Raw genomic sequence first — 288,358 nt, 5'->3', positions numbered from 1 at the left:
AAAACCCAAACCAAAACAAACAAACAAACAAACAAACAAACAAAAAAACCAAACACAGAAAAGTCTATTGCTCTTTGAGTCTCCATAACCCCTAATTTTGAAATCCCAAGGAAGATGTAAGACCGTGTTCCCCCTCCCCTGACATGCACCAAACCAGGATCCATTATAACTCAATGTAGCATAGAAGACACTACTTTCGGCTAAAAACCTTGTAACCCTTGCGAGGATTTAGGCTTGGGATGCTTTCTAGAAATGCAGACAAGACATGGTTCTCCCAAGGTGAAGTCCAAGTTGTCATGTGATTTCTGCCACTGGCTGGCTGGCTCTGAGGGGGTGGTGGGTGCCACCCTGGCCTGTCTATTCCCTAGGCTTCCATCCACCCTTCCGGTCATATGATGTTCTCTCTCCCTCTCCTGAAGCCTGCTCCTCCTTGGCTCTGCCTCTCCTGTGCCCCGGTCGGTGCTGAAGAAAAGGAGGTCCACATACTTCTAGGGTTGGCAGCCAAGGCTCTTGGCCCACCTGGGCTGTTCTGGTCCACGTGAAGGAATGCACAGCCCAGTTTCTTGAGCCTAGACTCCTGATGACCCTAGTGATACTTAGCAGTTCAGAGCAAAGGTGACTTAAAATGTCTACCTGCAGTGATAGCTAGAACGTGGATTTGCCTAAAAAGAGCAAGAAAGTCTTACCGTGAAAAGATGTTAAAAAAAAGAAATGTCTTTGTTACTTTTCTATTGCTATCAAGAGACACAAGACCAAGGCAACTTATCAAATAAGAGTTTATTGGGGCCTGTGGTTCCAGAAGGTTAGAGTTCATGATCATTATGTGGGGAGCACAGCAGTAGACAGGTAGGCAGGCAGCAGGCAGGCAGGCAGCAGGCAGCAGGCAGCAGGCAGACAGGCAGGCAGCAGGCAGGCAGGCAGCAGGCAGGCAGGCAGCAGGCAGGCAGGCAGCAGGCAGGCAGGCAGCAGGCAGGCAGGCAGCAGGCAGGCAGACAGGCAGGCAGGCAGCAGGCAGGCAGGCAAGCAGGCAACAGGCAGGCAGCAGGCAGACAGGCAGCAGGCAGCAGGCAGGCAGCAGGCAGTAGGCAGCAGGCAGGCATGCAGGCAGGCAGACAGGCAGCAGGCAGGCATGCAGGCAGGCAGACAGGCAGCAGGCAGGCAGGCAGACAGACAGGCAGCAGGCAGCAGACAGGCAGCAGGCAGGCAGGCAGACAGACAGGCAGCAGGCAGCAGACAGGCAGCAGGCAGCAGGCAGGCAGCAGACAGGCAGCAGGCAGGCAGGCAGCAGGCAGGCAGGCAGCAGGCAGGCAGGCAGGCAGCAGGCAGACAGGCAGCAGGCAGGCAGGCAGCAGGCAGGCAGGCAGCAGGCAGGCAGGCAGCAGGCAGGCAGACAGGCAGGCAGGCAGCAGGCAGGCAGGCAAGCAGGCAACAGGCAGGCAGCAGGCAGACAGGCAGCAGGCAGCAGGCAGGCAGCAGGCAGTAGGCAGCAGGCAGGCATGCAGGCAGGCAGACAGGCAGCAGGCAGGCATGCAGGCAGGCAGACAGGCAGCAGGCAGGCAGGCAGACAGACAGGCAGCAGGCAGCAGACAGGCAGCAGGCAGGCAGGCAGACAGACAGGCAGCAGGCAGCAGACAGGCAGCAGGCAGCAGGCAGGCAGCAGACAGGCAGCAGACAGGCAGCAGGCAGGCAGCAGGCAGCAGGCAGACAGGCAGCAGGCAGGCAGACAGGCAGGCAGGCAGCAGGCAGGCAGGCAAGCAGGCAGACAGACAGGCAGCAGGCAGGCAGGCAGCAGGCAGGCAGCAGGCAGGCAGCAGGCAGGCAGCAGGCAGGCAGCAGGCAGGCAGCAGGCAGGCAGGCAGGCAGGCAGACAGACAGGCAGACAGGCAGGCAGCAGGCAGGCAGGCAGCAGGCAGGCAGGCAGGCAGGCAGGCAGACAGGCAGGCAGGCAGCAGGCAGGCAGGCAGGCAGGCAGACAGACAGGCAGCAGGCAGGCAGCAGGCAGGCAGGCAGGCAGGCAGTAGACAGGCAGGCAGGCAGGCAAGCATGGAGCTTGAGGAGTATCTGAGAGCTTACATCCTGGTTCCCAGGCATGAGGAATAACATGGGCTTTTGAAACCTCAAAGCCCACCCCAGTGACACATCTCTTCCAAAGAGGCCACACCTCCTAATCTTTCCCAAACAGGTCCACCAACTGGTAATAAAACATTCAAATGTGTGAGCCTATGGGGCCATCCTCATTTAAACCACCATGATAAGGAAAATGAGAATAATTATCAATGATTTCATCATTCATATATAAAATGTTAATTTTTGATGCTTTTCCTCTGCCCATGTGTACAGTTTTAGAGAATTTTTATTTTGATTTCTTGTGTATGACATCAAAATTAGGGTCACATGCAACTTCCACATGGGAGCCCTATCCACAGATGAGTGTGACTTGTCCTGTGGGATGGTCAGTGCTAGTTGCCAACATCAGGGGACAATTTCTACCCATCACTACATGTCAGCCTGGGTGGGCTGTGGGATTCTGGGAACTTTACTTACTCAGGGCCTCATGGTGATGTCCTTGTCCCACATGACCAAGGGCTCAATGGAGGACAGAGGACACTCCTAATTTTGGCATTTTTAGACTCTATTTTTAAGTCACGCATTAAAGTACTTTTTCTTTAGACCATCTGTTGTCACTATGTGCTTCTTCCAGCCATTAGTCATTTTATGGTTAAAAGGACCACAGTGGATATTCCCTGCACTCTGCATTCACAGGTTTGATGTGAGGTAGTCAGTACCAGAGGGGTAAGAAATCAACCACAGGACCATGAAGCCTGCATTGGTCCATACCCTGCCACTTGTAGGGACTGAGCTGTGCACCTCCGATTTAAGTAGCTGTAATGAAGGTGTGATGAACTCTCTGCACTGCATCCTTGGGTCACTGGCCACCACAAGATGGCAAACACATGTCCACGTTTTCTTCTTGAAGTTTTATGCTCTCGAGTCTGACTCTTTCATGAGACATTTTGGGATGATTTGGTATGCGGTGTTATTTTGTTTTACATTTACATCCTATTGTTCCCATGCATGTTCCCCCCTCCTGCCCCTGCCCCGTGACGTGTTCCTGTCTGCATCCAGTTGCCTTGGTACCTTTGTCATAAATCAATCCCAGGTGCACACATGGGTCCAGCGCTGTAATCTATAATTTCTTCCATTGATCTCTGTAGCTTTGTCCTGAAGATCTCACACTGTCCCCATTACTGCTTCTGCAGAATGAGTGTGGCAACCTGAGGGTGGTCCCCTGCAGCCGATGGCAATTTCCCCCCCACCCTACCTTCTGTGTCCGAGGCATAAGCAGGGCCAGGTTTCTACAGGTGGCTCTCTACTCTATAGGCCACTCACAGTTTGGTTCTGTCTCTGACGCCTCCGTTTTGCGCCACCTCTGTCTGTTTGTTTCTTTAAACCCCGGGCATCCACTGTATCGATGCAGCATTATTTCCGTTATGCCCTCGCTGTTCTTTTAATGCCTGCAGGGGCTTCACTGTTGACTTGTGTTCCTCCCACTTTCCACTTCTGTTTTTTCTCTTGTGCTGGTTTTCAGTTTGAGCTAGCTTTTCGAAGAATTAATTTTCCATTTTTCCTGTTTTTTCCCCCTATTGATTTTCATTCATCCTTTTCTGCATATATTTGAAGTTAGTAATTGTTTTTCTTTCCTACTCTGGGTTGGAAGTTCCATCATTAAATTTTAACCATTTTTATTTTTCAGCACCGGTGTTCCAGGCCTGTGGCTTTGTTCTGTGTCTTCTTCAACTGTCACCTCACATTTCTAAATGTCTTTTTATTTTCATTTAGCTCAAAGGGCTTTTTTTTAGTTAGCTTGTAGTAATTTATAAATGAATTATTTATTTGTGGATTTATCATTTATTCATGGGTTATTTAGAACCGAGTTGGGTAATGTGCAGATATTTGAACTTTTAAGGATGTCTTATTGAAGTAGAATTTTCTGCAATATTTCAATCTTCTGAAGTTGATGATGTTTTTGTTTATAGGACAGAATATTGTGGTGACTACTCCACCTGTTTTTTCTTTTGGTTTTTTGAGACACACACACGTGTGTGTGTGTGTGTGTGTGTGTGTGTGTGTGTGTGTGTGTGTGTGTATAGCCTTATCTATCTTAGAACTAGCTCTGTAGACCAGGTTGACCTCGAACTCAGGTATCTGCCTGCTTCTGCCTTCCGAGTGAGTGCTGGGATTAAAGGTTTGAGCCACCACCATCCAACTATTCTACCTTTTTTATATTCAGAAAAAAATATGTTGTGTAGTTATCAACTATATGCCCTAAGAATGTCTCTTAGCTTACAATGCCACAGTGTCAATATTGTAAGAATGATAAGTGGTACTGGTTACCTCTCAGAAAGGTCATGGCCACGACTACCCCAGTATCAGTATCAGGGCTTTATTAGGAGGAAGAGAACCAGGCCTGGGGAAGGAGCACATGCAGAGAGAGAAAGATGGCGAGGGAAGAGAGAACAGAACAGAGAGAGAGAGTGGGAGTCTGAGTCATGGCTCTTTAAGGCACAGGTGGGCTTACAGAGCTACGCCATGCATGCACAGATTGCGTGACCACACCTGTGTATGTAATCACCAGTGCACACTGATGATGTAAGAAGCAAGACCCCTTGTCAAGTTCCTGAACTGCGCATGTGCGGTCATGCATCTGGAGTGTGGCAGAGTCCTAACAAATATTGTAAGCCTTCCATATGCCTATTCACTCTAGTTGGTCTACAATTATTGAGCAATATATGTTGAACCTCCTAGTTTGATTGTGAATTCATCCCTCACCCTGTAGTTCTGAGTATTTATTAAATGTGACTTGAGGCATTGTTATTTTCTGTGCCTTCCTTGTGGCTGGCTCTGTTACCGCTGTTCAATATCTGTCATGTATCTCCATGTCTTCAAGCCTATTTCATCTTATATTAATAGTAACTTGGCTTAATTACATTACTATATACTTGTTGCATCTTCTTTTGTCATTTTAATTTAAATCTCTTTGTGTTTTTAACAATTAAAGGACAAGTTTAACAACAATATAACATAACTATCAATTAGTTTGTTCTTGGTTTTTCACACTTCCCCAGATGGGTAAGACCTGTTTTTTGGTAGAGGTATTTAGCTTGTTTACATTTAATACTGTCGTTGACCTATTAGATTTTAATCTGTCACCATGTCACTTTTCTCCAACTTCTTTTCAATTTTTATCATGTATTTTACATATCATATATGGTCTATTAAAATGTTACCACCCTTGGAGCTGGAGAGATGGCTCTGCGGTTAAGAGCCTTGGTTCCTCTTCCAGAGGACCTGAGTACAATTCCCACATGTCAGCTCAGGATTGTCTCTAACTCTAGTTCCAGGGGATCCAACACTCTCTTCTGGCCTCTGTGGGTACTGCAGGCATGTGGTGCCTAGATATACATTCAGGCAAAATACCCATACACATAAAATAATAATAAAATTATTAAATAAAATGAAATAGAATAAAATATTACATCTTTTTTTTAAGTTTAATGGACTTTTAGAGAAAATAACAAAAGAAGAGAGGAAACAATCCAGCCATTCTTATTTGGCTGCATAGTGATGGTTTCTGTTGCTCTGCAATTCTTCCAGATCATCTGAGTTTCTACCAGGCATCCTTTGACTTCAGCCTGGAGAGTTTCATTAGCAATCTTTTTCAACTTATAATGTTTTGGTAAATACAGACTTTTTGGTATAATTATTTTTATTAACATGTGACAACAAAATAACATTTCCAAATCTTATGACCTCAGGCTCCCTGGGAGGCTGGCTACTCTATCATTATTCCCTTGTGTGTAACAAGTCAGTTTTCTCTGGCTTTAAACACTTTCTCTGCTAAGCTCAGCACTCCAACTATCAGTGTCCAGAAATGATGAGCCTTGCCTGGAGTTCACAGCCGTTATGAGAAACTAGTGAATTTTTTCTTTTTAGTTTTTTTTTTTTTTTTTTTTTTTTTTTTTTTTTTTTTTTTTTTTGACAGTGTTTCTCTGTGTATCCCTGGCTGTTCTGGAAATCTTTGTAGACCAGGCTGGCGCCAAACTCTTTGCCTCCCTAGTGCTGAGATTAAAGGTGTGTACCACTACGCTAGGCTCTAGGTTTTTTTGCACAGGGTGTTTTCCTACCCAGCTTTATCCATTTTCAAGTGATATTCCAGTAGTGTGTGTGTGTGGGGGGGGGCTGTTGGGACTGTCTCTGTGTACCTCAAATTTTTCTTTCTTATTCTCCATATCCACAACTTTCTTTTTTGTTCAACCACAAGTTAACTGGTCCTTCTTCAGTGTTATCATCCAACTGACAGTCAACCCTTAGAGTGACTTTTTAAAATGTCAATAACTTGAAGAATATGATGGTACACACCTTTAATCCCAGCATTGGAGAGACAGAGGCAGACAGATCTCTGTGAGTTCCAGGCCCACTTTGTCTACATAGAGTTCCAGGCTACCTAGAGGCATACAGGGAGACCCTGTCTCAAACAAACAAACTGACTAACAATTCAATGACTTTACTCAGCTCTAACATTTCCATTTAAAATTTTTATTTATTTGTTTGTTTGTTTAGTGTCTCTGTCTGTCTGTCTGTCTGTGTCTGCCATGTGTGTACAGTTGACCATGGAGGCCAGAAGAGGGCACCGGACCACTTGAAGCTTGAGTTCCAGGCTGTTGCAAGCCCTCTTCCATGGGTGTTGGGAACTGAGTTCAGATCCTCTGGAAGAGTAGCAATCTCTTAACTGCTGATCCATCATCTCTCCTCCCATCTCAAGATTTTCCATTTTAATTCGTTTTAACTCCTCAGTGGAGGTTTCCTATCCTGTTGGCTTCTCCACTTCTTGTGAGTGTTGCATTGAAATCCTTAGTTTTAAAATCCCTGCAGCTCACTTCTGCTGGGTTTCCACTGACCACACCTTCCTGTGCTCGGGTCACGCTTCGCTGTTTATCTGCGAGTCTAGCAAGGTGGGCTTGAAACTTAGTGTGTAGTGACTGGAGTCTTTGGTGCTCTTCGTGGTAGTTTCCTTACTGATTTAATGGGGCAGTTAGCTTCCTTGGCTTCAATCTTCAAACTGGTTTTTCCTGATGAGGCTACTGGGAGCTCAGCTCCATTTTTGTCTCTAGTGTTACTCTGCGGCCGCTCTTGTAAACTGTGCTTGCTGATATTTATATTTCTCTGTAATTATTAAAACAACAACCTGTTTCTGCTCTTTGTATACTTGGTATTTAACCAGTGGTTGAATAATTTAACAGTCCATCAAAGGTTTAGGCTGAGAGTTTGTTCAGATGCAGGGACCTGCTTCTATGAATTGCCTGGCTCCTTGGATACCCCCTGATTTCCTGTAGCTCATCCTGCCCCCAGGCTCTGTTCGATGAATGCTAAGCTCATGACGTGTTGGCTTTCTGTTGCTGGAGATCACATTGAGGATGCAACCAGCGAGCAAGGTATCAAACACACATTTTGACCTGCACAGCTCTGCTTTCTCAGATGAGCCCCTCCTGGGCCCTGGCTTCTTCCCGCTTAGCTCCCTGTGCTATTCTTACCACCCCCTCCTCCCTCCACCCCCACCCTACTCCCATCAACCACTCTATGTCTAGCTTAGATTTCATCCAATGATTTGGATGATTTTTGTATTTGACTTTTTGTCTCCCTCCTCCTGTACCACCCTCATCCCAGGATGTTTCTGGTAAGTTCTATATTTTGTCTCTGGCCTGACTTCTCTTCTCCAGTATCGTAGGGTGGAAAGACTACCTGTCTTTTTTTTTTTTTTTTTTTTTTAATTTCATGCCTGGTTCCTGGAATGCTCACACATGCCACCAACTTCTCTCCTTATTCCCTTCAGTTGTATTCTTTTAAATAGCATGAACTCTGACCTGGTTTTGGGTCACTGCTGGTTGATTTCTAAGTTTCTTTAAGTAGCTCTTTCAAAATACTTCGTGTGTTTAATCATTATAACCACAAAGTGGCAAATCTGTAGCAAATTGAAGTTTATGTGATAACCATGGGGTATTGCAAGGTTTACCTCTTTCCCTGGTGAAAACAAACACAAAAAGCCAAAACAAATGAACAAACAAGCAAACAAACAAAAACCAAACTTCTTGCCAGGCAGTGGTGGTGCATGCCTTTAATCCCAGCACTCAGGAGGCAGAGGCAGGCAGATCTCTGAGTTTGAGCCAGCCTGATCTACAAAGGGAGTTCCAGAACAGCCAGGGCTACACAGCTACACAGAGAAACTCTATCTCATAAAAAAAAAAAAAAAACTTCCTAAAGTTGATTCATCTTTTTTTAAAAACTTTTTTGTTTCATTATTTATATCTTTTGACCACATGGTTAAAAGAATTTTAGTAAAATTCTTTTTTTGCTTTCACTAGAATTTATTCAGTCTTTTCTTCTTTGCTGTAGAAGGCTATTCTCTGAGCAATATAGCTCTTGTCTTCATGAAATCAGCTGTGCCTGCTTCCAAGAGTCCATCCTGGTGGGATTTGTTGGCTATTGACCCTCCCTCACAGAAGGAAGAGGTGGGGAGAGTCATGGGACCCTTACCTGACATTCCAGTTCTCATCTTAGCCTGCATGCAATTCTACTCTAAATGCATGGTGGCTTTGGGGGTCTAGAATACATAGATTAGGGGATTTCAACTAAGAGGGCCATGTTTTTAAGATTGTGGGGAAGCCATCATCCATACTAGCTGAAGACTTTCTAGTGTCTTGGGCTCACCCTTATTCATGTCCTGTAAGTAAGTCCAATAAATTCATAGGTTCCCGGGTTAAACACTGGGGCTGTTGAGCTCTGGGGCTGTTGAACACTGGGGCTGTTGAGCCCTGGGGCTGTTGAACACTGATGCTGTCCTATGTTGGTTTGTTGCTGGGACCTTATGAGGAGGGACAGAATTTTCTGTAACTCTTTGGGGAAGGAGCTCTTGCAGCAACCACTCCTTTTGATTTTGTATGTGGAGAACACAACTGTGTAAGATTTTCCAGTTCTTCTACTTGTATATCTGAAATCACCCAGTTGGATCAGATGCATCATAAGTTTTGGATTTTAATCTTTCTATGGGTATTGTTTTGCTTATGTTATTGGTTTTATTAGTATATTAAAAACAAAACCAATCTACTTTATTAAAAATGTGAAGCCAATCTGCCTTGTAACTTATTTTACACTGTTTTTATAGTTTACATTTCTTTGATTACTCTTGAGACATTTTCCTATGTTTATGAGCTATTCAAAATTCCTCTCATGAGCTGACTTTGTTATTTCTCTTTCCCCATAATTTTTAAAGTGTATTTGTTACACCTCTACATACTGGGCACATTAAACCTTTGTTGCATGACGTGTCAGTATTTTCCCCAGGCAGGGCTCAGTCACTTTCTCCAGTTTTTTGTCATGTTTGAAGCTACAGGGTTCTGTATTTTTAAGTTGTCCAATGGAGAAGGTTCTTTTCCCTCTGACCCCCTACTTTTCCAGCCTTCCCTACACATGTGGTACTCATGGGTAGCTCTCGCTGTCATTAGTGCTCCTGTTATATTTAAATCTGCAGGCCACCAATGACTTGTTTGTTCATTATTTTTACTTTGAGATAGAGTCTTGCTATGTCATCCATGCTGGTCTTGAACCCACAACCCTCTTACATTACCACCCGAGTGCTAGGATTGTAGGCATGGGACACATTGTCCTGCATTTTGATATTAGTTGTGAATGAAGGAGCTAGATGTTATTTCCCCATGGCTTTCCATTTTTCAAATACCATTTGTTGAATAATTCATCTTACTCTTCTTATTTAGAATTCTACTGTTCTATTTTAAGTAGTTTCAGGTCCTGGGATTTGTTTGTTAACTCTTTTCCATGCCAGCACTCTGCCCTTCCCCCATACAATACATGAAACATGTTATTCTAATGAACAAATGTATATGATACATTTTTGACATTTCATGTATAATATTTTTAAAATTTTTCTCTAATATTCTTTCATCTTTTCTGTTTTTTAATTCTAATGAACATAAGTATATGATACATTTTTTAACATTTCGTGGGTAAATTTTTTTTTATTTTTCTCTAACATTCTTTCATCTTTTTTGTTTCAAAGTAGCTTTTGAAGAATTTTGTCAAGTGAAACTATTTGTGATTTTTTAAAAAAAGATATATTTATTATGTATACAGTATTCTGTTCATATATGTGCCTGCACATGAGAAAGAGGGCGCTAGACCTCATCATAGATAGTTGTAATGAACCAAATGGTTGCTGGGAATTGAACTCAGGACCTCTGGAAGAGCAGTCAATGCTCTTAACCTCTGAGCCATCTCTTCAGCAGCATGAGTCTATGGTAGTTAATGAGTGGCAGGTGTTGAAATGTCCCCTCTGGGAACAGGATAGAACCCCACTGGTCTGGTTTCCTTGGTGTCTGTCACCCTGCATGATTTTCTCCAGGCCAGTCTGCATGCTTCAGGATGGTTTTGTTCCTCTGACCCTTACTAGGGATGCAGATATTGGAAATCAACTCTTTGGTGGTCCTACATCGTCCCTGGTTGTTACTGGACATAGCGAAGTTGTTAGGCACAGAGTTTAATAAAATTGCCCACAGCCAAACATTGCTTCTAATACATTTTATTTCATCTCTATGTTAAGATGTCATATCGTTTCTAAAATTTGTAGCAGAAAGTCTTTTTATTTAAAAAGTTTATATTGGCTTCAGAAATGGTAGCAATATCAAGCATCTTTACTGTGTTTTGTGTTTTATTTTCTTTTACTTTTCCTGTGGTACTAGCTATCATACCTAGGGCCTCATATATGCTGGTCAAGAGCTCTACCCTTTATCTGCAGCCTTAACCCCAAGGACATTGTGATTTAATAAGACTGTATATTTTGGTCATTTCCTTGCTCAGAGCTCCTAAAACCCTGGCAATAATATCAGGAACCATACAGGTGCTAGTAGCATCCTTTGTCCTAATATTTGGTCATTGACTTTTATCTGACTCAGCGCTGCTGAATGCCTTGGCATTTCCCTGGTTATGGGGACATTCTTCTATTGGCATAAGATGACTCTTGGTGGCTCCTAGATGGGGCTGCTCACCAGAAAGATGAAGACAGGCCTTGAAGACTGAAATACTCAGCTCTACCCTGTCTTCTGGGAAGGGGAGGGAACTTGAGATTGTAGAGGACTCTGTATGAATTCCAGAGAGATTCTAGGTTGCTGAACTCCTGGAAGTCTGAGAGGAGGCGGTGTATCCCAGAAGGAAGGAAACTGCTGCCCCACAGCCCTGCCATGTGAACCTCTTTCCTCGGGGGTGGTTCATCCTGTACAATAGGCCCGTAAATGTGCTTCCCTGAATTCCAAGGTCTTTCTGTCCAACAACTGAGCTTAAGGAAGTGGTAGAGAGAACCATTGACTTACAACTTGGACTTTTGGAATGTTGTAGTCTGGATTTCCCCTTGACAGACCCTGAAGTGTGGAGGTCAGTTGAGAATGAGCTCTTCACCAGGGTTCCACTAATCTTGGCCAGGGTCAGAACTGAACTGAACTGTAAGACACCATTTTGGTGTCCACTGTGAAGTTGTGTTATGTGGGAAAGCCCCACACATCTGGTCACATTGCGTTGTGTGTTAAGTGTACAGTTTTATCAAATAGAGAAGTTTGAGTCTTCCTGCTGTGTACAAATAGGAAAGGTGAATAGTTTGAGATAAATCAATCTTCATTTCATTTGAAAACATCCAGCAATATTTTTATATCTTTGTTTTATGAATGATCTATAAAAATCAGGAATCAATGTTAAATTTGGCCAAATGGCTCTTAGGCAGTTGTTATGCTAACCATATAGCTTGTTTTCCTTGGTTTATTATGCTAAATTATATCAATAAACTTGCTATTTCTCTAGAATAAAACATTTTTGATCATTTTCTTATTTTAGATATTCTGATAGATTAGACAAAATATGTTGTCTAATACTCATTTGGAATTTTAAAATATTTATTCACAGCTAAAATTATTATACACTTTTACTTTTGTGCTTCTAAAATTTTCTGGCTGTCAGGGTTATGTGCTGCAAACTGGGAAGCCTTCCAAATTCCTATGTGCTAAAATAATTTAAATAGCAGAAGAATGATCTCTTTCTGAGTTTTGAAATTACCTGCTTGTAAAAATGCCCAGACCTGGCGTTTCTTATGAGATTAGTTCTGGGACACCTTTAAACATTTCATCTTTTAAATTAATTTTTAACTGCAAGCTATATATGAATATACCTTTGTTATGTTAATTTTTTAAAAATATAGGACAAGTTCTTTCCTGGTTATATCACATCCTTTCCCACATTTCTCAACAGAAGCAAAGGGTTATATAACTGGGTGTAGAATCTTCCAGATATTTCTTCTTTGCATCACAAAGTGAGCATACACACCCGCAGAAATACAATTTTTTTTCTTTTTGCATTATTTTGAGTGAAACTAGATTATTCCAAGTATGTATTTTAGGATGTATTTTCGTTTGTTCATAATCCTTCATTTCTCATGTGACATTGGTGACTTTAATTCTATTTGACCATTGCTTAAAATATCAGATGGTATAAGCACTTTCAATCTTTGGTAATGTTTCTTTTAAAGGTATTGATTCATTTGTATTTCCTAGCATTGTTTCCACTTTTCCTTCTGTTTTTCTCTGTCCCTTTAGCTTGCTCACTCACTCACTCACTCACTCACTCACTCACTCACTCACTTGCTCACTCGCTTGCTCACTTGCTCGCTTACTTGTCCTGCACTTCCTGAACTCTCATGTTGGGCAGGTGTGTTCAAGAGACTTGCCACTGCGTCTGAGAACAGATGAGGTTTCAACCAAAGACTGACACTGAGCAAGTTTTAAGTGATGGATGTGTAGTGCTCACTGAAACGCTGATGTTAAGTGACTGGGTCCTCTGGGCTTATCTGGCTACCTTTGTGGAGGCTGCTTCTCAGTGCTCATGTCTGGCTGGCATTCCCAGTGTTCATTGTTTGTTTTCTGTACTTGATTAGACAGCTTCTGGTCTTTGCAATTCGTTTTCTCTCTTTGTTAACTGATGTGGGTGTTTTTGTTGTTTGTTTTTCTACAATCAGATGCCCATAAACTAAATTTATGAGTTTGATCATTTAAAATTTTTTCAATTCTTTTCACTTTTATTGATTCTTGCTGGATTTCACATCATGCATTCTGATCCCACCGATCTCCTTGTCCTCTAGCAACTTCCCCTATGCCCTTGCAACCTCACCCTCAAACAAAACAAAATTAAAAAAAAAACAAGAAAAACCAAAGACCAAACCACAGCAGCATCAACAACAACAGGAGGAGCATCTCATCATGGGAGCTGTAGTGTGGCCCAGTGAGTCACACAGTTTACTTTTAGTCCATTCATTTTTTCCTTGCAAGTGTTCATTACTGGGAGTCATTGGAGTCATTGGTCTTGCTTGGAGGTCTCTGGCTTATACACCACTGATAATGGGCTTTCACTGGGGCTCCTCCTGGATATCTCGGTGCTGTCCTGTGTCGTGGAGATGACGCTGAATCTGTAGGTTTACCTCCTTCACATGCTCTAACAGTTCAGAGTTTTAGCAGATGTTGGTGTGAGCTAGCTCTTCATTCTGATTCTGGGCCTGGGTGGTAGCTAGATTGGTCAGCCTGCCCACTTCCCCCACATCGTCACTAGTCACTACCCAGGCAAGCTCTCCAGCACTGCCATGGGCTAGCGCACCCAATGCAGCCTGCAGCAAGGGGCGGGGCCGGTTCTCCTGCTCTCATGGTCTCATATCCGGCTCACTCCCATCAGCAAGGCCAGCTCTACTGTTTTGCCCAGGTGAGGTGCCGATGGCTATATGGGACATATGGGAGATGGGGTGGGGTGGGGTGGGGGTGGGGGTTCAGCTCTGCTGCTCTCATGCCCTCAGGGCTGGCTCACCCCCACCCTTGACAACAGAGTCAGCTCTAGAGTATCGATCGCCCAGGAAGAGTGCAGGGTCCACTCTCCTGTGTGTTACAGCTGGTGAGGGGCGGGGCTAGTTCTCTCAGTCTCAGGACGCTGAAGCTAGCTCTCTCACCTGCAGCTGGTAGCAAGGGGTGAAAGCGGGGGAGGAAGGGCATCTTCCCCTCCCCCATGCCACCACATGGCATATGAGGAGAGGCAGAGTCAGCTCTCCTGCTCTCATGCCCTCAGGGTCTGCTCACCTGTGTCCCCAACCACAGGGTCAGCTCTAGTGTGCTGTCCAGGTGAGGTGCATGCCTGTGGTGAGGGGTGGGGCCATCTTTCCTGAGTGCTTCTACCCCTGAGGGGCAGGTCCAGCTCTCCTGCTGCAGTATCCAGCTAGGGGCACAGGCAGCTATCCCAGGGCCAGTGAAAGGCAGGGCTGGCTCAGCACAGCATGGTTCTAATGACTCCCTGTGCTAACACAGGCCATGAACATCATCGCAGGCCTCAGCCGCAGTGGGACTAAAGACCCAGATGTGGCCCTCGGCAGCAGCTCGGGCCCTGATGTCACTGTGGCTCCCGTGGCAGCTCAGGCCTCCTAGGTCAGTATGACCCTGGCAGCAGCCTGGCTCTCGGACACCAACGTGGTCTCAGGTGGCTGACCAGACCCTGGGAATCTGCAGAGCCATGGACATCAACCCAGATCCTGGCTGCTGCAGACCCAGACATGGCCCTAGGCCGTGGCCTGGCCTGGCCTTCGCCATAGCCCCAGGTGGCAGCACAGGCCACCCAGATCAGTATGACCCCAGCAGCAGCATGGTCCTTGGACACCAACATGGTCTCAGGTGGCTGACCCAATTCCAGTCATTCATAGACCCTCTGTGGTAACAGGAGTCACAGACATCAACTCAGACCCTGGCTATTGTAGGGTCATGGACCCAGACATGGCCCTTAGCAGCAGCCCTTGACCAGATGACACCATGGCCCTGAGTGACACATAGGCCATTCAGATCAGCATGGCCCTGGCAGCAGCACCGCTCGTGGCCACTGGCTGCAGCATCTGTGTGGTCTTTGGTGGCCACGGACATCAATACAGACCCCAGCTGTGGTAGGACCAGGGATCCAGACATGGTCCTTGGCAGCAGCCCAGGCCCGGATGTCACCATGGCTCCAGGTGGCAGCACAGGCCACTCAGATCAGCATGTCCCTCTCAGCTGCATGGCCCTTGGATACCAACATGGTTAAATGTCTTTGTGTTTGTGTGGCTTTTACTTCTTCCTTTCATTTCACTCTATCTTTGTTTTCCTATGTTCTCACACTGGCCTTGTTCCTTTGTTGTTTACAATAAAGGCATTGCAGGCCCAGCTGTTGCTGTGATGAGTGTTTACCACAGGTTGGGAGTTGACAGCCTGTGGGTCCCTCTGGTCTCCTGTGTGGTATGTACCCACCTGGCTGTCCTGCTCAGCAGCTCCAGGGATTTGCAGCTTTCTCTCCACTGCTGCACTGACCGTGGCTCTGGAGCTGACCTGTCATATCATAGGGCACAACTGAATCCTGGTGACCATTTGATTACACGATACAAAAGAAGGAGATGGAGAGACACATCTGACACTCCAGAAAGAAGTCCAGGCTTGCCCATCACTTCTGCTCTGTCTGCTTAGAACACTGATGGGAACTCTCATGGGGCTCACATGTCAGAGACAGCACCCTGTTAGCTCACTTGTGGGTGTACAGTCCACAGGACCTGCTCTGCCTGTGCTTATGTGTCTAGAGAATTGATGGATGAGGGGCAAGAGGTGCTCTGCTCTGCCACCCACCATCAATCATCCCCAGTGCTCAAGATTTGCTTCTGACTTCTCAGCATCACACTGTTGATGCAACTTGACCCTTATCTGTTTACAGCCCTCTAAACCAAATGCCTATCTTGGCTTTCTGGTTTGTTTATACCTCATTCAACCACACACCTGTCTTGACCTTCTGGTTTGTTTATATCCCATTCAACCACACATCTGTCCTGATCTTCTGGTCTGTTTATACCCCATTCAACCTCACACCTGTCTTGACCTTCTGGTCTGTTTATGCCCCATTCAACCACACATTTATCCTAATCTTCTGGTCTGTTTATACCCCATTCAACCACATATCTGTCTTGACCTTCTGATCTGTTTATATCCCATTCAACCACACATCTTTCTTGACCTTATACTACTATTTATACCCCATCAAACCACAAATCTGTCTTGACCTTGTGGTCTGTTTATACCTCATTCAACAACATACCTGTCTTGACCTCATGCTATTTGTACCCCATCAAACCACACATCTATCTTAATCTTATGGTGTGTTTATACTCCATCCAACCACACATCTGTCTTGACCTTGTGGTCTGTTTATACTCTGCTAAGCCATGCATCTGTCTTGGTGCTGTTATTGGACTTTTGAACATAGATGTAGGGCATTCTGTGAATTTCTACTTCACTTACACTGAGCTATACACATCCTCCCTCCAAGCATCTTCCATTGCGTGAAGCAATGTGCCCAGATTATCTTCACTTCATTCCATTCTCACAGATCTCCAGCTGAGAGGGTCAAGTATTTGAACGTTTTTATTTTTGAAATTAAACCATAATTGCATCATTTCCCCTATCCCTTTTCTCTCTCCAGCCCTTCTCCTGTATCCTCCCATACCTTGTCTCCAATTCTCTCTCTCTCTCTCTCTCTCTCTCTCTCTCTCTCTCTCTCTCTCTCCACATAATATCATGTTCCTAAATATATAATACAACCTGTTCAGTCCATATAATGCTATTTGTATGCATATGATCTCATCACTTACCACTTAATATTGGACAACTAATTTGGGGGGGGGGTCTTCCCTGGGAAAGACTATTTCTCCAGCTCTCAGCATTCCTTAGTTGTCTGCAGTTATTTGTGCAGCATTGAGGCCCCATGAGATGTTTCCCCTTCCGTGTTAACATGTTTAATCTTTACAAAGATGAGAAAACAAATATTTGGAATATTTTTAACATTCGAAGGTTCTGATTAGAGACACACTGACCTTTCTCTCATGTAGGCTGTTGTCCTGATGTGGGGGTCACCCCTGTGTCCTGGGCACCTGTCTTGCTGTCTCAGACTAACTTCTGGGTAGTGGAGAGAGGATGATCTGTAGGGAGAGCTTTCCATTTCAAACCTCCCTGCTTAACTGCATTTTTCTTCGAAAGGGGTTCACCACTGTGACCAACTGACACTCGTGGAGCAGATTAGGAAGGACTTGACCTCAGTGTTGACCCCTCAACCTGTAGAAGGACCTGCAGGAGTGTCTTGCAGTCTAACTTTGGTTAGTTGAAAAAAAAAATGTCTGGGTTCCCCTTGGCTTTGGAAGGGGATGCACTTAGGTCAAGTCTCTCACATTTCAGTCACAACGTTCTTGTGACACATTCCCATTCCTCCATTAGTCCAGAGTGTACAAACTGCCTCTTACACAGGGTCTCCTGGCCTCCCCAGGAAGGGCAGGTGCCACACTGCCTGTGCCTGAGCAGCCGTTCTTTTAAGTGATCTCATCACACAGAATGGTCCTGCCTCACCTGCATGCCCATCACAGTGGCAGCAGCCCCAGGACAGGCCAAGTTACGTTTACTGAAATGCTGACACCCCGCCATTACACCCAGAGTAGGCTCATGGTCTAAGAACGAGCCACATTGCCGTGTAGTCTCTGTATAGGTGCAAAGACAAGGACGCCAGCAGCAAATGCTACTAAAAGTTTGAGGGAAATATCTGTGCACACAGTCAGAGCACAGCAGGCAAGGGAACATTCCCAAGTTATTTTAAGGCCTAGGAGAGCTCTGCAATCAACCTTGTGTGAACAATAAAGGGAAATAAAATTATAGACTAATAGTCTTGTGCACTGAGATATGAAAGTTAGTAACACTATATCAGCAAGCAAAAAATCAGCACCATGCACACATGTGCACATGTAAACAATTCATACTTTGAATACATACATTCTTCATGCCACTCCATTCATATTAGCTATATACACTACATACACACCTCCTATAAATGTGCACCATACAAAAATCCTACAGACATACACTACACCCTTACATATACCCACAAATGTATACCTTACACAAATCTTACATACATACACACATACCTGCAAATGCACTGCATACACAAGTCTTACATAAGGCATACAAACCTACCTATGGGCACAGGCCAGTTTCCTGGAAGTGCTCACAGATTTTAGAGAGGAAAGGGAAGCATACATGTTGCAGGGCAATCAGAAAGGGAATCTTGGGAGTTGTGTGCTCAGTGGGTACGGGGAGTGAGCCACAGAGGAAGAAGCTATGGGTGGAAGCCTGCACTGATGCCCAGAGCCTTATCTAGTGGGTTTCCCATGACAAGGTTAGAACCATTCACCTACAATCACGTGGGGCAAAGCATGGGGATTTGAGCATGGCATTGTCATATCTGTCAGGGCTGCAGCAGAGAAAAGTGGTCACACATGGCATTATTTCCATCGAACAAACAATGGGAACTGAGTAGTAACATTTATTCAATGCTAGTTGACTAGTCCTGGTCAGGGAAATAAAACCAAGGTAAGAAAACTAAACATAAAATTGTAAGGTCAGCGTGGTAGAGTGATCCAACAATTGCATGTAAGGATAGCATGGTGATCTTTACATGTGATCCATCCATGTAAGGATAGCATGGTGATCTTTATATGTGATCCATTTATGTAAGGATAGCAAGGTGATCCTTACATGTGATCCATTCCGGGACATTGAGTCTTAAACAAGAAAACTAAAACCTAGCCGGAATTAGCTGACAGCAATTGTTTAAATATGTATGTTAAAAGCAATAAAGGCCAAATTAAAATAATAATAGAGAGCTGAAAAATAGCATCAGATTTGAAGAAGAATCAGGGAGGGTTTTTAAAGTACAGTGGACAGGGAGGACTCTGGAGGTGGCTCAGTCAGTGAGTGCTGGCTTGGCAAGCATGAAGTCCTGAAATCATTTCCAGAACCTCAGAAAAGCCAGGTGTGGTGGCATCACTCTTCATTCTCCCAGTGCTGGGTAAGTCCAGACAAACAGATCTGTGGGCCTTGCTGGCCGGTCGGTCTAACCTACGTGGGCATTCCAGGCCAATGAGAGATCCTGTTTCAAGATAAAAAGCAAAGGTGACAGCACCTGAGAAGTGACACCCGAGGTTGTCTGCTGGTCTCCACGTGCACATGCGCGCACATGCGCACACGTGCATGCACACACCTATGAACACCCACACACGAATATGTACACACACATATGCAGAATGCAGTAGATTAGCTCAACTAGACAGGTCTAAAAGGTCATTAGTAAGTTGAAAATATTAAGGGAAAACTCTTATGAACCTAGGAAGGCCACCAGAATCAAACAGGCAGAAAAGGAAGTGTGAGGAACAGAGGGTGTGGCTTGCTGGGCTAAGAGACATTAAATGCCAGACCAGGAGACCTAGGCTTTGGTTTTGCCAGCTGCCTTCATCCTGGGGTCACAGCAAAATGTGAAAGGCCAGCTGGGAAAACAAAGACACAAATCTCCAGATCCCAAACACTGTAAACACAAGAAAGGACACCAGGGCGAACTCTCAGAAAATCTGAACTGAGCAACAAGGGGAATCTCATGAAGGTAGCCTGAGAAAACACCATGAACATAGAAACTAGCCAGAGTCTCAGCCAAAGGACAAACACATAAGTAGAAACCAGACTGTCTTCCAGAGTGAGGGTGAGTTAGCCAATATGGTCACCGCAGGGGACACCACCATGCATATGGGCTATGTTGCAGCTGGTCAAAATAAGACAGTTACTCCTTAGCCAGACTCTGGGAGAAGGCTGTGTTCATCACTTGCCACCCAGATAAGTCCCCAGGTTTTTATTTCTGCTCTGTCTCTGCCTCCAGGAATCCCTGGCCAGGCTAGGTGCTTCTCTGGGTAAATAGAGAAGTCCTGTACAGCTATGAAAGCAAAATCACACCACAATATTGGCACACTCTATGAAGGGAGTCAGGAACAGTCTTTATAAAAATGTACAGGGATGTCATGTGGGAAAAATAAGAATAGAAGTTAAGTGGCTAATAAATGTGCAAAGTTCTTCAACCTTATTAGAAATCAGGGAGATGCAAATTAAATTTCACATGGGACACTAATCTCCAGTGGCCAAAATGTAAAGGACAGAAGGATTGGCACCAGCATGGACATGAAGCTGTGGGCCTTCAGAACTGCTCTTGGGTATGAGTGTGAAATGGGTCTGGGGAACCATTTACCACATCTGCAAACTGAGCACACACATGCACCAGGGCCCAGCGACTCAACCTTGAGGTCTATTTTCACCAGCAATCCAGGCACCATGCTCTTAAAAGTATGTTTAAGAATTCCCAGCATGTCATTATGTGTGATAGGTAAAAATCACATGGAGTAAAAGGTAGAATTGACATGTAAACCAAGGGAGCACAATGCGGACGCTGGTGTGTATAAGTTTCAAACTGTGACATGTGAGAAGCTGTTAATCCCAAAGGTAGGAGGAGAAAGATCACCAACCCAAATCATCATGGCCAAATTTATTAAAGTAAGCAATTAATTAAAACAAGCTTTTTTATTTGTGTACACAGGCTGCCTCTCCCCAAGGCAGGGTTGGAGAGGCCAGCACTGGGTATGAGGTTTTTATAGGTCAGTAGCAGTGGGTTTCCAAATGGGGGATTTTTGGGCAAAGTAGTTGGGATTGCTGGAGCAGAACAAATGCATAAAAGTTAGTCATAACAACCTCCTGAAACAAAGACATGATGGCAATGTGGTTGTAACAACAGCTAGTCATAACAAGTCATAACAACTCTTGGTTATTAACTTTTTGAAACAAAGACATGATTTCCATTTCTGAACAGGCAATACAAAAACCATTTGTGGTTAAGGTTAAAGGTGGGGCATAGCCCAATCCTTGAGAAACAGAAGTTTAATCATAAACAGTAATGAACCTAGTTTTTCTTTATTAGAAGATGGCTTTCAAGCCTAAGATGGAGGAAGACTGGTTTTTCAAAGCCAAGCAGGAAGACTGATGCAGGATAATTTCATTAACATGAATAAAACACAAATGTGAAGCAGTGTTCAAGGATGGGAGTGTACATGGGGCTTCTCAGAGCAGTTGGGGACTTGGGACTTTAACACCAAGACAATGTTAACCTTCAGGGGAGAGGAGGGGAGAGTGAGGCAGAGGTATGACTCAAAGGGCATCTAGGCAGTATCTGGTCTGGGATGCTGACCATGGGCACTATATGACTCTATGCCCCTGTGGCACTCATTTTACAATGGTACAGTCAGAAAACTTCACAAGGAACTCTACAGAGGCCCACTGTGCAGGATCCACATAATGCACAGGGAGGGGTGAGAAGCCTCTTTGATGGGTCAGGCCAAACCCACTGTCTTGGGAAACCTAAGACTCTCAATTCCAGAAGGCAGGACCAAGAGCTGAGCACTCTAGACCCGAGGATGCTGATACGCCTCTTTCCTGTGGAGAGTGCTCAAGTCCTAGACAGGAAATGACAGAGGATGACCCAGTCCCCGTGCCTGTACTGAGCCCCTCCAGCTCTTCTCCGACCTCACTTCTCCCTGGCAGCAGCTCAATCATCTCATCCCTATCCCACTGAGGCTTTCTCCTTCCTTGGGTACTAGCAGAAAAGGGGGGAAGGATCTGATACAATACTGCTAATTCCTTTAAGAAGTAAATGCTAAAAGGAAAAAAAAGAGCAACACACAGCATCCACTAGAGTATGATTAGTGAAATGTAGGCCCTTGGATACAGAACTTGGCAAATGAGGTTAAGTGCATTCTCCCAAACAACTTTTACTTCCTTGAAAAGACCCTTGGAGATGGACTCTTAAAGGGGCAGGACACCATCCTTGGAACTAGTCTAATTCGTGGATAAATCTGTTTCAAAAGGAAAGCATTTCTCTAGAACAGAACCAAATGCAGAAAGCTGTAAGTCAGGCCTAACGACAAGAGACATGAATAAAATATATAAATGTTTAATTTTGGCGTGGATAAGCCAGATAGAGATTTCCCGAAGCAGGGCAAGCACTGATCGTTTGTATGATTACTTTGAATAAGGGTCAATTTTTGGTTTAAGGAAACAGCTGAAATGTTAAATATTTATGAAATTGAGTCACTGTGCAGTGGGGTGGCTGAGATCCAATCTGAAGACCCAAGAGCTGACTGCTGAATCACACCGTGATGTCTAGTATTCTTCTTCTGTGCTACTGGAGGGGGTCAAGGACAGTATAAGATCATTTATTGTCTAGGAGGAAATAATGCCAAATGTAGATTTCCCCAGAATCTACCCAGGCCGAAAAGGAATTTACAAAGCCCAGCACTGGAGTCATCATGTAAATTGCTCCGATCAGTTTGTTTGGATGAACTTAAGCTGGAGTGAGTGCTTCCTCTGGCTGTAAAAGGGGATAATGACCCTCTCTGCTCTGGGTTTGCTCATTAAAGTACCATAAATCTGGTAGAGGCAAAGATGCTGTCAGCTGTTCCCTGCGAGGTTACTAGCTGCAAGGTACCTCTCCAATCCTCTGCCAGCAGCCTGGGAACACGGAGGGGCTTCTGGCAGTCCTGTCAGGTTCTTTCCTATGTCATGAGGAGTTTGGGACAGTGAGACAACGAGTTTAAAATGTGCTAAGGGGATCAGATGGTGTGCACCTATGTTTGTATATGTTGTGGACACATAAATATGTATCCACATCTTTGATGTGGATTTTCATAAACAGGTTTAAATGTAAAAGCACTGGGACTGCGCTAGACCCTCTGCACACAGGAGACAGTTGTGTAGTTGGGTTTGTTTGAGGGGCCTCTGGGAGTGTGATCAGGATCTATCCCTGGTGCATAAGCTGTCTTTCTGGATCCCATTACCTATGGTCAGAAACCTTGCTCACCCCTGATAAAGTGGGGAGGAGCTTGGTCCTGCCTCAACTGAATGTACCAGGCTTAGCTGTCCCCTCATGGGAGAACTTACCCTGTTGGGAGAGGGGATAAGGGTGGGAAGGTGGGGGAGAGTGAGAGAAGAATTGAGAGGAGGATCTGTGGTTGATATGCAAAATGAACTAAAAAATTTAAAAAATGCATAAGTGTGTCATGTTCATATGTGCAAGATATACATATAAATATGCATATTATATGAAAATATGTTATTACACTTATTTCTACAAGACATACATTGTAAATAAGTCTTAGTTATATAATGCAATTAAGTTGCTACCAATCCATGGAAATAGCTTAATAATTATAGAAATTTATTGGGGGTGGTTAACTCACAATATAGGTATAACTGAAAGTTTTCCTGTGTCCTGCCTGGTCTGCAGCCACTCAGATCCAAGTAAATACACAGAGTCTTATAGAAATTAAGACTGCTTGGAGATTAGCTCAGGCCTGCCACTGACTAGCTCTTACATTTAAACTCAGCCCATTTCTGTCAGTCCATATGTTGCCACGTGTTCCGTGGCTTTACCTGTGTGCCCTTACATGCTGCTCCCTGGATGGCAGGATGGCATCTCCTGACTCAGGCTTCCTCTTCCCAGAATTCTCCTTGTCTGCTTATTCTACCTATACTTCCTGCCTGGCTACTCTCCAATCAGCATCTTTATTAAACCAGTGTACAAAAGCATTATCTCACAGCATATAGGAAACTCACAATACAGGAAATAGGGATCCCAGAAAGTTGAGGCATGGCCCAGCGCTGTTCTGCAGAGAGCTCTGCCGTGATCCACACCACCATCCAAGACCACGAGGTAGCAAAGAGAGAGGGAGTCATGTACGTACATCCCAGGTCTTAAGGGTCCCCATCTAGGCCATGCCCAGGGACAGGTACCTAGCAGCTACCTGCTGTCTCACTAGGGGTGGTGCTTCAGGATATGGCACCCACTACTGCTGTGAGATGTTCTGTATGTTAAATGTGTTGCTCTGATTGGTTAATAAATAAAACACTGATTGGCCAGTAGCTAGACAGGAAGTATAGGCAGGACAGGGAGACAGAATAATTCTGGGAGGTGGAAGGCTGAGACAGAGAGACACTGCCAGCCCCCTGCCATGACAAGCAAGATGTAAGGTACCAGTAAGCCATGAGCCACGTGGCAAAGTATAGACTAATAGAAATGGGTTAGTTTAAGATAGAACTAGGTAACAAGAAGCCTGCCACGGCCATACAGTTTGTAAGCAATACAAATCTCTGTGTGTTTACTTGGTTGGGTCTGAGCAGCTGTGGGACTGGTGGGTGAGAGAGATTTGTCCTGACTGTGGGCCAGGCAGGAAAACTCAAACTACACACTACAGTTATACAGTGTGGATACCTGAATTTATAGGTACAGGCAGGTGTGTATACAACTGCATATTCATATACATTTTTGATTGGGTATGGATGGTTGTGGAACCACTTTTAAAATGTAAGTTAGCTGTGGAATACCCAGATTCTGTCTGGGACTGTGATGTCCAAATCTTGTATGGCCTTCTTCAGAGGGCACTCTCTGGCTTTGGTGTTCTCTTGATCTGTGATAAACTCAGCCATTTCCTGACTCATTAGTGGCCATGGGTTTTCTTGCATAGGCTGACTGCCCCAGCTAGGGCTTAGGCCCTAAACATTATGTGGAAGTGTCCATGAGGCTTCCCCTGGCTTCACAAGCAAATCTCATATCAGCTTTCCTGGGAAGGCCTGGATCTGCAACAACTGTGCTAGCCTGGTTAGGAGGTATCTTAGTCAGGGTTTCTATTGCTATGAAGAGACACAATGGCTATGACAATTCTTATAGTGGAAAAACATTTAATTGAGGTGGATTATATTTTCAGAGGTGTAGTTCATTCTCTCCATGGTGCAACATACTGGCTTGCAGGCAGACATGGTCGTGGAAGTGAAAGTCCTACATCTTGAAAGGCAGGCAACAGGAAGTGGTCTGACTCACTGGGCATTTCTTGACCATATATGAGACCTCAAAGTCTGCCTCCACAGTGACACATTTTCTCCAACAAGACCACACCCACTCCAACAAGGCCACCCTTCCCAATAGTGCCACTTCCTTTGGGGGTGCCTTTCTTTCAAACCACCATATTCTACTCCCTGCCTCCCAAAGGCTTGTGGTCATATCATAAAGCAAAAATGCATTTAGTCCTACTTCAAAAGTCCCCAGTCTGTAACAGTCTCAAAGTTATTTAACAGTCTAAATTTCAAAGTCTCTTCTGAGATTCATGCGATCTCTTAGCTATAATCTCCGTAAAATCAAAATAAAAAAAGCAGATCACATACTTCCAACCTATAATGGCACAGGATATACATAATCATTCTAAAATGTAGGGAAGGGAGCATAGTGAGGAAATACTGGACCAAAGCAAGACCAAAAACTAGTTGGACAAACTCCAAACTCTGCATTTCCATGTCTGAGGTCCAAATACTCCACATCTCCAACTTCTCTGAGCTCTGTTGACAGCAACACACTTCTTACTCTTGGGCTGGTTCCACTCCCTGTTAGCAGCTTTCCTCAGCAGGTATCCTATGGCTCTGGCATCTCTAACATCTTGGGTTCTCCAAAGCAATCCAGGTTTCAACTTCATAGCTCCATGCAATGGCTCTCTAGGCCTCCATTCATGGTCATGCCTAACACATGCCTGGCCGCAGCGGCTTTCCTTAGTTTTGGAGGCAAATCCTATAACCCCTTTCTTCTATGCTTAATTCCAGAACCACTTGGCCAAAGCTGCCAAGTTCTGCTGGTTGCTGGGGCTTCAATTGATTAATCTCCATCAGCTTTCTATTTTTCATAGTTTCCTTCACTGCCTAAGATTGGCTGTCCGGAAACATGCTCTGTAGACCAAGGCTGACTTCAAACTCAGAGATGTGCCAGTCTCTGTCTTCCAAGTGCTGGGATTAAGGGTGTGCCCACCACACCTGGCTCTAAGCTTCTCTTTAGTTTCTTTTCACAAGTTGGAAACTTAGCTGGGTGGAATCTTGCCCTGAGGTCACCACTCCACTTATTCCATTTCTTAATCTGTTTATCTCCTCTAACACATGATTTAGCTCCATTCCACTTCCTGGTGTTCCTTTTCTCCTCAGACTTTACATTTCATATTTTATCTGGCTCACCTTGTTTCTTTTCATTATAAATCTTCATTAGAGTTACCGCTAATAACCACATGACAGAGTCTACACTAGACTGTTTTGAGATTTCCTCTGCCAATGGAATTCATCTAAAACTCTTCACTTTAGCCTCAGGCAGACTCCTCCGACAAGGGCAAAAAGCAGCCATGTTCTTCACCAAAATATCACAAGACCAATCTCTAGGCCACATATTAATATTATTCTCCTCTGGAACCTCTTGATCCAAGAACCCACAGTTGAAGTCACACCCAGCACCACTGTCTTTCGTGTTCCTACTAGGATGGCTCATTAAGCAGCACTTAAAACATTCAGCTGCTTTTCTAGTCCATCGTCTCAAGGTCATATTCCATCAAACAAAAGCATAGTCAGGCCTATCACAGCAATACCCCAGTCCCGGGTATCAATTTCTGTCTTAGGGTTTCTATTGCCAGGAAGAGGCACCATGACCATGGCAACTCTTATAAAGGAAAAACATTTAATTGGGGTGGCTTACATTTTCAGAGGTTTACATTGTCACCATGGTGAGACACGGTGATGTGCAGGCAGACACAGCGCTGAAGCTGAGAGTCCTACATCTTGAAAGGCAGGCAGCAGGAAGTGGTCTGACTCACTGGGTGTAGCTTGAGCATCTATGAGATCTCAAAGCCTGACTCCACAGGGGCACACCAACTCCAACAAGGCCACACCTCCTAATAGTATCACCCCCTTTGGGGGCCATTTTCTTTCAAACCACCATAGAGGGCTTTTCTAACCTGTTCACGACCCTATGGTGTCTCTCTTTTTATCCTGGATATTACACTCTAGCACTAAGCTGCTGCCCTTGCTGCAGAGATCAGAGGGAAGCTGGCCACTGTGTGTGGCTCTGAGGATGCTGCTGCCCCTAGTGGACAGCAGGCATGTATGCTTGATGCTCTTAGCACAGCTCAACCCTCTGATAAGAAGCCCAGTGCCTTCTAGATCTTGACTCTATCCACAAGGTCTCCTTGTTGACTGACTTCTAAGTGTGTCCACAGGAGATTTCACCTAAGAGCTTTTGGTCTCTCAGATGATTTTAAGATGGGTGGCCTGCATTCTGAGGGGTGTGTGGTACTTTGGCGGAGTTGGAATGTTTTCTAGGGAACTGTTTTGTGACACTGAAGCCCTTACTACCTCCCCAAGTGTCTGTATAAAAACCCAGGTTTTCCACAGTTGGCGTTGTGAGCACCCTCGCCCTGTCCACTCCCCGTTCCCTCTTGAGCCTTTGTCATTCTCTGCCCCTTCCCCCTGAAGCTCCAGGGGAGCCTGTCCAGGGGCACTGCCTTTCCGTGATCTAATGACCATCCCCATGTTCTCAGAGCTGAAGGCCATGGCCATCGACTGGCTTGTTCCTGGGCCAGGATGGTCTCTGCCTTGGTGAATCCTCCCAAGCTGAGCCTCCCCTCTCCTCTCTCTCTATTCCTAGTATGAGTGGTGTGGGTGCTTTTGTGATCTTCTGCCCAGCATTCCTCAGTACAGCATGAAAAATTTAAGACTTTAGGAAGCCTCATACCTCCTCCAAAAGACTGTGAACAACAGGAAACAGGCCCACCTGGGGGGTCAATCTGTACAAACAGCAACAGACGGAGATTGTGGGTTGACAATGTCACTGCTGTGTTAAGCAGTTTCTGAGCAGCCCTTGGTCTAGTGGCAACCCTGGGAGTATAGAAAAGAAGTGGGATGCTGAGGGCTGCCAGTTCTTTCCCTCCCTCCCTTCTTCCCTCCATGCCCTCTCTCCCTCCTTCCTGCCCTCCATCCCTTCCTTCCTCTCTACTTCTTTTCCTCTTTCCATTATTCCTTCTCTCTGTGTGTGATTTTTCAATGCAGTGTTTCTCTATGCAGCTTAGGCTAGTATTGATCTTGGAATCCTCTGCCTCTGCCTCTTCAGTGACAAGGGGACACTGTGTATCTTGCTCCCTCTTAGTTGCCCCCAAACTGAAGCATGGGTTCTGTGTCTCTGTGTATTGGCAGTGGGCTTCCTCACACTCTGACCCATTTGATAACACTTCCTTTCATTCACAGCCCATGTTCTTTCCAGAAAGATCAGTTTTCTCCAGAGACCCATGAGGGGGTCTGTTTCTTCTAGGTCTTTGCTATCAGCCCAGGACCTGCTGGGCTTCCCAAGTTCCTGGGATGATCCTCTGCCTCAAAGCCAGACAGATTGCCTGTTCTTATATACAGAGAGCCGTACCAGAGTGTTCTGTCCTTCACATGTGTGACCACTTGCTTCCATGTCTGACTTGGTGGATAAAATGCCTGGCTCTTCACAGATAGTATCACTGCAGTGGGTTCTGACTTCTTTCACAGGCACCACGTTCCACTGGAGTTTGAAAATACAAAGAGCTGCATTCACAAGTCATTTGGCAATTGATGAAGACAGTCTTCTTTAAATAAGATTGGAACTGAGGACAAGTGAGACAGGCGTTCTCTGAATAGCAGGCTGGTTCACAATGCCATGCCAGTACTTCACCACCTGTGAAGAGACACGGATTCCAAGGGAAGGGAGGAGAAACTCAGGAGGAAGCCATCTTCATGAAGAGCTCCGGAGAACGCAGCAATCTTCCAGGGTCCACTGGGAGCTCGAGGCAGCAGGTTCTACACGCTGTCTCAGACATCTGTGGGAGCAGGTCATGTTTCCTAGAAGGATCAGTTCTCACACTGTTGCCAAGGTCTCACCTGGCACAGGGTCTGCTCGGGTGATCTCCTTATCAAATCCAATATCCAGTTGTCACAGCAGAGGTGGCCAGCCTCCCACAAGGCTTGGGAACTGTGAGAATGAAGACGGACAGTTTGGGGAGGAAACTGAGTCAATGTGTTCATGACAAATGAAAGACAGAAAGATCAGAAGCTGGCCATAACACAGTACCTCAATACCTGGACATCAAGTGTGCCTTTACCTCTGGCAAACCCAGTTCCTAGGACTTCATTTTAATAGTCTATTCATATTTAATTTTTTATTTTGAAGGAATTTCAAATCTAGCAACCTTTTCTCAGGAACAGCACAAACTGATTATTAATATTTTTTATGCTTATTTTTACTTTTTTGGACAACAATATGTTACACAGTCTCCTTCCCCTCTGCCTTAGCTAGGAAGGAGTTAGTCACTCACTCACAAAGCTACCTACTCTTCCAGGGGTATATTAGTTACTTATACATTGCTATGATAAAACACCATGACCAAGACAGCTTACAGAAAGGCTCGTTTGGACTTAGGTTCTGGAGGGAGAAAAAAAATCCATCACCACCATGGTGGGGAAGCATGGCAGGAGGCGGGCACCGTGGCCGGAGAAGCAAGTTAAGAGCTCACCTCCCAAACAGCAAGCAGGAAGCAGAGGTGGTGCATGGGAATGGCACCAGGCTTAGACACTTAACTGCCACACTTCCTCCAGCAAGGCCACACCTCCCAAACTTATCTAAACAGCACCAGCACCACCAACTGGGGACCAAGTACTCAAATGCCTGAGACTGTGTGTGTGTGTGTGTGTGTGTGGATTCTCATTCAAACCACCACACGGGGAGACAGTATTTGGAAAGTAAGAGCTGTCCCTGTAGGACCCTGGGTCTGCAAACCGGGGAATAGTGCACATCCATGTTTACTTCAGGGCTGTTTACAATAGACAAGCTGTGGAATCAGTCTAGGTGCCTGTCAACAGATGCTTGGATAAAGGAAATGCAGCGCATAGACACAGTGCTCTTTTATTCAGTCACAAAGAAGAAGGAAATCATGTCATTTGCTAGGAAATGGATCATCATATTAAGTGAAACATGCCAGACTCAAAAAGACAAATATTGCATTCTCTCTTTCATTTGTGGATCTTAAATTGCACCCAGATACATAAAACCATTTATACACATGACATGAAAGCAGAAGGGAGCCTGGGAGAAAGAACAAGACTAGAGAGAGGGAGGGAGGGGCGAGCAGAAAAGGGGGAATTAGTATGCATTCTTAGCTGTATATATAAAAAGACAGGGTCTCTTTATGTCTTTCTGGCTGTCCTAGAACTCACAGAGATCCGTCTGCCTCTACCTCTCTCGCGCTGGGATTAAAGGTGTGTGCCACTATGCCTGGCTGCTCTGTGTGCCTTAATGTGCTCTTTTCTTTTTGATACAGAGTCAGTAGCTCAGTCTGGCCTCTAATTTCTTATGTAGTTGAGGGTGACCTCAGCTTCCTGATTCTCCTGCCTTTACCTCTCTGAGCACTAGGATTACTGGCATATGCCCCCATGCTTTGTTTATATAGTGTTGAAGATGGAACATAAAACCTCATGCATGTTGGGTGAGTGCACTATCAACTAAGCCATATCCTTGGCCTCCTCTGGATACTTTCTGATTCTATCTATCATCTATCTGTCTATCTATCTATCTATCTATCTATCTATCTATCTATCTATCTATCTATCTATCCATCCATCCATCCATCCATCCATCCATCCATCCATCTATCTATCTATCTATGTATCTATGTATCTATCTATGTATCTATGTATCTATCTATGTATCTATGTATTTATCTATCTATCTATCTATCTATCTATCTATCTATCTATCTATCTAAATTTGTCAGGGATTAGACATTTTTTAAAATGCCCTTTCACAGAGAACAGTCCTAGGAAATTAAGATCTGTGCACCTCATAGGCTCATGGTTAAATGAACATCATGGACTCCAGGCCTGTCAGCAAACCAAACAGGGAAGAACCCTGCCTGTCTGACTTTCTGTTTTCCTTCCTAAATCTATGACCAGGCCTCTAACACCATGAGTACATGATCACAGAGCCATCTCCATCCACTGCAGTGGGGCTCCTTGTAGCCTGCCCCTATTCCCCATTTGTACCTCCATTTGCCAATAGTGACAACCAGGCCCCCAGTGTCATCATGGCTTTGCCACGCTGATTGGTCATGCTGACATGGGAAAGCTTCCAGAACCGCTGCTTCTCCATTCCACTGTGAAAACTGCTGTTTAGGGAGGCTGCTTCAGGCAGGAGCCTCCCACCTTGAACGATGAAAACGCAATATGGTGCCTAAAACAGCCATTTCCAACCAGAAGCAAGAGACAGCGCAGGGGCAGAGTTATGGGAAAAGATGGAAACAAACTGGGTTAGTCATGCAATCACACAGCTCGCTGGAGAAGAAGCTTCCAGACTGCGGTGCAGAAAGGTGAGTCTTAAACAATGCTCAGGAATTTTCCAACTCCAAAACATGGAGCCTAAAGTTTTGGAGGCCAAGACCCTCAGAGTGGGCCATGATGACCCCCAGACAGCTACAGAGATCTGCAAGTTCTACTCAAATAAACTTTAGGGTCAGTTATATTCCCAGCAGCATGCTTGGAGAGACGTGTAACACATGGACGAGTCTCCAGAAGATGCAGCCTGAAAAGCTGGATTAAGGTAACCCCAGATGAAGGTCAGCTGAGGACTCTAAGAAAGTCTACAGACAGACTTCAGATGAGCCTGTAAGAACCCATGTAAAGTGAAAGACACAGCAGTTCCCAGTACCTGGCATCCATTAAGAGTCCCAGTAAGGCAGATAGGTAACAAAACAAAACCTACTAGCAGGATGAGTTCTGGCTACTAATGTCCAAACAGCCCAGGGAGCATGGAATTTCAGATAAAGCTGGTAAATTTCAGATAAAACAGTACACACACACACACACACACACACACAGAGAGAGAGAGAGAGAGAGAGAGAGAGAGAGAGAGAGAGAGAGAGAGAGAGAGAGGAGGGAGAGCTTGAGAGACAGAGAGAGATGGAGACAGAAAGAGAGACAGAGATAAAATGTCTCTGAGAATGCAGCTGTGGGTTCTGCATACAGAGGTTCAACCCATCATGGCTAAAAAAAGCATTTTTAAACTGAGTCTATTGACTCAGGCATATAATCCCAGCTACTCAGGAAGCTGAGACAGGGAGACCTCCTGTGTAACTTAACAGGACCTCCATCTTAAAATAAAAGTAAACAAAGGGTATAGGATGCTCAGTAGTAGAGTATTTGCCTAGCTTGATGAGGCCCAGGTTCAATCCCCAATACTTTAAAAAGTTATAAAATGTGTTGTTTTTGTCTTACAACAAGAATTGTTCACATAACATTCAAACTGTGATAGGTGCCATGAGTAATCCAGAGAGGGTTTACATGAGGGTGTGGTCAGGTTACCTGTACATAAAGGAGCTGCCTAGACACAAAGGGATAACCGTGTAACCAGAGAAACTCAACATAATGAATCTCTAAGATGAGCAGTACCAGGATTTGTGATAGAAGAGCAAAGGGTTCAAAATGAGAAGTAAGAAAGTGGAAAAATGTTTAAAGAAATGATAGCTGAAAAAATATTGAAATCTGCTAGACCCTATGAACAGAAACTGAAGAACAAATCTCTGCTGGAAAGAAAGTAAGGGAAGCCGTGCCAGGCCACATCCCAATCAAATTGCTACAGGGAAGAAATCGTAAAGCATCTTGTGTAAGAGATGCACTGATGAATGTTATGTAATTGAGCAAGAGGAACAAAAAAGATGCACACACATCTTGCTTCAGCAACACAAGTGCCAGAGAAGACAAAGGGAGCTTTTGTTCACTGAGCAAAGCCCTCAGCTGAGGATTCTATGCAGAAGGAAGCCGCTTTTCCAAAGTGCAGAGGGCTGTCACTTTTGTGGGAGGGGCTCGGGGGTCTGTAGATAACAGACTCTTTCAAGAAACCTCTACAAATTCTGGACTCAGCACAAGCTGTTGTTATTTAAGCCAGTCCTATCCCAAGGTTCCTCCTGGACTCTGTGTAGCCACGTGGTGTGCAAAGGACAACACAACACGTGTGGGAACCTACACTCATGCTGGCCTGGGGAACCAGACAAGCCACTGTGGAACTTCACACACTGCAGTGAACTGTTGAAAGCAGAGAAGGGAGTCCTAACTCTGTCTACTGACTTCTCTGATTCACCCCAAATACATGCAGCATTTTTTTTTTTATCACTCAAGGCAAAGGGTCCAGGTATGCCCTCCCTTCCCAGACAGTGCCAGCAGTCAAGTGTTCAAACTATGAGTTCACATTTAAATCATAACAGTACGTCCTTCCACATTGCCCCTCCTGAGTTTTGAATATAAAATAGTTCATAGTTTTAATTAAATAAACTCTCTGGAGTGAATTAAAAAGCCTCAGTAGAGAAATAGAAACAAAAAGAATGAAAGTCTATGTATTCAACAATTTGGTTTTTTAAAAAAGTGTGTGTGTGTGTGTGTGTGTGTGTGTGTGCGCACGCGCGCGTGTGCGCACCATGGTGCTCATGGATCAGAGGGCAGATGGTGGGAATTGGTTCTCTCCTTCCTTGTGGTTCTGGGGATCAAATCCAGAACTCCAGGCTTTTGTAGCAGGCCCAATAATTTAGTTTTGAGTGAAAACACTCATAAAATAGGTACAGTGGTCAAATGAATATAAGAAATAACAAAGCAACTTGATATTAATGGAAATTGTCAAGAGACATTAGAGTGTGTCTTTAATGTATTTTTAAAATTACACATTTATTTGTGAGGGCGGGTCATACAACAGCACCCTTGTGGAGGTCAGAGGACTTGGAGGAACTGGTCTTCTCCTTCTACTACATGGGTCATGGGAAGTGAACTCCTCCTGTCTGGCTTATTGGCAAGTGCATTTACCCACTAAACTATTTCACCAGCCCTATATTTAAAATCTTTTAGAAACACAAAGCCTACGTGGTTTGCTGGAGTCTATGAAAAAGCTCAATATACATGAACTGGGACTGTCAGGAGAAAAGAGAAGAGAGACTGGGAGTGAAAACTGTTTGAAGAGTTAATGTCTAAATATTCTGTAGCGGATGCAAACCGGAAAGATGCGCAGTGGACAACAGGAAAACAAAGCAGGCAGGCTACACTCATTACCAACCTGCTGCAAACTCCAAGTAACAAGCAAATGTCCACAGCAAATGGGGTGGGGATGGGATAGTACACATTACTTTCCTGATGACCAGGAAATGCAGCAGGAACAAGGGACATAGCATCTCCAAAGCGCCAAAGGGGAACATAGTAAACACTCAGTCTTGAGAATAAGCTACATCCAGAATTCTACAGTGAAAGCATTCTTTCAGAATTAAAGTAATATAAATATTTTTTGATAATTTGCCGTGAGGCATCCTTTTGATTAAAAAATGCTGATGTAAGCTATTCAGAGCAAAGGGAATGCCAAGAAATACAAAACTGGATGTGCTGTAGGGAATGAAGAACAGGAGCTGAGGATGAAAGGACCAAGCAGATGCCATAACAGGCTGCTCAATCTTCTCACAGAGATCAGGCCTCAGTTTCAGTTTCCTGAGACTTGAGCAAGCAGTTTCTGGGAGGGCCATGAACAAAAGACATAGTCCTTGCAGTAGCTCTCTTTTGGCATGTACTCTGACTGCTCAAAGTTCAGCCAGATGTTTACTGTCTGGGGCCCCTCACTAACTTAGAGTTATGTGCATGACGTGCCAGGCCAGCCAGCCCCCATGGCAGCTCAAGGACAGAGCCTGGACCACTGAGCCAGCCCCCACAGTCAGTACGTGTTTGGCCAGCCAGCCCCCATGGCGGCTCAAGGACAAAGTCTGGGACTTGTGATGGACTGCCCCCAAAGTGATAATTGTAACCACCAACCAGTAAATTCAGAGGTTACATACTCTCACCCAATTAAAAGAGAACAGAGATATAAGTAAACCAATCCGAGTTGCACCCATGCAAACTCCCCCAACCCCCTGAAGGGCTTGTGGTTTTTGCCTTTAAAAAGCTAGCCACACAAAGAAAGAGCAACTCCTCCCTGCCTCACTGTATTGGGTGTAGGAATGAGTTCCCTGTCTAGACTTGTATCTACAGAATAAACCTTGCTGTTGCATTCTGGACATCCAAGGTCTTTGGTGGTCTCTTTGGGGTCACAATCTGGGCATAACAAGGAGATGGCTTGGGGTCATGCCCAAGTCTGGATCCCCAGAACCCACGTGAAAAGGCAGTCACAGTGGGGGACACCCAGCACTGGCGAGGCAAACACAGGCTCACCTTGGGAGGATGCTGGCCAATTAGTCTAGTCAAACCAGTGAGAGACCCTGTCTCAAAAATAAGGTGAAAACAGCCAACATTAATCTCTGGTTTTCTCATGCATGCACACATGTGTGCACACACCTGTTCACCTTCATATATGCAACACATGTGCACAAAAGAATGAAGAACAAAAAATGGTTACTATTTTTGTTCATTTCAAAATCCATACGGCTGTGAAGGATAGACAAGGAGCTTGACCACACTCAGGTTAGAGCTGTAACTCCTGTACTGAGGGTTACTGTAGACATGGTGACAAATGTGTCACTGCACAGAAGAGGCAGATCCATGCTGAGGGGGGAGAGACAAAATACAGTCTTTCTAATTTGGGTATAAGACACAGTTAGGCCAAAAACAGGAACTATAATTTAACACTGGATTCCAGTGGGCAAACTCCATTCTCACAGGGGGCGTTTTAAGAATTCCAAACCAGTTGACAGGCTCAGTGTGTGTGTGTGTGTGTGTGTGTGTGTGTGTGTGTGTGTGTGTGTGTGTGTGAATAAGTATACAAGGGAAGAGGGCAATGGGAGCCTCGCTTCTCCAAGGAAAATAGTCACAAATAAGGAAAGGGTGGCCTATGGGCTGTAGGTCTGGAGAGGGGCAGGGATCATCTACAGACTTATTTTGATGTGTTATCTTTGGATGTTGGAATATCCCACACAGGCTCATGCGCCCCAGCCAGGAACATTGTTCTGAGAGACTGTAGAACCTTCAGGAAATGGAGCTTTGCGGGAAGAAGCCGGGAGACAGGTCTTAAGGTCTTGTAGGTCTGCTTATGTCCTATCTTCTCTCTGTTTTCTGATTTGTAGAGCTGTGAAGAGTCCCAATCACACGCTCCCCCGCCACGGTGAGCTCTGTCCCCTTGAACTGCGAAGCAAAGCAAATACTCCCCCCCCCAAGCTGTGCCCTTCAAAGTGTGAACCAAAACAAACCCTTCCCTCCTAAGTTGCCTGTGTCCAGTATTTGGTTGCAGTGACAAGAAATATAACAAAGGATGCGTGTATATCCAGATGCAGCACTAGCCAAATGTCTAGTGGCTGTGATCAAATGCCCTAGCAAAGAAGCTGGAGGGACAAAGGGTTTATCTGGCTCCCAACTCCAGAGTACAGTCCATCACAGCAGCAAGGACTTGAGACAGGCAACCTAGTTGCATCCTCAATAGGGAAGGAGAGGATGATGGTTGCTGGTGTTAGGCTTCTTTTCTTTTTTATATGCACTCCAGGATCCAAGCCTGGGTGTCTTCCCATCTCAGTTAGCCTAATCAAGATCATCCCTCCCAGGCATGCCCGGAAGCCTGTCTCCTAGGTGATTAATATCCTGTCAAACTGATAATCAGTACTAATCATTGCATCAACGGACATGGGGCACTCAGAAAGAGAAACCATGGCATTAAGAGAACCGCTCGGCTGCCAGCTCTTCAGATCACTGTCCCCAGTTATGACGTGCAGTGTTGGGCAATCCCCATGCTGTCAGTATTTCCGATATGGCTGATTTCAAGAGATAATTGTGATGCTGGGAGATGCAGATGCTGGATGCTGTGAGTGAGGGTTAGCACACCATGAGAACAAACAATTTTTCTGGGGCATAAAATTCTCAATAAATGAAAGAGGTTGCAAAGTATAAAGTACATTTTTTTAAATGAGCAAATTATGGAAAACTCAAAGGCTGAAATATCTCTAGAAAAATGCAAATTTTTAGGAATTAAACATTGTGTGTGTATCACAGAGAAGTAAGAGTAAAAGAAATAGGGAAAAACAAAACAAGGAAAAAAGCCGAGAGCTTGATTGATGAGGTTTATATGACCTCATATCAAAATAACTATAATAACCTTTAGAAAGATCAACTAGACACGTACACAAAACAATGGCCAACTGAATCCAGCCCCATTCCAAAGGAACAGTTGAGGCTGATGAACTGAATTCCCTCTATGAATGCCAGAATGACCTCAGATTGAAAAATCCATCACAGCCATTCACAATGATAATGGAGTATGAATGAACACTATGTGATTATCTTAATGGATGCAGAAAAGGTATTTGACAAAATTCAATATCCATTCATGATATAAAACAATAAAACAAGTTCTCATGGGCTTAGAAACAGAAGCAAGCTTCCTGGACATGATCAGTAGAATCCATAAGATCTTACAGCTACAATGATACCAGTGAAAGAAACTTCCCGTATGTCCCACCCTAACTGCCACCACAAGACGTGACACAGAAATTAAGAGATATGGTTACAGATATTGGAATCAAAGAGTGAAACTCTTTAAACATGCCTTGTTCTTAATACCCTACTATGTCTACAAACCCAGCAAACAAAATGGATGAGAAGTTTAAATGTGATCACAAGACACTGCAGCACCTATATTTTTACTATAATTTTGCATTCTATGTACAGTTTAAAGGTACTTTTAGAGATTAAATTCCCAAAGAATCCAAAAAATTCAATTTAAAAAAGTGAATAATGAGACGTTTAGATTAATCATTTCATGTACCTACTCAAGTATTCCCTCAAATACAAACACACAAGACTATCAAAAAACATATATACACGATTCTTGGCTTGCAATTATGATGTGCTCCTTAGATAAATTAAGGAAGACCTAAATACGTTTAAAAAATACTATATTCAGGTCACAGAAAGCTCAATATCACTATGAGCCAATTTCTCCCAAATTGATCTGTAAGTTCACAGAAACCCAGTTAAAATCTCTGCATTTTAATTTCTTAAAATTTATAAAGGAGGCCAGGCAGTGGTTTAATCCCAGCCCTCTGGCAGTAGAGGCAGATGGATCTCTGAGTTCGAGGGCAGCCTAGTCTACAGAGTGAGTTCCAGGACAGCCAGGGGTACACAGAGATACCTTGTCTCAAAAACAAACAAACAAACAAACAAAAAACAACCCCCCCAAAAAAAAACAAAAAACAAAAACAAAAGCAAACAAACAAAAAAACCAAAAAAATTATAAAGGAATGCAAAAGTTATTTTTAAGACCTAAAATAGAGAAGACTCATCCTACATATTGCACAAAGCCACAAGGTCAGGTGGCTGCTGGTGTTCAGAGGCAGGCAGACATCAGGAAGTGGGATGAGTACCTGGGAAGAGACTCACACCCACCCACAGCGTCACTAGGGAGGAAAGGACAGACCTGCACCAGGCAGTGATGGGAAATTGCTCAGAGTGTTGCAATAACTGCACGAATGCCACAGTTGGTGGCAAGCTGCACACGGGGCATACTCTTCATCAACCAGAAGAGGAGGTGCTGGCACACAGCAGTGTGGTGAAGCCCGGCGTACAGTATCCGCAGACACAGCGACTGCCTGTGTGGTGAGTCCAATTACACGGACTTCCGGAAATGGCAGAGAGAAGATCAGTGGCTTGCCTGGGGATAGGGCTAGGAGAGCGGCTGCAAAGAAGGGGAGACTCTGTGGGAATGGAGCGGCTCTAACACTTAAATGCGTTTGCCAAAACCCATTGAATTTCCCCCTTTATATTAGAACTTAATTGTGCATAAGCCATGCCTCAGTTAAAGCAATTAGAAGTGTTAAGTGAAAAACCCAAACAAAAATCCAGAGAGGCAGTTATTCTCATGGACTTGGGCATCAGTAGGAGAGCAGGGTAATGGCCAGTGTCCACCTGCTGGTCACAAGGGCTTGTGGGACTCTTTGGTCATATCTTGACAAAGACAGCTCTGTGTGACACACCTGCTCCCTCAGGTTGGCTGGTCCTAAGATAATATGGTCCACACCTGGTGGCTCTAGATGCTTCCAAGGATCAGAGCTCTCCTTTTCCTGTCTGGTCCCCAAGGCCATCCTTTCTGGGGACTGGTGATGGAGTGGACATTGGAGTCCCTCCTAGGAAAGCAGAATCGCTTTCCCCAGTGTGCAGCATGTACTCCATGTTATTTGTGTTTCTCCATAACACAGCCAGGCCATGGACCTATGTGTGCACACACGCACATGGGTGCAGGCATATGTATGTGCTATATGCATATGCATGTGTATATATGTATGAAAGTATGCATACACAGACAAGTGTGTAGGCGTGTGCACATGTTTTAACACTGGTGCCAGCCCTTCTTAGGTAGAGCACTAGGCTAATTGTTGTGTTTACCTCTTGGCCACTTTGCTCCACTGGTATTGATCAAGTCATGTCCGCTTGTTATTTGGGGAATCCGTTCTCACTGCATACAGACTGAGTTAGAAAAACTTATACTTACACCAAGGTGGCCATAGTGATGCAAGGAGGCCTTGGCAAGGCCAGCCAAGGGTTCCCTTTGCATCCTTAAGTTTTCTAGAACATGTTACGTATGTATATGATGTGTGCACAGACACATAGGTATATAAATATAAAAATATGTATATTTATGTAATTATATAATATTTAACATATTATATATTATAAAATGTAAATGGGAATGCCTTGTAATCTGAGGGTTGTCAGGACTGAAGACCTTCCAGGAGCCACTCCTTTGGCTCCAAGGCCTGTGCATTTCTCCATAGCCAGGCCATGGACCTATATGTGTGCATAGATGCACATGGGTGTAGGCATATGTATGTGCTATATGTATATGCATGCGTATATATGTATGAAAGTATGCACACACAGACAAGTATGTGTAGTCATGTACACACATGTCCACATGCACATTTATCTGATCACATATGTGTATATATGTTTCATGCATGGGGTTGTGCTTTTGTGTACTAGTGTGTACACATGTTTATTTGTGTGCACATGTGTACATAATGCTTACATAGCTAGGCCCACCTATAGAACCTTAGGTGGGGCAGTGGCTGGTGTTCACCGGCATCAGTTATGCATGTGTGGGTGCAGAGGCAGAGGGGGTGGCAAAGCAGCAGGGCCTGAGGACCATCTGCTCCTTTCTCATTTTCAGAAGACATATGAACACATTGGCCTTCACCTTCTGTGGATCCTGGTTCTAACTCATACTCCCGGTTCCGTGGGTTTTTCATATAGGCAAATCTTTCCATCTGGAAGATTCATTTGTGCAGTAAGATGTGGTGTTTCTACCAACGGAACAATTGATGTGTGCTGCAAAACCCAGCTGCTTCTGGGAAATGTTGCATCTTGAAAGAAGTCATCATTCACCCTGATGGAACCTGGGGGCCCTGGCAAGGAGCGTCACTGGATCCTCAGGGCTCAGGCACCCAGAGGTAAGCTTGCTGGAGGGTTTCTGAGATGCCCTCGTGCTGGAGAGGGTATGTAATAGATACACATGCCTGAATTCTAGGACGAGCACAGCTGTGGTGTTTCTAACCCATGCCAGGGAGCTGGTGTTGGCGCCAGGAGAATATGGCCATCTACTGGCCCCCAGCAAGGCTTTGAGTTCCAGGCTACTCCCTGCCCCTTGAAGCCGAGAAGGCTCTGACACCCCTAAAATCTCAGGACCTTGGAAGTCAGACCCTCTCAAGAGAGAAGGGGAAGCTGGTAGGGCTATGGGGAGGCCAGATTCTAAGTGGGAGGGGATGAAGGATCTTTCAAGATGACAAGGTGTGATACCACCTAGAAAATGATGCTGGAATTCTGTGTTTGGAGAAGCAGCTGCCACTATTACAGGTCCTGCTCTGTTATAGCCATTTTATCTGCAGTTACCCTTTCCTCCATCCCAGCCTCGCCATGAACATTGGTTCAAAAGATGCTTCTTGCAGCCACTGAGGAATGTCAGTGGAGCCTGTATCTAGTGCTCATTTTCTAGAACATTCTGTGGCTGGCATGAGAGTTTGACTCCTATGACATTCTCACACTCTACTGCTCTGGCTGAGATGTGGCACTGGAGACAGCACAGACATGGTGCGGGGTGGAAGGCTCATTTCCTAGTCAACAATCAGGTTGATGAAGGTCAATATGGCTTTGACCAAGCACTATTGTGCTTTGGAAGGAGATGTGGGTTTAACTGAACAGCTCAGCCCAGAAGGCCAGCAGTTGATTTTGTGTAACACAGAGACACGAGGAAAGCGCTTCAGGAGAGTCAGAATCTGCACAGATGGCTACTGAAGCCACTGGTGAGGCGACTGGAGAGTCAGCAGCATTCCCAGCAGGACTGCTCTGTAATTCTAGGAACTGCCTCGATGATTTCCTGAAACATTAGTCAATTAATAGTTTTAGAATCCTTTCACTGGACCAGAACAGTAGGTGTGTGGTGTGTGTGTGTGTATGTGTGTGTGTGTGTGTGTACATATGTGTTCATGCATGCATTTTGAACTTGTGTAAGTTTTTGTGCATGCATGTGTTTCTGTGTCTCTGTGTGTATATTTTTATGTGTGTGTGTGTGCATGCACAAGTTTTGAACATATGCAAGTCTGTGTGCATGTGCATATGTGAGTATACCTGCTAGTGCAGGTGTCTGTATAGGGGCCAAAAGTCAATGTCAAGTGTCCTCCTTAATTGTTGTCCCCTTAGTTTTGAAGACAGTGTCTCTCACTGAACCTGGAGCTTGGTCATTCTGCTCTCCTAGGTAGTAAGCCCCAGAATCCTCCTGTGTCCACTTCTCCAGTGCTATGATTATGTTTGTGCCCCTGTGCCCATTTTGTGTGTGGGGATCTGAATCAGGTCCTTAGGATTACACAGCAGTTACCAAGTCATCTTCCCAGCAGAGAGACCGAGGGACTTTGGGGATATTACTTGGGGCCTCTTCAAAGCCTAAGTCTACCGTCCTTTGTTGGAATTTGCCTAGTGGATGATGAAACCCACACTCCACGTCTTTTTGTTCTAACTAATAAAACAAGGCTTTGCAAAAGCCAGGCTCTCTATTTGATGCGCCTGTAGCAGGACCTTGTGTAATCAAGGTATGTATGCATTAGGCAAAGCCTGGCTCATTTCAACTGCCAAATCCGATGCAGTAAAACCAGGACTCTCATTCAAGATGTCTTCACGAATTAGCAAAAGAACAGTGGACCCCGGAGTGTTGCTTCTGTCTCATTGGCTGGTTCCCTTAGAGTCACCGCCTGTGACTCACAGGGCATCCGAATCCATGAGGACCTTTTCTCTTGCTGGTCTGAGCTGAGGTTTGAAGATGACAGCACCCAGGTGATGTCTCAGTCACACACATCATCAGGAGGTTCACCTTCAGGACCGGGACACCCCTCTCCAGTCTGAGATGTCTGAGACCTGCAGGAATCTGCCGGGAACTTGCATCTCAATGTGAGATGATGAAAGAGGGTGGCAGGCAGCGATGCCAGGAGCAATCAGCTGAGAGCCGGCTGCACAGAGGGTGATGGAAGCCAGGAATCAGCACGGATGTTAAAGTGACAATCAGCGCCAACCTGAAGGTCTGCAGCTGGAGACCCTCAATCTTCCCCGAGGAAAGTGTTTTCTTCACCAGCTGAGAGCAGACCTGTCACTCAGAGGTCATCAAGCTCATGTCTGCCTTGAATGCAGGTGAGACCTTCAGGGAACAGTGTGAGGAAAACACCAGCAGGGGCTGATGATTTGAGCATCCAGCAGAGTTTTAACATTGGCAAAAATGGAGACTGGACAGACACTTTGCTGCACCTTGACTGAGGAAGGATCCCATGTAAACAGTCTGTGAATGGCTGGAAAAGGGTGTCAGGTCTCAGGCTGAGGCTGCTGCCCACTGATTGACCAGACCCAGCTGGGAGTGAGGAGCTAGGGAAAGTACTCCTGGGCAGCACCTTCCGGGTGTCTCACGTGCTAGGATTCACTGCCCTCGGACTCGGAGCTGAGATTTGTGATGCCAGCTTTTCTCCAGGCCCTGGTGATAATTCCCTGAGAAAGACTGATGTAAAAGAAACTCAAAGTGATAGAACCGACAGCACAAAGGATTTGCTAATAGATTTGCTTAGGAGACATTGAACACACAAAGTAGAATTTAACTAAGAGAGAGACATCCCTAAAACACCCCAAAGAGCAGCACTACGCTAACCAGGATTGTTGGAGATAAGCAAAGTTTACAATGCTAGCACTTTACATGCTAGTTCACCGGGACTGGCCAGTCGTTAGGCCCATTCCCAAAGAACGAGCCTCTAACAGGCAGCTCAAGCGGCAGCGCAGGACCACTGTTAAGTCCTGGCCTGCCATAAAGCCCCAGTTCTCTTCACGAGAAAAGTGTAGTTCTGCCAGATGGACAAAATGGCCCTGGGTAACAACTACGGAAAAAGAGTAACACAGGTGTACTTAAGAAATAATCCTGGCAATATCTTTGCTGTGAAAATCTCCCATCTGCCCAAGTGTCCAGATTTGCAGTCTCCTGTGTCTGTTCAAATTGTTCAAAGTGTGACCTGGACCTGGGACCTAAGAGATGTAAGGATGATCGTGTATGTGGCATGCCTAAGGCGCATATAAGTTAGTAAAATCTCCTGTTCGGGGCTGACTCTCATTTGGGTGTTAGCCCCAGTCGGCTGTGCACTTTAGTAAAGAGTGAATGGAGAGAAGGAAGGCTTACATGTTTGCCTCTACAGAGAAAAGCCTACCACAAAATTAGGTGGGATGGCTTGCTTTGGATAATATAGGTGTATGAACATGTCCCTGCTTTACCCAATCATCCCTCCTTCCTCTGATGCTTACATTCTCTTTCGTGTTGGTGTCCACACAAGCAGGTCTCTAGGGCTGGAACTGACTGGTACGGTGGCAGAGTGGTCCAGTCACCACAAGCGTGTATGCACTGGCATGCCCTCTCCCTCCTCAGAACACATGGCGGTACGTGGTGCAGCTCTGAACTGCAGCCAGCAACCACACATCCCGAGGAGCCTAGCCTCTCAGGATGCGCATCTGCACTGAGGTCATCCCCCAAACTCAAAACCAAGGAGGAGGAGGCTTTGTGTCTTTGTATCTGTGGGCTCCAGAGCCTGAGTTGGAGATGAGGAGTTGCCTGGGAGATGACCCAGGAGCCCGAGGAAGAAGCTCACACAGGTGCACCCAAGGCTCTGCTGTGAGCCAAGGCCACTCATCCCTCCAAATCCAGAGAAGCCCCAGTACTGTTTCTGGGGACCAGGAGGGGGAAACCAACACTGACTGAGGCCATCCTCAGGGACATGTGGCATTTGGGAACTGGGGGGTTGTGCCTGCAGCTAAGGCACTGAGCAACCCATTGGAAGAGGTCCTTTCAGAGGACCCCTTATGTCACCCCTGAGTTCACATTTCACAAAGGCTGAAGCCTGATCTCATCCTTCTTTTTTTATCAACATGGAGGAACAATCTGCCTCTACAGTGGATCCTAAGAGCCACCAAATGATAGGCTTTTATTTCATTTTATACTTTTGGGTTAAACATTAAATCAATAAGACTGTCACATCAGGGGTTGGATGTTTCAAAACTCAGAAGAAATTCAGGAGCTCGTGAGATGACCAAGTGGACCTGCCAGCTCATCACAGACATTACCCACGGTGCTTTCCCAGGGAGTATCACCAGCTGACTCCAACACCACCCACAGCCATCCAGGGGGTCCCACTGCTGACTCTAACCCTCACCCACAAAGCTTTCCTGAACATTTCTTATTTACTCTGGGAAATGGGATGCTTCTCTGGAGAGCTAGGAGAACAGAGTTGCCAGCTCCTCTGAGCATGAGCCCCAGGGAGAAACACTGGAGAAACCAAGGCCAGGATTACAGCAAAGGACTCTTTTCTGAGTACCAGCTTCACTGCCGTGCAGGTAGCTGACATCCAGCACCGAGCTTATGACTGATGAGCTCTGTTGAGAAGTCAGAGTGAGCTTCATGGGTCTGCAATGTGAGAAGAACTCTTGGGCCGGCTTCAGGAATCCAGGGAAAGGAATGGAGACTTTGCATACTTGCCAAGCTGATGAAGGAGCTGGTGCTTACTGTGGGATGTCTTTCTGTATGCTGGGAATATGTGTAACTCCCATTGGATAATAAATAAAGCTGTTTTGGCCTATGGCACGAAATTCAAGCAGAGGCACAGAGAGAAGGGCAGAGTTGGGAACAGATGCCAGCCACCAGTGAAGGAGCAACAAGATGCCAGCAGACCAGTAACACCACAGCCATGTGGCAACATATAGATTAATAGGAATGGGTTAATTTAAGATGAAAGAGCCATCTAGCAAGAAACTGAAGCTATAGGCCATACAGTTTGTAATTAATATAAGCCTCTGAGTTACTATTTTATAAACAGTGGAAGAGGATCGTTTGGACCTCAGGGCTAGGCAGGACCTGAGAAACATCCAGCTACAGGTGCTCATGATTGCTGGTTGATCATGGCTTGCTGTGGTGACCGAACCTAGACCAAGTTTCCAAAGACAGAGTTTCCAAAGCTTTGGGGCCTCTGAAGACCCATGTGCATCACAATGAGCAGAGACAGTGCGTATCAGGATATATGCTATGAAGAGTCCCTACAGAGTCCAGGTGCATAGGGCCTGAGTTATCCTGAAATGTGGCCCAAGACTGTTCAGTAGATGGCTTGATGCCATACACAGGAATAACCTGCTGACATGCCGGAGTCCTCTCCACTAGCCGCCCCAGGGGAATGCGGACAAGTCCTTCCACCGCCTTGCTTTAAGAGCTGAAGCAGGGAGGGAATATCTTGGCTTAGCTCAATTCAATTAAGAACTATTAATTGGGCTCCTAAGATGTTCAAGGCTGTGTCCTCGGTAATTCAATTATTTGCAGGTTTCCTTTGAATAGCCGATTTAAAAGCTCACTTCTTATAAAGGAAACAAAAGGCAACTGGTGATATTTAATTTGCAAATGCTTGCCCCAAGGTAGTGGCTGCTAGATAGGAGGATGAGGTGAAGGAAGCTGAGCCAGTCTGGGCTTCCTCCCACAGGAGCCTGGGATGTGTGCAGCAAGCCTGTCTGAGTGTTAGCACCACCCCTCACGGCTTAGTCACCTACTGGGTGCTGGGGTAGCCTTTCTGCTCTTCCTTAGCCAGACTGTGTCCTGGGACAGAGACTCTGACTCTTTCATAATGGCTTATGTCCAAGTCTCCATCTGCGCGTAAGGGCCGAGAGAAGCCTGTGTTAAAAGGATTCTGTGAATCCCTGCCAGGGGACACTCCTTGTGTGTACAGACATTATTTTCAGCCACTAGGTAAAGAGGCTTGGGTTTTTATGAACTGCTATCCGTGTCTTCCTTGAAATGAGAAAGGGACCCCTCCATACACACTGGATTAGAATACAGTTCTCACTACTGTTTGGCTGTCTGTCCACTGAGACGTCAATCAGGCCTTTTGTGTAGATGTGGGCTAAAAGATGCTGTAAATTCTCCAAGCCATATGAGGGAGTGGCTATGTTGAGCAAATGGACACAGCTATACCTTGCCTGGCACCCTCCCTTCTCTCTGTGGAAACAGAAGTTAGTGAGTCCTATTCCTTCATCTGAGAAGCAGGTGGAATACTCTTTCTGAACACTTATTGTAGAGGAGGCATGTGCAGGTTGTCAATGAAAAAACATAGCTCTTGCCTTAAATGGAATGACATTTATTCTAGAGCCAAACATGAGTGACCATGGCCTGGGAACAGATTCAGGTGACCCACATTCCATCTGATATGAAAACACTTCCACAAGGCTCTACATAGTAAAACCATTAAAATCACTGGTGTGGACCTCAGGTAGGTGGACAACAGCAAAGCAGGAAGTTTTTCTTATAGTTCTCAGTTACTAGTTGGCAACATTCTTAGTCTTTGAGTTGGTAGGAAGCTAAGGGTTCTGTTAGTAAATCCCAAAAGGATCTCTCCCATAGTCACAAGAATAGATGTTAGTCCAGACACAGAGGTAAACAATGAATGAATCTAAGGAGGCTAAAAAGGATAGCTCAAGATAATTTGGCCCTAGACTGGTATCATCTATATTCTCCATAGTCACAGAAGTTCTCACCAGACAGCCCTCCAGAACCTTTAACACAGATGTAGCCTCCCCCAACCCCCGACAATGAGAGCTTTAGTTACAAGGTGTTAGTTAACCATTGCTTATCCACACATAGAAAGAGTGTTCACCACCAGCTCCAGGCACAGGCCAGCCTCACTGGTCCCAAGGACCAGGGATAGTGTTCTTCAAATCAGAGTCCCTGGACCTTAGGTGACATTGACCTTTTTGCCACACCAGGGTACAAACAAACTGCCTTAGTTTTTTCCAGTGACCAAGTTACACAGCATGGATCCCCCACCAGAACTAAGGAAGAAGGAGACACCTTCCTGGGTTTGGCTCAATCCAACTTCCAGGAAAGTCAGTCAGGGGAAAAGAGGAAAAGGGTCAAGGGCCTGTGATGAGTTCCATGGCTTAACCTGTAATTATTTGGAAAAAAATACAGTAGAACGCTAGACAAAGCACATCCCCAAGCAATAGACTCTTCTTTCAGCTTCAAAGGGACAGCTACCCGAGGACCCTAAGCACACTCACTGGGAAGGTGACAGGCACTTAGGGTGTTCTGGAAGCTGCCACATTGGAGGTGGCCTGCTAGACTGCAGATCTGCAGTCAGGATCTCCCCTCCCTCATTCTGATACACACCTTTCTCACCTCTATGTGGAGCAAGGTTGGGTCTCAGAGCACTGCTCAGGAGAATGATGCCGGCACCATGAGAGTTTAGAAGCAGGTCAAGACTTCTTTGATAGTTTCACTAAAATGACTGCGTTGATCAACTTCCAGCAACAGATAAACTAGAACCACCCTAAGGATAGAGTGCTGATGTTCCCTGGTCAATGGCCCACAGCCTGTGAGGAGAGACCGAAGCTGTCCTGGGCCTCTGCTCTCTCTGCCAGCAGGATGGTGTGCACCTGAGAGATACCAGGTCTTCTGACCAGGAACAGATCCACCACAGACATGCTGGGTTTCCCTCAAGGAGGTTACATTGCTTACAAATTTCAGTTTGAGATTCCCTAGTTGACCAATCATGCTTTTATTTTCACAAACTTTAAATGATTTTTATTTGGATCTCACTTTACTTTGTTGGTGAAACTTATTTTTAGAAGCTGGAGATATTTTTTGGTGGCTAAGAGCACTTACTGCTTTTGCAGAGGACCCAGGTTTGGTTCCCAGTACCCAGGTGACAGCTTGTCATCATCTGTAACTCCAGTTCCAGGAGATCCAATGCCCTCTCCTGATCTCTGTGGGCACCAGGCATGCACCAGGCATGCATACGTACAAGTAGGCAAAATACTCATACATGTAAAATAGACTTTAAAAACAAAGAATTTTAACTCATCTATAAAAAATATAAAGAAACACAGATGCCACATGAGGGTGACTTTATTTTTGACAACCACACTGCATGACAATCTTTCCTTCTGCCTGACAGGAAGGGGGTCAGTGTCACTAAAGCAAAGGGGCACTGAACTCTAAGGCAGCAAGAGCCAGCGTGTCCTGTGGGTTCTTACCTGGCCCTTCTTAACATAGAGTGGGCTCTCAAAGCACAGATGGCCCGAAAGCTGGGAGAGGCTGGAAGGAGAGGGCAGGGTCTAGGCCCAGAGCTTGCCTGTCTGTCTCTGGGCAGATTTCCTTGCCTCTGTTACTTTTCCTGAAATCATGCATGAGTCAAAGCAGATGGCACCGTCATGGTAATTAAATTATCCCGAGCCTGTGAGTGATTGCACTTGGAGGCCAAAAACAACAAGCAAGCTAAATGTGAGGAGTTGCAAGCCCTTCTCCACTCTGATGGGATCTAACTCATGGATAGGATAAATCTGATTGGGATTCAGATGTAGTTAGTCAGTGACAATCTCTAATTTAGGAAAATGTTAAGTTAATTTGTAATTCTAATGTCCTCTAATGTCAGAGAGCCATGAGGAAAAAGATCCTCTCAAAAATCCTGAAGTGGAGACTGGAGAGACAGCTCAGGAGTCAGGTGCACTTGCAGAGGACCCAGGTTTATTTCCCAGCACCCACATCCTGGCTCACAACCATCCGTGACTCTAGTTCCTGGGGGATCTCACTCCCTCTTCTGATCTCTGTGGGTATTGCATGCATGCTCCACAGATAATATACACATGGGCAAAACACTCATACACACAAAATAAAAATAAATAAACCTTTTAAAAATTATTCTGAAGTGGTGTCATCACTGAGAATGAGGTTTTTCCTTATTGTCTGGGAGGGAACCAATGCAGTTCACAGCATTGAGTCACTGTGATCCGGTGATTCCCTCAGAGCTGTGACAATTCTGAACCAATGACAAGGCCATCAGGGCAGATAGGAAATGGGAGGGAGTGAACCTGTGTGTGGCCGTGAAGACTGGAAGGTGAGGTTGTGGTAGAAAGAGGTGAAATGGTGATGGTGTAAACGTTAAACTGTCGGTGTGCTTGCTGATGGATCAGGGGTGAAATTGCCTGTGTGGTTGGTTTCAATTTGGAGCTCAGAGAGCTATACCACAGGGACTGGGCAGCAGCCCAAGCAGGGAATGGAGCTTTATCAGGGGAGTGGATGACTCTTTGGGCAACCGGATGCTAATTGCTTTGACTCCAGGGCAACTTTCCTGGAAAAGCATGTCGCTCTGGTTATGGGAAGCACACAGAAGGTCTCTGAGGCTGCTCAGGCTGCCTCTATAGAACCAGGCTCAGATGGACTTTCCTGTGGCTTGCTGGGCAGAGAACAGAGACTTGAAGGGCACAAGGGGAGAGAGGCCAGAGCAAAGTCCGGAGGGCAAGGACGGAGGCAGTGTGCATGACTCCTGCTGCCCTTGAGTGGACTCCTGTAAAAGGGCACTGATGGGTTGGGAGGAAACACAGGAGAGATGGGTGCAGGCCTGGGAGACTGATACAGAGGTGCCGGGATGGACATAGGGCACGCCGTAGAGTTTCATATTGATATAGGGGTGCTGGGTGAGCACAGGGCACCTTTTAGAGCTTCATATTGACAGTGAACATTTGTTTACTATATGTAAGCCTGAAGTGTTAAATGTTAGTCAGCTCCTGTCACTGTGGCCAAACATCTGGGGAAAATCACTTTGCAAGGAAGACAGGTTTACTGCGAATCACTGATTTAGTCCATGGTCTCTTGGTCCTGGTGTTGGGCCGGTGGTGAGGAGTGCTGTAGAGAACAGCCAAGACACAAAAGGAGAAAGAAGAAGGGGCCAGGGTTCTGATGCCCCCTTTAAGGGCACACCCCAGTGACCTAACTTCCTCTCAGGAAACCTTTATCCCTTCCTGATAGTGACAAAGACTGAGAACCAAGCCTTCAACACACGGCCTCTGGGGAATAGTTCAGATCTAACTCGCAGCATGGAGCACACTTATACTTAAGAAAGAAGGAAGGAAGGGAGGAAGGAAAAGAAGAAAAGAAAGGAAAGAAAATAAAGAGAAAGGAGCTCCTTCATCTAAGCTTCAGCATTAGCTGGATGCCTGCATTTTTATGCACTGAATATGGTAGGGGCCGACTGATGGTTTTCACGAGTCCTGGAAGGAATGCAGCAGAAGGAGAAATAGCCTCCTGGAGGTCCCTAGGGAGGTAGCTTGATGGTTGATGGTGTTGTGTGGAGGTTCTGCAGGCCGTGGTCAGCTGGCTAGGGCTGGAGCCCTTTGGGGAGGGTGTAGCCTGAGGGTGCAGAGTGGTCAGCTGATGGCACCGTCACTTTCCGTAATGAGCCTGAGAAACATGCTCCATGATTCCCCTGGGACTCATCTGTTCAGAAATGAACTTCAGTGAACTGCTATGTGGGAAGATTTGGTGCCATTACCACCCCACTTTTCTGATAAATGCTTTTCTGCTGTGAAACTGATCTCAACAATAGAAATCACAGTGGCTGATATCTAATTAGCATTTGCTGTGTAACGGGCACAGCTCTGAGTGTCCCATTCCATAGCCCTCAACTCTCCTGGAAGGTGTGGTTCACCATCTAAGAGCCTCTTCTCATCTAAGAGTGAATCTTCCAGGTCCTGACCTGGGCTCCTAAGAGGTGCAGAGCCTGGTCTGTATGTGGCATACAAGATTCAGAACTTGGCAGCCCACTGTGGGACATCTTTAGTCTTCCCAGTAAACCTTTATGATTTGAATTTCAGGTAAACAAGAACCAAGGCTTCAGCATAGGTTGTCAGAAATTTTCCATGGACATATTTATTTTTAAATACTTATGATTTAATCTAAAATTCCAGTCAACTGGGGACTATTGTTAAAGCACGGAGAGGTTAAATAATGTGCCCCAAATTACAAAGCCAGGAAGTAAGTAAAGCAGGATCTGAGTCCAGGCCAGAGGTTTAAGCTTCTTAATTCTTATTTATGCTGCCTGGTCATTCTTCTTATTGTGAACAGATAAAGCCTGCCATGGGCTCTTACTGGCAGTGAAAGACTGACAATTATAGATATGTTATTTATAAAGGGAGAGTTTGCTGCTCAGGAAACATGGGATGGCGTTTCCTGGGAAGATGCATTTGTCTTGAAGGAGTGGTACTAACACTAAGACCAGATGGCAAAGAGAGGGATAAAGGAATAAGTGAATATTCCTGGCAGATGGACTGGCTTAGGGGAAAGTCTCTACTAGGGAGACGTTCTGTCCAGGAGAGATAGACTATGAAATTTAAAGGACTCAGTAGACAAAGAGAAGGCAAAGCCCCTCATTTAAAAATACTTAGGAATTTTAAAGTAGAGAAAAATTGTTGCCACCTGTATGCCATATACATAGCTCAGAAAGGAAGGCAGGCAGGACTAGAGTGGATAAAGCAGGGGTTAATGAACCTTGAGGGGAGGGGGTGTGCAGCAGGGATAGAGAGTGAATCCACTGAGGCTTAGGAATGTGGCAGAGGGTACCAGGTTGAAGGGCCAGATGGAGAATTCCAACTTTAGCCAAAGAGCAACTGGCCATCATGTGTCTCCAGCCAGGAGGGAACATGACAGGCTGACATGTCAGGAGAGTACTATGACTGCAGATGGATGGTAGGTCAGATGCTTGGTGTTGCCCATAGCCACTATCACATCAACTTAAGCAAAGCAGGTCAAGGGCTGGCCTGACTATACATGGGAAAGCTGCTGGTTCCAGAGTCCAGGAGGGACCTCCAAGAAATGGTTCAGGGTGGTGGCTCATGAACCAGAGTAACTGCAGGGCTGAGTGTGAGCTAGGAGGGTGTGGGGGCCATGCCTATCCAGGTTTAGTAGGGGAGGATACAGCTGAGAGAGTGGTCTCAGCTCCTACATGCAGTCCTGGTCTTATCTGGATATATGTAAGTGGGAATGTGGGCCAAGAGATGGGGACCAGAGCACTCAGACTGAGAGGGGATCAGACAGAACTCTCTAGACCTACAGATGGAACAAACTGGCACTGGAAACCAGGAATGTAGCATATGAAGAGAGATATGAGCCAAGGTTCTCCTTGCCCCTTATCACGGCTTCCAGATAGCTGAGGATGGGGAAGAAGCCATAGGTAAAGAGCAATAAGAGAATGCACACAGGTTGTTGCTTGCCCCATAGCCAGTGGTACTGTTAGGTTGGCCTTGATGGAGTAGGCATGGCCTTACTGGAGGAAGTGTGTCATGATGGTGGGCTTTGAGCTCTCATATATGCTCAAGCCATGCCCAGTGTGACAGTTCCCTATCTGGTTGCTTGTGGATCAAGATGTAGAACTCTCAGTTCCTTCTCCAGCACCACATCTGACTGCATGCTGCCATGCTTCTTGACAAGATGATAATAGACTAAATCTCTGAAACTGTAAGCCATCCCCAATGAAATGTTTTCCTTTATAAGAGGTACCATGGTCATGGAGTCTCTTCCCAGCAATAGAAACTAAGACAGAAGTTGGTACCAGGAACTGGAGTATTGCTGTGATAGGCCTGACCATGCTTTTTTTCTTTTTTTTCCTTTGAGGAACTTATACTTTGAGAGTTTGGGTTAGGAAAGCAGTGAAATGCTTTAAGTGCTGCTCAATGGGCCATCCTAACAGGAACATGGAAGACAGCAGAGCTGAGGGTGATTTGAACTATGGGAGCCTGGATTAAGAGGTTTCAGAGGAAAAAAAATTTAGAGTGTGGCCTACAGACTGTTCTTGTGATATTTTAGCTAAGATTGTGGTTACTTTTTATCATTGTCTGAAAAGTCTGCCTAAGGCTAAAGTGAAAAGGTTTAGATCAATTCCAATGGCAAAGGATATCTCAAAATAGCCAAATATTGACTATGTCATATGGCTATTAGTCTTCACTCTTATGGAGATCTATAATGAAAAGGCACAAACTGAGCCATAAAAAATACAAAATGTATAATTTGAGGAGAAAGGGGGCACCAGGAAGTGAAATGGAGCTAAATCCTATGTTCAAGGAGATAAACAGATTAAAGGAAAGCCTGAGGTTAAATAGAATAAAGAGAGTGGAGGCCTCCGGGCAAGATCCTACCCAGCTAAGCTTCCCACTTGTGAAAAGGAATTAATGAACATCTTAGGTCCAGGAGTGGCTCATACCTTTAATCCCAGCACTCAGGAGACAGAGGCCTGCAGATCTCCGAGTTTAAGCCCTGCCTGGTCTACAGAGCAAGTTCCAGGAGAGTCAAGCTTAGGTAGTGGAGGAAAATGCGGAAAGCAGAAAGCTGGTGAAGACATAATTGAATGAGGGAGCTATGTTCCAGCCCCAGCAAGCAGCAGAACTTGGCAGCTTTGGCCATGTGATTCTGGCTTCAGAGTTAATGATGCAAGAAAGGAATCCCGCCATAACTAAGAAAAGCTGATGAGGACAGGCATGTGTCAGAGGTGTCCCAGGAGACTCAGAGAGGTCATTGTGTGAAGCTCTGAAGGTAAAGCCTGGATTGCCTTGGAGACCCCAAGATGTCAGAGTCATGGGATACCTGCCAAGGAGAGCTGCTAACAAGGAGTTGAAACAGCCCAAGAGAGAGAAGTGTATTGAAGTAAAGAAAGATGAAAAGAGTTGGAGATCTGAAGAGTGCTTTGACATCAGACATGGAGATACAGAGTTTGGAGTTTGCCCAGCTGGTTTTTGGTCTTGCTTTGGTCCAATATTTCTTCACTATGCTCCCCTCCCTACCTTTTGGAATGGTTCTGTGCCATTATATGTTGGAGTATGTGATCTGCTTTTTTTTTTAACTTTTATCTTACAGGGGATTATAGTTAAGAGTTTACATGAATCACAGGAGAGATTTTGAACTTTTGACTTTTAAACATTGTTGAGACTGTGATAGACTATGGGGATTTTTGAAGTTGAGCTAAATGCATTTTGCACTGTTATGGCTACAAGCCTATGGGTGCCAGGGAGTGGAATGTGGTGGTTTGAATAGGTATGACCTACATAGATTCATGTGTTTGAATGCTTGGTCCATAGGGAGTGGTACTATTAGTAGGTGTGGCCTTGTTGGAGGAAGTGTGTCACTGTGGAGGTGGACATTGAGGTCCATATACGCTCAAGCCATGCCCAGTGTGAGAGTTCACTTTCTGTTGCCTTTAGATCAAGATATAGATCTTTCAGCTATTTCTCCAGCACCACGTCTGCCTCCATGGTGCTATGCTTCTTGCCATGATGATAATGGACTAAATCTCTGAAACTGTAAGTCATCCCCAATTAAATGTTTTCCGTTATAACAGGTGCCATGGTCATGATGTCTCTTCACAGCAATAGAAACCATATCTAAGACAGATACACAAAAAGACGAAAATATTATTGGGACAATAAACTTAAAAGAAGGTATAACAGCCTGTGAATGTAGGACCTTATTATTATCTGGTATTTGGGGTAGGGTGCTCAGCAGCAGACAGGGAACCTAGATCTGCTTGAGCCAAGGCCACTCCAGGGGGGCCACCCTGAGGCAGATTCTGAGATTCCAGAATCTGTGCTTTAGAGATTTGGACACTAATGTCAGCAGCATGCCATGGGCTATGAAAATACTGAGATGTGTGATGGAAGAGCCCTGTCTGAGGACTAAGAGGAAAGACACACTTCTGAAGATTAGATATGGGGAGCCTTTAGCTTAGCTGTATAGACCTAGCCAGCATGGAGTGAGAGCAGGGCTGGGGTCACAGGAAGAGAGGGTCAGAGTGGGGTGGTAGTAATACCAGTTTGGGGAACCCAGAAAAGACAGCAGCAAAGCTCCAAGGTGAGGGAAGGAACAAAGGTGGCCTTTGGAGGGGAAGGAAGCAGAGGCCCCTGGGTAAGAACCACAGCAAAGGAGGCTCCAGAACCCATAAGAGAGGAAAGCTACATCTTTAAAGAGTAATGGGCCACCAAGCATCAATTTCTGAAATAAAAGGTTGATTGATTCAATAATGGGGAATTCATATATATAATTCATTATACCGGTAGAAGGAAATTCATCCAATCAGAATAAAAATCATGAGCTGAGCTGAGGTTCCTGGAGATGAAAAGGGCATTTGATAAACTCACTCTTCATTTATGAAAACAGCAAGAGTTATCAACACAAAAGATGTTAGCTGAGATTAGAAACAAGCCTTCAGGAAAACACTTGTTCTATTTTCTTTTCTGTTACTGTGACAAATTCCCTGACTGACAGTAACTTTGGAGAAGAAAGGGCTTATTCAGTTTACAGTTCCATGTTTAAGGGGAAGTTGAGGCAGGGACTCAAAGCAGTCAGTCACATAATACTCACAGTCAAGAGCAGGGAGAAATGAAGCCCCTAAGCTGCCTGGTTGCTGCTACTTTCATTTAACTTTCTCCTGTTCCATATGGTTCCAAACCACCTGCCTAGGGAATGGTGCCGCCCACCGAGGGATGGATCTTCCTACATGATTAACAGTTCTGGGGCTGTGTAGTTGTGGGATTGGTCAGCCCACCTGCTCTCCCTTGTCCTCACCACCAGGGTGCGCTCTCCTGCATTGCCCTGGCTAGGTCACCCTTTGCGGCAATGAGCAAGCAGTGGGGCCAGTTCTCCTGCTTTCATGTCCTCAGGGTTGGCTCCCCCACACCTACACCACCAGGGCCAGCTCTACCGTGTTGCCCAGGTGTGGCGTAGGGACTACTCTCCCGAGTGCTGCAGCAGATGAGGGACAGGGTTAGCACAAAATTATTTTTTAATATATGAAATTATCTCCAGACTTTCTGTAAAAACTACTTACAAAGCATCAATTAGCTTCATGTTTAGATTTGGTTCCCATTCTCAGTTATTACTGTGTTTGTGTGAGATTCCAAAATCCAAAACAAACAAAACAAAATAAAACAAAACAAAAAAACAGTTAAGACATTTCCCACAAGCATGGCCACAGGGCCAACATAATCTAAATAAATCCCCAGTTGTAACTCTCTTCCCAGGTAATTCTAGGTTGTGGCAGATTGACATTTAAAGCTAACTATCACAACACTGAAAAATATGTTACTCTAAAAACTTGGTATAGAATGTGAAAATTCACCAAAGAATTGGACATGTGACTCCCAGCTCCAGCTTTGTGGTCAGTGTGGGGACACTACCACACCTCAGAACTCAGTCTTGTCCGTGTTCCCTTTCTTTCTAGAATGTTCTTTCTTGAGAAGGCTGGGTTATGTCACACCTCAACACTCACTGTCCTGCCAAATAATGAAAGGGTTTACCAGGTAGCTGAACTCATAGCTGTATGTTTCTGATGTTCTGTATTTAAAGGATGGTTCCTATACACAGACCCTCTTACTTGATCTTCTTGTCATGTAAAACCTGCTTGCCTTGATTTGAAAAAAACCTTTACCCTAACCCCTTTTCTCCCCAATATTGCTATAGTTTTGCCCATTTCTTTCCTTCCTTCCTTCTTTCCTTCCTTCCTTCCTTCCTTCCTTCCTTCCTTCCTTCCTTCCTTCCTTCCTTCCTTCCTTCTCTCTCTCTCTCTCTCTCTCTCTCTCTCTCTCTCTCTCTCTCTCTCCCTCCCTCCCTCCCTCCCTCCCTCCCTCCCTCCCTTCCATCCTTCCTTCCTTCTTCCCTTCCTTTCTTTTTCCTGTAGAACTTTCTAGGTACCATGGGTGAATGGGATACTCAGGCACAAAATCCAACCAACACCTCCCCTCATCTTGGTATAGTGAGATGCTTTGATGCTCTAGCTCCGGGGACAGATGGAATGCAGTGGAGGGTCTCTAGTGTGAAAGGAATGTGTGATGTTCTTGCACAGGCATCTGTTTTTAGAGCTTCTCTGCGTCTCTGAGGAAAGCTGCTGGGATTGGCACTAGGTGGGATTAGGCTGGAGGGGCTTGCTGTGGTTGCCCTGCCTGACAGACCCAGGCTTCAGGGAATGTAGGGAAGGCTTATCACATCAATGGAGAGTTGGATACTTGCAAAAGGAAGCATTTGGGGGTGAGAGTAGATCATCATGGTTACCTATGAAGGAGAAACATAAAACTCCCTATGTGGGAGAAATATAAAACTCTCTTATACCCTTGATGGATGATTCATCCCAGGTTAGGTGAAGTTTATAGGCTATAGCTTCTAGTCACATGTACCAGCCCGGCAGCCTTTGTCTTCTTCTCTTTTTCATTGCCCTATCTGCCCTTTGTGGTGATATTTTATTTGTGCACCCCAATAAAGCTTATCTGAAGATCAGAGGAAACATCCAGCCACTATATTAAACATAGAAGTCAGGCAGTGGTAGCACATGCCTTTAATCCTAGCATTCATGAGGCAGAGATTCATCTGGATCTCTGTCAGTTCAAGGGCACACTGGGAACAGAGCCAGGACTGTGTACACACCTTTATTCTTAGTTAACCATAGAGGACCGGAGGTCTGTACAGACAGACAGGAATTGATAGAGCTGGGCAGAAAGAGGAAGTAATGTAGCTAGGCAGAGAGATGGAGGGCACAGAAAGGATATAGGCGTGGGTGGGTGTACAGGAAGAAGCTCTTTTTGGCTGAGAATTTCTAGTGGTAAGAATGTGGCTGGCTTCTTTCTGCTTCCCAGATCTCTCAGCTTTTACCCCAATGTCTGGCTACAGGTTTTTGTTAATAAGACCATTTAGCAATTCATCTTACAGCTCTTCTTTTCTAGAACACCAAGTGTTTGAAATTGCATTCTAGTCTTTATTAAAGCCAAATTCTAGATCTAAATTTGCTAAAGAGAGCTGTCAAAACAGCTGAGAACCTTCCATCATCACTAACATGAGAGGATGCATTGTCCCCACGGTTCTGTGTGTTCTGGAAATAACTAGCACATCTGCCTCCAGGTCTGGGAGGGGTGGATGCTTGGCAGGGTGGGGCCCCCAACCAGACTAGGGAGGAGAAGAGCTCTTTAGACTCAAGCTTCCTCTGACTTAAGTCTGAAAATGGAAAAAGATTCAATGTTCAAATTTTCATAATAAAGGAACTGACACACCGAGGGTGTGCAAATTAGCGTTGTTTTAAATTATAAATGAGTATTTAAGGGTATTTTAATGATAGCCTTCAGTAAGAGTGGTGAAGGGCAGTAAGTAACATCGGTGGGCATAAGTTGAGAAAGGAGGTTAGAGAGGACACACATGCTTGTCTGCATGGTGAAGGTGTGAACCTGGAGTTAATTGATTTGGATCCCATTCCAGCATTTCAGAAGTTAAATGTGGAACTGGAGGTAAATGTGAAACCATCTTATGGCTGGGTAAGAGGTCTGGGCATGACTGATGGTTAACTCTGTTCATTGGGGGTGCCTGTGTTCCCACAAACTCATCTTTTGAAGCCCTAACCCACAGGTGATAGTGTTAAGAAGCAGGGCCCCCGATTGATTAGTATAAGGAGGGAAATGGCCTCCAGTCATTGTTCAGCTTCAACCTCCATGGACTGCGGTGTTTTGCCAGGATTGTTGAGCTGGCTAGCACATCCCTTTACCCAGAAGCAGGCACTGCCGGTCTGACATAGTCACGCTAAGGGCCCTTCAGAAGGAAAACTTGAGCTTCTAGGAGACACTCTGGGATTTCATGTTTTTATAAGGGATTTTTTTGTGTCACTTTCTCAGAAAGAGCAGAGTTAGCACATCCCCAGCTCTCCTCCCTCACCACGCCCTCTTCCCCTTAAGGAGAGACATGCTTCCTGGTGGGAAGAATGGAGAGTCTGTGGTCTGTGAGGCCACATGTGGTCTCCATCTCACTTGACCTGTTTGAGCATTTGTGTGTCTGGGGAGATTGTGTGAGAGTCTTACAGAAGGTCTTGACTGGTGGGCCTCTTGGCTGGTCCTACCATATCTCTAGCTTCTGGATGGACATGTGCATTGCTGTGGAGCATTCTTGAACGTGGATTCGAAGAATCCTTACTAAAGGAGAGCTCACCCCCGGTCTGATTTCTCAGTTCACTTTCCCTGAGGTGTCTATAAACAGTGGCCACCTTCTCTTGGCTTCAGAGTCTGTTTCTAGGTTTATATAACACACCCCTCCAACATCATAGGTTGCTTTGTGGGAATCTCAAAGATAGTTTGAGTTAAAGTAATTGTTCAGTAAGCTGTAATTAAGGAATTAAGAAGGAAGATTAACTTTTAGAAATAAATAATTTGCAGATATCTGGAGTCTATTAAAAACAAAACATGTTCATGTGTTCTAGTAGTTTACCTTATGGGCATACATAGAGGAGATAGAGGAAAAGACTATGTCTTAATAAAAATACCATGATATGTTTCTTCAAATTACAAAATAAATGTGCATTCAGAAGAGGAAACTGGAAAATACGTAAAGAATATAGCACTGAGATAAGCAAATAAGAACTGCTTATGGTGACGCTGCTCTGGAGGACATGCTGTTAATATTTGGGGTTAAGCCTTTCCAGCCTATTTTTGTGGCTATAATTTTATTCATTACCTTTTTAAAGTAAAATGTCACAGTGACATGAATGCTTTTGTAGATTGCACAAAAGATGTACCAGGAAAATACAAACCAAGAAAAGCTGAGGTGGCTATTAATATGCTGAATTAAATTGCGCTTTTAATACCAGCTGCAAGCACTTAGAAAAATGTAGCTGAAAAGACGTCAAGGCATAAAGCTTGTAAAAAAGAACACGGTCATTTGTTTTTAAAGTTATCTAAAGGAGACAGAGGTAAGTGGAGAGGAGTACCATGTGCATGGATAGGAGACACACTGTTGTGAAGATGAGAAGCCCATGAAATCAGCTCGGAGAGGCAATGTGCTGTGATTGCTGTCTTGTGTTTAGCAGTGTGCTCAGTAACAGGATCTCGATGGGCCTGTAGAATTCTGCGGTGCAGACTGCCATCATTTACTTAAGCAATCTTCCACTGTTTGTATTCAGATTTTTATTGGGCCTGTGTTCCTGGGTATAAAATGAACTGTTTGAAACCCTTGAATATAGCTTATCAACTGCATTTCTAATAGTTCACTCAGCATTAATGCTCATAGGTAAACCATGTATCCAAAGGACATAGGCATTTTTTTTTTATATTTATCTGTTTTCTGTCTTTCCCACCTGAGATCTTTTACTCAGACTGAACCTCCCATTTCCTTATGTCCCCACACTCTAGGCGTCACTATTCCACTGGTCTTTGTAAATGGGAGAGCTAATATGTACCTGTACACTTGTACTCTCCTATAAACTCCGTGGAGCAGAGAACATTCCAGCATAAGGATTATATCCAATACATGATTGGAGTAGGACAGATATTTCTGAATAAATGAATGAAAAGATATTTTTATTTTCTGTTCTTTCCCTTTCTGGAAATGGAAACGGAAAGGAACAAAAGGAAGGATGAGGAAGGGTGTTGTGTATTTTGCATTGTATGTCAGTGAAGGAATAGAGGAATATGGAGGAACTGGGGTTTATCTCATCTGTCTAACTGCTGCCTTCTACAATGGAAAGTCAGTGCAAAGATGTTGGGTTGGGGACCCCACAGTTCCAGCAAGTGCTCCTGCTGTTTGCAAAGAGGAAGGGCATATAGACAAACAGTCTTACAGACTTGCTTTTCCTTGAAGGTCCCACGTTTCATTTCCCATTCCTGTTGTGTCCTCTTATCGCAGTCCAAGGGAAACTGTGACATCACAAATAGTGACTAGTGAAATATTTTAATACTCAGAATCACTGAAAGCATTGGACATGCAACTACATGTCAAACCAGGCATATGTATGTAAAAAGAAAGATTTGAGATGCCAGCCCAAGGCAGTCACTGTTCTCTCACTGGCCTCTACATGACCCTTTCATATGTCTGAGCAACGGGCTTTGACAACTGATGCACCCTTGGGACAAGCATGAAGTTCCCAGACATCTAACCTTGTCATTTCTGTAGAGGAAGTTGCTGGTTTCCATGTTCCCCCATGTTTGGCAAGAGTTGGTAAGGACCTAGATCTCATTTCATAATTGTGTCTCCTGCTACGTACCTTGCTTATGGAATGCCACACACTTTAGATTTATATTGTACATTTTCTGTAGTTTCCTTGGCATAAATAGTAGACAAATTTATGTGTTTATAACCCACATACATCTGACAATAATTCTTAGTTTTAATACATTTTAAAAAGTTGGATCTAATAAAATATGAGCTATTATTTCTCCTGATAACCCATCAATGCCATAGGTTTCTTGATAGTTCCTGTGGACCCTGAGCAGGGCACATTAGTAAACTCTGAAAGCTGGGGAACCCTGCCTAGTAACTACATATAAGGCATTCTGCTTCAGATCCCCAGGGTGAGAAATTCCTCTGATCAGTAGCCTCAAGACATTCTTTCTCAATACATTTATAATTTCTCTCTCTCTCTCTCTCTCTCTCTCTCTCTCTCTCTCTCTCTCTCTCTCTCTCTCTCTCTCTCTCTGTGTGTGTGTGTGTGTGTGTGTGTGTATTGGGGTAGCCAAAGGTAAGGCCAACAAAGAGGAAATGGTGCTTTTTTAGTTGTTATATCAATTAAGTACATGAATATGGATTTTGCCTTTAAATCCAGAAAGAATTATACCTTAGAGTGTTTTGATAGCAAGAGTTCATGGGCTTCAGATTTTCCATCAAAGCCAAATCTTGAAGCCTCTTCCCAGCCTGAGGCTCTGCCAACCATCTGCAAGTGGCCAGCAGACAAGGCTGTGTCCTTGTGACAGTCCACAGAGCTGAGTGCCCCTGCCCTTCCTCTATGCCCTTGATGTATCAAGTAACCTCATCATGCTCATGAGGATGAATATATAACAAAGTTCTCTACAGATTCTTACCAAGTCCCCAGAGGCATGGGCCCAGCTCAGGTTCCCCAAATGCCCCATGCTGGGCTGGAGAACTTCCCTGTTGGCTTACACAGCCTGACTCTGGCTGTCCATTAGTGAGAATGATACATGCACTGGACCTCAAATTTGGAGACTTGCTGACGTAAGAGTGGCCAAGTTGGCAAAGGAACCAAGCTTGGAGGATCCCACTGAGGTCTGCAGCCTTTTGACGACATGTCCCTACCTTTAGATAAACCTTCTATAAACTGAAATGAGACAAAAGACCTTATAAATAGAGGTCCAAGTGAATAACACCATAAAACACCCTCCTTGGACCAGGAAAACCTTCAGAATGAGATACTATCTCTACATTTGTCACTTCAAAGATGCACGATGTGTGAGGACTCTGGAAACATTAAGAAGTGCTTGAGTTGGGGAGAGATTCCTGAAGCCTGTGATAGCATCGTGGATCGATACAGTGACTAACTGAATGGAGAAAGAACTGGAGGCAGCCCTGTTCTTAGAGCCCTTCACCCTTCTCTGGCTATCTCCACACTTCTGGAGCTCCTCTCTGCCTCATCCAGGACCACAGCATGGCCTCTGTGTCCCCTGGATGGGCCTCGTGGGTCTGGCCAGGGCGAGCATATAGCCCGGGTCACATTTCACAGCACAGAGTGTCATTATTCAAGGCACGTGCTCTAGGAGCAGCAGTTCCAAGCAATGTTGTCCATTTAATCATTTTCCAATCTGTTTCCCTTGTGAAAGTCATTATTTTTGTGGAAATAAATATCTGTCAAAATATAACATTAGGGTGGCATTTGAAGACCCACACATCCTCAGCAATAATAGCTCCACATCTTCTTCTCCTTTGAAGGGGCCTGGCGAGTCTCTCTGAGGATGGGCCCCCACCCCGTCTTGGGGGCTGTTTCCCTGTCATTGGATGGTAAATATCCTTAATTGGTTCAGGATGCTCTCGTGGCAGGAATCCACTGCAGGAGAGTCAGAACAAGCTCCCTTCTACAGTCCAGGGCAAATTAAGTCTTCAGGTGAGGGGCACAACATCCCATTACCACTTACAACAAGAGCCTGTATTTACTGTATTTAATGTATGGCCACACTAACATGTTCATTAAGAGAACCGGCTAGAGCTGAGTGGTGCAGCCAAGCACATGGGCATGGGCTTCTGCTGGTAGATATTCACCTCACCTTTTATCAGCAAAAAGTACAAAAGTAGTATAGAGTCCAATTCAGAGGTGAGTCTCATGCTCTCCAGAGGCCCTGGCATGGGGGTCAGACATGAGTGTGATCTAGGGATGTGTGGTACTGATACAGGATCCTGACTCCTCTTTCTGCTCATCCTAATTCACCTCCCTCCCCCATCCAGCTCAAACCCTCTTCCAAGCACACCTGCTGTATGTGGTATTAACACAGATGAGTGGAAAGTGGATGCCCACAGGACTAGCCGCCAAGCATCCGGCTTACAACCCACTATAACACCTGCTCCCAGAGGGAGCCTTGGCTGCCAAATGAAAACATCCAGCCATTTAGAAAGATGAATGGAACAAGCCTCAGCTTCCTGTGCAGTGCTGACACACAATAAACCTCCCCATCCTGAAGCCCAAAGCCTGGCAGGTTCGGAGTGCTGGACATCCTGACTTCCCTCTGCTACACAGACTGAATGCTGGCTTATGCAGACTTTGTCCCTTTCCTCTCCACCCAAACCCCACTGAGTACTCCTTTTATTGTGCCATGCCCACTTAGTGCCCTCGATCCCAAATTGCTTTCAACAAAACACGAGTGACTTGCCTTTTGAGTTACTGCACTGAGGAAAGCAATTGTGGACTTGCTTTAACCAACCAACACTTATGCTAAGCCCCAAATTTACAGTCCAGCTGTTCTTGGCTCTTCTAGTAAACACATTTCAATTGAAAAGCACAATTTCAGACTTGAGGTGCGGCAAACCAGCCAGCTGAACTTAAGTAGAAATAAAAAGAAACAAAGCATGATGGCACACAGGACAGTAAAAAGACATCTAAATTCATTCTGGGACCACAGAGCAGAATTCAGGAAACCCATGAAGACAGATAGATGCATTCCACAGTTTAACCTGGGGTAACACGGGGTTGGCAATGGAGGGAATGAAGGATGGTTCACCAGAGGGAGAAAGGTTTGGCTCTTCAGTGGGAGGGAAACTTTGACTCTCAGCCTTGGTTCCCTGTGGGAATGAAGCTTTGGTTCTTCAGTTGGAATGAAGTCTTGGTTCCCTTGTGGAAATGAAGCCTTGGTTCTTCAGAGTCCAAAGGTAGCCTTCTGAGGTCCAGTGATAGTGACTCATAAACCTGGATGCTCTGATTCTATAGAGCCCCTTTCTGGGGTCTGGCGTGGAGCTGGCTTGGCTGGAGTTTTCAGGTTCAAAGTATTCTTTGGCAGGAGAATCCAAAGACGGTGAAATGTGTAAACACTGACTAGCACCTCTTCATAAGTAGAGTTTGAAAGTGAATTTTGGAAGAGGTGTAACACTAGACATGAGAATACGATATAAGCAAGACAGACCTCAGGAGGAACAGCAACAGTAATCGATCATCACTAAAACAGTAGCACTGAGAGATACGGTCTTCTTGCTCTAAGATGGTGTCACTAAGCTGCCTAGAAAGGCATGAAAATAAAAGAAGGTGACAGTGTCTGTGTAGTGTCTTGTGGCTGGGTAAAAGTTTATGATCTTTATCCTATTAATGATGCAAAGTCATATGAGTGCTCCTTCCTCTACAAATGGAGAATTCTGGACAGGAGGAAAACAGCCAATTTTGATGTGTTATAAGATCTCTGTTGGATTAGAGATGGCAAAAATAGCTCCCCCCCCACCCGCTCCAGAAGGGAATTGAGTGGGAGACCCAGCAGTCACAGGAGTAAGAATTGATGGCAGTGTGAGCAAAGACAGCAGGGACATGAGGGCAAGTCCGGAGAAGCCTGTAAGATAAAGCCTAAAACATACGGTACAGGATCACCTGTGGCAGATGGCTAGAGGGGAGTTGAGCTTGTCAAGGGTTTGAATTCTTGTCTGTATAACTAATTGGGTAGTAGAGATGTTTTCCACACAGCAGGTGCTAAGAAAGATCAGGGATGGAGGGGACCATGAGCTATTTTTTTTTTCAGATATGTTGAGTTGGAACAGCTATGCCATATCCAAGTAGAGATTCCCCTGTAATGGGTTTGGAGCAAAGATGTGTACGGTGAGGTAGAAGCTTATGATTTGATGACAGGTAGCAAGCTAAAGTTACAGGTGCAAATGGAATCTCCCAGAGGGAGGATAAAATGGACAGAAGGAGCCTTGAATATCTTCAGGACTCAAGGATGAAGGAACATGTGTAGGTGGAAGATGATGTATAGTTACCTGACCTCAGGGAGAGTCACCACAAAGAGCATTCTCAACAGCAGGAAGATGCTGAGAGGACAAAATGATGGACACGGAAGGAAACTCTCCAGAGATGTGACCATGATGGTGACTTTGACTGTGACAGTGATGATGGCCTAAAGCCCACACGGTGCAGTGGGAAATGAGTGGCAGGTGAACCAATGCAGGCAGAGGAGGAATGATGAATCTCCTGGGAATCCTGCAGGCTCCTCCCTTTTGCTTTAATTGAAGCCAAGCTCTGATGTTTGGACTCATCTTTAGAGATCTGACCCCCAGCAAGACCCTGAGAGGCTCCCAGGATGCCCTGGTGGAACACAGCTAGATGGACCTGGCATGCAATGGGAGTTTCCAAATATCAAATGACTGAGCACACTAAGCAATTTGGGTTCCACCTGTGGTTCAAAGCTTCTCCAGCAACCCCCAAATACAAACCCCATGAGGAGTTGAGAGGGGACAAAGAACATGTTCCTGGTCTCCTAGGAGCCCACCTCAGAGTGGCAGAGAATATGCAACAATGTTTTCTAGGAAGGAAACAGGCAGAATAGACGTGAAATGGGTCAGAAGCATGAGGTTCAACAGCAAGGCTGGATGTGCAAGAGGGATCAGTGTTGGAGGTCTTACAGGTGTCAGGACAGCAGTACAAAGTGGCAGGCTCTGTGGATGCAGGACTTTGAAGGCAGCACATCATCTCTGGACAGAGGCAACAGAACCCACATTAGGAAGGCAGGAATGCTCAGTCAGGCGACAATGAGGTTGATGAGCCACGGTGAGACAGTAGCAGTCATCAGTGTTCCTTAGAAGCTGCAGAAGTCTTGGTTCCAGCAGCAGCAGCAGCAGCAGCAGCAGCAGCAGCAGCAGCAGCAGCAGCAGCAGCAGCAAGACTCCACATGAGGACCCGTGTTTTCATTAGCCTGTGGCTCCTTTGTTTTCATGTATGATGGTAAGGTAATTGCTATGTGTGAGAACATGGGTGTTATTGACAACACCCCAGAAACAGATGGACACATCCAAAGAAATGGACCTTCTAAGCATGGTCATCAATGCTCTCAACACTAACTGCCTTGACTCCTCCCCTTGACAATAGCTGTGAGACAGTTGGATACCATCTACTCTCTGTGTGTGTGCGTGTGTGTCTGTGTGTGTGTGTTTTCTATAATTTTAGAAAATGATCTCCAGGTTGAGACATTTCACACCAGGGCAGCATCAACCCTGGTCTTACCATGCCTCTTAATTTAATTTAAATATAATGCATCTTCCCACAGAAACTCTGCTTTGCCAACAGACGAGCAACTAAAGAAATTCTAACATGAATCCACTCTGCTCAGAGGCAAAACAACTGTCAATACTTGGCCTCAAATCTCACACTCAGTCCCTGGAACTTATACAATTTATGAAGGCTGTTATTATTTCATTGCTTCAGAATTGGGGAGACTTGAAGCTTAATAACACGTCATAGAGCGAGTGCCACTCTGCATAACGGGCTGTGGCAGCTCTTGAGAGCATTCTGGAAGTTTACTTGGTGTGACAGGAATGAATATAAAATTATTCGCAATAGATACACCAATAAAAAGAAAAAAAATTTATTTCCATCATGAAAGCACTCTCCCATGTCCCCGGCTGTCGCTCAATAATGGGACACGGACCAGACAGGATCCTTGGCTCTGCTCTAGCATTAGCCTCTCCAGGGCCAGCCTCCTGCAGGGGCAAGAAAAAAATTCATCCCTTGGCAATCCTGAGAACTGGGTTCTCACCCTTCTGTTAACTCTAGGTGACCAGTAAGGGCCTGGCTTGGCAATTTGGACCAGTAGGGACCAGCCTTTCCCCTGAAAAATGGCCTCTTTCACCTGGTATCTCTTGGAGTGTTCTCTCTGGAGGATGTCAGTGCACTGTTAAATACCTGAGCAGTACATCTGAGGAAGACCAATTAACCCCGGGGGAGGCCTTATGGAGAGAGAGCAAGCTCCTGTGTTGTTTTGGTTTTCTCCAGCCATCCAGCAAGCAAGCATGCTTTGGTTTATGGAGTCTATTATAAAACGCCTCTGCTTGTGACTTAGAAACCGGTGGGGTGTGGCCAATACTGCTGGTCCCTGGCAGCAGCAAGAAACAATGCCTTTCTTATATCTGGTTTAGTGCAGATTTGAACTATCAGGCCTTCCTCCCTCCCTCCCTCCCTCCCTCCCTCCCTCCCTCCCTCCCTCCCTCCCTTATTTTCCTTCTTTCTTTCTCTCTTTGATTCTTTTTCAGATCAGTGTTCCCTTAGGAATCCAAATTTCATCTCCTAAATCCTAGGTACTCTGACTTTATAATGACCTAGTTAGCCTATCTGAGACAGGGCATCTCTGTTTACACCATGGAGGCCCTGGTGTTTAGTGTTCTCAAGTCTATCTTTTCATTCACATGGCTGATTAAGTATCTTCCTGCCCATCTATCTATCTGTCTATCTGTCTATCTATCTATCTATCTATCTATCTATCTATCTATCATCTATCTTTATCATCATCATCACCTGTCAATCTATTATTTCTCTATCTTTCATCATCCATCTGTCTATCCATCATCTTTTCCACTTTCTCTCCTCTTCCTGCTTTCCTTCCACTTCCTCCCTCTTCCAGTACCAATTCAGTGATTCACAGGCAGCTGGTGACACAGCCCAGATAATTCCAGCTGAATGGAAGAGCCACAAGTAAGGACACACATTTTAATGCACAACACTTTTGCTTGGCTATTGGTGCATGAAATAAACAAGGAAGCAGTTGACTGATGTGCAGTAACAGCGTTTACAAGACATGTAATTCTGTAATTCCAGAATTCACACCTGAGCCTCTGCTGGGGAGGTTGGAGGTGGCTTGGTCTTCTTGACTAGACAAGTGTCTGTGGCTTTGATTCTTTTATAAATGATATAACTGGATTCAGAGCAGTCAAGACTATGCTGTTCTCTGAATAGTTGGAATACCCAGGCTGCAGGCACTTCTCTCTCTCTCTCTCTCTCTCTCTCTCTCTCTCTCTCTCTCTCTCTCTCTCTCTCTCTCTTTCTCTCTCTCCCTCTCTCCCCCCCCCAGGTTATTGCTGAGGCTAAAGGTGATTCCTTACAGTGTGATGACTCAATGTGTTTTAGATAAAGGCTGTGTTTGCTGAGGTGTGCAGTGGTCATCTTAATGTATCCTAAAGGTCACTCAGTGTCATATTCCATGTAGAGCAAGGAGAGGGTGGAGGACCCACTTTTCAGAAGGGAATGCCAAAGATAACACAGTCGACCATACCCTCTCCTGCCCAGTGCCTTGTGAGTCACAGGTTTGCAGAGGCTACAGAAATTGTCTTGAGGGAAGTCTGAACCAACTGGAGCAGGAAGTCTAGGTGGTCTGGGGGTTTGGACTCCAGGGCCAGCTGCTGAGGGAACTGGAAGGATGGTGCCAGGAAGAGTTATTTAACAACCCAGACACAAGTTCACAAACATAAAGCAGAATTTTAAGGACTCCATTTAAATCAGGAATGAAAAAGCAGCCATTATAGAAACATCCTACATTGCAAACTACTCAGAGAACCTGAGAGAAGACTCTTCAATGCTCACCATCATGAAAACTCTTCCTGAAAGACCACTCCAGGTTGCTGACTCTGCCTCTCAGGTCTAAGAACCTGCCATATCCTGGGGTAGATCTGATCATCCCTCAGCTTCAAGGCAGCTCCAGATTAAGTGCTGGTCTTGTGATAGCAGCAAGCTGTGCCCAGCATCAGCATCAAATTTATTTATGACTCCTTGCGTCTGTACCACCTACTCAAGGATGGGAAGTAGCCTCTCATCTTTTTCTTTTTCCTATTCTTGTTTAAATACAGTTTCATTTTGTATTATCAGTGGAGCTGACCTGCTCTGGAGGCAAATACAAACATTCTAATCATTCAGAATATAAAATCACTCAGTGGGAGAAGGCGCCTTCAAGTGCCCCTGCTCTTCCCAGCTCTGCTGCTGGGGCTGATCCTGTGGTGAGACATACTTCCTCACTGATACTGGAATGCAATCCTGACAGCTGGCTCCTGCCTTGCCCCATCCCTGCCCATGTGGCACAGAGTATCATTTCTCTGCATTTCATCCTCTCCCTGAGAAGTGTGCAAAGCACTCTGGAGGTGGCAGTCAGTGAAGACTGCTTGCATGTGTAAGATGTGTGACTTGCAAGACCAGCCTACTAGGATTGTGAGCCTGCTTGAATCCCTTGCCAATGGACTGTCTGAGGCACAAAGCAAACCTCATGGCAGTTGCAAGTAGGTAGCCCAGGTGACGCTTCCTGTCCAAACAGTCACATTCAATGATATGTGATTTAGTGGAGATCTCTGTGTAGAGGTTTTTAGACACTGCCCCAAATTTGCATCTCATTGTTCTTAGTTATGAAAACCTTACCAATCTCATTTTTAATAAGATCAAGGTCAGTTCTCTAGAGAGATAGAATTCTGATGAAGAATCAGACTTCCCAGCACATGAACATGAAGATGAGGAGGAAAGGCATCCTTAGATGCAATGAAGATTCTTGTAAGTGAGCATCATGCAGCCCTGTCCTTCCAGGTGAGAATGTGGGGTGCCAAGGTGTCAGGGTTGTCTTGGGATGGATGGAGCAGAAAGCCAGGAGGTTGTGACTAGCACAGAGGAAAAAAGGTATGGTGGCAGATAGGCCTGGGACTATGGAGGGGACTCCCCCATGTGGTCTGGACATGGCCACCTCCCTGTCTCCTCACTGCTTCTCAATTCTTGCTCTTTAGTCCTAGAATTTGAAACACAACATCATAAAGATACACCTATATTAAAAACCCCTCCTTGTGGATTTCTGGGGACCTCTCTAGCACTTTGATGGGAATGGGGGGGTGGTGGACCGGGGATAGGCTGGAGGGGGCGGGAGGAGGGAGGACAGGGGAATCCGTGGCTGATATGTAAAATTAAATTAAATTATAAAATTAAAAAAAATTAAAAACCCTCCTTGTCAAGAGGAAGCCATGCGTTTCAACAGAGTCCTTTGGCCCTTCGTTAGTTCTGCAATGAGCAGTTTTCCAGCTTCCCAGGCACAATGTAGGCTTGGCTATGTGTGGCTCCTCACATCTGGCCAGCACTGCAGGGAGTTCTGAGCCACACACGCTGTACACACTTGTACAGTGTCCATCCCACAATATGAATCATGCTCTCACATGAGACCCCTTCAGCATGTAGGGGTAGACAGTGGGACACCCCAGTTCTGAAATCTGACTCCACCCAGGGATGCCCTTCTCTACTGGATCACCATGAAATTTCCACTACCTTGCTAAAACCCTGTGCTGTGAGAGGGCTCTTTGTTTGGGCTGTGCAGAGAGGATAAAGACACAGAAGTGATCGTTGGGGTGGCTTGTCGAAGTTCCTTGTGCTAATAAAATTTAATTTGAAATAGTAAACCCGCTGCCTTTCCATGACATATATATGGGGATTACATAATTATAGAACAAATGGCTTTTCTGAGGAGGATGTGAAAACCAGTGATTTAGCACACAGGCTGTGGAAGATTCGCAACTCTCCACTCCTCATTAAATGCTGGCTGTCCATACAAATCACTCTCGGAGCAGTGGCCACCTCCCCGCCAATGCTGATCATCAGAGCAACCGGGAGAGCCTTCAGCTCCATGCGTCTGACGGATGAGGAATTCTGTTGGACAGGTTTCCACTGTGATAGACAGAAGCAATATCTCTCAAGCTACAAACATTTAAGTCTTTATAAAGACACTGTGCTTCATACGATCCTTGGCGAATATTTACCCAACACCTGCAGCCTAGACAGAGATTTTTATTAAGAGCTGAGAGGTGTTTCAAGTTCTTTCAGGACACATTTCCATTTCTTTCTATTTTCTTATCTCTCTTGTTTCACCCATCCCATTGTTTGTCAGAAAAAATAGATCCAGCCCCATCACGGCAGAAGGGTGCTCTTTCTGTGTAGAAGTCATCAGAGATTCTGAGAGCACTGGGACCAAATAGCTTTGCTATGATTCACAACAGTGATGGTCAGAGCAACTTCGGACTTGCCCCCGTAAAGGATGCTTTCCCATGTGCGTTCCTGAACTGCAAGCCATCGTCTTACCTCCAACTCCTTCTTATCTCTTGCTCTGAGAAACCCACAGACCCCCAAATTCATGCATGCAGAGCTGAACCTATCAGTCCTCTCAGGCCTGCTTCTACCCTTCTATGCCTGGCCTGTCACCTACTCACTCAAGTTGTCCTTGGCAGAGTTTCTGATTTCCTGTATACTGCACCTGAACCCTGTGCTCAGTAAGCCATGAACCAGTGAGGATTTTACCAAACGAAATGAACAGCATCTTTCTCCTTGAGCATCATTGCTAAGCTGCCTACAGCCAGAGCCTCCCAGTTGCTTGAGTGCATACCACCAGAGCCTCATAGTTGCTTTAGTGCATACAGTCAGAGCCTCACAGTTGCTTTGGTGCATACAGTCAGAGCCTCACAGTTGCTTTGGTGCATACAGTCAGAGCCTCACAGTTGCTTTGGTGCATACAGTCAGAGCCTCACAGTTGCTTTGGTGTATACAGTCAGAGCCTCACAGTTACTTTGGTGCATACAGTCAGAGCCTCACAGTTGCTTTGGTGCATGCAGTCAGAGCCTCACAGTTGCCCCCCCCTGGGCTACTGGAATCATTCAATACATTCACATATTGCCTCAGCTACTGTGAGATCATGCTATGCTGCAACCTGATTTTAAGGTTTTGTTTCAGTCTGTGTTAGGTTCTTGTCCTCACCTACACAAATGAAATGTTCTCACATTGGCATCATTGAGCCATTACAAAGGACTTGTTTTCTATTTTACTTTGAATTTCTTTTTACAGTGTTTTAGATTTTTCCTCTTCCATCCCTTGTACTCTCTTCTCCAGTGGGATGTTCCAAGGTATGAAGTGTCTGTCTTTAGATTTATATGTATTGTTTAAGTTTTCTGTTTGCTTGCTTTATCTGAAACAGGGTCTTGAAATGAAGACCAGACTGCTGGGTGCTGGGAAAGATATGAATCACTGTGTCCACCCTATATAAGACTGTTAATAAGCTTAATTTTTGATATATGTACACATTTAATTTATAGCATATTGCATTATAAACTTGTGTCCTTTACTTTTTCTATCAATACTGTGTTCTTAAGGAGGATTGCGGTTCCATTTGTACATCTAGCTTGTTTCTTAGTGTCCTTGAAAGAGTTTTCCCTCAGTGAAAGATCCAGTGTGACTGGAAAGGCAGTTACTGTAGCTTGTCCTCTTCTTCCTCCTGCTCCTCATCCCCTTCCTCCTCCTGCTCCTCATCTCCTTCCTCATCCTCTTCTTCCTCCTTCTGTTCCTCATCCCCTTCCCCCCTTTTCTTCCTCCTTCCACTCCTCATCCCCTCCTCCTTCTTCTTCCTCCTGCTCCTCATCTCCTTTCTCCTCCTCTTCCTACTATTTCTGCTCCTCATCTCCTTCCTCCTCCTCTTCTTCCTCCTTCTGCTCCTCATCCCCTTCGCCCCTCTTCCTCCTCCTGCTCCTTCTCCTCCTTCTTCTGAGACAGGGTCTTATGTGTAAACAAGGCTGTCTTGGGTCTTACTATATAGCCCAGGCTGCTGTTAAACCACAGTGACCCTCCTGCCACCATGCACCTCTCAAGTACTGAGCTGATAGGAATGAACCACCATCCCTAGCTTTTTATTTCTTCTTCTGTTATGATATTGCACATGGGGGACCCCTGGCTGGCTGGACCAGGGTGTCCCACTCATAAGGGACACATCCTGGGCAGATGTAGTGGCAGTGCATGAATGGACAGTCACTCACACCCAGGCGCTGCATCCATGTGGAGAGAGTTTATTAGAAAGAGAGAGAGAGAGAGAGAGAGAGAGAGAGAGAGAGAGAGAGAGAGAGAGAGAGAGAGAGAGAGAGGAAAGAGGACAAGAGGGAGGGAGAAGGGAGGGAAAGCGGAGGTGTACACACCTCATGGCGAGAAAGTGGGGAAGGGGGAATAGAGAGAGGAAGGGGAGGTTTTCCTTAAAATGAGGTCTTTACAGCAGGATGCAGAGTGACCCCAAGGGGTGGGTTTCCAAGGGGTGGGTTCCCAAGGGGCGGGTTTCCAAGGGGCGGGTCAGAATGTTAACATCTTCTTTCCCAGTTTTCTCAGCTAGCTTTGAACATTGTTTTTCTACACAAATTATTAACCTATTAGTTGAATTCTTTAAAAAATTGCCAATTCTCCGTATAGTGCATCAGAGCAGTTTATTGTCTCTTGTAGTTCTTTTCTTCTCTGATTTGGCTTTTTGTTTATTTTATCACGTGATTATGTCAGAAGTTAACCAATGAAATTACTTTAAAGAAACAATTTAGAGTGGGTTGAATGAAAAATGTCCCCCGCAGTCTCATGTATTTGAGAATGTGGTCCCCACTTGGTGGCGCTGTTTGGGGAGGTTATAGACCTTATGAAGTAGAGGAAGTTCAACCCTCGGAGTGGACCTTGAGGAACTGTGGCCTCACCCCCGCTTCCTGCTTGCTCTTTCTCCCTCCCTCTTCATCCATCCCTCTCCATCCCCCACTCTGGCTCTCTGCTTCCTGTGTGCAGATGTGATGTAATCACCCAGCATGTGTTCCTGCTGCCTGTTGCCTTGCCTGCCACTGTGGACTCTTCTCCCTCTGGAATTGAAGTCAAAACAAATTCTACAAGTTGCTTTTGGTTGTGGTATTTTATCAAGCAACAGAAAACTAGCCAATACACATTTATTTTATTTTTTTCCCCTTTGGTTTGTGTTTTCCAAAATGTACAAAAATAGGAAGCGTAACTCCACGGGCCCCATGTACTTGAAGGTGAATCTCATCCTGGCTGCTCAGCTAAACTGAAGCCATATTCCAGCACTTGAGCATTTAGAACCAAGACATAGTTATCGAGTGACTTTATCCATTAATGGAGCCAGGAAAGAGCAGCCGATTTCACTTATCTTCATTGCTGTAGGTCGTAGACTTCATTCTTAGCTGCCTCGCGCAGAATCTTGCTTTCCCATGGTGTCTGTCTGTTCTTTTCCTAGATGCCGGAGTGGGATGCAGCACCTGTACTTTGCATAACTCTTCTGATGAATGATGGTGGCAACAGTGATCAGTCCCTGGCCAACCAGGGCTCATTTGCACAAGGACAGGCTGTATATTTTAACAGTGTGCACAGTCATGATTGTGTTCTATTTTCTACGTTTGCTTTCCTTTTTATGGATGTATAGCTTCCCTTGTCAACTGTTGTGGCTTTATCCTAAATCATGTTGTGCTCATTACTAAAAGTGCTGCACTAGTTTCTTTGAGTTCATGTTTAAACACTATTTTTCCATATTTGCTCTAGCCTTTATTCCCTTTTGTTCTAAATTGCTTCTCATTTCTCACAGCTCTTTTTCTTAATCTGTAGTCTGCCTTATGATGGAGAAATTTAACATACTTACAGTTAATGTAACCATGTTTATGACTATTTCTCCTTCCTATCTTGTGAGTTTTATTTATTTCATTTCCCTTATCTTTTATTATTTCCCATTGGATAGATTAAAATTTTTTATGCCGATTTAAAAATTATGCATTTTGTTTCTACTTACTATGTGGGTGACTCCAAATTATTAGTATCAACACTTTTTTTTTCTGGGCATGGTGGCACAATCCTGTCCTAATAGCTCCTAAGGAGACCGAGGCAGGAGAATAACAACTTCAAGGCCTGCCTGATCCAATGTGGGTAACTTAGTGTTACCTTGTCTCAAAATAAAATGCAAAAAGATGATTGGAGATGCAACTCAGTGGTATAGTGCTTGCCTGGCATGTGTGAGACCCTCGGATCAATTTGTAATACCCAACAAGAAAAGAAAAATGTTTTCTTAACTTCTTTTACATTTGTTGACCATTATAATATCCTCATATCTCTTAGAAACATAGGCTTAGCAGAGCCTGTTTGTGCCTATCTTCCCTCCTGCTGTGGCTTAGATGTTTGTGTCCTCTCTACAATTCACTCTGAGAATGAATCCCCAATGCTTGATAACAATGAGGCCTGCCTTCTGGAGGTACCAAGGGCTTCTGAGCTATCCTGTAATAGAAAGATGAGGAGGGTGCGAGGGATCCCCTTCCATCCTTCCACTCCTCCATGTGAGAACACAGACAAGCTGCCATCTTGGAAGCAGAGATCAGTCCTTCACTTGACTCTGAATCTGCTGGAACCTAGATCTGGCATTTTCTAGTCCCTAGGACTGAGAGAAAGTGAAATTGTTTCCATTTGTAATTTAAATTAGCAGATATTTTCTTGCAATGGCAGAAACAGGATGAGTTCCTTCCCTACTCATATATCTTCAGATAAGCTTTCTGTAACCTCATAGGAGAGGTCTTCTCTAATAAGCTTCAAGCTGCCAAACAAAAAATGCAAGCTCTTCACATTCAAGCTCCTGGGTGGACCACAAACTCCCCCAAAGCCAGTACTTACAGGTCTTGGATACAGGTTCAAGAGGCACACTGAGATGGATTCTTAAGGCTAAGAAGTCTATTAAAAGAATTATTATTAATTTTTTTTTGGTTTTTCGAGACAGGGTTTCTCTGCGTAGCTTTGCACCTTTCCTGGAGCTCACTTGGTAGCCCAGCCTGGCCTCGAACTCACAGAGATCCGCCTGCCTCTGCCTCCCGAGTGCTGGGATTAAAGGCGTGGGCCACCACCGCCCAGCTAAAAGAATTATTAACATCATAGGTGGACAGACAGACAGACAAGAAGCATGGCAAGGGCTCTGAAATGGAATCAGGCCCATGTGTTAGGGTCCAAGACCCTTGTCCTAACTCTGTGAGGCAGGGCCTATGTTTCACAGCACAGATCTGTAGCCCGCTTCTCTGATTCCCAAGCCAGGCACAGTGAAGGAGGTGGGGATCAGGATGTGTGTCCATCAAAATTCCCTTTGATATAAATTCACTTTCCCAGGTAAGAAATTTCTGCACTTAGAAGTTTGTTAGCCAGAGGTTCACAGGCAATGTTCTCAGTGGGGTGCCTGTCAGCATCTGTGGGAGAGAAGAGATTGCTGTAGGTGTTGTGGCCCCAGAAGCAGTCTAGTCTGGATTCTAACATTACAAGTACCTGCAACTACAAGTTTCCATGACGTCATCAACTAATAACCACAAAAGAGCAGGTACTTCCCGTGGTGAGATGGAGCCTTTCACCAGCACATAGAAATCTATTCTCCATGTCTTTTCCCAGCTCTGTATGCAGTGAGGCCAGGATAGGAAGTTGAAATTACTCATGTTAGAAAAATTTATACAACAAAAATTGACAAACATTACAAATATGCTTTGCATTGTCCCCCAGGAAACGTACTTCAAATGCTCCATTAACATGCCTTCTGATGCTTCCTGCATGTTCATTAGGGGCACAAAACCAGAATGCTTTTTTTTTTTTCTCAAGACATTGAAGCTAGATTTTTCTGCACAGGGATATTTAAAGGAATTTCTTCTCTAAGTAGCAGGGTGAAGGTCTGGCTATGAGCGGAGAATGACGGGTACAGAAGACCACAGTAAGCACTGACTCACCCTGTCATCTCACCCGACACTGAGCGGAGTCAGGTAAGACTACCAGCTTTGTCCCTGAGCATCAGCCCACAGCTGCTCCTCCAGCCTCTGAGCAGAGACCTCCAAATTAAGTAGTTATTGGTCCCCAGGTGGGTCATGAGTGGAGCAGATGAGGATAACATACCTGATCTCCACACGTGTTAACTGGGCAACAATTTACCTTCTGTCTTTTCCTTCCACATGTGTTGGATTGGGTGAATCTAAATAAACATGCTAGTATGGCCCGCACCAGGGTTTCTGGGAAATTTCACTTCTTGAATTTTCAGCAAGTGCTGACTAATGATCATGATAAGCTTGTATGATGTGTTCAGCCATGCTAACAGACCACTCCTGTGCATGCACTCAAATCTCTCCAGTACAATAAGATACAGCATGTTCTTCCAGGGCTGCTCGCTAGACCATGTGAAGTTGTTTGGGAAAGAGTTCATTAGTTCATATAAGTATGTCTCTGCCTGTTCTGGGATTATTTTTAAGTCACAGTGTTGTAAGTAGAATTATTCTCAGTTGATGTCTTCCTTCTCAGAGAGCGAACTCTCTTTTAGAAGCTATTAAAAAGCACTCATGTCTATAAACACTTTTTATTTTTTGATTTGTGAAATCTGAGGATTTTCTTGGAATCCTTAAAGGGCAGAAATAAAAAGCCAGGCCACTGAGTGACTGCAAACAGCCATCTTGATTAAAGAAAGTTAAAGAGATAAGAGGTGGAATTGGCAGTCTCCCACACATTATTAATATTGTATGACTCTAAAGTGATGTATGTTTCCAACAGTGAAGTCAAATGCAGAAAAAATGGTTTCTTAGATCAACCTCAAGGAAAGCAATTGAGATGAGGAGTAATCAATGAGTCTGAATCCAGGGCCTCCCAGGGTCCCGAGTATAGTCCCTAAAGTGTGTCCATTCAGTCTCATGCCCTGTCCTGTCTGGGAGAGGTGGGATGAGAGGATTTCTTCTGAAGGTCAAAGGAGTTAATACTTATAAAAATGACCAAGGCACTTTAAGAACACAGAAGGCATTGCAAAGGTGCTTATTAGACAAACACACCCGCCCCCCCCACACCATACCCCCCCCCACACCAACACCCCACCCACCCACCCACCCACACAGACATGCCAATGAATGAAACTGTTAGCAGGCCATCGAGGAGTTAGAATTGAGGTAACCATGGAGAGCTGCAGCTGCACGTTGGTGTCTCCTGACAGCCAGATGTATCATTGAGAGTATGCATCCCTGAAGATGCGGGGGTGGGGTGGGTTATTCCTTCAATCTCAGAAACTAAGGCACCAGGGAATTTTCCTACATGTGTGAACTAAGGATCTGCATCCTCAAAAGACCTGATGTCATTATGATACCATTTATATTGTGGGTTTGAGTTCCTCTCCTCCCACCCGTGGGCTTTTCTAGAGGACCACAGGAAGATGTACCCAAAAAGAGAGATCCAGTCCACCATGATTTCTGAGGGAAAGGTGGAGGGGGGGGATCTTACCCTATGAACAGACCAGCTTCCTCTTGAGTATTCATGAAGAAATCTCCTCTCATTGCACAGAACCCACTGTGTCTGTGAGGCTAGGTGCCAGTGTGGAAAGGGAGATTCCCGTTACAACTTGGCTTGAGTTCTCCAGGAAGAGACCTGAGATAAGATTTCCTATTCAATAGAACTCAACTGACGGAATCTAGATGGGAGAAGGTCAGTGAGATCTGGGGAGATCAGACAGATGCAGCGTCGCCAAGATGCACAGGGCCCCCGCTCTCTAGGGCACACTGGAGCAGAGCAAGTCTTACAGGTTGGATCTTGGTGGAGGACTGGCTAATCTTCCACTCATATGGACACTGTTTAGGTCAGTTTGGAAGTACATCTAGGTACTTAGGGTAGCTTAAACATAAGCAAAGACATCTACCAGAGGATGTACGTGCGGCCTTTGCCCTAGGAGAGGCAGGTTGCAGGAAGTAAGGAGGAAAGGTATCTGGCTGGTGGTGGACAGCAGTGACAGCCCTTGCTGCTGTCCTTTGTGCTGCTTGAAAGACGTTTTTAAAGTATTAGCACTTAGCACTCCCTGCATGTCACAAGTCTCCAGGGCAAAGAGAGCACTGGAGACTTCAGCTGTGGACTAAGGAAGAACTAAAGGCAAAAGAGTCTTGAGGGGCTGAGGAAACCCCAGCCAGTTGCCCTCTCACTACTGGGGGCTCTTACCACCATGTATTCGAGACCCAACCAGACAGCAAAACAAAGATGTCCTTACGCAGCTCTTCTGTAGGCCCACAGGGAAGAGAACACTGACATCTACCCCAGATACCAGTCAACAGGAGATAAGCAGAGAGAGGACAGGTTGAAGAAGTGGCAGCAGGAAGACCTGAGTTCTGGGGAAGAGGAAATGATGGACAATGGGAACGTAAGGGACTGACCTCTAGGGAGACCTTGAGACCAGATCTCCTCTAGTGTGTTCTCTGCCTAAGGATGACAGTCCTGGCAATACAGAACCAAGGGTGGAAGGTGCCATATCCAGTGGGATAAGCCAGCCAAGGCCATCTAAAGAGAAGCCTAGCCTTCAAAATCCCTGCCCCTTCACTCCCACATAGAAACCTCTGGAAGAACTCCAGAGCGGGAACTGCCAGTTGTTGGGCAGATCTGATGATATGACATAAGAGCTAAAGCACCTTCAATGAGAGAGACCCCAGAGTATCCCCAAGGATATCAGTCTCCAAAGGGCACCATATCCCTAAGTGTCAAGGTGGTCTCCCTCATACCTTGTCAACTGTTCTCATCCCAGAGTGCACTTTGAATGGCCAATAGCAAGGACAGGGTAGAGGTGCCTCCTAGATGCTGATTATGCATCCTCTGAAGATTCTTTCCTAGTTCAACTTCCTGCTCTCTTATTTATTTTCTCAAGCAAGCAGCAAGAATTGTAGAATGAAAAGCTTTTTGAAAAAGCAAGCACAAACACCAGGCAGAGGCCGCCCCTGAATGGGATGAAACAGCCAGAAAGAGAGACTTTTTGTTTGTTTGTTTGATTGTTTTTTTAAAAGCAATTTTGCAAGTGCCATTATAGAGCTAAGATTTTTTTTTTAAAAAATGCAATGGATCAAACAAGTATTTGTTTTCTAAACAATTGGGGAATCTCAGGGAGATAAAGGCAGCTAGCTCCTGTGCAGAGAACCCCCTGCTGCCCTGTGCCTGTGGGCTGAACGTTTAGTTCACCAATAGAAACTGTGGCTTAAAATCTGCCAAGTGAATCAAGCATCATTTTCCTATGTAAATAAAATGGTGGGGATGAATTATTCAGGAGCTGGAGTCAGGACATTTGCATGCATCCATCATGTATGTGGAGGTATAATACAGTGCATCTCTCTCAAGATGTTTTCTCGTATTTATGAAAACAATTCATAAAATTAAATCTCATTAGTTCTAGATTAGTGCTTGACATTCGTCAGACTAATGACTGTGGTTGCTGGGGGGATGCCCCGAGTGCTGGTGCACCTAATGTTTCTCACCATGGTGATCACTGCTCGGTTGAACGGGTCCTGCTCTTCTTTGTGGATTACTTTGTTCCTGGAGAAGTATATTTTGTACCTGTCTTGAAACTCAAACCTTCCATTTCTGGAGGAAATGGAATTTTTGTTCAGTTTTATATTTAAAAACAATCATGTCAGCTGAAGCTTCCTGGAAGACATCTATAGATGCAATCATAGCCATTAATCAAGCATGGAATTTTTCTGCTTCCTCAGACCATCATCGACGCTGAATACACAATGTTGATATTCTGCTCAATGCTGATATGATTACCTGGCTCAGCGGAGAAGCCTGAGCATTGGTGAGTGCATCCCTGTGTCAACACAAGTACCTCTTGGCTGGTAGCGGATCACCTACTCAAGACCATGCCTAAGGAGCTATTCATACTTGTGTCTTTAATTCCCTGTGTTCACTCTAGATCAGACAGATGTTGAGAGGCACAGAAGTGTCTCATGGGATGTCTCCTGAGTACTGCCAGAGAAGTAGAGCTCAAAGTGGGTACTATATACACAGTAGTATATCCTCAAGACAATAATCATGAGATTTTATAGGACTTTGTTTTGGTAGCAAACAGAATAGATCAAGGCTGGACCAAATTCTTGCAAACAAAATATCGTTTAGAGTGTTCTCCATCAAAGAGCCAAAGGCCTGGAGAGCTGGCTCAGTTAAGAGCACTGGCTGCTTTTACAGAGAACCCAGTTCCCATCACCTACACAGCAGCTCACAACTGTCTGGAATTTCAGTTTCAAGAGTTCTGACACCCTCTTCAGGCACCAGGCATGCATGCAATGCACATATATATATATATGTATGTATATATATATATATATATATATATATATATACAAAACATTCATATGCATAATTTTTTAAAGTTCAAAGATGAACCAAAGGATCTTAGTGTCTGAAATATTATCAGTAAAGTATGTATCTTTCTGATTGCCAGGTCTTTAAGCATATACCTCCAGTGAGTGGCATGTCTCAATGCAGAACATCTCTAACCTGAATACCACACCTGTCACATACCATTGTTGAGGGAGCAAGCTCATTTATCAGAGCCTGCTCTTTGTTACCTGCAGAGATTCAAGCTGTAGGAACTGGCTTGAGGCACCACGCGACTCAAGAGAGAGGTCAGGGCCACAGAGAGCCCTGGGGTCTCTTGCTTATAGATGATAGTGAATCCTTGATAAAGAATCAGCAGAACAGGACTGAGCCTAGAGGGTCATTGTCCACAGAGTGGCTGCCTGGAGGAAGAAGAGGTGGCTACAAACACAGATGGGCAGGCATCATCCACAGAGAGCCTGTGCAGAAGAAGAGATACCAGGGACACACACTAGCAGGATGTATGAGTAGAAAGCCAGTATGCAGAGGCTGAGGGTTGGGTCATTTTATGTGAAGGAGGCATCACTGTCTTCTGGAGATGGAGAATCAGCCAGTTGCCATGTGCCCTGCAAACAAAGCTTCAGGGACCAAAGTGAGCTGGTAGGGTTCAGACAGCAGCTGAGGTATGGCTGTGGTGACGATCCTTCTCTCTGCCACCAGGCAGAGTAGCAAGACAGCTTGGAGGCCAAGGAGCAGGAAAGTGGAGTGATGACTGCTAGACAGGCTATCCCAGAGGCCATTGCTGGTGTAGTAAGCAAAGAAGATGCTCATTGGGAGGCACTGGGAGTTGTATGACTATGGAGTTTCATTCATCTTAGAGTCAACTGTAAGCTACATGATGACAGGGACAGCAGCTCATCTGTATGCTTGGCATTTCCTGAAGTGTCAGCCACATTGTTGGACACAATGCCCACTCTGTTGTGGCCACAGGAATCAAGGAAGTTGGGTTTTTGGAGCCCTCTAGGCAGATCACATGGGTGCTTGAGAAGCCATCCTAGCATGCATGTTACCCGAATGCCTCCTGCATTGTGGTCAAAGTACTAAACACTAAAAACTCCTAGTTCTGAACCTAGGAGTCAGCCTTCTTGGTCCTCCTCGGAGCTTTGAAGTCTGCCTAGACCATATAGCTGGAGGCCCTCTCATCAAAGAGAAAATATGCATACATCAGGAAGATGTGCCATGGGAATGGTTCTTCTGAGAAAGAGTGGAGAACAAAGTTGGCTAGCCAGGCTTCTATTTCTTTTCAGCCCCAAGTTTGCATAAATTCTTGCTTTTTTGGCATTTCAAAGGTTTCTATCCTTGGGGAGTTTTCTCAAGAACAAGTTCATCACCATAGAAGCTGCTGGCCAGGGTCCTTGGGCTTCATTTGTCCGCCCAAGCCCTGCTTTCTGCCACCACAAAGGTGCATGCTCACTCTGCACTCTTGCTTGCACTGTGGAATCTGTTAGCCTTCTCTCCAACAGGATAGCAGCTCTGGGGAAATATATATTGATTTTTAAGCCCTTCCCACTTGTTAGAAAGTGGTACCCTTTCATTATATGATTTCTTGTTCTGTTTATGTTTTCTTAGAAGCTGGCAACTTTTAAACACGTACAGGCTTTGGCTTGGGTTATCCTTTCCCTGAGGGCATCTTTAGCCTAGCTCTCTGGTATTAATAAGGGTTTTGTAAAAATTTTAAAAAGATTCACCTGTTGGAGGGGTGAACTTCTGAGTCAAAGTGGCCTGGATAAGTATTAGAGAACAAGACCATCCTTTGTTTTTCTGTTTCTTTATAATTGAGTTCAGATTTTATTGCAAAGTTCAAGGCCCAGAGTTTGTTCAGCGAGTGGTCTTGACCTCACACATTCATATGCTTTCTCCAACACTGCATGTCTTTGTCTACAGTCTACACACAGTGGAGTCCCTGCCATCCCTTTCTGTCATGTCCCCTGCCTTGTTGAGATGTGTATTCAATTGCATTTCTTAGAACTCTCCACTGTAAATGATTCTTGTGAGATCCCATCAGTGAGCAGCAAGAGCCCTTCTCCTGCCCGAAAGCTGAATATGAAGGTAAGGAGATGGCAGATGTGCACACAGCTGGCAGATGGCGATGGTCAATCAGAGGCTCCAGTTTTTCCTGAAGAGTTCTGAGTCTCCACTTTGGAATGGCAAGAGGCTGAGCCTAGGTACCCTGGGTGCAGGACAGTAAGGACCCAGTGTGTCCTGGTGAGTGCATGCTTATCCGCCGACCTTCCCCATCCTTCTCTGCCACGTACTCCCCTTGCTGCTGGCCTCAGAGTGTCTTGAGCAGTTCTGGTTTCCTGACCACAGTCAGGCTGCTTGGCAGCACACATCTTGGCACAAAGGAGCTGGAATTCTCTTCCCTTGAGAGAGGGACTGAGAGAGGTATAGGAATCAGGTCTCCTGCAGTGAACTAAGGGATGCAGAACATCTTTGGGGGGCAGTAGCCATCCCTCATAAAATAGATTTAAGGTATTGAGTCTATTAGCTACCATAGCAGTTCAGGTCTCAGTTCCACTACAGAAGGGAATGAGGAGGTTAACCTTGTTATCATGCCTGGGGGCTTAGTACTGTCCCAGGAGATCTTCAGCCTGCTCCCTGCAACCAACTGTCCAGGGAAGTATTTGTAAGCCAGGCATTGAAAAGTGTACGTTAGGGACTGGAGCGAGGGCTCAGCTGTAGAAGGCAGAGTTTGATTCCTAGCACCTACAGAGTGGCTTACTGTCATCTGTGACTCCAGTTCCAGGGGATCTGATGACCTCTTCTGACTTCAGTGGGCAAAAGACACATACTTGGTGCATTTACACATATGCGGGCAAGATGTTTAAACATGTAAAATAAAATAATAAATCTTCAAGAAAGGTATGCTTATCTGTTTAACATGCTATCAGCACACACACACACACACACACACACACACACACACACACACACACTTTTTTCAAGATGCACAAAATACAAACAGAAATCAGTCAGTGCGGCTGTGAAACCTCCCTACCTCACCTGCCTGCATGAACCAGCTTATTAATTTTGACTCTTTCGCAGTTTCTTCCCTGCCTCCAGTTGCCTGCTATTGAGGTCATGGTTGACTGTGGCTTCCTTTTCAGTAACTGAAAATGTGAAAACAATGTCAAAACAAAAGACTGTTAGTTTCTTCCTGTGGGCGGTTAGGTGCCTGGTGCAGGGTTAGCTCATTGAGTCATTAGTTACTATTAGCTACCTGGTGATGCTCACCCCTCACTAAGTCCTGTGATTCTGATGACTTGCATTTTACAGCTCAGGTATTCAGAGGCAAGTTACTTCTCAACTGTTGTACAGCCTCTGTACAGGTGGGATGCAGGCTCTAAGCTCGTGAACCACCATCTCTGTGTCAGGCACACCTCTCCTAGGTCCCTCATACCATCTCCACCTCTGCTCCTCTTGTTGTCTTTCTTCCCCCTTTTGTCTTCTGGCCTTTCTTCTTTTCTTTGCTGTGTCCAGCCTTGAGCAGCAATGATCGGATACTTCTTGGGGCAGGGGTCTGACTAAGAAACAATCCTCATCTACAAGGCTTTCTATATACCCAGTTACAACCATAGCCAGTCTTAGTGGATGGCCAGACCTAATGTGACTTGGACTCCTCATTTGAGCAGCCTGATAGGGAATGAGGCTTCATAGCGGAGTCCCAAATAGTCTCTGATGAGTCTCAGAGATCTAGAACACTGGGCAAAGGCTCCATCTCCTATCCTGGCACAATCCTGGCCAAGTCAACATGGCTCCTCATCACTCTGCTTTGGAATATTATTAGGGCATGAGAGCAGATATCTGCTACCACAGCTGGAAGCCCTGTGTGGCACTTTCCCAGAAACCTCAGGTCACCTCCTTCTAGTCTTCAATCCACTCCAAACCCGGAGCAAGACCATCACCAAGTCAGAAATGTCTGGCCCACTCTCCTCTCTCTTCCTAGTGTATCCACCCAGGCACATCCTGGGTAAATATCCTTCTTTAAACCTAGCCATGCACCCCAGCCTCTGCTTAGGTGGAGTTTAGCCTGGTTCTCTCCAGCAACTATGATGGTAGATGTCCATGCAGGGGACTCTGACAGGGTGAGAACAGCCATCAGCCCTGCTTTATGTAGTCTCCACTGCCTGTCTGTCCTTTACATGACACTCTTACCAGAACACAGGGAACACTGTGAAGGACTGTAGGGCAGGCTACTGCAACAGCTAGACTCCCAAGTAGGAAAAGGGCCAAGGGTATTAGGTGATGATTGCTGAGCCCTCAACTGAGAGTGGGGTTTAGGTAGCCCAGTGACAGGCACATTCAACATGCTGCTCAGACCCAGGGTATCATTGTCCATGTCTTTTTCACCACACAAAGATCCTAAGGTTGGAATGGAAATCCCTCACACAGGCCAGGAGAGAAAATGACTTGAGGAAGGGGGCCACACATAGGGTTTGGTTTCATTTAGTACTCAGGAGAGCAAGGTTCCCACCCCACCCCCAGATGCATGACATCACTAAAGCACAGGGAGCCCCTTGGAAGTGTGGTTCACTCAGAAGCTCGGGCCAGCACTCTCCATGAACCTATCTGGACATCGACTGGCCCATTTCTGAGGCCAAGACACCAATAGATGAAGTTTAAGGCCACAGAGATTGTGAGTAACAAGCACAGTGGAAGCAGGTTAGTCTCGTATCTGCACGGAAATTTCCCTCGGCCAGAAGGCATTACGGTGCCCAGGTGTGAGTTGCCAGGAGCATGGGATGCAGCATGATCTGCTCTTCAGAATCATGGTCCAAGCAGTGTTCAGAGGATAAGGTTCTCTGGTCATAGGTGTTCACACCGCCCCTGGTCTGCCTTCCCACCAGTGGCTGATCCTTCCTGCACCCCTGCAGGCCCCAGACAGGGTGGAGTGCGGGATGGCAGAGCAAGGCTGCTCGGGCTGGGGCACTCTGTAGTGGACTCCGGGTGTCTCTCCTGGGCTGTTCTTTCTTAAGGGGTAGCTCTGTGAGAACCACATGGCCATTTGCGGTTTTGTTTTGGTTTTTGTTTGTTTGTTTTGAAGAATCCTCCAGAATATCATTGGGCTTCAAAACACTGTAAGCAGGGCTGATATTCAGGAAGTTCCTTGGGCTGGGTAGTTAGTGCAAACACAGAAGGCTACAGGAGGATGAATCTGAATGGATTAAGAACTGACCTCATAAGCTAGCTCTGAGCGTCCTGGGCTGCATCTTAGAGATGCTGTGAAAATAACCTCCATTTATCCCCATCCTCCATGCCTGTTCAATTCCTTTAAATGCCCATTCCCTAGCTACTCATAGACTGCAGGCCCTTTGGACCAGGCAGGGGTGTGAGCTCCTCCTGTACCCAGCTTAGAAGTGGTCCTGGCGAGGGGCATCAGTGGCATGGCCAGTGAGCCAAGCACACAGCAGCAGGCATTCTTTCAATTCTGGAAGCCCTCTCCCCATGCTCATAAACCCCATGTGAGTCTGGAAAAGTTGCCTTCGGCTGAAGACTGCCGGAAAATGTCTCAGAAATACTGTGAAAAATCTGAATAATTCCCACGAGGAAGATTTTCCCATCTGGCCCCAGAGCATTCTGTTTGGCTGAAAACACAGCTGAGCTGATAAACGTGCCTCCTTCAGAATGAAGAATTGCAGGTGCTTTGTAGGAACTGGGGTAGAGAAACCAAACTGTTTGCCAACAGTTTCTCTTGCAAAGGTCATTTCTCCCGAAGGAGAAGTGGATAAAGCGACAGCTAAGGGCAGACTGCGTCACTTGGGGCCTTTCCTACCTCGGCCGATTTGGACTAAGGCCTCTCTCAGGAATCTACCTCACTGCAAAGTTGTGGAGGCTGTGCTGTCCCTGGCCTTGTGACAGCAGCTGGCATTTGCTGAGACACTTGAATCATTTCAACAACAACCAAAGCCTAATTCTCACATCATACTCCGAGGAAAGAGTTGATTTTCCAAATTTCAAGCTGTTAAAATCAGCTGATGGCTTATTCTTTAATCAGCATATATGCAAGCTGCATACATTTAAATTGTTGCAAATACCTGTGGACCCAGTCTGCCCAGTACATGCTAATTAAGGCTTTTTTGTAGGAGTGACTTACCTGGCCTTTCTTGACCCTGAGTCACCATTAGGCACCTATTGCTCATGTATTTCTGAGATTTCAGCAGTATAGGTTTTTCTAAACACAACACCAATTAGTTTCTAGTTTTACAAATAAAATTCTCTCAAACATGCCTGGGGTACAGGTGGAAGCAGATAATTCATGTTTGAGAATGTGAGGGTGGATGGTGTTCAGTGCATTTCAAGTTTGGCAGTGCTGGAGACTTAGAATGTCATGCGGCTAGACACCAAAGGACAGTGGCCCCAAGAGAGATCCTTCAGGAACAAATTCCCCAGCGTCATGAAACCAAGCTTTTGCTGTATGGTCAACCAGTGGCTTCTAAGTCCCAGCCTTGCAAAGCTGTGGCCCATCATGTAGCTCTTACAGAAAACTCTAAGTGGTTGGTGGCCTAAGCCAGTAGTTCTTGTAACCCAAACCCTAAGACAAGGACTAAGCCTAGGAGGAACCTGCATGGGTTTGGGGGTTAGCAGAGAGTTTCTGGGATAAACCATGGGATAGCATGTGAGAATGTGACTAGGTCACACTCCACTGAGCTTACTGGCCTCAATTGGTAAAGGCCACATGGAGTCTCATGGCTGCCCTACATGAAATGCAGTGCTTATCTGTGGTCCTTTGTGCAGCCTGTGCCTTGTTCAAGGAAGGACCATGTGGGGAACTACATGCCCAGCCTGTTTGAGCCCCCATCACTGGCCTTCCCTGATGTTGAAGGAATCATGCATATTCCAGAATCCAGTGACATGTCTGCTAGTCCAGATGGCAGCATCATGGGTTTGAGACAAGTGGAATTCGATTAGAAGCTTTCCAATCTGCTTCCCACTGAGTGACAGAGGAATCTGAATCTCAGGTCCTTGGTGGTAATCTCAGGGGCTGATGTCAGGCTACAGCTTTGGTTAGATGATGTCTTAGTTTTGCTTCTGCTGCTGTAATAAAATACTCAACAGAATCAACTTCAAGAGAGAAAGGGCTCATTTAGCTTACAATTCCAGATCATGGTCCATTATTTTGGGGAAGTCATTGCAGAACGGAAGCAACCATCATATCCACAATGAAGACGAGAGAGAATGAATGTAGTATGCTTAGTGCTCAGCTCACTTTTTCTACTTTTATGCAAATCAGGAACCCAACTATTTAATGGCCAGCCACAATGAGTGGGTCTTCTCACCTCAATGAAGACAATTAATGCAATTGTTCGTAGAGGACAAGCCAACCTGATCTAGAATGGCACTTACTAAAACTCTCTTCCCAGGTTATTCTAAATTGGTATCAAGTTGACAATTAAAAATAACCACCATCGATGGCATAACCTAGTGATGTACCCCCAGTGTAAAGAAAAACGAAAACAAAAACTGGCCCTCATTGCCATGACTCGGGTCCACAAGTCATTTAGAGAGAAGCTCCATCTGACTTCAGATGGTAAGTTGTGGCCACAGCCTGCTCTCCTGTGTGTTCGGGCTAGAGACTTCCATTGTTGTGATGTTCCCTGAACGTTATGCTTTTCTTGTGTCTGAGGAGATTGGCTCACGCTCTCTTCCATACAGGTGGCCCACAGAAAGAGTGAGACCATGCCTAGTGTGACCCGAGCAGGCATGGGAAGGATGGAGATCTGAGAGACCATGGAAAGTGACCTGAAGGGGACTCTGAAATGGCCTTCTACTCATCTACCTAGTGGGGAGATGCCCCTCCTCATTTCTGTGGGATCTAGGTCAGCTAGCTAGTATCTGGAAACTTAGTTCCAGCATAGAAATAGAGGGAGATGGTAGCATTCTTGGGCTTGAGTTCTATAGACCAAGTCCTTCTCACCTGTTAGCTACCTCCCTTCCTGTGTGGGGCTGGGATCCGGGAGGTGAGTCAGGGATAGGGCAGGACAAGAAAGAGGTAGACAGGACTCCAAGGCCTCCTCCTTTTGCAGTCCCATGCTTTCATGGACTGTTGCATGAAAATGTACTCACCAAACTTAATAGGGGCCAGAAAACGAAGCTCCCTGACAAAATCCAGCCCTATTTTGTGTTATCGTCATGCTGAGGATAGCTGTCACCATATTGGCCTTCAGAGATAATATACGCTGAGCCCTGGTTTCAACAACTTTGTTTCCCAGCGTTCTCCAGCTTAGTCGATACTCTACTGTTCCCTTCCTTGCCATTCATTGGCCATATGTTTCTGCACCCTGGAGAGGCTGCAGTGGATAAGTGGGATAGCCACAGGCAGGTAGACATCCAAGCAGCTATCAGAGCCCTGGAGCCTGCTGTGGAGAGCCCGTGGTGTGACATGTGGGCCTGACCTCTGGCAAGCCACAGTCGGAGAAGGAGAAATCAGCATTCATGTGGCCTCTGCATACCTCTGAGTCTGGAAAACCAGTTCTTTGAAAGCCCTGGAGTGAGGAACAGAATCACCAAGAAATCCTGACTAGAGAGTGGGCTTGTAATGACCTTGAAAGTGAAACTTGTCAGCCTCTCTCTCCTTCCTGTTTGTTTCAGATGCTAGTTTTCCCAGCAGGCAGCAGCAGGAGTAGAGCCCCCGCTTCCCCAGGAGTTTCCATGCAGTAGGAAGAGATGTGAGTGCCTATAGGGTGACCTATAGGCCAGAGACTACCATGCAGATGGATGCTCTTTGAAGGACACAGGGTTTGCTGTGGAGGGAGCTCAAAGAATAAGAGAACTCTGGGATTCAGGCAGGTATGATGGACAGCCCCCTGATCTGCTGGCTCTGCCCAGGTATGTAAGTGATATATATTCACACACATGCACAACACACACATACACACACACACACACACACACACACACACACACACACACTTCAAAGAGGGGAGGACCGCCATGATTGTCAGAAATGGGAGAGGTGTTGGGGAGGAGGATGGGAAACGGGTGGCCAGGGAAGCCAGGGTGCAGTTACACATGAACGTTCATATGTTGCAGTGTAATGTTACTACTGTGGCTGGCCATAGTCAGGGAACTTCCAAACAGCTCCTAAAGGGGATTTTCATTCTTCCTAGTACCAGGAAACAATGAGTGTCAGAGCTGATTGATGTGCCAATTATCCAGATCTGATCATTAGACTTGTAAGCATGTGTTGCAATGTCATGCTGTACCCAATAAATATGGAAAGCCACTATGTGTCAATTAAAAACAATTGAATAAACAAATACAATCTATCAAAAGCACACACCTAAAACAACAAGAGTGTGTCTTCTGGGGCTAATGCAAACCTCTTCTGGGAGAGTTCCCTGCTCTGGTGGGAAGAAGCAGGATCCTGTCTTTAGCAAGGACAAGAATGTAGTGTCCTCTGGGGACAGCCCAGGCCAATCCCAGTTCTGTTTGCAACAGTGAGACAGTTTCATATTGGGTTGCAGCCCCAGAAGGCTTTCTAGGCTCTTCCTGAGACCAGATGAGTGGAGAAGGATGCTCTGTTGTGAGTGGTGGCCTGGGCCAGGGTAAGCATATGGTTAAGGCAAGAAGGTCATGGACAGGGCTCTCAAAGCCAGTGCCAGGTTCCAGACACAGAGAGACTGCTTTTGAAAGTCTGATTTTCACGTGAGTGAAATATCCAAAGGAAAAATTTGATAAAAGTGGGCAGAAAACAGCTCAACCTCTAGGTGGGCCATCTCTCCTCTTCTCCAGCCTATCCCATGCACCTGCCCCGCCCCAGCTCAGGTTCCACAGCTCAGCTTCCCACCGGCATGGCACAGATTCACCTGCCGCATCACCATTTAACCAGATGCCGACTCTGCCTTTTGGTTTTCTCCTCTTCTGAGCCTTAGCAGCATATTTGAGACTCTATTTTCTGTACACTATGGGATTTCCAGGGTTAGTCGCCATCACAACAGCCCACTCCAGGGAGCCTGGGCTCAGTCTGGATGTTCATACACAGGCCTTTGTGCATACCTTCTTTCTTCCCTTTGGGTAAAGATTTGAGCGAACTTGTGGGCCTGCTGACAGTAGAGGGCGTGATTAATTTGTGAGATACTGCACACTGTTTCTCCTAAATCAACAGTTCTGAACTGTGTAAATACCCACCCAGTGCTACCTGTTCCTAGGGAGGAGGGAAACCTCCTGTGGATTTAGCCTGCATTACCCAGAACATAAGGCTTTTTTTTTTAAAACCAAACTCCAATGGTTCACTTTTATTTGTTCCGTGTATTTATTACTAAAAATTAATATAAGAATTTATTGCAAAACTACTTTTGTTATAAATTTCTGTGGATTAGAATATACAAAGATCTATTCCAATTATTACCTTCTAAACCAAACAATCCCCAAATTCTACTGACATTCTTTCAAGTCATTGTATTTAACCCCAGGCTTGACACTCATTCTTCCTTCTTTGGGTCAAATTAAAGGCATTCTTGTGCTTTCAAACTTCACACATTCTATACAGGGCTAAAGTGTACACTACCCTTACTGCTGATAATGCCATGCAGCAGATTGAGAAGCTCTTTGGGCATTTTTAATGTAAACTCGGCATGCTGAGTCCAGTCTCTGAGAAAGGGGAAAGGCTCTCCTGGCGTCTGATTTGCCATTTCTCAGGTGTGCTGGTGATGTGGGAGAAGTTGTACTCTCTTCCCTTCTGTACCCCTCAAGGACAGAGGCAGGTTTTCAAAAAGTAAATGTCAATTTTCTCCTGAAAACTAACAGACTAGGACCCAGCACAGTGTGCAGCTGGGTGCAGAACCCTCTGCATGCGCCTCCTCTGTGGATGGCCCTCCATGTTTGAGAGCTTCTGAAAAGCTTTCTAAATAAGAGGAAAGACAAACGCCTCCTCTAGGGCCATCTTTAAATACTTCTCAGGCTGTGCTGTGTGCTATGGTGTGGGTCAAAGTGAGACAAGGAGAGTTGACGCTGAGTGACTAATTTATAAATTTACAGACAAGATGGCTAATCTTTCTGTTTTGTATTAATTTATTTTTGAATTTGCCACTTAGAAGGCTGATCTGAAGTGTTCTGAATCTGATGTAGAATTGTTTACTCATTCATTCATCCACTCACTCACTCATTTAACTACTTATCCGTTTACTTACTCTGTTCATTTTATTGTAGCTTGTACCAGGGTCCCTGCTTCACATCCATTGACTCAACTGTTAATTAACTTATCTGTCAATTTCCCATTCCATCAAACACCCACCCCAGCAACAATGTTTTGTTCCCCTCTCCTCTCTCTTTCTGCTCTTCCTTTCTTCCTGCCTTCCAGCAAATATTCCCCATCTTGTTCTTGAGTCCTTCCCCATCAGACTTACACCTTGATCCTTTGCTCCCACTCTGGCTGGACTTGCAAAATCCAGTTCTGGTAAGAATCTTGCTGAATTACCTTAGTAGGGCTCTGAGCTTCTCCATTCTCCTTCAGTATCTGAGCAAATTCCTGACCTCTCTTTGAGACTGACTAGCTTGGTCCACTTCCAGCAAATCCTAGCAGGTCACATGAGCAATAATTCCCCCTCTTGATACTTATTGGAACCTTCAAATCCATGCCCCCTACCTTGGGTGCAACACCCCATCTTGCAAATGTCCTTCTATGGTCCTGAATTCTTCTCCCGTGGGCCTAGGTCCTGAATGCAACCTGTTCTTTCCTACAATGTGAATCATTGTCACTCATATTCCAAGCCCTGGGATGGCCAGGGCACTTGGTCCCTATAGTCACTTCTCTGTGGAGAAGGTGCCCAGGCAGGCAAAGTCAACACAATATTACAGGACACTGAAAATGACTGGCTGCTTTTCTTGGGTAGCAGAAAGAGAAGCAAGGTGAGGAGAAGGTGTACTTTCTCACCGTCTGTGAGAACACCATCGAATGGCCTTCACTAGATCACCGTTCTGTGATCAACTACCAGCCTCCTCTGCACCAAGGACTGTGTAAACATGGCTGAAAGGAGGGGATGGGGCAGAGGAAGAGTGGCTGGAGATGGAGACTGACCCACAAGGGCTATAGTTTATCTGTCATTGCAGTGATGAGCAATATCATGTTCAAACTCTTGCTGCCTGGCTTATGACCCCAGGACTGACAGGAAAGACCTCTCTGCCAAGAGGGTCAAGGCTGTATATTAGTGCTGAACCTGGTAACCAGTGAGAAGGACAACCTACTAAAATGGAATCCTGTCACACAAGATGCCAGATTGTCACTCCACTCAGCACACAAGTGACTTCCTACCTGGAGGTGATGGGAACCTCCACAGGCAGGTTCTGTGGCTTCGGGAGCCTGTGTTCTCTCTTGTCCATTGAGAGAAAATTTAGCTGAAAAAAAAGACAGAGTCTCGAGAGGTAAAAGAATGGAGGTGCAGAAAAGTGACCTCACTTTCACAAGCAGTTAGTAAAAATGTCAGCATCCCAGTCCATGAGAGGCAGAAATGAACGTGCACTGCACAGGTGACTGAAAGCCTGCATACTACCACCCATTCATTTAGAGCCATTTGACAAGACTCAGCCAGGTGCCCTGGCATCAACAAACGACCAGGTCAGCAGAGGAAGCCAGAGGGAGTGGCCATGGTGAGGGAAGAGGGAGATGAGCCACCCCTTTGCTGTCTGGTCTCTCCAGAGCCTGTGCCTAGGGAAGCCGGTGGGGGAATAATTCCTGCATTTCCTTTACTTGACATTGTGTGGTGCCCAGGGTGTCTTAGCAGTGGCTGGTGAATGAATCCAAGAATGCAGGAGAGAGGAAGGAACAATGGCTTTGGCACCACAGTAAGGAGGGGAGGCATGTCCTCTTCTCCTCCCACTCTCTGAAACTTGGGTCAGACAAATAAGCCTGTTGCCCCATCTGCCAAATGGAGATAAAGACAGCAAGTAGCCACAGACGGTGCCGAATTCCGCACCTAAGGCCTTGCCTACTGCCAGGATACCCAGGTACTTGGCAGTCACTGTTCTTGTCTCTAGGGCTCTCAACTGCAGGGCACAGGTTGATAAAGGAGGTGCAGCAGAGCTGGGAAAAGTGCCCCCACAGGAGCCACCCCCTCCCCTGCTGTCTCTCCCATCTCCAGTTTTCTTTACAGAAGTCACTCACTCACTCCTTCTATCCACAAGGTGACAGCAATAAGAAGAGACCTCTCAGGAGCCCTGTCGCCCTGCCAATGAGATGATTGCTACCAGCTTCAGCTAGCACATCAATGTCGAAACCAGAAGAGTGTGTGCCCTGGCCTCCTGAAAGGAGAGTGGGTGCAATCTGAGAATATGTTTTTTCCCAGGGCCAGAGCAAGCAGGAAAGGACCTTGAGCATCATTTTATTCCAACTATTTGTTTGCTATAGCCTCATCAGCCCTTCATGGAAGCTTCAGCTCTAGAATCCATCCATCCTGGGCACCCAGAAAACTGAAGGAACCGAGGGACCAATAACTCCAGAGTGTCCTGAGAGGACAGCTGTGATACCAGGACAACCTTTTCCCAGGCTCAACTCCAGCTTCCCAGCAAGCATCAGGAACATCAGCACTCACTTACCCATTGGGACCATGCTCCTGCTGCTGTGCCTCCCTCATGTCATGGACTGTATCTTCTGAAGCTGTAATAAACCCTGGCCCCTTAAATTGTATCTTACTGGATATTTGGTCTCAATAATGAAAAGAAGTGCCTAATACAGAAGCCTTTCATGGAGCTGCCTCTGCAGAGTGAATGCCTGCTCCACTGGTCTCCTCCTGAGCCCACCACATACCTTGTGACTCTTAATTCAAGTGCCATAAGCACTTTCCCTGGGGACCATGACCATCATCCCCTAGCTATGAGCAGAGACCAGTGATGTAATTTTCAACTTGGGCTGCCCCACATCTGCCTGTACCTTTTCCCAGGTGGAGCAGCATCCAAGGCTGCGGCAGGAGGGCTGTCACATGAAGCGAGCTTGTCTCCAGCAGTCACCCTTCCTTCATTCAGTGCAGACTCCTGGCCCCGTCACACCAAGAAGGCTCTTGGTTGTGTGTGTGTGCATTCATGTGATGCCTTTGGACTTGCTTTTTCTCTTCTCTCTGCTGTCTGTTTCAATGCTCAACACACTGAGTTGGCTCCACCCACTATAGTGGTTCAGGGAGCAGTCAGAGTCAGGGCATACACTACTGTACACTGTGGTCTGAGCAGGAGAAAACATGGGGCGGGAGATATTCTCTAAAGGCCCAGGGTTGTGAGTTCAGAGATGCTGAAGCAGCCAGAAGTAGAAACATCATGTTGAAGATGGTAAAAATAGGAAGATAAGACTTTGTGAACAAAAGTAAGCCAACCCATCGAATGAGCCACAGCTCACTATGGAAGAAAGGCTGGTGGTGGCCAGCATGCTTGAGGTTTGAATGTATATGGGATATCACTGAATGGAGGTCCCTGCTAACCTGGGCACCATCCTGTAGCTCGTGTAAACCATAAAAGCATGACTCCCAGAGACAGAAAACATATACAGTGTGTGATTTTGTTGATGGAGAACACCCAGAATGGGCAGTTCTACAGACCCAAAAGTTGGTTAGTGCTTTCTCCAGACTGGTGCTGGGATCAGGACTTAACTAGAGATGCTCCTGGGGGCTCTTTGTTGGATGGACTGAAGTATTATGTCACTGGGTTACAGTAGCAATTCCACAAACATGACAATTCTTTTCTTTAAGGTAAATGGATGCATGGCACTCTAAAGTGTCCAGTATGAAATTTTTTTGCCTGCAGCAGTCTGGATGTACAAGGCTCTACAGTGTCCAGTCTGAGAATCCTTACTGCAACATACAGGCAAAGTGTTACGGAATTTCAACATCACCTAATGCTCATGTACGCTTTACTTATATCTCCTCTGATTTCTCCCTGCAGAAAGGACACTGCAGGGACTGAAATGGTAGCTAGGGAAGGATGGATCAAGAACAACAAGGTGATGGAGGAGAGGAGGGGATGGAGACATGCTATCTGAGGGAGCTGGGGTGAAGATGGGAGTAGGGTGTTCACGACTCAGTCTATCACTCTGACAACACAGAGGTAAACCAAGCGGGAGCTGTACAGATGAGCTCGTCACAGGATTTCAGTGGAGTTGTGCTGACAAAAATGCCCTTTCTGAGTCTAAGAAGGTAAAGTTTAAAGGCTAGAACACATGTACTTAAGGCAATGAGTCTGATGAGAGACCAGCACAGGCATGTGCTTCTTCAGGGGATCTTCATGGAGACCAGGAGTGGTTTCACCGCTACGATGTCTGGCCAGAGATGCTGCAATGAGACTTATTCTTCACTCTCATTGAGAAGCAATTCCATCCCCATAACATGTCTAGGCTTTTACTGCCCCAAAGCATGTGTCTGAAGTTATACTAAAACAGTGCTAATGTGATTTCTTATTATAGCTCCCCCCAATATTATGTGGGATAGACATATGACCTTATGACTAAGAGAATCCAGATACCATGTTTAAAACCCCAGTAAGCACTCAGTGGCTAGTGGTATGCTCTCTCTCTCTCTCTTTCTCTCTCATAGAATTCATAGTTATTACAATAGTTCAAAAGTAATTTCACTGACTATATTTAAAACACTTTCACATATCACTTCCTAAACTTGAAACTGTATTGACTTGGTTTTATTCTCTTATTTGTTAGTGTATATTCATTGAACTAACCAATAGGTTTCATGATGACATTTTCCTACACGGATACAAGTTACCTGATCATACCTACTCTTAGGTCCTCTTTCTTGTTTCTCTGTTCCTTGATCCCTTCTCTCTTACCAAACAGATCCCTGATATTTTCATGCATAGAAGAAAGAACATATGAGCATGTGTTCCTTCCAGGAGATGGGATGGCTACCACGGCTGCTGAATGGAGGTTTCATGTGGATGTGTGAGAGAAAGTTCACAGAGACTGGGCACACAGAAGCCCGGAGGCTTTTCTTACTCTTCTGATGGAAAAGTGAGGTTGTTAGAAGATACCACATCACCTGGTGTCTTAGGTTTCTATTGCTGCGATAAAACACCACGACTAAAGGCAATTTATAGAAGAAAGGGTTTATTTCACCTTACACATCCACATCACAGTTCATCATCTAAGGAAGTCAGGGCAGGAACTCAAGGGAGGAACCTGGAGGTAGGAATTGAAGCAGATACCCTGGAGGAATGTGCTTACTGGCTTGCTCCTGTAGGCTTGCTTAATCTGCTTTTTTATACAACTCAGGACCACTTGCCCAGGTGTGGTACCACTCACAGTGGGCTGGACCATCCCACATCAATCTTTAATCAAGAAAATGGCACCACAGATTTGACTTCAGTCCTATCTTATAGAAACATTTTCTCAGTTAAGATTTTCCCTTCCCGGATACGCCCAGGGTTGTGTCAAGCACACCTGGCAATCATAGCTCTTCCTTTGGTTCTGAATTTTATGTGGCTTCTTGCATAACATCCTATTTCAAGCTTCAATACAAAGGGGGCTTTTATTTCTCCTCGTGAGGAAGACAGGAGTTCAGTATTTGTTTTCTGTGTGTTGGGTGACACTATGAATTCAGACAGACAAAAGTGCAGTGGAGCTGAGCCTGTCCACTTCTTTGACAGAGCAAATATCCTTTCTTGTCTTCATGTCTTGTGCACATGAACTATAGCCTCTCAGTGGAATCACTGTGGGTCTTACAGGGCCCTTCCTGGATACTTGGGGAGAAGCTGGACCTTGGGAGGGACCCTCACTGCTACTGTCACCTCTAATGTAAGGAAGACTTGTCTAAGGCTCAAGCAACAGTGAAGCACCCAGTACATGTGTCTCCCCCTCTGTCACTCTTGAGAGAGTCACTGCTGTAGATACTTCCTGTGTCTCCTCTGCAGAACTGGCACGAGACGGCAAGGGATATGTCTCTCGGTAAAGTCCAGGGACATTTTTCCGCAGTGAAATAGCCATCTGACACTAAACAGAATACTTCAGTGGACACTTAAAACTTTATTCGCCAGGAGAACAAACTTTGTAAAGACAATTTCTTTCTTTTCTCTGGTCATATTCTTTTTTTTAAATGATACTTTAAAGAACTTTCTCTTGAAACGTCAGTTTCAGCCACATGATCCATCTGTATTTATGTCCTAGTCATTGGAAAAAACTCCATACCCATACGAAGACTCCATTCTCATTCTGGTTAGAAAGATGTGAGTATGGCACTCTTAAAGCGGTGTCAACTTAGACTTGGAAGTCAAGCCCTTCTTCTGGAATTATTCTCAGTCTCTAGCAGTAAGTAATTTCTAAATCAAACTTTCCCTTGGATTTCTTTACAAAGTAGTTATAGAAAATTACACACACATACACACACACACACACACACACACACACACACACACACACACACATACACCCTACTCCCCAAACTGCACTTCCTGGCCATGTTTAGGCAGAGCCAGAACCTGCTCAGGATCACATCCCTCTGAACCCCTCAGAACTGTCCTGGTACTACAGAGAAAGTCAGACAACCTGTTTCTGAGCAGATGCTGCGGGCCAGGCAGCATCCAGTCTCTGGAACTAGGCTGGGACATGGCACCATTGCTGTTGTGGGCAGATGGTCCAGCCCTCTGGTAAGAGTTGGAACTCACAGCTCTTAGCAGAAGTCCCTGAGCTCTCACACTTGGGGCTGGTTGACCTGTTTCTGTTGAAACTGCTAGGGGCAGAGGAGGAGGAGGAGGAGGAGGAGGAGGAGGAGGAGGGCATTCTGAGAAGACTGACCATTTCATCGCCTAATTTGCAGGTCATCCTGAGTCATGCTTATGCTTGACAGCCTCTTACTTTACAATATAAACCCAATTTTATTCGAACTTGCATCTTCAGACTGTGTCGCACCCTCGAGGGAGAAAATGAATGCTTAGGAGATTAAATGGGCACTTTTACTTAAAAAATGCCTCTACAAACACCTCTTGCTCAAGAGAAGCTAGGGAGTAGAGCATCTACATCTATGAAGGTGATATGTTTCCCTTAAAAATAAAGTGAGTAATCGTGGGCACTCCAGTTTACCAAAACAAATAGACTGCGGGATTGGACTTCAGTCGATTGTCTTAAATGAATACTCTATTGGAGAGAAGCCATCCATCTGCAGCTTCCCTGAAACTTACTGATAAGACATAAATCCATTAGGAGATTCTCCCTTCTGCAATTTAGAATGAAGGAGGAAAAAAATATTTATACAGGAACAGCCGTGTTTGGGATGATGGTTTTTACAGACATGATTCATGTGTGATAGATCATCAGTGGACAGCCATCCTTGAGCTCCATTTTAATTTAATTAAGATCCTTGTGATATTTACTGTACAAGCAAACAGAAACCTGTGCATATTTATGGGCAGTAGTGGGGCTTTTCATATGAGCAGATGAATAAATCCACACACCCTGAAAGGAGGGAGATAAAAAGGGTTCAGATCGGCAGCAATTTTAGACATAATTTTCAATTAAAATGGAGCTGAGTAGAACAGCACTACCCTCATTCCTCATGTTCCTATTGGCTCCAAGGCAGGTAGGAGACACAATCTGCCATCAGGCTATTCTCTCGAAGACTTGCAGGTAGGCTTATGTGGGAACTTGGGAGGAGTGTGCCTTTTCAGACCTTTTCTTTGCATAACTGCTGGGCACAGAAGGCAAAGGCCCCCAGAGAGGCTTTGACAACCTGGCTAAGGTTTTGAGATGTGAGCTGATGGCTGCGATGTGCCATGTGCCACTGTGCATGGCTGGAAGAGCAAGTAAGAACCCTGGATGGACCAGACTGAAAACGACCCCCGACTGTGAACAGCATCATGATCCCAGGCTGTGTTTTTTTTTTTAAATGATGTCTCCCTCTCAATACAGACAAGTGTTACATCTCATCTAAATGATTTCATATTTCAACAGTTTTCCCCTGCCCTCATGCTCAGATATCACAACTACTTAGTGAGGAGGCTTAACTTTTGTGTACAGTGGTGCCTGAGTCACCACAGGGCAAGAGCTCTGTGGGAAGCTGGCTGGTGAGAGCCGGCACCTCAGGACTGGTTCAGATCCACCTTCTCCCCCTCGGTGACTATGTGACTGCCAGCTAAAGAACTTTGCGGCTCTAACTCCCTTCCCTCCTGTGTAAAATGAAGGCAATACCTGCTCCTTTTCAGGGATTCCTGAGGATAAAATGCAAACACTGCTAACAAAGTCACTGCTGCCAACGGATAAAGCGGCCATTGCTCCTTACGTGTGCCTCCCTGCCCCCACCGTGTGCTTATCTCTGAGCCTCCAGAAGACAGGCATTCTGGCAGCTCACTGTTACATTATTCCTGCTGCAAGCAGAGTCACAATGTCACTGTTGGCCCAAAGCAAGTACAACTTGGAGAATATAGAGCTTAGAGGGGGGTGTGTGTCTGAGAGAGGGTGTGTTAGAGAGCTGATTTGCTGAAAGAAGGGTTCTGGCATTGACCCAGATGCAGCTCTGGTCCACCTGACCTGGATCAGAAGCAGGGCTTGGATGGCTTCTTCCATGTTCCAGTTATACTTCCACCCTGGAGGGGGCAGCTATGAGGCAGCAAGTATCTTGGAGGAGCAGGCTGAGTATCCTCTGAGAGCTCAACTCAGGACAGTAGCTTTGGTCTGCTACATATTAGGCATTTCATAAAGATCTTTCAGGAGTTACAAAGTGCGTATCAGGATGGTTAGCAGTTTCTTATAAGATGTGGCTACCCTAGTGGCCAAGAAACTTCCTCCAGGGATCAGGCCTAGGTGTAGAGAGAACACATTGGTCCTCACTGAAAGATTCATCACTCTCTCCAAGGAAGCAGGAATGAGCCCTCAGGAGGAAAACAGATGTTGGAAGACAATACTGTAAGGATTTCTTAAAGTGGAGGCCAACAGCCATTTCTGTTCCCAGAGGTGTCACTGGGGATGCCCAGCAGAGGGTTAGACCCTGTTGGAGGACAGACAGCTTAGGTTTACTTACTCAACTCAGAAGTGGCCATGCCCCTGCCACTGGCTCAGGCAGATGGAATGATACTGACAAAACTGATGCCCCAGGATTGCAAGCAGGGAGAAGAAAGGAGATGGCTGGACAGAGCTGCCTGACACCCTGTCTTGTTCACATGCTAAATGTCTGCCTTGAGCTACGGTGTCAGCAAGTACTCCCTAAGAATGTCAGAGCTCTATCAAACATCGGTCACCCTTAGATGGGACCACATATGTATGGTACTGATGGGAAGGGATTTCTGATGGTTCTTGGCTTTGAGCCAGACTCTGTGGGAAAAAGGCAGAAGGCACCATGGTCAACAGTAAGGAGGTGGGTAGAGGTGTTTTGAGATATTGGAAAGCCAGGAAGATGGGGTCAGGGGTCAGGAGTCAGAGCCCATTTTCACAAGTGAATGGAATTTTATGTGTCAACTCACTGCCAGCTCTGGAGGGTGGGCAGCTGCTATCATCACCTCTCTCCTAGGTCTTCTGAGGCTGGAGGGGTTGGGGGTTGCCCATGCTGCCTTCCCTGTCCATGGAGACTCATGCAGATAGCAGTCTCTTGTTCCATGTTGTAAGTGCACAGACACACCTGCACCACCCAGCTGAATCATCTTCGAGGTAGGGTGGCCTGTGAGTCCCATGAAATTTCTAATCAGGCCTGAGGCAGACTCTCCAACCTTTCTGCATTGTGCATGTATCACTGGAGGTGGCACTGAGGTTGATGGATTCATTGCTGTGAGGTCTGCTTGCCACCACCTATCTTGGAGCACTCTAGAGATGTGGACACTGGCGAGCCAGACACAGAATGCTTCTGGAGCTGAGAAAAAAGGACAAATCACTGAGTTCTATACATTGTCTTGAGATAGGAGAACATTCATTCCATGATGGAAAACAGAATTGAAAGATAGCTGGAGATGTGGCTCCTCAGTGGTTATGGGCACTTGCTGCTCTTGCAGAGGACTGGAGTTCAAGTCCCTGTACCATGCTGGGTGGCTTACAATTATCTGTAACACACAAGTAAATAATAAATGAAACAAACCTTTTTTAAAAAGAGGAATGTCAAATTGGGTGTGTGGAAAAAGAAAAAAAATCCTGTTGACTGAAGGGAGTGAAAAGGTGCTTTCCCTAGACTCTGATGGACCTGCAGATCAAGACAGGGTGAGTTCCAGAAGAGGGAAGGAAAGGGAGCTATCCCAAGTGCTGAAATGCGCTCACGCCATTACCTGATTTAAAACGGCAGAGCTTATCTGTTGAGGAAACAAGCTGCTGTATTGAGAAGCAATTAATTTAGTAATTAGGGAGCCAAATCACAAGCTCCTAGAAAATAAGGCTGAGCACACCTTAAGAGATCCAGCCTTTTTATCAAAGAAAGGTGTAGAGGAAGAGTGGGATGCTTTGGGGGCAGGCAACTCCTTCACCATCAAAGACTAGATTCTGATTGGCAGCTGAAGACATGTGGGAGTACAGTCACTGCCCTTTCCTGTGAGGGCCTCATTTTTTTAAACGTTCTCTGATAAGAACAAGAAAAAACGGGTTAGAAGGGAATTTGTGTGGACTGGTCTTTTTGAAACCCATTGTCTGTCATCCAAGTGCACTTAACCTAATGTGTCTCCTTAGGGAAGAAAAGGACCTCAAAAGGCAGAGGAGGAGTGAGAGCACTGACCAGGCAGAGCACATGCTCTTAGAATGGAAGAGCTGTCACCCTTTGATGACCCCCCCCCCTCCGCAGCTCAGTAGCTGGAATCACACTCTTGTCCCTGGCGAGCCTTGCAGATCCACTCTCAGAACTTGTAACCAGGGAGACATGTCTGATGGGCTGCTGTGCTGGATTTGCTCAGAGAGCCATTCTGGTGTTACACTGGCCTAACCCCCTCAGGTATGGGGAGGTGACACACTGGGTCCTTCTGATCAGATGGCAGCCAGCCTTGAGCAGTCAGCATCACTGAGATACCACCAGTAACACTTTGGAGAGAAGTAGAAACATATGAGAGAGCTTATGGCTCGAGGGGGTGATGCACACATTTGTTTCTGTGTCAGGAATCTAATGACATATGCAAGCCACCGAGGAGGAGAAAGAGGGGTGCGCTCATCTTCCGCATGATTGTCTGGTCCTTCAGACTTCAACTGACAGTGAGTTTTCCATGGAATGAGTTTACAACAGTTTGAGAGTAGGATTAAAATATTGAGACACCATCTCTATCTGCAAAGGCATTATTTGATTAGCATGATAAAATAGAGTACAACTCTCCCAGCTGTCAAAACACATATTCCTGGGGAAATAATTACGTGGGCTCAAGGAAATGGAGGAGAGCTTTGCATGACTATGTTTCTAGGTCACAATGAACAAGGTGACATCAATTTCCCAGTCCCCTATCCACGAAACCACACAGTATTGAGAAAGAATTTTAAGGAGTACTTTCAAATCCCAAATTTTGAAGTGAAGATACTATTTTTTAGAATAATGTGTAGTTGGCTTTGATCAGCATGGCATAAGACCTGACAGCCAAGCTTCAAACTGTTTGGACATAAATTGAAATTATTTTTCTTGCATGTTGTGTTTTGTTCCAGCTTGGTGACTGCATCGTAGAGCTGTCGTCTCTGGTTTTGAGGCTTCAGAGAGGAAAAGGAATCAAAGCTGTGAGCAGACACTCTCTTCCCTCATTTCCTGTGCTCAGGCGAAATTTAAGCCTGCTTGAGTGATGGCTCATTAGAACCTGGGCTGCTTGTAACTGTGCTGCCACCAACTTGTTCCTGGGATGTAGACAGGTCACATGCCTTTTGTGGGTTTCATATTCTCACTGAAACAGCTGAGAAGGAAGAACTACTCCTATGAAATACTGGAGCAGAAAATGACACCCAGAGGATGGCAAGAAGTACCCCCATTTACCCATTTTCCTCCACACAGGCTTTCCTAGGATATGCTGTTGAGAGAGGGTGTTAGTGATCAAGGAGGATGCACACTAGCTGCCCCCATGGATATTACCTTCTCATGAGGACTTTGCTGGTGGCAATACCACGGGGAGTCAAACAAGCTCCATGATGGACAGTGATGGACAATGAGTACCCACCAGGAATAGTCAAACAAGGTCCAGGATGGGTAATAATGGTCAGGTGCCTACCATGAATTGTCAAACAAACTTCAGGGTGGGTAGTGATGGGGGATAGGTACCCACCTTGAGTGGTCAATGGGGCAACTTGAAGAGGGATGACTGAGTTCTGATGGACCCCTAAGAATGGAGGACACTTGGAACAAGTGAGTGAAAAGCCTTCTGAGAAGAGCTCCATAGGCCCGAAGAAACTGGGCTGAAATGAATTTGGTCTGTGTTGGGTTTAAAAAGAGGCTGATTGTAGCTCCAACATTGTGTCTGGTGGTATTCAAGGGTGAGACAAAGTTTTAGAAGCAGGTGGAAGCCAAGTTGTTGGAACCAGTAGCTCTGGGTCGTGGAGGTGGAGAGCTTGGCAATCAATCCAGATATGATGGGAAGGCAGTGGGTCTTTAAACTCCAGATTCAAGCTTATATTTGTTAGTTTACCAATTCATTCTAGGTGTTCTGTAGAAAGAGATGACATGAGGAGTCAAGTTAGAAGATCCAAGAGGGGGCTGCTTGGTTTAGAATTGTAAGTCTAATGATGAGGAAAGAGAGCTGTTTGAGGTTGCAGTGGCCAGAAGCCCATGTGAGCTACTGGTGAATTTGTGTGTGGAACTGTTGGCCCTTTGGTTTGGAGTTGAGACATCAGGGTGATGGGGACTTCTCAGGCACCTGCTGTTATTGTTTTGCTTTTTGTTGCATCATGATGAATGCATCATCAGCCACTGATCACAATAAAGACCTTCACAGAATAAGTTTCCAAGAAACTAGGTCAAATTTAACTTCTGGATAGAGAAGGAGGGAGGTGGAGGGATAGATGCAGGAAGGTGTGGGAGGTGTTTTCCTCTACTCATAACTGGAAAAACAACCACATACTGTGTGCTCTCTGCAGAAGCAGTGAGGAGGGAAGTCTGACAGTGCTGGAGGGAGAAAGGAGGTAGCCTTGGCCTTGAGTTGATGAGAAGGCTTGGGTTGGGACAAATAGAGAAGATGAAGAACATGGGTACACATTAGGTAGATGCTGTGTGGGGAGAGTGGACATCTATCCCTGCTGCTTCTACTTTCTTGATTAACAAAGAAGGGCAGCTGCTTGTCACAAGAAAGGGTTGCTGAACGTTTCGGAAGGTAGGAGGAGTTTCAAGAATTATCAGGAGGGCAGGAGAAAAATGTACTATAGAAAATGTTCTAGATTTCTGGGCAGCATGAGGACACCATGGATAGTAGCAAACAGGGTCACAGAAACAGCTGGTAGAGTTTTTTGTTTTTTAATTCATAGGTAATCAGCATGAAGTGAGCAGAGAACTTGATTTACCCTGGCTTTAAATTTAGCTGAATAGCATAACAAAGACTGGGGACTTGAGGGAATGCATGGGAGAGATTGTAGAAAATAAACCAAAAAAGTGAATCCAAGGGTGGGAGGAAGTGCAGTTTTGTGGAACAAGAGCCCATGAGGCTGTGCTCATATCAAAGGACTGAAGATCCTGTGTTGGAGAGAGGGACTGCAGTCAGGTGATGTGAGTTAATGGTTCTGGCCAGAGAGAAGATGCTTGAGTCTGACCTAAGAATGAGTGTTGTAATGTTGAAGGCTTCAGGGGGAACTGTGATGGCTAATCTTGAATGTCAGCCTGATGAGATCTAGACTCACATCTCTAGATGTGTCTATGAGGATATTTCCAGAACAATCTAACTAAGAATGAAGACTCAGCATAAATGTGGGCAGCATCATTTTATGGGCTGGGGTCTCAGATTGCATTAAAAGGAGACAGCAAGCTGAGAAGCAGTGTTGATTTCTCCCTGTTTCTTAACTGTGGATGAAATCCGACCAGCTGCTTCACACTCTTATCTTTATCTTTGTACTTCTTCACCTTCGAACTGTGATCCAAAATGAATCCCTCCTTCCTTGGGGTACTTTTGTAGGAATTTTATCACAGCAATGAGAAACCTAATATAGAACCATAGAGTACAGCAAAGGCAGGCAGAGAGGCAGGTGATGTCCCTGAGGAGAGGCCATCATGCAGGAAACAGAGAGAGGTTGAGGATCCAGATGAGTCTGAGGAAGATGAACGTGGCCCATATCGGCAGTGTCCCCACAGAACCCATGGCCTCTGCAGTATGAATAGAAATCTTGAATCAAAAATGAACCCTACAAGGCTCTGGCAACAAGTAGTGTGTTCTTCTGCAGCCAGCCTGACTCCCCTGGAAGCCCTGGATAGTCTGTGCCAACCTTCCCACATCCCTGCCTACACTTCTGGAACTTTCATTTGTAGCTAGGCATACACGCATTCAGCTTAGTCCTGTTCTCCTACAAATGAATCTGCTGCCATGTGTTATATGGCTTTTGATCTCCTATGATACAGCCCAATACATCATATGGTGTATCTCTTGGTCACAGCACATTCTTGGGAATTGTCAAATAACTTTTATTTCAGATTTCTGCCACTGCTGATGTATGTGCTAGTGTCCAAAATTCTGTAGCCTTTTAATTTGTCACACTCCCACTGTATAGATGTCCTTGAGGACTAAGCAGACCACCAATTTAGTGTCTGATCTCAGATAGAGCCTTATTTTTCCAAATTTGGACCTGAAATCTGAACCCCCTTGTTTTCTGGAGAATTGAATGTCCTATTGCCTACATGCTAATGGAAGCCTGGCCCAGATGCTCAGTAGCCCCTTCTGTGACTTTTTAGTGATGACTAGTGATGTCTCTGACAACATCATAACACTCAGTATTTCATATGTGGAGTAGAGAGAGAGAGAAGGATGTGATTTTTGTTAATGGATTATTATATTTCATTTGCATATATATTTATAATTATTTTATTCATAAGAAGATCATTGCTCCAACTAAATGGCACAAGATTTCTTTCTAAGGGAGACCTGAGCAATTAACAGAGGCATCTGGGAAAGTGGTGTAATTAGCATCCACTCTAATGCTAATGAGGCCTGGGTAGGTGGGAGCTCTTCCCTGTACCAGCAAGACACCTCTGTGTCCTGGCTGGGTTTGCAGACTGTGGGCTTCTAGTGAAGAGGAGATGGCTCCTTGGAACATGTGTGTAATCATTAATGCAACTTTGGAGCCCCAAGGAGACAAGAGAAGAGGGGAGTGTGTGTGTGTGTGTGTGTGTGTGTGTGTGTGTGTGTGTGTGTGTCCCCTTTTCAGGACTATGATTCCAAGAAGCTGAGAGTTTGATGTACCTTTGGGAGGCATCACTGTCTAAGCAAAATCCTACCTTTTTAAGTTGGACAGACTTGGGCGCACTATCTAGCAGACTGGAGGTGAAGGCAGACTCCTAACAGGTCATGAAAGTGTAGTAGCAAAGGCACAAGGATTGGCTTCTGAAAGACTTCTGACTCAACAGGGAGCGATGTTTCAGGACCACGGACAGCAACCCCAACTCCCTTAGGAGGCAAATGGAATGCTGATGAATATGTGGTAGGTTCTGTACACTAGTTTAAAGAGAACCCCATAAAGTCTCACCAATATGATGACCCAAATGTGAGTTGAACAAGGAAGACGCCAATGAACATACCAAATGAGACTGGGGAAAGTCCACAAAGCTGCAACACTACGCAAAAAAACTATAGGCAACAGAGGCAAGCTGAGATGAGGAGCCAAATGGTCATCTCTGAAAACACATACAAATGGCATTGTACAGACTGAACAGATTATATTTAGGAACATGTATGCATATACATATACATAATATACATGCAATAGCTATTAGTGAAAATAGAGGTCATGATTTTGAAGGAGAGGTAAGGGTATAAAGGAAAGGTAGAAACGTAATTAAATTATAGTCTCACAGGGCTGCAGGGAGTTCCCTGAACCAGAGAATAGTACCATTTTCAGGAGTAGAAACAGTATCAAGCTTTTTACATCTGTGAACTTGGGAGGGGGGGTAGAGAAAACAACACACAGGACCTCAACTGTGAACAAAGGTGCTTCCTGGTGGGGTCATGGTCACAGGTTCATTACAGGATCACAGGCAGGCAGCAAGGGGCTGGGCCACAGCTTATGACCTCTCCCCTCCCTCCCGCATGCCTGTGAGAACCACCTTTATAAACCTGTTATGGAAGGTGGAGGTGTCTATCCATTCTGTCCTCCTGAAGAACTTAGTTCACTCAGGAGACACAGACAGTTTAAATAGTTTACTCAGCAAAGCAAATACCTTAAAGAGAGGCTGGAGCAGCTTGCCTCAAAGGGAGGAGCAGACTCATGGTTTCTGTGGATTTTAGATATTTACACACACACACACACACACACACACACAGAGAGAGAGAGAGAGAGAGAGAGAGAGAGAGAGAGGGAGAGAGAGAGAGAGAAAGAGAGAGAGCAGGTGAGCATATTTATAAGAAAAGGTGGCTACTTCCCCTAATCATGGTGGATTCAATATTCTTTTTAGGGAATTTCTTTGAATGATCCTCTAGGGAAGCCCATGAAGGGAGGAGATGAAAACTGTACTCAGTGATATTGAGGTCTTCTGAGGATGTAGACCCTTTGTTAAGCATTCAAGTGTGGGAGAATTCCCTGGTGCCTCAGTTTCTGATATAGTGGGGACAATCTGCAGCTTCAAGGATGTTTAAACACAAAGTGACATGCTGACTGCCAGGAGACACAGCTACCAAGACACAGTTGCATCTTTCCTTGGCTAACTTGATCGCTTGGTTACCTGATATCAAGCTTGAGCAGGGGCCACAGAGCAAGAGAATATTTCATTGCTTACAGAATCCAGTCTGTAGCTGCTGTAATGATGAATTTCTTATCAGAGGAGAGGAATCTGCTGCTTTGATCCATATCTGTCAAGTCTAAGGTGCCACAGAACACTGGTACTTAGGGACACTCCCCAGTTAGCTGAGACAGATAGATGAGAGTTCCCGGAACACTATGCCAGTCTCCTGTTGACAGGGCTCTGGCTCTGCTGGTTGGTCTCTGCACTGCCCAGAGTCTCCTTCTGTATTTTCCAGGGACCCACGTGTCAGCAGTGCCCATGTTCTCCTTGTTTTCTGCATTGTGTTTTCTATGGCCCACCTCCCAATTCATCTCTAAGAATGAGGCAGCATCATGAGTATCATTTAGAACTGCAGGAGTTGCTGTAAGGTACTGAGGCCTTGGTCCTCTGGAGCACCTTAGTGCTCAATAAGGAAACAGTCTGCTTTGGGAGATCCTTGAGGCTTCTCCAACTGAATGAGCAGAGAGGATTCCTAGGCTGAGTGGTGAGAATGTAAATCCATGTTTTTAGCTTAGCCCTCTCAGCACTGACTGTTTACTTAGGTCTCCTCTTCTGAGCCTTCCTTGCCCCATGCTCAGCACCTACCTACAGATTTTAACATGTTGACTCTGCATTTCCTAGTATTTCTCCATAGTTTCTTCATCCATCCTACACCCGCATGCACATGGCATATAGTTCCACAGTTATTATGAAGGACTCTACCTCATGAGGGAAGTTACACTGTCAGTCTTGAGTTCCTTGCAGAACCTCATGAGGCAGTAAAGGTATCCCCTCAACTCACTGAGGGAGAAAACGGAGAGGAAACAGAAACCTCTTACAATCTCAGGGTGCTCGACCCCTCGCTCTGTTGGGCTCCTTGTCCCTCATGAGGCAATCAAATCTCAAAGGCAGAGAAGGGCCTATGCACAAATCAGTACATATCCAAAGGATCAAAAATGCGGGGAAAGCAATAAGATACACTTGCTTCTTGCTACCCCAGAAGCCAGGCCATCATAGAAGAGTAGACTCAGACCCGACGCCGAAGCCAATGGATCAGATGTAGGAGAGCTGTGAAACAAGTTTATTGAGAAGATGGCTGGTAATGCTGACCAAGGCCCCTCAGCCTTCTATCATGGCTAAAATCAGCACTGGCCAGATCATCCAGGAGGATTGGGATGGATGAGCAAGTGGAAATTTCAGACAAATTTAGGAATGAAATGCACATTGTTATGCCTTTAAGTCAGGTATCTAAGCGGGGGACTAAGGGCCATTTCGGATCAGTGAAGAACCAAGGGGCTGGTTTGTGATGTAGGGATTCTGGTCTGGAAAACCCAAAGTCCCAGGAAACTGGGACAGAAGCCAGGCAGGATTCCTTAAGACCTGAGTAATGCCACTTTCCTGTGAAGCCTGAGATGGTCCCTGGGCCACATTCACATCCAGCCTCCCAGCACTTACCTCAAGGGCAGTCTAGGTGTGGACAATCAAAGGCCTCTCTAAGACTTTACTCTCCCACACAACCTGGAACAGGCATGTGTGGCCTCAGTGACATGCCCTGTGCCCTCCGGAGCTGCATCCCAGCCTGGGTGCCAGCTGATTAGACTTCTGGGCAGTTTTCCCTGGACACATGCCCTTGTTTCTGTTCTAGTGAGCATCTCTCTAGTGAGCATCTCATGTCTCTAGTGAGCATCTCTCCCTGGCTGAGTCTGGAGAAGAAGGTAACTCTGACCCTGTGGTCCTCCTTGGCGAAGACAGGGCCGTGCTCACCACCACAGTGACAACATTGCTGTCTTACTGCTTGGCCCTGTTCTACTTTTTCAGCTCTTGGGTGGAGGGTGGATGTGTGTCTTCAGCTCTCTCTCCATGCCAGTTTGAACCTTATTTCATGCCTCTTCTGGAGACGAGGGGATTTTCCTCTCCTTGTTCCTGCCTTCCTCTTCCTAGGATCACAGAAGCTCTGGAAAGGCATACTTCTTCTTTGCCCTTCTTGCCCCAGAGCCAGAACCCATACTGAGACATGCAGTTAAAGAGTCTGGGTTTAGGGACGTCTCACACTTAGCCCTTCCACTAGCCCATCAGCTTATAGAAGCAAAAGTGAAGTCCCTCATCCCCAGAGCAATTGCTCCCGAGACCTGCAACAGGAAACTTCCTCAATCAAACGGTTTGTGCTTGGTGGAGATAAAAGTTGTTTGTATTTTGTTCCAATCATCCCATCTTTTTTTCTTCACTGATATCTAGTCTAAAACTTGTAATCAAAAAACCAAACTGTCAAGCCGTAAATGATGAAGTCACCTGCGGGGCCAGGCATGAGAGAGGATGCTGGTTCTGCAACTCTCTGATCTGAATGCAACTTGACAGAATGATGAGCCGGCATTTACCCTGACCACTGCCAATCCCCAGGGGGCACCACTGCCTGCCCATCCACCGAAGCTGGAGGCAGGAAAATTCTAATATGGAAAATTAAAGGTAGGGGTTGCTATGCCCTGTGGATCCCAAGGAGATGCATGCGAACTCTGTACCTTTGAACTGCTTCTCCTTAAGGCATCGCTCTAGCAATTTGGGATCACAAACCAGAAATTACCAACTTCTGATCTGTTTAAAGGCCTTCAAGGAAGTCATGTCAGCATGCTATAAGCAGCAATCCCATGTGATACAGGGTGACACAGCAGGTCTTGACAGCCGTAAAGAACGTCCTGTGTGCGGGTTACTGTTTTTTTTTTTTTCTTCCAATTTGACACAAACTGGAGTCACTTGGGAAGAGGGAACTTTAATTCAGAGGATGCTTCCATTCACTTGGCCTGTCTGTAGGACAGAGGACTCTGCAGGATGTTTTCTCATGTTCTTGATCGACTGATGTGAGAGGGCCCAGCCCACTGCCAGTGACATCACCCCTGGGCAGGTGGTCCTGCCTTGTACAGAAGAGCAGGCTGAGTATGCTGTGAGAGCAAGCCGGTAAACAGCACTCTTCCATGGCATCCACTTCAGTTCCTGCCTCCAGGTTCTTGTCCTAATTCCCCATTGTGATGGAAGTTTTAAAATGAAATAAACCCTGTTTTCCCCAAAGTGACTCTCAGTCGTGGTGTCTATCATGAAACAAATGAGAACATATTACATGTGTCCTAGAAACAGGGGTGCTCTGCAAATGCCATTGTGGAACTGAAGGACAACTCTAAAGTCACCTGGGCTCTGGCTTCCTCCTCTACTCCACCTCCTTGCCCTGATACTTTGGCTAGCCTGGGTGGACTGTGACCCTCAACCCCTCTGCAGATACAGCTGTTCAGGGATAGGTAAGCACTACTGGCATCCTGGGCAGAGTTGGCTTCTGTTCAGACCCTGTTTGTGTTTGGACCTTGGTCTCAGCCTCTGGATCTCACCCCTGTCTTGCTCAGCCAATCAATGTTAGCTGCCCAAAGCTTCTGGCATTGCTCCCCCTGTTATCCCCCTCTTTCCCTAGACTATCCCTAAATATCCAATCCATGTATCTCAGAGTCTTTCCCAAAGATACCAGTAGCCATATAGACAGAACCCAGTCATTACAAAGACGTAGAATTCACCCCCACAAGGCATTTGCCTGTAAGGGAAGAGCAGAGGATCTGTCCTGACTCAGCTGTGAGCCTGAGTGCTGCCCTGAACCTTCCCACTGCAATGCCCACTGGCTGGGAAAAGCCTCTGGCAGATCACATTTTATTGTCCTAGGGAAAGCAAGGATTAGCAGCCTATATGTGGTGACCCTACTAAGGAAGCCGGAAGGCCATGCTCTTCCTAGTCACATCTCTTCATCCCTAGAGAAGATCAGGGCTTAGAAGTCCTGTAACATTTTTCTTAAAATTTATTCCATCAACTACATTGACATTCCATTTCTGAGGGGCTCTCTCTTCTTTGCTGTGACACCTACCTTAGAGGTGGCTCCCCAGGTGAAAGGCAGGCAGGGTCTCCAGTGCCATAATGCAGGAGGATGTAGTCTTCAGAGGGTTTTCATGCCAGGTACAGATGAAATGACCTTGGATCCACCACACTCTGGAGCTCGGGCATTTGTGAGATGGAAAGATGATTGCCCCACTGGCCATATCTGTTCCTAAGGGTACCCAAATGATGGTGATACACATCACCCAAGATCTGTCATTTCCTGATCCATTAGCACTCTGATGGAACCCATCTCAAAGAACCCACCTCCTCTGTTTTAAATGAACCCCTTGTCCTTATCAAACAGGCTGGTGAATGTTCAGATTTGGTCTGGTCAAGTTTAGTCTAAGGACCCCAGAACTGGACTGAGTATTTGATCTGAAGGCATTTGAGACATAATAAACACAGAGAGAGAGGCCTTCTGGGAGCTTCCCTGGCCATCTAGTGAGCAGGAGTTTCTGGAAAATGTAGTTGCCATGGCTGTGCCTCCAGGAGAGCAGCTACGGGCAAGCCTGCCATGGACATTTTCTCCAGGAACACTCACAGCCAGGATGAGGGCTGGAAATATGCCTGTAGAGATGAACTGTCATACTTTCTTATCTCTAGTCTGCTCCCCCCCAAACCTGCTAGTAATTGCAGAAGCCTTCTTGCTCTTCCTTAAAGCCTTTTACTCCCACCTCCTTATGGTGTCTAATCTCAAGTTCTCCCCACCCTTCTGAGTCGGTCAGAGAAGAACATTTCCATGTTCACATGAAATGCACACACACAACACACACACACACACACACACACACACACACACACACACACAGAGAGAGAGAGAGAGAGAGAGAGAGAGAGAGAGAGAGAGAGAGAGAGAGAATGAAAAAAAGTCAACCAAAGCCTGAATATAATCTAACAAGGTCAACATGATATTCAGTTATGCCATGTCCTGTTGCAAACACCAGACTCATCTTGACTGCAATCTACACAACTTCCTCATTAATATGTCATTAATGTGACAATTGCATTATCTCCAAGGCCCATTGATTCAGGACGATCCGACAAAGCCTACCTTCTCTGAACTTCAGCTTGTGACACCGTGAAGGGCCCCTCGGAAGCACTTTAATTGTCTTCATACTGGCTGCTTGTCATCTTGTGCTTGGCTTCTCCAGGGAAGAGCAATTTTGATTTTCTGTTCTTTGTGACTTGTGTAGTTATCATGCTGTGAGGAGATTCTCTCAGGGTTGGAACAGAAGACTATTTGAACACAAAAGAGAGGAGATTGTGAACATATTTCCCCAATTTACATTTTCAAAGGGCCTTACTATTCCAGCCCCAGGTGGATAGCCATGGAGGAGGGAAAGGATGGAGCTGGATGGCTGAGGATGCAGTGCTTGCCCAGAACAGGCTGCAGCTCTGGGCCCTGACCAGCCTGTGTGAACAGCATCCTCTGCATTTGCCAAGCTATTCACACACTCTTCAGCTTGGGAGACAATTCTAGATTTTCTGCAGCTAAGAAAGAATCAAAACCCCAAAGGTATACGCAATATCATTGGACAGACAATTTCTGAGGCCTGACTCATTCATCACACTTCTGGCATCAGCTGAGAGTGCTCCCCAATGTCACATGCCCTACCAAAGAATGGTAGGCATGACTTAGACTACTGAGTCACAGGCTGAGTCCCTGTGACTTGACCTCTTGCCCCATCAGTTTTCGGCTGCTCAGTACTCTCTGCTGCCCTGGATGTATTGACAGTGGGACGTTGAAGACAGATCCAATTAACCAAAGTGATAGAATGTGACCTTTGCAAGATTGCTCTTCTAGCCTTGATTTGCTTAGGGGGAGAAATGTTTCCTATTTGTTTAAACATTAAATAGTGAGTAAATAATGTCCTATGTATTTGAAGGCTCACAAATAAAAATATTTTAACATGTTTATATGTAACACACAAACACACACATGTACATGCGCATGCATGCTCACATGCTGAGTTTTCAACTTGAAGGCAAATGAGTTGTTTAATTATGTACTGTGACCCTCTGTCATGATTCTCTTGAGCTGTTTTAAATATTTGCCAATAAGGCGACTAGCCCAGATAAACCGTCCTGGAGACATTTCTCACTGGTCAATGTTCAAGGCAGGGTCAGGTCAAACTAACGCTCTCTAGCCAAGTCTGGGTATCCATGCCATGAGACACTGATAGTGTTTTTGAAAATCTGATATTCTTCCCGTTTTCTGTTTGTCAGGCAGCAGGCGGGCACAGAGGCCAGGTGCTCATGATTGCCACACAGTTTGCTTTCTGAACTCAGCCAGACCCCATACTCTAGACATTGGAGGGCCAGGATAATCACTACACACAGTGAGAGGGGATGGCCAGGCCCAGTTTCTCACTGGTACCAGCTCTGATGTGGGTACCAAGTTCTGGGCATGTGGGAAGGCTGTGCCTGGGGAGGTTTCAGTGTGTAGTAAGCAGCTCTGAGGTGGCTTTCTGGCTTTAGAGTGCCCGGCAGCAGTGTAGGGCCACCAGACCCTGTGGGCCTTCAGGAGAAGCCAAGGGACTCTCACTGGTTTGAGTGATTCTCGCTCTGCTGTGCACCCTCATCGGGGCTATCCTTTCACTGTCCTGAGGTCCCCACTTGGGTTAGAAACCTGTATATACTGAAGTAGTCGTGGTGCCTGTTGTTCTCCTCTGCCTTGAGACCTTACCTGCTGAAGTCTCCACCCGTTCTGTGGTCCCCAGAAGTGCCCATTGCGGACTTTATATGGATGCAAAGCAGCACCCCACACCCCAGTTTTTCTCCTGCCTGCACCTGGCTTCCCAAAGCTGTGCCTGCCTGGTGACCTACCAATGTCCAGCTGTTATCCTGCTGTTTCCTCCTTCTAACACACCTTGCTTGCTCCTCTCAGGGACTCTCAGGTTCTGGCTTTGTATTTTGGGGTTTTGGGAATCCAGCGATGGAGATGTCCTAGCCCTGTCAGAATGTGCAGGTATGGGGCATTTGTGTGGCTGTGGCTGACCCTTATCCCTCCTGAGCTCTGTCCTGTGCTACTATATTGACTACCACTGCCTGTCTGCAGGCCATGAGTCCTGTTTAGATGATCCTGTCTCTTCTGAGCTGGTGACCTTCTCCCTTTCCAGTGTCATTAGGAACAACGGGGGTGGGCTTTTCCTACCAGTCATTCTGGGTAGGGCTGATCTGTACAGGGTTCCATCTTCAGGCTGATGCCAGTCCCTCCTGTAGTCTGCCTCAGTTTCCTATGCAGGAATGAAGTCTTCCAGAATCATGCACTTGGATCCCCAAACATGGCCCTAGATGTATTTGCTGCTGCCTACATGCACAGGTTGCTTAGCTTTCTTGGCTATGACAGAGCCACTCAAACCATCTGAGACAGCCACACTCAACCCAGTTTCCTGCATCAATACGTGATTACATTGATGGAGAGTGTATCAGGATGGCTGACACCACAATCTGGCATCTACGTGATCATTACACAGGGAACCTTAGCACCAAGGGGTGGTGATGGCAGTGCTCCTTTACCTGATCACAGAAGTCAATCTGTGGCTACAGTGTGGCCACCTGACAACAGTCATGGTGTTTTGGCTCGCAGACAGACATATGCTGCTTCTGATGTGACTGAGAGAAAAAAAAAGCCCCAAAGGGATGAGCCCCTCAGTGCTGCTTCAGCCCTGGGCACTTTGTGGACTAGCCTGGTGGTCTTGGATTGAGCCCATGAGCAACACAGCAGGTTGTATGGTGCAAAAACCATGTTGGGGCCGTGCCAACATGATCTACATGGAGCCCAGGAGGGCCATCCTGATGCCAGCTGCCCCCTATTATCATCCCTGCAGCAGAAATTCCCAGAATTCCATACAGGAGAGGAGCAGGCTGCTGCATATCTAGCATAGGAAAATAGTGGGAAAAGAGTCTCAAAAAGCTAAGGAGGGTGTTGGGGGGGCAGTTACTCCTGCTAGTCATCCCTGTTTTGACACAGGACTGTGGAAAGGAGGCCTGTGCTTGAGTTTTAATGTAAAGTTTATAAAGGCATTGGGTTCATAGGTTAGGAGTGTTCTAGTAGGATAAGAGGGTGATCCCCTGCAGGAGGCAGGGATGTTTCTTTTCCCTGGCACCATCATCCCATGTGAGTGACCAAGGGCAGATGGCTCTGCTAAGCATGTAGTTGTTAGCTAGAACCTGTCGTATGTTTCCTTTGTTGTAAAGACACCATGACCAATGAAATTATAAAAGAAAGCATTTAACTTGGAGTTCATGATTCCAGAGGGTTAGAGTCTAGGCCCATAATGGTAGGGAACATGGCAGCAGGCAAGCAGGAGAGCACGGTGCTGGAGCAGTAGAATGTATACATCCTTACCCACAAGTTGAAGGCAGAGAGAAAGAGAGAGAGAGAGACAGACAGAGAGAGAGAGAGAGAGAGAGAGAGAGAGAGAGACAGAGAGAGAGAGACAGAGAGAGACAGAGACAGAGAGAGAGAGCTAATCAGGAATGGTGCAGACTTTTGAAACCTCAAAGCCCACCACTAGTTACACACTCCTCCAATAAGGCTACATCTTCTAATCCTTTCCAAACAGTTCCACCAATGGGGGACCAAGTATCCAAGCATATGAGCCTATGGAAGCCATTCTCATTCAAAGCTCCATCCCACACATACCAGGGTGAGACAGGGGATGCTGATGGTCTACCATGCTCCAGTCAATCAGGAAAATGGGAGGGTCGAATGGAGGCACCCTGTCCAAACACCTGCTGGGTGCTCTTGAAAGTCACTGATGTCAGACAAATGGGCTGACTGAGCATTCGTGGGCATGTGGGCCAGGGCCATGGTGCCTAAATGTAATATGGGGCCTGAACTAGACTTGGGGACAAAAAAAGGTCTATTTGTGGAAACTGAAACTTCTATGTGGCCTTTATCTCAGTTAACTGTGCTGCACCAATGTGAATGTCCTAGTTTTGAGACATGTATCCCTACATGTGAGATGCAGGGATCTAACTCCCATGGGTCAGTTTGCCTGGCCACGGTGTGTACAGCTTTTATCTGGTCAAAGGTCACTCTGGATGAATCTTGGGTAGAGAGTGTCTGGGAGAGAACGACACTCCAGCCTTTCAATGGAGTCAAGACAATTGTTCCCCAGCACAGAGGGGCCTCAGATCCTCTGTGGGAGAGTGGAAGAGAACAAAAGATTGAATGAAAGGGATGCCCTCCTGCTGGACGATCTCTGAACTGGAAAATGCCTTTTCCTGGCTCTGGACGCAGGTCTGATCACAGCTCTCGGTGGACTCCAGACTATCTATCTACCCACTGCCAGGCTTGGCACTTGTGAGTGTGAACCACCTCCTTATAATCGCTCGCCTGCACATGCTGATTTGGCTTCTCTGGGGAAGGCTGGGTCACACAGCTGTTAACATCCAGGGACATGAGTGTGGTATGTGCAGCTGCTCTCCTCACTTCCTCTGGAAATCTGAAACAATTCCACAATTGCACAAACTTTGATTTTACAAATCTTGTACAAGTGATGGATCCAAGAATGAACAAAGGTGGAGCACGGGATTGCAGGGATGTCACGACAGTGTGTAGGGCAATGGGGTGGTACTGAGATCTGCAGGAATGAGAAATAATACTACTGATTGGTACCTACAGCTACCACATCTGTGGCAACGAGGGCTCTGTCTCTAAACATCAGCCTTGCTGTCTCTAAACATCTGCCTTGCTGATGGAACTCAGACATTTATGAATGGTTCAACACAGGACTGATCAGGTTTGTCATGGAATCTCTGCCTCAACTGTGATGCACTGACCTTCAAGGATTTCTGCTCACAGCTGGCCTAGGAGTGCACTGTTCGCTGATCTGGTGGGGGATATGACACTTTGGGGCAGAGAGAGCAATTCATGTCACATATGAAAAGTTTCTGGTTAGCTGACCTAGAGATGGGGAGGTGACCCTAGACTTGGGCCCAGTGTAATAATGAGGAACATTTGCAGGCAAAGGAGAGGGAGCCAGTGTGGTTACAGTGCAGGGAGGAGCTGGCCTTCCGTTGCTGATCTGAAAACGGAAGGGGGAATCTGGACACAGAGCTAGAAAGACAAGGGGCAGGCTGTGTACAAGAACCCTGAAAGCACTTCTCCTGGCACTTTGATTTTAGGACAGTGAGACCCACTGTGAATTTCTAACTTCAGAACTGTGAGGTAATGAACTCCTGTTCTATCAACCCTTTGGTAGAACCACTTGTCATAGCAGCCACAAGATACTTAGGCATAGGCTAGTGAGGCCCTTGCTCACAGCAGGGTCTATGACAAAGCTAGGGGACCTGGGGCTTAGGGCTCATTTTCCTATATTCCAAACGCACATTTAGCTGGTGTAGTCCCAGTCCAGATCTTAATTAAACAGTCTATGAGCTTGAAGAGGAACAAAGCTTTCCTAAGGTGCCAGCCCTCGCTCAGTGATGGCTGGTTGATACAAATGCAGCTTTTATGTGCTGGCTGAAAAGGCCTGTGTCACCTCGACTAGGATTTGTATCTGATCTTAGGAGCACTGGGTGCTTACCACTGACTATGAACCCTAGTCACACCCGTGTCTTCATCGGGGTGATGTAATTCACCTCTTCTTGCTCTCTCTATGGTTGCTAATGGATATGAATTTTGGGCATGCATTTATGACACTGGTCAGCTGGATTATGCTTATTGATTTGAATACTGAGACAGGCTTGCATGCATGGTGTAAGCCCTGTTAGTAATAGTGTGATTATTTTTCTTTCTCGTCAACTTAACATCCGTACTTGGGAGATCACCTGCGGCTTCCGCTTCTGTGCTTCCTTCCTGCAGTTTTGGCCTCGGGTGACACTGGTTTTATGAAAGGAACTGGGAAGTTCTGTTCTCCTCCAGAAAACAGTTTTCTGGAAGATTCTGACAGAACTGGTGTTAATCCTATTTTAAATGTTTATAGAGTTCTGCAGGGAGGCCAGCTGGGTTTAGAGATTTCATATTGTGGGATTTTAAACTTATGAATTCCATGCCTTGAGAAGCTATGTAGCTGTTCACAGGATCTGTTTCGTATAGGCTGGGTCATGGTGGTCGGTACATCTCAAAGAAGCAGCTGATCTCATAGATGCCGTCGAAATGATACGAGATGCCTGTGGGCTCCTGTTGACTGTGCTTTGCCCCCTGTGGGGTCGGTCATGTGGCACACTCTCTGACACTGGCCATTATGTCTTTTTTGTTTTCATGAGTCTGGACTTGCCAGAGGCTTGTCCATTTTGCTGCTGTCTTCAGACAAGCCCATTTTTGTTCCCCAGCATTTCTCTGCTCTTTTCAAGTCCCCCTGTGTCCTTCCTTCCTGTGCCTTGGGTTTACTGTGACCTCCTTTTCCTCATTTACTGAGGTCAGAGCTTAGCCGGCTGGTGTGAGAGGTCACCTCAGACTGATGTGGGCATTCTGTGCTACGCATCTCCCTCCCAGCTCGGCTTTGTCTGCAGCCTGCATGCTTTGAGTGTCCCATTTTAACATCCCTTCAGCCCAGTGTCCTGATGTGCCTGCAGGATCCCCCTGTGCAGCACAGAGGGCACAGTGTCACCTCCTGTGACAGAGATGAGGCTAAAAAAGCTCTCATCCCCTTCAATCCTGCGGGGGACTTTCAATGCAACCTTGTCCTGCAGAGCCCAGCAACCCCTCAGTCTCTATTAATTACACAAAGAGCTTTCTTATGACATTTCCATGTATGCATAAAGTACTCTTTACTTGTACCCACCCCAGTTACTTCCCTCCTCTCTTCCCTTCTCTCTTTCCACCCATGGGGGCAGGGCTACCAAGCACACTAGTGCCTGCCCAGGGTCTAGCCTGTCTGAACCTCTTGGTTCCCTGTTCCCTAATTGGCCAACAGGATGAATTGAGTGTGTGAAGTAGGTCACCCTCTAATTGTTCATGGGTTATGTAAAGTCACATGGATCAGGCCTTTCCTACTGGCTCTGGAAACTGCACAGAGACAGTCACAGTTAAGTGTGACTGGGCAGTCTCTGGAGAAACCACATCCGTGTTTAATGTCTGTAAACTCCAGACTAGAGCATCGTGGTTGTGGAGAGATGGAATGTTACAGATCGTGAGCCAAAATTGTCTTAACTTGTCATATTACCAACCCCCATATCTGACTTAATACCCTTGAGACTATTAGGTAACACCTTTTAGAAAAGCTTTATTCTTTTACTCACTCATTCATTGTGTGTGTGTCTGGTGTGTATGTGTGTGTCGGGGTGGGGGGTGCTGACTGAGGCCAGAAGAGGGTGACAGGGTCCCTGGAGCTGGTGTTACAATTGCTTGTGAGCCACCTGACATGGATGAAGGGAACCAAACTTGGATTCTAGAACAGCAAGCACTCTTAACTACCGAACAGTCTTTTCTGACCCTAGGTAAAACTTCTGAAATAGATTCAATCAGCAGACATCTAGCTTCTGAAAACTCCAAGGCCGAGAGCATTGTCAGGTAGAATTTGAAATTTCCTGCACAGGTTTCCTTGCTCAGTTGTATCCTGCCTACCTTCTGTCCTCACCTAAGTATTTGGTAAATGCATTGATTGATTTTCTTTTGTTCTAAGGCTATAAAAGTTCACATAACTGCTTTTTGTGGATGAACATGTCACTCAGAGCAACTGATTCTGTGTTCAGGAGCCATGGCCACTCATGTTGGCTCAGAACCATCATGTACTGGCGTTGCAGTAAGAGTGATGTTTTTTGTGTTGACACCAGGTAAGACTCCACCAGGACAGGTGGACAGAGCTGCAGGAGGATATAGTGGGGAGACAAGCATTCCATCCCCAAAGATGTTGCCAAGCCCCAAAGGACTGACTCACAGTGCCATAATCCACTAATGGAAAGCCCACTTCTGTGCCCAGAGCCATAAAAATCCTTTTAACAGTGGCTCAGCCTTAACCCCATTGTGCACTAGGACCTGGCAGCCCCCTCCATTCACTACTGGTGACAAACAGTGAGTAAAACAATAACTTGGCACTGAGCTTGGCTCCATGCTGTCCCCCTCACCACTCTGCCCAGCCTGAGTGTGGACCTGGCACTCTGGGGACTCTTTTAGGGGCACCCATCCACAGACACCCTTACTGAGTGCTTGAGGGCAATATATGGGACTGCAGTCATGTATGTTCCCTCTAACCCATCCCTCTGGATGCCCAGGACACCTGCTCACACAACGTCACCCTTGGGAGAGATGCCTTGACACTCTGTTTCACCTCTGCTCTGTGTTCACAGGACACAGTGATCCTCAAGCAGGCCATCCTTTCTCCAGATCACATGATCTCAGGGCAGGGTCTGTCCCTTGGTGACACTTCACGACTAAGTCTCCTTGATGGATGACATAGAGCTGGAGGCTAAGGTGACATGAGGTGTCCGCAAGTCATTTGCTCCTGGAAATCTTGGCATGAGCCCCAGTGCCTTGCAGGGAGGTAGAGCCAGATAAGGATGCCGGAAGCTACTGAGAGAGGCCTGGGTCCCTTCTTGATGCTTTCAGGCACAAATGTGGGATTCAATGTACAACTAACAGTATTCTAGCACTCAGGTATGATGGGTCTTCCTGAAATAATGTTGATTAGAAACCTAAACAATCTGATGTGACTCTTCTAGTACTTAAGATATGACTATCAAAAATCAGGACTGCAGATCTTGTGGAAAGTAGCAGAGGAAAGGAAGATCTTTTGTAGGGCTCTAAGCAAGTTGAATATGCGTGTGTGTGTGTGTGTGTGTGTGTGTATGTGTGTGTGTGTGTGTATGTGTAGCATGTGGATATATACATGAATGTGCATATGTGTGCCTGTGTGAACCCACATAAGTATGTCTGTACTCCTGTTCCCATACCCTGCTTCTTCCACATGGACAGTGGCAGCGACCTGGACATCCTGCTGCATTCTGTAGATACTGCACACCCAGGAGTGCTGCTAGCCAAGTTCTCCCTGCTTTTACTAAAAGCTGATAAGAAACCAGTCACTGGAGCTGGTTCCCATTAGACTCAGGGTAAACACTGTTCACAAAAGCCTGACAAACAATCTATCATTTATGACCCTAGATCTGATTTTCACAGGAAACTCTGATGGTTGGATTCCAGTGAGCAGATGATGCTCAGATATTTTTATTAGTTGGGATCTATACTCCCTACCTTGAGGATCTACTCACCTCCAATTCCTAGGGAAACTCCTGCCTGTGTGTTTAGAAAGACAGTGTCCATCGGCATGCCCTGAACTGGGTTCTCTACTGGTTCTCTAAATAATTATTCCAGATGTAATAAAGAGAGACAAGGAAAGAGAAAGGGAGATGGACTTATTTCATTAAAGCATGACACCAGTTCTATTTCAAAACCTCTCCATGATGATAGTGAATAAAGAGTCAGAGAAAAGAGCCCAAGAACCCTGACCCTTTGAAATTAATGGGACAATCAAAGCCAGTCCACTTCTAATTAAGCTAATCATCTGTAGCATGATATGCAACCTTAGGTCAAATATGACCATCTTGTGTTTGGGAAAATCTTGCCAATTCTCAATCAGAGATACCTAGGGCAAATGTGCTGGATGGTCTCCCACTCGGGGACATTTGTGAATGGAATAGTTACACAAAAGTGACTGATTAAATTATCCATGTAATTGGCAACTAATGATGGCCAGCCAGAGTGCAAGCATGGGGGATGCCCTCGCATGGCTAGTGTGTGGATTGTGTCCATGGGCTAAAAGTCAGAGGGCAGGTGGCCAATATTGAGCAAATGGTAGAATGGCCTTGCTCTGTTTATACTTTAAGCGATTCAGGCATTTTTCCATCCATTCACTCTTCATTCAGAACAACCTCTCAGGCAGTACCGAGTGCCAGGAAGGAAGGCTGTGAAGCTGGTGAAGTTGAAGTTCTAGCCTCCCATTCTTCCACTGAAGCCCTGGAAAGTTCCCTGGCCGTGTGTCCCCATGATCCTCCACTGTTTTCATTTCTGCAGAATCAGACACTATTTTGCAACTACAATTTACACTCTGTAGACTTAAGTTTCTCAGCCCTGCCCGGTCCTGCCTGGGCAGCAGCCTTCTTTTATAAAATAATCACTCAGCGGCTTAATATTAATTACAAACTCTTTGGTCTATGGCTCAGGCTTATTGCTAGCTAGCTCTTACATCTTAAATTAACCCCTTTCTATTCATCTATATTTTGCCACGTGGCCATGGTGCTACCGGTCTGCTGGCATCTTGCTCCTTGGGTGACTAGATGGCATCTCTCTTGACTCTGCCTTTCTTCTCCCTATATCTTGGCTTGGATTTCTTGTCTGGCTATATCCTGTATTGCCATACGCCAAGACAGCTTCTTTATTAGCCAACAATAGCAACACATATTCACAGCATACAGAAAGACCATCCTACAGCAACACTCTTCTCAGATCCATTTCCTCCTCCCCGCTTTCAGGAGAAGGACAGTGGGATATTGGAGAATTCTAAGTTGGGGCATGTCTTATGTAGGCCACTTCAATGTGAAGATCTGTCTTTGCAGATTGCTGAGACAGCAGAACTCAATCCCCGTGGATTGTCAATGCTGAGTGTGAACCCATTGCTGCCCTGGGTTTATGATGCTCCATGTGCCATCTTTGACCCCTTAGCCACATTAATTTCTGATTGGGGATTGTGTTCATCTTTATCTCCCATTATTTCTTGTGCCTGCACTGTCTCTACTCCTCAGCACTGTCTGTGACCATCTCCCATAGGCCCTATACCTATACTGCCCCCATCCTTAGCCTTGTCTGTAGACCCTCTCCTATCAGACCTTATGCTAATTCTATCCTGGTCTCAGGACTGTCTGTGGGACTCTTATTTGGTTGTTATAGCACATGGACTGGGTCATTTAAATTAACACAAAATAATTTTTCTCACTGCTCTTAAGGACCAAAGGCTAGGGGTAGCCTGGGGCTACAGTTGAGATGATCTTATGGCCAAGCTTTATGAGCATTCTGGAGAGGAAACATTTTTGATCTCTTCCAACTCCTGTGGTTGCATCATGCTATCTTTGGTCACCCAGTCCCTCATCACCAGTCTGTGTCACATCCCCTCAGTTCCTTTTCAAGGAACACTATGAGTTAGGATCTACCTGTCTAAGCCAGGCTTCTTTCCCCAAAATCCACCATTTAATCACATTTTACCATGTGAAATAACATAGGCTCTGGAGATTAGAACCTTGAGGGGCATCGTTCAGATGACTACAAAAACCTACCTGGATTCCTATCTGTAGAATCCTCTTCCTCCTCTTCTTCCCTACCTCTTTCTCCCCCCTTCTCTCTCTCTCTTTCTCTTCCTCTCTCTCCTTCCCCATTTCCTCCCCTCTCCTCTCTCCTCTTCTCCCTTAATCCTCATCTTGGAATGATTTTGGGAATTCCATTTGTTCAGAAACTTACCAGTTCCTCACTGATTGAGGAAATACTGGACTGATGAGGACAAGCTAAAACTCACAACACTCTACAGCAGAAGCTTCTAGTGTAGTAACTGATCAAGGGATGAGAACCATTCATTCAAGAACTGTAACTTCATGATAAAGAGAAAGCAAGCATACTATGCCTCCATATGTTTGGGTACAAATGTCACAGTGTCTTTCTGACAGTAGTCTCCCAGCCCCTCCTCCCACAACTCAAATCCTCATGCCACTGAATATGAGGTACATGAGCAGAAAGCACTGGAAATGAGAAATCTGTCACCATTCTGGCTGAAGTCGAGGTCAAGGCATTGGTAGGGTGGTTTTTGTTGGTTTCCTCTGCTGGACTTGCTGAAGACGACTGGTTTCTTGCTGGGTTTTCATTTAACTTCTCCTGGGTAATGGGCAGAACTAACTCAGTAGAGAAAACAGGGTAGTCAAAGAACCGGGGTCAGGGGAACAGCGGCAGATGACCAGCAGAGCTGGGTGGTTAGTAAAACTCAGGTGCCTGAAGGATCTCAAGAGCCCTGCTAACCTCAGAGGATCCGTTGTTGGTGGAATGGGTGGGGCCTTGGGAGGATGAAAAATAACTGTGCAGTCTGCTTGCATATTTGGGTCCAGTTGAGAGGGCACAAGAGGAACACAGAGACTTCGAGAGTTCTAGGCTGTCCATGCCCTACACAGGTGCTGGGATCAGAAGAGCCTTGACTAGATGTCAGTGAAAATGAAGGCATCTGTGGGATCTGGAGTTGGAGGAGCTACCACTTGAACCTGGATTTTCGTCCTGGACTAGGAAGACAGGCAGACTTGTTTGCCAGGGTTACACCAAGTGGAAGTCCAGGGGTGGACTCTCTCTGGTTTTCTGAGAACCACAAGGCCTCATTCTTCTCACTTTATCTCAATTCTTCACCTTCATCTTCATATTCTCTGCTTCATCTCCATTTCCACCCCCTAGCCCATCTGTGAAAGACTTAGCCACATGGGCTTGTGAAAATCTCCCCTCTTGCCTGGGATTCTGAGATGGTCCCAGACCTTCTTTGAGATCCTCTTGTGTGCTGCCCGGGGCCCCTGCTGTCACTTGTTATACCACCTGATGGGGGCGAGGACTGTCCAAACAGTCCTGGGGAGATTCCATCAACCTCAAGTAAACTGGGGAAGGCTGAACGCAGCTCTCAGACATCGAGCTTATTCAACTAAAAATACAATGAAAATGGGATGATTTTCCAACTTAAGCGCATCATTCGCCAGCTTGCCGAACCTCCCCATTAACACAGAAGCCTGCCTCTGTCATCTATCCTCCATTTAGAAGCTCGCAGTCTGGGGCAAGGGAAGGATCACATGGTCCCAGGATCAGAACTTCTCTTCCAGCCCAGACTTCTATCTAAGCTCTTGCTGCCACTATGAGCACACTGGGCAGTGACTTCCTTGCCTGTGAGCTGTGATGGTCAGCATCTTGCAGTGTTTTCCCGTGTGTTAGTGGAAGTGATGGGCAGGTGTACCAGTCTGTCCACACCTTCTCTCTATGGATGCTGCCACCAGCCTGGGCACTTAGAGAGCATCAGGTGATTGACCACTGTGCCTGTGGTCAACAGAGAGCTGAGACCCCTGACAAGCAACGTTTGATTGAAGTAACTTGTGAGAGTGGGAAGAGGCCATGCGAGTCAAAAGGCTGACTCACCCTGCTGAGCCCAAAGCCACCAGGCAGATGGGATGGCCGCAGTGGATGTACTGGTCTAGCCCTTTGCTGGATTGAGTCTTCCCTTGGAGACCCTAGCCACAGGCTCTGATGAAAGGACTGCACTGTGAGAGAGGCAGAGGAGGGAAAGGCGTTGTACTGTGATATATTCCCCACTGTCTGGGACACCCCTTTTTTTGAAGATGCCCATCAGTCCAAACCACAAATACAGTGTGGCCCAGCAACATCCTGTCCTATCAAATGATCCTCACTTTTCTTTCATTTCAGTGTGTGCAATGAGAAGCATTGTCCATGGAATCTGGCACCAATCCGCACTCAGCCTGCATGGATGTGGAAAGTCATGGCCCTGACAGGTTGCATTGATTGTGAAAGTCATTTGATAAGACTGACCTAAATGTTCAAAATGGCAGAATTCAGAAATTCAGAATGGCTTAGATATTTTCAATGATTTTGTATTCCTTAATGATAATGCATTTAGTTTTGACATATATATGACTAGTTCAGAAAAAAGAATGTAGTGCAACATATTTGTTCTTATGAGGACTTTATATTTTAATTTTTATTAAAAATTTATTTTCTATAATTTAAATGTCATTAAATTTTAGTTTTAATTCTATGTAACAGTTCTTCCAAACTACAAGTTCTAAAACATGCAAATTCTTATTTTAATGCGTGTGTGTGTGTGTGTGTGTGTGTACATAGGTGCACTGGCTATGGAGCCTGGAATAGAGTATTGGATCTTGTAAACTTGGAGTTACAGTTGCAGATGGTTGTAAGCTATGGGAACTGAACTTGGGTCCTCTGTAAGAACAGTATGTGTTCTTACCCACTGATCTATCTCTCCAGACTCCAGTTCTCTCATTCGGTCATGTGAGTGCCAGCAATTGAACTCAGTTTATCAGATGTGGTGGCAGGTGTTCTTACCTACTCAACCACCTCACTAGCTAAAAAACCCAAGGACTCCTGAATTAAATAGTACCCAAACTCTTGTTGAGATGGAAGAAACAGTATGGTTTTGTAGCTCTTGTGCTGTGGATTGTGTGTGTCTCTATTTTGTCACTCGGACTTCATTAGGCAGTTGACAATAGAACTCAGATCGGTCCTGGATACCTGGCCAATTCTCAATCCAATCCCAACATTTTTTGGTGCTGCTGTAGGAGGCATGTCTGTTAGACATGAGGAAGGGCACATTGCCTTAGTGATTTATTGGCTTGCATTCTATTCCTGAGTGCTTTGGAGGCCCTGTGGTCTCCAGCTGTCCCAGCTGACCTGAACAAGGCCAGCCGTGCCTGGTGATTGATGATCTCTCTGTTCCCCCAGCAAACTGGGAACTTACAGGACAGTCTGTACATTGAGCTTTGTAGACATACTGTGGACAGAGCATACAACACAACTTTGCTTTGCATATACCTGGGAGGGAGTCCTTATGTTAGGGCCTTTATGTGGTTGGCCTTTGCCCAAAGCACCGGACAGTCATACAGCCCGTCATACAGCCTGCATTCTTATGACCCTGAGGCTCTGTGGAGTCTGGGAGGATTTGGAGCTGCTGGAAGCATTATTCCATCTGCAGATTTGAACCCTAAGCCGTGTAAATCCCATGGATGTTTGTTCCCCTGTGACAGATACTGAACAGCTGTCACAGAAATGACCAAAGTCACAGCATGAAGCTCTGCACAAGGTGACAGAATGACCAGATGAGGGGGCGGGAGGGAGGGGCACAGAATGGTGATTTTGCCGGATTTCAAAACAGGACTTCAGAGCACTTTTCAGAGGTGACTGTCCTTGGTTTTGGCAGGAGAGCCCAGCCGTCTGCGTTAACTGTGTATATCTGTAGAGCTGTGAAGGAGGCCAGGCAGACGGACAGCATCACTGCAGACCAGATAGTGCACTTTTACAAAGTGTGCTCCTGTCTCTCCTGAGTCCTCACTTCTCTTTCCGCATCTTCCTGTTCGTGGTAAGGTGGGTACCCAACTGTCTCTGGGAAGCAGAACACAGCAGAGGCCAGGAGCAGACAGCCTAGAGAAGCATTTGGGATCTTCATGAGCTGGAAGGAGTGTGAAAGTGTGCTCTGTGCTCAGTTCACGCAGAAAGGCTGAAGGAAAGACAGGATGCTATGGGCTCGAGGATCGACAAAGAACTCCTAAGCTCCCAGAGGATGACTTCTGCACAAAACATAGCAGGCTCACGGATAACTCCATCTCTGCTTCCTCTGCCTGCCAGCCATGCTGTCTTTCCTCCCATCCTACCCTGTGCCCACTCTGCTTCTCTACCACGCTTCCTCTATTTGGCTTCACCCAAGGGGTGTCAGCAGCAGGACATGGAAAACGTCATTTGTGCCACTTTGGTCTGCATGGGATCCAGGGGAGATTCATTCAGAGGGATGCAACTGGCCCTCTGAGCTTTCTAGTACTGACAGGAAACCGGAGGTCTCCCCATCTGCCAAAGGTGACATTATACGGGGTTAGGCATTTTAAGGTACCACAATCGTGTCTACACTTTCTTTAATTCTGTTTGATTTGGGCCATTTCTTGGGTAACTGAGCTTACTCGGGAGTGTAATGATGGGATTCGTATTTGTGTATTGTAAATATTATAACTTTAGGACTGGATGCATAAAATATGAGAAATGCATTTACAGTGGGACTTGTGCATCGCATTATGGGTTCCATCTAGGGAAATGGGCTTAAGCATTATCATCATGAATAAAGGGATTTCATTTCTCCTTATTTACAGTACACAGTTCATTGGGTTTTTTTAAGAGAGAGAGGGAGAGAGAGAAATAAAAAGAATCCATGCTGAAAATGTGGAAGGAATTCAAATCTGTTTACTCTAGAGACGTTTCTTGGACAAAGCAGGGGTTGGGGGAGCTATTGAATCATCTAAAGATTCCAGGAAAAAAGCACTGGGTTATTTAAATCAGGGTTGAGTAGGCAAGGACCAGCTCAAGTGGGACCAGCTCATAGGCTGTGGTTGAGCTTACTCTCGTGACTACGTCAGTCTCACTGATCATGTGAGTGTGAAGGCCAACCTCTGAGGCAGGTGAGGTGGCCCTGGCCCATGTGTCCCCCCCCCCCCCCCCCCCCCCCCGATACTGTCTCTGCTAGGCCATGACTGCTGTGTGGATCCTGTCAAGGAAAGCAATGCTTGGTAAAATCAGCAGATGTATAGAAATGAAAACCTCAAGGAGATGATGCAACATCCTTCCAGTATGACTGATTGCTGCTGCTGCTGGGATCTTTTCCTCTAGCTCTTCCTTCAGTGCCACAACCAGAGGATGTGTTTCTAAAGAGTTAATAAAAAAAAGAAAGAAAGCAAAGAAAACACACACACACACACACACACACACACACACCTATCCCGACAGTCTGGGTTCATTACTTATGTGCTTACAGGCAAATAGGAATATGATCCTAAAAGCTTAGTTCCTCTAGGTTCATGGGGGAAAGAAAAAGACAAACAACACTCCAAGTTCCCTAAGAATCGTGCCACTGAACCTGCTTACCACGTGGCTGTCAGCAGACCCAGAGTGATGGTGAGCACCTCCTCAGAGTGCATTTCTGTGTTAGGGGGCTTCCAGTGCCCCAAGCAATGCCAGGCTCTGGTCACACCTCCATTGTCAGCGTCCATTCCTGTTCCTTTCTACCCATCCTCACGTTTCTGCAGTGCGGGAAGCACTTAGCTGGAGGGCTTTAGTCATAACATTACGCTTTATGTCCCCCATGCAATTCCTCTGGTGAGGAGAAACACGGCCTTTTCGTTTTATGACACCTAAATGCATTTTCTTAACGGCTTATTTTCTCGAGCATCTTAATAATTCTTCTGATGGTGCTCGCAAACCCCTTGGTGATACAGAAATTACAGCGGGGGAACGCAAGCTGGGCCATCCTTCTCTTCCCCATTTTGGTTGATATTAGAAGCTGCAATCCTAAAAGGAAGAGAGCAAATATTTTCCAGTTTGGAATCCATCAAAGAATCTCCGAGAGCATCAGAAGGTAATTGGCTCCTGAGCTCTCGTGGTACACGTGGGAACTGGCCCCAGAGCTCTGGGATAGACCTGAGCTTCTTCGTGGCTGGCTTTCTAGATGAGGCTTAGTCTGACTTGGTCTGAACAAAAATAGTTGTACTTAAAAACAGACCTTCGGGGCAGAATCACCTTCAGCCACTGGAGCATGGCCCTTGGATGGCTAGTCCAGTGGCCTGTCGGGGCTGGGGCACCAATGCCCACTTAGTGAGTAGGGTGGGGCTTGGAATGCTCTGTTCCTGGATAAGACTCACTCTGAGGGGCAGCAACTCAGTTTGGGGTCTGTATCAGTCGCACAAAGCTGTGTTGACTCTCTCTGATTAACCCTGTACCTCTGTCAGCTCCCAGGTCCCAGCCTGTCACAGGGGCCACAGGCTGGAGTCCAGGAGCCCTGTCCAATGCCTATGTAATGATTGAGGTGTAGCAGGCTCAGTGGGGGAAAACTGATCCTAGGATATACAGAGCAGCAAGGGCTCTACTGTTAGCTACTTCCTGTTAGTACACCACCTCCGACCTTCTAGAGCAGTTGTGCTGTGTCATGCAGGTTCCTCTTGGTGGGGGCTCATGGCTACAGTGTCTATTGACTAATGTCTCATTAGGGACCCTCAAAGAATGGTTCCTCAAAGATCATCACCATTCAAGGGGTCCTGACATGACTTACTTAAAGCAAATACAGTCTGTGTGTCCAGGTTCTTCTACGTCCTATGATGGTCCATTCATGTCCTGAGAAATGGCCACAACTACCTTGAGTTGGTATGAAGCAGAGTCAGTGTGGGCCTGGTTAAGTTGAAGGTGCGTAGTGGATCCTTGGTGCCTCTGTGTTCCCATCAGTGAATGGAGATGCTATGGTCTGTACCCAAGGTCTGCAAGTACAATAGCCAGAGATATGTGCAGAGGTCAGAAGCTGGACCTAGTTGGGGGTCATGGCACTGCAGGGGTCACCCTGTGCTCACCCTAGTCACCATCAACACTGACCTTGCTCTGTGGGTGTGGCTCTTCTGTAGTGTATGTACTGAAACTGTAGGAGAGTTTGCTGAGCCTGCCCCAGTGAAAAGGCCCCTAGATCTTTTAAGCCCACCCTGCTCAAGCCACATCCTAGAGATAGAAGGCCAGACTATGCTCCTCTCCTCCTCTGGGAGCAGACATCTTTGTTAGAGGAGAGGTTCAAAGGCAAACGGCTTCTCTGGGGAACTAGGAATAAAATGGGGAACTTGGCAATCAAATTACTCTTAATTTGTCTCATAGGGGAACAGGCAGGGATCTAAGACCCACTGGTACCCTGACTCAGGACCTGCTGGCCACTGGCCTGGCTCTTCAGGATGTGCAAGAGTCTTGCTCTCTTTCTATGTCACAACAGACTACCACATTTTGTAAAGTTTGTGTTTGCATGTGATGGTGTGTTCAGGCTTATAAACAACTTTATCCTGTACCCCCCTTAACTTTCATGTGTTCTTCAGGTGGAGAGATCAGGAGCGCTGGCAGAGCATACATCATTGCCAATGTTTGTAGGTTTTACATACAGGGAGTTTGGCTTGGCATTGGGTCGAAGATATTACATTTCCATGATAAGGAACTACTCAACACAATGAAAGATAAGGCCAATCGCTATGATTTTTCCATCCTCGAATGTAGGCCATAGTAGAATGATTTATTCACTCATTCCAAGAATATCTGATCAAGAACTGAAGTGTCTAGCATATGCAGAGCCCTGAGCACTTGGAGGGGGGGTGCATCATAGGAAAAGGGGAGAAGAATCTAATGAGAAACAAGGTCTGTTGTTATAAAAAATCCTTCCCAGGCCCAGGAGGGGAGGGTGGAGTCAAAACAACCAAATGAACATTTCTAATCCAGCCTGAGTCACCGTGCTTAGTGTGGCCTTATGCCACTGTTTCCTGCTAAGCTAAGGAGAAAGAGCCAGAAACCCAGGAATCATGCATCACTTAGGCTGCTAGAACCAGTGTGTGTGTGTGTGTGTGTGTGTGTGTGTGTGTGTGTGTGTGTGTGTGTGTGTGTGTGGTGTGGTGTGCATATGCCCATACTCATGCGTTTGTATGTGTGCTTTACCTGTGCATGCATGTATGCATATATGTGTGCATATATGCACATCCACATCCACATGCTTCTGCACTGGTTCATCCTTGCCCCTATTTCCAGCCTCCAAAGCCTCTCACCTTATCTGTTAAATGGCCTTCCCTTGAGCTCTCTGCTTCTGCTCTTAGCCAGAGTGCCCCAGGGGAGCACAAGTTTACAGCTATTGCAAGGATAGCCATTTACTCTGGAAACAAAGGCAGAATTCTCCAGCATGCCTCTCCCATTGTACCCGCTGGCATCTCCAGTAGTAGACTCCCTCCTCCTAAGTGCCCCCCCTCCACACACCCCAACACACAAAATCACAGTGTTGCTGATGCGGAAATGAGGAGATGGGTTATGGCTGTGTGCTCTCTTATGGGCCAGGTGCCTGTAAGTGGCTGCCCTTTTCCTGAAGCGATTCATGGGGTTGAGAGAAAAGAAGGTGTTAGAGGAAATGGGCTCCCCAGGGTGGGATCCTCATGGTGGAAGTAGCCTGCTGCTTTCCTGGGGCCCAGGTAGAACAATGAGCCCTTGCTTGGGATACAAGGGAAGGATGAAAATGCTCACCACAGAAGGACCAAGCACAAGCCAGGCATGCAACGACCCAGAGAAGGCCCTGGGCTCCCCACCACCCTTTCTCCTTTGAATTCCTTGTTATCTGTCCCTTTGGGTGAACACAGCTGAAACCAAAGGTAGCTTTTTTTTCTTCCTACTTCTGTTAGTTACTTTTGTGTCTTTATGACTAAATGCCTCCCAGAAAAATCTTAAGGGAGGATTGTTGGGGCCCACAGTTTCCAAGCAATTTCAGTCTACTGTGTTGGAGACATCCAAGTGGGGTGGCTCCATCTGAGATTGCAGGAGAATGAAGCAACTATTAATATCACACTGGACCGGGAAGCAGGGAGACCAGAAGGGAAGCAGTGATGGCCACAACCTGCAAAGCCTAACCCTAGTGGCCTACTTCTGCCAATGAGGACCCATCTTTTCAAGGCTTCATAGCCTTCAAAATAACATTCCCAGTCTAGAGATGGAGTGCTCAAAACATGAGCCCATGCTGGCCATTTCAGTTTCAAATCATGGGGCTGTAACAGAGTAGCTTATGCTGGATCACTTATAAACAAAAAGAAATTCACTCTCACAGTCCCAGAGGCCAGGGAGGCTATGACCAAGGTGTCAGCGTCAGGGGAGGAGCTTCTTGCCATGTCACCACACCATGAGGGAAGAAGATCGACACGGTGATTCCAAGCAAGGTGAGAGCAAGCTTGGGTCCCCATCCCGGGGAAGCCACATCATGGGAGCCCCATCTACACGACCTCATCTTACTTTGAAGTTCCACCCCCTGGTGTCATTGACATATAAACGTGAAGACTAAGGTTCCAGTGCACAAACTTGGGGATACGGTGGAACCTCTGCAGAGGCAGCAGATGGTATCAGGGCACATAAATGATGAGCAGGGAGAGGGAAGAGGACCGTTCTAGGTAGATGAAAAACCAGTTACCCTAAACTGTTTTGTGTGTCTTGGTTTGTTATAGTTCTTTTCATTCAGTTGTCTAAAGCATGCTATTGCCTTGTGATCCAGGCTGGCCTTGAACTCAAGACGGTTCTCCTGTCTTAGCTTGCCCAGTGTAGGTCTGAGCCGCCTGCTTGGCTTGTACTTTAGAAGATGTTCGGACTGTTTCCCCAGCATCTGTGAGCCATGTTCCCATGATTCTTCTAGATAAATCCCACTGCTCTGTTAACAGAGCTCTTTTCTTCTTTCTTTTAATTAATTGATTTTTTTAAATTTATTTTACATCCCGACTTTAGTTTTCCCTCCCTTCTCTCCTCCCATTCCCTCCCCCTGCCTCCCCTCTGCCCACCCCCCATCCACTCTTCCTCTGTGACTGTTCAGAAAGGGGCAGGCCTCCTGTGGGTGTCAACAAAGCATGACATATCAAGTTGAGGTAGGACTGAGCTCCTCCCTTTGTATTATGGCTGGGCAAGGCAACCCAGCATGGGGAATAGGTTTCCAAAAGCCAGGTCAAGGGTTAAGGATGGGCCCTGATCCCACAGCTAGGAATCCCACAAATAGACCAAGCTACACAACTGCCAAATATGTAGAGGCCTAGGTCAGTCCCATGCAGGCTTCCTAGCTGTCAGTCCAGAGTCTGTGAGTTCCTACGAGCCCAGGTCTGTTGTTACTGTGGGCTCCCTTGTGATGACCTTGACCTCCTTGGCTCATATAATCAATCCTTCCTCTCTCTTTTCAACAGGATTCCCGGAGCTCGACCCAGTGCTTGGCTGTGGATCTTTATATTTGTCTCCATCAGTTAGTGGATGAAGGCTCTATGATGACAATTAGGGTAGTCACCAATCTGATCACAGGAGATGGCCAGTGTAGGCATCCTCTCCACTATTGCTAGGAGTCTTAGCTAGGGTCATCCTTGTAGATTTCTGGGAGTTTTCCTGACACCGGGTTTCTTCCTAAACCCAAAATGACTCCCCCATTAAGATATCTCTTTCATTATCCTCCCTGTCAGTCCTGCCCCCAAACCCTGCAACCTGATCCCTCATGTTCCCATCCTCCCACCCCCACCCCAAGTTTACCCAGGAGATCTCTTCCATTTCCCCAGGGAAATCCATGGATCCCTCTTTGAGCCTTCCACATTACCTAACCTCTCTCACAGAGCTATTTCTGAAGTAGGACACCTCCATCCTGGAACAGGTTTTCCCTCCACGATAACCAAGGCCGTCTCAGACTCATGACGTCCACATGTGTACTGATGGGGTTTCCCACTCTGTTAAGTCATACAGCCATCTTCTGCGATGAGCTCAGTAGTTCACAGAGAGCCCAGTGGGATTCTGGCCCAAGCTCCAGCCTTATTTTCTATTATAGCACTGAGCAATTGTAAGCTGATTGCGGAGTGCTTGGACTATTAACGTCAAACTCCAGCTATCAATAGGAAAAGACTTGCCTGTCAGCTTTCCCTCTGCCTGGAGTTAGAGATGGCAAAAAAGGAGAATGGAGGAGGGGGTGTCAAGTCCCTGTCCCCAGCTGCTGCCAAGGCAGCTCCAGGCCTGTCATGAATTTAAAATCTCTCCCTGGCCAGTGAGTTTGGGTTTCAGTGTTCCAAGTTGATTTTCCCAGCAGGAGAATAAGACATAAATAGCCCAATGTGTTTACGCTCCACAGGGGATTTCACCCAGGAACTGGGACACCCCAGGAAGCCACTCACCTCCTAACGTGAAAAGCCTGCCCCTGTCGCTAGTGGGTGGGAAGACCACTGGAGTGTGCCCAGGCTCTGGGACAACAACAGCAGATTAGTATTCACTACAAACCTCCTGGCCAGACTGAAGGAGATCAGTACTTCCAATCTTGCATCTCCAGTAAGAACAAAAGTAAATGTGCAAGGCACTATGTCCTTCTCATTGACATCTATACCCCTGCAGCTGTAGCTGAGAGATTCCCAAGGCTTCTTGTTCATACAGAAGGATGCCAGCTCCTTCTGTCTTCTGAGTGGCCAAGGTCTCTAGAAAGAAGACAGTCACCTGATGTGGTTCCCAGTAAGAAGTCTCATGATCCAGACAATGTGGCTTAACCTCTACATGTAAATAGGGCTACCAGACCCATGTCCCCAAACACCAGCTGTAGGAGCCAGAGATGGTGATCCCACTGTGCATCCAGCCCTCTGCAAGTTCCCCTAGATTCTGAATAACTGCTCTTTGCTAGCTTCTTCAGACCCAGGTCCAGGAAGAGCTCTGACATTCCTAGGCCCTGAGGCTTGCTGCTCTCTTGAGTTCTTCCCTTACTGTGGTGCCTTTGACTCTGGCCACGTTTTGGTCCTTCAGTGACCCTGTGAACTGTGGAACATGCTTCCATGTAAGGTCTTGGCTCTGGAGACCCATTTAGGTTGGGTCAGTTTGACCTAAAAGGTTGGGTTTCCACAGAACCCAAGAAGGCTCCCTCTACCTCAGAATCAGATCCCTGCTCCATTTTCAGGGTGGATGAGAGAAAGGGGAAGGGAACAGTGGCTATTCATGGAAACCATCATTGAAGAGGCTTCCTTGCAGGAGGGCAGAGGCAGGAGCATGCCATGCTGTGACCTCTCCAGAGAGAAGGTGTTCCCTTCTCCTTCCCTGAAAAAGGCTGGCTTCTGGACTCTATCCCATCATTAAGAAATGCATAGATGTTGGAATCACTTTTTTTTAATTAAGAAAATTTTTTCATTCATTTTACACACCAATCAATGATTCCCCTCTTCCCTCCTCCCGCCCCCCCAAGCCTCCCCTCCCAACCCATCCCTCAAAACTCCCTCCCACAAGAAGGCAAGGCCTCCCAAGTGGAGGCACATTCAGTAGAGGTAAGTCCAAGCCCTTCTCCCTGCCTCAAGGCTGCATGAGGTGTCCCATCATAGGTAGTGGGCTCCACAAAACCTGCCCATGTACCAGAGATGGATTCTGATCCTACTGCCAGGAGGCCTCCCAAGCAGAACAAGCTACACAACTGTCTCACCATGCAAAGGGCCTAGTCCAGTCCCATGTAGAGCCATTGATCCAACTTTGATGAGTTCCCTCTAGTTTGGTGACTGAACTGAACTGGCTTGCCCCAGAGATCAGCCTGGTGAATACCCTAACTGTCATCACAGAACTTTTCTCCAATAACTGATGGAAGCAGATGCAGAGATCCACAGCCAATCACTAGACAGAGCTCCGGGAGTCTAGTCAAAGAGAGAGAAGAGGGATTCTATGAGCAAGTGCAGCAGGATCATGATGGAGTCACTTTCTAAAAACCTGTTTTAGAGGTCTATCCCACCAAATTCCAAAGTCTATTTCTTCAGCCCAGAAGCAACCACAGTTTCTCCTTAATTATTGGGAAAGTAAAGGAAGGGACAAGCACAGTCCAAACCTGAAGCTGTTTGAAAATCAAAGAGCTGAGTTGAAAATAGAGAGTTGCTTTCTGCCCAGCTGTAATTTCAGTTTGGAAAATGAGAAATAATGAAATCAATTTCATCTGCATGGGTCAGGTGCTCCCGCTGGCCATGTCTCAGCTCTCCCGGGTACAAAGAAAGCGGCTTTCCTCATTGTCTTCACCTTCTCTGCCTTGCCTGAGATGAGGCGTCTGCTCTACTGTGGATGCCTAGACCTCAGCCAACCACTTCATCTCAGAAAGCTCAGCCTCACCGGTTCCAATGGGATCCTTTGGTGACAATTACATGCAGGAATGCAATCACTGAGTTGATTCCTGAATTCACCCTCAGTTTCTCACATCTGCAGCTAATTTTATTTGGTCGCTGTGGATGGGCAGAGCTCTGCTGAAGGGATAAACAGAGCTTCAGTTGAACTTGGCTCCTTTTGGCCATGGTGGCAGGAAAGGAGTGTTTGCGCAAATCATCCTGGCTCAGTCATACTTCACCTGGGCGTGTGGAAAAGGTACTTTCCACATTTCCACATGATCTAGGGTCAAAGTGCACAGAACTCAGTTCCTCAAAAATCTCTCCAGGGTGAAGTCCCTCTGCTTATGCTGTGTTTTTGTTCTTTCTTAGGAACTTTGGCGTCATGCTTGGTTGATAGGAGCTTTGGGAAAAGCAAGAGCTGTAACTGTGTCTTCCGACTGACTTAATTACACTGGACTTGGTAGTACCTGCCATGCAAATGGAGAAGACAGCCCAGGTCATTCAGGTTGACCTGAGAGGGTCCCTCTGGCAGCACATGTCTTAATTTCATACTTGGGGGAAAATTCTCCCATGCTGGGTCTACAGCTGGTGTGAGTTAAACTGTATCCCCCAAAATACAGGTTGAATTTCCACCCACATTATATACAAATGTGGTCTGATTTAGAAACTGGGTCTCTATAGAATTAACTAGGTTAAGGTCAAGTTAAATCTGGGAACCCAATCCAATGACAGTGTTCTTGTTGGGAGAGACTGATTTAAACCTCCTGACTCTTGAGGAGGACTCTTCATTTTGCTGAGGCACTGACTGGGTGCTGTTTCCACAGTCCCAGAACACCACAAAGACAAAAGCCTCCATAAGAAGGAAGGATTATTTTTCCCATGTTCAGAAAGGGCACGGCTCTGAGGACAGTTTGGTCTCATCCACACTCCCCTTCAGAGCCATGAGTGAATTAAGTACCTTCTGTTTTAAAGCATTCAGTTTACATTATTTTGTCATAGTGCCTTGGGGCACTATAGGAGGGCCCTACTATCTCCTTCTGAACCAGGTAGGACTTCAGAAAAGTTCCCCAAACCTCACCCCGATTAGCCAAACATCAGATTCTTGGGCAGGAAGGAGCAGGAGAGAGCTAACCAAGCAGACATATACATGCATGTTGCATATACCCCATACACAGGGATGCACGCCACCCCCTCCTCCGTTCTGGTCCTTCTTGAGTCCACCTCAAGTTCTTCATCTTCTTGCTCCCTGTACAATGAGCTTCTTAACTCCGTTTTCTATTCTGGCAAAGCCATCCCTCCATCCAGATGGCTGGACAGATGATGCTGGAAATGTCACAGTCCAGAAGAGATAGTGGCAACATTTACTGCTAGCTTAGATCCTCGGAAGGAGACCTCAAACCTCTCCTGGATCCCGGTCCCAAGGCCTTGTTCCTGCCAGACTTAGCAGCAGCCTTAGCTACTTCCTCCCTTGCTGGCACCGCCCAGGGGCTGCCACCTCTGCTGTGCCTCTGCTCTCTATCCCAGGCTCTTCAATGAAGTGTCTGGATCTCAGGGTCCCATGTCCTTCTCTAGCTCCTGTTCCACTGCTGTCCTCAGCCTCTCCATGGACTGGTTCCATCTGCTAACCCTGGTCTACATCTTTAAAAGGGTCTGATTCACTCTAGTTAACTGTCCCATAGCCTGTGCAGTCCCTGCCCCCTCCCCTTGGGCTCATTCACCCCTGATACACTCTCATGCAGACCATTTAGCTCTAATTCACCCTTCTAAGGTCCACCCTGCCTCCCACAGAAGCCTGCCCTTCCCTGGAAGGCCCCCCTACACCCCTACCAGCATTACAGGTGGTGCCGCTGGAGCTTCCTACCGCTGCTTCCCTCTCCCATTTCCCTGTGGGGACTCGGAGTGCTGACTACAGGCCTCACTGGCTCCCTGAAGTTCTGCTTTCCCTGGCTTCCCATGGTCACACTTCCTCCTCCCTCTTCCTTCATTTAGGCTCCCTTTGCTCAGTGCTCTGTCCACTACCAGCTCCCGAAGAGCTCAGGGTTCTGAGGGAACCTGTTATCCCTGCCATTATTATTCTAAACATTCCTTAGACCAGGCCTGGGCCAGCACTTGGAGATCTTAGTTTCAGGAATTAACTGCGTAAGAGAGTTCAAAACCAACCTGGGCTACTTGAGATCCTGTCTCAAAAAAATAAAAACCAAACCCCCAAACAACCTCCTATAATGATAATGATAAAATCCAAGGCCCATGCTCCTCTGTCCTTCTACAAATCAGAACCTCTTGTCTCAGGCAGGATGAAAGGAAAAGCTTGGAGAGGCAAGGCTTTGGACAGCGCACCTCCACTACGTGGATCAAGCTGCCCATTGAAGACTGTAAACACCTGCCTATGTAACTCACAGCTTTATCCCACATCAGCCTTCAAAGCGAAGCTTTAAAAGACATATGGTGCAAAGCAAATGGATTTAGTTGGGGAGCTCAGGGACCCTGCAAAGTGGGCTCTGCTCCATGTCTGCAGACAAGCTAGGCCAGGTTGAGGTCCCTGCAGGCTAGTGGAGATTTGTGGGTAATACTCAAACTTGCAGTCTCCAGTGATGTGGAGTCTAAATCTCCACAGAGCAGCCCTGCAAGGGTGTGTCCCTGAGTCAGATCAATCCCTCATGCTCAGCGCTCTGCTCTTGTTTCCACAGCCAGCCCAGTGCTCAGTGATGGATACGCTCCACCTAAAGTTCACTCCTCTCATTTCACTAATGGATTTCCTCGTGTATCATGAGCCATCTTCTGTTGGCTAATGTCTGGCTAAGCAGTCCATCTTTTGAATGTATGTCAGCCACATCATTCTTTCTTCTTGATGCCGCGCCAACACAGTGAAACCAGCAGAGACATGACCTCCCCGTGTCTCCCAATACAGCGTACAAAAGCTTGTTATAAACGAGCCCGAGGGCAGTGCCCCACTGCCAGCTCTCAAAACATAGCAGGCCCCAGTTCCTTGTGCTCTCAGGAAGGTCTCCTGTCCAGAAGGACAGGAACCAAGTTTCCTGGGAATTTTTATTCTGTTTCCAGAGCACTGGACTCTGGGATCACAGCAGACACAGTAGCTCAGCACTTAGCCACCCATGCTGACACATGCTTTGCCCCAGAAGCTGATTAGTAAATAGAACAAGAAACACAATGACCTCCACAGGGACCATGGGCACAGAGGCCCCAGCCAGACACTCTTTACACGTGTTCAAGGCGGCCAACCTCTTGCATATCCCCCAGTCATTCTATTTTAACAGTGAACCATGAGCACAGCTTGACCCTCTTGACCGTTTGATGTGTACAGACGGCTTAGCAGTAGCAATGAGAACAGATCTGCTACCGTGGATGCATTGTAGAGTTCTGGTCCAGAACACCATTGATCTTTTCCATCGTGAATTAGTGTCGGTCTCTGTTTGAAGCTCCTAAACGGAGTCACAGCAGCCCAAGGTCACAGCCTCTCACTGCTCCCTGCCCCTGCCCCGCTTGCCTGCTCTTCCGGCTTGCTCCTGGTCTCTAATTGCACGTGCTGCTCCTCATTCTGCTCCCAGAGGCTGCTGCCATACCACCTCTTCACAGCTCAGGAGAAACGCTCATCTGCTAATTCCTTCAGTTGCTTATCATCCTCTCAGTCAGTTCATCTACAGACAGAAGGGAGAATGCGTGAATCTCTCAGGGTGAGTTCTAAACTATGAGGAGGTGTTCAGCCTTCCTAGTACCTACAAAGTCCAGGGACCCCCCGTGGGCAGCTGGAGACTCCAGAGAGCTAAAGGTGCACTTTTCAGATGGACTCTTAGTCTGTAGGCAGAAGCCTCTGCCCATATAAAGGTAGCCAGGCAAAGGGGGACAGAATTCTGACCTGGTCATCCTTTAATTCTACTCAGGCCCTTCATACACTGGTGAGGCCCACCTACACCGGGGAGGACAATTGACAGACAGACACAGATGTGTCCACCAGCAGTGCAGCCCGACTAAATTCCTAGTGCCATATGTCTAACTCCAGTTGATGCATAAAATTAACTACCATAGACCTCCATCCTAAGTATACTGGAATGGGAGATTTGGGTGCCTCAGGGACAGGAAATCATATGACTGAGCACCTGACATTCTGAAGCCACAGTGAAAGATCCCTAAACCACTTGGTAACTATGAGGCAACACTCTGCTCATTTCTGAGGAGATGCTACAGCTCCCTGCAGACCCACAGGACGTCAGGCTAACACCAGGCTCACTTACCCTCCACAGGTACCACACTAATTCTTGTGTAGAAAAGTAAATATACTTTGGAAGTTGTATATTTCCTACACTTACTTAATAAATATTTTTAAAATCCCTGGTAATGGGTAACTCTGCCAATGCAATAAGCCAAATCAAACCGAATTAAAAGTCCAGATTTAATGAGCAAGGCATTCCCAGGTGATCTCAGGGGAAGAGGAGAAATCACATGGAAGGTCTATGGACAGGAGCATAAATGCCCTGTAAGTGAAGTCTTGAGGAGCTCTGTGGGAAGAGCCACCTCTTAGAGGGTTTTCTGAGGGTGGGGTTTGGGATAGGAGGAGTGGGACCAAGTTCCCAGCTGAACATCTGGCTGGGATTTGGAATTCGACCCCAGCTGGAGATACCCAACATCTCTGAAATAAAAACCCTATTTTCTACGGGGGAAAAAAAAAAGATTAACTTTTTAAAATCAACCCAAACCGGGACTATGATTATGCCATTCATGGAGACATTAATTGCAATGTGATGACAAGTTCTGTATCACAGAACTCTGCAGTGGCCAGGGGTGTTTGTGCTTCCCTTCCCTGGGGGAGGTGGTGGTCAGAGAGACTTCACTAAGGTAGTTGCAAGGCGGAGGGTAGAAGAGGCAGGGATGGGGCTGGAGTTCCTCTGAGGATCTGCTTGGGTTCTTCACCATTCGCAAACACTACTTAGAAGACAATGAACCTGTCATTCAGAAACACTTCTCGTTGAGCTGCGTTTTGGGACTAGGCAAATCATGCTTTCTTCACTATCTTCACACACTCACCTTTTAGTTTTGGGATACCTTCACTGTTCCCTGATTCCAAAAGTGACTTGTCTTGAGGACCCTACTTCTCTGCCCCCTCAACGTGCCCATCACACATCACCAGGTGGGTTTCCAAAGAGGCACTCCCATGATCCCTGAGCAACCTGAGCCTCCTTATCCTCCAGGGCCACTCTCTGCCATCAAGGACCTGGGTGTTTTGACCCATACTCAGACTGACCATCCTTACGGACATGTCTGTAAAGAGGGAGCAATGGGTATTGGCGTGATTAGAAGGTGGAAAGCCAGGCAGAAAGACACAAACCAATGTCTTACTTCAATAATTACTAAGGTAAGACAGCATACATGCTTTAAACATGCTAGGGAGCCAGGTGTGATGTCTCAGGCTTGTAACTCCAGCACATGGAAGGATGAAGTAGATGGGTTGCCATGAGTTGAACATTATCCTAGGCCTCATAAGTTCTAGGCCAGCCTGAGCTAAAGAATAAGACCCTTTCTCAAAACAGCAAAACAAAGCAAACAAAACCAGAATGATGGGGCTTTTTTGGAGATCTAAGCTGCACTTTGAACTCATGGAGAACACTTCGGGTGGAGATAGATTGCTCCAGGGATGAGAAGAGACAGAGATTGAAGATGCCTATGCAAAGAGTGCGAGTGTGCAGGGCAGGCTACAGTGCCCAGAGACTCAGACACTGCATCGGCCCAGCTGCTGGTCAAGGCCCAGCTGCCCAATGCTAAGGCAGAGGCCGCAGAGGCAGGGTCTGCTCAGTGCATGCTTGAGCTGTTCACATGGATGGGGAGAAGTAAGGAGTCTTTCCCTATTGGTCTCGGGGCAACAGGAAGTCAGCCCTGGGGGAGAATTTACACTATACCAGTTGGCAGATGTGGAAAGTCAACTTTCCCTTTCCTTCCCTCATCCAAACTGGTTGTTAGACTTAATGGGTCCTATCTTCTCCTAGCAGAAAACACCCATGCTAATGTACCACAGCACTGCCTCTTTCTCTCTGCTCTTAGATTCTGTGCCTTTATGAAGGTCTTCCCTTCTTCAAAGACCAGAAGAATAAAGTCGTATATTTGTTCTCTCAATTTCCAGTTGGTCACTTACATCATTTGAAGAGAAAGGGGGCTGGGCCCCAGGGCCACTGGAAGACTTAAGTTAGGGACACAGCTAACTCGACTCCTCCAAGCTATGTACCACCCTGCTAATATGAATGCTGGTGCTCAACATTGTCTCCGTGGGAGTCTTGAAGAAGTTCCACATGCAGGGATGCTGTGAATGAGAAAGAGGCCCCAGCTGCTGCCCTGGAGCTGCAAGGAAGCCAGCCAGGGCTACTATGGTGCTGGGATGCCCCTTCTTACACTTCCAGTGAATCCCTGGTTTCCAAAGACAGAATAGGAAATAGGAAGTATGGGGGTTGCAAAATCAAGAGCTGGTAAGGATGCCTGGCCTGGGGAAAAATCTTCACTCAAGAGCTTATTCCCAGGAGGCTCACAGAGAATAGCCACCTAGGGAGCATTTTAATACCTTTCTCCTCCAGCAAATGCAAGTGGAGGGGGTCTCTTGCCAGCCAAAAGCTCTTGCTCCCCTGGGCAATTCAAGATTGAATATAGAAGGAGGTATGGCTTCCTGTTCCCTATAACTATAATACAAATGAAAGGATCAGGTTTACAAATAGGGTGACTGGACCTTCTTTCAGTGTGGTCCTCCCACAGCATCTTCAGTGCCTCTAGCTTCCCACACCATGCTGGGCAGCCCTGGTCTTGACCTTGCAAACATTACACATATCTGGCTTGACTTCAAAATCCTATTCTCAAATCCTGAGCAAGATTCCTTCCTGTATCCCAGTGGCTATACTCAACATCCCCATTCAGTTAGAGGAAGCCCGATCTAGATCTGCTGTCACCCTAATTCCACAACAACTGTTAGGGTTACCTCTTCCCGGAGTGGGATGATAAGAACCAGAGGTAGAAATTGGCTAGGCAGTCTAGGCCAAAACGACTTTGAAGAAAAGTAACTAATTTTTCTCTTGACCTAAAAGCCTCGACTGTGCTGGGGCCTCTTGGCAGCTTCATCCCCACCGAAGGCTAGAGAGATCCCCCAAGTGTTTGGGGCTCTGCTCTGTGGTCTGACTCCTAAATGACTGGAGAGTTGCTTCTTCAGAGGGTGCAGAGTTAGAGTAGCAGCGAAGGCCCATTCAGAAACAACTCTTTGTGGTAAAGACAGGAATCCCTCCAACCTGGTGAATGCCTGAGATTCCAGTTAGACAGAGTCAATGAGCTGGCTGAGAGACTACCCAAGGGAAGGAAGGCTCACCTTAAATCATGATAGAGATAGGCAGAACAAGGCTTCTTTTAATGGTATTGTACTTTTCCTTCTCAGAATCCCTGTCCACTACTGCAGTCCTTGCAAGTTGAGTAGCCTCAGGGGTCAACTGCATCTGCCTGCCTTTCTACATCCTAACTAAGAGAGGTGCAACTTTTCCTTTTAATTCTTTTTTTCTTTTGCATGCTGGCTGGGAGCTAAGTATGCTTTCCCTGAAACTTTGGACTTCCTACCTTTTCTCTAAAGCCACCTTCCTGCCAGGTGGCTTGGCCACACGGTGTCAGACCTCCGTGCTGACTTAAACAGAATGGCTTTTCCCCTCTTTCCTCCAGGCTCATTCTCCAGACAGTTGCAGAGGTTTAAAGCTTATATTCCCTTTGTTTTTTTTTTTCTTTGAAACTTTAGTAAAATTGTCTTTGAGCTTAGAAAAAGATCCCCTCCTCGTGCCTCAGTTTCTTCTTCCGTAAAAGGGGGAAGAATAATAATAAGCAGCCCACAGGACTGTGGTGAGTTCCCAGTGAACAGGTGCCTATAAGAATGGCATGCCAGGGCTCCAGTATTGACTGTGCTACTTCAGCACAGCCTGGCAATATCAGAACTAGATAAACAACACCTCTCCTGTAGGACCTGGATATGCACCTTACGGCCCAGCTCAAGGATGCCAAGGCTGAGCTCCTGTGTCCCAGTGGACAGAAATGTGCTCTGATGTATACAACCCCAGTTTCCTCCATTAACCCATCACTGAGGTTCACTTACAGGTTCGTCCAGGCCTTAGAGGCTGTTTGCATTTTCAAGGACAAGCTGCTCCTGGGAAACTTCCTGGCTGGCATCCCCTCGTTTCCTGTGTCACTTTCCTCCATAGTGAATAAAAAGTGTTTGCCACAAAGTGTGTGAGGGATCAGCACAGGCCCAGCTGACATGGCCCCAGAGAACAGAGTTAAGGTTCTGGGATATGAGCTGTGTGGGAGCTGCCCCAACAGTCTCTGCATTTCACTGATGCCTCGGTTAGTACTCATCTGATATTCTTCTATAAATCAATAACTTTGAATGTAAATGGATTGCCTAAATAGTAAAATGTGTGTCATCACCTATATCAAAAGCCATTAGCACTTGGCAAGACTAAAAGACAATAAATAATGAAGACATATGTACGTTCTTGAGTAACTGAATTGTGCATGCACACATATATTATTTATCAGCCTTGGGTGTGTATATTGATAATGACAATTAATATCAATGTTACATGATGTCACATCTTGTTTGCATTTAGCACTGGCTCTATGTTGGGAAGAGGGGTAAGGAATGATCTGTTGAGAGAGGAGGCAGACAAGGGAAAGGGGAGTCTGCACTTGTCCTGGCAGACAAGTCAGTCTGAGGAAGCCACGCCTGTAGGTAGTGACATAAGAGAGACAAAGGCAGGATCTTGGGAGTCACATGGACTAGGGGACCTGAGTAAGAAGCTGATAGCCACTCACAGATGTCCCTTAGAATGATGGGTATCAAAAGACAGACAGACTGCTCAGAGCACTAGCTCTTATGTGCACTTTTTTCTACTGTGTGTGCTAAATGTCTTCAGCCTTTAGGTTCTGTCCACTAGCAGACCGTTTGTGCCATGGGAGTGAATTCACAGAGCCACAGTGAGGCCAGAAGAGGAACAGTTCTCCAGATGTGCTGTTGGTGACTTGATGGAGGAGGATTCACTATCATGAGCCTTGCAGCACAGCATGCGGATGCTGAAGCCAGACCTTGGCTCCTCTGAAGGTTCTGGATGTTGAGATGAGGCAGCCCTGTATGGGGGGTGGGAGAGGTGCCGGAGAGGAGGCACGCGTGCGAGAAGACATAACAGAGCCTTTTCAGTCATCACCAGTAATAACTGGATTTCCTGTTGATTCTTCATATAGAATCATTTTGTAGTATGTCATCAGAGAGACTCGGATGACTGCCTCCCATGGAAGACTCAGCAGCAGCTCCCAGAATGGATGCCTTTAGTGAGTCCTTAGCACCAAAGCCTAGGAGGAGAGTTGACTTGGGTTTTGAATGCAGCTTAAGTAAGTAACTTGCAGAGAAAGGAAGCCTCCCCACCCCACCTCCTTGCTCTGAGTGAGGACTGATATCCTTTATCCTATTGGCAGAGGAGCAGGTCACAAGTGGCCTTCCTCACTGCTGCTGGGATGGTGAGTAGAATTTCTGATATGGGAGGACCATGCTCCTGCACATATTCTCTTAGCCACATGTGACCGTGACCTAGGATTTGATAAAAAAAAATTAGATTTCCTGTTCTGTGAGATGGCCACTGGGCTCAGGAGTAGACATGTAGACCTCTGCCATTAGACAAATTGAAGCCTGATGTGCCTGGACATGGGCCAAGCAGACAGGAGCCAATGTCTCTCAGGCTTGCTGAAGGAGCAAAAATGCTCTGATCCCCAGTGCTTATGGATGAGGGCATGAAAACTTCTGCACTTATGGTAAAGCTATTCTTAGGTCAACTTTCACTATTCTGCATGTTTAAGGGACTTAGAGAACTAATTTTTTTTAAAGGAAATTCTTTTGATCAAGAAGTAAACAAATGAGTTTTTCCCAGGGTTATTTGAAACTGGAAAATATTTTCTCTGTAGAAAATAGTAAAAATGACAACATTTTCCACTAAGCCCTTATAAGGCAAATAATAGCTGAATTATACATATAATGGCTTCCCAAATACTGCTGCATACTTCTAGTTATACTTGAGGTGAAGTCAAGGCCTCAGTAAATAAATAGTTGCATGCCTGAGCCCAAGGCTGGTTGTGTCTGCCATGGGGACACCAGCAACCTCTGACTGGGGCCATTGTTCCTAAAAGCTTAGAAGCCACTGTCAAGAATGGTGTGTGATAGTAAGGACCTTTATCAGAACCAACTATCCATCAAATTGGAATTAATTCATTAGTTGATGAGTGGAAAAATAACTGAGTCCAGGGCTATACGGAACCTACAACATAGTGGCCAGCATTGTGCCCAGGAGCCCAAGGCTGCATGTGAGTTTCTGCATGAGCCCCAAGGCCCCAAAGGCAATCCTCCACCCACCATCCACCATGAGCAGGGACCCTGGAGCTTCAGTGACCAGGCTGTTACAGGGAGGAATGGGTCATGCTTAACTAGGCTGCTGCTCCGGAGGAGAATGATTCTCCTAAGATGTGCATTCCATCAGGGGAGATGAGAAACTGATCCATGAACAGAATCTTGCAGTTTGTGCTTCCATATTTAGGAAAACATGGTACCTAGGACATCTATTTAAAAAGAAAATGGAAATATGAGCAATAATTAAACACAGATTTTTTTTCCAGGATGTCATTTTCTAAATGACCAATGCATTGAACACACAGTAAGTATAATGTGACTAGAGAAAGACTTCCAGGAAGAAAGGGATAGGTAAAGGAAGCAAGGATGGGAGAGAGGGAGGGAGGGAGGGAAGAATGTTAGAAGAAAGGGAAAAGGAAGGAAGGAAAGGAAGTGGGAAGGAGGGAGGGAGAAAGGAGGAAGAAAGGAAAGAAGAAATGAAGGAAAGGATTGGAGGGAGGAGAGAGGGAGGGAGAGAGGGAAGAAGAAAAAAGGAGGGAAGACAGGAAAGGAGGGAGAGGAGTGGGGATGGGGGAAGAAGGGAAGGAAGAAGGGAGAGAGGAAGAAGGGAAGAGCTTGGCGAAAAGAAGGGAGAGAAGAAGGAAAGGAGAGAGAGAGAGGGAGGGAGCAAGGGAGGGAGGGAGGGAGGGAGGGAGGGGAAGAGGGAGGGAGGGAGGGAGGGGAAGAGGGAGGGAGGGAGGGAGGGAGGGAGGGAGGGAAGAGCTCTGGGGCCTCCTACCCAATGGTGCTAGGCCCGGCCCAGAGGTTAGCTGGTGTACAGTATGTGTTGGGGTTGGGACTGGGTGTCTGGTGGATAAGGGGCCCCTTTCTCACCAGGGAGCAGGAATTTTCCTCAAGGGATTTGTCAGTTTCTGCTCTTTCCCCCTGCTCCTGTGTTGGGGATGGCAGATGGGTTTCCCCTCAATAGGAAACCCTGTGGGAACTATTGTCTACCTCAGGTGAGATCAGAGGCCTCAGAAAAGGCCCAGGATCTATAGAATCTTAAATACTAAAATTAATAACCCTTTTGCTCTTGGAAAAGCAGAATCTAATTACCTTCTTGTCAGTTCAAGTAGCAGATGAGGAAGAGGAAACAGGAGGAGAAGCAGATGAAAACTGGCCATAGGTGCGTTTATTGAAAGCTCAATTTTCTGCCTCTTCCTGGTGGTCGTATTTCTTCCTTCTCCGGGGCATTTTCACTTACTTCATTTATAATAAATAACCCCTAAGTATATCCTGCCTTTGCTCTCCAGACAGACTCAGAAATCACATGAAAGCACCACATGAAAAATTTTGTCTAAGGAAAGGAAATGGTATTTCTTTCCCTGGAAGTACAACTTGGTACTAACTTGGTGCTAGGTTCCATCACCTTGGCTGCACGTCATGGAAATCTGCAGGAGCTGGTGTGCAGCCCTTCTCCAGCTGCGCCCCAGCACACACGTCATTAACGGTAGAATAATTTTAAAGAAAGAAAAGCCCTTCCTCATCATATCTTTAAACAAGCTGCTCTGGGGACAGTTCCCGAGGAGTGCCTTATTACTCACCAATGTTCTGTGGACATAGTGGGCACTGGAAGCCACGTTCACTTGGAGCAGTTCTGCATTGGCTCTTGGATGATAGTTTACCACTGGGTGACATCCATGTGGGGCCTCTTTTCAGTTTGGTGCCTGGGTTCCAATGCTCATACTGTCCTGTAGATGTTATGGGTTTGGACAGATAAGAGGGCGTGCTGGTTTAGTGATTACCAACTTGGTAGGATCTAGAATCACGGTAAAGATGCATCTCTGGGCATGCCCATGCAGGAGTTTCTAGATTAGATTAATTGAGGTGAAAAGCCCCATTTCAACGGCAGGGGCAAATGAGATAGAAAAGGAGGAAGCTAGCTGAGCACCGGCACTCATCTCTCACTGCTTCTGACCGTGGATATGTGACCAGTTGCCTTAGCTTCTGCTACCACGGCTTCCCCACTATGGTGGACTGTGCCCTGCAACTCTGAGCTAAGATAAACCCTTCCTTCCTTAAGTTAAATCTGTCTGGTGGCTTGTCACAGCAACAACACAAGTAACTAATACTTATGGAGAAATAGAAAAGAAGCCCCTGAGAAGGCTTCAGCTGATTCCATTCCATAAGTCACTGAGTATTGGTAGAGCTGAAACAGAAACTCCGGTGATGTATGGAGTCTTCAGTGTCCACAAACTCCAGTGGAGAGAGAGGGGTGGGTATACGATCCCACTTCCCTCCCTGGCATGCCACGTGGGCTGAAGAGTGGGTAAGGCCAGTGCACCACCAGGACACCCAGAGCTGTGTGATATTGTCCTTCCTTTAGATGTGAATGGCTGCGGTCAGTGCCTTTCTTGTCTTTGGCGGAGTCACTCCCTGTAAGGACATCTTGGCTCTACAGGGTCCTCCTCCTGTGGCACCTGGAGTCAAGAGGTTAAAAACAGAGACCCATCACCGGGGCTGCACATGTTCAGGAGTGCAGGGTGATGGAGAGGCTGATGTTGACTGCATAGGAGATGACGGTCCCTGGCCTAGGTATTTTGATGTTCTATTTCAATTCATACTCACAAGACCTCAGGGAGAGTAGGCCATTCTTGCTGTCATTTCACAGTCGAGGGAACTGAGGCACAAAGAAACGAGTAATGTGTTTAGTGCCACAGCGTTAACTTCCTTTCTTAATGCTACAACAAAATGTCCAACCCAGGGGACATAAGAAAGGAAGAGGTGACAGTCTATCACCACAATGAGAGTGAGCTGCAGGTAGATCAGTGTGCTCAATGCTGGGGTCCTCAGAAGACATGTGGCAGTACCCTAGAGGCATGAGTGGTCCCCAGCACAAAGGCTCTTTGGTACTTAACCTCTGTATTCCAGTCGCTGTGGAGCCAGAGAGTCCTGTACGACCTCACCCTCACCTCAGGACAGGCAGCCTGTCTATCTTCTAGGTGTTGCCTCCTGAGCAGGTCCTCCTGGGCACTGCTATCCTGAGCAGGTCCTCCTGGGCACTACCATCCTGGGCAGATCCTCCAGGCGGGCAGTACCTCCTGAGCACGCCCTCCTGGATACTGCTGTTCTGGGCAGGTCCTCCTGGGTACTGTAGTTCCAGGCATGTCCCCCTGGGCACTGCAGTCCTGGGAAGGCCTTCTGGACACTAATGTTCTAGGAAAACCTTCCTTAGCATGGTCTTCCTGGGTCTCATCCTCTTGGATATTGGATATCCCGAGTTTTCAGACAGACAGGGAATAGTCATCTCAGGAACTCAAGACTGCTCGGCTCATCCCCCAAAGCCCATCCACTAAGGAACTGGAGCTGCCACCCCACCCCTCTCTACCCACCACCTTCCAGAGGATAGAAGGGAGGAAAAACTGGTACTCAGGAGAAAGTGACCAAGAACTTGCAGTTGTCCAAAGGAAAAGTAACTCTGACATACATTTTGAAAGCAGGGGCATCATCTCCTCAAGGCAAATATATCTGAGAGTGGTTATGAAACCAGAGGACTCACAATCATCAAAGAAGAGCACCCTGCAGAAAGTTGCATTTACAGATTCATGAGAAAATAGAGGGTGCCCTCATTCACTGGGAACTGAGCCTTTTAAGTCCTATGGCATCTAGGCCTTTGATGGTTCTGCCCCAGCTGCCCCCCCCCACCGACCCTCCACAGGGGAGTGTGCTTCAGGGCTGGGTTTTGCTAAAGCATGCATGCCTTCCCTTTCACTGGAAACAGAGCTTATACTACTCCAAGCATACTGCTCCCACTTGCTTTTTGTGAATAGGGGACTGGTCTTGGCAAGCTGGTTTTGGGAGCAGAATGGTAACACATGGGTTCAGAACCACCCCATGTGGGATGTGGACCTGGGTCAAAGTGCCCACATTTGCCTGAGATCCTGTCATTCATCCAGTGCACTGTGCTCTGTAGCCCAGTGCCCACCATTCATGCTGTAAACACATACCAGGACCTTCCTTCCTATATAGGGGTGCCTAGGACATTTCTAAATAGTTTTGGCTTTTACTAACCCCTTCTCCAGAGCTCTGCCTCTTGTATGGCTGTGAGAAGTCTGTTTGATACTATTTGGCAATATATGAAAACTCAGGGCTTGGTGCTGCCAGGAAGCTTGGTAACATATGGGACAAGGGCCCCACTACACAGCAGAGACTCTGGGAAAGCCATTATGGTCAGGGTCATGGTCACTTCATAATTAGCTTGTCTCATTAATTCCTCAGTGTGAAGAAGGGCTAGACACAGTAGGCCTGGTAAACAGAGAGTGTTCTATATGGCTCACACAATGCCTGAGGTTTTATTTTCCCAATTTATTCTAATTGTTTAAAGTCATTAAAACTATACCATAAACTAAGCAAGAAGTAGCCTGTAGCATCCATTCTTTTAGGAACCAATCCAAAGCCTGCATTTTATCATAGTCTGTGAGGTGAAGCAGGAGCTTTGGAGAGGTCGTGATGAAGTCATCTCTCACAGACTGAATCAGGAGCAGTGTTGCTGAGCTGCCCAAGGCTTCCCAGAGGGAGAAGGCTGTTTGCACCCAAATTTGCATTTAGAAAGCTATGTAGGAAGTAATCCTGGGAATCCTCCAGGATCAGTCTCCCTGTCCCCAGGGAACACTGGTGTTCCTCTTGACCCTCAAGGGGGAAGTGGTCGCCTTGTCAACCTGTCCTTTCAAGAGGGGGTTGTAAGCCTCAGCTGGGACAAAATTAAGGTCCTACCAGTGAAATATCTAAAACGCAGATGCTGTATCTGATGTCTTGGCATTTGGCACAAAACAGAGAGTCTTGCTGCTCAGCTACTCAACTTTATGATGGAATCAGCAACCATTTCTGCTTGTACTTGGACAGAGGGTTCTGCTTCCTACACACCCTTGAGCATGAAGTTCTGTTCCTTGTTTACTCCTCAGCAGCAGGCCTAACCCCAGCTCACCTCCAGGGAGTGAAGTTGTGGACCATTATCATCCTTGTGTGGCAAGGTTAGCTCCTTCTCACCTCTGAGCAACAGGCTTTTGTCCCCACTCTGCACCTGAAATAAGAAAAATATCCTCCAGCAGGATGTGTTCCTGTCCTTTTGTGGCCACAGTATGCCTCCTGCAGCATCAGCAACTCATTCTACCCCTGAGCATCCTACTCCATGGCCCTCTGTGGCACAATGTCCTCCTGGCTGGGAGTGAATGAAACTGAAAAATTGTGTCCAGTCTGTGGCCATTCCTGTGACCCTCAGTGAACCTTTCCTCAAGAAGCAGCGAGGAGACATTCAGAATACCCTGCTACTGCTGTCATAAAAGAGTGGGAGACCAGAGCCCACTACATGATTTGCACTTCCAAGGAAGACCATTACCATGGCCCAGCTCAGGCCATCCAATTCTTTTCCAATCTGGTTCAAACCAAGCAAGAAATCCCTCAGCTCCTGAAAACACAGATTGTCTACAACAGTAAACTTGGAGTTCTGTTTTATGACCAGAACATACTCAGATGAGGAGAGCCAGCTCTGCCTCCCTGAGTGGTTTGCATTTAGTGATGGCCATCTCACAGCACAGAATCTATACAGCAGGAACACTTTGCTTGTTTCTTTGAACCGCCCTGGGATGCCTGCCTACCTGTGTTCATTTGGTTGCATATCATCTTAGCCTATTGTTTACATGGTTACTGCCTTTCATGACTCAGATAATACCTGTTAGGCATGGCACATCAAGTTTAGAAAGTCCTGTGTATGTGAAACTCAAACTTCTGAGTGAGTCTTCCAATCTCCTAGTATAGTCTACTTTCTGGTCTATGGCCATGAGACTGGCCAGATTATCTGCATGGTTTGGGGGAGGGGCGGATTCACAATCTCAGGCTCTTAGAGATGTCTTGAGGTAACTGACTGGATGACCATTCTATGGGTTTAGATGGAAGCACTGATCTCTCATGGGAAAGGAAGTGGAGAGTATTCATTGCTTGTTGCTACCCCTTAAAACAGAGGGAAAAAATAGATCAGGGAAGCCCATCCCATGTTTTTGACTCAGGGAAGGTTTTAGAAAGTGAAACAGTGTTTCAAATCATCAACTTCACAGCTGGTTTTTATGAAGCAATTGGTAATTAAAATGCATACCTGTAATAGCCATGGGCAATGGAAATTTCGAGATAGTTATTAGAGTTGCCTCTTCCTTATTCATTTATTCAGGGAATTATTTTCACAGGAATGCTTCTCAGAGACATTTTAAGATCGTTTTAGGGAAATGAAGATAGTACCCGGGGCACGTAGTGCTGAGTGCTGGAGCTGTCACTTCTTGGAGCTGGGCACTGTCAGTGATCATTTCCTGACTGCCAAATCCAGCTCTGTGGAACCCCGAGACCCCTCAGAGATGCATCGAAGGCTGCCATAGGAAGGATGGCCACCTCTTCCTTACTGTCCTTACCCCTCACCACCCTCATTAACACCAGGTATCTGCTCTGTCTCCTGAGTTCCATGGAAGGTTTTCCTTTAGATGCTCCCCTATGTGGAATGCTTATAAGCCACTGAGCACCATGCCTATGCCTATGACTGTGGCTCAGCCTCATTTTATTTCAGACAGCATAGGACCGACGGAAGCTTGACAACTTCCCCAGCATGACAGCAGATGGGAGCTAGGAACAGTGTCAGAGCCTGGCAGCTCAAGCTACGATCTCATGTCTGTTTTCCACAAAGGCACATCTCTCCTGTGACCCATGAGACGTCTGTATTCAGACATCCAAGGCCAAACTCGTATGAACCCCCCTTCCTCATATAGGATAGTACAATGCTCTGCTTATTCATGGGTTGTGCCGAGGAACTGCAGTCCTGTGGATGAGAAATGTACATCTAATGGCATTAGTGAACAGTGCTGCAGATCCAGGCCTTTCTGCCTGATGCTTGCCTTCTGCCTTGGAAAGATTATCTTCAGCGTAAACCACCCTCTCTCACCAGGAATGTCCTGCATCCCACCCTCAGCAGCCAGAGGCCCTGTGCCTTCAGGTTCTAAGCAGCAGCCTCCATCTACCTCTCTGTAAGTCTTATACTGCGGCACTTTAGGAATGTACTATATCCTGCATGTTCTTTTCCCCCTTATCTGTCTATTGTCAGTTTATTTCATTGGCTAAAATTATTGAAACTTCAGAGGGGAAAGAGTAGATTTAAAACCCCCAACAGCAGCATCTTAGATCATGGAAGGACCATTTCAACACTGTGGATAGCCTGGTGTCAACATGGCTTTGATTCAATATCTGGGAATGTCAGGACACAACTCATGATCCCAGATGCTTTCTTCCTCCCAAGCTTGCTAGGGCTAAATGACTCCATCTCCCTTTACATAGACATTCCCTAGCAACAGAGCTAATCAGCCAGGGGATTGGGAGACTGAGACTATAGGCAGGATGATTCTTTTATAAACCCTCTCTATTCCAGGAAGGCAGTGAACTGTATCAGTAGGGAGAGTAATGAGATTCATCTGAGAAGCCAAGGAAGACACACACACACACACACACACACACACACACACACACACACACAGGACTTTGAGTCTTAACAGACTCTCCTACTTCCACCCTGAACCCCTTGGCTATTCTTCCTTTGGGAACCTGAGAAAGTTCACAGCATGGCAACCCACAGATGCTACAAACCAGCTCTGTGTCATGGTGTTGTCAGCCAAGACTTCCCTAACAAGGACACCATCTCCAAGCTCTGACTGGAGGTAGGTGAGTGGGCTAACAGAAGGGCCCTAAAATGACAGAAGTGTCCTCCAAGGGAAGAAAGTGAAACCTGAATGCTGAAGGGAAGTCCCTTCAGCCCCTGGAGATCAGGTTTCCATGTTAAACTGATTCATCATGCCCTGTGTGTAAATGCAACACTAAACATCCTTGAGTTGGTGAGTGGACTCAACTACAGACTGAGTGGTGCTTGTCTCCCTCATTTCCTTGGACCACAATTGCACTGACTGCACCACAGAGCCTTGTCTGATGATGCCCTTTGGAGAGCATCTTCTGAACCAAGCTATTGATGCTTACTGTAGAGCACTTTACCACCAATAATCAAAACATTGGTTTTAGGATTTGCTTAAGTTATGAAATTTGTCCAAGTCCATAGGAAAGCAATTTGGGTAGCATCTTACAAGTAAAAAATGATCAATAGTTAATTTCAGAGCCATATTTAATCAATTTCAACTGAGCCCTGATTAAATATGCAATACTATTCAATGTTGCCCAACTTGTTGGTGAACTCAATTTATTTCCTATTTAAGTCTTCAGTGGCCACATTTATTTTAATTATCTATGCATATACATTAATTAATTATATTTTAATATTTATCCGTAATTTAAATTAAAGCGAAGGGAGACTCATCCCATTGTTGTTTGAGGTAGCAAATGGCTTCTCTCTACTTTTCCTCTGCAGCCTGCAGTTCCCAATGAACAGAATGAAATAACTTAAGTCATCAGTCTCAATTTATTTTTTTAGAAAAACTTTAAATAGCAAGAAATGAAAAGTCATAGATACCGTTTCCCTGTTAATTTACATGTAAATGATGCTAACAGTTTATTGCTTATTGTTTAGGGAAAGAATGTCTCATAAAAAATCAAAGGATGTTTAAATCACAACCAAGACAAAAGCTAATAATGACGCTTGAAAAAACTTTTTATCATTCCTAGTGAAATCCTATTTACTCTTCGTAGATGCTTCATCCCAGCCTTGGTCTTCGCTGGGTGCTTGATAAAAGCCTGTCCTTTTGCCTGTGACTGGGCCTGGACAATGCTCTGGGAAGCACGACTGTGGAGCACTTGGCAGAGAGGGTGCAGGGCGACGGCCTAGCATGTTTCTCATGAATGCTGGGAGCGCTTGCTCTCTTATGCCTGCAAGGCTCCCTTGGCCATGAGGTTCATCTGGAAATGTATAATTAGTCACCTTTGCTGAAGAGGTACGGGAGGGGGCTCTGTGTACGGAAAGTTATGGTGCAGCCTGGTGTGAGGTGAGTTCTGTACCCTGGCTATTCCTGCCAGGCATGTGCGAGGCTTCCCAGAGGCCACAACAGAGACAAAGCCTCGGTGCTTCTCCATGGGGAGCAAGTAAAAAACTGAAGCAGTTGTGCGTGACAGAATAGTATTCGGTCTTAACAAAGGGAATACCCGACATGCAACGGATGACAGTTGGGTGGCAATTTGTACTACCTTCTGCAAATCTGGAACGGCTAATCTCAAATGTTTGTACTATTAAAAAAAAAGGGCAACTCTGAGGGTATGTATACTGATAACCATGACGGTGAGATTTTAACAACATATGTACACTTTAAATTTATGAGGGTTTTGTTGCTGTTGTTATTACTACCTCATTGGAGCACAAAAAAAAAAAGAGAATAAAATATTCCCTAGCTTTATTGACATGCCATGAAATTGGCCCAACCAAGCTGTGCATACCTTTAGCTGAGCACATCCTCAGAACCTGGCTCTAAACTGCTGATTTACAGCAGTCACCTTGGGGCAGCATCTGGAAAGGCTGTCATAGAATCAGGGAGTGGGTACTGCTGTTGGTCAAGCCTGCCTCTTTCAGCACAGTCTCTTGTGGATTAAAGCCCTGCTCTGTAGCTGGGGATAGGCCTCGAGTTCCCTGGAAAAGGCTTGCAACTCCACATTTCTCTTGGTCAGAACTCACAGAAGCCACCTAAAAAAAAAAAATCAGTCACCATCGACCCTAGTGATTTTGAAATGAAACCTTTAATCCTTATGGCTGATATCTGTCATCTGATCACAGAGGTGGCTGGTTCTAGGGTCAGTGGCTTTGGGCCACTTTGAAGACCCTGCCCCCAACAGTCATCACCAAGTACCTTCCTAGGCACTGAAGAGACCTGTGTGACAGCTCTTTAAAGCCAGAATCATCTTCATAGTACTATTCCTTGGGCACTGTTCCCATTTCCTAGAGTTAGGAACAAAAATGTTGATGTATCTTGGAAGCTCCTTGATTCTAGGACCTAGAAAGAGTGGTGCCTCTCCCCGCTGGATCAGACTTGAATTTTCCTGCACCTGCTATGATCCCAGCTCTTCATTTCCTAGCACAATATTTTCCAATACACTTTTCACAAGGTGTGTCACTCTGCAGACAATTTCCTTGCAGCCTAAACTTATGACAGGTGCATCATTCTTAATTGAGACAGTGTGGGTTTTTCTTTTTAATGAAACATTATGACAGTAGAAACTAAGATTCACTTTGCCACTAGCCTGCACCAAGTCAGGCATCAACATTTCAGAGCGACTAATATGCAAGTCCCAATATGGGGAGGAGGAAGAAGACAGATGGGCTTAATTTAGAGCATGCTGGAAGCAAGCACATAAACATATAAACCAATGTCTATAGATCAGACGCATCCCTCACACTGCGGTAGAGATGTGAAGATGTGCTGTACAGCTCCTGGAAGGCTCTGGTGTCTATTGTTAACTTCAGTTGGAGAGAGCCACAGTCAAGGAGAAAACTGAAAATTTTCTGATTTCTATTCCAGACAAATACAGTTGGTTAGGGGAGTCAAAAAATGTTCTATAAAATGCTGTGATTCCATTTGTGTTGGCTGTGCCCAAGCCAGGCAGGGAATGACCTGGCAGTGCAGACCCTGCTTAGAGCTAAGTATGTCACAAAGAACAATGGGAAGGACATCCCAAGGTTAAAAGAGGTTAAGAAGGGGTTAGAAGTTTTTCCTGAAAGTAAAATTTTAAAGAACACATTATATTCCCCTTTTTCACACTGTTTAAGTACACCAGGCCATCGTTTGTGACAGACATGCATGTGTAGCCTGGAGTTAGCTTCGGAATCTGTCTACAGTTATCCCACAGATCACCATTTCCATTATGAAGATGAGAACACAGTCAGAACTTTGCCTGGCCACCAAGTGAGACACATAATAAAAACACATATCTGCAGTAAATTCCAAAGTCAGGACTCTTATTAAACCACAGGTAAAAAGGTAGGGTGAGACCAACTCAGCATTGACTTAAGCAAAGAACTATGAAAGTTGATCTCTAGCTTGACTGCTATGGGGATCAGGAGCCTTGATCTCTATTCATTATACTCACAAAAATAATAATCCCTGACTAGATCAGAGATTTAAATGTGGAAGATGGAATGAATAAGCTATTAGAAGATAGCAGAAAGAAAACCTTTATATCTTTGGGAAAAAAGACTTCTTTAGAAATGAAAGAAACAATAGGCATTAAAGAATAGTTGAGAAAACACATGCTGCTGAAATAATTTCAATAAAAAATTCTTGTTCCTAAAGACTATTATTAAGAAGGTTAAAAGTCAAGATAAAGTATTTCTGATGCATTCATAAAAATATAGACTTATCTTTTGAATCTGTAATTATTGCCTCCAATCAGAAAGGAAAAGAAAGACAGCTGATTAAAAAATAAACAAAATCCTAGCTAGGTACCTCACAAAACCAATTACCCAAACTGACATTGGGCTGTAGGCATCTTCAGTAGTTGTTTGGAAATACAAATGCAGACACTAGCACTGTAGTAGTTATTTTCTTCACTGTGATAAAATACCCAAATGAAGCCCCCTAAGCAAGGGTTTATTTTGGCTCCTAGTTTGAGAATCTAGCCCATCATGGTAGAGAAGGCATGGCATCAAGAGCATGAGATGAATGGTTATACTATATCTGCAGCCAGGAAGCAAACAGAGACAAATGCTGGTACTCAGCTCTCTTTCTTTATTAAGCCTCAGACCCCAACCCATGGGATGGTGCCATCCACATCCAGAGTGGATCATCTCTTGTAATTCTTTATGGAAACATCTTCACAAACACACCCAGAGTTGTGTCTTCTAGGTGATTCTAAATCTAATCAATTAGATGATTGAGACCACCAACTACCACATAGGATACCAGAAAGCAGACATGGGGAGGGTGGTGGTGAGAAATCAGACCAGAGGCATCAGTGAGGATGTGGGGTAGCTGTTAGGGTGAATTGTACGGCCACACTGCATGATGAGGTAGTATCTCTGATCAAGTGCACTCCATGGTACCTAGAGAGTCTTTTCCAAGATGGCCACCTGAAATACACACACACACACACACACACCAGAGACTAGACAGGCCTGATCTGGAGGTAACTCAAACTGACATTCATAACAGTGTGCTTGAATGAACCATGCTTATGTACAGGCTAAGGAAGATGGTAGGTACCATAGGAGGAGACGTCAGTGACAACTATCGACTGTTGGGACACCCTGATGGTCAGAGGTTGCAGTCTACCATGGCTTGGCTCTGCTCCCTGAGCTCTGCAGAATATGGAGGGCTCCCTCACCTCAGCGAGGGCTTCTTGTTCTTTACCTAACCTTATTTGGAGAATGTCTCTAAGTCACAATGCCTGACTTATCTCAAGGATGACCCTTGACACAGTTCCCTGCAAATGCTCTTCCCCTGCTGCCCATACGGTAATTAGGTAATGTGCTGTAACTATTTTTGATAGGGATGTGTTGCTACTAATCCAGTTATATGATAGGAGTGTGCCACTTGATGCAAATTAGGTGATTCTGCAGCTACTGTCCCCAATCCTATATATCCCTTATACTCTGGAGTAAAGCTGAGCTGCCTCACAGAAGCTGTCTCCCAGAAGGTTATTTCAAAAGTGTTCACAGGCCATATAATGCTCTCTATCATCACTTCTGCCCTTTTGTCCACATGGACTAGTGGCCAATGGACTGCAGGAAAAGGGGGACACCACAATTGGACACCTCTGCTGAGTGAAGAGCTGAGTATAAAAACAAACATCATGCATGGTTATTTTAAAGTTGTAGAGACACACAATCTGCCTTCACCCATTGATTGGTGGAGATCTACAGACTCCTCTTATGTTTCTATGGACTTCTGACTGTCTATAGAAAACATAGAGAAAAATCAGTACTACAAAATGCGAGACTGCACAATGCCTGGAGGGAACACACATATCCTCATTGGTTTTAGGTGCCAACATCATTATCTATTGCTGCAGAACAAGCCACCTCAAACTTAACTATACAAAGCAACAGCCACAGCCGGGCGGTGGTGGCGCACACGTTTAATCCCAGCACTGGGGAGGCGGAGCTAGGCGAATCTCTGTGAGTTTGAGGCCAGCCTGGGCTACCAAGTGAGTTCCAGGAAAGGTGCAAAGCTACACAAAGAAACCCTGTCTTGAAAAACAAACAAACAAACAAACAAAGCAACAGCCACTTTGTATGCTTATAGAAAAGAATGGGGCTGGCTTGACTCTCTGAAAAGATACACATGGAAGCCATAAATCCAAGGGCTGGGCAGGGCCAGTAGCAAGATAGCTTCTAAAGCCACCTGGGCTGACAAGGTGGGTGACTGTCACCTGGAGCACCTACACATTGAAATGATAGATAATTAGAATAATAGCTCATCCAATAATATAAAGATCAAAGATATTCAAAACCAATCCACATGTCTTAATTATTTTCTATTGTTGTAATATAACATCATAACAATAGGTAACCAGGGGACAGAAGGATTTATTTGGCTTATATGTCTCAATCATAGTCCATCATTAAGGCAGGGCAGGTGCTCAAGGAAGAAACCTAGAGATAGGAACTGAAGCAGAGACCATTGAGAAATGATGCTTACTGGCTTGATCCCAGGCCTCCAGACCTTGGGAAAACTGATGCCATCTTTAGAGGCACCATTCTGACCTTAGAAACCAGTATGTAGGCTCCAACACCTGCCAATATGAGAGCAAATACAAATACCTAATCCATCAAAGACCTAGTCCATAGTTCCAGGAAAGTCCATAAATATACTTACTAGATTTTCTTTTTGGCTTCTGTAGTTCTGTCAACTGAAGTGTGACAACAAGGGTGTATATTTGTGCATTAACGACAAAGCGTTATAAGGCTTGGGCCTACAACTTGGGCAAGTTCTCAATGAAGCTGCAAGGTGGCAATAAAGACTTTCTTTTCAGCTTTAAGAGTTGTCCATGGTGTGGTCTCTAGTGGGCTTACCTAGCAATAATGGCTTGCTCATCTTTATTCTTGATCCAACCCAGACCTATCTGCCCAGGGTTGGCACCATCCATAATGGGTTAAGTATTCTCACATCAATCATTAACCAAAAAAACACATCACAGACTTGCCTAAAGGCCAGAACGATGGAAGCATTTTCTCAGTTCATTTTTCCTCTTCCCAAATGACCCTAACTTGTATCAACTCAACAAAAAATAAATGCCATCTCACCATGTTAGTTTGGACAGTGGTTGCTCATAGCAGGGATTTTACGATCCAGAAATATTTTGTTTCATGGTCCAGACATTACACATACAGTCCTGTTTTGAAAATTCTTTATGTCATGCACTTATGCTTTTTGTGCATTCTTTCAAATTTCTGCGACACTTTCAGAAAGATCCTATAAAGTGAGCCGGTGTCATCTGGCTAGGGCATATCTTGTTCATCCAGACATAAAATGACCAGGCTGTCACTCTCATGCAACACAGATAATTAAGTAAGCAGGACAGTATGGTGATACCTACACATGTAATAAGGGTAGGAGGACTATAAACACTCCCTCACAGAAGGAGAAGTGAGAAAGAGGACCATAGGACCCTCACCTGGGATTCCAGCCACCATGCCCATCCAGCTACCCAATTGCACATGATAGAGGGATTTGGCAGAGAACACAGGGGCAGAAGATTAACCGAGGATATGATTCAGTGATTCAGTGACCATGAGGTTGGTGCACCATGATAGAGTTTTTGATGATGCAGTATTTGGGGATCACCCACATTTCTGTAAATAGCCTCTCACTTACATTCATGTAAGTAAGCACAATAAACTCATTCATTCACCAGTATGGACTGGGTGGAAATGTCACTTGGCTTGTCATTGGTGTCCTATCTGGAATGAGCAGATAATTGTTCACATCTCCCTGGGAAAAGTCATAATGCATCTACTCATCAAATGGTATGCACAGGATCCTAAGATATTTCTTCCATATAAACCCATTAAATCATGACACGAATCCTGTAAGGTAGAAACTGGGACTGACCACAGACTGGGAAGGGACTTGCTCAGGCTTCCATAGTTCCATAGTTCTTGATAGAAACTGGATCCTGGCAGGCATTAGGTTGAGATCTCCTTATTTTGTTGGTTAGCCTTGATTTTCAACTCCATTGGACGGAAAGCTGCCTAAGAGAGTCCCTGAGTGTGTCTTTGAGAGAATTTCCAGAGAGGATTAACTATGGGATTGGGGGGAGAGGCAGAGACATACCCTGAGTGTGGGCAGTACCATCCCACCAGTGGGGTCAGGGGGTGGGGGGATATAGATGAAAAGGGGAAAGCTAGCTAGCTCCAGAATTCTCTCTGACTTGTGTCTACTAACATGTTTGTTTTACCACACCTTTCATACCATGATTGACCAAAGTCTCTGAACCCATGAGGGATGATAAAATAAGTTATCCTGTCAAGCATAACCTCACAGAGACAAACAAAATAATAACATCATAAAGCAGAAAGTTAGTACCAGAGAAGTAAGGTCATTGTGGTCATTGTTACAATTAAAACTGGCCATGTGATGCCAGAGAAACTCCAGGATGCTACCACGAGAGCTTAGCTGGCAATCCTGATGGACATGGAGACCAGAATGCTGTTAAGAGCCCAGACAGTGAGGACTGTGCCTGTCAAGTTTAAGATGGAAATGAGGACCCCAGTAGGGACTGGACTTAGGGGTCATTCCTGTTATGTTCCTGAAAGAAAAGGTTGGCTACATAATTTTCACACCCCGTGACGTTAAAAGAGACCAAGTTTAAAGGTGGCAGCTAATGTGGTAGAGAAAACTTGAAAGTAGCCCAGCACTCAGGCTGTGGAGTGATCAACGATGGATGCTGTCAGGCAAGTTTACAGGGATAACTGGAAGCAGAGGAACTGCACAAAGGTTTGAAAAGGTTGTACCATGCTTAGAAAAGCCTATGCAAATTTGAGGCTGAGGAAGAAACACTTTTTGAAGAAAATCAGTGCCAGAAGCCAGAACTTGGCAATGGAGCCACAAGAACTATAACTTGAGGGTATCTTAAGAACTAGCCAAAGCCCAACCCATTACAGGCCCAGTGGTATGAAAGAAACTCATTTGAGAGATTTCCTCTTTTAAAGAGAGTGCCGTCACTAGGATGCCCTGCTCACACTTAAGGGTCACTTAAGAAAAGTGTGTCTCTGGGCTCAGCCTTCTAGACACTCAGAGGCCACTGTAACTGTTGGCCAAGGAGGCCTAGGGACTACCTGAGCTGGTGGTAGACCTTGGCAGCATGCATATGATATTTTCATGGGCATGCAGAATAAAAGAATTTCATTGTCATGGAGGCCCTCATCCAGACTTCAGAGAAAGGCCCAGGAGGCCAGGTAGTGTAGGAAGACCCTGAGTTAGCAATGTGTGAAAATGTGATGGTGAGGTTTAAGCTGCAGAGAAGATCCTATAATGTTGGAGATGCCAGGTACTTGGGACATCTGCTGAGAAAAAGTACAGACACTTAGTGGAGTCAACCCAAGGGAGGCCAAGTGGTTTACAAATGAAAAGGCCCCAGGGTGGCTCTTCTCAGGCCCTTTGTTCATTCTGTGTACCTGAGATGCCTGAGATGGAGCTGAAGGTCTTAGCGTTTGTCCTGCTTGATCTTGCTTTGGGCCAATGCTTCCTTTTTATCTCCCATTCTCTTTTGGAATGGAAATGTTTACTCTGTGGCATTGTATATTGGGAGCATGCAATTTGTTTTTTGATTTTGATAACACTTCAGTTAGGAATTAGATCTGAGTCTCACCGGAGATTTGAACTTGGATTTTTGGAGTAACGGAAGAGCTATTAAGACTATGGGACTGGTGGAGATGAACTAAATTTATTTGCATTATGAGATGAAGGAAACCCTTTCTGTTGTGGTTTGTGTCAACTGATGGGGAGTGGACGCTTGGAGGTTAGTATTGACTGTCAATTCCTTAGGATTCAGAGTTGTGTAGTAGATTAGTAAAATAAACTTCTGGGTATACCTGCAATGGTTTTTCTAGACAGGATTGACTAATAAAGGGGTGACTATTTGGTGCCATCAATCATAGGTAGAAAAGGAGATATACAGCTAGTACACACACACACACACACACACACACACACACACACACACACACACACACACACACACACACACACACACACACACACACACACACACACAGAGTCTCTCTGCTGCCTGACCACCATAGAGCAGTCAACCTCTGCCACTTGCTACCACCATGATGTTCTAGAAGCTTCATTGTAGTGTAAAAAGCAGTGGGGGTGAGAGCTGAGCTAAAACTTCTAAAACTGTGAGTTAAAATAAACCTCCCCTCAAGTTACATCAGGTGTCTTGTTATAGCAATGAAAAAATGAACACAATCATGATTTATTTTGACTGTTCTCCTAATGAATGCTATAGGCCACTGAATAAACAACCAGCAGGAGCCAAATAAGCAACATGTCAAATGCTTTTACAAAAAGTTCAATCATGTAAGTCATCAAAAAATATGCATTCAATGAGAAACAGTTCTTCTTTCTTATAAAATTGGTAATAATTATGAACACGATTTTGTCTATATTTGGAAAGTTTAAGGAGAATTCATATGCCTTTTCATGAGGATGTCAGCTATTTGAAAAGATCTTTCAAACGTTTGACAAATTCATATTAAATATTTAAATGTAGATAGCCTTTAACCTAGAAGCTCCAATTCTAGTGATCTTGCCGAAGAGTAATTGGGCAATTATGCAAGACACAGACTGCTCAATTATTCTTTACAAAGGATTACAGTAGTCAAAAGTAAAACCAGAGGGAAGAAGGAAGGAGGAGGTAGAAAGAGGGAAGGAAGGTGGGAAGGAAGGTGGGGAGGGAGGAAAGAGGTACGGAGAAAGCAAAAGTGATGGAGGAAGGAAAAGAAGGAGAAAGCGGGGTTAAAAACCCTCCACAGGGTAGATTCATGAAATGAATTGTGTTGTACTTGCTACATGCCTCCTCAACTAATTTTGCAGTGTACATGTTCACACAGTGAGGCCTCCACACATACATTTATGTGTGTACATGCACACACAGCACACCAGTATGAGCAGAATGAGCCCATTTTGTAAATACACATGAACAGAAGTGCTTTGAACACTGAAAGGGCTGTTCTAAAATGTGGTTACAGATGTGTGGGAGGGTTACTAGCCTTATGTTTTTTATAATATTCTGTTAGGCTTTTTTTTTTTTTTCAAGACAGAGTTTTCCTGTCTAGTTTTAATGCCTGTCCTGGATCTTGCTCTGTAGACCAGGCTGGCCTCGAACTCACAGAGATCTGCCTGGCTCTGCCTCCGGAGTGCTGGGATTAAAGGTGTGAGCCATCACCACCCGACCATTCTTAGTCTTAAACAAACATTTGCATATATGTATATTATCCATTAAATAACTTAAGAAAACACCATAGAAATCTACACAAAATTATGTAAAATGCCAGAATGGTCTCACAACTACATGCTCACTAGCATTACCCTACATTGTGCTCATTCACAAATGTCTGCATACTCAACTGTATGAAAACAAACACAAACTTTCTTTGTACATACCAAGCAACCCAATCATATACATATACCTGTGTACATGCCTACATGCATGCATGTACAGCTCTGTTCATCCACATGACACCTACATTCCTGCACATACACATAATACACATGCCTAAAGCCTCAAGTCCCTGGAGACCACGGCTCTCTGTTAGTCCTTTGCATGACCCTGGCAGTTCTTGCAGTCTCTGGTGACTAGTTAATGCTGTCTTTCTGAACTGGAAGTAGCTCCAGGCCAAGTCTGTTTCATAAGTAGCTGTAATTCTGAACTCAGCAAAGGCCTGGTCCTTACAAGTCTCTCAGAAATTCTCACAGAGGAACAGGTATTTGAGTTGTGATCGGCACTCAGGAAGTTTCTCGTGTCACCTTGGACTCCAATCACTTCATCCTGGGGTATAGAGGTGTGCATAGAATCTAGGGCAGACCTAGGCTTCCAACAGCCTATGTGGGTCCATTATAAAGGATAGCACCAGGAACCTGTGACCCAGACAACTACACAGTCCTACACTCACAAAGACCTGCATGAGGCCAAAAGCCCCGTTGTCACCCACTGGTGACTCTGAATCACTCGTCTTAGTTACTTTTTCTGTTGCTGTGGAAAAAATACTGACAAAAGCAACTTAGGGGGGAAGGGCTGTTTTGGCTCGTGGTTCCAAGAGGACACAGTCCACTATGGTGAAGAAGGTGTGGGAGCAGGAAGCCAGCTGGTCACAATGCCTTGACAATCAGGAAGCAGACAGAGAACAGGAAGTGAGAACAGGCTACAAAACCCCAAGGCTCTTCTTCAATGATGTATTTCCCCTAGCAAGGCTCCACCTTCTAAAAGTCCCACAACCTTCCCAAAATAGTGCCAACAGCCAGAGAACCAAGTGTTCTAACTCAGAAGCCTATGGGGGATGTTGGGGGGATTTCACATTAGGCCCAAGTGATGGGAAAGTCCTGCCAGGCTGGTGGCACAGTAAGGTGGGTGTTAGTCCTTCCCAGGGCCACAAAGCAGGGCTTTACTGGGGAAGGGGGGAATCAGACTATCTTCCATGCATTGCTGAGGAAATGTTCTAGCAGCTGACTTTCCCTTCTTTTCCCCAGGCTCTGGCCAGGGCCTTGTAAATGCTGAGCACATGCTCTACTGCTGAATCATTCCTCCAGTTCAGTCGGTCTTTGGTGAGGTTGACTCTGCTTAGAAATTCGCCTGGGCCACTCCTTGAACTCTCAGGAGCTACAGGTAGCTTGGCTGACTACACATATTGAAGCCACTCTGGAAGGGGGCACAGAGCATGGCCGCAAGGCCTCATTCCTGTGAATCTTCCATAAGCCACACTGGAAGGGGACACATAGTTTGACGGCAGAGTCTCCTGTGAGTGTTCCTTCCGTAGACCAAGCTGGAAGGTGACACAGAATGTGGCTTTAGATCTCACTCCTGTGAGTTCTCCATGCTGCAGCTGCATGCAGCATGCATGTCAATGATCAACACCAACACTGGGTTTTCTGCCAAAGACATCCTCCAAAGTGACTTCCAACAGTCACCTCCATCCCCTAGGGTAGAACAAGAGGCATCTTAGCCAGAACTGTGCCTGGGTGGGAAGGAGATGGGAGTTTGTTGGAAGGCCTCTCTGCTTGAGAAGATAACTTGTTTCATGATGAATGAACCAACAAGAAAACCTACAAACATTTGATTTCCTGAACCATCAGTTCTTGGAGAGAGAACTGTTGACCTCCCCTTGAGAACCTTAAGGGGATAAGCTGGGCGTGGTTTTGATTCTCTAACCTTGATGACAGTCAGAGAGCTTGATCAATACCAACATTTAATCAATGTTGCCTAAGACCTCATACTGGAGACTCCTCCCTGCTGGAATGCTTGAGACAGTAAGGATTATTCTGTCACTTCTATTTGTGCTAATTATGAGCCCAGGTGACTCTAGCCATGCAGGTAAACATGAACACACAGATACACATACACATATATACAGACTCATGAAAGGCTCATGTGCATATATGCACATGCACATAAACAGAATATACATACATTTATATACATGGGTGCATGTATGTGTACATGTACCCCATTGATTCATATAATTCATATAATGTATTGGAGGTTCTAGGTCACATACCTCATAATCTCACATCTGTATACATGCATGCAAACAGTCACCTTCAAGTACACATCCATACAAACATGCACATGTATATGAATGCACAAGGGAACTCACATGCAGGCATATGTTCATATACACACAGAAGAACCTATGCAGAGACCCACACAGGCACATACATATACTCATATGTGCCCTCTCTAAGCCTGACAGTGCATTGCTTCTTCCCTACTTTGGGGCATATTGACCTTGTTTCTTGGTTCACCTTCACTTTAGAGTCAATCCAGAAAGTCTCAAAGTGTCCATTGGGCAGTAATTGTGACAGACATGCTCCATTGTTCTCCACTTTCAGAGGATGCTCTGGAGTTTTGGGTTCATAGAGTTTTTTAACTTGAGTGATAAGGCCCAAGACAAAGTTCAGGAAGCCTTACCACTCTCAGGAGAGCCACAGCTGGATGAGTGAATGGCTAGATCCTGGGTGGACAAACTGAGAGAGGAGAGAAGACCCAGATGAGCACCTGTTGTGGGAGGTTCAGACAGTGTATGCCCAAAGGTCTCTGAAGTCCCAGAACCAGGTGCACAGGGACACAGGGACAGAGCTAAAGGCACTTTCAGCACAGCAGTGTTCACATGCTGCCTCTTCATCAGCTTGTTCTTTTTCTCAAAGTCACACCCACCATGGCAAGTCACTTTAGGTACACAAAGAGCTTTAGGTACACAGAGAGACATGCAGGAGGACATTTCTGCTGCTTTGTCTTGTGATGTAGTGAGAAAGACAGGGTTTATCATCTTCTCTGACTACAGAGGGCTACTTGCAACTGAGCCATATTTCTAGAATAAGTGGCTCAGCTGTGCAAATTGCATTACTTAGGTTCCTCTAGTGTGCCCTGCCACAGGTACTGCTTCAGAGTCTCCAGCTTGACTGTCAATTTGGATGAGATTCTAATTAGCTCCTAGTGTAGTCAGGGTTTAATTATCTTCCAATTGCTAAATACCAATTTACTTAATATCTTCTAAACCACTTCTTCAGGTAATGGAGGGAATGCAACCTGACTGAGATCCCACAGCAGAACTGAACTGTCAACCCGGCTGGTCACTTCTATAGATGGGCCGCATCTGCAGAGGTGTGCAGGCAATGGCTCAACGCAGTCAGAAGCTGAGACCTACCGTGGAAAGGAGCTGATGCTCAGAACTCCCGAGAAGTGGTGCTTTTCCAGGGAAATGATTAAAACCAGGAGACAAGACTTCAATGTTGAGCTGTAATACAGGAAGAACCTGGAAGTCGTTGTCTCCTTACAACAGCAAAAACAAGAAGAACAAATGGGAAAACCTTAACTTTTCTCAGACCTTTCTTGGTCTGAGGCTACAGGCTCAGCTGCCACCCAAGATCCGGGGAGTGACAGCCAGGACCATAATGTCAAGAGCAGAGAATTCTGAAGCCACATCCCAGTCAGGTGACTCTGGATGACTGACTTGTGGTGAGGGAACCCAATGAGACCCTGTCGGCAAGAGGGAAGAGAAAACCCTTCTCTTCCGTCAGGGATGAAAGGGCGGCCAATAGGAAATAAACCTACATGTTCTCTATGGAAAAGGATTGCTGTTTTCCAGGAGAAAAGACCTTTGCTAGAGACTAATCTCACCTGTTGGGAAGGTAACCCCACCCCACAGCCTCAGAATCTCACGTGGTTTGGGAAGCAAAAATAAAATCTTCACCCAGTAGAACTGAATCACCAGCCCCACTCACACTGTTATACCAGTCCGACCTGCAGATGCAGCCAGACAATGACTCCATTCAGACAGGAGCCTGGCCCAACTGTGTTGGTGAGACCAGAGACACAGTGAAGACTCAGATTTGGTTGTAAGATTGTAGAATGCTTCCCCTTCGATATCAACAGGGCTCCAGTATAACAACTATTACACTCACAGGTGAAAGGCACAGACTCTATTTAAGAAGGAATTCCTAGACAAACCAAAAGGGAGAAAAAAAAAATAAGGCCATTAGAAAATAGCTATACACATACATTCAACCAGTGTGTTTAAGGAGTGTGGTTTACATAACTGATCCAAAGATGAAGATCCCCAGGTGCTTCAAAAGAAAGACTCAATGAATCCCTGTCTTCAAGGAACCAACTTTAGCCTAGATACATAGATAGGTCAGATGTAATAAGATGTAGGAAACCACATCTTGCTGCGCTAATTATCTTACAGATGTGATAAAATACCTGCCGGGAACAATTCAGGTCAGGAAAGATTTATTTTCTTCATGGTGGAGATGGCTTGCCAGCTAACGCAAATCAGTCCGTAAGTGCATGCAGCTTATTCACATCATGCCAAAGGAGAAAGTAGGGAGCAGGGGTAGAGCAGGAATATCACTTCAAAGGCCTTCTGCCTAATAGCTACCCCAAATTCCCAACAGCACCACCAGCTGGGGACCAAGTGCTCCAACATGTGAGCTTGTGGGGGACAGTTCACATCAACGTCAGAACATTTGATAATTTATACAAAAAGAAAGATGGGGTGGGAGATAACTCCCAATAGGGCTTCTTTCTAACATGAGCGAGTTTCCGAGTCCATCTTCATCTCTGCAATAAGAATCAGAACATTACATTTGCTTCAGATGTGGTGATTTATTTTCATCTGAAAAGGGCAACTACATAGAACAAAGGGGTTGATTCAAGGAAGAGAGGTTTGGCATGCTTTCATCTAACAGACATCAGAACATGTGAGGCAAAAGCCAAGCGTCTGACATCACAGAATGTATAAATCCATCCAATGATGATTTGGAGATATTCACATCTTTTTCTAGAAATGGTAGATCAGTCAGTAGGCACATTGGCATATGATGAATATGCCATCAACTATTGATTAGTTTGGTTTAGTTGACATTATGGAATGTGTCAGCCAATAATACCAAAGTAGCATAATTTGAAAGTTGTGTGGACTCTTCATCAATTTGTAAAATGTCCCAAATCACAAAACTAACCACAAGTTTAAACAAGTGAAGCCATAAAAGGTCTGTTTTTAGATCACTGTAGGAATAAATTAGAAATTAGCAACGGAAAGATATTTTAAATGACAAAATATCTTCATATTAAGTAATATTATTCTAAATAATACTGGATCAAATAAATTGTTTTCAGAAGACTGAAATATTTTGAACTAAATTAAAGTTGAAATATAATTTTTAAAATTGCAGGTTGCATCAAAATCCATGCCTAGAGGGAAATAAACAATATGAAGTGAGCCCTGCCTGGAAAGGAAGAGGCTTTGCAGTCAGTGTGCTATGCTTCTGCCTGAGAATGTGGGAAGAAAGGAGACAAAGCCCAGTGCAGGGAGAAGAAAAGAGGTAATCAGTTAGAACAGAAATCAATGAAGTCAGGGAATCGATGGAGAAAATCAAGTGCTGGCTGTTTGAAAGCATCAAAGAAATTCCAAACTCTTAGCCTGCCTAAGCAAGATGGAAAGAAAGAAGACACCAACTGGAAGCTTCAAGCACAAAAGAGATGCTGCTACAGAGTCCATGATGTTAGAAGGTTAAGAAGGAATATGACAAACAAGTCTCTGTCTCCCCTGTAATAACATAGAGGAAGTTGTCATATCCCTGGACAGACACCGCAAAAACTAACAGGGAACTTGATTATCCCAGTAGATTGAAATCATTTGTAGAAACTGAATCAATGACTGACAACTTTGTGAACATAAAGCACCAGGCCCAGATGGTTTCATGGGTAAATTCTACCAGAACTCAAGTGGTTAAATCAATTCTTTCCAATCTCTTCTAGAAAACGGAAGCAGAGAGAGACCTTCCAATTTCATCCCGTAAGGACAATTTTATCCTATTGACTCAAACCAGAAGAACACATTTCAAGAAATGAAAATTATGATAAAATATCCTTCAATAGTAAAGCTGCAAGAATTCTCCACAAAATAATAGCAAGTAAAATCCAACAACGAATAAAAAGAGCTCTATGCCATGGTCAAGTGGGATTTGTTCCAAGCAGGAAGTCTGCTCACTGTTTCAAAGTTAATGAATGTGATAAAGTCATGAGCCTGGCTAAAGAAGAAAGAGCACATGACCATGTTAATTAATGCAACAGCTGCATCTGACAGAATCCCACAGCTGGCGAGGACAACAACAACAAAAACCTCATTCAGATTAAAGATAGGCTCAGGGACTGACAACTGCAAAATGCTTATAGCTGTTTCTCATTTCAGGGTAAGGTATTGGTGCCTGGCAACACAGCTAGGCTTCCTCCTCTCCTACTGAGCATCACACTTGAAATTCTAGCTAGTACAAGGCAGAAAATTAAAAATACACAATTGGGAAGGAAGAAATGCAATTGCTTTTGTGTGGAGATGACACGATACAACTTCCTATGTAAAGATATCAGCAAATAGACAACACAATTCTTGAAACTAGTGAGCGAGTTTACCAAACACATGATATACAAAGTTAATCTACAAAATCCATTTCTTTTCACTATACTATCAATGAATGCTTGAAACTCAAAATTAAAAACACAAAGTCATGTACAGTAGAAAATTTCCTATCTCTAAAAATGATATATTTAGTACAAATCTAACAGAATACACACAGGCTTCATGCATAAAAAATTATAAAACTTTGATGTAGGAAAATAAGGGGAATTAAAGAAACATAGACTCTCTGTTGAGAGATTACAAAATGTGGTACCTAAATATGTCAGTTCCCAACTTAATCCGCAAATTTAATGCAATGATAAAATGTTTCTAGCAAGTTATTTTGTGCTTATGGAAAAAGTCATTCTCAAGTTTACTGGGCCAAAAAAACAGTCATGATACATATGATTGTGAAACAAGAGAGCAAGATCCAGAGCCCTGCAGTTGACCAACATCAAGACTAGCTACAATCTCACAGCCGTGAAGACAGCACACAGCTAAGGAAGGGCAGGTGCATGTGTCTATGGAGTGCCATAGACAACTGATGAGTTTGCTTTCTGTTGCTGTCGTAAAGATCATAACCAAAAGCAATGTGGGGAGGACAGGTTTTATTTTATCTTACACTTCTAGGTCACAGTCCATCATCAAAGGAAGTCAGGCAGGAAGTCAAGCAGGGGCAGAGGTAGTAACCATGGAGAACGCTGCATACTGGCTTAATTGAAGTTCCCTCTTCCCTTGGTGTGTCAATTTGATGACCAAGAAAAGCCATCACAACATCCCAGAAAACAATATAGATATAGACAACTCCACATCCTTGACAAAGGAGCAATGTCACTGGAGTTTTCTCCGGTCCTGCCCAGGCCCACAGACCCCACAGTCACTTATAAAATAATCACTCAGAGGCTTATATTAATCAATACTGCTCAGCCATTAGCTCAGGCTAATTATTAACTAGCTCTTACACTTAAATTAACCCATAATTCTTATTTATGTTTAGCCATGTGGCGGTACCTTTTCTCAGTTCTGCCTTCACATCTTGCTTCCTCTGTGTCTGGCTAGTGACTCCTGACTCAGCCTTCCTCTTCCCGAATTCTCCTCTCTGCTTATCCTGCCTATACCATACTTCCTGCCTGGCTACTGGCCAATCAGCATTTTATTTATCAACCAATCAGAGCAATACACTCACAGCATACAGAATCACCCATCAGAGCAAGGCCCACTTGGTGGAAAGAATAGTTCCTTAAGAAAATAATGGGAAGACATTAAACATCCATAAGCAAACTGGACATTAATCTACACAGATCTCAGAGCTTTCACAAAAACTAGCTAAAAAGAAAACAATATACTTAAATATGAAAGGCACAAATATAAAGTTTTCAGAAGAAAATACTGAATTAAATTTATATGACCTAGGTTTTCTCATAAGTATTTAGACATAACACTGAAAATGTAAGGCATTAAAAACTCATAGATCAATGTGTTAAAATTAAAAAGAGGTCTACAAAATATATTCCTAAGTTAATGAAGACCCATATTGAGGTGGAAATATTTGAAAAATATACAATAAGGGGCTCTTTATATAATATGAAGAAGAGTCTTATAAAATGAATAGTACCAGGGCATATACCCAGTTGTTAAAAGAAAAGACCAAAGATCTGAACAGACACATACTGCAGATGAAACACATGATCATATGAAACATCTTCAGGTCTGTGCTATGGAAGTGAAAATCAAACAGTGAGATTTTGGAGATGGCTCAGTGGATACATGCACATCCACACAAAACAAACAAAAACTAGGGAAATACCAGGATGATGCCCTGGCCCTTCTGACGTGATTCATCCACACACAACACAGCAGATGACCTCTGAGTACTGGTGGGAATGGAGGACTGCACAAGAGCGAGGCACTTTGGAAGGTCCTTTGACAGTTCTGCGAAGCTTATTATCTTTCCAATTAGTTCAGAAATTGTGCTCTTAACATTTACCAAACTGATTTGGAAAATTCATAGTCGCACAAAAGTCAACAGGGGGATGTTTGTAACAGATTTATTCATTATCATCAACAGTTGAAAGTGATCAAGCTGCCCTTTAGGGGGTGAAGGCACAGAATGCAATGCATCCTTTAAATGGAATATTATTCAATGCTGAAAAGAAATCAGGCATTGAGTTTGATAAGACAGACTTTTTTTTTTTTTCAGTGAAAAAAAAAAAAGTTGTTCTGAGAGACAGTGGCCTGTAATTCCAATTATGGGTTATGTTGGGGAAGAGGAGGCTGTCATTGTGGTAGAGAAATAAGAGGTTCCTCAGTTAGGATGGGAGGAACAAGGAGCATGGAGCTGCAATGTGGTGACAGTGAGTTTTCATGTGTCCAAATTCATAGAATACGACACAAGCAGAGTCTCTCTCTCTCTCTCTCTCTCTCTCTCTCTCTCTCTCTCTCTCTCTCTCTCTCTCTCTGTGTGTGTGTGTGTGTGTGTGTGTGTGTCTGGGAGGATATTTGTGCACTTGCAAATCTGGATGCACACATGCCATACTTTATGTGTGGAGGTCAGAGGACAATCTTCCACCTTCTACCCAGCTTGAGACAGAGGATGATCTTCCACCTTCCGCCCAGCTTGAGACAGTCTCTTTGTCTTTTGTCATTACTTACACCAGGCTAGGTGACCTGTGACCTTCAGAGAGTTTTCTGTCCCCACCTTCCATTTCCCTTAGGGGCACTGAGATCACAAATGTACACTACCCCACTCAGCTCTGTGTGGGCTCTGGAGGTTGGAAGTCAGATCCTCATGCATGCCTGCTTGCTTCAGGGGTGTGGCCCCTTCACCTCCCTGAACAGGAGGGGCTGCTTCAGAGCTGCAGGGCCTGCTGCCTCAGTGCTGAAGCTGAAAGTGAAGGTCATAGCAGAAGGTGACCAATTTCACACAATCCACAGAATGATAATTAGCCGATAAAAAAGTCGAGGCTCTCTAATCCTTCAACATGGAATGACTCCAAGTTCACGGCCTTCAAAGATCCCGAAGAACAGCAAACAATCCTTTAAAAAGAACAGAGGTGTTCCCTTGCCGCAGCGGAGCCCCTCCCAACAAGCTGAGCAGAGGAGCCTTAGTTAGCATCCTCATCCCCTCTCATTCCATGCTGCATGGGAGAGAGCCGACTGACTGCACTAAAGGGCTGGTGTCTGTCCCAGATGGAGGACCACACTGGGGACATAATTCTGTGGGGGATGGACTCTTGGCAGCATGGTAAAGGCCCAATGAGTTTATTCAAATACATGGAAACAGTTTTTCTAGTCAAGACCTCAACAGGCAAGCCTGGTTATTTATTTAATGGCCATGTGTTGTCACTTTGGTGTTTTCTGTTTTGTTTTGTTTTGTTTCTTCTTTCTTCTCCCTCAAAATGTTGTTTTTGCAATGATAAATTCTTATCTTGTCCTTGGCTTTTGAGCATCTCTGTTCCATCCTGCCTGTTGTGGCCTCAGCCAGAAACCCATGAACAGGCAGGGTGGAACAGAGATGCTCAAAAGCATAGCTCTCTTACCATTTGGGTCTGGTGACTGAACAAAAGCTCTTCTCTGCAAAATGGAAGCTTGCCAGTTCACCCGCAGGAGGGCTATTTTTCTAAAGGCTGTGGCAGCCCTACAAAAGGCTTGAATTTGCACAGCAAGAAGCCGTACAATCCCGTAAGGCTCAAGATCCAGTCTCTACTTCCTTGTCAATTCTCTGTGGAGCAGCACACAGCTCTCCTCCTTGTCTGTGAATGGCTCTGAGGGTCTCCCAGCATCCCAAGATTGAACCGGGCTGAGAGCTGCAGCAGCTGGACCAATGCCACCAGAACAGATTACCCAGGCCCAGCTGTGACCCAAGACACCTGCCCTGCAGAGCCAGACCTTGCACACTGGGGTGCCGGCTTGAGACAGCTCTACAAGTTGGCCTTGGGTCAGTGGAATACAATGGCCTCCTCCCTTGCACACCTGGGAATGAGCCCAGTCACATCAGGTGTGGAGAGAATGAAGAACACATTCAAGTTGGCTTAAAAGACTCTGAATCCCTGTCATTTTCCTTTAAGAAAAATAAATGCAGGTTTAGCTAGGGCTTATCTCTTCTGTTGCCCTGGGACTAACCAGAATGGGAAGACAGGGAAATGGGACAGCAGATATGTGCCTGCTGTAGGTGACAAGTTGCCCTGGGAACAGCCTGCTGCCAAGGCCCCTGAGATCCTCACTTGCCTGCCTGACTGGAGCCCCTGCCACTTCCTCCCTCTCAGACGTCCCTTCTGGACTTAATCTGGACCCTGCTCTTTTTACTCCACTCCCACCTCTAGGATGACCCATCCTGCTTCTGGCACATGTCACTCTCCCTTTGTTTCGAGGTCATTTACCCACAGAGGCTCTATGTGACTGCCTTCCACTTGTGAGAGTCTCAGGGCAGTTTCTGCTGGGCTCCGTGGAAGAAGTGTGAAGGCAGATGCCCATTGGTAACACAGAGGCTTGGCTCGTGGTTCCCCTTGGATACCCAGATCCTCAGATGCTCAAACCTTCATATTTAAATGACAAAGTGTGTGGCTCGAAACCATTAGATTTTGACTTTCATCCTTTCAGCTGTTTCTAAATGACTCACTACATAAAACTGTGCAAACTGCCATTATACCAGATCGTTCAGAGAATAATGAGGAAAAGAAAGTCTATTCTAGTCCAACACTGAAGCTTTGGGAAGGCAGAAGTGTAGAACAGGAAAATGACATGAGGCCAGCCAGGCTCAAGTAGCCAGAGCTGCGAAGACTTCCTGCCTGTGCAGGGGCGGTCTGCATTGGAGTGCTCCGGCATGCATTCCTGCAGGATCCTATGTTACATGGTAGGTGACTACATTGTCTGTGGAATTAGCCATAGACAACCAAAAGGAACAGCATCAATGTCCCAGTAGAGCCACAATTAGACAATGGGTGTTGGGCAGGATTTCTGCAAGAATTTCTGCCCCCAAGGGCAGAGGACAGTTTGGTTATTATACCAAGGACAAGGGATTCCAGGCACTCACCTGTTACCTTCCTTGCATAAAACCCCCTTTTCTGGTCCTTACTGCACAGGCTCCTCCCTCTCTATTTGTCAGATCTTTCAGTTGGTGCCTGTCCCTTCCCACTCCAACATCCACTTGGGAATGCAGGGGCTCAGGAAGCTTGCAAAGGGCTGTGGACTATATGGGTGGCAATCTTCTCAGAAAGGAGGAGGTATCTGCTCACTAGAAGAAAGCCTTTCTCTAAATTAACCAGGGATACTGACCTTCAGCAGGTCCACTGGAGTTACACTCAGAGCAGAGAGTGACATGGCCATGGGGGCTTGGAAAGGCAGCAGACCCCTACATGTAGGAGCCAACCTCCCTGGCCGAGAGGCAGCTTCCCTGAAGGCTCTATCCGAAGCATGTCTGTGGAGTGGATGGATGTCCAAGTCTTTTGCCAAGGAGCCATGGAGCACAGATGCTTCCAAGCTGGAGAAGAAGCACCACTCTCTTGCTGTGGCCAGTCGTATAAAATCTGTAAGAGTCATACTGTCTAGTGGGCAAGTGGTGGCCCCGAAAGTGTGATCTCAGCACGATATTCCCAAACCATGTATGTGATCTGATTTCCAAAGGGACCTTTGGTGATGAAATTAGGTGAAGTCACTCACAAGAAGAGAGAATGCCACACAGGAAAAGTCACATGAGGGCTGAGGCAGAGACTAGACTAAGGGTCCAGCCAAGGAGCCACCAGGAACTGGACAAGGCCTGAAGAGGCCCTGTTGAATGTCTCTAGCAAGAACTCTGCCCACTTACTCACTTTGTACTCCTGCTTCCAGAGTCATAAGAGAGGATGTTTATGATGTTTCCATGCACCCTTTGTGTGGCTACAATGAGCCAGGAGAGATAGAGGGCTTCTGATGACCTTTTCCTATCTGTAGGACTTGTGTCTGGGCCCTGGGGAGGCACCCCATGTCACAGAGAACACTTCTCTACATGTGGATTCATGCTCAGCTCTGTGCCCAGGGTATCCGCACAATTCCTGAGAACTATTGCTCTCCATGGGAAAGAAAGCTCTGTGAAGCAAGGTTTACCCCACTAGCTTGGAGGTGCTCCATGCCTTTGTTCTAGCCTTGCATTTTCCCCTGTTCTCATCAATTATCTATGCAAATCAGTTTGCATCTCTTCGGCATGTTTTCTTTTCTGTAAAAAGTGTGTAAATCTGCCTGTGTGGGAGGCTGGAGGCAGAGCCACACCAGAAGAATGTTCGCTACGTGCTTGAAATTCACCTTTCGAGTCCTAGGAGCCACAAAGAGCTGAGTGACTCCCAACAGAGGGTCTTGGGAGAAAAGTGAAGCGTCCCTGTCAATCTGCAGCTTGTCAGTAAATGGTGCAAAGCTATTTCTGAGATGAAGGATGGCGGTAACTCAGAGCGCTGACACCCATAAATACTGCTGAAATTGCTTTTCTCAATCATGTACTTCCAAATAGGCATGAAGAGACTCAATTTCAACACAGGTCAGCTTTGAGCAGATGAGGAATAGTGCCTTCCTATGTCCTGCCTCTAGGCACAACAGGAAGCCCTCCTACCACACAGGCACATGGAAGCTCAGTCACCACTGACTTCCACCACCTGACAACATGAGAGGACTGCAAGCCATTTCTGGTTCCTCAACAGAGACTAGCAGGATCTTGTCATCTTCCTCTCTTCATGGTAACTGTCACTTCATTCGGAAATTTGGGGACTGGGAGGCAGTTATTGCTTATTGCTTTTCTATTGTATTTGAGCCTTTTCCAGATCTGTTCTGTTGCTTGCCTAAGTCCCTGAGATTTGCAGGCAAGAGGTGGTCACTCCTTTAACCATGTTGGCATCTCAAAGGCAATGCCCATTCATTTCATTCAACGAATGTTTACAGTAAACACGAAAATCCTATTCATTCATCCATCTACCCACCATTCTATCCATCATGTATCCACCCATCATCTATTCATCCATCCATCCATCCACTCATCATTCCATTCATTTACCTATCCTTCCAATATCCATTCCTCCATCAATCTGCTCACCCACCTATCCATTATCCATCCATTTATCCACACCCATTTCCCATCCACCAATTAATCATCTGTTTATACATCTACTTACCCTTCATCATCCATCCATCCACCTATCTATCCACTGATTCATCTATCATCCACCCACAATCTATCCAACCATTTATACATCATCTATCCATCCATCCATTCACCCATCATTCATTCACCCACCCACTCACTCATTCATCATCCATCTATTCATTTATTCACCTATCATCCATCCATACATGCATTAACTCATAATCCATCCATTCATGTACCCATCATCTATCTCATTTGCCCATTCATTCAACAAATATTATTATCTACACTATATTGGACACAGTGCTCCTTCAGGAACTTTGAATAACTTTCTGACAATGCTTCCATTTCTTCCTTGTGTGCTAGAAATATTCTCCATAAGAACCCAGGTCTCCAATTTCTCTAAGACACTCCACATAAGTCAGTACCAAAGGGTGAGTGAGACACAGAATGTAGAGTACAGAGTGTAGGAATAAGACAGGCCTGTGCAAACAGATTTGGAGCTGCTGGCAGGCAGATACTGAATCCTTTTTGTGACCAGGCATGGGCTTCTGTGACTTAGAAAAGTGAAAGTTGTTTTTCAGTCTGGAGTCAACTGTGTCCTATGTTGGGGGTGACTTGGGGTCATTCAATGGCAGATCACCTATCCATCACCTGAGTGGTTCTAGTCTCTCTACTGTCTTCCCATGGCCCAAATTTGGGTTTAGTTCCAGAGCTAAGCAATCAGGTCTTTCTTACCTACCCATCTGTGCTGACCTCCTGTGGTGTTTGCTGTTACTCACCACAGGCTCTGCTTCTCAAAACAGTACAAATACATCTTCTTATTTGGATCACAGCTGTCCACTGGGACTCACTGGATCAGCTGTTTTGATGTTTGACTATGGAAAAAGATAAACAGCCCCAATAAATAGAAGCATAGATGAAGGAGCCATCACAACAGGTCCACAGACACAGCCAGAGATGCAAGAAGCTAGTGGGAGAGAGGGAGAGAGCAAGGAAGGCTGGTGAAAAAGGGAGGGAACAAGGAGTCTGGTGGGGAAGGTGGGACTGTGCTGTGTGTTCACCAGAGGTAGCTCACACCTACCTCAGGGTCTCAGGAGGTAAGGTGAAGCAGATGTTGTCAAGGGAATGGCTCTCCAGAAGAGTAGCTCCCCTGGTGGATCAGCTGTGATGCCAGGATGTGCTGGGGCCCCAGGCCTTACCTCTCAGTCTTTGTCAGTTCTCTGAGATGTAACATTGGTGACTATTCACCCCGTGTGGAGAAGCTTCCTGGATGAAGTGATTCTGCTGGTCCTGCCCTGTGCTTGGGGTTGAGCCTCATGTCCATGCCAGCTTCCCGACCATCCCTACCTCCACCGCCTTCTCCACAATTCCCGCCACCTCCACTATCCTCACCTTTCCAACCTTCTTCCCCATCTCCACTGTCGCTACCATCCCCACCTTCCCACCTTCCCACCTTCCCACCTTCCCACCTTCCCACCTTCCCACCATCCCCACCTTCCCACCTTCCCACCTTCCCACCTTCCCACCTTCCCCACCATCCCACCTTCCCACCTTCCCACCTTCCCCACCATCCCACCTTCCCACCTTCCACCTTCCCAACCCTCCCACCTTCCCCCCTTCCCACCTTCCCACCATCCCACCTTCCCACCATCCCACCTTCCCACCTTCCCACCTTCCCACCTTCCACCATCCCACCTTCCCACCATCCCACCTTCCCACCTTCCCACCATCCCACCTTCCCACATCCCACCTTCCCACCATCCCACCTTCCCACCTTCCCACCTTCCCCACCTTCCCACCTTCCCCACCATCCACCTTCCCCACCATCCCACCTTCCCACCATCCCACCTTCCCCACCATCCCCCTTGTCCATCTTCACCACCACACTGCCCTCACCCACTAAACACACCTTTACTACTTTTCCAGTTTCTCCCACCAGGACACCTCTGTACAATGTTAGAATCTTGACCAAGTGATCCAACCAGATCAGAAACCTCCAGCCAGAGGACATTCGACCCCAGCCTGGGAGTCAAGTTCACAGACAAATGAGGAAATTCTTGGGTGGTTTTGGAGAAAATATTGGCGAGACAGGATGCCACCCATACTGTTTTATGGCATGTGAGACTTCTTAGGGAGACGGTTTTCAGAGCATCACACACATGGACTCGTTCTTGGACAGAAACAGTTTCTGTGTTTCCATTGACACAAACTAAAGTATATTTCATGGTATTATTGAAATGTGAAGAGACATTAGAAATATTTTACAGACTGCATTAATTCCCAAACAAATCTCCAATATTGCATTCATTTCCAAAGTAAATGAAATGCTAGGCAGGGCTGTGCACACTACATCCCTGACAATAAAAACTGCAGGCTCTTGTGACTGTCAGCTCCCTTTCACCTATCTTCTGACAGAGGACTCTGAGGGTGTGGCCAGCATGGAGCAGTGCAGACAAGGCCTTTGAAACCCGCCAGACTGACCTCCCAAGTGGGATCTGCCAGGGACTCAGTGGACACAGTTGTCAGTTACTGTTCTGTCCTGCTCCAGTGTTTGTCTGTTTCCATCCCTTCTGCCTGCAGTACCCCTTTTCGTAGCTCAGATCAAAGATTCTTCTAGAAGCCATTTAAAGCTGGCACAGCTGACAAGCCTCTGGAATTGATTGACTTATTTTCTCAAAATGCAAAGCTGTGAATGAAACCAAGGCTTGTGTGTGGGGACCTATTCCCTGGGATAGTTCCCCCCCTCATCCTTCTCCTCATTATCCTGTGTGATTTAAAGATTTCCAAACAGATGATGGTTTTTAAAGCCGATTATCTTTGCATAGATCCTCAGACTTATGGCCTAGAACTTCAAGTCCGCCAGACCCAGGTGTGATTTAGTAGGCTGTTGGAGCTATACATAGAGCTTCTTATAAACTATTTCTCTATTCTTAATTTTCTTCAAGAAAATCTACCCATCAGAAAGTGCATGGAGATTTCTCACAGAGAGGAATACCACACACAAGAGTCCTGCTGTTTCTCCAGGGGTAAGGCTGTGCCTGCCACACAGTATCTGCTGAAGGCACTTCCAGGATTCATGAGACCAGGTCTGTGCGGCTAATTGTTAACTTACTGATTGCAGTAGTACTCATGTTCATAAAGGACATGTCCCCTAAGCTATTTAAAAATGGGACACACACACACACACACACACACACACACACACACACACACACATCCTTGTCAGTGTTCTAGGTGAGCAATCTGCATCTTTGAAAACACTGGGAAATTTCTTGAAACAAAGTGTAGATGCCTTGGTATATTCTCAGGCAGAGATGCATGAAACTAATGGGTTTAGGCATCTCAGCATCATGAGTGTCAGAACACAGGGACCACAGGGGTCTTGAGTCTAACAACTTGGTCTAGGAATAAAGACAGTGAGCCTAGGTCTCAGCATGACATGATGGCAGTTTAGGACCTAGCTCCAGAGGTTGCCACCTGGTCCAGTGTGTTCTGAACAATGTCCTGTTTTCATGGTGAAGTCTCCTTCTGTGCAGGTGAGCATCGCTGGGTCCCAGAGTATGAGAGATACAGAGTCCTTTTGACAGCATCGTTTACTACCAAATTCATCAGGCTGCTCCTCCTGGGCACAGGGGCTGCTTCATCTGTCTTCATCCTACCTAGGCAACTTGGGACAGACTTTCCTACTATCCCCAGTGGAGGCCCCGTTTTCCTGTTCTCTGAGGATGAGGCAGGACCTGAAGCAAGAAGCAGACTTCAGAGTCATCTGTTGAGCTTGCCTTGTCTGAGAAGAGAGGAACTTTGCCTTTATTCTTCCAGTTGTTGCCTCCTCCCTGAGGGGTGTTAGTGCTCCCATAGTGCATCCAGAATGCCATCTTGACAGTTATCTATGGGTGAGACCAGGCCATTGGCAGCATCTGTCTCTGAGTCAAAGCTAACAAATGCCCAGAGCAGCCTCTGAGGCAAGTGTTAGGACTTCAAGCATGCAATTAGGACCCTAGGCATGCACTTCTAGATGAATCCAGTTGGCCAACCTAGGTTCCTTACCTCAACTGTATACTTTCATCCCTACTGCCTTTTCTTATCTTTTGTAGCTCTCACAGGCCATGTGACCCAGTGGCTTTTCTGGTGCCTGCTACACAAAGCTGCTATCCCCCAAGAAAGGACAAAGCACAGAGGCTATGAAATATCTCCTTATCTGTGAGGCTGCAAGAGCACAATAAATAACACAAGGCCGCTAAGAATGAGGACCGAATAACTGAAACATGAAGTTGAAAATAGCTATGATTCATGAGACCGAAGACATAGCAAAATGGATGAGACTTTTATCAGACATTTAGAATCCCTAAAAGACCATAAATAGGAATTCTAGAGCTAAAATTACCATGAACTGAATTAATAATTTAACAAATGAGTTTAATGGGATGTTAGACCCATTGGAATAAAAGATGAAGAAATTATGATAATTCACAGGGAAGTGTCCACAGGGGTACCTGGAGAAGTAATTGTGGCTGAGTGGTGAGATTCAGGGAGGGGGGCCGTGATGGGACCTATACCAAATGTGGCAGAGAGGGGGACAACTGAGGCAGCATCTGACAAATGCCAATCAAGGGTTCCCTAAAATGATGCCTCTGTCATCTTCAGGTAACATAACAAATCAACCCAGACTGGGTGTCATAAACAGACAGTTCTCATTGTTCCGGAGCCTAGAAGTCCAGGGTCAAATATGAGAATATCTGATGATTCTCCTTCCAAGGATGAAGGTCATAGGTTCAATTTGACCAAGGCTTCACACTGGGACCTTATTCAATCTCTGCTACCTTCTTCAAAGATCCACCCCAAATATAGTCACATTAAAGGCTAGGGCTTTGACACATGTATTTAGGGACACAGCTCAGTCTTTAACAAGTGGCTGTAATCTAACTAAAGACTGTGTGTTACACAATGAAGACTTTTTCCCAATCCCAAACTAAACAGAATACAAGAAACCCACCTGACCTTGTGGTGCTGAAAACTACTGAAAATTGCTGAAAAACAAAAATCACAAGAAATCTTAAAAATCCCCAGAGTGTGTGTGTGTGTGAATACTGTCTTCAGAGAAGCAGCAACAGCCTGGAAACCAGCACAGGTGGGCATTCTAAAGGTCAGGACATGACCTTCTTTGGGGAGATTTCACTTAGAAGTAATTTTAAAAATGAAAACAAGAAGAGTAGTTATCCCTGTGCAGAATTTATTCCAACTTACCCACTGTCTCCATGTTACCCACTTATCATCTACATGACTTCTCCCAATGGTCACTCACAGCTCAAGTTATATACAAAGTATTTTCAAAATTGGTCAATTTAATATTGATCCCCACTGCTACCTAACCCCAAGTCTTTCTGGAAACATCTCAACTGTCCCAGTCATTTTCTTTCCATCTATCTTTTCCAGGAGCTGGGAAATCCAGCCAGGGTCCATCCCATTGGGTCTTTTTATCTGTCTTATCCTCTATGGTTTTGATATCTTTGAACACAGTGAAAGGAATTTAATACGACATTCCCTCAATGTGTCTTCATAATAATACTGAGATCATGAACTTCCCAAGAGGTCCTGCTTGTACTGTGGCACTATTTCAAGGCAAGAACATTCTCTTGTTCTCTTCACAGCCTCCCTCCCCATGAGGAACATGTCAAATGACCTTCACTGCACTTTCTCATCTGCACAGTCCAAGAATCCAAGAGTCTGCAGCAATGTGAACCCAGGATTCCTGGAAAGCAATCCTGAACAAGAGTCTGAGGTCTGCTTATGTCTCTCTGTCTTTGTAATCTGTCTACACAGTCGAATTTTTGTCTCTAGATTTCTCAGTCCCATGTTCCCCTTCTGTGTTCCTACATTATTTAACTGGAATATAGTTGATCTAGAGAGGTCCTGTATTCAATTTTAGGGATGCTAAGTGGAGCCTAATCTTATCAAGGTTCCAAAAGTTAAAGCTGCTCAAGAAATGATACTCCATTGACAACCCACCTGTCCCAATCGCGTTCATTCATTTCTGGTCTAGTCACTCAGAGTTTCTTTGTGAGAAGAGACCAACAGATGTACCCATTTCTTCTTTCCTGTTATAGCTTACTGCCCTAGGCATTTCCCCTAACAGTGAATCCAGCCAATATTAGTGATTCTCCTTAAAACTATGGGGGGTGGTATGTATGTGTGTGATCATGTGTGCATGTTTATATGTGCCTTGTATGTGCATGCATGTGCATGTGTGCATTTATGGGGTGTGTGTGTATGTTTGTATATGCTTTGTATGTATGGAGGTACATGTAAATATGTGTGTGCATTCATGCATGTGTGCGTGCCTGTGTGTGTGTGTATAAGTAGACCAGAGGCTGACATCAGATAGTTTCCTCAGTCCCTCTTTATTTTGATTATTGAGATGAGGTCTTGCTCTGACCCTGGAGATCACTGACTTGGCTAGAATGACTGACTATTGAACCCATGGGATTCTCCAGTCTCCACCTCCCCAACACTAGGACTACAGGTGCACACCACATCACCTGTTTTGTTCTGTGGGTGCTGGGGTTCCAAACTCAGCTTCACTGCACTTTATCTACGGAGCCCTGACCCTCCGTAAGCCTTTCATAACTGTAATACTTGACACTGTCCTGTGTAGACATTTTGGCTATTGTCATACATCATAGGCCTGACAAACTTAGCAAGGGCCAGAGACTAGACCCAGAATTTTGCTGTTCTGTTGTCTGTGAGGGTCAGGAGCAGCAGCAGATTGCACATAGCTCAGGCTCGGCCGTGTTGCAATAACACTCTTCCCTGAGTCCATAGTTCTCAGAAAGGGTCTCACTCCCTGATTTTTGGCTGAGGATGTTAACGTCATTCCACCAGTAGCAGCAATGACACAGAGAACAAATGTTACCCTGTGTGTCTGCTCCAATGTGTGGGGGTAGAGTCAGGGCAGAATCAGAGATGGCGAGTTACTGGTAAACTTTGAGTTCAGGGGTCAGTGGTGCATGCCTCCTTAGGGGCTATCCCAGTTATCTTCCAACAAGCCAGGCAAGTGCCTGTTTCCCCATCTGGTCATTTGGGAGGAAGGCAAGTGCTTTCAGTTTTGAACTCTGAGTGGGAACTAGTCTCTCTGGGCAGTTTTTCAGCACTTCTGTGAAGCTGAATGAACTGTCTTTACCAGGCCTAAGTGTTCGAGCTTCATGAAAATAGGAGTTCTTTTCCTTCTTTTATGCTCAGAAGATTTTTTTTTTTATCTCCAGCACTCAGAAGTCTACCCCTGGAGCCTGCAGCACAGCCTCTGGGAAGTTGTCAGGTAGACTCCTTCCCCTCCAGGTCAGGAGCTCGGGAACTTGGTGACTTCCTGAGAGATTCTTTTGTTTAAACTTTCTGTTTCTAAAAGGAGAGTTTTGAAGACTTCTGCTTTCTGTTTTGTGCCAGGTTTTAAATTTAGTTGCATAGGGTTTCGTAAATAATACTTTATGATACGTCCTAATTGGTGCATTCTGGGGAGACTGGTTTTTGCACATTTGCAATCCCATCTGCCCTCTCTCCCTACTACCTCCCTCTCTCCCTCCCTCCCTTACCCTCTTGCTCTTCCTTCATTCCTGTATCAGTGTTTCCTCTTCCCACTTCTTGGTAAGTCAATTAGTTGCTTGTCTACTGTGAATTTCTGGGATGGAACAGCCCACAGTTTTTGATTATTAATGAGTTCAGCTCTTTTTCTATTTTCTAGTGCATTAATTCCTGTTTTTAATATTATTGATTGCTTCTTGGTGCTTTATTTTGCTTTTAATGTTTGTTAGATTTTGCATTTATTATTGTTGATACTGATACAGACAGTTAAAGCTACAGATTGTTCTCTTCTTAATGTTTTTCATGACTTCCTTACCATCAGAATTTTTTTTTAAATATGATTTCGATTGTCATGTCTTCTTTCATCTAAGAATGATTTAATGGAAGACATTTTTTTAAAAAAAAAAAAGAATTCCAAGCTGATGACTAGAGAGATAGCTCAGTGTGTAAAATGTTTGCTGAACAAATGTAAGAAGCTGAGTTCAGATTCCTAGAACCTCCGTTAGCGGTGTATCTGAAATCCCAATGCTCCTATAGCAAGAAAGGAAGTAGAGCCAGGAGGCTTCCTGGAACCTCCAGAGCTGGCTAGTCTGGTATATGAAGGAGAGAACAATAGACCCTGTCTCAAACAAGGTGGGAGATGAGAATCCACACTCAAGATTATCCTTTGACTGCCACACATACACTGTGGCACACCCACATAGCCACATTCACTCATATCAGACATGTATGCACACATGCAAAGGTAAACAAAATTTCCATGCTCATTTGTTTTCTGGTTTTGCCATTGGTCTCCCCAACTCTTCTACATTCTGATTGGATAGAACTATTGGTCATTGTCTGGATGGACTATGTTGATGCTTTCCGTACAACTCAAAAAGCAATGAAGTAAAATCTTGTGAGTTTCCAACACATACCAGGGGAGAAGTTCTATTCCTTGTTTTGAGGAGTAAGTTTTAAACTGTCGAATAAGATTCATCTCACTGGTCACATGGCTGACAGCTCACTCCTGGCCCATTTATGGCCACTCCTCTTCTACTGTTATGTTCCTTGCACATAATCACAGGTGACCTGTGCTTCTGGCATGGGGCTGTCCTTCCTTATAGTGTTCTCACACTCATTCGCAGCCCCTGGCTCCTAGCTGTCACCTGCCTGGCAACCTTAGCCTTTCCTTATCATTCTAGACTTTCTGGACTCTGTTTTTAGCCAGGTCCTAGACCTTCCCAAATCCACTTTCTGATATGGACAGAAAATCATTTTCTTTTCAGAGGTCAGTCACATTATTCTGTTTATCCATATGACTATGTGTGGTCTCCCTGCAGTATGATGGATGTTTCACGTGGGCTACAGGAGTCTGCATGCATTTGTGCTCTCCCTATCACCTTCTCGTTAGTCACATATGTTCGTGTTTTGCTTTAGTGCTTCTTTGGTACTTACACCTTTTAAAACTCCTTCAGGCTTCTGTGTTCTTATTCAGTATTTTGCTAATTCGCAATGTTTTAGCCCTGCCCTTGATGGTCACATGTACAGTGTCTCACAACCAATACAATTGTTCCCTTCTTCCTTTCTTTCAGTTTTATGTACTGTTTCCGTTTTAATTCTTTCATTTTATCAAACTCTATAACACACACACACACACACACACACACACACACACACACACACAAATCCTTCTACTCTCCTGCCCTTCTCTATTTGTGTCCTACATATTCAGTTAAATATAAAAAATTATTGCCATCAATCTCTCTGCCTAAGCTTTCTCAGGCACCTTTTGGCTGGAGTTGAGGAAGCTCACCCTTTAGGAGATCCCATAAGATGGCTCATGAGAGCCGCATGTTATGTGTTCTTAGATGTCAAGTTGTAATTCTAAAGAGCAAGGGTGTATCTCAGGGATGCAACACTCTCTGGCCACACACATAGTCCTAGCTTTTGTCTCCAACCCTGCAAAAGGTAAATACATAGATAAATAAAACAAAAGTTCTTCTTAAGGCATGCCATTAGACTGCTTTAGCTGGCAGTGACATCCTGGTTGCTTTTCTCATTGCGGTGATGATATACCTGACAAAGCAATTTAAAGATGCATTGATCTTGGCTCGTGAATCAAGGGTGCTATCTGTCATGGCAGGAAAGTCATGGTGCCAGGGGTATGGAGCAGCTGGAATGTCGCCTCGGCAGTCAGGAGGGAGAGAGGGGTGGATGCTGGTCCTCAGCTTGCCTTCCTTTCTTTATATTCAGTCCAGGGTCCCATGCTTAGTGCTGTCCACATCTAGGGTGAGTCTCCCGGCCTTGGTTGAACCTCTCTGAAGATATCCTCATGACTACACACACACATGCCTACAGGGGTTCTTTACTAGGCGGTTCTGCATCTAGCCAGGTTGCCGGTAAGGACGACCCTCCATGCTCCAACCTGCTCTCTTCTAATGCCAGAGGCAGCTTTGCCTGTTTTCTACATGATGGAGCTGTGCTTCTCATGCCTGCAAGCTAATTTTGATGTTTGCCTTGAGGCCATGGGGACTTTGGTATTTAATGTTTAAAGTCTAGTTGTTTTCTGGGATAAGATCTTAAGATTCAGTAGTTTGCCAATGACCATTAGGGCCTTGCCAATGGAGAGGGGGCATTTTTCATTTCTGGAAAGTTCCATGAGTTGGGCTTTGTCACTTTGTTTCCTTTTAAGGCTCCAAAGGTATGCTTTGAACCTGTGCTCAGGAGTCCCTTTAGCCACTGCTCTCTGACCCTTTATGTCTTCTCTCTCCTTACTTCATAGTATTTACCGAATATCTATTCAAATATATTCCCTCAGGCAGCTTATGAGTTTGTCTCTATTTCTGATATTTGTCTCTATTTCTTCTTCTTTTTTTCCTGAGTTCAAAAAAGTTATTCAGTTTTTTGTTTCTTTCCCATTTTGTTTATGTTTTATCTTAATTTTTGAAATTTCTGACATCCTGAAATGCTTGTATGAGGGTATTAATTCTCCTTGGAGAATTGTGTTATTTTGTTCTATTTCTGTTTCCTTTTTGTGGGTGGATTCATCAGTTGAATGCTTTGATTTAGATTTTCTGCTTATTCTCACATTTGCTTTGTGCAAACAAAGACTCTTCCTATTATTTGCACTGAGGTCACTTGGAGGGTGTTATGAGTTTATGGGTTAAGAGAGACTTCTGTCACCATAGCAAAGTGTAGTTACTGGTGTATTGCTGGGGAGTGGGGGTGGGGGGCACACAGAGAGTTCAAGGACTGTATATCCTTTGGTATTTGCAATTCATTTCTGTTAAGGACTCTAAGTTTTGCCCGTGTATTCTTTCTCTCCCTCTTCTCCATCTGTATTACTTACTTCATTCATTTCTGTGACAAAATATCATGCATGAAGCGACCTTAAGAAGGAAGGAAGGAAGGGTGGCTCACGATTTGAGGAGACACAGTCCATCATGATGGGTGGACACAGCAGTGGGAGTTTGGGGCAGCTGGCCACATTGTGTCCACAGCTGGAAGCCAGAGAGAGAGAGATGAATGCTGGTGCTCAGCTGGCAGCTTGCAAGTTTGTTCTTTCTGCTCAATCCAAGACCCACACCTGTGGGATAACAGCACCCATATACTAGACGTGCTTTCCTCTCAGTTAAACCTCTCTGGAAAGGTCCTCATAGATGTGCTCAGAGGTGTGCCTCCCAGATGAGTCCAAACCCAGTCAAGCTGGGAATGGAGATGAGCCATCACATCCCGTCTCCATTAGCACCTTGTCCCTTACTTTGCACCTCTTATCCCAGAGCATGGGTGTGTCTCAGTCTCAGTGAGGGCCTGTCAGCTCTCTAGTGATATGAAGAGGTCAGTTGGCAATGGTCCTGTCCAAGATGAGCCTTCAATGCCTGTGACTAACTTTAGGACCACACTGGGCCTCTTGTTCCCTTCCCTCTTCTGTGCCTTTCTCTGAATTCTGCTCAATTTCCATCTACACTCCAGAACACAAACCAAGGCCAATCAAGAGCTACCTTCACTGTGGTGATATTGTGTTCCCCCAAAATATTGTGCACCCTAATAAACTTCTCTGGGGTCAGAGAACAAAACAGCCACTAGATACAGAAGCCAGAAAATGGTGGCACACACACTTTTAATCCTAGCATTCCTAAGGCAGAGATCCAGATGGATCTCTGTGAGTTTAAAGCCACACTGGAAACAGCCAGGCATGATGATTCACACTTTTAATCCCAAGAAGTGAGCTTTTAATCTCAGGAAGTGATGGCAGAAAGCAGAAAGGTGTATAAGGCGTGAGGACAAGGAACTAGAGCTATTTAAGCTTTCAGGCTTTCAAGAAGCAGTTCAGCTGAGATCCATTTGAATAAGAACATAGAGGCTTCCAGTCTGAGGAAACAGGATCAGCTGAGGAATTGGCAAGGTGAGGTAGCTGTGGCTTGTTCTGCTTCTCTGATCTTCCAGCATTCACCCCAATACCTGGCTCTGGGTTTGTTTTTATTAATAAGACCTTTTAAGATTCACATTACTTTCACTACAATGTAGTCACTATTGTTTTTCTCCTAATTTTGTGTGTGTGCTTATGATGTATATATAATGTTTGTGCATATGTGAAAATGGGTGCAGAGAAGATGTTATGTGCATGCATGTGTAGAGAACAGAGGTGGATATGTGTAGATGAATCTTAAATGGTCTTATTAGTAAAAACAAACCTGGAGATAGATATTGGGGTGAATGCTAGAAGATCAGAGAAGCAGAACAAGCCACAGCTACCTCACATTGGCAGTTCCTCAGCTGATACTATTTCCTCAGACTGGAAGCTTCTGAGTCCTCATCCAAATGGATCTCAGCTGAACTGCTTCTTGAAAGCCTGAAAGCTTAACCAGCTTTTAGTTCCTTGTCCTCACGCCTTAAATACCTTTCTGCTTTCTGACATCACTTCCTGGGATTAAAGGCTTGTGTTGCCAAGCCTGGCTGTTTCCAGTGTGGCTTTTAACTCACAGAGATCCAGATGGATTTCTGCCTCTGGAATGCTAGGATTAAAGGTGTGTGTGCCACCATTTTCTGGCCTCTCTATCTAGTGGCTTTTCTGTTCTCTGACCCCAGATAAGTTTATTAGGGTGCACAATATTTTGGGGAATACAATACCACCACAGATATGTGTCTTCCTTTATTGCTCTCCATTGTGTTTTTCTAGGACAGACTCTTTCACTGAACCCAGAGCGTGCTGTTTGGCTATGCTGGTGGCTAGTGAGTCCCTGGGGTCTCTCTGTCTCCCCTAATCCCAGTGCTAGGGCTACAGGAGCTAGGGTTACATCATGTCCATCTATGTGGTTACAGTGGATCTGAACTCAGGTCCTCTTGCTTGTATGGCAGACACTTTACCAACCGTGCTATCTCCTCCAACAAATGAGATTCCTGTCGTTCATTTTATGTGGAAGGTTCATATAATTTGAAGTCTGGGGTGTTTTCTGTATGTTTACTAAATGGCACCATGATTTCTGAAAATGTACAGTAAGATTTGAGACTGACATCCAGTATGTTCTCAGCAACCTAGAAATGCTCCAAGGACATCTTTGTGGCATGGAAAGGACATGCTTCTGGGCTGGGCATTCCCAGGTCAAGGGTAAGAAACTAGAAGCATCACAGACATCATAGAGAAGGAAGAGAGCACATTTCAGTATGTTTATGGTGGCACTTGATTTGGAAGCACTAGTGATGAAGAGTGGACCAGCAGCAGCTAGAAGGTAGATTCCCACACTGGGCACTGAAGCCAGAAGCAAAACAGTGCACATAGTGGTTATCGATAGAAATGAAATTGCAGGGTAGGAGAAACTGATGCGTGGTGACATAAAACAGAAAAAGGGATCTGCTCTGGGCTCAGGTGGTGGCTGGAGACGCTGGCTGCAAAGAGGTCTGAGGAATATTTGAGGGCAGCAGACATGCTGCTTATCCTGATTGACGGCAAGGTAGTGGCGTGGATGGATGCTTTGTCAATGCTAGTCACTGAGGTGAGGTGCACCTTATCGTACAAAATCTCACCTCGAGATTGGTTTCACAAAAAGGCAAAGAAAGATGGCGAGATGGCTCAGCAAGCCAAGGTGCTCGCTGCCAAGCTGATAAGGCGAGTCCCCTTCCTGGGGCTCACGTGGCGGAGGGAGAGAACTTCCTCTCTCAAGTTTTCCTCTGACCTCCACACACCTGCCGTGGCACATGTACAAGCCCCCTCAACACACACCCTCAAAAATAAACAAATACAATGTAGTTTCTAAAAGACCAATGTCTTCAGAAAACCCCAAAGCTAGGAGTGTTCATTTTCATCTGGTGGCATGCACAGCGGCAAAGGAAGCATTTTAGACTCAGGGAGTCCTGTCCTGGATGTGATCCTGGATTTGCGGGGGAAAGATGTGAGGCATTTCAATTTAGGGCTTAGCTCCCTTCACGCAAGAGGAATTGCAGGCCCACTGTGGGGCTCCCAGGACACCCATCCTCCTCTCCAGGGGATCCACTCACTGGAGGGGCTGTTCCAGCAGGCAGCTGTGGCAGAAGCTAGTTCCCTTGACACCAACCTTCACCATCCTCGGCACAGTGAATCTTAGTCCCCCACTGAAATCGATAGGACTGACGGGGACCACTGGTTCCTCAGATTGTTTCAACGTACTGGTCACTTTTCCACTGCCAAAGAAGACAATGAGAAGTGAGCCCTAACGCGTTTCTGAATGTACACATGGCAGAGGGTGACAGAGGGTATGGAAGAGCTCAGGAACAGCTCCATGTGTCTACTTGCAGTATCTACCTTACCGCTGAATTTTGGAAGCCAAGAGATGACTAAAAATGGAGTTCCGTGACATGGGAAACCTATGGGATGGGAGCCTCATGGTGAGCACCACCAATCCATCCGCCTTCAGCTCTGATAGGAAGCAGTGAGGGAGTTTCAAGCCACGAGCAGTGTGTTTTTTTTTTTTATCAACATTGGCAATAACAGTCAGAATGCTAATGCTAACCGTAGCCACGAAAATGAGAGTGGGCAAAACTTCACACCTCTAAATCTCTCTTCCAGAAGAATGAGTGTCTCATTTCTGAGTGAGTGTAAACTTTAACACAGGCAGGGAGCCTCCCATTCCCATGGCTCTAACACAGGCTAGACACCTCAAGTTCTCAGGCCTCTAACAAAGACCAGGAGCCTCCAGTTCTCAGGGCTCTAACTTTAAACTGCAGGAGGCTCCATTGTAAAGCAAAGCATGAAGAATGCAGAGCTCCTAGGTCTCACCACTTCCCTGCTTGATTGGAGTCATGTTAAGCTTAAAATGTGTGTGTATAGCACAGTGATATATTTAATTCTATTAAAATAAATTTCACTCTCATACCCGTCATTTAGAGTCCATTTGTATGTGGGAGGGAAAACTTACATTAGTGTTAATATTAATAGGGGTTGTCATTAGGACCTGGGATTGGCACCATTTAATGGCCTCACTCCTCATAAGTCTGTATGTAGATCCCCAGCTTCACAGACTAGAGGATCAGGGAAATGTACTTATTTCTCAGGATGCTGGGGTTGTACTCCACTAAACAAAGGGAATCCATGGGGATTGCAGTGAACCTGGCATGGAGTTATCAGCTGGAGGCTGTGTAGGAGACACAGGGGTGTGGCAGAAACTGTACCAGTAGTGACAGTCAACATCGATGGCACAAGAAAACATGAGAAGATGTTGGGATATCATCATTGACACGTTGAACTTAGAAGGTGGGTTCCCACAGAGCTGGGCCCCAGGTATGAGGTTACTGCCTGGCTAGTGATGGTCTTGGAGCTGGAGGAGGGGGTGTGTAGAAAGTGATGATGCAGTGTCATCAAACTCTGTTCATCTACAAGATGGTGTCCTACTGTAGGGTAAAGTGATGTGTCCAGAGAGGCATTAATAGGAGCATAATTGGCTAATCAGAAGCAAGTGTGTAGAAAATGCTGGAGCTAGCCTTGTCCTCAGCCGCCAGGTGTCTCAAACTGGCAGCTCTTTGACAACTCACCCCTCTAACAGAGGACCAATAATGGCCCACACTGGGTGTCAGTGGCATGACTCCTAGGCCACTCTGCCCTTGGGGTGGGAGCTACTGTTCTCGTGCACATCTCTCCCTACAGAAGCTTTTGGATGGTGCAGAAACAACTTCTATTCTTACCTAGCAAAATCCGGACTTCCTTCGCTGAATCAAAGGAGACCCCATTCTCTGCCCGAAGTGAAGGGTCCTTAGTGTCATCAGTCCTCAAATCCATTCCTTCCCTGACACACTGTTCTGCTCCTCAGACTCGGAAATAAATCCTAAACATGCAGGCTTGCCCAAACTACAGAGCAAAGATGGTCTCCAGGGTAGCTCGTGAAAAGACAAGCACAGCAGGTGAGAAGGGAGGTGCCACACCCAGAAGGAGGCAGAGCAGGAGGCAAGGTGGCAGAGTCCCTCTGGCCTGGGTCTTGTCACCAGCTGGGGCACTGGGGCTGGGAAAGTGGAGACTCGGTCAAGTTAGTCCAAAAATATTTTTCAAGAAAGAAGGAAGGAGAAATGTAGAGACAAAGAAAACTAACTCCCAATAGGTGAGTTTTCCTGAAGACAGCGTGGCTCTGGGCATGCTGGACAGGGGTTCCTGGTGTACCTGGGTAAAGGTGGCTATGTTTAAATGGAAAAAAACTATAGCCCTTCTGATCTGTGGGAAGATGAGGGGCAGTGACTGGACTTCAATAGGGACAAGGCCGAGTCACATAGGACAAGGATCTGGACAGCAGAGAGGGAATGGGGGTTGGGTTGCTTCTGCTGCTCAGAGCTCTGGAGCACAGACTGAAGGATTTGGAACTCCTAAGTGAAGGGGGTTGGCATCCTAATGGCCAGTCTGAGTCCTCCAGGAGGACCAAGCTCTTGAAATTCTGTCCTGGCTAATCATGCAATGGAGGAAGAGGGAAGAAGGGAGGGAGCGAAGAAGGGAAAGAGGGGAGAGAGAGGGAGGGAAGAGGGGAGGGAGGGAGGGAAAGAGGGAGGTAGGAGACAGGGATGGGACAAGAGAGAAGGAAGGAGGGAGGGAGAAATGGAGGGAGGGAGGGAAGGAGACAGGGATGAGGTAGGGGGGAGGAAGGGAGGGAGGGAAGAAGGGAGGGAGGGAGACAAGAATGGGACAGGAGAGAGGGATGGAGAGAGGAAGGAAGGGAGACAGGGATGGGACAGGAGGGAACACACTGTTTCTTTCACCTCTAAACACAAGTGAGAAGCAAATGACTGGGCCTAAGATGCTCATGAAGAAAAGGTGCAGTTGAGGTGTTCACTGGCTGAGGTCCCAGGAATCACATGTGCCCCCAAGACTGGCATTGCTTGAGCCTTCACTGTGGGAACTGTGAAGAACTCCATCCAAACAGCTGAGTCCTTTCCTTCTGTGCACATGGTAACTTGGGAGTGAAGGCGTGTCCACAGCTGCCAGAAAGGAGAGCTCCTTGCCACGTGCCCTATGTATCTCTGCAATGCTCACACTGGATTCTAGCAATGGGGCTTGGTCTGTGCCATCATCATAGCCCATGTTCTGCTTCTGGGTGGTTCATGGTAGAGTTTTCTGTGACTAGGAAGCAAGTATCCCCAAGCATCTCAAGTTTATGGGCAAGGTGATAGTTCACATAGTATTCTCCCTCTGTCTTGAGTGACAGCCAATATTTCCCAGCTACAGGGAGGACAGGAACCATGTGCTCTCTGGATGCAAGCAGGTACATTGACACAGGGTGTTTGCAGGAGTGGCGACAGCACACAGCACTGTTGGGGCATACAACGTGGCCCATGCTCTACTGTGAAGTATCTCTAGACAAGAATAAAAATGTATGGTCCAAGCTGGAGAGATGGCTTACTGGTTTCCCAGAAGATATGAGCTCAGTTCCCAGTACCTACACTGGGTACCTCACAACTGCCCATAACTCCAGTTCTAGGGGACCTGACACCTTCTCCTGGTCTCCTCAGACACTATACTCACATGGCATATACTCATACAGACACCACACATAAATTAAAACAAAATTTAAAGTACTATTTAAAAAAGAAAGTGTATGCTCTTACTTTTGTGGTCTAGTTATTGTTACTCAGAACTAATTGTAAATTAAAATCTCCATCAGAACAGAATCAGACCATCGAATCTCTATTTGCCATTGTTTTCAAAGCCCTGAACCACAGGCTTTGTGCACCAAGGTAAAGTAGTTGTGAACAGGTGTTTTCTACATGCAAAATCTGCTCCCAGTCCTGTGTTTTGTAGTTTGGCTGCACAGGCAGAATTATTCAGCCTCTTCAAAGTAGAGTCAGTAAATATAGTCACTCCCCACTACTTTAGAATCCAACCATTGAGGGTCATGAAAGTCAACCCTGACTTCATCACGCAGGACTAAGTCACACATGTGCTTGTGTATGGGAAAGGGTGTACAGAAACCACATCAGCCATGAGAATGTCTAGGGCAGAGGGCTCAGTGAGGGCCAGTCATGTCTGTCTCCAGTTTTGACCCTGGGGATTCTGGAAACTGACAGCAGGAGGGCTTGGGGGAGCATCTGTCCTCTTGACTGTGCAAATGCATCCACATTGGGTGGAAACTGCACTTGAACTTTCCAGAGTTGATCTTTTCCAAAGCTAACAATGCGGGCTGAAGTAGTCTCTCATGTTTTTAATTAATTTGTAAGACCGTCACTCACAGTAATTAGTTTCATCATGTTGTCTTCATACATACATGTCATTAGGATCCATTTCCACTTTCCCCCTCCCTACTATCCTTCCCTCATGCCTATGTACTCCCTCTGGGGTGTCCCTTTCCTCCTCTGGTTAGTTCCCCTTCTGCTTATCTATCACATGTACTCCATTACCCTATCCCCATCATGTCCCTTGAGATTTCCCCCTCTACTCTTATGATCCCCTTTGTAGTTTCATGGCCTACACACATATGTAAACACACACACACACACACACACACACACACACACACACACACACACATTTAATTTAGGATCCACATATAAAAGAAAACATTTGTATTTGTATTTCTTGAACTGGCCAGGAAAGAAGATATTCATTCTTGTCCAGGTTCTGCTAGTGAATTTGCCCTGGACAAATCTAGTCATTTCCCTGTGCCTTAGTTTCACCAAATGAAGATTAGGTCTATCATCCATTGCAGACTGCTACTGTGCCCCTTGGCCATGGGCCATACCCTGTGGGGAGTGCTGCTATCTCCTGATGGCTTTGGGTTACTGGCCAGTGTGATCAATGGTCTCTGAGGAGAATGCTATTCTCTCCACAGGGAGGTTGTAGGATCAGTCCTGGTTTTCTGGGTCCTCTTGACTGTGGCCTAGGCACCTCACTAGCAGTGAGGACACAGGGCACATACTAACCCACTGTGGACATGCAGCATAAATGATGAATAAGCTGATGCTTTAAACTATGACCTCTCTGGGCTGCTTGTTACTGCAGCATACCCAAGCTTACCCTGACCATCACACTCTGTCACCTTAATGATGGAGGGCAATCTTGAGCACTTGAAAGATCCTACAAAAGGAGATTCCAAATCCTAGCACTCAAGAACTGTGCCTTAATTACAGAGACTTATGCTTCCTCATCTGTCAGAAAAGATGTGAATGCAGTTATGTCATTCCCAGGGGTAATCACACTCAGAAGAAATGGCAGCCAGACCCAGTTCTTAAAGGACTGGGTGAGATAAAATGTGGTTTCTCTTCATCACTGTGAATGGAAATTAGATGGCAAGGCAAAGGGCTTACAGAGAGATATGGAAAGATTCCTGCTGAGACAAAGAAAGCATCACCAGACTGTAATTATGTCATAGAGAAGTAAGCCTTCTCCAAAGCAGGGTGGAAGCAGACCTCTGTTTACACAAAGGAGGCAAAGGGATCTGGACCAGATCTGGACCAAAGCCTGGCATCCAGGCAAGTAGCAGGGTGCTATAGTGAGGGCTGGCATCTACAATAAGATGAGAGGCCCAAGGAGCAGGGACAGTGTGAGCCTGTTACTCCTTGGGCGGACACTGAAGTCCACAGGGGAGGGGGCTTCATTTTAGGAGATCACATCCTAAAAAAAACCTGAGGTAAGAAGGGACTTGCTGGAAACTCAGGACAGAAGAAGGCTGGGCCCAGGGGTCAGAGTGGAGATGCCTTTGTTAGAATCGGCTTTCTTATTGTGGCTCCTTGAAGCAAGCAAGGACTGAGGCCTAGCCCTGGTTAGGGCACAGATCTAAGACTGGGGAATGGACCACCAATAGAGACAGGTAATAAGTAGCCCCCATATATCCCACTAGGCAGGGTAGAAGGCTATAAGCAGGAGCCACTGGAGTTTCCCACCCTGGGCCAGTCCCCTGGCCTCCCTCCTCCATGCTTTACTCATCTACAGCCTCCGGGCACTGTACTTGCCTTAGACGTTAGATGGCCAGGCAGTATTTGAGGACAGCTGCATGTCAGCTGTCAATCAGCTGTTTAACCATTCTCAGGCCTCAGTTCTCTCGATGCCCCACATGAGCCCAGTAGCACGGTAGATGATAAGCAGGCCTGCAGCCAGAGCTGTTCTCTGAGCATTTTAAGAAAGGACTGTAGTCATACCAGGACTCTCTGAGGGTGGAGTTCTGGGGGTTAGCCACTTTCGTATTCCTCAAAAAATTTCATGCCCTCGCACAGAACATTTACCCAAATCCTAAAAGCATTAAAGATGGTGAGTAGCAGTCTTAGGTTCAAGTCCAAGTATGAGACCTGGGGTAAGTCATCTGGCATTCCTGAGCCTCATCATCCTTGTGTTTGGAGTGGGGCTGAATGTTCCCGTCCAACTTAGATCTAGTTATATGAAGGTCCTGAGCACACCGACAGGTATGGAGGATTTTGCACAGGTCATTTTTTTCTTTTGTCCCTTACTTTCTGTAATATCAAAAATATTTTGTGCAGTGTTAATAGCTAACCCAATGTTTTGCTGTCTTGTATTGAAAAGGATTAGGAACATTGCCTTTTCTGGAGCCCTTTGAACAGAGAAGATTCACACTCGGTTACTTCCTGAGTACTCTCTCAAGGCAGTTCTTTCTCCTCCCATCTCTTCTCATCTGGAAACACTGCAGATCAGAAGAGGCTGGTGCTGGGTGTGAGGTTCTGGAAATAGCCTCCCCTACCCCTACCTCAAGCCAACACCTGCTAAGTCACTGTGATATTGTCATCCGCCACACCCCCTAAAGCTGCACCTCAGCACCGCAGGAAAACACACTGGCTTTCCCCAAGCAGCAATGAAATTGTAGAATCCTGGGCCACATGCATCCGTTGATCATTTAGGAGGATTATCCTCTTGATTGATGACCTTCGAGAGCTCGCCCATGACAGGTCTTCAAATTACCCAGCTTGGCTTCAAGAACCCAAACGTGGTAATAAGTACATGTCAATTCCACCAGCCCCGCCGTGCTTCCCTCCAGGAAGATGAGTGATCAAAGCACTATTTTAAAATTAGCCAGCTGATGACCTTTCCATCCTGCCATGCTCTGGAAATGTCAGCATTAGCAAAATCATGGGGAACAACTGCGAGGCTCCTTGTCAGGAATGAAGCTGGTGAGGAGTGGGGAGAATCCTTCATCCCATTCCCGGGGAGCACAGCCACCACCATGGCCCTTGCAAGTGTGTGATGAAAAACCCTGGGAGCTTAAATGAGGATGATGCTTGGGTTTCAGGTGAGGAGGAAATGGAGCTATCAGGAATGCTAATCTCCTTGATGCAGCTTAGCTTCACTCAACCTGCAGAATGCTCTGGATGCCTCCTCACTGCAGGAAGAAGAAACACAAAGAGCCTATGGGGTGCACAAAAGAGATATTTGTCTCAGTTACTTGGACAGAGTTCATGAGGATGTCTTGGATGTGATCATAAATTTGTGTCTAATGATAGCAATCGAAGCACAGTGTTATAGTGCTCCAAGTGCTGCATTTAGCTAATGTGGGCTGCTGAAATGAACAAGAAGCTATGTCAGAGCAGGAATCTGATTTGATGTGTTTCTCTGTGTCCAGACCTGGGTTTCTCCCTCCTATTGTCAATTCTTAGTGGCTATGTCTATACTATGCGAAACAATGGTTCAGAAAAAGTTAATATATATTTTTAAATTTTTGATTATGTGTAGGTGTGTGTGTGTGTTTGTGCGCGCACACACACACATATGTGCACATGTAAGTGCAGATACCCAATGAAGCGTGAGACATCTGATCCCCTGGAGCTGCTGTTTCAGGTGATTGTGCGCCCTCTGATATGGATGTTGAGGACTGAACTCCAGTCCACTGGAAGAGCAGTGATCTTAACTGCTGAGCCATCTCTCCAGCCCCAGTAAGGAACTTAAAAAAGAGGTTGTTTTCTGGTGATAAGTGACAAGTAAATGTGAACTTCCATGCATTTGGAAGTAAACCAGGAGTGCCAGGCACCACAGGCTTTGGATTTATACCACCTGAGGTCTTTTGAAGGTTAACTATATACTTTTATGGTGTTTGTTGCTCTGTAGGTGGCTTTGTGAAGTATCACCCTGTCCATAAATTTCTCCTTGACCACACCCAATGCATCCTTGCCTCCCATCACCCCACACCCACTCCTAGCCTAGTGATCTCAGTAGTAGCACGCTCACACTTGCTTCCTTTTAGAATCCCCAGACTTTCACAACAATTCCTGGAGCACAGGCTTTAGCTGGGTCTACAAGATTAATTTCTCCACCCTGCAGTAATAGAATCAGGAATACAGACCCTCAGGTACTCTCTAGTCACCTCAGCTCCCACCTGCCTTGCTGCACCTTTGGCTTTGGGCCAATCTTCCATCTGTAGCCCAACACTAGCTCCAGTTGGGACGAGCTTGAGCTGGTAATCTAGCCTCAAGGGCCTCAGTAGACAGCATTGCATAGGCAGGTGGTGAGCTAGTCTGCATGTCCCTATCGAAGTGACCCATCATCTTCATCCTAGTGTACCATGCTGCCTCCCCACCTCTACCAGAAACCCTAGAATGCTGCAGTAGGTGGCCATTGACCATGGTCAGTGTGGTCACCATATTGCCCCCTTCTCAGTCATAGATCGTTAATCCCCAGGCTGTCCTATCCTAGCTCCTAGCATTCATTTCTTGGGTGATGTTTGGCAGTGGGCACAATGTTTGAAGGTGGTACAGAGAACTCACCGAATTCAGCCTGCTGTAGGAAGATGCAACTAGTATAGCTCAGAGCCTCATCTAATACCTTGATTTTTTTTTTTTTTTTTACTGAAATGGCCTCCAACTTGTCGCCCTGCCTTCAGACTCCTCAGATCCAATCCAATTTTCCTGCTTTCCTCAGGATTTCCTGTAGAAATATTTGATTTGCACATTGCAATGGGATGGGACCACCTTCTATGGAAGATGTATGGACATTTTATGTCTGGCTCCATCACCTCTTGATTTTATCTCCCATTCCTACAACATAGGGTACTGTTTTCAACCCATGGCATTCTCCTGACTATTCCCTCTAGTGGCACAGCCATCTGCCCTGGCACACACCTTCATACACATCCATGTTTACTATATGTAGCTCACTTTGCCTGGGAGCTGGTGTTTCTGTCTCTAGAAAGAGAGTAACAATTCTCACAGAATCTCAACACCACTGGTCCTTCTGTGAAGTCATCTCAACCGCAGAAGGACCCGGTCGCCTCACATGAAGCTCCTCCATAGATAGGATTGTCTTAATCCCTCTTTGCTGCCCAGCATTGGTGACATTCTGGGACAAACACAGCAGTGATACAGATCAGTGAAAATGGATTCAACTCCAAGAACATGTGTTGTTCAGCCAACTGTGCACCCTCCTCACACACCTAGAGGGATACTAGAAAGCTAATGTGATAAAGCAGTTAACAGTTCTTATGGGACACACGTGGCTTACAAGTTCAAACTGATATCAAATTAAATTAGAGTAAGTATACACTTAGGATTTAGTCTTTATCCAGGAAATAAACCACTATGAGGCGGTAACAATTTCCTCAAATTTCTTAGATGAGAAAATTCTCATTACTGAAGAGGTGTGGTATGCACAGATTATACCAATGACATGCTAATCAGATTTTAATTAGCACTGACATCATGTAGAGGAAGGTGCAGTGTACTGTTAGAGCTAACTGCCTAATAACATCATGGTACTTCTAAGAACAGTAGCTAAAGAAATGAAAGAGAATGTTTTTTCCGTTTTCTAACAAACAGCAGCATTTTCCAGCAGGTAGCCTGGCAGATGTGCAGCTCTTGGGGCTGGTTGGTGATATAAAGAAAGATGGAAATGGCTTACCTCCGTGCTGGATGATATGGCAGAGCAGCTAAGATAATACTCCGTGTGCTGTGATACTTGAGTGTCGAGAATAGATTTTGTTCAGCATATACCACTATTCAGGAGACACCTTGAGTTTTAATTCTGGTTTGGGTTTTTCTTAAAGTAACATTCAGCAGAATTCTGTGCTCTGCACATCTTTGGCCTTCTATCCAGAGTCTCCAGGAATGAGTTACTGTGGTGACATACCTCCGAAAGACCTTCACTCACAACTCTTTCATAACAGAGTCAATGCTGCTGTGTAGATCATATTGAGTAGACAGGGTGTATCAAGACACAGGAGAGCAGGGACAGCCCAATCTTAGTGGGGCAGTCCATGATAACATCAGAGTCTGTGGGTACATGGGGGACTAATTTCCATGAGGCCACCTTGACTTTTCTCTTCACTCTGGTTCTGAAGAAGCATTGAATGTTAAAGTTAGCCCCACTGGGTCTCGTCAACTTGATACCATCAGTAGCATCCCCTAGTTTAAAGCTAGCTCCTGTCTATATAGCCTATTGCAGGATGTTGTGACAGAACTCAATCCTCTGAATATACCCAGGTCCTGTTCTCTTTAAGATGCAGTTCTAATTCTCACTAGATGCACACTGCTCCTCTACTTAATCTGCAGTGTCTCTGCTCCCTAAACACACACACACACACACACACACACACACACACACACACACACACATCTTCAGCAGTGTGAAACATAGTCTTTTGACCCTCTCCTAGGACTGTGCTCTGCCAGCCCACCAGCCGAGTCCAGGCCTGGTTCATGCCTTGTCCTGCTGCACTGCATGTGGACCATGGACTTTGGAGTCCATGAGCTCCATTCTTGCATTCTCCCCACTCCCTCAGCAGCCAAGGCACTGGCAATTCAAGCTGAGTGTCCTCAGGCCAGAAGCTCCCAATCCTCTATGTCCTCCCCAGGTCCAGGGGGTCTGTATCCTAGGCAGCCAGGCTCTCCCTTATTCTCTTTTCCATCCTGGAGTCAGAATTACTCATGATGTCCTAGGCTTTGAGCCTCTTCAGTTTTCTACCCCATAGGTAAAACGTCTTGCATTAAACTTCCTGGACTTTGATTGACACTAATATTAGCACCAGGAGTGGCCACAAGAAAGGACACTTAGTGTGGTATAAAGACTTTTCAGGCCCTGCCCTCAGACTGGATGGCAGTGATGATCATTGTGCACACCTGAATGGATGTACTAGCTACAAAGTTCATGCTGATATCATTATTGATCAAATTGGCACCAGGACTTGATGGATTCTGAAAGAGTCATTAGAAATTCAAGTATTTTCATGATGGCTATGGGGTTGTGGATGGAAACATGCTCCTGGGAACTCTACAGAGTGTGTAGAAAGATTGGACAAACCTCAAGTTTTAAAGCTTCAGGACAAGCCATGAGCTCAGAAAGCAGGGCTTTCCTGGATACTCCTGCAAAGCATGCTCATCCTCACTGTCACAAACCCAGCCTTTCTCAGTCAGGCCCATACTGAGCCATGTCAGCTGCTGTAATATGAATCTTTCATGTGCTAGTTTGAGTGCACATTCTCTAGTGAGTATCTCTGCCTTGTGGCGCTATGCAAGTTTTAGCAGGTCAGAACCGACTGGCAGGAAGTAGGTCCTAGACACAAGACTGTGAAGGTTAAACCCAGCCTGGGTTCCAGCCTGCTTTGTGGTCTGCCTCTGTATAAGCATCTTTATCCCCTTCCAGCCACCATGGATGGAGCTGCACCCAAGCCATTATACTATGACGGGCTAGAGTTCCCTGAAACTATGATACAAAATAAGTATCTTCTCCCTTAAGGTGTCTTTCCAGGTGTCTGCCACATCAAGAAAAGTAATCAAAGTGTAGTTTGGATTTGGTCCCTCAGGATGCTTTCATAAGAGATGGACACTGATGAGGGTGCACAGGAATAAACAAGGGACATAAACAAAACTGAACACCCCGTCCCCCCATAAATAACCCCAAGAATCATTTGCCATTGAAATGATGGAAAACTGCCTACCTGCCCTGTCCATAAGTCTGAAAATAGCACACACTTGATAAAATATTCTTCAGTAGCTTAATCTAGGACAGTTACCCTGCAAGTGCATATCTGTTTCATAAGAACCCACCTCAGCCACCCCATGTTACCCTTGGACTTGTGACTATGGTCCATGTCAGCTGTGGCAGGAAGAAGGTACACAGACAGGTCTGGGGAGATGTCATGTATCTCTGGCAGGGGAGAGGAGTATCTACTAGTTTATACTGAAGAAATGAATTCTAAGAGGACAGCACAAGGAGACTGGGGCATTGAGAGGATGCCAAGTCTAGACTGAGCACTCTGGCAGGGGGTTCACTCATGTGGCTGAAAGGACTCTAGCAGTTTCCCTGGCTTGTCAACAGACATGATAAACCCCAGGGGCCTCCATTCCATACAGACAGAACGGCAGTGCTCTTCTGACATCGTTTGTACTAAAGGGTCCATGAAGTATGTGTGTCAGTGAGGGGAAGAGGTTGGTCACTGCAGGGTCCCAGGGGCGATCCTTGATGTTGTCATTGACTCATCCTTCTTGATCTCATTGAAGGGACAGGCTCTGGAGCAACAAGGGGCCACCACTTCATTGCTGGCAAAGGCAACAGGGACAAGCTGACAGCCAGAGAGTTTAACTCACAGAGAGTTGTAGCAACATCCAACTGGCCTTGACATCCCTAGGAATGATGTAGAAAATTGGCTACTCCAACAGTGCTTGGTACATGTCTACACAGCAAGAATAAAACCAGACTGATGGCAGGAATCAGGCTGAGTTACTCCATGGAGTTCTGCTTTCCACCCCATGTCTGAGAGGTAGACCAGAAGCCTTTGGCTGGAGATACCAGGCACACTGTGGAAAGATTTAGAAAGACTGTCATATCTTTATTCCCTCAAACCTTTTCTAAATGGATCTGTGGTTGTTTACTAAGTGGCTATGTTCTGAGTAAAGGAAAATGCCCAACTCACTCAGGTTTTCTAGGAATTTGTGTCATCTTAGCATCACCCTCTTCTACTCTATGATGGCCACTCATACTGTGGTTGACGGTAGTCAAGTATTTTGATGAAACTTAGAGCTTCATCCTGGGCTTATTGAGTTGTCAAATCTACCTTAAAATGATCTTCTGAGTTCCAGAGTTAATAGCAGGATAGCCATCTTGGGCAGCATGGAGTTCCCATGTATAATGTGGGTTGTTTTCCTTGGAAGCAGCAGGTGGGTGATCTTGGAAAGTCACCCGTGTAGCAGAACCCTGAATTACAAGGGATGAACATCCTTGAAGAGATTATAGATTAGATCCATCACCAAAACTTGGAGAATTCAGGGATGCTAATAGAAATTCAATATTTGTTTAACTATCTTCTGTGCTCTATAAAGAAGGTGGGATCTGAGAGAATGACTGCAGATTATTATAAATTTAATCAATTGCTAGCTCTAATTGAAGCTGCTGTTTCAAACATGTTTGCCTTACTGGAGCAGATCAATATGTCTCCTGGAACACAGTTTGAAGGTATTGAACTGACAGATTATTTTTCCTCTCTACCAATTTGCAATCCTGAAAGATTTGCTTCAGCCTGGCAGGGCCACTAATGCACCTTCACAGTTTTGCCTCAGGGCGACACTGTCTCTCCTGCATTCTGCCATAAGCAATCCTCCATGGTGCCCTTCTCTTGGCAGTCCTAGAGGACTGCACTGCCTTTACCAGGCTGGTAAATGTGCACGTTAGATAGGAAGAAGAGGACGTTACAAGTAAGATATGCATCAGAAGGTTGGGATGGGGTGGGGGACTGGCAGAAAAATCTACAGTTGCACCATATCCTGGAGTTTCTGAAGGTCTGGAAAGTGCCAAAGTAAGCTATCTAACATGAAAGGGAAGCTGCTACAGTGTTTCAAGTCTCTCTCCAGCTTTAAAAATTATTTTAATTACAATATAATTACATAATCCCCCCTTTCCTCTCTTTTCTTCCTCTAACCTATTCCCCTTAACTGCAGGACATCTTTTTCTTTAATTATTATTTACATATTCTCTATGTGTATGTATGTATACAAATGAGCAAATATAGATAGATAGATAGATAGATAGATAGATAGATAGATAGATAGATAGATGTAACATGATCTGCTGACTCCATTTGGTGTTGTTTGTGTGTTTTTAGGGCTGACCACTTGGTATTGGATAACCAATTAAGGGGTTCATCTCTGGGGAAGACTAGTTCTCCGTCTCTCTCAGCAGTTGTTAATTGCTTGTAGCTCTTCATCTAGGGGAGGGACCCCATAGGATTCCCCCATTGATGTTGTCATGTCAGCCAGTATCTCCACACTGATCAGGTCTTCTTTCGGCAGCTATGTTGTTGAGATTCCATGGCTGTAGCTTCCCTGTCATATCCCTAACACATTTTCTCAGCAGAATTCCTGGCCCTTTGGCTCTGACCATCTTTCTGCCTCACTTCTCTGAGATGTTCCCTGAGCTTTAGTTGTAAGTTTAGTGTTGCCAGCTCTCCATGGCTAGTGAAGTCATATATCTTGGAGGAGAACCCACTGTCACTGCTTTCCTAAACCAGTGTTGTTCCCAGCTGCGTTCTAAATACTTGTCCTTCTGCCCTGGGTAGATGTAGCTCTCAACCCTCACCAAGGAAGTTTCTTTTCCATTAACAGAGATCTACAGCTGGTCAAGATGCAGAGAACAGTCGACTATGAGGTCCCCAGTCCCAACCGATACGACTACAGCCTGTGGAATTATTAATGCCTGCACTACAAAAGAATCACAATTCTGCTTTGTCTCTTAGAGCCAATGTGTATCACATAAGAAGGTACTGCATGGCATGCTCTAACTGGTCCCTGCATTCCCCATGAGATCAGCATTTCTGAGTGGGGATCATTACAAGACATAGCTCTGTAGGGAGTTCAGTTTCATATCAGCCAGTGGATGGCAAAGTTGAGCTGGCATCAGCGTCCTCAGGATGTGCTAAGTCATATTACTGTACCCACTTGCAGAACTCTTGACTTAGTGGACTAGGAATTTACATTTCTGGTGAATTCCTTGTGTGACACTGTTCCCACACACAGTGAGTCCAACTGCGATAATTCCTTGGAGAAAAGATATTCTCTCTCTTGAAGGTAACTCTTTCCCTTGTCTGAGTCTTGTGGATTTCCCAGGACTGCCCTAATAAGGTGGTACAGACTGAGTGACTAGAAACAGACATGCATTATTTCCTTGGTAAGGGGGCTGAATGTCTGAACTCAAGGTGGCTTCAGGAACATTTTCAACGTGCACCCACAAAGCTTCTGTGTTATGAATTGTGCATGCATTTGTAATCAGTCTTTGTTATCACATGACATCAAGATGTTTTGGCAAGATACATGTCAGCCAGAGGATGCCAGAAGTGTCTTTGCTATCAATATCTTCTAAGGTCACAGTCATACTGAACAGGAGGCTCAGCCCACTTGACTCCAATCTGACTATATTTTTGAAAATAGATTTTTTTCAAACAATATGTTCTGATTACAGTTTCTCCTCCCCCAAGTCCCTGTAGATCCTTTCCACTTCCCTACTCATCCAAATCCACACCCTATCTTTGTCTCTTTTATTAGCATAGAAACAGACATCCAATAATGATGATGTTGATAAAATAAAAACAAAAACAGAATATGACAACAAAATAAACTAACAGAAAAAGCATGAGAAACACATATAGACATAAAGACACACATAGAGAGAAATTACATAAAAACACAAAACTGGAAATCATAACATATACACAAAGAACCTATCTAAATATATGAGAAACTCAAAAAAACTGGAAATGAAGAAAACAAATGACCCAATTAAAAATGGGATACAGATCTAAACAGAATTTTCAAAAGAAACACAAATGGTTGAGGAGCACTTAAAGAAATGTTCATCATCCCCAGTCATCAGGGAAATGCAAATCAAAACAACTCTGAGATTCCGTCTTACACCTGTCAGAATTGTCTAAGATCAATAACACACATGGCAACTCATGCTGGAGAGGATTTGGAGCAAGGGGAACCCGCTCCCATTGTTAGTGGGACTGTAAACTTGTACAGCCACTATGGAAATCAGTGTGGTGGTTTCTCAGGAAGCTGGGAATTGATTCATCTATACCATTTCCGGGCATATACCCAATGAACTCTACATCCTACTACAGAGACATGTACTCAATTATGTTCATTGTTGTTCTATTCATAATAGCCAGAGATTGGAAACAACATAGGTCTATTTATCAACAGATAAATAGATAAAGAAAATGTGATACACTATGAAATATTACTCAGCTAAATTTTACTTAGTTAAAAAGAATGAAATCATAAAATGTTTTTCTAAGAATCATACCAACAAATGACTCTTAATGACATTGTGCTACATTCATAGATCATTGTCTTGCTTAGCCATCAACAGTGAAGCTTCCTCCTGGGGTGAATGGTAACAAATACAGAGACCCACAGCTGGATAATGTGTGGAGAATAAGAAACCTTGGAACACTCAGTTCTAAATTGGGTGTCTCCATCAAATCCTTCCCCTCAAGGTTCAGGGAACTCTACAGAGGAAAATGCAGGAAGATTATAATCACCAGAGAGAATGGTGGACAACAGGGAGACAAGGACTTTTAAACAAAGCAGGACTGACACATATGGACTTACAGAGACTGAGGCAGCATGGCACAGGTCTGGACCAGATGGAGTCTCAGGGCAGGGAGGGAAAGTGAACACAAGCCCCACTCTCCATCCCTAACCCAGAAGCTATCTCCAATTAATACCACTCACAGAAGAAAACATAGTTTTCTTCGATGGAGTCTCACTGGGGATATAAACCACTCTCAAGGGCAGGCCTCATGCTCAGCACTACATGGCCAACACAAAATGAACGTTGGCATCTTTAGAGCATCTTTGTCTCAAAACGCTTTGTTGGGATTTTTTTCCCCTGACTTTCTAGGAACCCGTCAACTCTATAGTGATTATGTTCCCAAGTCAGGTCTAGTTGTAGAGTAAAACACATCCTGGCTCTTTCAACAGTGACCCCTGCCATTTCCCCTTTCTCTTTGCTCTACAAATATCGCTTCTTGAAGATAGAACTGATTGAAATACGGAAACCGACTAGAGACAGACTGCTGGTAAGTAGCACACTGAGTACAGAGAGTCAGAAAGGCAGGAGAAAAGGATCCTCCAAAGCTGTAAAACCTGAGCTTGCTGGATATTGACTTAGAGACATCCAGAGGTACAAAGCTGTGCTCACTCACAGTCACTTTCTGATGTTCTCCTGGGTGGCCCTGGATAGAAAAGGAAGAGCACTGGAGTGCTGGTGACAGGGAAGAGATGTGGCTGCCATTCTTAGAACAGACACAGAATATAAAGGTACCTGCACCCTGAGCACATGCTCACAAAAGTGTATCCATAAGGAAGAGGCTATCAACAGCTGGGGAGGAAAGACGGCACACTCCCCATCTTTCCCCGGTCACCCCTAAGCTTTCTCTGTAGGCCCAAATAGTGGTGTAAAATGTTCATGCGACAAGGGAGCCATGAAGGGGCCCCATGGTGTGTATTTCTCAGACCAATTTTTACTGTTTGTTGTGTTGTGATGTGCTTGCCTAGCCTGACAACAGTATAGCACCTGGCTCAGGTTGCTGAGATTGAACTGCTTCTAGATGTGGTTTGGCTTTCCATGGCCAAACACTTCCTGCAGCACCCACAGGTGGACTCCATGAATTCCAGTATCTGCTACCATGCCACTTCTGACCAGAAAACCCATTTCCAGCAAAGGAGTGTGAGAACAGAACAGCTCCCATGGCAGCAGGGGGCTTACTAGTCATTGCCCTGGAGGATGGCTCTATCACAGAGACTCCATGTGTTAGAAGCCTTAGTGAAGCACTGTCTTCCAGCAGGGTCCTGAGAGGGTGGAGCTCTGGGTTGAAATTCATCACCTACATAGTGAGCAATCCCCAATCAGGGTGTGTGGGGTCAGAATGGAAGCACAAATGTCTGCTCTCAGTCCATCTCTGTTGCTGTCATAGAGCACCTCAGGCTGTCATTAACAATGAATGGGGATTTTGTTTCATTGTTTTGAAAGTTGGGAAGTTCACTATTAAGATGCTGAGAGACTTTCTTGTGTGGCCCCACAGTGGGGGGTGAGATGAAGGATGGTAGCAAGAAGAGGCCACCCTTGTTCTTTCATAACAAAGCTACTTCCTTGATGTCAGCATGAATGCATTCACGAAGGTGGAGCCCTGAAGTCCTAGGCAAATTTGAAGATTCTAACCTCTTATATTCTTACCTTGGCAATTAAATTGTGTCATGAGTTTTGAATGAGATGCACATTCAAACTACAGCACTTAGTAATCCATCTGTAAGTCTAATAAGCAAAGTGGAAACAGTGGCCTGACAGTCAGGATGTCTCTTGACATCAGTGTGGAAGGCAGACTCAGGGGAATCCCTGGGTTGGTGTGCTGATACCTGCTGCAGGGAGTACAGGGGACTGGCTGGCATAATGAAAGCAGGGACTATGAGGCTAGGCCCTAGAATGTTCTAGGGCCATTGCCTTAGCACCTCTGTAATTCACAGTGAAACTACCAGAAACCATAGCAACCAACACAGAGAAGGCAAAGGAGAAAGTGGACCACTGAAGACTGTCACTGTGTGGGAACAAAGGCTAAGGCCACCTCAGTAAGAAATCAGATGAGGTATGTCTGTGAGTGAAGATGGGAGCAGGGAGAGGCATCAAGAAATGATGGCCTCCACCACAGAAAAGGACCAAGACATCTCCACACAATCTGCTTCTTCTGTTGCCATCTCCTTTGCCCTCCTGTGTGGACCCCCATGATGTGATTAGACCTTGTTATTGGGCTCTACCTGGTTATCCCATGGCTATCTCCATATCTCATAGTCACTTATGAACCATATCTGCAAAGTCTCTTTTGTCACAAGAAGGTGAGTCCACAGTGCTGGAAGAGAAACCTCTGGCTTGGGCAGACTCATTGTGATCACCAGAGGAAGCTGGTAGTTTGAATGTCATTGGCCCCCATAAGCTCATAGGGAGTGGTACTATTAGGAGGTATGGCTTTGTTGGAGTAGGTATGACCTTGATTCAGGAAGTGTGTCACTGTGAGGATGAGCTTTGAATTTTCCTATGCTCAAGATACTGCCCAGTGGCTGAGATCATTTCCTGCTGCCTTCTGAGCAAGAAGTAGCCAGCACCATGTCTGCCTGCATGCTGCCATGCTCCCAGCCATGATGACAATCTCTGAAGCTGTAAGCCGTCACCTCAATGAAATGTTTGCCTTTGTAAGAGTTGCTGTGTTCATGGCATCTTTTCACAGCAATAGAAACCTTAACTAAGACATGGCCAATGCGGATACATAGAATGAATGTCTTCTGGGTGACCCTCAGGACTCTGTGCCTCATCATCCGGGCCAGAAAGGGAACATCTGTGGACATCTTGGCCTCTGAGCAAGAGGAGCGGAATTGCTCACATGTCTCACAGAGTTTCCACACTCACAGACATGGGAATTGCTGAGTGGTCAGGGGCTGAGCAGCCAGCGGCTGGGCTAAGTTTTCAGTACCCTCTGCCCCTTAGCTCCACAGCAGCCTCTACCTGGGCTTGGTGAAACCATGCTGCCTCTTCCATTCCATCCCTGCTTTTGTGCAGCTGCAAGGGTTTCAAATGGAGCGGTAGGGCAGGAGGAGGGCAGAGACATTGTATCTTTCCAGTTGTATCTTTCTCATTGCTGTTAGAGTCAGCTCAGCCATGGCCCTCTCCATCCAGTAATAGCTGGTCTCTGTGACACACCTGGATGTAGTTTGGTCTCTTGTCTCCCCTTGTTCCTGGAACCAATCTTGGGTGTTGCCTTTGAAACCGAGTTCTGAGACCACCATTTCCTCCTCTGTTGCTGGGTCTGGCAAACTCGAGTCTCTTCCCTGATGTCCTTGATGTTAGCATAATATGAACAGTAGACCTGCATCCTTGAGGGTCACTCTGCCAATCCTGTTCCAGTTTCTGGGTCAGTAAGGCTCCTTCTCTTCTCTGGATTTTCTACTCTGCTGCCTCCCTAAGTCACTGTCTCTAGGATGCCATAGACTTCTTATCTGCTTGCCGATGTTTCTTCAGCCTAGTTTAAAAGTATTAGGTAGTTAGATTGGTAAATGGTGTAGTTAAAAGTCAGCCTCAACTCTGACTCCCATCCTTTACTCCACCCCTGTGGACGATGCTGAAGGAAGCAGTCTTCTGTGGGGTATGCCCACAGCTGCAGGCAGCTGACGTGGCCAGAGTCTATCTTCACACTGTTTCTCCGAGTCAACATCAACAGCTCTCTCTCCTTGACAGCAAAGGTGTCAGCGTCCCCATGGCTGGGTGCTGCTGGAGGACAGCAAGCCCGCTGCCCACACTGTGAATATGGGTTATCGTGAAGGCCCTCTGGGACAATCACGTACTGCTTCCCTTACTAAAGGTGTAGGAGACACAGTGTATGGAGAAGGGGTTTGAAAATAGTCTTTTGTGCAGTCATGACCATAGAGAAGGTTAGAACACATCAAACATGGTGTTTGGTTTCAGCTGTCCTAAACATTCTAGTATTCAACCCAGGGCAGCCCACCACTGTAGCATGAATCTTAAAAGTTATTAATAAAATCAAACCTGAGGCCAGTTATTGGGGTGAACACTGGAAGACCAGAGAGACAGAACAAGCCACAGCTAACCTCACCTGGCCAACTTCTCAGCTGATCTTGTTTCCTCAGACTGGAAGCCTCTGTGTCTTCATATCTGAGTGACTCTCAGCTGAACTGTGCTGCTCAAAACCTAAAAGCTTAACCAGCCAAATGCTTCTAGTTCTTGATCTTCATGTCTTTCTGCTTTCTGCCTCACTCCCTGGGATTAAAGGCTCACTTTCTAGGATTAAAGGAGTGTGTCACCATGCCTGGCTGTTTCCAGTGTGGCCATGAACTCACAGAGATCCAGAGGAATTTCTGCCTCTGGAATGCTAGGATTAAAGGCGTGTGCTACCACTGCCTATCTAGTATCTAGTGGCTATCTAGTGGCTATCTAGTATCTAGTATCTAGTGGCTTTTCTCTTCTCTGACCCCAGATAAGTTTATTAGGGTATACAATATTTTGGGGAACACAATACCACCACACACAACTTCCTGCAGTACCAGGCTTCCTGCTTCAGGGTCCAGCAGTAGCACTTTTAAAAGCATAGGAAAGTAGGTAATTTCACAAAATATATTTGAATTTGGCTATCACCAGTGAATAAAGCAATAGGTTTTCTATTGATGCCCAAGCTATGAAGACTTCCTTTCTATCTGATGAATGGATTGAGGCTTCACACCCTTTGTGAAGAGCTGTCTTAAAAAAATGTCCCTCAGAACAAAAACACACCTGTTCTACCAACACAGATCATTCCCTGGGTACAAAATCTGCACAAATGCATACGTTATGGGGAGCCCACCAGAGATGACCACCCAGACACAGTTTGTAGCCAGTTGAAAGTCTTAGCGCCAGCAGGCTGGGACTCAACTTAGATATTCACGATCCAAGTGTAGTCCTGAGTGTCCAGAGCATGGAGTTTTTAAGAGCAAAAACCACATCTTGGCAGCTGGGTAAGTGGGCAAGCAGTTTAACAGAAGCTAAGATAAGCAGTTAGCTGGAGGGGGTTCTGCATAAGCAGGTGGTTTAACAGAAGCTAAGACAGTTAGCTGGGGTATTTTGACCTCAGGTTTCCATAATAGGGTTGGGTAATTTTCCATCAAGAAAATCAAATTCTAGCTAAACCTGAAATGGCCTCAGCAAGAATCCAAGATGGCGGAACCTCTGCACCATCTTGCCCGGTCACACATAAGAACCTTGCAAACTGCAGGGGCAGAGGAGTTTAATGATTTTTCAAGGGAATGTTTCTGTTTTGAGACAGTCTCATATATCTCCTGCTGGCCTTGAACTCACAGCTAAGGCTGGCCTTGAACTTCTCATCATCCTACCCTTACCTCCTAAATGCTGGGATTAGAGGTATGAGCCATTCTGCCTGGGTGAAAGGGATCAATTTTTAAAATCCCTGTGTGCTACCAAAGAAAATGATGAGTTTTTGCTGTCTTGAATTGGAGGGATAAAGAGAAGGATTTTTTCCAAAGATGTGTTTGGTTTCAAGATGACTGGATTATTCTGTGTCACTTTGAACAAAGCCCAGATGTAACACTCTGCAGAGATACCCTCTTAGGAATCTCCTCTCACTTCTGTGAGCATGGCAACACACAGCATAGGTGACTCCATTCATCTGGGCCCTTTGCAGCTGCACTAGACTAATCTTTGCTCTGCCAAGGGCTGAGAAGCTTGATACCTGTGGAGTGGAGGCCCCAGACCTGGTCCAGGGAAAGGCTACTATAGTAGATGGTGGCGGATTCATATCCTTCAAAATGGGGTGGCACGGCTAATCATGCTGCCGAATTCCCCGGAAAAGCACACAGCCATGGCACAGAGCTTCTCTTTCTGGATGGATTCCTCTGCTCCTTCATTAAACAGTTCTGTGTAGAGCTTTATTCATTTCCTTTAGCTCTGCAACATGCTCCTAATGCAGGAAGCCAGGGAACACAGCCTGAAGCTGAAAGCTGAAGCTGACAGAGATGTATAGGGAACCAAGTGCCAATCATAAGACCTGAACCTCGAAGGGAGATGTAATCACTCTGTCCCTTGTCCCTAGTCTATAAGCTAGTTAAAGTTGTGGACAGTGTATATCTAGAGCGAGAAAAACCTATCAGTGTAGTCCTGGTCTGAATTGTCATGTCTCTTGGATTCATCACTTTGCAGCAGTGATCATTTCTACCTGTTTGATTTCAGAAGTGTTAGGGCTGATACCTTATCTCGAGGGGAACTCAAGTCCCACCTCCTTACTATGCCTCAGTGTGTTTCCTTAGCTGGAAATGGAGCAGAGAGACTGATGGCTAATAATAGTAATTTACTTATTCATTTTCATTGCTTTTTATCCCCCCCTCCAGCACGTTCTTATGGCCATGTTGTCTGTTTATCTCGACTGTGTTTGAGGCAGTTGTCTTGGAAACAGAGAACACTGACACTGATAAATTGCAATTCACACCTAAAGCAATCTACATTTCTGGCAGGGTGGACATTTATAGAACATTCTTTGCCACAGGCAAAACTGTTTTCTCTAGAATTTGAAGCTTTCTTTTCCACTGTAAGAAAGGAAAATAGGAGGCATCTGGATTCTCCCTCGATGAAGTTGTTTAGTTTCGCTTTTACAGGACCTGCCCTGTCACGTCTCTGCTCTGGGTGTTCCGCTGTGTTTTGCCATTTCCTTCGGCTCTGGCAGAACTCTTTTCCAGTTGGGCAGGGCTTGGGTTGAGTGAAGCAGAGTTGAGATGGCACCACCCCAGAAACTACCCGGCTTTGTGGCATATCTGGATGTTTCTCCTTTTGGTTTAGACCTTTGATCGGCCCATTATCCCAACCTCAGAATTCTATGAGGAACATTTTCTGAACTCTGATGGGCAGTACTGATAGACAGGAAGTAGTCTTAACTGTGCAGTTCCCCTCTCTTCTTGGCTGGGCCCCCTTAGATGACCCAGTGGGTGTAGCTGAAGTTTTCTCCAGTCCTGCCTGGCCCACAGTCAGGACAAATCTCTCTCACCCGCCAGTCCTGCAGCCACTCAGACCGAACCAAGTAAACACAGAGACATGATTACTTACAAACTGTATGGCCGTGGCAGGCTTCTTGTTATCTAGTTCTTCTATCCTAAATTAACCCATTTCTATAAATCTATACCTTGCCACATGGCTCATGGCTTACCAGTATCTTATATGTTGGTACTCATGGTGGCGGCTGGCAGCTCTTGACTCAGCCTTCCACTCCCCAGAATTCTCTTCTCTGCTTGTCCCGCCTATACTTCCTGCCTGGCTATTGGCCAATCAGAATTTTATTTATACAGAGTGATATCTACAGCAAGCAGGACTTATGCTCTCAGCACCTTGCTGGATCCTGAGTTCATGTAATGGCACATAAGGGGTCCTCAGTCCCGGATGCTCAGCTGTCTTGTGTGATCTATACTAACTGAAGGACGGTGTCTGTCAAATGTGCACACAGCCTATGTCTGGGTCCTCAGTGAGAGCATAGCTCCCTTGGCTGCGTACACAATGCAAAGGTGAGACTGCTCCCATGGCCTGCTGACCGCAGAGCTTTGCCCAGCAACATTCCCTGACTGACTGCAACGGCTATATGCTTTAGCACTACCTAGCCCATCACGGCCGTCACAGAGTGCCTTGTCTCACCAGCCAGCTGATTTCCTACTCACCGGTGCCTTCTTTGTCTGTCTCAGCAAAGGTACTCCCCACATTGTGTGTGGAGTCTGTGCATCTGTGTTTCACAGTTCTTGTGTGCGAATGAGTGTGTGTGTGTTCACAGTTCTTATGTGTGAGTGTGTGTGTATGTAGTCTATGTGCCTGTGTGTGTCTGTGTTCACAGGCCTTGTGTATGTGTGTATGTATGTGTGTAGTCTGTGTGCCTGTTTGTATCTGTGTTCACAGTTCCTGTGTATGAGTGTGTGTGTGTTTGTGTGTGTGTGTGTAGTCTGTGTGTCTGCTTGTGTCTGTGTTCACAGTTCTTGTGTGTAAGTGAGGGTGTGTGCTTGGCCACTGCACATGTGTGGAGGTCAGAAGGCAGCCTGTGGTGTCAGGACACCTTATTTGAGGTGGGGGTCTCTATTGTTTGCCCCTGCAATGCCCTTGACTCTCTAGGGAATTCTTCTATCTCCACTCACCTATCTTGACATAAGAGCTCTGGGATTTCAGATATATCCTAGCACATCCAGCTTTCGTGTGGGCTCTGGGGGTTCCAACTCAGGTCTTCAGGCTGGGCATGAATGGCTAGTTCACTGGTTCCCCAGCTCTCAAACTGCAGCACGAAAAAAAAAGCTAGCTTTTATTCTAAAAACTTAACAGGAGGGACCAAAAACTGCAAATGCCACCCACTGAACTTGGAGAACATCACTTATGACAGACTGCCCACCCCCAGGTTGGCATTTATCTGTTCTGCTATAAGCAAATGGTGACCAGTTCTACAACCCCAAACAGGCAATAAGAAGCTAATATCCAGGCACAATGAGCAGAGCCATGGTGAGAATCACAGAATAACTGTCCACGAGCACAGGTAGCACTCCACCTGGACTGCGCCGAGCACATTTGCAAATCCATTTACAGTGGCATTAGCTCACAATTCAAGGGCTTCTCCAGGTAACTGCTCAATAATGACCCAAAGAGCTGTACTACGTACGATAAGTGCTCTCCCATCCCCTGGCCTATGAAGCCACTTCCCTTCTTGTCAGCACAAAGAAATAGCATTACAACCATGTAATTTTTCCTGAACAAATCATGTGTTGAAAAGAAGCTACAGAAGAAAGCAGGAGCAGTCAGTCAGCACTAGCAGTAGATTTACAGTCTCAAGCTCATGGAGGAGAAGGTGGGGGCTTTGACCGTACCTGAGCAGACCTTTTACCTTGGTATGCCCACTGGGACATCCCTTCTCTGAGAGAGAGTGAGTGTCTGGATAGTGACAGGTGCGTTGAGATTTGAGGTAGACAAGGTGGGCTGGAGACTCACAGTGGAACATCTATCTGTGGCATCCCTAAGGACAGGGTGTGTGGTCTCTGTGTGCCCCCTTCTTTCCCTAATAAAGGAGCCAAGGACTGCAAGTTACTACATAGCACTTCACTGGGTGGAGGTGGGAAGACAAGGGTTACCATTTGTGCTCCTTCTGGGCCTCTCTTGGCTTCTCACTAATTCAGTGGCCAGTTGATGCTGCCATGTTTTGGAGAAAGCCAGATCTATGACCATGTGCATAGACTTCCTGGTGGGGTTCAGAGGTAAGTGGCTGTCAGGTACCTCAGAGTACCTCTGGCCTGTTATTTACAGTTGACCCATCTTGGCAATAACAGAACCTTCCCAAACTCATTCTTCACAGATCAAACTCGACACAGGATCTGGGCTACAATTAGCTCTCTCTCTCTCTCTCTCTCTCTCTCTCTCTCTCTCTCTCTCTCTCTCTCTCTCACACACACACACACACACACACACACACACACACAAAACAAACAAACAAACAAAAACAAAAACACCCACCAAAAACAAACAAAAACAAAACACTATTAGCAAGGCTGGACTTACAATGCAGGTTCACCTGGTAGGCTGAGGTCTTTCTGCTTCTCTGTATCTAAGAAGTTATAATTTAGCCAAGAATAGCGACTCACCCAATTAGATCCAGACGGAGGCAGGGGCAGGCAGATTTGTATGAGCCTGGTCTACCTAGCCAGTCCCAGACCAGTCAGGGCTGCATAGTAAGACCCTGTCTCAAATAATATAATGATTATGATGATGATAATGATGATGACGATGATCCAAAAAAGTTGTCATTTAGAAGTAGAGCCCTGTGGACTCACTGCCCTACAGCGGTTTTAGACCCTTGGTAAGAAAGGATGTAAAGCCTAACTCAGCAGTCCTCATCTCAGGAGTCACATTGGGACTTTTGCCCCAGCAAATACCCTCTACCAGCTCCCTCTCGCTGCCTCTGAGCTTTCATCTTCATGCATACTTGAAGTATAATTCAAAGTTGTTTTTAATCTTTGTGGGAAAGGCACTGAAAGCCATCTAGAGCTCATCCTTTCCATTTACAAGAATGTGCTGAGACATGCATTTCCCTTTTGGCCAACAGGTGATCTGGGCATTGCCCATCCCTTTTCTCATCCTTTCCTCTTCTGGGGTCACTTGGTGCCTGCCCTCTCCATAATGCTTCAATGAGAGGCTGTAGCTTGAGTTTTTCCGCCTTGCCCACAGTCAGGACAAATCTTTGTCTCCCACCAGTCCCACAGCCGCTCAGACCCAACCAAGTAAACACAGAGACTTATATTGCTTACAAACTGTATGGCCGTGGCAGGCTTCTTGTTAACTATTCTTATATCTTAAAGTAACACATTTCTACAAATCTATACCTCGCCACGTGGCTGGTGGCTTATCGGCGTCTTCACATGCTGCTGGTCATGGTGGCGGCTGCAGTGTCTCTGGTCATGGCGGCGGCTGCAGCCAGTCCTTCTGCCTTCCTGTCCTTTTATTTCTCCTCTCTGTTAGTCCCGCCTATCCTTCCTGCCTAGCCACAGCCGATCAGGTTTTATTTATTGATCAATCAGAACAACTTGACATACAGACCATCCCCCAGCACAGCCAAGTGCAGACCATCTCAAACACCTGCACTCAGGCCCATGGTCCTAATCATTCTCTATACTGACCTGCTGGGTAACGCCACAAAGAACCCAAGAAGGGCTCCCACAGGACATACAGATCATCCCACAGCAAGAGGCCGTGATGGTAGCTCCCTGCCTGTTCAAGAATGGCTCCATGCATCCATGAGTAGCACCATAGGGCTGTGGGACATGCTGTCAGGAGACAGTTTGAGTCTACCAACACACATGCACTGGTGTGCCTTCCAGCTAATGCAGATAAACAGTCAGACAGTGAACAGGAAAATGGCTACTGAAGGTACAGAGGACCCCCACCTTTCTCATACTCCATGGGAGCTGAGAACCAGTGCTGTGGGATGTTCTGTATGTCCTGTGGGAGCTCATTCTTGGGTTCCTCATGGCTTTACCCAGCAGGTCCGCATAGAGGATGATTAGGACCACGGGCCTGAGTGCAGGTGTCTGAGATGATCTGCACTTGGCTGTGCTAGGGGATGGTCTGTATGTCAAGTTGCTATTATTGGTCAATAAATAAAACCTGATTGGCTGTGGCTAGGCAGGAAATATAGGTGGGACTAACAGAGAGGAGAAATAAAAGAACAGGAAGGCAAGAGTCACTGCCTGCAGCCGCCTGCCAGGACAAGGAACATGTAAAGTACCGGTAAGCCACGAACCATGTGGCAAGGTATAGATTTATGGGAATGGATTAATTTAAGATATAAGAACAGTTAGCAAGAAGCCTGCCACGGCCATACAGTTTGTAAGCAATATAAGTCTCTATGTTTACTTGGTTGCATCTGAGTGGCTGTGGGACTGGTGGGTGACAAAGATTTATCCTGACTGTGGGCAAGGCAGGAAAACTCTAGCTACAAACCGTGTGCGTCAGGGCCGAGCCAGTGGAGGTCTGCTGTCCCCAGCTTCTTGGTGATTATGCACACTTTCACAGTCCTGTTAGATGCAGTACTCTTCACTAACAGGCAGCTCCCATCCTTTCCACCGAGGCCATACATGCTTTGCTCTCAGACGTGAGCAGGCTCCTTGCTTGTGCCCTTCCCCATCTTTAAGAACCATTTCTCACACCTGACACTTAGCTTTGCACTTCATTTCAGAAATGTCAAAATCAGCTCTGTGTGCCTTGCAAACGGTGCTGGGGATCCCTTCACATTTCTGATCCTTGGCGCGGGGAGGGGCGAGGGCACCTGAACAAATGTTCTTCTTCCTTTGTGCTGAAGGCCTGAGAGGTCAGACGCACCGCAAGTCTGGGGAGCGGCAGCTGAGTGGAGCTAGAGAAGGGTCTGAAGCCGGAGGCCATGGTGACCCTCCTGATGAGCTCTCTCCCATTAAGTATTTCCCCACTGAAAGTGAAATTTCTGGGGAGGTGCCATCAAATTCTTCCCTCTTTAGTGGTGCTGGATGCTAGCTGGAGGCTCACAACAGACACTGATAAATGTAACAGTAGGTACCTAAGGGGCACTTACTGAGGACCAGGCATGCCAGTTGCAAAGCCTTCCTCACAAATGGCCTGTGTGAGCTCCCTTGGCAGGCCGACAGTACCCCAGTCACAACTGGAGAGGCTCCTTTATCTGAGAATCTGCAGGTCTGCTGATGGTCTGTTTACTCTGACCTGTAAAACTCCCCAGATTTCCAAATCAATGGGAATCAGTCAACATCTCAATTCATCACCCTTAAGTTAAATTAAAAAGGAACATTCAAAGATCAAGGCCCAGAAACTCCCAGAATCCCCACTACCTTCCTTCTGACAGGAGGAATCCAGGCTTTCAAATTGCTTCTGATATACAAATGGTCCTGTCGAACCTCAGGAGCCAGAGAGCCAGGACTTGAAGCACATAATCCTCCCAGTTTGAACAGCAGCCATCCATCAGCTTGAGGAGCCCAGCCAAGAGCTGGCTGTCTGGACAGGAGGGTTCCTCCCCTTTGCTAGTGTGGGGGAGCCTTGGCCTAGACAGCCTCGTCCATCAAGTGGGAATGTGGGTCATGGCCCTGTCGGTGTCAGGAGGGGCTTCCTCACAGGCTGGGTGGAGAGAGAGAGAGAGAGAGAGAGAGAGAGAGAGAGAGAGAGAGAGAGAGAACAAGTGAATGGGCAGATGAGTTATGAGGGGGGCAGAGATTTCCCAGGGTCACTGTGTACCTGTCCCCTTCTCAAACAGAGCCTCTGTAGACTATCTTGCTACTCCCAAGAATATAGTCCTTCCCAACCTCGTCTTCTGTTCACAACTTTACAAAAACATCTTCAAAGTGGCTGATGGGCAAGGGGAATAACAACACCAAGCTCTCATCCTCTTTGGGAGAAATCAACTCACAGATACCTAACATGGTCTGAGAAAGGGACCCAGTGTACCTCTCTGCCCCTACCTGGCCATTCATTTTCACTTGGCCTGGTTTCTGTTTCCCCAACCGAAAGGGCAGATTTAATTATACCAGAGCAGTGGTGAGAAGCACCCTCCCAACTCCCTGGAGGCTCTTGCTGATAATGGAAAAGCTAGAGAGAGACAGTGTCCGAGGCTCCTGCATGGGAAACACGCAAGGACCCAGACCCTTAGTGAAACAGATATCAAGCCTTGTCAAGAATACATCAACTAGGAAACATTTTCCATCATTTGCTTCTCATTTGTAACAGGCTTCAGATAATGGCTTCATTGGGCTATGGATGCACTTCTTTCTACAAGCACCTACTGTGTGCTGGCTTAGATAGAGGTTAGAACGCATAACTTGATTAAAGCAGCATTCTTCCTGTTCTGGGTCAGCCACTGTTTTGGAGAAAGAGGAAGACAACTGAGCTGGAGACAGTGTCTCAGGATAATGCTGATGAATCACTCCTGGAAAACAGGTAGTCTCCAGTATAGATCGAGGAACTCTGGAGGGCTGTTGGCAGACTGTGATATACGAGGGTCGCATTTTAGTCACTTTTCTACTGTGGTAACAAAACATCATGACCATGGCAACTTATAGAAGAAAGAGCTTATTGGGGCTCACAGTTTCATAGGGTGACTCCATGACTATCATGGCCCTGGAACAGTAGCTGAGAGCTTATATCTTATCTATGAGCATAAGACAGAGAGAGGTAACTGGAATTGTCTTAGGCTTTTGAAACCTCAAAGCCTGCCCCCAGTGACACACTTCTTCCAACAAGGCCACACCTCCTAGTCCTTCCCGAACAGTTCCACCAAATGGGGACCAAGAATTCAATTATATCATTTATTTTATATTGGGGCCTGTGGAAGCGGTTCTCCTTCAAACCATCACAGATAGGGTCATATGGTGGGAGAGGCCATTCCAAGGAGAGAGAAGAGTATATGCACAGGTTCTGAGGCCTCAGGGTAAAGAAGCTTCTAACTCCAGGAATCCAGTCTTCCCTGTAAGGGAAGGAAACAGGAGCCTCAGAGGTCCTGGGGTTCCCATAGTTTCATGGCAAATGCAGAGAAAATTTAGACTTAATGCTTTCCTCATGCTGGGTCAGAGATCATCCATCTTTCCACTCATCCATCCTTCCATCCATTTGGTTGTTTTTCTACATACCAGAGCCCCCAGCAGCTCAACCTGCTAGTGAAGTGGCCCCTCTGCCTGATGTGTCCCACAGGGTCATTTCTTGATCCTGTCTGTGGCAGGACTGGAAGAGATACTGGAAGCCCCTGTGGTCTTCCTTCAGGTCCTGACAAAACTGATTGTCCTAAGCTCATGTGATTTCCAAATTCTGATGTGGCTAAACCCCCAGCCAACGAGAGGAGAGTGAGAGGAACACAGACTCTTGAGCTGTTTCTGAGCTCTTTTCTTCCCCACTCCTGAGCTGCACAAGGAGGAGGCAGCGTGCTCTTCTGCACAGAAAAGGAGGCCGAGGGTCTCAGAGGTAAGCCTAATGCATTAAATCTAAGGGAGAAGTGGCCCCACTGTGGATGTATTCATCCTGGGGACCTCAGCTCTGTATGTGTCTGCTCAAGGGCTGGAGGAAACAGTTTTAATTTGGCGCTCTCACCCTATGAACCACAGCCCCTGGTCTTTGGTGATGGCATCCTTGCAGGAAATTGAGATGTGGCTCCATGTCCTTTTAGAAGGGACTTGATCCTCTCCCATGTAGGTATCAAAGCCAGAGTGTACTGGAACTTAAAAAAGCAGCCTAGCAATATGACCTTAGTCCATACCTCTGTCTCCAAGGCTGTGTCCGGGGCTAGGACCCTTCTGAGGGTCCAGGTACAATGATGGTGTTACAGACAGGAGAATTCCTGGTGCCTATGTATCAGGGAAAACAGGGCCAAGTGTATTGGTAAGAATATACCCCTAAGAATAAGAGTGCCCATATCCTGACCCTCTGTGAGGATACTTCCCAGGTGATTCGGGGCATTGGAGGTCAGTACATAGGTCCAGGAATGAGTGGGGCTTTGATTTGGCTATGCTGGATAAGGACCTGTCACTTTAACCCATGGCATCCTCTACCTGGGCACACGGGACTTAGAGGACAGTGAGAGTGTGAAGATGCACATGGCTGATGCAGATGGAGTAGATTATCACTCCTGTCCATCTCAACCCTGCTTTGTCAGAGAGCTGGACTTCTCCAGGCACTGGTGTTTCTTCCCACGGGCATCATCCCATCCTGGTACAACTTCATCTCAGGAGAGGAGGACGGGAGGAGGAGGGAGGATGGAAGGAAGGGACCAGGGGCCAGGCAGTGGAACTCCCCAGAGAGATCCTGAGATTTCATGATGAAAATACAAGGCAGATCTGAATTTAAACATTTGTCTAAATAACAGACTAAAAATCAAGCTAAGGAAGATGCACTCCGATGATTCTCGAGCCATTATCACTAAAGTAATAACCATACATTTTGTGCTGATGGGAAGTAACAATCCCACAGCCCATGGCCAGATCAAAGCTTCATCTCTCATTGTTATCTACCTCTGGAACTCTCAATTCTCTGAGAGTCAGGGTGAGCGCCATCCCAGCAGCCCTGCTCTACTGGACCCATGCCAAGCACTAGGCATGAGGACCTTGGGGCTGGCAGTTGACACAATTGCTCCTACTTGCCCAAGGCCCAGCGCCTCCTTACAAAGTCCAGAGAGCTGAAAAGGAGACAAATGATGCAAGGCCTAGCTTTACATTGCTGTTTTTTCATACAATTTATCAAGCATTTGGCAGGAGAGAGAGACTTTGAAATATCAAAACAGGAAATGATGGCAAAGCCGGAATTAGGCAGAGAGAAAGCAAACTGGAGCAATGCTCAATTCTTCCAGCCTGGGGCAGTGTCTTTGGGTTTCTATTGCTGCAACAAAACACGATGACCAAAAAGCAATTAGGGGAAGAAAGGGTTTATCTGGCTTACATTTCCACATTATAGTTCATCATTGAAGGAAGCCAGGACAGGAACTCAAACAGGGCAGGAACCTGGAGGCAGGAGCTGATGCAGAGGCCTTGGAGTGCTGCTTACCAGCTTGCTCATCATGGCTTGTGTAGCCTGCTTTCTCATAGACCACAGGACCACCAGCCCAGGGATGGCATCATCCACAATGGGCTGGGCCCACCCCCCCTTAAGCAAATGCCTTAAAGCTGCATCTTATGGAGGCATTTTCTCAGTTGAGGTTCCCTCCTTTCATATAACTCTAGCCTGTGTCAAGTTGACATAAGGCTAACCAACACAGTCAAGAAAGGCTTTTAGGGCTGAGTCAGAGACGTGGATTGTAGCCATCCTTGAGGGATTTAGGTCCATGTTGCTGTGTGGCCTAAGCTTCAGAGCTGATGAAAACACAGATGACCTGCAAAAGGTTGTCCTACTCACCCACCTTCTGCTCTTGGACTCCTGTTCTGACCTGAGTTATCTTTGGCCAGGTATTAGCCACTCACTCTGACGTCAAAGCTACCCTGCATATGGTCTCCGCCGCCGTGATTCTGAGTGGAAGACTCTTGATTTTGGTCCCCAAACCTCTTGTTTTGATACACCCCTACATGGGGCATAGCTGGAGCACCCTCTGCCTCTAAGGATCCCCCATTCCTATCCTTTCTGGGCCCTGGTGCCTGCAGACTGCTCCCAAGACCTCACAGCAGCTCCCAGTCCAGCACTGGCCTCCTTCCCAGTGATCTTCCACCATAGGCCCTCTCTTCTCCAGGAAGAGAAGACCCTCACAGCCATCTTGGTGGCCCTTGGTCCTGACTTGAGTGCCTATTGAGGGAAAAACTGTGGGAGTGTTACTGTCGAGGGGGTCTTGATCTGGTTCATTTTCTCTCCCAATCAAAGAATTAAAAGGCAGATAGATAGCAGAGGAGAGTCGTGAACACAGCAAACAGGAGCAAGACAGAATGGGCAGTTGAGGGCAGGCTTTTACTAGGGGCGAGGAAATACACACAGGCAGCAGACCCATAGAGAAAAGACCCTCTGCAAAGACAAGGGGGTTTCCACAAAGATGAGGTGGGGGGGCCACACAAGACAGGGGTGAGTGATGGTTTTTAGCAGCGCCCTTACCCTTGGAGGAAAAGTCACAGAACATGACAAACCCATTAACAAGAGTTTTATTAAGACAGGGAGAAAGGGATAGATGTGATCAGGTCTGCTGAAAGGACATGTGAGGGAAGGAAGGCAATGCAGGGGGTAGGGGGACACGGGGCCTGCTTTTTAAGGATCACCCGCACATGCACACACAGGCCCATGTGGCTACTCCATGCATGCACATAGATCACGTGGTCACTCAGCACAATTATGTGACCATGCAGCGCATGGGTGATGTAGGACAAATGACCTAGAAATGACTAGGCAGAGATGACTAGGTGTTCTGCTGGGGCACGCTTGACCATGGGGGCACAGCTGGAACTCCTGTCAGTGTGGGTGGGGGTGGGGATTCAGGAAGCTGAAAAATTCAGTCTCTTCTTAGGGGCTTGCAGTTCGTTTGTTGGTTTTTGTTTTTGCCTCTGAAGTATCTTCCTTCCCTAATGTAGGGTTGGTCAGTTTGAATAAAGACAGGATGCTTGATTGCCCCTCAACTGTCATGTGACATGTCCTGATCCAGCGTCAAATTCATCAAGCTAGTCTGTCACAGGGGGATTACTGGCAGGCCTTTGGTTTAAGCTACCAAGATTCTTTCTGTCTCAGGTCAGAGGGGTGTGAATGAAGCCAGAAGCCACCATCTTAGAAGTTGGCTACTTTTATTACTTGGCCATGGCCCTTCTACCTATCTGTTCAGCTATCAGAAAATCGGTCCAATTTTTAGTCCCTCAAGAAAAAAAAAAGTGTGGCCAGAAATCTGGGCAAAGGCCCTCCAGAAAGCTGGGCACCTTCTCTGTTGCTGTGTGCTAAACAAACAGTACTCTAGAGGAGAGTTCTCAACCTGTGGGTCAGGACCCCCTTGGAGGTAGCATATCAGATGTTTATATCATGATTCACAACAGTAGCAAGATTACAGTCATGAAGTAGCAACAAAATAATTGTTATGGTTGGAGTCACCACAACATGAGGAACTGTATTAAAGGGTTGCAGCATTAGGAAGGTTGAGAACCACTGCTCTAGACTAAAAAAAAAAAAAAAATCTATTTAAGATAAGACTGTTGGGTATGACAGTACATGTCTTTAGTTCCAGTACTGGAAAGGTAGAAGCAGGAATATCAGGAGTTCAAAGTCACCCCTGACTGTGTAGTAAGGTTGAGCCCAACATTAGCTATGTGAACCCTTATTTCAAAAAAAAATAATGAAAGAAGTAGTGAATAAAGCTAGGTGGTGGGGTAGGGAGAGAGAAGGGTGGCTCAGCTGTGGCTCTTTCCTGGTATAAATAGAAATTCCCGGGAAGAAGCTGTGTGCACGGGCTGATGGACTGATTAAAGCTTCAGTGAATGTGGAGGGTTGGAATACTGAAGTTTCAGAACCTAATTACAATTTATCTTAGGAGATCTTCAGCTTACCAAATAGCCATTCCTGGCCCACCTCTGTGTCAGACCTAACACCCTGTAAGCAGCAGATAAAGTGAACCTAACATCACAGCAAACAGATAAAAAAAACCTTTGCAATGTATTTACTTAAGAAAACCCCATTCTCCACCCATCAAAGGGCTAAGAATGCTGTCAGATAACATCTGAGGCCTGGCTGCCTGGCTGTAACCTGCTTCTCCATGTACTCATGGACGTGTTTTAAAATTGCCTTGATTTATGACTTTCTTTGTTCTGCTGCTATAAACTCTAAGAAACTACATCTGTTTTGAAAAGCATGGATGCAGGGTAATTTGAATCAGCTTTCCAGGGCTATGGTCACTCACTGCTTTTGCTTCAGCAGAAAATTACCTCTTATTCTCTTTGAGTTGAGAGTTGTGTTTCTGTGTCAATAAATGCTAGACTGTCCTGTCTTTATGTGGTAAAGACCTGCACCTCCAGTATCTAATGGTACCTATAGGGATCCACCATAGTCACATCATCTGTTGTTTCTTGCTGGGCCACTGGCTACTTTCTTTTGACTCAATACACGCACGCACGCACGCGCACACACACACACACGCACGCATGTGCGCACAAGCACACACACACACATATGGAGAGAGACAGAGAGAGAAAAAGATGGAGAGAGACAGAGAGAGACAGAGAGACAAAGACAGAAGCTTCTCGCTGGGTCTCCTAGTTGCAGATTGGTTGGAATGCTTATAGACACAGCACCCCAGGCACAAGAAAGCCAAGTGTTCTCGGGTCTTCAATAAATGCACTCAAGTCACCATGGACTGAGGCATCTTCCTGAAGGCATCTAAGGTCAAGAGCCTCTGGAAAATGGCCTACATTTAGCACCCTCACCTGAGAAAGGGAGAGAAAGATTATCTTGCTGACACCGTTGGCAACATGCTGTGGAAGTCAGAGTACAGATTAGGTTGACTTAAAATTGCCCCAAACCAATTTCAGCTAAGTCATGATAACTTGTGTGAAAACCAGAGGAGAGACTACAGGCAATAAAAAGCACTGCGGCTCCATCTAAACCTAGTTTCTACTTATGAGGATGCTGGCCCAAGATTATTACTTCTCATCCCTGATGCTGATTAAGTAAAGCATTCTTAGCATTTCAGAGTCTTCTCAAAAGCTGTTCTGTAGCTAAGGAATGGCCGTGTTTATTCAAAGTGACATTTTTGTAGCATGGTTCTTAAACCAAGGTTGTCTGATGGCACTAGAGCCAAGCAAACATTTGCATGTACCGGTTTCTGACGAGGGACCCTGGACCAAACTGAAAACGGTGTCTCACACTTACAAAGATGCTCTTTCCTCTCCATATCTGCCTTCTACTGCTAAGAGTAGTGAAGTAGAGCCACGTTCCCTCCCTTCTTCCTCACATGAAGGGCCAGAAGTCCAGGTATTAAGGCTTCATGTCATTGTAGATACCGGGAGGAATGTCTGCACCCTTTGATATCCATACAGGGTTATTGGTGAAATTATTAAGGCCACTCCACATAGTTAAAAGGAAACTTTATTAGTGTTGCAACTTACAAATGAAGGGATAGGTAGGTCGCAGGGTCTGAGAAAGGTGTATCACAGTCCAGCGGTGTTCTCTAGAGCTCTGCTTGGTCAACCTCTACCTGTCCAGGGTCCAGGAACAGAGAGCACAGCGTGTCCTGATCTCAGGTCTTCAGGATCCTCCCTTGGCCCCGCCTTGTAGGTGTGACAGTTACCAAAGCCTCAATGGGGGTTGGAACTTCCAGACCAAAGCTGGAATGGCTACCCACTACACAGGGTGGACAGCCCTCCCTGATAGTTGGTGGGATAGTCACAGAGAAAGAATGGGTTTGGCTTTTTGCTCACTGCAAGGAAGGTTGATTCTGTACACTGAATTGGAGCACATGCGCGGTATTGGCAGGGTGAGTTATCCAAAGTTTCATGAGCAGATTCTTTCTAAAAAGGCAGGAAAGGAAAAGCTCAAGTTTTATTGAGAGCAAAAGCACACACACACACACACACACACACACACACACACACACACACACACACACACACGTGTGGGGGCATGACTCGCCAGAGTGAGGAGTTAAGCCAAAGAGATATTTCAATCTGCTCAGAAAGCTGAGGGTGTTTTATGTTTGGGGGATGGGATGAGTTTCCTTTTTCCCTGGGAGTTGAGCTGTTTGAGCTGTTGCTATGTGTTAGATAATCTAGACAAAGCAAGGGATGCTGATTGAGTCCAGCCACAGTACCATGCTGCTGAGAGATTTGAGAGTACTGTTCAATAGTTCCCTCCAACAGAGAAAAGTCTGTTAAGTTTCTGTCTCAGAAAGGGGGGAGGGGGGAGAAGAAGGAGAGGAAGAAGAAGAAGAAGGAGGAGGAGGAGAAGGAGAAGGAGAAGGAGAAGAAGGAGGAGGAGGAGGAGGAGGAGGAGGAGGAGGAGGAGGAGGAGGAGGAGGAGGAAGTTGGCCAACTTGAATGCTGCAGACCAGGAAGCTATGACTCCTAATGCCTGATGGAAAAGAAGAAAAGGAGCCACCGACTTGTACAGGACTCATCAAATATGTTGATGGTGTCAGCAAAGTTAGTCAGCACCTGGTCTGAGGAGAGACTGATTGATAAGCTTCAGAGGAGCAGAGGCAGGATTGTGAGTTGGGAAGGGGTAGCTGCCTGTTCTTCACTCAGCCTGAGTGGAGGAATCTCTTCTTCCTTACCTTCCATGCCAGAACTCCTGAAAGGGCCACCGTCCTCAATCCCAGTCCTGCTCTGTGTCTGTTGAGGCTGCTAGCCCCTATCCTGGACTCTGTATGGTACTTCCATGTCCAGAGGATCTTGAGTTCACTGCTGGAGAAGATAATTTTTCTACCTAGCAACACCAGAGGCCAATGGGGGCAGGTCTTTTCTGGATCTCTAGGGGTGACTGGCACATAAAAAAATAAATAAATAAAACAGGGGTTGGGAACAGAGCCCTACAGTCTCCTATCTGCAAGCCCCAAATCAAAAGAACTAATACTTTCATTTTTCTTCATTATGGCTCAAAACTCATTTGGCAGCAAAACGTATTCCCATCTCATGTGGAGCTGTTCAAAAGCTTCATTCGTCCCTCTTAGCCTGACTGTTTCCCAGCAGCAGTATGAAAATGTGTGATTGTGGGTGGCTTTCCAGGCCCTAGTGAGTATTCACAACACAAAAAGCAGGTGCATTCACAGTTCCCAGCCTCGACTGCTCGTCCCGGTGTGTCAGGCAAAGCTTCCATAAAGGGCTGCGATGCTTCTCTTTGTTCCTACACAGCTGCACAGAAGCCACACGGTTGCCTCGTATTTCCCAGTAAGAGAAATTTTCAAAGTCAGTCCAAGACAAAGATTGCACAATGCACAGCAAGGCAGAACAGGAAATGCAGCTGATTTTAAAGGGATCAAGGTCTTCGTGAGATTGACGTGCTCCCAGATGAAGTGAGAACCCCCGCTGCAGACCTCTGACTTGACTCCTGAACGTCAGGCCATGGGCCTCTCTGCCCCCTTGAGGGGAAAGCTCAGGCTCTGCTGGCAAGGACTGAACCATGGATAATTAATTGCAGCTATTGGAGGAGCAAAAGGATCAGGCAGCAGAGAAACAGCAAGAGGGAAGGTGATTGATACTATGCTTTCAGTAGTTTAACATCAAGAACCAATTTGCTAGGAAAAAAATTATTGGATTATGTAGAACCAGCCTACAGCTCAACTCTCGGCGAGGAGCCTTTATCCTGTATAAACATAAACCAAAGTTTCTGCGTGTTCTCAAAATTACTTGTTTGACTTACAGCTTTCAACTTGACACAAGATTTTCATTATATATATATTTTTTTGAAAGGCACCCAAACCCTTACCGCTCAACAGCAGGTAGGAGGTGGGTCCACGAGAGACCTCACTACACTGATATTTTGAGAAATGCTATGGGGCTGTGGTCTGAGGCTTGGAGGCAAGGCCGGAGCACCCCGGATTTCAACGCCTGGTGGTGCAACTCAGAATGTGCTTCTAAAAAGGAGTCTTTTCGGAAAGCCCAGCTCATTTATCAGAGAAGGCACAGCTGAGATGCAGCGAGCAGAGTGGATGGCTGGATTGGAATCTGTGTTGGGTGCTGTAACCTTCCAGAAGGCAGGGTGTTTGAGAGCAGGGCCTGGACAAGCCATCACCATGGAGCACATGGGGAGCATCAGGGAATGCCTCCAGGGTCCCGTGTTTCACTTTCTTATGATCATTCTGATCTCAGTGGTACAAGAGGGTACAAACCATCTTCAATTTAGGGGCATAAGACTACTGATACCTCACAAATAAATTCTGCAAACATAATGAGATTCTCCCTACCTCTGTAGACCAACTAATGGGGACTGTTGTTTTAACTTCCGAACAGTGGCTGTGCCTTAATCTACTGCTATCTCAGCCTGCCATTGCATCTCTGCAGTTACCGGCCCACTTCTCTAGCAGCATGCTGGCCACTCAGGCCAAAGACTGGGAGGATTCTGTTCCTGCAGGCGCTGGCCCAATGCTGCCACTAAAGATAGCTGTTATAATTATGAATAAGACTTGAGATTCAAGGGCTGGGGTGAAAACCTGGGAGCTCAGGGAAGCTGAATAGCAACTGGCTAACCCTCTCTCCTTGCTGGCCAATGGAAGATCCATGCTTCCCCTTTGCCAAACCACAAAAAGCTACGCCATTCCAAACCCCACCATACTACTTCCTTTGTGTGTGTCTCTCTCTCAGACAACCTCTGGTGCTCTATGGTTACTTTCTGTCAACTAGTTGCTAATGCAGCCTCCTAACCCAAGGTTAATTTTATTTAATTAACACAAATGCAAACTCAGGGTTCACAGTGTCATCAAATATCTCCCAACATGGGACTATTACTGAAAGATACACACTCATCTGCCCATCCTTCTTGCTCTGGTTTTTCCCATAGACACCCCCATGCTCTTACTTTTGCTTTATCTACTTCTCCACCTTCCTGAGAAGACAGCTGTGCTGGGATCTGATGAAGACCATAGTAAACATGTTTCAGACATAGCCTCAGTCAAGGACAGGGGAGACAGGAGTGACTCATAGCAGGAGAGATGAAGCCATTGAGTAGAGAGCTTACGTGCACAGAGTTAACCCACCAGGAGTCACAGATGGCCCAACAGAGATACCTGTCCTTGCCCTGGGGATAAGAGCAGTTGAGCTGGTCTACTCAGAGGCCAAGTTGACCCTTGAGGCAGTGTCTTTCTCAGCATTTCTGCTGATGTCGAGATGATTTGTCCTTTCCTGTTCCAGTCACTGGGAGCTCTGAGCCTTCAAAGAGAGGAGTCTCCAGTCTCAAGGTTTGTATGAAAGGGATGTCTTGAAGAAATGTCATCATTTTGCTTCTTGGGAGTAATCTCAACTTTCCCTAAGATTCCCTTGTACTTGTTTAGTAGGAAATTTAGTGTTGTCTCTCTCTGGGGTGCCTTTCAGAGAATCGCTACCCCAAATATCTTTCCTAGACTTAAAATGTTCAATCCCCTGAGTAGGTCAACCTGAGCCCCATGGAAAAGGCAGAATAGAGTGAGTCCTTAGGAAGGAGGACTTTCTCCCCAGGTGAGCACTCTCATCGGAGCTCCTCCATCAGCATGTTGGTTGACTGAGGCTCCACTTGTTTTCCTGGATGCTCAGTCAAACCTTAGCCCCGTTCCTTGCTCATGCACTGCATGTGCCAGTGAGCCTAGGATGGGGTGGATTTCCTGTAATCTCTACAGCCAGACTCTGGGTTTAGCAGAATTCTTTTTGCATGGTCCACTCCTCAGCACTGAGGTTTGAAGAAAACACAGTCAGAGTTGCTACCTAGGGACCTGCAGGGGTAGGTGATCCTTCAAATGGGTTTTCTCTTACACTACTCGGCATCCTGTCTCATCCACTGTGTCCTCACTCCAGAATGCCTGGGGAGCACAGGCTGAGTGGGCAAATAGAGGCTTTTCTCACTGTCTAGCTATAACCCAGTATGGCTAAGTGTAACCTGCCTCCGGACAGACTCCATAGCAGCCATGACAAGAGGTTTCAGTTCCCTATAATAATAATTCCTGGGGCTCCACCCACATGCTGGAAAGTTTCTGTGTTTAACCGTGAGACAGTGAAAACAAAGAGGGATCTTTGATTGACGGTTACATTAAAAAAAAAAATCTCTTCAGAGCCATGCCGTCCTGAGTGAGGCCTCTCTGAGGACTTCCAGGCTCCAGACAGCTTCAGTTTTATCAAAAGGCCAGCCCAGGAGCCCTGGGGCACAGAGGCTTACTCCAAAAGAGAGGAGAAAGCCTGCAGGTCTGACTTAAGAAGGGTTCTCAGCCCTGTCTACACATCAAATCGCCCACCAGGCTATGAAGAAATACCAAAAAGCCTGAGCCAAGGCTTGTTCCAAGTCAGTTAACTCAGCCCCTAATGGGAGGCCAGGGTATCTGGAAGTTTGCAAGCTCTTAGTTCATTCCCAGTGCAGCTGGGCTTTCACACCTGGCTTAAGGATAGTACCACCTCACTCCCAGGGGGAGCCAGGCAGAGTAGGAAGGCAGAGGTAAGGGCATGGCTTTGCACAGTTTGCACTTTTGAAGCTAGAGGTGTGTGGGGGGATTTGTAGATTGGCTCTATTCTTCTCAGGGACTGACTAGGATATTACAAGCCTCTAGAGACTAACCTAGAACAATAAAAGCAAGTCAAAAGTTGTCTAAGACAGTGAAGACACACTTTAGTCAGAAGTGACTTCTCACCTGACCAGGCTAGGAGACCTAGAGTTGGATGTCCTGGGCAGTAGAAAGGGGGACTGCTGGATGTCAGCTGAAGCTGAGATAAGCACAGAAGATGTGGCAGGATGGTCACTGCTTGCACTGGAGAGAGCAGATAGGAAAGGAGAGACCCTGGAGACCCTGCCCATTCATTGGCTGGGATCCCTGGGAGAGATACTGGGCAAGGTCTCCCTCATGGATTCTCATTCCTTGGTCTTCCATGGCTTAGGATATGGTTTTTCACAGCGCAGTTAAGCAGTGGGGTCCTAGCCTGCTGACCCACTAGGTAGAATATTGCTGACACTCTGCTCCGAGACACTGTTACAGCTGTACTGGGAGCTATCCTAATACCAAAAATGGAACCATCCTTATAGAAGGTCAAAGGCCAGAGGAATGTTAAGTCATAATTTACGGATGGTGTCTGGGCTTCCAGTATAGCATGAATCCCACAGAAGCCAGCCATCCAGCACTCTTCTTTGTGTGATGGAATGAAACATGGGCATAAGAATGAGCACAGCAGGAATCAGAACAGAGTTGCATTTCCTCCCAATTTCCTGTTCTTAACTTCTCAAAATATGAGCCTGTTTCTATCTGTCTCAGGGGAACTCAGCTCAAAGCCCCCAGTTTTTAGCAGGGATTCTGCCCATCTACCATTGTTTTGTGACGTCCCCTCCATACATGGCTTACTTTGTAGGCTTGCACATAACTCACTCTCCCTGGGCCCATCCTGGGAAGATGTTCACCCTGCATGCCGCCCATGCATAACTCAGCTACTTCCCCAGGAGCCCAGAAAGAAGTATGCTATGCCATCCTTGACCCCAGGCTGAAATTCCAGGTGGACAGACTCATTTCAGCACTCAGCCAATGTGGCCAAGCCAGGACAATAGGAAGTACCTGGAGAATGTCTCAAGTTCCAGATAAGAGGATGCCTCCATTAATCCCTTGCAGGGCTGTGCAGGCTTCCTGGAGGGGCATTTACATTTTGAACAAACTATTAGAACAAAAAAGAGCTGGGGAAAATCAGGTTTTTTTCTTGAAAATATATTCCATTAACTGTGATCCCAAATACTGGTCTGTGTGCCAAATGGACTTATTCAGTTAAGAGTTCTCCTATTAAGCTGAAGTACTGAGGGACATAAATAAATTAGTTCTTACACTGGGTTGATGGGCAGATGTCTTTTCTTCCCTTGGTCTCAAAAGCTGGATTCCATCCTACCCCAGACACTGGTAGCTAATGGCTTCCCCGCAGATCTGTCAGTGTGCGGCATCCTGTGTTCCCTTGTCACTGGTCTCTAAGGGCCATCAAAGCCATTCAGAGGTGGTCTCTGGCCCAACTGGTTTCTCACCTCTGATTGACAGTCTGTGAGCAAAGTTAAACTCCTGTCTGTGGGAGTTAGAAAAGGGAGTCTCTTCTTCCCACTGTGACACAGGGTTATAGATTCCGAGAGCATATATGACTTTCAAATCCTGAAGGGCTCTGGGAAAGACAGGGAGCCTTGGCAGCCTGCCTGGGGCTGACTGATGGTGGGATGCCTGCTTTCCTCTTCTTGGCTCCTCCAGGCCCCTCTAGGAGTCTTTAAGTGTTTCTTACAGCCATAAGCTCAGACAAGTCTCCTGCAGAACTTCCTTCTGTGTGGCTGTGGATTAGGAAGGAGTCTGCAGCAGTTCCCCTAGGCATTGGCTAGGGGATTCCTGCTATGGATATCACTCTATATAAATAAAACACTGATGGCCAGTGACCAGGCAGGAAGTATAGGTGGGACAAAAAGAGAGGAGAATTGGGGAAACAGGAAGAAGGAGGAGAGACATTGCAGCCACCGCCAGGAGAAGCAGCATGTAAAGACGCCGGTAAGCCACCAGCCATTTGGCAAGGTATAGATTTATAGAAATGGGTTAATTTAAGATAAAAGAACAGTTAGCAAGAAGCCTGCCTGGCCATACAAGTCTCTGTGTTTACTTGGTTGGGTCTGAGCGGCTGTGGGACTGGCGGGTGACAAAGATTTGTCCTGACTGTGGGCAAGGCAGGAAAACTCTAGCTACACTTTCCAGCCTAGCAGGTCCCAGGACCCCAGGGCCACAGGGCCACAGGGTCATAGCACCACGAGGTCACAGGAAGTAATGCATTGTTTACCACTGTGATTTCCCTCAGCCTCAGGAATCCTTTAAGAGCTGAGGCAGAGCTCAGAGCTAGGAATCCCAGGGCATCAGATCCTGGAAGTCAGTCATCCACTATGGGAGAACACGTCCAAGGATGCCAACTGCTCACAACCAAGCCCTCACTGTCTGTTTGGAAGCTTCCATCAAGCTGAGGTGACTCACAGAGTGGAGCCTTGACTCCCCCAGGCAGTTTGAACTGTAAAAAACAGGAGACATAAATGAGTCACTCACAGATATTTTCAGTGTTTGTGCAGTTTTCTGGACTGGCAAAGAATTAGAACAATAACACAGAGAACAATGGCTTAGTAATATATGGAATGCAGTGGGGTGGACTAAACTGTTTCCACCATAAGTGACAGGTACGTGACATCGGGCATTTACAGCCATGCCTCTTATGTGAAAACATGCTGGCAGAGGGAAGCCCTGGAAGTATTCCCCAGTGACCATGGCCATTTCATCTGTGCTATCTACTTCCCTAGCCCTGGCCTTTGATTTACCCTTTGATTAACCAAGTCCAGAATTTGGTTAATGTTTCTAGCATTTTCCCAACCCTACTGGAGTCAGGAACACTTAGGCTACTGCATCCTCTCTAGCCTTGAGCACCCACAGGAGCCAGCAGGAGCACTCCCAAACCAATCTGTAGTATGATGGGGGAACTGGTGTATCAGGAGACAGCTGCTTACCCATGAGCTCCAGGGAACAGTTATGTAGCCATCAGGATGAAGGCTGGCTTTACAGTCCAAATAACTGTTTGTCTGAGGTTGTGTCAATGTCCAGATTGTACATAAGCTTCCATTCACAGGCGGTCAGGACAAATTTGTAATAGCTCTCTCTAAACCTTTAGTCAACTAAGTAGGAAGAACATTTGTCTGTTGAGCAAGCTTTAAAAGTGGGTTTTTTTTTCACATAACACAATGGCTTTACAGAGCTGTCCATTTCCTTAGGTAGGAAATAATCCTGGTCACTCTCTAGCCTGGCCTGGTGGCAGAGCAGAGGCCAAGACCTCTTGAGATAGGGAATCTGAGGGCGTATTCTAGGGAGCCCACTCTCCCCACACTTGAATTATGGGTGTTTAACCCTCTAGACCCTATATACCCCAGTGGACACACCCATGCTTATCCTCTGGAATAAAACTGGGAGCCTTCCAAAACCTCCAAAACTGTGTGGGAATCCTAGCAAAGAGGCTCACTCCTCAAACCCCAGTGCTCAGTACAAGGGCCTTGTTGTGCTGAGAATCATTCTCAGCTGGAGTCACCCTCTGAGGTGACACACAGCAGCATTTGGGTCAGCGGCATGGTCCCACTTCTCTCATCCTTTGAAGCCAGACTCAGAGCTTTAATCCTTGCTCTGATGTTGCTCAACCCCCAGGAAGACTTCTAGCATTTCAGCCCCGAGCTGGGGGAACTTTATTCTTCTCCTTCAAAGCCTCAAAATAAAAAGGCCATTAATACAGGAGATGAGTACAGCAGAGCTACTATCCTCCCTGGAGGGAATAGGAAGAGCAATGTCCAGCCCTAGACCAGGGGTTCCTTGTACCAGCAAAGCCACTTCAGAGAGTCTTCTGCTCAGACCATGCTGAGCTGATGGTCTGGGGTTACCTTTGCTTTGTGACAAGCAGTCCCAAGGTACCATTTTGGCCCCCAAATTGTGCCTCCCAAGCACCTATTGGTCTTCAGAGTTCAGAGTAGATAGTTCATGTACATAGAGCTGCATGGATGGGGTCGGTAAAGGGGCATGATGACCAGCAAGTAAGAGTGCCCCTTGGTCTCCTAATACTAACTGAGCCTGCTTCCTGGCAGAAGAGTCCTCTGCATCCTGCCTGGTCTGGGTTCCTCTCCCACCTTTTCTCCACACACAGCTGCAAGTTCCAGTCCTCTGACCCCGCCAGGGTTTGGGCCTTCATGACTCAGGCCAGCAGGTTATTCTTCAGTGACAGGTCCTCCTGAGAGGGAAGATTGGAGATGAGAAAATTTAAAAAAAGATAGGGAAGTTGGGAGCAGGAAGTCTTGTATGAGCTGATGCCCCATGCCAAGTGAGTTTGGTAAGAAGTGCAGTATCTTAGACACTATTTGCAAGGGAAAATAGGGCAGAGTCAGCAGGAAGCTAGTCAAGCAGTGGAGCACAAAGGAAACAGGATGTCTCAAGCGTGTCACAGACCAAGAATTCGGTGGCCCGAGACTGATAATCATAGCCCTGCAAGGCTGCTAAGGGGCAGTTTGAGTTAGCAGGATATGAAATCTCCTGAATGGCCCTGGCCCCACACCTTTACTGGCCTTGGCATGTGTGGCCCTGGTTCAGACAAGGAACTAAGTTCCTTCTCTATACACCATGGCCTCAGGAAAAGTCTAGGTCCCCAGCACCTATAGAGTGATGGAAACTCATGCTTGTCTAACATGGCCTGTCTGCTTGGATCCATGGCTCTTCACCAAGGCATCTGGCTATCCCTGCACAGGGAGGCAGACTCAGGGTATACTACATATGAGGGACAGCCAGATTTTACTGGGTCCTTCAAGGGCATGGAGTGATTTTTACCCATAGAATCTGGTTTCTGGAAGAGAACTAATCAGCATGGTATACTCTGACCTCCAATGATACCTACTCACTACATTCTGTATATCAGAGGCTAGATGGTGAGGTGGCTGACAGGACCAAATGATCTAGGTAGCTGGGTGATGTATGTGGTCAGGTGACTTGTATGACCATGTGGCTCGTGCAGTCAGGTGGCCTAGCTGGCTCATGTGGCCAGGGGATTCAAGTGGTCAGGGGGCCCTTGGCCATGGAGATTGTGTGGTCAGGTGCTTCATATGGCCAAGTGACTCATATAGCTGAGTCGCTTACATAGTCAGGTGCAGCTAGGTGGCTCAAATGACTAAGTGGATCATGTGATGAGGTGGTTCAAGGGTTCAGGTAATTCTTGTAGTCAGGTGGCTCTGAGGCCAGAAGGCTTGTATGACCATGTAGTTCATGGGTCTTGGTGGCTCGCATGGCCAGGTAGCTCACATAGCCAGGTGGCTTCTTGTATCAGATATCCCAGGTGTCCAGGTGGTTCATGTGTCCACGTGGGCTTGTGACAAGGCACTTGGTATAGCACTGTAGCTCAGATGTCCAGGTCTTAGAGGACCACGCTCCCCAGAAGCTGGGTATTTGTAGGGTGTTCTCCTTTTTCTTGGCTTGAAACTAGAACCACATCCATGACTACTGGATCAATGGCCATGTGTGGGTCCCTCTCCACTAGCCTTCTCTAAGAGTCCACTCTCATCTGCAGATGATTCAGGGAGATCTCTGCCTAATTTGGTTTCCGTTGCTGCTAGAACACTGACAAAACAAACAAACAAAAACCTCATGGAGGAAAGGGTTTATTTGACTTTCAGGTTATAGTCTGTCATCAAGGGAAGCCAAGGAGGGAAGGAACTCAAGGCAGGAACTGAAGCAGAGTCCATGATGAAATGTTACTTATTGCCTTGTTTCCCCTGGCTTACTCAGCTAGCTTTTTTAGACATCCCAGGCTCACCTGTCTATGAATGACACTATCTGCAGTGACCTGGGACTTCCTATATCAATTAACAATTGAGGAAGTGCCTCACAAACAAGGCCGCAGACCAATCAAACTGTGTCACTTCTTTACTGAGGTTCCTTCTTCCCAGGTGACTCTAGGCTTGTGTTAAGTTGACAGCTGATACTAAGTATGACAACTTACTCTGCTCTTAAGCAGCTGTAACACCCTGAGCCCTGGTCTGAAGCAGGGCACCCTAACATTTCAATCTCATGGCCACCACAAGATGCCCTAACACCCTGCGGCCTACCACAGCTGGACCACAGCAAAGTAGGAAGAGAGAAGTGATCTGAAGGAACATAGCCCAGAGACAATAAGTCCACCTCACCTTCCCCTCTCACCATATCCCTGACTCAGCCACCACTACCATTTTTCCCAGCCACATGGATGCTGATGTCCCTTTATGTACATGCCAAGTGTCTTGCCTGCTACACCCATGAGTCAGCCCAGTGTCACTTCTCTGGTCTCTAGTTGAACCTGGACTGACCCACATCTCTGTTTCATGGTGAGTTCATGGCCAAGATGCCATGCAACTTGGTCTTTGTCCTTGTTTCTACATGGGCTTCTTGGACACCTTTCCTATTTATGGCATGCTTTCCCTGTGATGGCCTAGTGAATGTGTGAGAGAGTGGATGGGGGGATGAAGGACTTTTCACACTGCTGGCTCTTTGCTGGACTGGTGATGCTCTTTTGAGTCACCTTTACTAAGTACCTGCTTCTGTCCCTGTCAGTTCCTGATTGCACCTCCATGAATCAACTGTCATGCAAGTCCCAATTGTCAGATGTGTCTTGTCTTCCCTACCTTGGTACCATTCAGGGTGGTCTGCAAGTTTAGGCTGCATCTGAGCCATTTAATGGCTGAAAACTTGCCAGACAGTACAAGTATTTTCTGCCAGGCACTCTTTGAAGTCTTGCAGTAGAGGAATATGGGCTTACCCTGTGGGTTTAAAAAGGATGAGACCTGAAGCTATGCAGCCCATAAGATGTTCCTGGTGCTCCTCTTTCCCACCTTCTTTGATTTAGAAGAATAAGATTGAGAAATTAAAAAAGCACCAAAATTTGGAGAGAGACAGACCTGGCATAGGCAGCACCCCTTTCCCCATTGGGCTCGTACCACAGAGCAGGTTACATCACACCCCTGAGTGAGAAAATGAGCACAGTCGTGTGTCAAGTCTCAAGGTTTCCTGAATACTGGCTGAGACGAAATGCACAAACCTGGCAGCTCGGTGTGGCAAGTAAGTGTGAATGGAGTGAATTCCATCTCTGTCCTGACAATGCAGCAGTGTTGGGAGGCTGGCACTCAAAGGACCCAGCCTGCAGGTGCTTCTGAGGTCTAATCTGGCCTGTGGCAATTCGTGGAAAAGAGTGTGCTCTGTGCATTCCAATGAGGCAACAAGCTCTTTGCCTTTCATTTCAGGACAGAGGTGCCCCAGGGTCTCCTTGTGAAGTCCACCAATTTGCCTTTCTAATCAGACCCTTTGGGGTCTGGTCAGCACCTCCATCAATCCTCCGCAGGGCCCAGGGATTTCCCCTTGTTCACCTGACTGGGCAGGGCACCCACAGCAGTGCAGGAAATGAATTTTCCAGAAAATCTGACCCTAAGACACGAAGCCAGCTTCCTCATACCTCCATCTTAACTTTTTGTTGGCTCTCCTCTCTGTGAGCCATGGTTTCCCTTTGTCAATGTGATGGGTGAAAAGAATGGTATTTTAAAATGGGCTTTATAGTGTATTTCTTGAATTTGCCGTTGTTTATCAGGGTTTCCGAAGTGTCCATATTATGACATTCACATTTTAGTGACTAGGATCATTTAGTGATATTTAGTGAAAGATCACACCGTTGTCTGATATTTACAAGCACAGTCATTACCCTTCATGACAACACCTTCAGCTCATTCCAACCCCACAGATACCATGTACATTTAGTCCACCTATCCCCTGCTGCTGGAGGCTTGCTTTCTGCTCCCCTAGTTCCTCTTTTGAATGGCCTGAAAATGGAATCCTTGCCTGTGCAACCTTTTGTGCCTGCCTACTTTCACACAGCAAATTGTGTTTGCCACCCATTCATGCAGAGGGTGAATGGTCACTCCTTGCTTTCCATGAGTAAGTGTGAGAATGAGCCTCAGTCTCCACTTGCTCATCTGCTGAGGAGCATTTGTGTTCTTTCCATCTGGAGAGGACTACACATGGAGCTACTATTAATGAATATCCTGGAGCAAGTATTTTGTGAACTTGAATCTTTATTACTCTTTAATGAAAACCCAGCAGTGTTATTTCTGGTCATGTGATTGGTGTATGGTTGACAATGCTAGAAATTGCCATCAAACCTCTTTTCACTTCAGCATTCATGCAATGCTATGGAATGTCTTTCTCTACACTGTGAATATGTGTTGCTCTGATTGGTTGATAAATAAAGCTGTTTGGCCAATGGTGAGGCAGAATAAGGTTAAGCAGTGCATTCAAACTGGAGAGAGAGGGGAAGAAAGGAGAGTGGGGCAGATGCTGGAAGCTGCCTCTGGGAGAAGCAAGATGTGAAAGTACCCTACCAGTAAGCTATGAAGTCATGTGGCAATGTATAGATCAATACAAATGGGCTGAGTTAAGTTGTAAGAGCTAGCTAGCAAGAAGCCTGAGCCATTAGGCCATACAGTTTGTAAGTAAAATAAGCCTCTGTGTGTTTACTTGGGTCCGAGCAGCTGTGGGACCTGGTGAGACAGAGGAAAACTTCTGACTATAACACAAACTTGTGAAATTAGATGCACACACCTCTATAATCGATAAGATAGTGTATCTATAAAATATTATGTGTGGGGAAAGTAACAACTTGGCTGCCACTCAGGTTTTATCTTGAAGCTGCTTTGGGCTCTGAGTCCTGCCTCCCAAAGGCAACACCAACACTTGGTGAACCCCACAGCTATACGAAGAAGTAGCTCAGGAATCACATGGACTGTGCATCCTGCTTGATTATCATCTCAGTCACTAACAACTCTGAGCATCTCCTAGATCTCATCTGACCATCATGAAGTGTGTGTACACAAAGTTCATTGTCACTGCTTTATTGAGATATAATAATTCCCATTATGCACAATTCACCCAGAGTGCGCCATCTGTTTTCTTTCTTTCCAACCTTCTTAGGGTAGGGACTATCATAACCGAATTTCACATTACAGAACTTCATGCAAAAGTGGTACCTTCCTCATCCCAATGCTTTCCCATCCTGAACCCCAGACAGTCTTGAAAGATTTACTCATGGTTGACATTTCACAGAGGCAGTGTGTTTTCATGTCACTGACTCCTTCCCCATCTGATGTCTTCAGGCTCCTTGGCATTGCCCTGGGCATTGGTGCATCTTCTCTCTCTGCTATGTGAAATCACACAGTTAGCACACAGCACCTTTCATTTTCCTATGTTCAAGTGGTGGGCATCAAGCTTGCCTCCATATTTAGGCAGTTGTGAATAACGTTCTGTGAGAACGTGTGTACAGGTTCTATGAGGAGTATTGTTATTTTTTATTTGTATAGATCTTTATTCATGAATCTACTGGATAAAATGTAAACTGCTTTCAAAGTATTTCCTAAATGAACTAATTAGTTTATCTTATTTTACTTTATTTACCAATTATGATTGTTTCACTGGGGAGGCTCCCCATGTTTCTCTGTACACTAGATGGCACTCTGTTAGTCTTGCCATAAAACCTCCCATGGTTCCCCATTACTTTTAAAGTGTTGCCATGGATTCAAGCTCTTTGCTGGCTGTATTGAACCTTCTTGCTTCCAGGTCCCTGGGGCTTATGAACTCTGACCTGCATCCAAAGCATTATTTCTTTTGGTCTTTCTCATGCATAGTTTTGGATCTACCTAACCTGTGATAGGTGACAAGGAAAACCCCATTTTGTATGAGTATGTTCAGTGCATGCTTTGGGTCTTGGCCTATGAGCATCTCATCTCCTGCTTCCTACTATTGACTCCGACACTGCTGTCCAGGTAACCCAGCAGGATTGAAAACACCACTGGACTGCATTTTGGGGTAACCGCATTGTACTCTTGGATGTTCTTTCTAAATCAGTGTGTCTATTTCACCTCTTCTCCCCACCAGAATGCAAGTTCCCCAAGGAAATGATGCATCTTCCTTGTTTCCATAGCAACTGTTGATGTAGGGTACAGACACCATCTTCATTGTTACACTTGAACCTCACAGACACCAGAGTCCAGCAGAGAAAAATATCACAATGCCCTCTTGTCTTTCTATGCCTAGGAACTCTGGGCCACTCAGGTCACCTCCGTTGATTGGTGGTTACAGAGTTCAGCTTGGATTTAGAGCTGGGCTATCCCTGGGGTGTCAGTGTGGTCATCTTCCACTCATCTGATGATGTGTCAATTCCTCACCTAGGGATCCAAGTTATGAGATGTTGGAGAACTCAGTGCTTGTGCAGGCTGCTTCTGAATTGTGTGCTTCCCCTTGCTCCCATGCTGTCCCCCCTCTTAGCTGCCCTTTTCCCCTGTGCATGCGAGCAGGATGGGGGCACTGCCAAGGGACCACTCAGCCTCCTATGGATACAGGGGTTCAACACAGAAAACTGAACTCCACAATGTTTCCAGATGTCACAGGGGAGCCTCCGTGAGCTCTGGCTGGTGAGGTCCCCAGACCTCTCAGTAGAGCCTCTGCGGGCTATGACTGGCAAGGTCCCCCAACTCTTGTCTCATTCTGACTCTTTCCCACTCAGGACAACTCAGCCATCCTGGCACAGCTTCATTTTGTCCCAGATTCTCAGGTTACGTAGAATGAAACAGAACTGGAGTAATTTACCCTGGATTCCTTCTGTGTTTTATTAGCACCCTGCCAAAGCATTCCCTTTTTTGTCTGTCTGTCTGTTTGTTTGATGACCAACAATGCATTTCAGGCCCCGGTGTCTATAAAGGCTTCATGTAGCTCATCTCACCTTTCCTCACAGCTCAGTTGTCTCCTATCCCCCGCTTCTTGGTCAGTGCTCACCATAAATAGTTTCAAACGCGGAGGCTGTGCACTCACTTGGTTTATGGGCTAGAGTCTTCCCATTTACTTCACGTTTTTACAAAACAGCTCCCCTCCCCCATCAGAAGGGTATGCTGGGGATAAACCTGCTCTGATGCCCTCTCTACCCCAGCTCCTGAGCAGCAGCTGAAGCTTAGCAGTGCATACATCATGGCTATGAAGCCAAAGAACTACACTTTGCATGGTCACAGCAACTGAGTTTTGTGTGCTCTGGGGGAAGGGAGGCAGAGGTCGACAAAGGGACTTCGAATATCCTGTTGAGAATGGGTGGGAAGATTTGAACTTAAGATTCGTTAGTGATACGGATGCTAAGGAGGTACTTCAGAAGTGCCCAGTGGCACGAGCAGCCCAGGGGTGGGTCTGCTCAGTGGCCTGTGGAGAGAGAGCTTGGAAGAGACACGGATGTGTAGGGTAGCATCCTTGCTCACTCCTTCCTGAGATGGGCTGGAGACTAAGTTGGCATCTCAGGCCATTCCACTGCTGCAACAGCACACTGTAGAGTAGGTCATTTCCACACAACAAAAGCACGTGGCTCCAACTTCTGGAAGCCACGAAATTTTAAACTAAAGCAGCAGCAGAGCTAGCATCTGCCACACTTGATTCCTGCTCCAGAGGCAACATCTTTCTGCCATGTCTTCACAAGGCAATACAGCAAAAGGAACAAATGCTAGAAAAGGTAGAAGGGACCAGTTGGTCCTGTGAGTCCTTTGCTAGGACATTAATGTCCCCATGAGGACAGAGCCCTCCCCACTCATCACCTGCTAAAGCCCCACCTTGTGGTACTGTTACATCAGGAATTAAAATGCCAATACAGATTTTGGAGAGATGTAAAGATCTAAGCCACAGCCACAGCCAATGAAGCCACGGAGATGCTTTTGTGTTCTGCCCATGGATAACTCTGTGGAAAACTGTCCTCCCAACTTCAGGCAGTACAACTGCCAGACCAGAACTTATGAGGAAAACGTGGGGCCAGGTCATGAGGTGGGTTTGTGGGTGCTGCACTGTCAGTGGGCCAGCAAGCCAGGGGGAGCATGGGATCTACACTAATCCACAGGTCACCATGGTCACCAGTGTGGTCAGAGCCTGTGCAGCTCAGTCCCCCAGCCCAGGGCTTCCCATAGCCCTGACTTTGAGCCTGTGTAAACTGAAATTCCCAGAGAGAAAATATTCACACCTGTGTTAAAAGATTTTACAGGGCTGGATGATTGATTAGGTTTCATGGCTGTGTGGAGTAAAAATGTTACTGACTTAGAGCCAAATTACCTTCAGTTTTCTTTCATCCTCTTAACCATTGGTGGCCCAGCTTGTGCCTGATCCACTGGCCTTGACTATCAGCTAAAGCTTTGGAATGTGTTCTTAGGAAACTATCAACGTCAGCCTATCCTGATGTTAAGAGAATCATCTGATGGCATGTGAGACCTATGGCAGAAATTTCCCTGCTTTGCTGTCCCCACCACTGTGTTTGGTAAATATCCTGATGCTCGGCTGTGTTTGCTCTGCAGCTAATAGACTTTGTCTCTGTGCTTATGCATGGCCATCTGGATCCACACTCCTAGCCATGGTCAGTCTTACTTAGCTCAAAATAAACTCCAGTGTTCCCTTAGAGATGAGAGCTGCGCTTTGCACTCACAGTTACATACCTTGAAAAAGCCCCTCAGGTGCTGGCCTCAAACCTCCCAGGAAAATATGTGTGCATTCTGCCCCTAGGCTCCAATGCACCACTTCCTTTAGAGACTAAGGAAACGCCGGCAAATCCATCAAAAAACTTTTTCATTGCTTTCCCGAGTCAGGCACGTGAACTGAGAGACACGATCAATGTGATTTATGGGCTGGATCAGCGATGGACCCGAGTGCTTTCCATGTAGAAAGGGCTTTTTTGATCAATTACAATGTACCTGCAGCACCATAAAAATACTGTATCTCTTGTGCACCAAGACGGTTCATCAAAACGTCAGAGTTATTGCGTTTCCCACCTGTGGCAGGCCTGTCTCTGCCTTACTGATTTTTCTCCCTATTCAACATCATTTTTTACCTGTCCCATTGTAGGGATGGCAGCTGCCTTAGCTCAGGGGATAAGTACAGAGCCAGATCATTGTCTTTGGCCCCTCTTCTGGAATTAGCCCTCTCCAGACTTGCTGCTCCAACAATATGCCACACCCACTTCACTCAGTCCAAGGGCTAGGTGAATAATTGTCTTATCTCTGTCCTCCACTAGAACCTACCACCCTGAAAGGTGAGGATATATCTGTGTGGTCACCTCTGCTCCCCGGACCTAGAGGTCTCAATTAATTACTGGTATATGTACATAGAAGCCAGCAATCTAATGCACAGGTGGAGAAGGGGCTGTAGATTAGGGACATGGGGATGCCTGTGTAGGACACCCTGGGGTGCAATGAAAGCAGGCTGGGGTCCCTGAGAGGCAGATATAGAGCAGAACAAATAGTCTCACTAACCATCCCTAGAGAAAGGCTGCAGAGCCCTCCCTAGGATTCCTTCTCATGCTGCCGCTAGAGGGGAGCTTCTGAGCATACTCAAATGGCATTCCAGTGGAAGTGAGAGTTTGAATGGGGATGTAGCTTGGTGGTAGAGTGCTTTCCTGAGATGCAAAAGGCCCTGGGTTCAAGTCCTAGCATGGCATATAAAGGGGAAGTTTTTAAGATGAATGTTCAAATGGACCTAAAATGGATGATTCTTTCATTTGCAGCTTCTGACTCATCCCCAAGCACATGCACAGAGAATGACACCATCATCTTCAGAGAGATCCTTGTTCATCACTTTGAATAACACAAAGAAGCCAACAAGTTAACCCCGAATCTAACCTCCACCCACCCAGCCTACTCCACAGGGCAGTGGACAGCTTGAGTGCTCTTGAGACAGACATTGGACATATGCATCATTGTGCTCAAAACCATGCAGACAGTTGGTCCTCACTATGTGCCAAAGGGGACACACTGATTCCACTGAATTCTCCATGGCAAACTCCATCCATGCTTCATTCTCTTTTTAATACAGAGAAACAGAGCTATCGAAGATGGATTGATCCCTTAATATAGGCCCACATCTGTGCTGAGTTCTTTTCTTAAATTAATTCTCATACAAATGCCATAAAGCCATATTTTAAAAATGAGATAACTGAAATGAGGCTTAAAATAATTAATAACTCAATGTTTAAACAGCTCTCCCAACCCGGATACAGAGCACCCATCTTTGAGATCTGCACCAAGAGCCACAGACAACCTCTGGGCGTCCCCATACTGGGACCCCCCTGGTATTGTGGCAGGGAATTTTTTTTTGAATAGAGATGCCAGGAAAGTACTCTGAGAAGGGAGAGGAAGTCAACAGCATGGGTGTGGGTTGAGAGCTCAGAAGCTGATTTCGATCAGATCTGTGCTGACAAGTCAACTCAGGTCTGCTCTGCAGGGACTGGTAGGAGGGTAACTGGTGAGATTGGAGTGCACAGCTCAATTCTCAACACCAGAAAGTGATGTAGGCTTGTCAATTGGAGATGAGGGGTTTGCTAATCCTGCCTCAGGATCTGATGGGGAAATGAAGCTACCCAGGGATAAATGTTCCTTTTTAGTTCCCCCAGCCAGGGCAGCTGCCAAGATGTGTTCAGAGCAGGGAACTAGATCAGCTTTCTAAGTGATTTCTCAATGGCTTCTCTTCTAGAAACAAGCCCATTCATTTTGGGGAGGAATTCCTTTTTCTGCAAACCACACAAGATGACCGTGGGCATTGCCTCAAGTCTGTTCTATACTGAGGATAGGTATGCCACCAAAAAAAGAAGTCTACCCTAGTTTGCAATTTGGAGACAGTGGGCTGCTGGTGAGGGCCACAGACCATATTGTCATAATAGAGATGTGGAAACAGAATCAGCCATGTGTGGAAGCGCCTATAACCATAGGCTCTGCCTCAATCCTTTATGTGGGAGGGTCTTCAGGACTCAAACTCAAATGCCTCTTCACAGTGCCCTCTCTTCTTACCACTGTCACATGGGGGACTGGGCCACAGCAAGTGTTTGGGTGGGACCAAACCAAGTCAAACCACAGCCAGAAGTCTAAGAACCAGCTTGCTCAAGCAGAAGCAAAGTAGGAGACTATCCTTCCAAAGAGCACCACACGACAGTCACCTGTCTACTCCCTGTCCATCTTGAGAAGACATGAGAAGAGGACACATGTGTTTCCAGGGCAAGAAGGCACGATCACAACAGAGCCCTTACATTTCTCACTTCTGTTTTAACTTGATTTAAAGAATAATTTATCTTTAAAAAAATTGGAAAGGACGACAGAGTACCCATGTTCCAAATATCAGCCTCCCCTATTATGGACAGCTTGTGCCATCTGATACCTTAGCTTCAGTTGAGGAAAGGATGCAAAAGGCTTTTCATAACTGTGATAGTTAGATTCATTTTCAACCTAGAATCACCTGGGAACAGGGTCTCAATGAGGGATTTTGTAGATGGGTTTGACCTGTAGGGATGTTTGCAGGGGATAGTCTTGATTTGTCATACTTGATGTGGGACCACCCAGCTTGAAAGAGGGGAGCACCATTCCTAAGGTTGGGGTCTTGGACTGTACAAGAGTAGAGAAAGTTAGCTGAGCACTAAGTGTGAGTAGGTTTATTTGTCCCTCCACACTTGACTGTAGATGTGAGGTGACTAGCTGCTTCCTGTTCCTGTTTTGATGTCCTTTCAATGATGGACTATATGGTGACCTAAAATAAATCCTTTATTCTCTCAGTTGCCTTTTTCAAAGGTACTTTATTGCAGAAACAGAAAAGGGAACGAAGATGTTAACTAATACTGTATCTTTCTTGGATAGTTGGGGACTTTGCCCTGTGACCTTTCTCTGTATGAGAATGTCACTTATATGTCCACATTCCATTTAACCCGTGTCTCTCAGGCTCCACCTGGCTTTGACAGTCTCTCAGATTGGCCTTATTTCCAACAATTTCAAGTTTGTCTTGTATGGGTCTATATTGTTATCTGCCTGGTCCATTTTGCATGAGATACAGGAAAGCTTCAAAGAGTGACCACTCCCTCTCATCCCTCCTTCGGTCTTCTCTCTGGTGGCTTCTCTCTTAGGGCATTACCTTTTCTTCCAGAATGGTCCGTGTGTATCACTAGCAAGCACCACAAGACAATGTAGGGCTGTTGTTGCATTTCCTGCTCCATGATAGCTGGGGAAGTTCTCCCTTTTTCATGCCCATTTCCATGTTCTTAGGGCAACATAGTCCCTGGCAGAAAGTTTGGACTCATCCTGCCCTCTTAAAGTTTGGAAGCCTTCTAGAAACTTCTGGGCCCCTGAGGAAGTACAGGAAACTCAGCTCCGAGTGTCAAACCTACCCTCACAGCTGCTTGTGCCTGCCAAAGTCTATGATTGCTTTCACAGAAGTGTCTTTCCATTCACTGCATCTTGGATACCCATGCAGACGTTCCACTTTAGATAACTGACTCAGTACTGTGCACAGAAGAACCCAGAGCGAAGCACAGGCGGCTATCGGCTGCATTAGACAAGGCAGCAGGAGCTCTTCGGAGAAGGCAGCAGTGATGTCACATGACCTAGCACATAAGAGCCATTTCTGTAAGCTATGGCTTTGTCTCCAGATGGTTGCTACTACAATGTACATATATCACTTGCAGGAAGATGTGTTGCAGACAGAAAGTCAAACTAGTTATGGATGGGTAAATGGGAAGAGCCCATTCTAGTTGTCTTCTTCTATGCATTGTCTATCCACTACCTACCCCACCCAGGAAATGCTGCATTGTAATAGTTTACATTTAGTGAGAAAAGTTAACCCCCCCTCTCTGTGTGTAGTCATAAGTTGCCATCAATGTCTTTAGATCGTTCTGTACTTTATTTACTAAGGAGAGGTCTCTTTCTGAATCCAGAGCTTGCTGATTCAATGAATCTGGCTAAGCTAGCTTGATCCAGGGATCCATTGCTTCTGACTACTTATCTTTAGAATTGCAGGTAGGTCACCACCCCCACCTGGCTTTTATGTGGGTGTTGGGAATCCATACTTGCACAAAATGTGATTTACTCCATTAACAATATACCCAGCCCCAACCAATATTTTCTGAGAAAATATCTCTTGCTGTCCTGAAACTCACCAATTAGACCAGCAAACCCCATGGGTCAACTCGACTCCGCCTTCCAAGCCTTGGAATTACAAGTATGCAACACAACACCAGTGTTGACACATGTGTGTTGGGGGGTTGAGCTCAGGCCCTCATGCTTGAGTGGCAAGTAGTTTACCATGGAGCCATCTCCTAGACCCTGGAGAGAAGAACTGGATTTGAGGCAAAGGTTTCCCTTTGAATTTTATATAAAATGTTGGCTATCACTATACATATTTTATACAAACTTTTTTCTGAACTATTCAACCATTGCATTTTTCAAAGAAGCTGTGACATTTCTTGTCCCCCCAGGGAGGATGAACCTTTTCGTGAAGAAGAAGAAAATGCCCATAGTTTGTAGATCATTCCCTTTATGTTGCCGTTTAGGCTCAGATGGTAAGATATGTTCCTTATCATCTAATAACATCTAAGATATGTTCCAATCACCTAATGTATATTGTAAGTCAATATACAATCATATATTGTAGTTAGTAACCATCTAGAGACAAAGCCATAGCTTACAAAAATGGCTCTTATATGCCAGGTCACATGACATGAAGTATTTGACTATGAAATATTGGTAATTGGATTAATAATATTGGAAACCAGGACAAAGACAACCAAGTTTTTTTATCAAAAAAATATTGCCAATAGGGGCTGGCCTTGCAGTTGAGAGCACTTGTTGCTCTTCTAGAGGATTAGGGTTCAATTCCCAGCACTCACACAGCAGCCCATAAACATCTGTAACTCCAGTCACAGGGGATCTGATCTCCTCTGTTGGCCTCTGTGAGCATTAGACATGCATTGATGCACATACATATATGCAGACAAAATACTCATATACATAAAATAAAATTTTAAAAATACACTGTGATAGTTCGAGTCAGAATGTCCCCCAGAGGTTCATATATCTTAATGGCTTAGTCACCGGGGAGTAGAACTGTTTGGAAGACTTAGAAGGTCTGGCCTTGTTGTAGGAAGTGTGTCATTGGGGGTGGGATTTGAGGTTTCAAAAACCCATGCCAGGCCTAGTCTCTCTCTCTCTCTCTCTCCCTCCCCCTTTCTCTCTCTCTTTCCCTTCTCTTGCTCTGTCTCTCCATTTTTTGCTTGTGGATCAGGATGTAGCTCTCAGCTACTTCTCCAGCACCATGCCTGCCTATCACCATGCTCTCTGCCATAGTGATAATGGACTCAGCCTCTGAAATTTTAAATAATCCCACACTGAATTCTTTCTTTGTAGGAGTTGCATTGAACATGATGTTTCTCCATAGCAATAGAACAGTGACTAAAACAATTGCCATTGTCAATAACTGAGCTAAGACTTTGGGAAACTTACTATTTGAATATCTCAGTTCTCTTTCCTACCCTTCTGAGCAAGTTGGCCTTGCATTGCAAATTGGAAAGCAGCCCCTTGTGAACCCATGGAAGCCCATCTATTCTATACAAGGGTCACCAGGGACACAACCCATTGTCCTCCTTCACCTTAAAGTGTGATGGGAGGTTACTCTAGGGTGAAAGGTGAGTCGTGCAGATGTCAAAGCAACAACTGCTTGACAGTTACTTCCCATTAGTTTCAGGAAGTCTCCTGATATGGTCTCATGTCAACAGTAGAGGGAGAGAACTCTTGTTCTTGATCTAGAGAGCACTCACAATATTTGAGTCTGTGAGCTTCCAACACAGGAACTTAAACATAGGTACCATGGAAGGAAGACACCAAGTACAGTCAGAAAGTTTTAAAAATGTCCCATGAGCATTGGCAGAGTGAGATACTAAAGATTTTGTCCATTGGATGGTATGGGACACAGCAATGACCATACACTGTGACATCAGATGCTACACTACTCACTAATATTCTAGGACTGAAAAAGCATTAGGCATAAAAGCCTGGACTTAAAGAAGCCCAGGAAAACAAACTTGATGATTTTGAAGGACTTCTGGCATAAGCACACTCCTCAAATTTCCAGTAATTCCAGTTTTAACTCTTTCAGATTGTGAATACACTTTCTCCAATAAGTCATATAATAAATGAGGCTCAGCCTACTCACCCTCACATACCTTCATGAAGTCTGCACACCTGCCATATTCTATATGGACATCTGTCACAGAGAAAGGGGAACTTTGTTCACCCATTCACCTGCTGGCATGCTTTGGCTTTGCTTTTATGCTTCCAACAGGCCAGGCTGGTTTGACTAGTCCCAGGCAGGGACAAGTATCAGAAGTTATATAGTAAAAGGCTGCCCTGATTTCCCACAGATCCTGCACTTTCTGTTTCTGGGTTTTCAAACACATTAATAGGCATGTGACCTTCCCCAAAACATAAGGGACAGGGGGACCATTGCCATGTGTCTCAGATTTGACTTACGTTGGTGGAAAGCATCAGAATCAGAATCTTCATGGAAAATGCAGTCACGAAGCCAAAGGGTTCCTTGCTTAGGGTCACCTTCAGTGTCACTCTGCTCCCCAGGTGTGGTGCCCCTGGCGTCCCTCATCCCAAGCTGTAGAAAGATCACAGTATCCTGTTAATTCCAGTCACTTTTATGAAGACTCTCTATTTCTCACCTTGAAAGCAAGTTGCTTTCTTTCTTGATCCTCTGGTTGTTTTCAGACAGAAATCACACTGGGAATTGTGTTCCTGGCCTCAAGCCTCTTACTCCTCTGTGGCCAGGGACTGTTCTGTGGCCTTTCTGGAAGCTTTGATCTAACATCGATGGAAAGCTACAGGAATCCCGAATAATGTCTGAGTACCTCATGAAGACAATAACCATGGTTTCTGACACTCAGCAATGGACTACCACTTTCACTGTCCTGCTTTCGAGAGAAGTTCGATTTGATCATTGCTGCAGGCCTGCTGGGGTTGAGAGCTGTGAGGCCTCTTTCCATCTCTGACAAAATACTGCAGAAGAACAACTCAAAAGAGAAACAATTTACTTTGGCTTGTAGTAACAGAAGCTATAGCCCAGGGTTAGCTGGTGCCATCATTCCTGGGTGTGTGGCAAAGAACAAGAGTATGGATCCCTCCAATACACAAATGATAAACAGGCTGAGGAAGAAATCAGGGAAACAACACCCTTCACAACAGTCACAAATAATATAAAATGCCTTGCTGTGACTCTAACTGAGCAAGTGAAAGACCTGTATGATGAGAAGAAAGAAATTGGATAAGATATCAGAAGATTGGAAAGATCTCCTGTGTTTATGGGTTGGTAAGATTACCATAGTAAAAATGGCCATCCTACCAAAAGCAATCTACATATTCACAGCAATTCCCATCAAAATTCCAACACAATTTTTTACAGACTTGGAAAGAACAATACTCAACTTCTTATTGAAAAACAGGATAGCTAAAACAATCCTGTACACTAAAAGAACTTCAGAGGCATCATCAACCCTAATTTCAAGCTCTACTACAGAGCTATAATACTAAAAAACACATGGTGTTGGCATAAAAACAGATAAGTGGATCAAATCAAAGACCCAGACATAAATCTACGGACCTATGGACACTTGATTGTTGACAAAGCCAAAATTATACAATGGAGAAAAGAAAGCATCTTCAACAAATGGTGCTGGTCTAACTGGATATTGGTATGTAGAAGAGTGCAAATAGATCCATATCTATTACCCTGCACAAAGCTCTAGTCCAAGTAAATAGAAGATCTCAACATAAACCAGATACACTGAACCTGATAGAAAAGAACATGGGGAATAATCTAGAATGCACTGGCACAGGAGACTGCTTCCTGAATAGAACACCCATAGCACAGACACTATGATTGACAATTAATAAATGGAACCTCATGAAACTGAAGAGTTTCTGTAAGGCAAAGGACATCATCAATAGGTCAAAACAGCAGCCTACAGAATGGGAAAATATCTTCACCAATCCCATATCTGACAGACGGCTGATTTCCAAAATATACAAAGAACCCAAGAAGCTGGACATAAAAAAAAATCAAATAATTCAGTTTTAAAATGGGGTACAGATCTAAACAGAATTCTCATCAGAAGAATCTCAAATGGCTGAGATATACTTAAAGAAATGTTCAACATCCTTAGCCATCAGGGGAATGCAAATCAAAACAAATCTGAGATTCCATCTAACACCTGTCAGAATGGCTAAGATCAAAAACACTAGTGACAGCTCATGCTTTTGAGGATGTGGAGCAAGGGGAACACTCCTCCACTGCTGGTGAGAGTAAAAACTTGTACAGCCACTTTGAAAATCAATATGGTGGTTTCTCAGAAAATTGGGAATTGGTCTACCTCAAGACCGAGCTATACCACCCTTGGCATTTACCCAAAGGATGCTCAATCATACCGCAAGAACATTTGCTCAACTATGCTCATAGTGGCTTTATTTGTAATAGCCAGAACCTGGAAACAACCTAGATGTATTTCAACTGAAGAATGGATAAAGAAAATGTGGTACATTTACACAATCGAGTATCACTTAGCTGTTAAAAACAATGAAACCATGAAATTTTCAGGCAAATGGATGGAACTAGAAAAAAATCATCCTGACTGAGGTAACCCAGACCTAGAAAGAGAAACATGGTACATACTCACTTGTAAGTGGATATTAACTGGCTGTAAAGTAAAGGATAACCATACTACGATGCACAGATCAAGATAGGCTAAGTAACAAGAAGGGCTCAAGCGGGCAATGTTCAGATCTTCCTGGGCAGGGGAAATAGAAGAGATTTTGTGGGTGGTCTGGGGGTGGGTGGGAATGGAAACTTGAGGGATTAATGTTTGGGGAATGGAGAGGAAAGTACTAATAGAGATGACTGGAAGGGGGGCATTTCATGGTCAGGTAGAAACCTGGTACGAGGGAAACTCCCAGGAATCTGCAAGGATGACCGCAGCTAATAATCATAGCAATAGTGGATACATAGTCTAAACTGGGTCTCTTCTGCGACCTCCAGTGGAGGGATTGGGGCACCAACCCAGCCACATAACCTTCAACCTATGGTCTGTCCTGCCTATGGGATAAGCTGAAGTATGTGTGGCACAGAGATTGTGGGAGTGGCTAACCAATGACAGGTCCAGCCTGAGACCTGTGCCATGAAAGTGAGCCCACCCCTGACCCTGTCTAGAGTGCCAGACCCAGAGGCTGGAGGGCCCAGAGACCTAGGACAGAACCAAACATGACTGGAGGGGGGAAAATGTCAATGCAATGATGCCTAATAATATTCTGCTATATTCATAGATTGGTGCCTAACCCAATTGTCATCAGAGAGGCTTCATCCAGCTACTGATGAGAACAGAGACAGATACCCACAGCCAAACATTAAGCCAAGCTCAGGGAATCCTGCTGAGGAAAAGGATGAAAAATTGTAGGAGCCAGAGGGGTTAAGGACACCACAAGAAAACCCACAGAAACAACCAACCTGGACTCACAGGGGCTCACAGAATCTGAACTGATAACCAGGGAACCTGCATGGGACTGACCTGGGCCCTCTGCATGTATGTGACAGTTGTGTAACTTGATATTCTTGTGGGGCTCCTAATAGTGGGAAGAGGGGCTGTCTCTGATTCTTTTACTAGCTTTTGAGACCCTATTCTTCATACTGGGTTGCCTTGCCCAGCCTTAATACAAGGCAGGTGGGGGGCATGCTTAGTCTTACTGCAACTTGATATGCCATATTTTGTTGATAGACAGGAGGCCTGCCCTTTTCTGAACAGAAACCAAGGAAGAGAGAATTTGGGTGGCAGAAGGGAGGGGAGTGGGGAGAGACTAGGGTGGAGGGGAGGGAGGAAAATCTGCAATCAGGATATAAAATAAATAAATTAATTTATAAAAAGAGTATGGAGGATAACAGGCATTCAGCTCACGGGAACTATGAAGAAGAAAGGGAGGGAGAGCGATACTGAGGACCAGAGAAGTCCTTTAAAGACAGGTACCTCCAGTGATGTGTTCATATGAATAAGAATGGTTCCTATAGGCTCTTATGTTTGAATTCTTGGGTCTCCAGTCTGTGGAACTGTTTGAGAAGGATTAGGAGATGTGGCATTGTTAGAGGAGGTGTGTCACTGGGGGCAGGCTTTGCGGTTTTAAAATTCTACGCTATTCAGTGAGCACTCCCTGCCTCCTGCTTGTGAATCAAGATGTGAGCTCTCAGTTGCTGCTTAAGTAACCTATCACTGTACCTTTGCTACACCATCGTGGACTATATCCTTTTGTAATTGTAAGCTCAGTTAAACTCTTTCTTTTATAGGATGCTTTGTCATGGTATCTTATCACAGCAATATAAGAAATACTTAGACAAGTGACCTACTTTCTTCATGCAGGCCTCATCTCGTAATAGTCCACCCAGCTGTGAATCCATTGGTGGATTAATTCATTGATGAAGTCTGCTCCTTCATGATCTAGTCAATTTTAGGGATTAAGTCCTCAGCACATGAGCCTTTTGAGGGGAACATTTCCAGACAATAACAAAAGCTGAGAACTGAGGAGATCAGAGGCCAGAGGGCCAGAGGGAGACAGGACAGATGCTACTGAGGGAACTTCTATGCTATTACAGGTGTTTCTCTTAGTGTCTGAAAAGTATGTGAAACTTTGACCTTCCCAGGAACCTCTTGAGGGGGACAGAAAAGCCCACCCTACACCAAATGGGTAGATAGAAGCTCCTGACATGACTGTCTTCTAGTAGTTCATAGCTATCACAGGACAGGCCTCTGTCTTCTGAGCCCAGTAGCCTTTCACAGTTCCAGAGAAGAGATTTCAAAATGTAAATGACTCTTATGGGGTCTGGAGGTGAGGTAGTAAGATATGACTCCCAAGTATTGGGCAACATAGAGGAGGTAGAATGTCTGCCTAAGAGATATCATATGGCATTGAAGACCACAAAATCCATCTGTCAGCTTCCTCATGGAAGCTGTGTTAACTGTGTTAACATTGACTCGGTATATCAGACCATTACACTTTCTGTAGTTAAGTGTAACTCGGGTTTTCTAGACGTAAAGACGATGCTTATGCTAGCACTCAAGATTGCTTCACTTACTGAGCATCTGTATTTCCCAGGAATCTTCACAGTTTGCCTTGATTCATCTATACTTGCTTTTACAGCTCTGCACGTGAAACTTCTTGGGGATGCAAATCCCTGTACAAGTTAAACGTCAACTTCTTTACTAAAAGAACACTAAACCAAGTGTTCAAGGGGCTTTGCATTCTGAGCCTTTGTCCATGGGGCCAACACAGGCAGGGCATTTGCTCTACATCACACCATGCCCCGTGAGCTTCAGTGACAAGACATGAAACTGCAGTAGCAATGGCTTCTTCTACTGCTCCTGTGCTTGGACCTGGGCCCTGGCCCTTGGGACTTTTCTCCACATTGGAGCTTGGTAGAAGAGAGAGTGTCTCAGCAGCACTGGTGTATACAGGTAAGGGACACTGTGACCTTCTCTATCCTCACTTGCAGGTTGTCACAGTCCACATGGAGGTAGCAGAGGCTGTGGGAAGAGGATGGCAAGGTATAATAGTTACTTCGCTCATCACTGTGACAGAGTGCCTGGTAATAAGTAACTTAATAAGGACAAGGTGAACTTTGGATCATAGTTTAAGGTAATGCAGTCAGTCAGAGTGATGGCCTGCTTCATGGTGGCAAGAGTGAATGGTCAGCCTCCTCACTTCATGTGTCAGTGGAAAAGGAAATGGAGAGAAGGTGGTCCTTGAAAGAAGGCTGAGATACAACCCTCAGGACCCCTCGCCCCCAGTGACATACTTCCTTCAGATAGGCCCCCACTTCCTAAAGATCCCACAGCTCGCCACTCAGCACCACCACGTGGTGGTGTTCACATATGAGCCTGAAGAACGTTTTACTTCCAAACCATGACACAAGGCTCCTGGGGACCCCACTGCCACTTGTTAGACTGTCATTTGAGCAGGAAAAATGTGGCGCCAAACGTCTAGGGTTTGGAGAATGTTTGTCACCACACTGACTTATTTGGAGATGTGCGAATGCATGAATGTACACAGAAATGGAGATGCAGCTGGAACAAAGGGGCTTTTCTTTTTTAATTCTCCTGGTACCAGAGCTTTTCTAGAGAGCAGCCTACACAGGGAAAGATGCTGGAGCATCCATTCTCCATGATGACAATGAAGGCTAGTGTCCCTCTGCTTGTCAGAGGTGATGGGTACAGGCAGTATTGAATGTTAGAGAGAAGTTGTTTGATAAGCCCTAGATAAAGGATATAAACCTATATTTGATTTAGAGGTGCTCTAATAAAAGAGTCAGACTTCAGCCAAAATGAATTTAAATGTTAAACTAAATAAGACAAAATATAAAAACTAAAGACAAAACTAATATTTATAGCAAAGATCAAGGGTGCAGGGCAGATGCAAAGTGACAAAGGGGACTTCCATAATAGAGAAATTCTTGTTAAACTGGTTTAAACATGATTCTTGCCTAAATTTTGCTATGCATATGCCTTAGTCTATTTGGTACTGCTATAACAAAATACCTGGGCCTGGACATTTCATTAAGAAATAAAAGGCTTGTTTCATCATAATTCTGGAGGATAAAGATGCAAGATCAATTGCTCCATCTGGTGAGCCTCAGTTCACCAATGCATCCAGGGTCCAGCCCATTCCTGCAAGAACTAATCCATTTGCTATGATGATAGGAATGAGCCCTTCTCATAGTTGACACTAATGATGATCTCATGAACTCACCTCAGTCTCACCTCTTAAAGGTCCTACAATCTCTTACATTGCTTTTCTTGAGATCAGACCTCCAGTCCATAACCTATGGAAGACAAGCCAAATGTAGCCACAGCAGTGGGCCAAGAACAGGGTCACAAGACAAAATGGGGGGGGGCGGGGGGCCCGCTTTGGGCTTCTGTATAAATTGAATGGAAGAAGCTCTGCCATAATGAGTCCCAGGCAGAGGCTCCGGCTGTGGTGCAGAATTCCCCCAGGCTTGGGATTGACTACAGAGTGCCTGTTACCAAAAACAAGCAGGACTTTCCACAACAAGGTCTTCCAAAGCCTTGACAAATGCTTACTAGCAAACTAGATTACTGTTTGCTATGCAGAGTGCCGCACCTCCGGGAACACAGCTTCTTGTAGCAGCATCTCATTTGTTATGTGATTGAAATATGGAAATCATTTTCTCTGCCTACATTGCTTCTGTATATTGATATTAACTATAAACAACAAATTCCTTCCACAGGCCAAACAAGCAGATGGGTTTTAAACACTTTAGGAATATAAAGAGGTCACTTAGTGTGTGATAACTCAGCTAAGTATTGAGCCATCATGGAGGCTCCCCTCCTCCCCTGCCCCACCTCTCTGGAGGCAACACCTGGAGCCATCCTGTAATCCTCCACATGTTCTCCCCTGGGGCTGTGACTTTTACACCTGACCAAGCTTGGGGCTCCACTACAGCCTGCTGCCTTGGGCTGGAGGTCCTGAACCCTCAGGTCCAGGTGGCCCCTTAAAGCTGATTTGTGTGAGAACATGGTGGAGCCATCGCAGTCCAGGCTTGGGCTGCTAAAGCTCCAGGTGTCTCATCTTAAGAAGCTCTGACTCTGAGTCGAGCATCTCTCTTGACATCTTGACCAAACGGCACAGAGCAAGCCTGAGGTCTGCAGTGCTGGAGTATGTGGACCAATGCACAAGGCCCCTTTGTTGCCTCTTTCTGTTGCATCTGCCGTGGGAGTATCTGGCCCTATATACAGGGTTTCTTTGTTGTCTTGACTTGTGTGCATCTGAGAACACAGTGTGAGTTTTAAAGTGCAGCGTTATGTTATGTTATTAGGGCACTTATTTATGCCGATAGGACATCCTAAAATGGTGTGTCTTTGCTTTTGAGAATCTGACAAAAGTGACAAGTTTCTGCCGGGCGGTGGTGGCGCACGCCTTTAATCCCAGCACTCGGGAGGCAGAGCCAGGCAGATCTCTGTGAGTTCGAGGCCAGCCTGGGCTACCAAGTGAGTTCCAGGAAAGGCGCAAAGCTACACAGAGAAACCCTGTCTCAAAAAAACCAAAAAAAAAAAAAAAAAAAGTGACAAGTTTCTGTCTACTCCTAGTAATACAACACATACCCACAGCCACCTACCCACAGTGAGATACAACACATACCCACAGCCACCTACCCACAGTGAGATAAAACACATACCCACAGCCACCTACCCACTGTGAGATAAAACACATACCCACAGCCACCTACCCACAGTGAGATACAACACATACCCACAGCCACCTACCCACAGTGAGATAAAACACATACCCACAGCCACCTACCCACAGTGAGATACAACACATACCCACAGCCACCTACCCACAGTGAGATACAACACATACCCACAGCCACCTACCCACAGTGAGATAAAACACATACCCACAGCCACCTACCCACAGTGAGATACAACACATACCCACAGCCACCTACCCACAGTGAGATAAAACATACCCATAGCCACCTACCCACAATGAGAGAAAGAATAAAAACACTCCTAGGTTTGAGCAATACTATTTCCCAGGGAGAGTTCACTGAGCTTGGATCATGAGGGTTCTTCTTTGGGGATGCCTGTGAATGTGGACAGAAGTCTTCAGGTTCATACATAGCCCAGAAGAGGACCTTTAGTTTCTGGGACCAACAGGCACATCTGCAGGCTCAGGGATGCTGCAGCTTGTCCCATGACCTTCCGGCGTTGATGGTAGAGCAGCTATTCTTCATTCTGCATTGTCTGTGTTGTGTGAACCAGACTCCCCATTTCCAGCAATACCTGGTATCTTCAGGATAAGTTTGTGGGGAATATTCCTCTTTGCAGGTCAGGGCAATGACTTCAGAGGTAATCATAACTTGTCTAAGGTCACAAGGGGAAGTTCCCCCAGGACTCGACCTCTGTATCTCATCTGATGCCCCATTACCTGCCCTCACCACATTGCTCCAGTTTGTCCCATACTATCAAAGCCACACTTCTCTCCCCTCCCTCATCCCCCTGCCCTCCCATTTCCTTCCCTTCTGGGCCCTTTTTGAGAACACAGAGCCTGCTCACTTGGCTCAGTGAAAAGAGACTATACTGCCTGCGCTCCCAGCCCAGGGCGGGTGACAAGAAGCCCCAGGACAGTTTTATAATTTCTACCCTCTTGTAGCCTTTTGAAGATAGATGGGCCAGGAGCACAGCTAGTTGTCTCTGCAATCCTGTTTTGTCCACCTTTAGAGAACAGTGTGTCAATCTCCGTGCACAGTCATGACTTTAAACAGTTCTTCAGAAAAGCCTGGCTCTGCAGATCAGGGGCCATGCAGAGGAGGGTAGCTACTTTTCCTTTGTGGGTGTGAACGACTGGGATAAGGCCCCTTCCCCTGCTCCTGGGGAACACTTAGCATGATGAAATAAAAATTGTCCAACTCACTAAGTACACAGTAGGTGCTTAATGTATGCCCCCTGGGATGGACAGTTTTATGTCAACTTGACAAAAGCTAAGTCATCTGAGAGGAGGAAACCTTAATTAAGAAAATGCTTCCATAAAATCAGGCTGTAGGCAAGCCTGTAGGACATTTTCTTAATTATTGATTGATGGGAGACGGCCCAGCCTAGTGTGGGTGGTGCATCCTGGGGATGATAGTCCTGACTTCTACAACAAAGCAGGCTGAGCAAGCGAGTAAGCAGCACTCCTTCATGGCCTCTGCATCAGCTCCTGCCTCCAGGCTCCAGCCCTGCTTGAGTTCCTGCCTTCACGGTTTTTGATAATGAACTATACATGGAAGTGTGAGCAAAATAAACCCTTTCCCCCACCAACAAGTTGCCTTTGGTCATGGTATTTCATAGTAACCCTAACTAGGACACCCCTTAACCCCTTTGCTTCCTCCTTCCTTCCACTGCTTGGCATGAAGGGAAACACTCAGCCCTTACCCGCTGCATATGGAGGCTCTGAGACCCATCGTAAAACTGTCAACCAGGATGCGTACTGTAGCTTGAATTAAAATATTTCCAGTCACTTGCATTCTTTGTGCCAGAGGCACACTTGGTTGACATATGTCCACAGCACATTTGCAAGTAGGAGTGACACTTTAAAAAACTATGGAATGGATGTTTTGCTTTGTCGTTACTGCACAGGATGAATGGCCTGCTCTGCCTTCTGCCGCTCCTTCTTGCATTGGCCTGGGGCTCGCCAAGGGCATCATTACACTGTGTGAGCCCCTGGGTATCTGTAGACAGTGCCTCATTCATCTCTAAGCAGGGAAGAGCATCCTATGGGCCTCAGGGTAACTTAGAGGGAGAGAAGGAGGTTGAACAGAGGGCGAATAGCTGGGGTTCCTCATAAGAGCCCACATTAAGGAAACAGCTGCTGTAAGTTAGTCTCTGAGTAGCACTGGGGCTGGTACTGAGACTGGGGTGACGTAGTGCCTGGCCTTGAGTTCATAGTCCCTGTGGAAGGAAGCCCCAGAATAAAAGCCTGCTCCTCATTCTTTCCCAGACTCCCAAAGCCCTTTAAAGCACACTTTCCTCCAATTCATGACATTAGGGACATTCGTGAAGGCCACTGTTCTCATGAGTAGTTGAAACAGTTGGTGGCTGGTCAAGGAGGAGAACTGGTCGTGGTGACATGGATCAAGCAGTACAGAGTGATGGTCAGAGATCTCAGTTGCGGACCCGGGTGGGAGGCTGTGCAAGGCTGCTTCTCTGCTCCTGCTTTGGATGAGGGGGGAGCTAAGCTGATACAGGAGCGTGGAGATAAACCAGAACCTGTCAGAACAGGCTGGGACGGGCTTTTCCAACACATTCCCAATGTCAATGTCACACCTGAACTGCAGGTCCTTTGTCATGGACCAGAGATCAAATGTCACACAGTGGCCAGCTTAATAGATTTCTCTAAACCATTTCATGGTGGGAAAGGCATATTGAGTCATAATTTCAAAATCCTGCAGCAAAAATAGGCAAACAAAACAGCTATTTAACACAGGGATGACAGAAAGGCAAAGGGGTCTGCCTTGGATAGAGACTGCATCCCAAAGTTTGTGCTGAACAGATAGCAAAGAGTGAAGAGCCATCTTGAAAACAGTCAAGAGCCAGGCAGTGGTGGCGCATGCCTTTAATCCCAGCACTCGGGAGGCAGAGGCAGGCGGATCTCTGTGAGTTTAAGGCCAACCTGGGCTACAGAGTGAGTTCCAGGAAAGGCACAAAGCTACACAGAAAAATCTTGTCTCAAAAAACAAAAACAAAAAAAAAGAAGAAAAGAAAAAAGAAAATGGCTAACAAAGGTGATAACTAAAAGTGTGACAGAGTAAAAAATGAAAACAGTGAGTATACGTCCAACTGTAGAACCCAGTGATGGGAGCACAAGATCAGTGTGTCAGAAGATTGGTTGGTTGGTTGGTTGGTTGATTAGGTGGTTGATTGATTGATTGATTAACTGATTGATTGATTTAGAGACAGGCAGTGTCTCATATAGCCTAGCCTCAAATTCATGATATGGTTAAGAATGACCCTAAACATGCAATTCCACTGCCTCCACCTCCTGAATGCTGAAGGTACAGGCATGTACCACCAGAGCTGGTCTAAGCAGTGCCAAGGACCAAACCCAGGGTTTCCCACCTGCTAGTGCAGCACCCGACCAGCTGAACTATATCCCTACCCCAGAAGTCATATTTAAAGATACTACCTGCATCTAAGGGCGGGGCCTTGTGAGACTTCTCCCATCTACGTTGACATTGGTGTTGTCCTTGTCCTGGTTATATTTAGGCAGCCATATTGTTGCAATTTCATGGAGGCAGATTCTCTGCCACATACAGAAAGCACCATCTTGCTTCGGATGTCCTGATCCTCTGGCTTTTCCAGTCTTTCAGTCTCATCTTTAGTGATGTTCCCTGAAGCTACAGGCAGTTGAGAGAGGGAGATTGAGTCTTCTCCAGGGACTAGGCCCCTGGTAAATGTCCAGTATCAAGTGGTCAGCCCTAAACAATATGTTTATGAGCAATACCAAATGGACTCCCCAGGTTGTACTGAAATACACATGTATGTGCATGTAACATGATTTGAGAAGAGGTCATGACCTGACAGGGAGTAGGGGGGCACAGGAGGACTTAGATTGGGAAGAAGGGGGGTGGAAATTATATAAACATACTGTTCATGTATGAAATTTAAAGTAACTGCTCTCCAGGCCCGTTCTCAGACCTCTTGCCCAAGTTCCTTCCAAGTCTTTTGGGATGCAAAGGCCCTTGTATAAAAGCCTCCTTGGGAAAGTTGGTGGGAGAAGGAGAAGCATGTAATTTAAATAAAATAATAAAGGTATGATGGGGGGGGGGAAAGCTTCCTGTAAGGAAGAAGACTGCTGTGCAACTTTGCAGTGTGTCAGTAAATACATGAGATATTCAAGAAAGTGCCAAGCCATGGTGGAAACAGGAATCTAGAGAGACCTTCAAATAAGACTAGGAGTCTTTTAAGTAAAATATAATTCAGTAGTGGTAGACACCTCAATAGGAAGACATCAGAGGACTCTTTCCTTCAGAAAACCTGGGGCAACTGCAGGACCAGCTCCATTCCAATATGAAAATAGGAAGTGGGCATGCAGAGCATGTATACACAGACTTGAAACTAGCACACAGCAAGAGCAGTAGTATGCAAATGTTATATGTTCTGATAAGAATTAGAAATGACACACATAGGGAGGGTCTGGCACTACAGCTAAGTGTGTAACACACTTGCTAAATAAGTTTGAGGACCTGAGTTCAGATCCCCAAGAACCACATAAAGCTGAGTGTGGTAGTGCACCTCTATTATCTCAACATTACTAAGTGAAATGAGAGATGGAAATGAGAGAAGCCCAGGAAGTGCTCAAATCAGCGAGCCTTGTCTGCACACATTGGAGAACAGCCAAGAGTCTTTGTCTCCAACAAGGTAGAAGGTGGGAAGTGACACCAAATGGCATCACTTTGGAAATGGTGTGCAAATGTAATCCCAATATACTGGTGTGCAAATGTAATCCCAGTACTTGGGAGACAGAGGCCGGAGGATCATGGGTTCCATGTTGGCCTGGGTGATACAATGAGGTTTCTGTCTGAAAGGAAGGAAGGAAGGAAGGAAGGAAGGAAGGAAGGAAGGAAGGAAGGAAGGAAGGAAGGAAGGAAGGAAAGGAGGGAGGAAGGGCTGATATGACATACATATATGAAAATGCTTTCATGAATCCCGTAACTATGTATAGTGAATACACACTAATTGAACTTTATATTAAAGAGAAATTTAAAAATGAGGATTGGGTAAGGAAGTGGCTCAGCACAGGGTAACAGGCATGGAGGACAGACAGGCAAGGAGAAACTAATCATACTAGGAAACTTCAATATATCATCCTTACTCTGACAAGTTAGATGGATAAAGGACAAGTGAGAATTCTAAAAAGAAATGAAATTCATAATGAACTGGAAGAGTTCATAATGCTCAACACGAGCTTCAGCTTTGTAGCAGTTGGGGCAGTCAGTAAAACTAGCCATGTAGGACTGGAGAGATGGCTCAGTGGTTAAGAGCACCTCTCTTCCAGAGGACCCAAGTTGGTACAGTTCCCAGCATCCATGTGGAGTGGCTCACAACTACCTGCCACTCTAGCTCCAGGTTATTTATCAGATACTCTCTTCTGGCCCCCTCAGGTAAGTGCACACATGTGCAGAAACCTCAACACATATAAATACACATTAAATAAAATATTAGTCATGTGTTAGGTCACAAAGGCAGTGGCCCATATTTCCTTAAAGGGAAAATAATATGAATGTTTATGGACCACAGAGCAATGAAAATAATAGTGTATGGTCCACTTTCTGGACAGATGTTCCCTTTTAGATGCTGAAATATGTCCCTAAGACAATTCTTCAGGGAAGGAAAGTATGGTCCCAAATTGCAGAAATTCTGAAAAATAAGGATAAAAATATGGTATTGTGAGTGTAAGACAGTGCAACAGTTCCTCCATCTTGTATTCTTCCTGAGGCCATTTCAGGTTTTACTAGAATTTGATCTCCTTGATGGAGAAGCCCATGAAAAGTTACCCAACTCTATTCTAGGAACCTGCCCCATGCTAACTTAGCTTCTGTTAAACTGCTTGTTTGTGCAAACCACCCTCTGCAGCTGCTGAGTGAGAGATCAAGTTGTGGTTTTTGTCTTTAAAAGCCCCTTGGTCTAAATGCTTGGGGTTACACATAGGTCCTGAATATCTGAGTGTAGTCCCAGCCTGCTGGAATAAAGACTTTCAACTGGCTATAAACTGTGTTTGAGTGATCATCTCTTGTGGGCCGTCCATAACAATATATTGAAATATATTCAATTTAAAGCATTTTGATGCAATGAAGCCCATGATCAGAAGCAAATTCACACTCCTTGATATGTATAAAAATAAAACATAAGCTTCCAACTCAAGAAGCTGGAAATAAGAATATAAAATTTGCCAAAAGAAGGAGCTGGAGATAAAAGCAGAAATCAGTAAGGTAGAAAACAAACAAACAAATGAACGAAATAAATACAAATAATAAATAAATAAGCATCCTAAATAAATACAATAAGTAGGCAAATCAACGAGATGAACATATTAGCACATATTAACTTGGTATGAGCACATTTGAAGTTTTTAAATGAGAAAGATAAATACTCAGGAAACTATAATTTATGAAAACTGATTTCAGAAGAAAAAGAGAGACTAAGTAGACCCATTTCTCCAAAAGCAACGGCAAAATCAAACATGGAGAAACTTGCCAGGCCCAATACTTGTGACACTTCTCTAAACCCCTTGAAGAATAAGCATTAAGAGAAAAACTAAAACAGAAAAAAGGAAATCTTCTAAGTCATGTTGTTTGAGAAACATGCCAGGGGCACTTATGCTTGATAAAAACAGCACAAGAAATAAAACAGGAAAATGTTATCAATAAAGTCGACATAAAAAACATGAGTTATTAGCTGACACGGTCAAAAATTCTATCAAAAACCTGTTTTAGCTATGGGGGATTTAGTCCGACAACCCAATGATGGTTCAAGCTCAGGAAATCTATTAACAAGTTCTCCATGTGGATCCGGAGAGAAAAGTATACAGCCATCTTCACAGGAGCTGGAACGGCTTTTGACCAACTGTAACATCCTCAGTCCTAGTAGTGCCCTAGTAAAGGGCACTCACTGGATCTACCCCCCAAAACCCGGGGTGGAGGTTGGGGGGACCCTGGGGCACCAAGGGCTCAGCCCAAGGACAGGAAAAAGCAATGATTCCTAGACTGTGTGAGAGACACCAAACAATTCCACCACAAAGAGAAACAGCTTAAACATAAGTTTAAGAGAAAAGAAATAAAGCCCTGCTGAAAGACCCGGAGAGAACAAAAACCAGGGACAATGAATCCAGGGTCTTAGTTCACCCCTCTAGCCGGGCACAGTGAATACCCAAAGTAAACCCCCTCATGTGAAACAATAATATGAGGTGAACAATGAAAGGCTAGATTCTCCAGATCACTCCTAAGAATCTGGAAGCAGGGATGGATGGGGACAGTGTAATAATGAAAAGCAACAGAAAGAATGACCATTAATTCTGCCTGGAGGAAGACATTGAGAATCACACTGGGAGTCACACAGTGGACTTGTGCAACTGAAGCCACAGACACGTTCTTATTGGGTGGCTCCAGTTAATTTTGTTTATTTGTTTATCCTCTGGTGCACATTTTGAAGTTTATACAGAAAATTTGAACATGTTATCACTGCAAGGAAAGCCTAAAAAGCAACAGCCAGTGCAGCCATCTGTGACTCTGGGTAAAACAGACTCTGAGGGGATGAGAAGATGGCTCAGAGGTTAATAGTGTATGCTGCACATGCAGGTTTGTAGAGGATCCAGGTTTGGTGCCCACTATCTATATCTGGTACTCACAACTGCCTGTAACTCCAGCCCCAGGAGATCCAGTGTGTCCTCCTCTGGCCTCTGAGGGCACCTGAGCAAACGTGGCATACATTCATAGAAACACACATACACATACATAATATAAAAGTAAATCTTTTCAAAATGATGAGGGTTGTCTCACAGACAGATGAGTGGGACACAGAGAAATCGGGGCGGGGGGAAGGGACTAGAGGTACTGCCTGTGACACACAGTATCTTTGTCCATGAACCCTAACATCTCTGTCTACCATGGAAAGAAGGAGCATTTTGCAAATGCTGTAGGTCAGTGGAGGAGCCACTGGGTGCAAAATTGCATGCACATACATAACACCATCAACTGGGAACAAGAAATGTTATGAAATACTATGTAAAGCCTAGAGGCTTGCGAGCAACACCTTCCAATGCAGATGCAGTGAAAGTCAATGGATCTGAGAGTGCAACAGTGAAAAGTGACAGGAAGAACAGCTATAAATTTTGCCTGGAGGAAGGCATTTCTCAGCTGTATAGTCAGCTCTTTTTGTCTAAAGTTTGTTTGTTAGAGATAAATGGTTAGTTTTCCATAGAATTCTTGGTTCTTGAAGAAAACGAACACCAAGTAACTGATAGAAGGCTGCATGGAAGCATGGGCAGAGGACAAGGCTACAAACAGCCCTCAGACATATGACGAGTGATTGCTTTCCCGTCTGATCACAGAAGCACAAAGAAAGATGCCCTGACCTGCCAGGTGGCGGCTGTTGGGGTGACTCTCCATCCAGCCGTGGCACAGCAGAAACAGGGTCCTTAGAAGAGCCAAAGCTCCACATAAGGGACCAAGGAAGAAGCACTGAGGACCTGACTGATGGAGACAGTTGGAGTATCAACAAGGTCATTCTGACTACACCTAGTGGGACACAAACTGAGGGGCCACTGATTACACCCCAGCAGCAGAGGAGGAAGGGAGGCAGCCACACAGTAGGCAGCTAGTTGCTAGGCAGAATGACTTAGAAAGACTCTGTGTGATGATTGACACAGGCAGGCTCCAGCAACAGAGTAAGAACAATGCATACAACTGCATCAGGGGCCGCTCCCAGGTTACTGAGTAATTTTAAGTTATGATGAAAATCCTCCCAGGAGCCCAGAGATGGAACACGCATGGCCAACAATGCTGCAAATTGAAATGGTGGTGTTATTTCCAGGAAAAAAAAAAACACACAACATCACCATTCTGTAAATTTGTGTACCCTGAATCTCTTTATGAGAAAACCATCAGACAAATCGAGGGTTCTGGGCAGCCTACAGGGTGACCAGCGTAGACCTTCAAAGCCCAGTGCCACCACTGTCACCACAGGGAACCGTCATAGGTCATAGGACTGCTCTGAGGTTCAGATGTTTCAAAGGGGATCAAAACACCTGGCAGCTAGACTCAGACCTGAAATGAGAAGGGTTCTAAATTTTAAAACTCGTGAAGCAAAATAGAAATTAAAAAACAAATTAGACCAAGCATGTTGTCCACTACAGGGTAAAATTAGGAATGAGAAGCAAAAATCCACCCAGACCTGATGAGATCACGCATGTCAGCTCCAGGCCACTGTCCAGCTTCTAGGCCACTACATCCTGCCACAGTCTATAGACAGGAATCCCAGTTGGCAGCCCCTACACTTCCTCAGTATGTGATCAAGGGTGCTGAGGTTAGAATGGGCTCGACCTTATTCTTAGGATAAAACTATGTTACCAAAACCTAAAGTGATGTGATATGTCTAAATGTTGCTGTAGGATTGTTTAGAAAATACCAAATATAATTACATACAATAAACTTAGATATCTATGTGTACGTATGCATAAAGAGAGAGGGAAAGCAAGCTGGCCTGGTGGTGGAATCTCAGCTGTTTGGGAGGCTGGGGCAGGGGGATTTCTAGTCTGATGCCTGCCTGGGCTACGAATGACCTCAATGCCATCCTGGGTTCCTTAGGAAGACCCTGTCTCTAGAAGTAAAAAGAGGAACTGGAGATGGAGCCCAGTGGTAGACTTCTTGCTTATCATGAATTATACTGAGTTTCAAGTTGGGAGAGAAACAAGAGAAGAGAAGGCAGGCTTAATCTGGTCAAATATTCAAATACTAAGAATAGGAAAATATGTCTGAATGGTGTATTAATATACTGTTTTCTCAAGCTTTTCTGTGGATTTAGTAGTGACTTGTACATAATTCCTTGAACCCTGGCTCTTCTGAGCCTCAGAGGTGTAGACACTTCAATTCATGGCTGAACATAACCAGCAGCTTTGGAATTGTCCCAAGTGGTGTACACTGGGCAGCCCAGCCCTCTAACCCTGACTTACATAGTCACACAGTGCCATGGCATACAGAAGATAACTCTCCACAAACCTCATGTCCAAAACTGCCAAGCTCTAGAATAGATCAAGTACAAATTCTGGGCTTAGATGAGGGAAATCTATCTGTCTGTATCTATCTATCTATCTATCTATCTATCTATCTATCTATCTATCTATCTATCTATCTATCTATCTATCTATCTTTCATGCATGTGTGCACACAACCTGCACTATAGATGCCCTCAAAGGCTGGAGGAGGCATCAGATTCCCCTGGAACTAGAATTACAGACTGCGGTGAGCTTCCAGACATGGGTGGATGCTGGAAATCAAACCCAGGTCCTCATCAAGAGCAGTAAGTGCTCATAAGACCTAGCCATCTCTCCAGCTCTGATTGCTCCATTTTTCAAAATGTTGCAATACTTTTGAGACTCTCATAGGATAAATGCAACTAGCGTATGCACAGAGTGAGAGAAGACTCTTTGATAAATTGCCCTTTAATATTTCCTTGGATTTCCTGGGATCATAGAAAGAGGCACTGCAATTATAGCTAGTTGCCGGGTAACAACTTAATATTCTCTCTCTACCAGAGAAGCAATTAACCCACTCTAATAAGAACATGATCTTCAGGTTTGGGTGTGCAGCACTCTTTCTGTGTTTCTGGTCACTTGAGCATTTAGAGCCCCCAAGGGAAATAGTGATGGCAGGCATGTATAAATGCCCCAGGCCACCTGATATCAGAAGACCAAAGTCCAGTGCAGCCCCACCAGGCATCAGGCAATTGCTGTAGAAGAATTTGTCTAAACGGTCTAGACCATAGCCCCACAGTAAAAAGGACTGGGGCTTTGTTCTCTAAATGTGTTTCCTTCTCTGGCCTTTGAGGACACTTCAGACCTCACAGCAGGCTTGGAGTAAGAGCTATGGGTTAGCTTAAATTTTCTGTTTTGTAATTCCAAGCTTCAAGCCCTGAGCTGAGCAGGTATCCACAAGGCTTCAGATTACATCTGAAGTCTTCAGAGAGGTGCACAGTTCAAGTTATGATAGTTACAGCAATTAGCAAGCTCTTTCCAACCATAGCAAGTGGAAGTAGTCTTAATGCTTCAATTAAAAGATGTAAACTAGCTGATTAAACTAAAAAAAAAAAACAACCAGCCATCCACCATCTCTAGGAAGCACACCTCACTGTTAAAGATATGGACTGTGGATAAAAAGATGCCAAACAAATGAAATTTGTCAAGCAAATGAAAACTGAAACAAGCCACATAGCTATTCTGATAACTGATCAGGAGAATTCAAACAAAAATTATTCAGGAGGGATAAAGAAGACCACCAGATATTAATAAAGGGAAGACTCCATCAAGAAGATGGGAGAGTTGAATACATGTATGTGTTAAGCTTTGGAGCTTCTGACTTCAAACACACATAAATACACAGGTAGGCACACACACACACACACACACACACACAGAGAGAGAGAGAGAGAGAGAGAGAGAGAGAGAGAGAGAGAGAGAGAGAGAGAGAGAGAGAGAGAGACATAAAGAACCAGTTAGGCTCTGATACAATAACAATGAATGTTGTCAATATTCAAGCTCACTAACAGGTCAGTTGTCAAGATTGAAAGACCAATGAAGAAACTTCAGAGTTCATCTGCATCATAGATCAAATGGATTTACAGACATTTTCAGATTATTACACGTGACAGCTGTAGAATGCACATTCCTCCCAGCAGCCCATAGAACCGTCTCTAAAAATTTTAGGCCAGAAAGCAAATCTTAACAGATAAATAAATAATCTAAATAATTGATTGTGCCTTTTAAGACCACCGTGGAATAAAACTAATTGAGATTAATAGAAAGTGAACTTCTCAGCCCCTTCAGAATACAGCAAATGCATGTTATATGCTCCATGGCAATGAGCACTTACATTAAAAACTCAAAGATCTCAAATAAATAACTTTGCTAAAGATCAAGTCATCCCAAAACAAGAATCAGTCAAAACCAAATGAAGTTGACAGAATGAAACCATAAATATCTGAGTAAAAATTGATGACATGGATATTACAGAAGAATAATACAACAAATCAACAGGATAGAGTTGGTTCTTTAGAAAAAATAAGCTCAACGCATGCCTAGCCAAACTAACCTAAAGAAAGGGAGCAGATCCAAATCAATAAAATTAGAGATGAAAAAGAATACAATAAATTCCAATGAAATCCAGATGATTAATAGGATATATTTTGAAAACTTGTACTGAAAACACTGGAAAATTCAGAAGAAATGGATAAATTCCTAGATATGACCAACCAATATTAAATCAAGAGGATTTAAACAATGTATATGGTCCGTAACAGGAAACAAGATTGGAGTGGTAATAAATAGTCTCCGCACAAAGAAAAGCCCAGAACCAGATTCATTATCAAATTCTACCAGACCTTTAAAGAAGCACTAATTGCTCCCAGAAAGTCTCCCCAGGGGTTCACACCCACACCCACACTGGAGTGGTCTATTTATACCCCTCTGCTCCCATTAAGATAGCTAAACACACTGCTGTGTGAAGTCACCATTCTGCATCACAGGTAGCCTGGGCCCTGTATCAGATTCACCCCTGCACAGAGGTCTGGAGTTCCAGACAGCAGAAGACTTTTCTGTATGTTTTAGGATTGTTCTTGCAGAAGCCACCTCTAGGTATTTCCCTGCAGACAATGAGTGAGGATGCCTCTCTGTCAATCTGAAACATTCTATACAAAACCTGAGAAATGAGTCACATGTCTTCTACCAGGAAGGTGAGACCAGATGGTGGAATGAGGAGGATGATTGGTAAGCACCCATTCATCTGCAGCTAGGTGGATCTGCTCCTGCCTGCTTTCTAGACTTGTCTTTCCAAGCCCTTCTTCCTTTCTGCATGCCTGTGTCCATCTGTTACACACTTAACATGGGAGCTTAGACCCCTCTGCATGCCATGCTTATCACCAAAGAAAGGACTTTTTCCCCCAAGTGGTTGATGCTCCATCTGCCTCTCTTGTCAGAGCTTCCAAACTTGCCTTCAGTCACTTTCTGCTATTTTAAATTTTTGTTTACTCCTTGCTTCTGTTCTTTGAGTTATGGCTCCACTCACCATTTACTGCTTCCATTTAGTTCTCCACCCAGTGTCTAAGAGTTAGTTTGGTGTACCTTCTTCTAGGCAGTTTCATTTTTGTAGGTATTCTATTCATTTCCAAGGCTCCTGTCACAGGCAAGCAGATGCATGGTGGCCTTCCTGCCTTAGCTAGCCATGTGCGAGGGCTGCAGACATCAGTCGCTGCACTTGGCTGAAAAGATGGTATGTTTTCAGAAAAGGTGGCCTACTCCAGAGAGGAGTACTCTGGAGACGGAGGCAGGAGGATCACTGTGAATTCAAGACTGGTGTAGGCCACATGAGTCTTAGGCCATCCTGATTGAGAGGGCATGATCCTGTCTCAAATAAATAAATAAATGAAACAGCAGCAACATCAGTGAAAACCAGCAGCTGCTGAGTCCAGTGCTTGACCTCAGCCTTCAGTACAGAGCAGAGACTCACCAGGACAGAACACCTCAAGTCTTAGTTCCAGGAGAGAGATTTTATCACCCTACCTTGGGCCATCCATGGCAGGGAGAGGTGGGATCATGTTGTGGGCAGATATGGCAGAAGCAGGTCCCTCACAGTCCAGGCACTGATGAAGACAGAAGACAGTGCTCATGTCTGGCTGAGAAGCCTGCACAGACACTTGGGTCCCCAGAGTTGATCTTGCTGGGATGTCTCTTTCCCGGGCCTGTCCTGCTGATACTTTGCTTCAGTGATTGAAAGGATGCTTTTCAATCAAAAGTGGTTTAATGAACTGCCTTTGATATAGCCAGGTTTCTGAGAAACATCAGCGGGTTACCCAGTTGTATTTATGCAAACTGCTTTACCTAACAGAAGAGCACGAGAGACAAGATGAACTCCTCCATGGTGAGGGAAGATGTATTTTGTTCACACTGCCAACAGCAGAGCTCTTGTTTTTACACTGTGCTCTTCAAAGACAACTTCATCTTACTTTATGTGTAAAGGGAAGGAATTGGCGTAATCCAGTACCACAATCTATCCGTGTTACAGGTAAATCGTAAATAATGGTGACTCACAACTATACCTCACATAACCAGGAGTAGGAAGAGTTTGTCTCTACACCTACACAGAGAATAACCAGGGAAGGGCGAAATTGCACCCCATCTCTGGCCTTGGCCTCACCAAGTCCTCTCTTTGCAGGAAGGAAGTGAAATCTGCCTATGTCATATGTCCATGTCTCTCTCCTCATCTCTCAAACCCAGCCTTTTTCTCTTTCTATGCTGTCGTTCTGACGGGTACTGATCAAAGCTGGCCCAATCTTGGCATGATTCTAATCAGCGCTCCAAGGACCCCTCCCCAGACTTCTGGGAAGACCCAGCTGTATCAGCCCACACTTGGGACATGCCATAAAGCTTCATGGAAGAGGCATGTGTGGGCTGGACTCAGAGGCACATATGGATTTCAGGAGGGGAGGGTTGGGAGAGATGTAGGCGTGAGGCTGGGGCATATAGAATGATCTGTGAGCTCTCTCAACAGTCCTCCCTTTCCACAAGCAGCAAGGCGCATGGATAAATCAGCACCACCAGTGACAGTCACACCAGGCTGGGACTCATTTCCCAGCTGGTTCCTTCAAAGCCCGCTCTCACCCAACCACCACGGTCATATCCTGGGATAAGGAGAGACAGTGAGGCCAGGGCTCTGGTACTGGAGCAAGGACTTGGAACCTGATGGCCTTCAAGGAAATGTCATATCCTTTCTTTTCCACCAATGCAGCTGCAAGAAGTTAAGAAGCAGACAAACTCTAAATTAGAGCCCTGGGACATGGAAGGGAGGCTTATCCTGGAGGGGGCCCCCATCATGGACAGCTGACTTGAACGTCTGACTGTGCGGTGGTATTGCTCACACTGAATATTTTAGACTTTGACACTGAGAGGTTCCTAGTAACTTCTGTGCTGTCAAAGATTCTGAACTTGGTCCCACAGCAAATTTCTTTAAACTCCTTATAGAAAGTTTAGTTCACCAAGTATGAGCCAAATCTGATGTAGTTTGTTTTCACTGGGAAAACATCCATCAAATTCCTGGTCCCCAGTGCCCATCTCAGGCCATGCCAGTCAGGCTCAATACCCTTAATGAACCAGGGAGGAACTAAAGAACCCATGACTCCCAGCAGAAATGACAGGGAAGAGAATGTCCCCTGAATTTGAAGAAGAATTTTCTAGTAACTGTCAGAGCTGTTTCTGGCAATCAAGGACTTCTTCACCACCCCAGGAAGCCAAACACAGGAGGGAAGGCCACTGTCTGTCAGGTTGTCTGCAGGGAGCTGCCTATTTCATAGGAAGATGGTTCAATCAGCCTGGATCATGCTGCACCACTGACATTTGAGATGAAGAGGAATTAATCTTAAACACGTGTGAAACTTCACAAGCCACCAACAGAGAATTAGCAAAATGTGAAGAAGCCGGAGAGTCCTGGCCAGCTCTGATTGTAGCATGGCCATCTTTTCCCATGTTGACTGTTAGTCTCACACTCCACAGTAACTATTTTATGAAAAATTGAAAACGAGGCCTCATTGTCCTCATGGAATAAAACCTTTCCCAGTCCGGGATAACTGGGAATCCACCATCGGCACCACTCCCAGCCAGTTGAGGAAAACCACTGAGCTGTCTCCATACTGGACACTAAGAGGTGCATCTTGGCCTCATCTTCCTGCACCTTGTTCTCTTGGGTGGTCAGGTGGAGGAATGGCCTTGTTTTACATAACCAAATACCTGTATAAAGTGTGTGTGTGTGTGTGTGTGTGTGTGTGTGTGTGTGTGTGTGTGTGTGTGTTAGATAAGACCACGCAAACCTCACTCTTTGGACAGGTTTCCTGTGGAGAATGCAGCAGTGGTAACTGGTTCTCATGGTTCGGCTTTCCCTCTGACCTCACTCATCAGGCACAGCTGCAGCCCTGACCTATGACCCCTACTTCTTCCCTGCCCAGTATCCACCCTTCTTTGTTCTGCTCTGCTGATTTTTAAAGTCAGATATAAGTGAGATCCTCCATATATTCTGAGCGCCTCGCTGAGACAGCTGCCCTCCTCTGCTCCCTGCTGCATTATTCACAGTAGCTAAGATTCAGAAAGAGCCTGAATGTTTTTGACAGGTAGCAAATAAAGAAATTATGATATAACTGTGCTATAATGGGTACACATTATGCATTCCTACATATGACACACTTTAGCAAATGCACACATGGCATGCACACGAGTGCACACCCCCCCCCACAGTAACACTTGGACATGCAATAGTGGCTATATTCATTTGCTTGGCTGTAATAACCACTTCACTATGCACATGTGAACATCATCTGTACACTTTAAATGTTTTCAGTAAGAGTGAAATGGTATATTTCTTTTTAAAGGACCTTCATGAATGCCTGCATGCTGTGCTTTGAAGGTAAAATATCCCCACAGGCTCACAAGTTTGAACTCTTGGCTTCCAGTTGGCATTGCTGTTTGGGAAGCTTATAGAGCCTTTAGAAGGTGGAGGCTTGTGGAAAGCGTGTGTCACTGGAGGCAGGGTTTGAGGCTTTCTTGTCCCGTTCTTCTCTCTTTCTTCTTTCCTCTGCTTCCTGGCTGTAGATGCAATGGGACCAGTCTCCTGCTCTGACCACTAGGCCTTCCCTACCTGCTGTCATGTCTTCTCCACCATGATGGACTGTATCCCCCTAGAATCATAAGCCAAAATAAACCCTTTCCCCTTGAGTGGCCCTTTTCAGAGCTCTTTAGTCAAGGTAAGAAGAAAGGGAGGTGTTTCACCACAGGCTGACTATACCTGTCACAATAATGCAATCTCCAAAATGTTCCAGAGTCTAAAAGTGTTTTAGCCTTGACATAAAGCCATAATGGAAAAATGCCACATCAAAAACTTATGAGACTGGTCACAGTCAAAATGTCAATATGCAAAAAAATTGTGATATAGAATTACCTCCACCATATGTATAAAAACACATTTAGATTAAAAAAATAAGTAAATTGTATGTTGATCCCAAGAAGTCTCATTATATAAATTATGTGCAGAATCTTAAAAAGAATCTGGAATAAGAACAGTTTGTGTGCCAAGCTGTTTGGATGAGGAACACCCAACCTAGGTATCTTTTTGAGTTTTGACTGTGGGATTATTTGAGTCTATGACTGTGTGAGTCAGGCTTCCAGCCCTCTAAAAAAAATTCTCAAGCTTATGTTGGCTGTAATCAGAAGTTTTAGTGCATGATCACAGGACTCGGCTACTTTGAGCCTTTGGTAAGACAGAATATCACGGCAGGAGCACATGGAGGAGGAAGCTACAAGGTAGCCACAAAACAAAGAGGGAAGGGGTGGGGAGCCAGGGCCCAGGGCCCCTTTCAAAGTCATGTTCCGGTGTTAGAACCTCCTTCCGCTAGGCCCCACCTCCTCAAACAGTGCCACTGGCTGGGGACCACATTGTTAATATACACATCCTTAGCACATGTTCCTTTAAGGGACATTTAAGATCTTGGCCACAACAGCCTCATCAAAAAGTCATATTTGTTTTTAAAAGGAGGAAATAAAGCTTGTTCCGGAGAGAATAATGATTTGTTTCATAAGCTGGCATTCTGTGATGACACTGAATTTGACTTTGGCCTTTGTTCTAGTTGACTTTCTCTTGCTGAGACAAATACCCTGACCAAAAGCAACTTAAAGGAAGAAAGAGTTTATTCCACGTTCCAACTCACAGTCCATCAGTGAGGGAAGTCAGGGCAGGGACTCGAGGCAGGAACTTGAAAGAGAAACTGAAACAGAGACTCACTGGTTTGTGTTCAGCTGGTTTTCTTCTCCAACCCTGGCCTACCTGCCTAGGAAGGCTACCACCCTCACGTTAATCATCGGTCAAGACACTCTCTCACAGACATGGCCATTGCTCACTCCCATCAATGAAATTCTTCAATTGAGGTTCACTCTTCCCAGGAACCTTTAGGTTGTATCAAGTTGACAAAACTTAAGCAACCCAATCTTCGAGCATTGCTTGTATCAGCAAACAGGCTGCTCACATTTTGTGAGCCCATTACTTATTTTCCCCAGAGCCAAGCATCGTGATAGGGCTTTAAAAACCTGTCAGCTAGTTGCGACTATGAAGTCACAAGCCAATCTGTATGAAAAGTGTCACCAGAGTCCAGAGCCTCAACACAGTGGCCAATGCAGCCAGACAGTGTCTCTCCAACACATCCACACAGTCAGGTGCTTTCAGATGACTCTGGATCAGTCTCAGGGGTGTCCTACTTACTTTTTGGGCAGTAACGCAGCCAACTATAAAGCAAGGAAATCCACAGAATATGCTGTGCCATAACGCCAGCATTCTGAGGTGCTATCTGTTACAACTTTCAAATAAAACCAAACTTGGATCAAAATTTACTTCATGTCAGAATTTTATCCTAGTTATAAACCCTATCAGGGCTTGAAAGCACCGTGACATTGAATTTATTCACACTGCCAGACAGAACACCGGGTGGGGGGGTGCCCCATATTTGTTAGTTTTTATTTTATCACCACTACATTGAGAAATTAAATGGCCCCTGCTTCCCAAGGATTCCAGAACACATGCTTAATTTGGCCCTCTTGCCCAGGACCACCACTGCAGATAAACATCTCCCCCAGGCTCTTTTAGAGTCATGATTTGATGACCCATACTTTTCTTGATTTAGCTATGCTTCCTTGATCTGAATAGGAATGAAGAGGCCTTGATAAGCAACAGAAATGACTGCGGGCCGAGCGGTTGACAACTACTCTGGGCGCCACACCCCTTGATGCATATGGAGCTTTTAAAACTCTCCTGGCTCATCCCATCCCTGAATCTTCTCAGTGGGTACCAAGCCTGATGAATTAAACAAGGGCTCCTCAATAGTTCAGCTATCCAGGGAGGGTCTATGACCTGACCAGGCCCTCAGCCAGGCCTCCCAGAAGGCAGTGGGCAGGCATGTTACTGGGGATACATCCAAGCTCAGGACGTCCAGGTCAGGGCCCTTGAGAGCTGCTGCCTTGCCAACACCCCAAAGGTGTGATAAACAGAGAACACCCTGCGTTGGAGACTAAGTCTCTCTGGAAGCGACTGGTCAAACTTCCTGAGAGCACTAACAGTCATGTAAGGCCTTTCCTGAACCAGAGCAGTTCTGGCTTCTGAGATGTGGCATGTACCTCCTTCTGAAGGTATCTCTCCCCCTTGACTAGGATGTCACTGGAGAGACACAGGATGAAAGAGTCCCCACCTGGCCTCCAGGAGGTGAATCTGTTCTCTGCATAGGGTGCATGCTGCTGCACCTGCCAGCTTCAGGTCAGCTAGGTGCATACATGCCTGGAGGCTGAGATGGGTACAGGAAGTGGCATCAAGGGATGCTGTACCCAGTCACACTGTATGTACACACTGCCCTCAGTTCATGTCCAACAGAAAGCACCTCACAGAGAACGTCACACTCCACACAAAGGAAGCTTTCTAGGCTAATGAGCAGCTAGAAGGCAAGCCTTGAGCCTGTGATAAGAAAATTACATCCTAGAATGCTTCGCCCAACATGCAATTATAGTATATTTAACAACTCAGTGGTGTCGAAATAAGCAAGAGCCAGGAAGCCAGTTAAACTATCCCTGTGAGGGTGACACTGCTGGGTACCATTAGAGAGAGAAGAACATGCGTTACAGCCTCACAATGCTTTCAACCTCTCCAACAGTAAATGACCTCAGGAATGTGCCCTGAGAGATGGAAGGGGCCTAGGAGTGGAGCACACCTTAGGCACCTTCTCATGCCCACTGACCAAAGACAACCTGGTACTGGAGGTGAGGTGGGCTATGTGTGGGGGCTATTTCCAGTGCTGATTAACAAATGAGCTTGCATGTGGGGCTACCCTACTGTCATGACTCTGGTCACAGATCAAGGCGACTTTCCTAATGCTTCAATCTGTGGAACTTCTTAGATAAGGCGGCATTTGTGGTCCCATGGGGTCCCCAAACAACTTCCATCAGAGAGTCCTTTTTAACAGTCAAGAGCCCCACGAGAAACTCCAGAGGGCACAGTGATGCTGAAGAACAGGTCTCATAAACAGGGCTGATACAAGAGCTCAACATTTATTTTAACTGAGGTCCGTATTTTGTTTCAAAGTTGCCAAATGATTAACAGCAATGTAAATGAAATTAAAAACATAAACCATAACTATACACAAAGGTTGCTGAAAAAAATCCCAGCTTTGTTGCTTTCTTGACTAAAGGCCAGGAGGACAGTGTCCACTGGCTTCTCCATTTTCTCAGCCCTTCCAAGCTTCATTATTCATGTAGTTTGCTGGGACATTCATGAGACCAGCAGCAGAGTGAAGCCATGGAGACCATGGCCATTCCCAGGCTTAGAGGAGGATGAACTCATTGAAAGCAGCAGCAACCACCAACCTTAAAGTCCGCCATCAGCCCAGAGTGGTTGGCGCTCCTACCTTGTAGAGACATTTGTATAAGCTGAACACAGGCCTCTTCCTCCCTTTCCTCACTAGTGAAGTAATCAGGAGGGTCCAGTCTTACATGCCATCTGGGCCTTATCTTTCCCCTTGCCACTTAACATTCATCTATTTCTCTACAAAGACAACTTACGAGTTTTCTCTGTTTTACATCCTATTTATTTCAAAGCTTTTCAGGCACATGGCCTTGTCACATCTGCAGGTCATTAGGCAAGCTATTAGTAATTTCCAACTCTGAGGTTTTATTTTCAGTGGAGTAGGAGGTGACTAGCAGAGTTTGCTACCTGATCAGGCAGGCTGTCAGCAACAAAGCAGTTCCTGTGGATTTGTAACTGGACCTAAGCAGTTCAAGGTATTTTTGTCTTGAAAATAGACCATTATATTTTAGTTCATACAGAATACATACAAGTAGAACTGGTAGGCCAGGTGAGGTGTGTGTGTGTGTGTGTGTGTGTGTGTACACGTACGTACAATGTACATTAAGGAGAACCAGAAATGATATCCTGTGTGTCGTCCCCAGCGATGATGTATGAGTGCTCTTTATTGAGGCAGAATCTCACGTATCCCAGGCTAGACTGGCCTTGAACTTCTGATTCTCCTTCCTCCACATCCCAAGTGCTAGTATTAGAGATGTGCATGGTTCATGTTAGGCTGGAGGTTGAACCCAGGCCCCTGTGCATTCTAGGCAAGCACTCTACCAACTGAGCCACATCCCTAACCCATGGAGTGTTGGTTCTAATCGATCCACATCCCATTCAACACTTGCTACTGCTGATTTTTAAAATCCTCTCTTTTCTGACAGGAGTGTAGAATCTCAGTTCAGTCTCCATTATTTGTACTTTTAAAAATGTGTATGAGGTAAAGAACCATGACCTCTAACTTCAGAACATCCTGATGACCAAAAGAAACTGAGAAGCCTAGCCACCACACCTTGGGTATACATAATAGCAGGTTATACCACCCACTTTGGGTTGAGGAACAAAGCAGGAGATAGACTGGCCATCATGATGCCTACCTAGCTGGTGAGAGCTCCACGAGAGATTCTAGGACCCATGCTCTCTAACTGGCTCTCTTCACTGGCAGCTACTCAGGTCTGGGCCCTGGCCATGTTAGACAAAGCAGCCAATCAGATATCTGACAAACACAACCCAGTCAAGAAACCAGAGAACCATGCGTCCTCTGTCTAGTCTGTGCTCCATAACCATAACACTCAGATTTCCTCTATAAATTTAGACATACTGATATCCCATGGACTGACGCTGGCTCCCATTCTGTGTCCATGAAATCCTATCACCAAGCTGGATCACAACAGTTTCAGCTGGTGACCCAGATAGAAAGGCTGTTCAGTATTGATGTGTAGAATGAACTAAACTGGAGAGAGAGTGTTTGGCAATATAAATCAGTGAGCAGTGGCCTGCATGGGCCATTGATCCAGGATCCCAGTATCGAACCAATCTTTAAGCCCACCACGGCACTGTTGCAGTGGAATGCTAACCACAGGGTGATGGAGAGATCTTCAGATCTTCCAGGCTAGGGCTGTCTGTCATTGTCTGCATTCCACACAGTCCCCAAAGCCACTTCTCACTTGAATAGCATCTCTTAGCAATGCTAAATTTGTAGTCAATGCTAAATACTGGCTGTGTCCAAAGTTCAAATTTGTGAGCCACATGATGCCCCACAGACCACATGATGCTCCACAGGCATGCCCTAGAAGCTTTTACCAACCAAAACAACTGGGAGCAAGAAAAAGACACATTCCCTTATAAACAAATCAGTCAAAAAGAAAATTGCAAGAGCTGTTTTGTATTCAAAGACAATTCTGTGGCTCTTAAAAATAGGCTGTTTTCTGTAATAAGAACAATGACTATTTTACAAAGGTTAGTAACTCTAGGCCCATAAATCCAGGGAACATCTAAATGGACCAGGCAAGGGCTCCTCCTTCTAATTCAAGCCCCCCATCTCTCAATAAAACTGCTAACTAGGTCATTAGCAAGGGACCCACAACAGCTCCTGTCAGCCCAAGCTGGCTTGCTTACCAGCTGGATCTGGAGTGTGAAGCTGGGACTGATGGATAGCAGGCCTGCTGGGGGCTCATCCTCTTTCCTGGGGCATGTTCGGGGGATGGTACTGAACGGGCCTGTCTGGGATGACAGTAAATAGGCACTTGCTAATTTTCTTTGGAGAGATGGATGGAGTTTGAGCCCTTATAGTTATCGGGAGTTTATGGCACCTTTTTTCCACTCAGGGAACTCAGATCAGAGGATAGGGCTTGTACTAATGCCCGATTTGAGCAGGAAGGGGCAATTCGTTACTCTACCAATGACTGAAGACTGGCAAATGTGCTGATCTGTATGTGTGTGTATATGAACACACATGCTATACTTGTCAGGGAATCAAAGACATTGAAACTCCCATCTCTGTGTTCCTGGGCTGAAGTTTAAGGCAAGAGGCTGGCAGGCATGAGGGGCTGTTGAGGATCCCAGGTTTGGCCATTAGCTGAAAAAGGCAGCTGGCAGGCGTGAGCAATGTCCCTTCTGAGGATGGGCATTTACCATCCTCGGGTCAGCTGATGTGGGATGCTCAGCAAGCTCCCTCCTGCTGTGAGCCCAAGTCACTGGCTGCCTGGAGGTACTGGAGGGAGGGGGTATTGGGGAGTCAGTTAGTCTGTTCAGACTTCACTTGTCCTTTCAGTGGATGATTCTCATGGACAGCCTGCAAGCTGCTAAAACCCATCAAGGCTAGAGAATCCTACCCATTCTGTCTTCTTCCTGGTCCCTCGCCTGAGGGCCCCCTCCACCCAGAGAATTGTTCAGGACCCAAAGCTCGATATGACCTTCATCACACCCTTTCCGCACTCACCCAAGGTTAAGCCGGTACCAAGTTCTGCACATTCTAAATCAGAAGTAAGCATCTGTTTATCAGTCAGCCCCTTGTTCAAAATGGAATCCTCTCTTCTTGACCACAGAAATCTGATCCAACATGATGGTACTAAACCAGGAGTCTAGACCTGTGGTCCCTCCAACAGGTTCTCTGCATGTATCAGAGAAACATCAGAATGCCTGCATATGGGTCACCACGTGTCTCTAGAGTGACTGATACCTTTGTAAGTCAGCTCATACTTTGGTACAGTGAGGTATGCACTGTGAGCTGACCACATTCCAATGGGGGTTTGCACGGCCAGCCTGACAGCCCTCCCACCAGCAGGATGGGAACCTGCTCTCAGATTGGGAACCTAAGGGTCTAGATGCATCCATGTTCCCCCCACCAAGACCACTCTCCACCCCACAGCCCACCTGACTGGTCTTCACCAGTCTCAGTTCTTCCAATGTCCTGCTTCATGCTAGGCCTTAAACCCTTTGCTCTGATGTCTGCTTCAGTTTGTTTCCAGAACTTACCCATGTGCATGTGCTTTTGATCCTGACTTTGCCACCTCTCCTTCCAGAAAGCCTTTCTTGCTTCTGTGCCAAAGGTACTACTTGGCATTTTCCATCATAGATCCAGCCACTGTATGGGATGGGTTGTTTGTCTCCTGGTGGACAAGGAACATCTCATTAATGCATTGTTCTTAAATTTTATCATTACTCTATCAATACCAGCTATTTTAATATGGTGAGCAGCAGTGACCAAATCCAGCAACTTCAGTAAAGTCACTGCCGCAACCAAGCTTTAGGAGATCAGGCTCTAGTGAGAGGCCAGCTAGTACATGTTCCTCCTTCCAGAAATATCCACTGTGCTTAGAATGTGGGGTTGTTCCAGCTGCCTGAGAACCAGATGAGTCCCTTCACTGGGAGACCTTGGGTCACCTGAACCCTTCCTTGGCTGTGGTCCATTCCCTGAGGGGAGTCCCAGGGTAGGAGCAGGGCATGGTATGTTGTATCTAGATAGAACAACTAACAGATGGCTTGTAAACCGAGGCACTTTGCTATGGCTTAAGGTCTTGTTCTGA

Source organism: Peromyscus leucopus, chromosome 1, assembly GCF_004664715.2.
Source record: "Peromyscus leucopus breed LL Stock chromosome 1, UCI_PerLeu_2.1, whole genome shotgun sequence".
Lineage (NCBI taxonomy): Eukaryota > Metazoa > Chordata > Mammalia > Rodentia > Cricetidae > Peromyscus > Peromyscus leucopus.
Note: the sequence above shows the minus strand (reverse complement) of the source record.